This window comes from Danio rerio, chromosome 7 (assembly GCF_052040795.2).
Source record: "Danio rerio strain M-AB ecotype USA chromosome 7, GRCz13ab, whole genome shotgun sequence".
Lineage (NCBI taxonomy): Eukaryota > Metazoa > Chordata > Actinopteri > Cypriniformes > Danionidae > Danio > Danio rerio.
This window is the reverse complement of record NC_141027.1, coordinates 28,429,113-28,717,470: the sequence shown is the minus strand read 5'-3', so window position 1 is coordinate 28,717,470 and position 288,358 is coordinate 28,429,113. Positions and strand designations below refer to the sequence as shown.

At 36.4% G+C, this 288,358-nt stretch overlaps 8 protein-coding genes and 1 long non-coding RNA gene across 44 annotated transcripts in view; 7 read left to right on the top strand and 2 right to left on the bottom strand.

Annotated features, from left to right (window-relative positions):
• The window catches only part of slc7a6 (solute carrier family 7 member 6), a 25,648-nt gene extending 13,412 nt beyond the window's left edge, over positions 1-12,236 (top strand). For 2 of the 3 annotated variants that reach the window (XM_087259872.1, XM_087259873.1), the window contains exons 6-10: positions 2,435-2,538; positions 4,566-4,662; positions 4,872-5,021; positions 6,705-6,888; positions 9,421-12,236. In XM_087259872.1, coding sequence (XP_087115998.1) covers positions 2,435-2,538; positions 4,566-4,662; positions 4,872-5,021; positions 6,705-6,888; positions 9,421-9,488 — 603 coding nt within the window. In that variant the 3' untranslated portion in view covers positions 9,489-12,236. 3 annotated transcript variants of the gene reach the window in all.
• A 1-nt stretch (position 12,237) lies between these two features.
• Positions 12,238-22,872, bottom strand: slc7a6os (solute carrier family 7 member 6 opposite strand). Its single transcript, NM_001007344.2, has 5 exons — positions 22,527-22,872; positions 19,524-19,847; positions 17,932-18,138; positions 16,593-16,725; positions 12,238-12,747 (listed from the first exon to the last, which is right to left on the bottom strand). The coding sequence occupies exons 1-5, from the start codon at positions 22,719-22,721 to the stop codon at positions 12,620-12,622; spliced, it is 987 nt and encodes a 328-aa protein (NP_001007345.2). The 5' UTR covers positions 22,722-22,872; the 3' UTR covers positions 12,238-12,619.
• Positions 22,873-24,411: 1,539 nt separating this feature from the next.
• Positions 24,412-66,777, top strand: scube2 (signal peptide, CUB domain, EGF-like 2). Of its 7 annotated transcripts, none has more exons than XM_087259275.1 (23): positions 24,412-24,604; positions 24,962-25,078; positions 25,286-25,411; positions 27,973-28,107; positions 30,421-30,543; positions 30,632-30,748; positions 35,527-35,616; positions 36,146-36,262; positions 38,274-38,396; positions 38,741-38,857; positions 41,948-42,070; positions 42,373-42,489; positions 44,605-44,688; positions 45,584-45,688; positions 48,188-48,349; positions 48,576-48,779; positions 54,701-54,871; positions 59,549-59,716; positions 63,192-63,353; positions 64,365-64,562; positions 64,751-64,903; positions 64,986-65,065; positions 65,829-66,777. In XM_087259275.1, exons 1-23 carry the CDS (start codon positions 24,517-24,519, stop codon positions 65,973-65,975), a joined length of 3,027 nt encoding a protein of 1,008 aa, XP_087115401.1. In that variant the 5' UTR covers positions 24,412-24,516; the 3' UTR covers positions 65,976-66,777.
• A 4,063-nt stretch (positions 66,778-70,840) lies between these two features.
• Positions 70,841-76,381, top strand: tmem9b (TMEM9 domain family, member B). The gene is given in 5 exon segments (NM_199732.2): positions 70,841-71,110; positions 71,387-71,478; positions 71,590-71,698; positions 73,791-73,925; positions 75,448-76,381. Coding segments are annotated over 5 exon segments (591 nt in total). The 5' UTR covers positions 70,841-71,011; the 3' UTR covers positions 75,604-76,381.
• A 1,154-nt stretch (positions 76,382-77,535) lies between these two features.
• On the top strand, positions 77,536-173,691 carry dennd2b (DENN domain containing 2B). Of its 18 annotated transcripts, none has more exons than XM_087258835.1 (21): positions 77,536-77,633; positions 115,669-115,764; positions 118,359-118,399; positions 119,824-121,074; positions 123,922-124,046; positions 132,130-132,269; positions 133,895-134,110; positions 136,937-137,033; positions 137,111-137,155; positions 138,407-138,591; positions 141,812-141,921; positions 143,446-143,515; positions 149,622-149,699; positions 150,218-150,358; positions 152,816-152,964; positions 164,341-164,518; positions 167,504-167,545; positions 167,717-167,828; positions 171,061-171,303; positions 172,128-172,214; positions 173,199-173,691. In XM_087258835.1, the coding sequence occupies exons 4-21, from the start codon at positions 120,314-120,316 to the stop codon at positions 173,231-173,233; spliced, it is 2,814 nt and encodes a 937-aa protein (XP_087114961.1). In that variant the 5' UTR covers positions 77,536-77,633; positions 115,669-115,764; positions 118,359-118,399; positions 119,824-120,313; the 3' UTR covers positions 173,234-173,691. The 18 variants fall into 18 exon arrangements, 16 of the variants coding, with proteins under 16 accessions (XP_087114961.1, XP_087114954.1, XP_087114955.1 ...); XM_087258836.1 differs by lacking the exon at positions 77,536-77,633 and adding an exon at positions 86,531-86,592; XM_087258833.1 differs by lacking the exon at positions 77,536-77,633 and adding an exon at positions 86,531-86,685.
• A 1,727-nt stretch (positions 173,692-175,418) lies between these two features.
• trim66 (tripartite motif containing 66) lies at positions 175,419-220,130 on the top strand. 4 transcript variants are annotated; one of them, XM_087261160.1, is made up of 18 exons: positions 175,419-175,799; positions 190,491-190,769; positions 193,526-193,691; positions 196,486-196,615; positions 196,809-196,925; positions 199,449-199,563; positions 199,780-199,926; positions 200,206-200,323; positions 202,690-203,339; positions 208,603-208,809; positions 211,018-211,099; positions 212,175-212,259; positions 213,997-214,171; positions 214,248-214,909; positions 214,994-215,114; positions 215,272-215,346; positions 215,432-215,584; positions 219,817-220,130. In XM_087261160.1, exons 2-18 carry the CDS (start codon positions 190,761-190,763, stop codon positions 220,060-220,062), a joined length of 3,258 nt encoding a protein of 1,085 aa, XP_087117286.1. In that variant the 5' UTR covers positions 175,419-175,799; positions 190,491-190,760; the 3' UTR covers positions 220,063-220,130. The 4 variants fall into 4 exon arrangements, with proteins under 4 accessions (XP_087117286.1, XP_087117284.1, XP_087117287.1 ...); XM_087261158.1 differs by having other exon boundaries at positions 211,015-211,099; XM_087261161.1 differs by having other exon boundaries at positions 190,162-190,769.
• A 12,551-nt stretch (positions 220,131-232,681) lies between these two features.
• Positions 232,682-237,739, top strand: rerglb (RERG/RAS-like b). Its single transcript, NM_001045116.2, has 5 exons — positions 232,682-232,733; positions 233,637-233,693; positions 235,990-236,063; positions 236,513-236,661; positions 237,460-237,739. Exons 1-5 carry the CDS (start codon positions 232,682-232,684, stop codon positions 237,737-237,739), a joined length of 612 nt encoding a protein of 203 aa, NP_001038581.2.
• A 4,281-nt stretch (positions 237,740-242,020) lies between these two features.
• On the top strand, positions 242,021-271,071 carry stk33 (serine/threonine kinase 33). Of its 7 annotated transcripts, none has more exons than XM_087259690.1 (15): positions 242,021-242,172; positions 242,983-243,041; positions 245,838-245,941; positions 257,446-257,562; positions 258,171-258,284; positions 258,392-258,496; positions 258,603-258,741; positions 262,608-262,693; positions 266,592-266,679; positions 266,949-267,024; positions 267,113-267,225; positions 267,308-267,393; positions 267,541-267,783; positions 269,842-269,940; positions 270,214-271,071. In XM_087259690.1, the coding sequence occupies exons 1-15, from the start codon at positions 242,111-242,113 to the stop codon at positions 270,430-270,432; spliced, it is 1,710 nt and encodes a 569-aa protein (XP_087115816.1). In that variant the 5' UTR covers positions 242,021-242,110; the 3' UTR covers positions 270,433-271,071.
• Positions 271,072-280,057: 8,986 nt separating this feature from the next.
• The window catches only part of LOC147835999 (uncharacterized), a 302,043-nt gene continuing 293,742 nt past the window's right edge, over positions 280,058-288,358 (bottom strand). For both annotated transcript variants that reach the window (XR_015495734.1, XR_015495738.1), the window contains one exon: positions 280,058-280,122. This is a non-coding gene — a long non-coding RNA (uncharacterized LOC147835999). The remainder of the gene's footprint in view (positions 280,123-288,358) is intronic.

Sequence of the window (288,358 nt, the reverse complement as noted above, 5' to 3'; positions counted from 1 at the left end):
TCAAGTTGTTTTAAACATTTATGAATTTCTTTTTTTCTGTTGAACACAAAACAAGATGTTCTGAATAATGTTGGACAAGTTTGTAACAACTGGAGAATGCGCAAATGATGACAGAATGTTCATTGTGTCCAAACATTGCTGCATCTAGTGTAGACAGACAGTGCGTTCCAAACTGGATACAGTATATCGCACCCGAAAGACACTTTGGAACGAAGGACAGTCATGGCCACCATATTGAAGAGTCATTCCAAGCCAATGGCTCAAAACTGGCCACTTCAAAGGCCCACTTGAAATGGTGGATTTCAAAAGTATACAACTGATGGACACTTGGAGCCCCTATGATCCTTTGCGCAGTGAGGTTGTTTGGAGTCTCTCTGCGTTCCATTCAGACGGGCTCATCCTTATTCCCTATTAACTTAAATAGTATCTAGAAGCATACTTGGATTTGCAAGCTGAGACTGCATATCTGGTGGTGGGGTTTGGTGTGTACATTAAAACACATTGCATGCAGCTCACCTTGCAACTCCAGCAAGTCTGCATCCAGACCCCTCTCATTACCTTTAAAGCCATTATTTCCGAGGGTAAACCCATCGCAGGGATTACGGCATAGGGATGAGCTCTTCCAAATATAAAGATTATATAGTGCGTTCTTTTGTTTTTAGTGAAGTCACATGGCACCGCTCTCGTCAGGCATTGGTATGATTATTTACATGGGTAGCAAGTGTTTTTGTCTTTACCATATTTGCCTTTTAAACATAAAATACGTCCACACATCATACCTTAATTTAGCAGTAACAGGCTTTAATTGGCTACTGTACACTTCTGTCATGATCTACTGTCTGTTGTTGGAAGTGGAAGTGAAAAGTGTCCATAACATGTTGAAATTTGTCTCTCTAAAGTGGCCATTTTTCATTTTCAGTGTTGGGGTTGACATGTTATAAGTAACGCGAGTTACATGATAATATTACTTTTCCAAAGTAATGAGTCAAGTAACGCATTACTTTTAAAAATAAGTAACATTATCTAAGTTACTTTTGAAAAAAAAATGTAACATGAGTTACTTTTTACTTTGCTTAATTGGCTTTCAAATAACATATTGTGGAATAACAATGACCTTAGTCAGGTTAAATCACACACTCAGCGAAATAGTGTGCTGCAAGAGAACAGACAGTCAGCTTACACTCATCAGCAGGTCTTTTTTTACAGCAGATGTGTCATTCTACTGTTCTAGTAACTGAATAACTCAGGATATTGGTTTATTTTGAGTCAGAGGGGGTATCCTTTATGTTAAAAATAAGTAATTAAGTACTTACTAAAGACAAAAACCGCTTCACAACAACTCTGTTCAATTTAATGAACTATTTCGACCGGTTCCCTCTGGTTTAAACAAACGATTTATTAACAATATAATAACACTAATACTGAAATGTTTAAGGCATTTTCGAATGACCAAAACAACATTTCAGATGTTTTACAAGCCGCTCAGCCTGCTAGTTAATCCACTCACACACATTTCTTTTTCCATCACATGATCTCTTATAACAAAATCACATGACATATTTTAATTTGCATAATGCAATCTGTTCAGTAAAAGTGTTTATATTGTAGTTTATGTGCATCTTTTCTTATCAAATAAAAAGTTTATCCTCAGTTATACACATACATTTTATATTTTAAATGTATGTGTAAATGTATGTGCTCATTTTCAAAATTGCGCATCAAATGGGTGGATGGAAACACAGCTACTGTCTACTGTAAAAGCCACTATGATTTTTTTTTCTCTTTTGGGAAGTGATTTACACATTTTTTAAGGCCATGTGAAGCAATTTACTCAATGTAAATAACTTGAATATTTATTTTGATTTGTGGATTTTTTTTATAGTCTTGCTGTTCATTTTGTTATTAAACATTTTAAGGTTTAAAATCAGTTTTTGCCTTATAACTTATGTTATGGTAGTACTCTTAGACTTTATTGAAGTCTCCATCTCAATGGACAGTGAATTTACTTCACTAGTAACACAAAACATTCAAAAGTAGCAAACACATAACTTTACATGCTTTCATTAATCTGTATATACAACATGCATAGCTCTGGGTTCAGTAAGTTCTCAGTATATAATTTTATCCTACATTTTTTAAAGGAAAATGAAGGTGTAGGTTATATAGGTGGTTGTAAAATGCAGAGCTTCTCTAAAAAGTTCTGAAAGACCTCAGCCTGGTAAGGTAAAGTAACACAAAAGTAATTCGAAAGTAATTAAACGCATAACTTTTCATTAAAAGTAACTATACGTAACACAATTAGTTGCTTTTTGGGGGAAGTAACTCAATATTGTAATGCACTACTTTCAAAAGTAACTGTCCCCAACACTTTTTACATTTTGATTTGATAAATGTATCTTTCTTAAGTCGCTAATGTTTCTAAAACATTTCACAGACGTTTGCAGATCACACCCTGGGAGTAATGAGTTGGACCATCCCCATTGCGGTTGCTTTATCCTGTTACGGAGGTCTTAATTCTTCTATCATCGCTGCATCCAGGTCTGTCAGAACTCTGATACTTGATTTGAAAACGTCACCATTGACCACATAGCTACAGCACAATTGAGTAGTTATGCTGGTGTTACTCGTTTTGAATATGGCCCTGTACAATTCACTGACTTTATGGTTTTATTATTCCACTCGAACCTCTGCTTTGTTTCTCAAGTTTATTCCTAACGACTGCAGTTAACCTCAGGGTGCAGGAACAAAGCTTAGTTCAGCTCCTGTGGTTTTTATAGGGAGCTGCTCAGTTTCTTACACCATCTGGAGATGCTTTGTGGTAATGACCATGTGGGGGTGCTGTCACTACTCCCTGCATAAGATAATGGGATCTGAGGAGGGTTGGGAATTTTTTGGGAGTTTATGCAGGGCTGATGGGAATTCAGATCATTTGAGATGTCATATTTGTAGCACATATTTGTTCAAGTTTTTTTATATAGAGTTTAAGTCAACATTATTAGCCCTTTTCATATATTACATATCTTTTAAAATACTTCCTTGGTGCTATTTAATCTAGAAAATATTTTTAAACTTAAACGTTTTAATAACTAATTTATAATAACTAGTTTCTTTTGTAATTGCCATGGTGGCCATACATAAATTTTTTTTGTTGTTTTGCAAGATGCTAGTATTCAGTTTAACATGCAATTTAAATGCTTGGCTAGGTTAATTAGTTTGTTAACAGTGTAAAATTTGGGTCAAAAAACAAAACTGCTTTCCAGCCATTCCAGGAAAACTAAAAGAAATTAGAAAGTTTATCATAAGAAATACTGTAAAAATTGTCTTGCTTGGTTAAATATCCCTTGCAAAATATTTGAACTAAAATGAACTGTACATTGATATTTGTGTGTTTTTTTTTTTGTGTGTGTGTGTGCAATTATGTGTTCAATTGTGTTAGATTCGATTGCAATTATGCATTTGATAGTTTGCTTTCTCAGTACTGTGCTTAGGTTTGTTATTTTAGTATTGGGAATTGTTGTTTGACATCATCAGTATAATATTCCATATTTGTTTTTGTTTATTTTTTTTCTAAAGAAAGACAAACTTGTATAGTAATAACATGCATATACTGTAGGCTACAATTACTGAGTAATTCATTATTTTAAAGGGAGTTCGAAGTAACCTTTCACTTGAGATTTGAAACTAATTTAGTGTACATGAAGTAAAGTGACTTTAGAAAGATATCAGCATCATTATGTTTTCTTATACACTGAACATGGTAGCTCTATTGGTTCATAACAAACCTTTCTTTTAGTAACTTGCATATTAAGACTCTATAATGTTCAGTTACAGAGATAGTGAGGTCTCAATGTGGCTCGAAGAGTAAATTATTGAATAATCAAAAAAACTTTTAATCTCCTTAAAAAAAAAAAAAAAAAAAATAATATATATATATATATATATATATATATATATATATATATATATATATATATATATATATATATATATATATATATATATATATTAAATTGGTGTTTACTTGTAGATCATACTTGATGTAAATCCTGCAAGACCACCCTTTACATGAGCATAAACATCAATGCACTGTCCTGGGTAGAAAACTGTTATGAAGTATGCTCACTCAGGGACATCAGTAAGATTTTAATAATAATTATACAAAATTTTTTTTGTTTTTTTATTTCTTTTTTTTTCTTCTTTTTTTGTTACTTTGTTTAATTGTAATATGTGCAATTTCTATTTGCTTGTTTTACTTTTGTTTGATACTTCAGTTTTCTTGCCATGAAGATGGCCTAAGATACTGACATTTTATAATAAAATAAAAAAAAACTACTAGTATAGAGGAATTTCTAATAAACAAATGGTGTTAAAACTGATCTCGTTTTCCTCAATAAAACTTTTTGTTAAAAAAGTGTTAAGGAATATATCTTTGTTTTTAATAATTGATTTTTAGTTGTTATTTGAAGTAATGACCTTCAGTTTTCATGGCTTAAGTTGGTTAAAATAACCCTAATTGGGTCATTATAGACCTGCTGTTTATTTAAATGTGTCTCTGGCTGCTGCAGGTTGTTTTTCGTGGGAGCTCGAGAAGGTCATCTTCCAGATGCTCTGTCTATGATCCACATTGAGAGATTCACACCAGTTCCTGCTCTGCTTTTCAATGCAAGTATATTTCAGCTACACTGTATAACTCCTAATGCATCTTTCCTTTCTTCATTTAATGACAATTTACATATTTTCTTTTTATTTTTTTTAAATGTAGCTTTCTGAATGTCATTTTATTGCCATCTAATAAACTAGTCTTGTATATTTGATGTTTTCTGTCTCCATCTAGTGGATCTGGTGTCTTACGTTGTGTTTTCTGTCTGCAGTGTGCCATGGCTCTCATTTACCTTACAGTGGAGGATGTTTTCCAGCTGATTAATTATTACAGCTTCAGTTACTGGTTTTTCGTTGGTCTGTCTATCGCCGGACAGATCTACCTTCGCTGGAAGGAGCCCGATAGACCCCGACCACTGAAGGTAATCAAGTAAAGGTATATCCTGTAGTCAACATTTTGAGGTAGATTACATTTTTTTTCTTCTTCTCCTAACAGAAGGAATGGGTGTTGTTCAATATTTTTATGACAACCTTGGTGAAAGGCTTTGATCCATTTTAAATATTGACTACTGTAGATAAAATAAAATGCATAGCTTTTAATAATAACATGTAAAACTGCATATCTTAAATTCATTAATCTGTTGCAAACATCTACACTCTTAAATACCATGCAGTTTTTGTGGTTAATTTCATATTATGTAGAATTAGTGCTTTTATTCAGCAAGAACATCTTCAATTAATCAAATGATTTTTTAACTTATTATTATTATTATTATTATTATTATTATTATTGGTTACTATCATCACTATTTTCACTAAAAATCAAATCGTTTTTAACACTGTAGGGTCATGTAACACTGGAAGCGAGCGTAATGCTGAAATTTCTGATATATAATTAAAATATAACCATTATAAAAAAAGTATACTTTTAAATTCTGATACTATTTCATAGTATTACTGTTTTACTGCACTTTTAATCAATACAGCTTCTGTTAGCAATAAGAAAAAAATTACTGAGCGCAAATTCGGAATGTTGTAAATAACTAGCTGATGAGCAATGATTCACATACAAAGAATAAATGCTTTAAAAAAAAACAGAAAGAAACAAAGATTTAAAATATGCTGCTGAGTTTACACCTTAAAGTGATCGCCACTATTTGCTTGGACTCAAGTAGCTCAAACATTTATGAGTTTCTCACTTCTGTTGAAAACAAAACAAGGTAATATTAAGAATGTTGGAATGTCAATATGAATGTCAATATTATATTTTGCAAAAATGTCATCTTTGAGCGAGATGCTAATGGTCTAATCAGATTCAATTATCTATGCTAAGCTAAGTTGAAGTTGTTTTTTTTAATTAATTAATTTTTTATTTAGTTAAGGCAGAAAATAAATTTTGCAAAAAATGTGCAGCATTTAAGAAAAAAAATGAAAGAGCTCTTCACCTTAATTTGTAGGTAACTAGTGTAACTACAAGAGATAAAACTTAAAAAAAAAAAGGAATATTTTTGAAAACTCTTTGTTCATTTTTGAACTAAATGCTAATGGTCCAATCATATTCTATTATTTATGCTAAGCTAAGTTAAAAGAGCTCCCGCTTTAAAAATTAAAATAAAATGATAGCAATTTAGTTATGGCAGAAAATATATTATATTTTGCAAAAAATGTGCAGTATTTAAGAAAAAAAGGGGGTCTTCACCTTAAATTTGTTCAGAAATCGTGACTAAATCGTGAGATTAGTATCGTGAATCCTATTGAATCGTGAGTCGGGTGAATCGCTACATCACCGTGACTGAGTTTTCAATTTTTTGCTGAACTACACTGTAAAAAAAACATTGGTTTTGTTTGAACAACATGAAGGAATTAAGTTAACTTAAGTGTTTTACATTCAATCCACTTAAATTTGCAAAAACTAATAAGTTGTGACCTAAACCTCAAGAATGGTGTTGTTTTGTTGTTTAACTCAATTTAAATAAGTTGTTTGATCAAACAGCAAATGTCATTTTTTGAATATATGCCTTTAAATTGAATTGCAAATTTTAAATGTGACATTGTATGAGCTAAACGCTTGTTGTCCTTTTTTCTTTCTTTCTGCATCCACACAGCTGAGTCTGGTGTACCCCATCATCTTCTGCTTGTGTGTTGTGTTCCTGGTGGCGGTTCCACTTTATTCTGACACACTCAACTCACTCATTGGAATTGCTATTGCCCTCTCCGGTGTGCCAGTTTACTTCTTAGGCATCCACCTTCCAGAGTCCAAGCGGCCACCGATTATCACTAAACTACTGAGTAAGTACTGCTGCCTTAAAATGAACACTCCACTTTTTTAACGTAGGCACCATTTTACAATGCATTGATATTACTCGGTGGCTGGAAATCAGCTAACTTCAGCTTATTCTGGTTCAAGTAGATATGGTTCAGGATCTGCACTAAAGTCGGAATCATCACTAACAAATGTCTGCTTGTTTGCAAGGCACACTCTCTGTGCAAGCAGGTGGTCAAGTTGGTTTTAATGACGGAAGTAAGCTGATTTGAGAGTATAGTTCCTAGCCATTTTAGCCTAGAACACAGTAACTTTGAATTTTTTGGTCTTAGTACACAACATTACTACATAATTAAAGCTTTAAAAATAGGGAAAAAATTTAAACTCTGGTGATTTTTCAGCGTGATGCTAATGGTCTAATCAGATTCAATTATCTATGCTAAACTAAGCTAAAAGAGCTCCCGCCAGACTTTGAGATTGGCTGAATGGATTTAAAAATGGTAAATCTCAACTGTTTACCTCTGTTTTAACTGATTAAAACCAACCTGAATTATAGTAGCATTCACTTGTCACACACAGCATTTACACTTCTTGAACAATGTGAAACAATCTTGAACAATGTAACTACTGAATCCAAGCTTTAAACAGTACATTTTTGAAACTTTTTGGTCAATCTTGAGCGAGATGCTAATGGTCTAATCCGATTTAATTATCTATGCTAAGCTAAGCTAAATAAGCTCCCGCCAGACCTGGGGCCTCATGCATCAACTCTGAGGACGCACAAAAACTTTGCGTACGGCAGGTTTCACGCTCGCATTTGGATTTACTAATGATGAAATGAACGTGAGAATGTGCCTTGGTCTGCGCCAACTTCATGTCTGGCGTACGTGTATTTCTTGTGTGTGTGTTTGTTTTATTTCCATTGGCAACTCTTAGAGGCAATTATGTTCAATTGCACACTACAATGTATCGCACCAACACATGTGAAAAACATTGCTATTAATTTCTAATTGATAAAATGGGTTTAATTGACACAACATTTTCTTTTACTAATAATGTGATTTAGAACATATAAAAGCATTTGCAAATTTTTACAATATTGTGGCAAGGTGGCCTTGGTCAAGCCTTGATTTATTCATCCTCACAAATGCACGATGGGTGGCTTCTTGGTGAGTGACATATTTAAAGATATTATTCCAGCTAAAAAAAAAAAAGTATTTTATTTAATCAAGTGTAACTATTTAACTGCATATCAGGAGACTGTGGTTATCCATTAAAGACGTGGACGTTAACCTCCCTCAACAACCCACAAACTGACCAAGAGCGCAGATACAAAGATGCCCATTCTCGCACTCAGTCAGCGAGCAGTTGAAATGCCAGTGACGCTGCCTTGAGAGCGGAGGGGTGCTGCTATACCGCCACTAACAAAGTGTTCCTCTAATACATCTGTGTTTCCCATAGACACGGATACTACTCCAGACAGTAAAGTGTCGCCCACAATTGAGGCAACTCTTTCCTTAAAGGGTGTTAGTTCAGCATCCCCTGTTTCCCCGCCTGTTCGGTCCACACTTTGACGGTGTGCTGCTGTTCCCCTCTTAACCCGCACCTTAACTCTTAACTCCTCTTAACATCGGACCATTTCTTTTTTAATTCTTTCACAGTGCGATGTTCAGACCCTATGGCGTTAACCACGTCCGTCAAACTCTCCCACTCTATTTTTTTCCCTTTCTCTTGTTATTAATTCCAGAGGTCAAACTTGAAAATAACAGTTTTCTTCCAGTCTACCTCCAGCACCTCCAATTCACATTCTGTGAAGTTTCTCTTTTGCTTGCTTTTTCGTTTGGTTTTGCCAAAGTGGAGTCATTAGCATATTTATATGGGGGATGAGGCAGGAAGGGGTTTTGCGGTCGTGCACGTGGGCTCAGTTTCACGTTCATTCGGATGTACAAAGAGAATATGCGTGGGATTCCCCGTGCTCAGTATTTCATACATACGTTTTTTTTTTTTTTACTGCGTACGCAAATTGATAGCTTCGTTCGTACGCAATGTTTTGGTATTAATTCAACGCAAATCTTCATACATGAGGCCCCTGGAGATTGGCCTAATGGATTAAAAAATGGTACATCTCAACTGTTTACCTCAAGGGGACTTGTAAAATGTATATATTTTTTCAAAAAAAGCAATGTTACTTTAACTCTGAATCTTTTAGTAAGCATTTAATTACCGCATTTTCCAGAAAATATCACATGTATAAATCAAAACCACATTGTTTGGAGAAAACACACCAACATATACAACATAAACATGCAAGTAATTTAATTCCTCACTCATTATTTAAATTAAACAGCATTCAAAACAAAAAAGAAATGGCAAATGTCAGTATAAAACCAACAGAAATTATAGTTGCATTCGCTATAAACTACATTAACTGCAAATGACAAGCCTAAACTATTTAATTTAAAGCAAATTTGTGGTATGTGCTTTTTCCTCATCAAAATAAAGTGTGACCTAAAAATGTTAGTGGTCATTTTTTTTTTAAACATGTCTCTGTCCCGCAGGTGCCATCACCCGTTTCACCCAGTTCACCTGCTTTTGTGTGCTCACCGAGATGGACACTGTTGATTAGGACACTTCTCTGGTTCAAGAAGAGGAAACCAACACCTGGAGATAAGGGAAAAAGTTCTTCCACACCTTTAAAGACACTGATGCACTCCTTAAGGCACCATGTTGGGTTCATGTTTTTGTTTATTACAAAAGGTTTCCGTTAAGGTCACAGTGCACTGCGGTTTCAGGAATACGTCCTTAGGACCAAATGGCATGAAAATGAAGGCCGTTTTACAGCTCTGGTTCTTAATGGTACTGAGATGCAAACATCGTCTGTGTACTATTAGAGAATCAGGGACATGAACAGGATGCAGTGGTTTGTGTGCGCCATTATGAACATGGCCGAGAATTAGACGTATGTGTTTGCGTTACATTTACTTTCTTTTTATCTAACAGTTTTATTTAGAAATTCATTTTAAACTTAAAATGTATCCTTTTTTTTTAAACAAAAGAGATTTTATTTTATTTTCCTCATGAAAGTGTTGATTCATGTGTAGTATTTAAAATTATTTTCTCCCTGCTGAAAAATGAAACATGTGCTAGTTAAAAAATTGACACTTGCCTGCTGGTTTAAGTTAGTTCTTTGCCTTGTCCTAGTCTCAAAGGAGCACACCACTTTTTAAAAACTTTCTAGAGTTAAACAGTTGAGTTTTACTAAATTTCTAATTTTTAATCCATTCAGCCAATCTTTAAGTCTGGTGGGAGCACTTTTAGCTTAGCTTAGCATAGATTATTGTATCGAGTTAGACCATTAGCATCTTGCTCTTAAAAAAAGTGTTTTAATCACTTTACTGTTTAAAGCTTGACTCTTAGGTTATATTGTGTTCTAAGACTTACTTAAAATGAATAATTACTATTTTCTAGGTCAATTTGACAAGGAACTATACTACCATTCCGGCGTAATAGTCAAGGAACTGCTACTGTACCATGGCTACATTAGGTGCAATATTACACAACACCTGAAAATCAGCTAATCAATATGACTACATGCTTGCATATTGAGCGTGTGCTCTTCACGTTGGAAGTTACTTAGCTTGGGACTATTTTCAGGCATTGCGTAATATTTCCGTCGGTCCTAGTACATGATGTAACTACAGAAGAGCCGAGCTTTAAATAGGAAAAATATTTAAAAAAATCTTTGGATGCTAATGGTCTAATCTGATTCAATTATCTATGCTAAGCTAAGCTTAAAGTGCTCCGATTAGACCTGGAAATCAGCTGACTGGATTAAAAAAATGGTAAACCTCAATTGTTTAACTCTAGAGGATTTGTAAAATGAGCCTATTTATTTGATAAAAAAGTGGAGTGTTTCCAGACCAGCAAAGAACCAAATTAAACCAGCTTATGACCAACAATATTACACAACACCTGAAAATTAGCTTATCAATATGACTACATGCTTGCACAGGGAGCGTTTGCTATTCACATTGAAAGTTACTTAGCTGGGGACTATTTTCAGGCATTCTGTAATATCGTTGCTCCTGCAGCAGCCTTGGTTTGGCAGAAAAGTTCACGGCAGAATGAGAGTATAGTTCAAAGCCATATCAACCTAGAAAACAGCATCTTTTCATCTATGTTGGTCTCAGTACACCACGTAATAGGAAATAAATTAATAAATAAATTAAACGTAATAAATAGGAAAAATCAAAAAAGGTCATTTTTTAAACAAGATGCTAATGGTCTAATCTGATTCAATGATCTATGCTAAGCTAAGCTAAAATGCTGCCATTGGACCTAGAGATCAGCTTACAGGATTCAAACATGATAAAACTCAAGAGTTTAACTGTATATGTCTTGTGAAATGAGCCTATTTATGTAAATAAAAAAGTGGAGTTTTCCCTGAACAGCAAAGAACCAAAGTAAACCAGCTTACAACCAACAGGAACCAGCTTAAACCAGCAGCCAAGGGTCAAAACCTACCAAATCAGCATATGTTGGGTTTTTTCAGCAGGTCAGTTCTCTTTAATTGCCCATATGCCTTAACTGGATTTAATAGGGAAGGTGGTTGTATGGATTAAAACGTTGAAGTCTGCTACTATGCTCCTGAACGTCATGTTGAAGAGGCTAGAAAAGAATGAGAAAGTTGCGCCAGATAAGCCGGAGACATTTGTGGTGTTATTTATGGGTTAGTTCATCCAAATATTAAAGTTTACTCATTTACAGCCTCAAATGGATCCCAACTTCTACAAGTTTCGATCTTTCATTGAACACAAAAGATATTTTGAATATGGTCGAAAACCCCTAGACATCAACAGCCACACTCTATAGAAAGTTCTACAGAAATTAAAAGTTTAACATTCTTCAAAATAGCTTCTTTCGTGTTCAACAGAAAAAAAAAAATCAATTATTGTGTAATGGATAAATATTTAAGCATCCATTGTTGAAGTTAATTTTATTTTCAGTCATTTCAAATTCTGTTAACATCAGATGGTTTTAGAATTTTCATGACAAAATTAAATCATCCATATGATTTCATATTTCCCATTAACAAGTGTCATGAATGCTCATTCTATAAATCTATATTATAATCTATAAACAATTTAAATGTACATCAACCAAATAAGCAATACGTCAGGTAAATATCCTGGTAAGCTCAGGAGGAATGTCCAGACGTGACTAAAAGAGTTGACTCTTTGAAATGTTTACCTTGTACCACAAAACACTCTGAACAGCTTTTGTTATTTGCCTTTCTACACAAGTGTTTTTTAATTTATTTGAAAGAATATCAATATTTTTTTTTCTACCTGAATAAATTCAACTATTCACAAGACTTCCAGTTTAATTCTGAATCCTTTATTTTTTTTTATACACATCTACATATTTACAGTATTTTGTTTTTTCACCCCTTGCTCTCGGGGAACGTATAAACACTACACACATAACTGACAACACAAATCACCCCACACGTACACAAACTCAAAATATCACCATTTTCTCTCCATACTATCTTCACATCAAACAATCGCAAAATATCGCAAATAGTAAATCGCTCATCTCACTAGCGCGCAAGTCAAAGCAACCCACACAAGAACACGCACATGGGCTACTACATACATTCACTTAGACAAAAGAACATACAGCTTCACTCAACACACGTCAGTAAAAAGGGCCTCTCTCTCGCTCTCTCATGCTCTTGACCACACACAGAGGCGCTCAGTCAGAATCATTATACTCTCGCTCTTCATCATCCTCATCTTTGTCATTCTCCAACTCATCTATCATGTCCCGCCTGTAGCATTCCCAGCTCCTCCTGCTGTACGAGTGCTCCTCGCTCCAGCAGCCTGCGCCCGAAAACAGAACAGAATTGAACAGAAGACATTGGGATTTGAATGAAAAAAAGCAGCATTTTAAAATGTGCTTAATTGTTAATCCAGTTTTGAGATTTTTGAATTATTAGCAGTTCATAAAGTGTGTTCATAAAGAAAACAAGAAAAATACACGTTTAAAACAGTCAACGCGTGTCTAGATTTGAATTACAATACTCATTATGGTAATACTTTACAATAAGACTGCATTAAAGTATTAAACTAACATGAATAAATACTGTAATGAATGTTTTGTTCATTGTTAATGAAAATAAGGGGTGTCAAAAGGGTGTCTAAATTTATTGTTTCTTTGATGAACTGTGATGCAGACTTGAACAATTAGGTATCGGTTCAGCAATGAATCACATCCGGTTATTATGTACGTCATTTATCACGTCAAATGGCACAAACTTACTATGGCTAGGAAGGAGACTGCAAGTAATTAAAACACTCCGACTACTTAAAAAGCTGATGACTGTGCACAATTCACTGCTTGCGAGTTTGCTGGACAGTGTTTTACCGACATGGAAGAGCATCAGAACCCAGCTAGAAAAAAATTCTCTCAGTGGCCCCTTTGACCTGCTGGCATGTTTGGGAGGTAACGTTTTATCTCATCTCGGCTGTTACAACAATAACGTTACGTGTGGATCCAGACACAAGTGAGTTTTCTCCACCATGACACAGTGCGAGTACGTCCTAATCCATTATAGACTATGTACAGTTGCCTTGAACCGGGCCGAAGCACGCTTGTCCTCCCCTCCCATCTCCCCCGACGGCCCGCACTCACATTACATTCAGGCCTGGGCACGCTTCCGTCATCGATGATGCGCTGTTCAGTAAGCACTTTTGCTCAGTACAGTGGAGATTTCTCTAGTTATATTGTATTAGTCCTTTGGGATGCGGTGACACCCAGTCAAATGTTTCGCCGAAAATATCAGCCACTCTTGACACTCATATACAACCATAATTCTGCAGGAATTATGAGGTTTGCTGAAGGTGCAGCTGTAATGCAGTGAGGGGTTTGCGTCTTTAATAATTCACGAAAGTTTGAGTTCATTGAATAGTAGGGTTGTAACAATATACCGGTATGACGGTTTACCACGATTTGAACGTGCACGATTATCATACCATGAACAATTGCATATCAACGGTTTTAACCCTTAAAGACCGAGACAGCCGCCCACGGCTAAAAATAAGTATTGCTCTTAAATGTTTAATAACTTTTGATCCGCTGATCCGATTCATACAATTCAAAGATTGGCATAAAGAATAGAATCTCAGCTTTCTAGTGCTGTATCACATAATATTCGCGGACTTTCAGAGGCTCCGGAATCAGTGCGGTTACGTCATCAAAATTTGACAACGCTGATTTGACAAAGAAACGCTCGTCACTGTGTCTCCGGACAAATCAGACATGATACATTGATGCATTATCCCTCCTCCATGCCCAGATTGGTTCAAACTCGCTATATCACAACCAATAAGCATAGGTTTCGCTTTTGTTTGTGGACCAAGCTTTTTGAACAACACGGAATGAGAGATAGGCATACATTTATGCGCGGCTAAATAAAACGCAAAAAAAAAAAAGTTTTTCATGAAATAATTCTCATACTAAGTACTTTTGCATGCACAGCAGCACAGAAACATGACAAAACAGTGACACAGCAAAGACGAACTGCTGCTCTTGCTGTTTTCAAAAGACGCAAATGAAGGTGCAGCTGTTTGTCTGCATTGCAGACAACCAAATCCAAATCCATATCGATAGACAACCATATCCATGCTGGCACATAAAACCTAAGGATGTTCCATATTGAATCTAGTTTCGTTATGTAACTATTTATAGTATAGTAAATATTTATATCTATTTTTTACTGAGGATTTGCACCATGTTTATTTGGACTTTGACACATTATTTATAATTTTTTTTATTTTTATTTGTTCATTGTAAGTGGTGTTGTTTATAGTAACTAAAAATATATTATTTGGAAAAAGTCAAATTTGCTTCACTGTTCTATTATTTTGTAACATTTGTAACATACCGTATACCGCGAAACCGTCAAAGCGTGGTATTGTTTTAGACGATTATCATACAGTGAAAAATTCATACCGTTACAACCCTATTGAATAGTAAGAATTATTAATAAGTTCATATGAAACAGTCCCGTAAAAGTTACGTCTCGTCTTCAGTCTCGAGCTCTTACACTACAAGCGTACCGCGCCTGAGCCTAAGTGAACCGCGCTTTGGCACACCTCTTCCAACCGGACCAGGGCTGGCCAAGTGAACCAGTTTGAATAGCATAATGCGAGTATGACCTTAGTTGATAGTTCTTTTAACATCAGTGTCCCTGTCATTCATTCATTTTCTTGTCGGCTTGGTCCTTTTATTAATCCAGGGTCGCCACAGCAGAATGAACCGCCAACTTATCCAGCAAGTTTTTACGCAGCGGATGCCCTTCCAGCCGCAACCCATCTCTGGGAAACATTCACACACACACACACACTCATACTCATACTTAATTTAGCCTACCCAATTCACCTGTACCGCATATCTTTGGACTGGGAAACCGGAGCACCCGGAGGAAACCCACGCAAATGCAGGGAGAACATGCAAACTCCACACAGAAACACCAACTGAGCCGAGGCTCGAACCAGCGACCTTCTTGCTGTGAGGCGACAGCACTACCTACTGCTTCGCCGTGTCCGTGTCACTGTTTGCTGAACAGCGTCAGAGCCGTGTTAACTCGCAGCCTTTTCTGTGGAGCTCGTGACCAATCATAGGCATTTAAGAACTCGCTCAACAATGCTCAAAGCAAACGGTAATTTTCACATTTGTTTATCTGCTGTTAATGCTCATGTTGTTCTGTGCATGTATTTTGAGCAAGTAAAATTAAAGGTACAGTACATATATTGGTTTAATACAAATTTGTCCGTTAATTCAACCAGTCAGATATATGTATATAAATTATAAATTAATACAAAAATTGTTGCCAAGTAAAATATCAAATTGTTTATGGAAAGCATTGTCAATGCACCAAGATATCGAATTGAACCGAATCAATGGCATAATAATTGCAGTTGAACCAAACTGTGACACCCGTGTAGGTTCACACCCCTAATGAATATACAGTTGTTCATCATAACTCAAAGTGCATTAACTAGTTTTTTTAGGCATGAATAAATGCTGAACTAGAACTGATAACAGCATTTATTAATCAATGTTAGAGTAAACATTAACTAATGAAACCTTATTGTAAAGTGTGACCTACATTTAAAGCATTTTATAGCGGGATTTTACCTGGATATACACTTTAATTCTATTAATGTTGGGTTCTACAGTTTTAATTTTCTAGCAGTATTTTCTGAATTAAAGTGATAAAACGAGGCAATAAGTACATTTGTGGATGCCAATAATCAGATTTTAACATGATTAAAACAATACTCTGATTAAGAGTCTACCATGTAAACAGCGATTTGATAAATTTAATCTGATTAGGGTCATAATCGAACTAAACAGAAATGGAATTAAGACATGGAATATGCTGATTTTAGTTACATTATTGAAGTGCATTTGGTGACAGGACAGTCCACACACAGCTGTTTAATTCTATTCTCTGCATCATTAACTATTAATTAATGATTGTGTGTGTGTGTGTGTGTGTGTGTGTGTGTGTGTGTGTGTGTGTGTGTGTGTGTGTGTGTGTGTGTTTTTTTTACTTAAGGACCAGTAACAGCAAACTGCACTTTAATAAAAAACAACAACAAAAAATGTAGACTTTTTATCTGATTAAAAACCAAACATGACAACAGCTTGGATGTCTGACCTCCGTAACGCTCCTCTCCTTCACTGTCACCCTCGCTGCTTTCCTCCGGGTAGTCATTCCTCCAGTTGGCTTCTGCATTCTCATCATCCTCATCTTCATACACCTCTTCCTCCCAGGCTACTTCGTCAGGCACCTGTCCATTTAAAGAGAGAGAGAGAAGACTAATTAACTGGTGAACAGATTCAAGTAAAAACGAGTCAGAAAAAAATCTACTATGAAATGGACAATTAATTTTAAAAATATTTACATATACACACTTCAAATTACAAATTGTTCGGAGGAAACACAGTTAACTTTTTTTTTTACACTTAATTAATCTGATGACATTCATAAAATTAAAGAAATAATCTGATTAGATATCAATTATCAATGTTAATTAGTTCAAACCCTATCAATCATTAACTTGTACTAGGGCTGCACGATATTGGAAAAATCTGACATTGCGATGTTTTGTTTTTCTGTGATCTATATTGCGATATGAATACAATATCAACAGATTACTTTAATAGCTCTGTTTGGTAAGAATTCAGATACAGAAATTAATTAATCAAATATAAAATAGGACTGCATAGCATCTTCATTGTAAAAATAAATCAATACATTTTTTGTAATGAAATTTTAAATGGTATATCTCCTTGTGCCTGAATGCCTTTAAACTTCCGTGTTATGCTCATACTATCAAAGGTCTTAAAAATTGGTCCATCAAAGGTCCTTGTCAAATTTAATCCCAATTCAACATTACAGATCCTGCGATGTGACTATTACAGATGCACAAATTGCAATATTGATGCTAAAACGATATATTGTGCAGCCCTAACTGATCATAATGAAATATTTCTGAAATGATGTCAAGAAAAAAAAAATTATTTTGACTTGACAACTAACTTAAGTTTGAGTTGGTACAAAAAAAAACACTAACTTAAAAGAAAACCCTCCTATAATCCAAAAAATCTATTAAACATGATCTGAATAGTACAACTTTTTATTTATATTATTTAAACCAGGGCTGCAGAAACTCGGTCCTGGAGGGCTGGTGCCCTGCATATTTTTGTTCCAACCCCAATTTAACACACCTGAACCAGCTAATCAAGCTCTTTCTATGTATACTAGAAAGCTCCAGGCAGGTGTGTTGAAGGAAGTTGAAGCTAAACTATGCAGGACACTGGCCCTTCAGGACCAAGTTTGAACACCCCTGATTAAAACAAACACACAAAGAACACACAACTAAAAAATCTAAAATGAAAACGGGGGAAAACGCTACAGTAACTCCAAATCAAAGCCACATCAGAATAAACCTACAACAAGATATGAACAATTCTGAAATATCACTACTACTAACCAGCTCTCCCTCTTGCGAGTAGGGTCTGACGGACAGAATGTCCTGGATCCAGCCTGGTGTGGCCGTTTCCTGATAGTACAAATCATACACGTAATCATCCTCTTTCTCTCGATGTTCAGTCCCAAGTCCAGCGCCTGAAACACTCAGCTTCTCACGGATCATCTTCACAGAGTTACACAGGATTGTCTCCGGGTCAGACACAACCATCTAAGGTGAAAAAAAAACAACAACAACAAAAAAAGAAAATTTTATAACATAAATATAAGGATAGAACATTAAAGGGATTGTAGACAAAAAGCTTATTTAATATGCTTCAAAAATGTAAAATATACTTAAAATATAGGTAATTCAAGAAATTGAGAAAATGTCCAAATGAAGGGTGGCTACTAATCTATCAAGTTAAATACACTTGTTCTAATTGGCAATAAGAATATGAAAAAAGGGTTACTTCACCCAATTCAAATACTGTCATTTCAATCCCCTATTACCTTAATTCATATTTGGAACAGAAGTTAAGATATGTTAGCAGACATCTGAGAGCTCTCGCATCCTTATTTAGCACACAAGTGTTCTTGGAGCTTCATATGATAACAGCTGAACAACTGAAGTCACATGGAATGTTTTTTGTTGCTTTTCTAGACTTTACACATCTTGGGGACTCTTGATGTCTATTAGAGATGAATGCCTCTGTATATTTCAATCAAGGTTCTTTTTCATTCTTTGTTTGAGGGCAAAAAGAAGTTTGAAATGGTATACATTTAACGATACATAGTGAGGGTATATACAGTTTTTAAAAACCTCTCACATCCCCATGCTGCATTAGGCAGGGTTGTAAATATTTCATGCCCCTTAAACACAACAATGCAGGCTGTGAGAGAAGAACAGTTTCCTAAAATGTTTTCGTACATCAGACGAAAAGTGGTATACTGCATCTTTACATTGTTCTATTACTTGCAGCAGACAGATAATGAATGGAAGTGTTTAGTAAGACATGACACAACGTGGTGGCTCTTCTCATCCAGTGTGTGACTCTTAAAATCTCTCCATGAGAAACCATACAGGTGCGGATACATCTGTACCAGCTCTGCTACTTGACTCTTTAGTGTATTTATGGTGCTAACATGGTGTAGTGTTGGATGTTGTTCCCCAGTTTGAACTTCGTGGATCAAAGAAGGCGGAGTTCCAGGACATGCCAACAGATTGCATGATCGTAACTGACCAATGGAAACTCTAAAGTGTTTAAGAGCTAAAATGAACTCCTCCAAAAGTTGGGTTTGGTTAGCGGTTTCAAACTGCTAGAACGAGCTCAAAAAGAATTCCATTTTGTTAGTAATACTGACTTTTCAGTTCACACTTGGATTTAGTTTGACGTATACCAGGGCCTTGGGATAGCTCTTAGATTTAATCTAAAATGTATTAATTTGTGTTCTGAAGAAGAATGAAGGTCTCAAACATGGAACGACATGAGGGTGAGTAATTAATAACAGATATTTAATTTTGAGCTGAACTAACCCTTTATCAATACTCATAATTGTGTGCATCAATACTCACATTTTCTGTTGAAATAAACCAATAACATGTTCATGCTTTACCTTGCCAGGCACTTTGACATCTTCCTCCTCATGCAGAATATCAAACACTTGCACTTCTCCCAGAGGCAGTCCGTCACGGCTCTCTGTGTGGCTGTCATGATTCTCCTCTCCTCCTCCTCCTCCTCCAGCAGGAGCAGGCTCTGACGGCAGTCCAGCCCGGTGGCTGGACAGGATGCGATAGCGTTCCTCTCGCCTGGTGCTCCATTTGACACTGCGCAGATCACCGATGATCCTCTGACTGCTCCCTTGTGAAGGCCGCAAAGCATGATGGGCCAAACGTGGACGAGCAAGAGCCTCACGGACATGTGGCTGTACTGGAGCATCCTGTAAAGGCAATTGGCCAAAATAGGATTGTAGCAGCCAGTGAAAATTAAACAAAACAACACTTGATGATATAATAATGTCAGTCACAATTAACATGCAAGACATCTTATTAGTCATTTAAAGGGGCAGAATGCAAGTTTGACACCCAGGGGTTGAAAAGGGTATTGCACACATGGATCAAAACAGATTTTCACTCGACTCCTCTGACAGCTACATGCAAGTGCAAGTTGCCAGATTGACGACACCAACAGGAGTGTGCTTCACTATCTAGCCGAAATGCTGATTTGAACCCCTTTCAAACCAAAAGCAACAGCACACGAAATGTTTGCCATATTAAAAGAAGTTTTTGTCCTAACCAACACCTGAAATTTATAATTTTAGAGACGGCTTCTATTTCTCGCAGCTGAACAACAGGATGAACTATGATCACCTCAGGTACACCTCATGCACTTTATTCAGTGTAAAATGCTAATAATGTGAGTTCGAATGGCATTTTATATGACATTTATTGCCATACTACTGAAAGCAGCAGCAGATAACTTTAGAACTTTGACTCTGCGTAAGCCAACACATATCAGTGATTTAGCATCTACATTTAATAATGTTAAAGAGGTTTCATTTGTATTAATCATATTATAAACCATACCATTTTGTTGGAGTGCAGTAAGTGCACTATTTTGTGCTTCTGTATGGCTGTATTAAAATTTCGGTTGGGTTTCATCTAGTGCAAACAGCCAAAAACTTATCACTGCAAATCTCATCATGTAGTGTGTTGTTAGGACACGGACGATGTAACCCGCTCACCTAATGTTTTACGTTTGTAATATTTATATTATTTGCCAAATAATAACTACCTCATGTGAAATTCTGAATCAGTGTCTCATTTCTGGGCTGCTACTGTCCACCGGTTGCATTTTTGGTCGTGGGCAAATGCTTTAAGAGCCTTCCTGATTGACTGAATAAATCAAATATGCTGTTTTCCATGAAGGCAACCCTGGGTGCTGAAATTTATTTGGCTAAAGTGCCATTGGGTGAGTTAAAAGAACCAAAACAAAGGCAGCTGTTCCACCACGGAATGCCCATCTTCAAAGCTGAATTTCTGTCTTCAGCATTGTTTTTCAGATAAACAAGAATGTCTCTTAGCATGTTTTTTTAGATATCTGCAAACATATTATGGTATTTTTATGCTTTAGAAGAGTCAAACAAACTTTCAAAAGCACATTTAAACTTTTAAAATGACAAAGACTAATCAGACTGTTTGCACTTTTTTTACGACTAAGCACCAAATGCTTTAGGTGATTTATTTTCAACTGTAAGCATTTTTACATGTTAATAATATCACATACCTGACATACTGATTGAAAAATGCCTATCGCCTCAAACTTTACAGTAAGGCTCCATTTGTTTACATTAATTGAATTACCAAAGAAAACTACTTATTAACCTTAAATGTACATTTCTTAGTTAAGGTTTGATAAATCATTAAATCAATAAAGTCATAACTGTATAACTTAATGGACCTAATAACTAATACAGCTCAAACATATTTTTTATAACCAATAACTTCAAATGTAACCATTCCTTACTGTTGACGTTAATGCATTAACTAAAAGTAACTAATAAGCAGGCCTACACGGAATCTGCAGGTGCAGAAACCTGCAGATTTCGACAGTTTTTTAGCCCATCATTGAGCGTTTTTTTTTTTTTTTTACTTGTGTAAATGCATGTAAACTTATAGCTATTCAGTTTTTAAATTAATTTAACTAATATTATGATATAATAATAATAATAATAATAAAACATTTATAATTTTTTAACAATAGAGTTTGTAAAGAAATATTTTCAGTATTTTAGTTGATCTATCATGAGAGACTTGCTTTATTTACCAAATAAGTGGATCTAATTGGATTTGTCTTGTAAACATTAAATAAAAAATAAAAAATGTATTATGTGTAGATTTCATATATAAGTTTAGTTATGAAACTCCTAAAATCATTCAGCATAAATCTGAAGATTTTTACTAAATTCTCTGCAGAAATAGCACAAAATGTTCACAGATTCTGTCAGGCTATACTAAAGAGACATTTTGTAAAGCATTACCTATAATATTTTCTAATCCTTTTGCAATTTAATTTGCTTGAAACATGTTTACTTTGAAATTTAATATACAATAAGGTAATCCACAATACTCTTGAGTTCTTTTTGTTATTGTGTCTTTTAAAGTAAGCCTTTTTTTTTTGTCAATATCCTGATAGCCTCAGCAACTATTGCAACAACAAAGTAACATTCACATCTAAATGAAACAAATAATTATGACAGATTTAACCTCAGCAAACATCTGAAATGTATTTATATAATCTTAGTCTCTTCATATTCATACATCACTGTCTGCAACAGGCAATGAAGAACATAAAGGTGTAATTTCAGACTGTCACTTCTGATTCTGTCACAATCTTTGAGGAAGGCAAATGATATTGTAAAACACCTTCAGTTAGCTAAACGCCAAATATCATCTGCCTCAAAATAAAAACACTCATAAAACGATATTATTTGACAGGCACGTTGGCATGTCATGACGTCATTACGCATCATCACCAACCACCGAAAACAATACAATATCTCGCAGCGCAGCTCGTTTCAGGTGTCAGTTGTCGACACGACAGCCTAATCAGTCGTTACCTGTGAAACCACGGTGGCCACTAGCTTGAACACGGAGTTCTCTATCTTGGGCTCCTGTGGTTCTGGCTCGCTTTCATCGCTGGGCTGAGCCGCCGTGGCCTCCGGACGGATCCGTTTACAGGCCAGCAGCAGCGCGTCCGCCGGATCAGTGCCCCTCTTCCTCTTCACGCGCAGAATGGTCGTGCTCGGGTCCATTTCGCTAAAGACTGCTGCGTCACCGAACTGACGATTTCAGATGACAGACAAACCGATGCACGAGGCAGCCAGTGACAACAACAACCTACGCTGTAGCCTTTCTTTCTTCCTTTTCACTCGTTTTTTCTCCTTTGGTGTTTTTCCTCTTTAGTGACCATCTAACTGAGGAACAGCAGCGCCACGCCGCGTCCTGGAGGGGCTTAAGTGTTCAAATACGGCCGCATATTGTTGCAATTAACCGCCTGCAGAGGTCGCGGTTTAATTGCGTTAAATTAAAGATTGGCGAAAAGCGGCCACTTGAAAACCTAGGATTGACTACTGTTTACTATTGGCCTCAACCTAGCTAAACAGCTTATGAAATTACTATAATTTTTTCGGGACATTTATAAACTTTGGCTGAAGAGGCAATTTGTGTCGGCTGCTGTTTTTGTTAGTATTGGACTATGGGTTTTTGAAAACAACCAAGCTAAACATTAAAATAATGTGTGTTTTGGTACATGTTTAAATTTGAGCAAAATGACGTCATTTGGAATTATCATGTTTTTATTATCATTATTATTATTATAGACCATAAAACATGGTTGTAAACAACCCAGCTAAACAACGTAGTAAATTATAATAATATTTTTAGGGACTTCTATAAACATTGGCTAAAAGAGGCTATTTGAAATCCTTTTTGAATCCAGTTTTTGTTTAGACTATTACAGTACATTAATTTTTAAAAACAACTTTAAGTCAGCATTTTCTTTTTCCTTAAAAACTAGCCGTTAAAATGATTTGCCTGTTATAACATTCATTCATTTTCTTTTCAGCTTGGTTCCTTTATTAATCAGGGGTCGCCACAGCAGAATGAACCGCCAACTTATCCACCAAATGTTTTACGCAGCGGATGCCCTTCCAGCTGCAACCCAATCACTGGGAAACCTGTTATAACATTTTAAATGCAATTTCCATATTTACATTTACAATAGGCAACTGACAGATTTAACTGACATAGATTTTCTTTAGCCCTATAAGATAAGCATATAGCAAACTAAAATTTCCTCCAAAGTGAAAAAGTACCATTACACACAATTAAGTAAATAAATAAATTCAGAACGTTTAGTTTGTTTGTTCAGTGAAAAATATTAACTGCAAACACAAGTTGAAAATGATTTACATGGTCTAAATTTAAACAAACAAATTGAATGAAGAAAATGTCCAACTTGATTTCTGTTAAATTCACTCCATATTGTTTGCCGTTGTAAAAAAATTATAAATACAATTTTTTCAGTGTTGAGGTAAAATTGGTTTTATATTCCCTTTATATTAGCAAGAATCACAACCACTACACATGAAATTGTGTAGGTTTAAGCCACACTGCGTTTACAGTGTAACTGATTATATATTAGCCTACCTATTATAAAGCAATATTTAATATTGAGGTTAATCTTGATTTGTACACATCTATTACATCTCCCTTTGTCCCATTTTATTCAATGACATCAGAATCGATTGAGTCCGCAGTACATGCGCTCCTGGAGATCAATAAAAGAAACACTTCTGTGTGAATGCGCTCACACCCCCATCCCCCGACACACAGAATCATGGAGAGAGAGAGAGAGAGACAGAAAAAGCCCTCTTTCACACACACACATACACACACGCACCCACGCTCGCGCACTCGCACACATCTTCTGTTGAAGCGCTCAGAAGCGCGAAGCCACTGACAAAGTGCGGATGAAAATGAGTGGGACACTCGTGTTAGAGTAAACGCGTGTTGTTGAGTTCGACTCTAAACTCTGAACTGATCACCATGGGAGCTGTTTGGACTGTACGGCTCCTCTGTTTGTTTTTGCTCTTGTTAAACACTCGCCAAAGCGCCGCACTTCCTCACAACACTGGTAAGAGTCTTTACTTTGTTACACGCGATGCTCTACACACGCAATTTCAATTCGCACGCCTTTGCGGCTTGTTTACGTCCTCTTGTTTGGATACACTGTTTTGGGGGGGGCTATCGTTCATAAACTACAACCGATTTTTTAGTACGGTATGGGTAATTATTTCTTTGACATTTAATATTTTTGGGATTTTTGAGTAACAGAATAAATTACACTGTGTTTAGATTGTTATTGTTGCAGTATCGAGGTTTGTTTACAACTCCAAACTCCCCACTCTTGCGCTTTTTCTGTTGGGAATTATATTGCGAACATTATTATAACAAACTAAACAATATTTACTATTGTTTTTGTGATACGCAGATCAATGTGCAGAGGGAAGTGATGCCTGTCACATTGATGCTATTTGTCAAAATACCCCAACTTCATACAAGTGCACTTGCAAAACAGGCTTTAAAGGGGACGGAAAACACTGTGAAGGTAACAGCTCTGTTAGTCAGTGGAATATTCAATATTATAGTAAATACTGATATCCTTTTTTTCTTAACAGAAGAGGAAGTTCTTGATTACTTTTTTTCTCCCAAATAGTTTTTTAACCATTTAAACGTGTTTTTAAAGAGCAGTTCCCCTATAATTCAGAAGAAATAGCAAACATTCGTCAGCCTTGATTTCTGTTCCATTTCCTAGACATTGATGAATGTGATGTGGAATACAATGGTGGCTGTGTACACGAATGTAACAACATACCTGGCAATTACCGCTGTACTTGCCTTGATGGGTTTCATTTGGCACATGATGGGCACAACTGTCTCGGTGAGTAGAAATTTGGGAAGAAATCATGTATACATGTGTAAAGGGGTAAAGTTAATGATTCCCACTGCAAGTGTTTTGGAACATAATCAAATGGCTTTGACTGAAAGGCTGTTCACACCTAGCATAAGTCATAATAATAATAACAACAACAATAGAGTGCTGGGTAGGGCTGCACAATATTGTTAAAATGTAACATTGCCTTATTTTTTTATTTTGCAATACATATAGTGATATAAAAACAATTTAACTAGATGTGTTAAATAAGTATTTGGAAGGAATTCATTTTAGATTGATTGGGATGATTTTTTAGGGGAGTGCATATGCATAAACAATCTACAAGCATAAATGAATTTAATAATGAAAAAGATACGAATTAAATAAACAGCGTTTGATTGTTTTTTGAGGAGTTGAACTGTATTCAGGTATAGGCCATTTTGAGAGATGTACACAAAAACAATGGTCCCAGTGTATTTTCTGTTTTACATTTTTGATTTCTATTGCTTCTGAGAATCCAAAAAGAGCCACATATTGATAAATAATGTTATCATAGCTGTTTTAACATTGTTATGATTGAATTGCCTCTTGTTACAGTTATGAAAATGTTCATGGGCCAATGACATGACCACTTTGAAATGGACTGTACGGGAGGTGAATAAACGAATGTAAAACAATACTGCGTGGTCTTCATGTTATAAACAATTCAATCATTATTGATTTGTCAAAGTTACAAACTGTATTTTTTTAGGCCTGAATGCTTTTAAAACCCTCACATACAAACATGTTTATTATTATTATATTATATATTTTATTTTATTATATAATTATAATCTAGACTCAATATTGCATGTTTTCGCGATGTGACTATTGTGAATGAACACATTGCAAGATCAATGCTAAAATGATATATTGTGCAGCTCTAGTGCTGGTCACAGATTAATCGCGATTGACTGCATCCAGAATAAAAGTTTATTTTGATATAATTATGTATATGTGTGTGCATTACATGTATTTATTATGTACATAAAAACAAAGATATACATTGTTTTGCATAGATATTTTAATTAATTTGTAATTTGTATCGCAAGCATGAGCACATATCTCCAGTTCTTTCCTCTCTGGGCTGGCTGCCTGTTAGATCAAGGATTGATTTTAAATGATTCTTTTTGTTTATAAGTCATTAAATGGTCTGGCACCACCTAATTATTGGATCTCTTACATGTACAGTTAAAGTCAGAATTATTAGCCCCCTTTGAAAATATTTATTTTTTTTAAATATTTCCCAAATAATGTTTAACAAAGCAAGGACATTTTCACAGTATGTCTGATACTATTTTTTCTTCTGGAGAAAGTCTTATTTGTTTTATTTTGGCTAGAATAAAAGCAGTTTTTAATTATTTTAAAACAAATTTTAAGGTCAATTATTTGCCCATTTAAGCTATATATTTTTAATAGTCTACAGAACAAGCATCATTATACAATAACTTGCCTAATTACACTAACCTGCCTAGTTAACCTAATTAACCTAGTTACGCCTTTAAATGTCACTTTATAGAAGGGCATAGAAGAGTCTTGAAAAATGTATTGTGAAATATTATTTACTGTAATCATGGCAAAGATAAAATAAATCAGTTATTAGAGATGATTTAATAAAAATGTTATGTTAAGAAATGTGTAGAAAAAAAATCGTCTCTCCATTAAACATAAATTGGGGAAAAAATAAAAACAGGGTTTGGGGGGTAATAATTGAGGGGGCTAGTAATTCTGAATTCAACTGTATATAATCCTGGTAGGTCACTAAGGTCTTCTGATCAGTTTATTCCTTCTGTACCAAGGTCCTGGTGTAAGCGAAGTGAGGATTGGGCTTTTGCTTTTATCACCCCAAATTTCTAGAACAAGCTTTCACCCCACATTAGACACGCTCCAACTTTATCTGTTTTTAAAAAGCTTCTGAAACTGCATCTTTGTTCTTCAGCATTTGATCTTTTTAATGTTGAGGGGTTTGCCTTCTGTTTTAATTGTTATGTATGTAATGTAGGACTCATTTTAATTATTGACTGTGTTGACAGCACTCTGGGCAACGTTGTGTTTTAAAAAATGTGCTATTTACTAAACTAAAACTAAACTACATATAGTTTATATCTTAATATAAATAAACATTTTTTCAAATATATGCATGCATATTTACTTAGATATACATAATAAATCTACATAGTACTCACATATCCACATATAACTTGTCAAAACAAACTTTTATTTAGGATGTGATTAATCTTTTTCCAGCACTAAAATATCAAATAAAAATCGTTGTGATAATATTGAGTGGCAGAATCAACACCACAACTATAATAGCAGATTTTGTTTTCCAGCTGATGAATTATAAAAACACTGACAGCCAATCAGAATTCATTCTGCTGTAAATAGCTTGAACCTATTAAGTGCCAAATTGCTCCAAGCCAGACAATATTATTCACCAGTAATCGTTCTTGTTGTAAACATGCCACGAGTTATTGTTGCATATGGAAATGTGTGGTTTGCAGTGCTTTAACATACTCTGTCTCTAGATGTGGACGAATGTGTCTTCAACAATGGCGGCTGTCAGCATGTATGTGTCAACACCATGGGAAGCTATGAGTGTCGCTGCAAGCAAGGCTTTTTCCTGAGTGACAATCAGCACACATGCATCCATCGCTCCGTGGGTGAGCCGCTGCCTTCAACACACCTTTATCAGCCTATGTTCACCATCATATTGATCAATGAGTGTATGTTAGTATGGTTTCTTCTGATGTGATGTAAATGGTCAGTTCCAAATAGCAATCATGACGGTCATTTTGTTGTCTTCGTCACAACTTCGGATGTCAAACGAGCATGAAGTGAGATGCTTGTTTTATTTTGCAGAGGTGTCAGTAAGCAAAGTCAACGGAAAGGCAACCTAATTTCTAATAGTTCTCACATAAGATCGTGATTGACAGCACAATGGCGAATGACAGCTTTTAAGTTGGGTTCCCTCTCTGGGCATTATCTATAGCCGTTCATTTTCAAAGGACCCATGCTGTGGGAAAGGGAGCCCCGTGTTCAGAGGAACAAAACAAGTTAATAACTGCAACACTCAGGGCTTTGTGGCCTGTGTCATAGATGAGAATAAAAAAGCTTTTTATGTGTCTGTAGCTTCTCAGCTGCGAGTATTGTTTTCCCCTTGGTAAATTGAGCTAAGGTTTGCAAGGCTTTCCACCCCATTTGCTTTCTCTGGGTAAACTTGCTAAGTCCTATCAGCACATCCACTGAGCTGCAGAGTGAATGGGAGGAAACAGACTCTCTACATTGACCCATAGAGCCGCTACTGATGTCAGGTCAGGTTTGCGGCTGTTGAATTTGAAAGGAAATGCAACAACAGGTGCCCCGAAAGAATATTTTCCTCACTTAAAGGGATAGTTTGCCAAAAAATTAAAATTTATGCACTATTTACTCAAGCGGTTCCAATCCTTTATGCGTTTCTTTCTTCTTGTGAACACAAAAGAAGATATTTTGAAGAAAGGAAGTCAATGGTTTCAGGTTTCCAACTGACTTCAAAGTATTTTTTTTGTCTTTAACAGAAGAAAGTAAAGGGTGAGTAAATGGCAGAATGTTTTATTTTTGGCGTGTACTATCCCTTTAAAACTGATCGGTAATGTAAATATTAGTTAATTTGTCTGTGAACTTTGTTAGGGATGTAAAGTTCATCATGAAACACAAGCTACAGAATTTCAAAGGGTTTTTCTCTAATCAAATAATAATATTTTTAGATAAAAACAACATGTATATAATGTACGGTTGCTTTCACAAACTTTCAAAATGTAATATTGAATTATTAATAGATTATAGCAGAAATATTATGATAGTACACCTAGCAGTAAAGATCTGTTATTTTGTCATTCTACTTTCACGAAAGAAGAAATTTTGGAACATGTATAGAAAATAAATCTTCCAATGGTCACCATAACTGTTTGGTTACCAACATTTTCCAAAATATTATATTTTGTGTTTAACAGAGGAAAGTAAAGGGTGAGTAAATGGCAGAATGCTTTGTTTTTGGGGTGAACTATCCCTTTAAAGGCGATGTGTAACGTAAATATTAGCTAATTTGTCTGTGAACTTTGTTAGGGATGTAAAGTTCATCATGAAACACAACCCACAAAAATTTAAGGTTTTTCTCTGATCAAATAATAATATTTTGAGATAAAAACAACATGTATATAATGTACGGCTGCATTCATAAACTTTCAAAATGAAATATTAAATTATTTATAGATTATAACAGAAATATTATGATGCTTCACCCAAAAGTAAAGATCTGTTATTGAAAGTAGATATTTTGGAATATGTATATGAAGTTTATCTTTCAAGGGTCACCATAACTGTTTGGTTATGAACATTTTTCAAAATATATTCTTTTGTGTTTCACAAAAAAAAAAAAAAAACCTGAAAGTCATACATGTTTAGAAAGACACAAGGGTGAGTAAATAATGACAGAATTAGTATTGATTGAATGACATACGTGTCATTTAAAGGAAGATTAAATTGAATTCAAGCGTTTAAATGGCTGTCACAGTGGTGCAGTGGGTAGTACGATCACCTCGCAAACTTGCTGGTTCGAGCCTCGGCTGGGTGAACTGGCATTTCTGTGTAGAGTTTGCATGTTCTCCCTGTGTTCACGTGGGAGTGCTCCGGTTTTCCCCACAAGTTCAAAGACTTGATATAGGTGAATTGAATAAGCTTAATTGTCCGTAGTGTATGTGTGTGAATGAGTGTGTATGGATGTTTCCCAGTGATGGAGTGCAGCTGGAAGGGCATCCACTGCGCAAAACATGTGCTGGATAAGTTGGTGGTTCATATCACTGTGGCGACCCCAGAATAATAAAGGAACTAAGCGGAAAAAAACAAAACAAATGAAGGGTTTAAATATGTCCATAGTTTTATTAAACACCAAAAGCAAATGTTTCAGGCTCTCTGACCATATCTCTTTTTCGCAGAAGGCCTGAGCTGCATGAATAAAGAGCATGGCTGTGGTCATATCTGTAAGGAGAGTCCAAAAGGTGGCGTGGCCTGTGAGTGCCGGCCGGGCTTCGAACTGGCCAAGAACCAGCGGGGCTGCATCTGTACGTGCGAATGTGTTTCTAACCCGCCATAAAGCTGAAAAATGCCACAAGACGGCTGTTGATGTGATGCTGTTTTGCTTGTCAACAGTGACCTGCAACCATGGTAATGGGGGCTGCCAGCACATCTGTGAGGATACCGAGCAGGGGCCAATCTGCAGATGCCACGTCAGGTACATGCTGCACGCAGATGGCAGAACCTGTGTAGGTAAGGCTGCTTTACTTATTTTAAAGCTTTGCTATCGATCCATTAAAGGGATAGTTCACCCGAACGTAACATTTTACACACTATCAAGTGTTTGCAAACCTTTGTGTTTTTGTAATAAGGTAGAAAAGAAGATATTTTGAAAAGTGTTGGAAACCGGTAGCCATATTGATATGCAAAGTCAATGGAAGTCAATGGCTACCTGTTTCCAACATCCTACAAAATAACTAGTATCATTTTAGCAAGACTAAATGGCAAAAAAAAAATCATGCAGTGTGATTATACACTGTAAAAAATGCTGGGTTCTACACAATTCCTTCATGTTGTCCCAAACAAATAGAATAACTTAACTGTTTTTACAAATTTAAGTGGATTGCACATAAAACAAAGAAGTTGTCCCCAAAAACCTCAACAATTGTGTTGATTCAGCTCATTTTAAACAAGTAGTTTAGTTGAGTGTATACAATGTCTGAGCCTATTTTTTTAAAATCGTTTTCAGTATCCCAGCTCTTATTTGTGCATTTAGTTAAAAAAAAATTCCCCATGCCACTTTTTTTACACCACATGAAGCATAAACATTTCAGACATTGTACAAAACATGCTGAACGTCTTTGTAGGAACAAGGCTGCCTTGTTGTGAAATGCAAGTTGAGTGGAAAAGCTGCTTGTCAGGTCTGGTCTACACAACTCTTTGGATGTTAAGACTAACAGAGACAGCAGAATGGAATAAAGTCGTGCATGCCAACAATCTATGCATCTTCCACTGCCCAGACAGACGTAATGGCAACATGCACTAAGAATAATGGCTCTTTATTGGCACTTGATAGTTCCATGAAGAACCATTTCAACATCCATGTAATCTTTCATTCTTTTTTGCCAAATATATTTATTAACATTTTGTGCAGATACAATAGCATATACAGTTGAAGTCAGACTTATTAGTCCCCCTGAATTATTAGCCTCCATGTATATTTTTTTCCCCAGTTTCTGTTTAACGGAGGGAAGATTTTTCAACACATTTCTAAACATAATAGTTTTAACTCATTTAGGTAGGTAGTGCTGTTGCCTGACAGCAAGAAGGTCGCTGGGTCGCTGATTCGAACCTCGGCTCAGTTGGCGTTTCTGTGTGGAGTTTGCATGCTCTCCCTGCCTTCGCGTGGGTTTCCTCTGGGTGCTCCAGTTTCCCCCACAGTCCAAAGACATGCGGTACAGGTGAATTGGGTAGGCTAAATTGTCCGTAGTGTATGAGTATGTGTGTGTGGATGTTTCCCAGAGATGGGTTGCGGCTGGAAGGGCATCCGCTGCATAAAAACTTGCTGGATAAGTTGGCGGTTCATTCCGCTGTGGCGACCCCGGATTAATAAAGGGACTGAGCCGACAAGAAAATGAATGAATGAATAACTCATTTCTAATACAGGTTTATTTTATCTTTGCCATGATGACAGTACATTATATTATACTAGATCTTTTTCAAGACACTTCTATACAGCTTAAAGTGACATTTAAAGGCTTCATTAGGTTTTACTAGGCAGGTTAGTGTAATTAGGCAAGTCATTGTACAGGGCGGGCCATTTATATAGATACACCTTAATAAAATGGGAATGGTTGGTGATAATAATGTCCTGTTTGTGGCACATTAGTAAATGTGAGGGGGCTTTTAAATAACTCATGAAAGAATATAGTTACATTAAAACCAAGCCCACCATTGGTTTTTCTTGTGAAATTCCCAATAAGTTTAAGGCGTATCAATATAAATAGCCCACCCTGTATAATGCTGGTTTGTTCTGTAGACTATTGAAAACAAATATAGTTTTAAGGGGCTAATATTTTTGATCTTAAAATTGTTTTTTAAAAAACTTAAAACTGCTTTTATTCTAGCTGAAATAAAACAAATCTAGAAGAAAATCTCCAGAAGAAAAAATATTTATCTGGTGCATTTTTACAGCAGTTTATTTCAATGGATGTTTTCATCCTGAACATAAGAAAAAGAGTATTACATTTGAACAGTGCACAAGACTTAATGCCTTACATATATAGATCATATATAGTTTAAAGCAGGGGTCACCAACATGGTGTCTGTGGGCACCAGGTAGCCCTGCGAGGATCACATGAGTTGCCCGTGAGTTGCCTGTTTGAAAAATAGTTGTGTGTATATATGTGTGTGTATATGTGTGTGTATATATATATATATATATATGTGTGTGTGTGTGTGTGTGTGTGTGTGTGTGTGTGTGTGTGTGTGTGTGTGTGTGTGTGTGTGTGTGTGTATATATATATATATATAAGAGTGACTAAAAAAGTAACTGTCGTGTGTAATGTGAAAGTATGAGTTAAGTTATTTTTGCGTGTTATTTATAAGACTAAGATAGGTAATCATGATATATTACTTATTAAAGTAACTTTAGCCAACACTTTTTGTGATATTTCAGTAATTTCGATACATATTTAATACATACTTTTCACTAAAGGATACTTTTGGGGAACAAAAATGGTTATTGTATGGCATCACAAACACTTTTTTTGAAACCTTTATTGTTTAGTCATCTGGCAACATCTGTATTGGAGCTTCTATTATAAGGCAGCATATGTATTAAGCTTCTGTTGCTCCTGTTGCTGTTTTTTGGCAAAGACATAGCAGGAGAAAGAGCACCAAAGGATACACACAAACCAGATCTGAACAGTTGTGATACACAGTGTAGACAGATCAGATTCTGTTCTGATACACCATTAATCAGATTTGCAGTGGCAGTGTGAATGTAGCTTTAACGTTTACGATGATCTCTTGGCAGGTATTTTAAGCTGATCTTTATTTTATCCACTTATGTGCAAAGGTGGTGATAGAGATCTCTCATTCAGACACAAACACACACTTTTATCTGATAATGAGGAAGCACAGCTGGAGCCTGCGGGCTGTGTGTGTGGGCTCTGTATTTATCGCTGTCTCGCTCTCTCCACATCGTCCATGATTTTGCCTCTGCTCATCTTGATTGTCCTGATTCACAGAACATATAATAATCTTTATGTATCTGCGGACACTACAACACAATGCAAGGGTGTTTATCGCAGAGTCGAGCAGACAGGGAGGTCTCTTTGCTTAGGGCTGTTTAAGAAAATGTCAACATGGTTAGTTTGTAGGTTACATTTTGAGGAATGATTGAGTGATGTCACAATGGAAGATGTCTCAGCAACGTAATATGTGTTTGCATTAAAAATATTTTGTTTTTAAAATGTTTAAAAATGCAATTAATATCAGAGACGGCATGATGATATTTCAGGATTATGAAGTCAGTCATCAGTGTGTGTATACTGTGCTCAGCATATGTAAGGACACCCCCCCACAAATCTCTCATTTAAACGAATATTTTCCATAGGATGCTTTACAATATAATATTTGTGCATATACATTAGAATAGTTAGTACTGAAGTCAATTCTGGAGCTAATCTAAACAAAATGACTTGCAATAATGGTTTAAAAATTTTGTTGACCAAATTTATATGTTAGAGAAAAATATTAAATAACATTTTCAAAAATATTTAGCATGAATTAAAACGTATTGCCTTTCAATTTCTAAAGATATTCTTTGACTAAAATATTAATTTATTAAATATATCTGTTTAATAAATCTTTTTTGTTCAAATGCACCATATATTACCCAAATTCGTTGAGTAATGGATAAAAATGTTAATTTTCAAAAAAGGATGTACTTATATGCTGAGCACTGCGTTAAAATGAGTACCTGGTCAACGTATTAAAATGATTTACGAGGGGTCATGTTATTTCATATCTAAACTTTGATTAATTAGTTAAGACAATTTTTTTATAATAAATAGAAACTATAGAAATAAAATTTAAGTTTACAAATTTAAAAAAAGTATTATATGACGACTGGAAAGTTCAAAAGGTTGATTATTTTGTTTAACAGTGTGAAAGTTTTTTTTGGTCCCCTGAACAATGTTACCTAGCTAAAAAGCTTATATTTATATTTACATAACAATAAAGTAAAACAGTGTAATAGAGAATATCCTATGGGTCTTTACATTTTTGAAATTCACTTTAAATAAGTAGATGTTAGAAAATATGGCGTATTTTGAATGTAAATCGTGAAGGAAAAAGAACCATTATATTTTGTGAATTATTTAAAAAATGATTCCTTCAAAAATTGTAGAATTTTTATTAATTGAAAAAATTAAAAAGCTATTAAGGCTTTTATCTTTTGTAATGTTTATTGATGTTGACGTATTTGAATTGTTATGATGATGATGATGATGATGATAATGATAATGAAGAAGCCTTTATTTGTCACATACACTTTTAACATGTAGTGAAATTGGACCCCCTCGACCATACACAAAATCACACATTTTAGGGGAAGACAGGTCAGACGAGAGGTAGCTTAAGAGGAAATAAGATACATTTGGAATAAGGGAGGTGGAAAAAAAACTCATACAGTCCTTGAAGTAGGGCAGTGTGAGATCAGGAGAAAGAAAAAGTTATAGAAACGTGTTACAACACTTTGTTGTCATTACTTTGTGTATTTTCATAGCTCTTTATTTTTTCATGAAATTATTATGTATTATAGATCGTATTATGATTTTGTTGCATTATAAAAAGAGGAACTGTGCAGTCGGTATGAATTTCTACCTCAGAAAGAACTTGCATTAATAAATGATTTCATCAATATTAATTATTCTGACATTTCAACAAGTATTTTATATACTATATAACAGTACAATACAATGTCAAGCCAATATTGTTTCTTATGTTTTATTCATCTTTTCCAGAAAGGGATGAAATGGCCCCCACCGCCCCAGATCACAATGCCACGTCTTTAGCAGAGGTAGACAAACGAGTCAAGCGGCGACTGCTTATGGGTAAATTTCTACCACCAACAATCTGTACATCAACAGATAATTCCAAAATGTTCCGTTTCCCCAAGAGAAACGGGCTAAATCTATCAATGCTTAAAGAGACATCCAAGAAGCATTACATTCGCCTATAGTTCATATATTTAGACACGCATGGCCTGGCCAAGCTGAGCATTCCTCAGTCTTTTAGGTAAACTGTGAAATGACTGGGGACCCACACTTCACCACCTCTGATTTCTCTCTTGTAAAATATGTCCTGGTGATAGAGTGGTACATTTCACATGTTTTTTTCTCTCAGAGAGAGAGAGAGAGATAGAGACTGGCGATGTTTATTGTACAGTGCTGAGTGTTGTATTTGTCTCTGCCAACTCATATTTACACAACGCACTGAGTATGGCCTCTCTGCCTTTGGCCTTCTACATCTGTGGAGAATGATATAGTATACAGACTGTTGAAATATTAATGAACTGATTAGTCTTTGGATTTCTGACCACGCTTTCTAACCTGTTGCGCATGTCTTTGGTTTGCTCTTAAGAGACGTGTGCGGTGAATAATGGAGGCTGTGACAGCACTTGTAAGGACACATCCACTGGTGTTCGCTGCAGCTGCCCGGTGGGATTTACTCTGCAGCCTGATGGCAAATCCTGCAAAGGTTTGAATCAGCATTTCTATCACAATGTTGCCGTACACACATTTTTTAATAAGTTTCTTTTAGGTAAAAGCTCATAAAAATATGTTGAAGTCACATTGCACATTTAAAATAAAAAAGTTTAGAAATTGCCGAAATCAATTAAAAGTTCGGGCTAAGATTTTATTTCTTTATTTATTTCTTTATTTATTTATTCATACATTTATTCATTCATTCATCATTTATTTATTCAATCATTCATTCATTCATCATTTATTTATTTATTTGTCTATAGTGCAAATGTGCACTATATATAATTTATTTTTGTTTTTAAATATTTCCCAAATTATGTTAAATTTTCACAGTATGTCTGATAATATTTTTTCTTCTGGGGAAAGTCTTATTTGTTTTATTTTGGCTCGAAAAAAAGCAGTTTTAAATTTTTTAAATGCCATTTTAACAATTAGCCAAAATGGACAATATATTTTTTCAATAGTCTAAAGAACAAACCATTGTTATACAATAACTTTCCTGATTACCCATATCTGCCAATTAACCTAATTAAGCTAGTTAACCCTTTAAATGTCACTTTAAGCTGTATAGAAGTGTCTTGAAAAATATCTAGCAAAATATTATTTACTGTCATCATGGCAAAGATAAAATAAATCAGTTATTAGAAATGAGCAGAGCCAGACGGAATCTGCGGACGTTTTTTGCTATTTCTGCAGAGAATTTTGGTAAAAATCTGCTGATTTCTGCGGAATTATTTTGGGAGTATTATAACTAAAACCTTAATATATGAAATAAAAAGTAATAAATTACTGAATAAAAACTGAATAAATTCAGATTTACACATTTACTCAAGTAAATAACAGAAATAATGATGGGCTGAAAATCTGCAGAAATCTGTGGAATCCTGCGGAAAATCTGCGGAATTCTGCGCGCAGATTCCGTGTGGGCCTAGAAATGAGTTATTAAAACTATTATGTTTAGAAATGTGTTGAAAAAATCCTCTCTCCATTAAACCGAAATTGGGGGGAAAAATAAGCGGGGCTAATAATGCAGGGGGGCTAATAATTCTGACTTCAATAAATATATTTAATATATTTATATAATAAATAATATATAATAAATAATATATATTTTTTCTTTATATATATATATATGAAACGGATTTATTACATACATGGATGTTATATTAATTCAGAGAAAATAAAGCAATGTTTTACTGTTGCATAAATATATAAAATAGTTTTTAAACATGCATGCTCAAATAATTACCGATTTTTCAACATAAAAGCACCATATCCACTCTGCTTGCTTTCAAAGATGTGTGTAGGCATTTAACTGCATTGCTTGATGTGCTAAAAAGCTTTTCAGAGTGCAGGCACACAAAGGCATTTCTTCATTTATTATTATTGCTCATTTATTGCAACCCATTGAGATATGTAAATTGCCATATGCATGTTTGTGGTATTTCAACAATTTTGATATACTGCACAGCCCTAATTCCAATCAATTATGAATGATCAAGTAACTCCAAACATTACCTTAAAATAAATGAATAAATTACCCAACACCAAATATCTGGGCTGTGAAATTGCTGAGAGGCTAGTAACATTGAAAAACCACTAGTTGGGGTGGTTAAAAAGAGTTACTGCCAAGCCCTGTAAACACCTTATAATGTTTTTTTTTGCTTAACTGTCATTTTAATGTCACAAGTAAAGGTCACGCTTTATTTCAATGTATAATTCACACTATTAGCAAACCGTTAAATAAGGCTTTTAGCTCAATAAAGTACTAATTAGCTGCTTATTAATAGTTAGTAAGGTAGGATTAGGAATGTAAAATGACAATTAATACTTTTTAAGTGCTAATGAACAGTTAATATCTGTATAATAAGCCAGTAGTAATTGGTGTGAATTGTTCCTTAACTTAAAGTGTTACCCAAATAACATTCTGGAAAGGTTTAACCCTACAGCTGATTAGTTCATCTATGTTCTGTAGTGTGATTTGGTCCTTCTCTGTCTCTCAGACATAGATGAGTGTGAGCTCCACAATGGCGGCTGTGACCACTACTGCAGGAACACCATTGGCAGCTTCGAATGTAGCTGTCGGAAAGGCTTCAAGCTGCTGACGGACGAGCGTTCATGCCAGGGTACGACTGCTATAGGCCCAACACAACACAGCGTGGGGTTTGTGTTAGCATCTGTGTTTGTAACTAGCTTTAGAGATAAGACAGGGTGGGAGCCAGTATCGACTTGCAAGATTCCTTTGAAGATCCTTAACACAGACTAAGTGTATAACGCTCATCTCTTGAAGAATACTTTTCATTTAAGCACACAGACAACACCCTCTCCTTGATACCAGTCTTCTAAGAAAAGTACCTCTCCCTGTTATTGATTCATTTCTTTCAAACTCAATATGGAATAGCAGTGTGTTTGATGCAGTAACTGTGTATTTTAGTATTTAAGTAAATCCAATTTTTTTGTTTGATTATAGATATTGATGAGTGCTTTTTTGAGAGGACGTGTGACCACACTTGCGTAAACTCACCTGGCAGCTTCCAGTGTGTTTGCAACAAGGGCTACACTCTCTACGGACTTGCTCATTGTGGAGGTAAGGATACAAATAGATATTTTAAGAGTGTAAAAATTATGATTTTAAAAATAAAATCAAGGCGACAGACTTGCTAAAAGCCTGTGTCAACTCAAGTTTCTATATGTACGGTGGCCGAGAGAGCTTAAATGTCCTGCATGTTAAGAAAATACATGCAAATAAAAAACTACTTACACAATTTGTCAGTTTAGTTTAGTTTAGTTTAGCTGCTTTATTAATCCCACCAGAGGCAATTAAATTAGGGCAGTAGCATCATGATACAACAAACACAATAATTCATTCATTTTCTTTTCGGCTTAGTTCCTTTATTATTTATCTAGGATCGCCACAGCGGAATGAATCGCCAACTTATCCAGCATTTGTTTTATGCAGCTGATGCCTTTCCATCTGCAACCCATCTTTGGGAAACATTCATACACACTCATTCACTCTCATACACTACGGACCATTTAGCCTACCCAATTCATCTGTATCGCATGTCTTCGGACAGAGGGGGAAACCGGAGCACCCGGAGGAAACCCAAGCAAACACAGGGAGAACATGCAAACTCCACACAGAAATGCCAACTGACCCAGCCGAGGCTTGAACCAGCGACTTTCTTGCTGTGAGGCGACAGCACTACCTACTGCGCCAATGTATCGCCCACAACAAACACATAAAGAGACAAATCACTTACAAACAATATTAAAAAACACAATCCAGGATGCTTCATAATAACTTCACACGGAAATATCTCCTGGCCCAGCTGGATATCGAACCAGCAACCTTTATGCTTTGAGGCGACAGTGCCAACCACTGAGCCACCTGTGCCACCAAGTCTGACCGTATATAGCATGCAAATTTTCACAACACATGCCAATACAGAGACACAGTGCAAATAGTGCAGATCGCAGTGAAAATGTGTTGGAGGACCGCAAAAAGTGATAAACCCAATCGCTTCCTGTTTAGAGTCAGTGGTGTAGTCGGAGATCTGAAAAGTGAGTTTTTGACCATTCGGTTCATTGTTTATGCATTTTTAGCCTTAGTAATCTGACAAATTGCACAAGTTTCAGAATTTAATATATACATGCAGTGAAAGATTATCCATAAAAATTCAAGACATTGGCTGACCTTATTGTTTATGCATTTTTAAAAGAGTATTTAAAAGAATAGTTTGTCCAAAAATACAAATTTGTTAACTTATGGTCCATATAAACCAGGGGTGGTCAACCCTGTTCCTGGAGATCGACCTTCCTAAAGAGTTCAGCTCAAACCATGATCAAACACACCTGAATCAATTAATTAGGACCTGAACAGCACTTGATAATTACAGGCAGGTGTGTTTAATATGGGTTGCAACGGAAATCTGCAGGAAGGTCAATCTCCAGGAACAGGGTTGGTCACCCCTGATATAAATAGATAATCAATAGTTCTCTGCACTGTATGTCAAAACAATAATAATAATAATAATAATACAGGCAAAACAAAATGAATACCTGTAACTCTTATGAAGCAAAACAGTGGGCTTGTGCATGAAACTTAGCACTAATTACAACATCATTACCTTTAAAGCTAAGTGCTAAACTCACACATGAGAGAACAAACTCTAAAAACAAATAAAAAAACTTGTCCTTATCGGCAACACAGTTGTTAAGTGTTTGGCACTTTTGCCTAACAGCTAGAAGGTCGCTGGTTTGAGTCTGGCTGGGTCAGTTGGCAATTCTGTGTGGAGTTTGCATGTTCTCCCCGTGTTTGTGTGGGTTTTCTCTGGGTGCTCAGGTTTCCCAAACAGTTCAAAGACATTGGTGAATTGAATTAGCTAAATTGGCCATAGTGTATGATTGTGAATGGGTGTCTATGGAAGTTTCCCCGTACTGGGTTGCAGCTGGAAGGGCATCCGCTGTGTTAAACATATGCTGGATAAGTTGGTCGATCATTCCGCTGTGGTGACTCAAGATGAACAAAGGGTCTAAGCCGAGGAAAAAAATAAATGAATGAACTTGTCCTTAACTTGCATTGCAGTCTTAAGAAATTGTAAACTAACAGCATCAGCTCATGTGTGAATTTGCGCTAAAAATAAAAATCACATTATTTTTTCATCTATCTTACTTTGATTATATACTGCTACCCAGGTAACATGAGAATAACTGTCATATTTCCAAATTCCTCTGTTAGGCCAGCCTTCAAGAGGCTTTGATTGACCAGCTAACATAATGTACTGTGATTGGCGGATTGGCTCTATGTCACTACGCATTGCCCCTTTTGCGCTGTGTAAACAGCCGTATCAGTTTGCCTGAATTGGACAGAAAATGAAGAGCACACAGCTGAACCCAATGCTGGCTCTCAAAAATAAAATCTGACAAGTGTCTTTCACACGTGTTAATAAATAAGCATATGTAAGTAATAAGAAATGTACTTTTGCGAGTTTGTTATTTGAGGTGTAGAATGCAGTGAAAGCATCCGCATAGAGAGACACTGCTGAAGACTGTGGTTGTTTACAGCGATTTGACGGACAAATAAGAATTTGTAGTTAAATTGTTAGCCAAACAACATTTTTAATTGTTTACATCCTTGATTATGTTTTCGCTACAACATACTGTTAACACTAGAAACTGTACATGTAGTAATACTTACAGGTTGTGGCTCATAATCCACAGCTTCGTCGGTTGGATGAGTTAAGTGAATATAAACGTTAATATAAACATATATTTTCTGGAATATAATTAGAATTAAACTGGAAGCACTTCTCTCTTTAAGTTATGTTCTTTGGAATCCCAAATACAGAAACAGAACAAGCTCTGTGGAAATAGCAGCATTTGGACTGCATTTTAGCTTTCTCTGCTATAATATTACAGCGCCTCTGGCCACATCCCTTTACTGCGCGAGGTGTATGAACATGGTGATTGCACTTAGCCTGAAGCGTTTATGAATTTACCAAAGTATGATATCGTAGTGGACCATCCCTTGTCTGTGAAACTGTGTGATAGTATTTAAATAATTTCTCATGGGTCCCGGGAGCATTATTACAGAGGAAATGCAACTGAGAGTCTTGTTTACCTGAAATACGTCTTGATAGAAATCTGTTCCGTTTGTGGATTCCTCCATTCTTAGACATAAACGAATGCAGCTTCAACAATGGAGGATGTGAGCACACCTGCGAGAACACCATGGGAAGCTTTGGGTGCCACTGCCGGACTGGTTATAAGCTGCACTGGAACAAGAAAGACTGTATCGGTAAGATGAGCCTGAGTGACTCTGAATGCTGCCGATGTCGGCTTAGATGAAAATCAGTTTTTCATCCTGGGGAGTGAAAAGCAGGAGATACTTTTGAGTTTCTCAATCTGGCTCTTTTTGTCTTCGCTACTGCTAAACAAACAGAAACCAAATGCTGTCTAACTCGCATCTCAACGTTCGTCTTCTCATCTTGAATGTACTGTTCATTGATGAGCTTTTTTTCTGGAACTATTTCCGTCTAAGCTTCCTCTCAGCATGTGTATGGTGTCTTTATTGTTAAGCATTGTGGTTTTCACACTCAGAGGCAGAGGACTCTCCACTAGTGCCACCTCCTGCCAGGCCCACTCTCAACTGCAATAAGCAGGGAGGAGGCGAGCTCTGCTACCTAACCTGCCAGTCACAGGTCCACATCAGCAGCGGTGAGTGTCACAACATCTACACTATGGGATAAGGATTTTTATTAGGTGGCCTTAACAAATATGCACTTGCATCAAAAAATAAAATTAATGTGTTTCTAATGTATTGCAAACACTTCTGGTGCTGCTGACATTTTGTGCTATATGTGCAGAGAATTGTGTAAAAAAAAAAGCTGTTGATTTTGGAAGAATCATAATTAAAAGCGTAAAATATCGAATAAAAACAATATCTTTTAAACTTTTATTTAATATTTACAATGCAAATCTAATTAGATTCACTTATTTGGTAAACAAAGCAAGTCTCTTATATGATATATCAACTAAAGAACAGAAAATAATACTTTAAAAACGGTATTGTGAATAAATCATAGGAACTTTTTCATATTTGTCAATAATATTACTGAAATTAATTTAAACTGAATAAATATAAATTTAAGTAAATACATAGATGATTGGCTAAAAATCTGTGGATTTCTGCACACACAGTTTCTGTGTGGGCCTAGATATGGGTATGGTTAGGGACAGGTTTGGTGATATGGGTAGGTTTAAGTGTGAATTACAATGTAAGGGATGGTCAACGGCTCAATTATAAATTTAATTACAGATGTAGTTGCATGCAGGTATTTAATCAAACCCAAGAACAATGTAAACACATGTGTTTACACTAAGTACATTGTAAAAAACTATTAATTTCAATGAAAGTATATTAGCATATTTGTTGAGGCCACTTAATATGAAGTGGGACTGGAATTTTTTATTAGCTTTTCCTATTTTTTTTTTTTTAACTTTGCTTTTGATGGCATTAAAGTAAAAAAAAATAACAACATTTAATTGAAATATTATGTTTTTTTATTTGTAAATTTGACCCTGGACCACAAAACCAAAGTCTTATGTTGCACAGGTTTGTTTTTGGCAATAGCCGAAATTTATTTGTTTTGCCAAAAAGATCATGTGCCACGAAAATATTTAGTAAATTTCCTACTATAAATATATTAAAATTAATCTTTGATTAGTAATGGAGCCTTTTCACAGTGTTATGACGCATTTACGATCATCAGCTTCATAAATCATTAAAAGTTTTTAATATTTAGATTTGTTTTTAAACGTATGAACATTTATATGCATTTATGTATTGGATCATCTTTGCTTCAAATTACAAAAAAACGAAGTACCACTTGTGCGAGGCGTTTCTAATGCAGTGTCTGTCGGACAGGACAGAAAATTTTATGTTATTCTCTCCTCTGGCTGCTGTCATCAGTCTCACACTATTTTTTCCTTTTCCTAAAAGTCTTTATAACATTAAACTGGAGTTTTTCTTTTATTATTTGAGCAAATAAGATTGCATTCTCCCATTGACAGCGCTATAAGTTTTCCCAACTATGACAACTTCCGCTACTGAGAAACCTAGAAATGTGAGAAGGGTCTATATGCATTGTAAGCACTTAATTTATACTGCTTTAAGATTAAGGTCATTTTCCTAGTATTTAGATTTTTTTTTAACCCTCGGTTTACAGAGTTTCAAATTATTGTACCTCAGCTAAATGTTATCCTACCTTAACAAAGCGTACATCAATGGAAAACTTTTTATGTATATGTAATGCTTGTTATTGGTTTTGTAGTTCTTTTTTTACTATTAAACAATTTAATGTGTCCAGAATTAATAAAATAAGTGAATATAATTTATTTTCTATACATTTTAATGGTACTTTTGAATGGTACTGTATCATGGTTTTCACATAAATTGAAGCAGCACAAGAGTTTTCAACACTGATAATAATAAAAAAATGTTTCTTTTGCAGCAGATCACTATATAATAATCATTTTTAAAGGATTGATTGTGTGACACTAGAGACTTAAGTAATGACGCTGAAAGGTCAGTTTTAAGAAATAAATGAAAATTTAAACTACATTAATAAAACCTAAAAGCAGTTTTTACAGTGCTTTTGATCAAATAAATGCAGGTCTGGGGAGCAGAATAAGATTTTTTTAAAAACATTAAATATATTGCTGATTTCAAACTTTTTGTGCTTTGAACTGTATGTTTGTTGGGATCTGTCCTTTAGTCTGCATGCTAGAGTTTGCTGGAAATGTATCTAACACCTTTACCTTTATCTGTAGGAGCTGAGGATTCATACACAGTGACCTGTGGCATGCCGCTGCCGTGCCACACAGGAGGACAGTGGAATGGATCATATTGCCCAGGTAAATCTATGTCTGTGTTCTGGGATTTGACCGTTCCAAGGTTGTTGTTTTTTAATCTTCATTCTTTTTAATGTTTAACAGTTAAATTCTGGGTAATTGTGTACCTAAAACTACTAATGTACATATAAGCACTGTTTTAAAATGGCTAAAAATGGCTTGAAATGATTATCTTTAGTCTTCAGCTATAATGCTAAGGTGACCCTGGACAAATTATATCTCCCCATTGTAATACTCACCATCACTCATGGCATGTAGTGCCTTTAATATCTCTTTGGCATCCATACATTTTCTAAAATATTTTATCCATTGTGTCTAAACCTGAAAAAATGACAGCATGAAAATTAAAGGAATTTTATTGGGTAATTTGGTCTGCTTGTGCTTTAGGTTTGAATGCCCAGTTTTCTAAAATATGGTTTTCTGTATATGTTAGTAAAAGTCAATTACATTTAATTCTGCATTTAGACATTTAGCAGGTACTTTTATCCAAAATGACTTACAAATTGGGAAGGTCTCAAGTCATTGGTCACATTAAGTTACACCAATATAAACTTTCTAAGTTTTTTGAGAAACACAAGCTACAATAGGGACGGATTTGAGAAGCAAATTTTTTTTTATAAAAAAAAAACAAAAAAAAAAACATGTTGCAGTTACATGTTCATAAAAGACAGATTTTAGCTGCCTTTTGAACAGTTTTAAACATTTAGATTTTTTATGGATATTTTATGGAAAGTTTGTTTATACATTTGAAAATCGCCTATGGGTGCTTGTAATTCCAATGACAGTTCTAATGTTAAAAGTATTTCTTCCCTAATAGAGTGATTATTATGTAAAAAAAACTTATCCCAAATGAGAAATATGTCACATCTAAAAGTCACAGTGTTTCTTTCTGTTACAGGTTCGGGAATCAAAACCATTGCCACATTTAAATCTGGACAGGGGAAGTGCAATCTAAAGCGGAGTCATGAAAATCTTGCACATAGCTTCAAAACTGCCCTGTCAGGTATGTGTCTTGCATTGAAAATCACCACAGTTTACTACTAAAGTGCCAAATTGTTTGCAAAGGCAGTAAGTTTGAGTCTAAATCCGCCCTGTTGATGAAACACTTTGATGACTACATCAATCACATTACAAAAGCAAATAGGAAATAGCTTGTTTTTATTTTATTTCCTCTCTGAGTCTTTATGGAGATACAAAAAAGAGAGATGGAGAGAGCTGATTACGAACATATTTTGTAATAACATTTTCTCAGCAGATATATTAGAGCTGTGGTGAAAAATGATTCAAGAATCGATTTTGCATTGATTTACAAAATGCATTGTTATTCTCTATATTCTTGCTATTCTTTTCACACAGATTTATGCTTTACAAACAGCCGTACTTATCCAATTGCTTATAAATATCACTTCATTTTAAATAATCATTAAGAAAGTTAAGGAAGATTTAGGCAGATTACAAGAGTGTTCATAGTGGGACTTTCATAGTGAGACTCTTCCTCATCAGACTTTTTGTGTATGGTTAAAAGCTAGCCTAGATTATGATCTGCTGTTACTTAGCTGTTTGGAATACTTAATTCTGATTGGTCAGCTGTGACATTCCAAGGTATATGTAGAGGGTGGGGCGTGCGTGGGTGTTAACTACTGTCACCTGTGCACCACAATGGTCACCAGTCTCATGGAAAAGCTCTGGAAACTTACCAGGAGAGACTGTAGTTGTCCATGTGGAGTTCTGCTGCGACTGTTTATTAAAATTGTTTAATGTTTGCTGGTTCTTCCGATAACTAATATCCATCAACTTAATTACAGTATGTTATTCCAAGATAACAACCGCTGAAACTAATAACACAGGCCCAATTGCGTACTTCGGAGCATCTTGAATACATTCACATTCATATATATATGCTTGTTTTTCTCACTGCTGTTTTTGACGGCTTGGCATCATCTTGTGACTGAATAATATGCAGGGTAGGGTATGCTCCATTTAACCATTTTTGTTTCTGTTAGCATTTGCCTTTTGCTCAGGAAAATGTTTTGTGTATATTTTTTAATAATCTATGGCAAGTAGCCATGTAATAATCAGGATAAAGTACACCCAGCCGGTAGTTTTTGCAGAATAAAGCTTTTCAGCATTATAAAACAGCAATCAGTGGTGGATTTAGGCATGGGCATAATGGGCGATCGCCCAGGGCGGCTTTTAGTTGGGGGCGGCATGGGGAGATGGTGCAAAAAAAATGCCCCATTATCAGCTGTGCCACAGTTAAAGCTTTAAGATACGATTTACTTTATGCAACTGTATTAATTTAGAGTGGTATGAAGACGTTAGGGGCCATTCACATTTGGTGTCTTTTGCACACGTAAGTTTGTTATTCTTTATGTGCAACGGAAACAACGCTGGAAAAAACAAATTGACGCATGCACTCAGAAAACCATTCCAGTGCACCTTACACGCGCAGTGGTTGTTTACATGCACGCCGCTAAAATACATGCCACTCATTCGCTGTGAAACCAGAGTAACAGCCTTTTGTGCAGGTTCTTCGAAGCATCATGACCATCAGTGAATGCATTCACATTTTCTATATGCTTGTCTGTCTCGCTGCTGTTTTTGACGGCTTGGTGCCATCTTGTGTTAATTAAAATTATTGAATGTTCACTGGTTCTCCCGATGACTAAAAGCCATCAATTTAATTACAGTGTGTCATTCCAAGATAACAACCACTGAAACTAATAACACAGGCTCCTTTGGGTACTTCGAAGCATCTTGACCATCAGTGAATACATTCACATTCATATAAATGCTTGTCTGTTTTGCTGATGTTTTTGACAGTTTGGCGCCATCTTGTTACTGAATAACATGTAGGTTAGGGTATACTCAATTCAGCCATTTTTGTTTCTGTCAGCATTTGCCTTTTGCACAGGAAAATGTTTTGTTTATATTTTTGAAAATTTTGTGGCAAGTAGCCATTTAATAAGCGGGATAAAGTACATCCAGCCGGTAGTTTTTGCAGAATAAAGCTTTTCATTATTATACAACAGCAATACATAATACAACTCTTTGCAAAGGGATGCTGATAAGCCTGTCTGACTTTTCTTTGCTGTTAGAACAACCTCCTGAATGTGCTTTATCCCTTAAACTGCTGTTAAAAGCTCAGAGTCAATTCAAGAGAGATTAGTGACATTTTGAAAATCACAAAAAGATTGAAAGATTTTTCCACGCAGCTCTGATATATATTGAAATAAAGGGCTGCATAATTTGCTGAATGTGAGAAAGATGTTTGTGTTAGAATCTAGTCTTCTGGTACTAGATGACCAGCCGTATTTGAAAGAGTTTTTCAATAGAGTCCAAGCAATCAATCACACTGACCTTCCGATCACAGTTTGAAAGAGTCCCACACCCCTTCAGTTGAAATAGTGTTTCCCCCCTCTGTCCTTTCCCTCTTCTGCCTTCTGCCTTTTTTATTGTAGTTCTTTTAAATCCATGAAGTCTTTAATATCTATTTACTCAGATAAAAGAGCCACCGAGAATGTCCAGTTCAGCTTTGTTAGCCTGCACTGTGCCTCTTCAAGCAGACAGCAACGTAGCCGGCACGGGCGGAAGGCTGGCGAGGAGGAAGGCTCCTTCATTACTGCCCAGTTTGAGCTGGATGTGAACCTGGAGGAGGTAACAGGTTGGTTTTGTGTACCGCATGCGTACGTTTCACTATAAACCTTCTCATTTGCTTGCTCGCATCTCACCGTCTTCCCGCTCCTGTCGCTGTGACTAAAACAAGCCAACAGGTGAAAGTATCTCCTGGTTTATGATGGAAGTGGGCATTGTAGACAGCATGAACGTTGTGTGCATTTATTATGATGCTGTTGTGGATGAAATATGGTATCTATTGTTTCTCTCAGCAGAGGGCTGTGACCTGACTTGTGTTCGGCGGCGCTCTGAGAAGCGGCTTAGGAAGACCATCCGTACTCTTCGCAAGTCCATTAACCGAGAGCAGTTTCATCTACACTTTGCTGGATCAGAGTATGAACTGGCTAAGAAACTCGTCCGACCCGCTGACACACCAGATCATTGCGGCACTGGACAAATTCTGCTGGATAAAAAATGTGGTGAGTCCATTGTGAAAATATATGCTTATAGTAGTTAGTGCTGTTGCAACAGGTCTTTCTTTACAAAATTGTTCTTCATTTTAATTAATTGACAGCTGTAGTTTCAAATTTGTTCATCAAGTTCATTAAGAAGAAGATTATTGAAGGGTGCAACATGTAAGTTTGACACCCAATGGTTGAACTAGGTATTGTACTCCTGGTTGAAAACACATGCAGGAGCAGGTTGCCAGATTGACGACATCAACAAGAGTGTGTCTGTCAAGCCTGAAATAAGGCTGAAACCAGGCCTTTCTAAATAAAAGCAATGACATGCGGTAAAAAAAATAGTTTGCCTCATTAAAAGTATTTTTTGTCCTAAAAATCCTGAAATTTCTATTTTAGAAACGGCTTCTATTTTTTACAGGTGAACAACAGGATGAACTATAATTACTTCAGGTACACCTTACGTGCTTTATTCAGTGTTAAATAGTGTGAGTTTGAATGGCATTTTACATGGCATTTATTGCCATACTACTGAAAACAGCAGCAAATAGTTCACCTCAGATCCTGGAAATAAAATATTTCGTTAGAGTGCAGTAAGTGTACTATTCTGTGCTTCTTAATGGCTGTATTTAAATTTTTGTTGTTTTTCTTCAGGTGCAAACAGCCAAATTGTTTATCACTGCAAATCTTGTCATGTAGCCTGTTGTTAATGTTTACGTTTGTAATATTTATATTATTTGCTAATTAATAACCTCCTCATGTGGAACTCTGAATCTGCGTCTCATTTCTTTGGCTTTTACTGTCCACCGGAGGTTGCATTTTCAGTCACGGATGCATACCTTGCAAAGCCTTTCTGACTGAATAAAAAAATGCTGTTTTCCATCAAGGCAACCCAGGGTGCTGAAATATAATTGGCTAAACTGGCATTGGAAACATTCCTTTCAAAATAGTAGTAATGTTTATATCTAAAAATACGAACACTACCGAACACATGATAGATTTGATTGCTCCGGTGACTAGTTTAAAATGATATCGGTGCATTTCTTGGATGGTTATCGACATATAAATAGGTTGTGAACTAAATATTTCACTGAATTGGATTGACTGGACCCTTTGTAGTGTAATTACACTCTGTTTGTTGAAATTTTATAGATCTGTGGACATACAGGAGGCATAAAGTTAGTTTCTTCAGTTTGTTATTGTTTCTGCAGTTTTTGGCAGTTTGACAAAGGCACTAATTGTGTCTGCTGTGTTCATTGTGTCTTCAAATGGTTGGAATAATTTTAATCACAAGATTCTTAATTTTTAAAAGATATATGACAAGTTTAGTCTTTTTGTGGCAAGTGGTTATATTTTGCGATGTTCTGACATGTAACGCAGATGTTCAAAGCAGAATATCTGACTTCAGCACTGTTTTCAGATAAACAAGAATGTTCATTTAGCATTTTTCTTAAATATCTGCAAACATATTACGGGATTTTTATGGGTTAGAAGAGTCAAAAACTTGCATACAGCACTTTTAATTTTACTTAACACATTAAATCTGGTTAAGAAACTTCCCCAAAAGAGATAAACGTTTCAAGTCATTCTTGTGTTAAATGTGAAAAGCATAGACATGGAAAATTAGTTCAAGAAATAAATTCTGAAATTGAATATAAATTGTGGTAAATAACTAATAGTTAAGTCATCAATTATTTCATTCATTTAAATGACTGAATCATTCAACAACAAATTAACTGGCTTTCTATATGAATAGACCATTCAATCTTTGGTTTAACTGATTCCTTCAAAATGCAGATTCATTCAGAAAAGAAACATTGTGGTAAATGCGCTAAAACTTTAAAAGTCCCACTACTAATTAATTAAATTAACATGTTAAATCAACATGATTAAAAATGGTTTTGCTGCCATTGCAAAATTAGTACAGAGAACTACTGACATTTTGGCACACTGTATTATATTTACTTAGCATATTAGCAGTTTAGGTCACTGATTACGTCTAGCTGAAATGAATCGGCAGTATTTCAAATTATAGAGTATTTCGGATAGTAAAATAGTAGAGATTTGGTAGTAATGCAGGCCAGGTAACTGACAAATATGAGGTGTTTTATATAGTATAATATGTATTGTGTGAGAGAGTTGGCATGAGCGAGACTGGGAAGCATAAAGCTGATGTTGGCTCTTACAGCTGAATGCTGTTCCAGCACTGAGTGACAGACGTGCTTCAGATCAACTCGGCACAGTAAATGTTCATTGACTTTCTTCAGGCTCTAGAATAAACATCTCAATGGGTCTGCATGTGAGGAATAGCCAACTCTTTGTCTGGAGGACTCATTGTGTTTAACATTATCCCATTGACTTCATTGTCTTTGACATAAGGCCCTGTCTTTTTAAGGGGACTGTATTGCTGAGGTTGTTTGTTATCTTTTATTGTAGAAAAGTCCATTATCTTTTACAGGCTCGGTTTCAGCGGTAATACAGACAGCTAGAGGCTCTTAGCTTTTCAAGGGTGTCACTTGCTGTAAAGTGTTCTTTGTTAGAGTCTATGAGTAAAATGTTATAGCTCTGAGATCGCACTTTCATAGCTCCAGAGACTTAATAGACTCATAACTCTGGTGTGTTTTGTCCAAGTATCATTTATTTCTGGGATGTTTCAACTTTAGTTTAATCTTGGAAGAATATTTAGAGATTCAAGTTCATATTGAAATGTCAGACTTCAGATTGCTGCTTGAGATTTGAGATTTGGTGAGATTTTGGAAGAAAGTAAAAGTTCAGATTCTGAAAGGATGCATTCATGTGACAAAATGTCACAGTAAGACAAGTTGTTTTTTATATTGTAAAGTATTATGAACAACTTTTAGTATTGCTGTAATGTTTTAAGGATCTAATTGGCATAATAGAATTATCAGGTGACATAAAAGACTGGAGTAAATAAGGAAATTTTTATATTTTAAATCAGATGTCTGTTTTGTGTTTGTGATCAAATAAATGCTTCCTTTTTTTCAAAAATGTTCAAAAGTCTGTGTAGATTAGTTGTCTACAAACATATTGTCGCTACATGTGTCTATTTTGAAGTGGATTTTGGAGTTTGCATTGGTTCAATCTGTTGTTTCCTCAGGGGGATTTTGAGTGTTTGTTCCACTTTAACTGGAGTGGTTTAGTTCTCCAATGGAGAAAGATTATGGAGGGGAGTGAAGAGAGAAAATTGGTGACCGCTGACCCGCTCCTTCCTCATTGTTTTACAGATCCCGCAAGTCCCACAAGTCCAACTTAAAGCAATAAAAACCTCTTACCCAAGTTGGGTTGCAGTGTTTTACAGATACAGGCTATATGTTTACATCTCATTTAACATGCTCCGAAAAACATGCCAAGTGAAATGTGCACACTCGCCAATAAGTAATTAATTGAATCCATGCTGAATATGGGATTGTTAGTATTGCTATTTTCAAAAGCAGACGGACAATTAAGGTACACAGACGTGCAGTGTCCAAGTGCCAGCTCTGAAAAGAGCTATATTTTTTTCCTACCTTTTTTTTTGGCCTCCCCCACTGGCTCGCTTCACTAAGTGCAGTTTAGTCTTTTCAGTTTGCCCACTCCATTGTAAATCCCAGTGGGGCTTGTTCAGGCTCCTGGAGTGATTGGGGAAAATCTGTGCTTCGACACTTCTTCCCAGATTTACAAAACTGCATTTTCTTTCTCAAGTGTGATTATGAAAGATATTCTACCTAATTAAAGGCATAGCTCACCTAGTAATTAAAATTCTGTCATCATTTACTTACTCTGATGTTGTTCCAAAACTGTATGACAGAATGTCTGTGGAACATGGTGAAGTTTTAAATATCCCAATGATTTTTCCTTCATTGTTTTTGTGAAACCCAATGACTTTCAGTGAATGAACAAGAACATTCTTCTTTCCACAGAAGACAGAATGCCGTATAGGTTTTTGGAACAAAATAATAATTGAATGTTTATCTAGGGGTTAATTTATTTAAAGGCTCTCTGGACCCCAGAATTATAATTTTGTTATTTGTTCATAGTCATGTTGTTCTAATTGTGTTTATAGTTGAAACAAAAAAAGGAAAAACAAGTAATGAAATCTGAAAAAGTTCTATTTTTCCAATAAAAATGTTAATCCAAAATTTAGACATTTTAAAACATTCATAGAGAGATTAAAAAAATATGAATTTGATCTTTTATAAGATGAATTGATTTAATTTAGACTTGACATATATTCACTGATAAATGCTAAAGCAAAACGTGTATTACCATATTCAGCTTATGCTTGCTTGATGTGTGCTGACTAATGAGCATTGGTCAGCACCATTTCTGCATGTCAACCAGGAGCTTCTGTTTACACTCACTCATCAGTGTTTATATGTTCAGCATACTGTATGCGCAATCACCACAAGGATTTATTTAGAACTTTTTTATGATTTATGACTTCAACGGAGTGGCAGAATTTGCTCAGATTTGATTAAAAATATAATCATATAAGTGACAAAGATGAACAAAAGATTGACAGGTTTGGAACAACACGAGGGGAATAAACGGTGACAGAATTGTCATTTTGAGATAAACTAAACTTTGAAAGCTAGAACTTCATTGACATTTGTACATTGTAATCCATTCATTAAGTGTTACCAAAACACACAATGAAGAACTCTAAATGAACATCAAAGAGCTTGCATAATTTCAGCCCTCTCAGCTGCCGCTTTGCTCTCCTGTCCATAAATGTGCTAAGTTATTGTTTGCTTGTTTGTTTTTTTAGGGGGGTTGGTTCAGAGTGCTGTTTATTCAAGCAAACAGTTTAAGTGCCAAATTCCTCCTTAGGAAGGGCCACTCTGTGTGACCCCAGCCAGTGAGCAGCTCAAGAGAATTGACTTCAGCGACACCATGGGAATCAATTAGCATCAGCTGTTTGGGCCCCTGCCTGATAGGCGCAAGGAGCGATTGGACTCCACCGAATGGGGGGATTCACAATCCTGACCCCTTTTATTGGGTTCAGCTCCTTACCACTGTGATACCATGGTGTTTGCCTATGTCATCAAATAGGCAAAAGCCGGGGGACTTGAATAGAGGTGAAAGGTCCTTTAAACCTCTTTGGGACCATCAATTTCAGGATTCAATAGAATCGTCGCTTTGCATTTGAAAGGCTTCAAGGTTTTTTTTTTTCTCGCTCTCTTTTTTCAATCTTTCACTCTTTTCCTTTCCTCTCTCTTACTCCGTCGCTCTGTCAAATAAAAGCCGGCCCGGACAATGTGACGGTGGCTCCTCATGGTCATTCAGGATTAACAAAAGAGAGGAAAAAAATGAACTGCTCTTGAGAGAATTACATTTTCTTCTTCTTCTTCTTTTGGAAAATCGGGCAATTTGCTGAGGCACACATAATTGCCATGCTGTTTAAGCCTTTGTGGAATTAGCCGTCATTACCATAAAATCTCGGGAATAAGAGGTTTGTCTAAATTCTCCCGAACACTGTCAGTTGGATGTTTGCACAGAGACACTGAGATGAAAGGAACATTTCTAAATTGCCATGCTTACTGGGTTAAAGGACTGAATCGTACGGGCGAGTGGCTTATTTTAAGGCCGAGTGTGTGCAAACACTTTTGAAAGCGTGGCTATAAATCAGAGCGGTTTATAAAGCGAACATTAAAAAGACTTTGTTCCGCTCCCTTTAATCAGACATCATAGGTTTGTGCGAGGTAATATTCCCTTTGAGCGTGTTCGGTAAGGTGAGGGATTGTGTATGTGTGTGAGGGCTGTTTGATGTGGGGTTCAGGCAGCTGTGGAAAGGCTCAGTTCTCTTATTTGTTTGAATTTTTGGCATAGCTACATCAGGTCGATTTGCAGAGCCCCCTTTAGCAGCTTAATGTGAGGCCCTTCTTTGTGTTCCAACTTCAGACTCCGTTTCATCTCATTTTGAGTTTTCTCTGTGCTAGTCAAATGCAGCGTTGGCACATACTACGATGGAGAGCAGGGGAGGTGCTTTCTTTGCCCCCCTGGGACATACCAAGATGAAGAGGGGCAGGTGTCGTGTGACGTGTGCCCAGGACCCGAGGGCAGGGGAATCCCGAGAACCGCAGGAGCACGCAACATCTCAGAGTGTGCAGGTGAGACTTCACAAAGACGCATGTGATCGTGAATGAACAAGCCTGCAGCTTTTCTATTATCTGATTTCTTTTGAGTTTGGCGTCTGTCAGCATATATATATATATATATATATATATATATATATATATATATATATATATATATATATATATATGAAGTCAGAATTATTAGCCCCCCTGCTTAATTCTTTTCCTAATTTCTATTTAACGGAGAGAAGATTTCTTCAACACATTTCTAAATATAATAGTTTTAATAACTCATTTCTAATAACTGATTTATTTTATCTTTGCCATGATGACAGTAAATAATATTTGACTAGATATATTTCAAGACACTTTTATACAGCTTAAAGTGACATTTAAAGGCTTTACTAGGTTAATTAGGTTAACTAGGCAGGTTAGGGTAATTAGGCAAGTTATTGTATAATGATAGTTTTGTTCTGTAGACAGTCAAAAAATATATAGCTTAAAGGGGCTAATAATTTTGACCTTAAAATGGTGTTTAAAAAATTTAAAACTGCTTTTATTCTAGTTGTTATCTAAAACAAAACAAATAAGACTTTCTCCAGAAAAAAAAAAAAATTATCAGACATACTGTGAAAATTTCCTTGCTCTGTTAAACATTGTTTGGGAAATACTTAAAATATAAATATATATATATATATATATATATATATATATATATATATATATATATATATATATATATATATATATATATATATATATATATATATATTGCTTTTAATCAGTATTATAGTTTACCTAAACTTATTAATCAGGCCATTAAAGATGTTGATTACTTATTCTTAGCTCAAATTGTGGTGATTGTATATAATCCAATTCAAAATTCATTTAAAAAAAGATTTTTCTTACTGCTCGTTTAAACTCTTTATTTAAAATGAGCTTAATCAACACAATTCTTGAGTTTTTTTGTGACAACTTAGGTGTTTTATGTTCCATTCAGTTAAATTTGTAAAAAATTAAGTTAGCTTAATACGACAGCATGAAGGAATTGCGGGGAGCTCATTTTTCACAGTGTTAAACAGCTTTTTAAGGGTCAAGAAAACATGTAGGCAAAATAAAACAAACACCTGTGGCTTCTAAAGGATACAAGTCTTATGAAGCAAAGAGATCAGTATTTGGAAGAAACTGAATATTATTCACAATATTATTACCTTTAATGCACAGCCTTAACTGGTCTTAGGGTGCACTCAAACTATGCTATCCAAACCATCACCAGGCACATTGCTGGTTCGTTTGACAAGCGTGAGTGCTCCAAATCAAGCCCAGGCGTGGTTCAGTTGGCTGGCCCTGGCCCAATTGAAAGAGGTGTGCTAAAGCACAGTTCAGTTGGACTTTAGTGTAGTACGCTTGTAGTGTGAGTGCAAAGCATGCCTGAGCCTGAAACTAAAGACGTGACATCACTAATAAGGAACTGTTTCATATGGATTTATTAATCATACTTACTGTTCAATGAACACAAACTGTCTTAGTTTATTAAAAACGCAAACCCCTCGCTGCATCTTCAGTAAACCTTCTAATACCTGCAGCTTGAGGACTTTTATGATAATTAATGAGTGTCAAAAGTTGTGGATCTGTTCTGCAAAATATTTGACTGGGTGTTACAAAGCAATGTCAACTGTGCTAAGTGAGAGTGTTTCTCTTCTTGTTAAACTGAACAGTCGCATCATCGATTACGTAAGCTTGTTCCAGGTTGGAAGGTCAAGATGCAGTGTGAGTCCAGGCCGTCGGGGGATAGGGGAGGGGGGACAATCGTGCTTCGGCAAGGTTCAGAGGCAACTGTACTGAGTGTGAGTACACCCTTGAAAGGACAGTTCACCTAAATTGAAACTTCAGTCATCTTTTACTCATCCTCCACCTGTCTAAATTTCTATCTTCCATTGAACACAATAAGAGATATACTGAATAATGGTGGAGGAAAGAACAGCCATTGACTTCCATTGTATTTTTGGTTCCTTCCAGCTATGGCTGTCAATGGCTGCTATTTTTACCAGCGTTCTTCAGAATATTGCTTGTTGCATTCAGCAGAAGAAAAAAAATGAATGAAAGTTTAGAACCACCTAAGTAAATGGTGAGGAAATTTTCATTTTATATGAACTATTTCTTTAATAGTGCTGTCATAGCCAAAGCCATATCACCCTGCAGTCCAAGAGCAGTTACTCACTGAAGCCAAGCAGGGCTGAGCCTGCTCAGTACCTGAATGGGAGACCACATGAAAAAACTAGGTTGCTGTTGCAAGTGGTGTTAGTGAGGCCAGCAGGGGGTGCTCAACCTGATGTCTTTCGGATGAGACGTTAAAGCAAGATCCTGACTTTCTGTGGTCATTAATAATCCCATTGTACATAAAGTGCCAAAAAATAGGGGTGTAACCTCAGTGTCCTGTCCAAATTTCCTCCATCAGCTCTTACCTATCATGGCCCCCCAATTATCCCCATCCACAGAATTGGCTTTATCACTGACTTTCCATTGCACCAATAGCTAGTGTGTGGTGAGCGCACTGGCGCTGTTGTCCTGTGGCATTGTCCTGTGGCATTGTCCTGTGTTTTCCAAGTGGATGCTGCACACTGGTGGGGGTGTGGAGAGACCCTTCTCAATATTGTGAAGCACTTTGGGTGTATGGCCATACACAATAAATGCGCTATATAAATACACATTACATTACATTACATTATTACAGTCTGCATTGTAAGTGCAGTGGTGTTAACTGATGTATATTGAACATTGGGCAAATTCCATAGACTGCAGCATGGAAGCTGAGCACAGAGCTGGTCATAATTGTAAATTTATTTGGAAATTGAGATTTCTACATCATCTGAAAGCTTAATTATGCTTTTTTTCACATATGTAAAGAAAAGTCTGTTTGTTGAGGTCCATTAAATAACTCGAACAGATCCACTTTTTAATTTTAATGTTGTATTAGTGCGCGTTGAAAAAAACTAAGAAATAATAAATGCTTTAAAGGTGTTTTCCATTATTAGTTCATGTTAACTTGAGTTATGCTAACAAATGTAACCTGAATGTTGTATTGCTGACATTTTCTTATTTAAAGAAAAAAATTTACATGTATTGTTATAAAAAGTATTACAGACAAAATGTTTATACTGGATTTTTTAAATATATCTTTTAAATATGTATTATAATATTGTAATATCACTACCTACATCACAAAACCTATATCAATATATATATATATATATATATATATATATATATATATATATATATATATATATATATATATATATACATATATATATATATATACGTACAAAAACAATATTATATATATTTTTAATATCATTATAAATTTATAATGATATTAAAAATATATATAATATTGTTTTTTTACATATATATATATATATATATATATATATATATATATATATATATATATATATATATATGTACAAAAACAATATTATATATATTTTTAATATCATTATAAATTTATATATATATATATATATATATATATATATATATATATATATATATATATATATATATATATTTATATATAAATTTATAATGATATTAAAAATATATATAATATTGTTTTTGTACATATATATATATATATATAAATTTATAATGATATTAAAAATATATATAATATTGTTTTTGTACGTGTATATATATATATATTTATATATATATATATATATATATATATATATATATATTTATATATATATATACACGTACAAAAACAGTATTATATATTTTTTTCATTATAAATTTATTTTTTGTACGTGTATATATATACACGTACAAAAACAATATTATATATATTTTTAATATCATTATAAATTTATATATATATATATATATATATATATATATATATATATATATATATATATATATATATATATATATATATATATATATATATATATATATGTACAAAAACAATATTATATATATTTTTAATATCATTATACATATATATATATATATATATATATATATATATATATATATATATATATATATATATATATATATATATATATATATATATATGAATTTATAATGATATTAAAAATATGTATATACTATTGTTTTTGTTTTTAAAAGACATACCACTTTTCATTTTATCAATTTATCTTTAGAGATGTCCTCCTGCATTTTTACAAACATTGTGAGGCTGAAAAAGGAGAGTATGATGAATCACATCCTGTTGTTTTGTTTATGCAGTTGGCAGGAAGCATACCTGCGCTGATAATAATCTGAGACTCATGGCTTGTTGAGCTCGAGTTGAGTTTTGGAGTGTGTTGGGAGGGGTCGTTTCACGCAGTCCTGCAAATCCTCAAATGTCTGATTCATTCACACCAACAAAGAATCCCAGATTAGTCTTGTGTTTAAAGAAAAAAAGGGCACCTCTATGCTTCTGTTTCTCAAACACAGTCATCACAGGCAGCTTACGGCACAGATGTCATCTTCTGCTTTTTTGCTGATAGACACAACAGAAAAGGCTATTAGGGACTGTCTCAGTGGCAGCCAATTCATTGTGTTCACCGGAGGCCTGCGCTTTCTTAGATAATGAACTTGCATGACCTCATTTGTGGTTTGCTTTCTTTGGAAGGCAATAAAAGGCTCAACTTGGTTTGTCTGGCATGCATTGTCTTAACATTTTTCTGATCCTAGGTCAGTGTCGTCCCGGTCAGTTCTCCCATGATGGTTTTGTGCCCTGTCTGCCCTGCCCACAAGGCACCTACCAGCCTGAGGTCGGCCGCACATCCTGTTTCACATGCGGAGGAAGCCTCACAACCAAATATGATGGTTCGGTGTCTTTCCAGAACTGTGAGACTAAAGGTGAGTGGAAGAATAACATCTTCAAGATTTTGAATTATACTACCTGACATTCATCGTTCATTCATTCTCCTTCGGCTTAGTCCCTTTATTTATCAGGGGTCAACACAGGGGAATGAACCGTCAACTTATCCAGCATATGTTTTATGCAGCAAATGCCTATCCAGCTGCAACCCAGCAATGGGAAACACCCATACACACTCACATTCACACACATACACTATGGCCAATTTAGCTTACCCAATTCACCTATAGCGCATGTCTTTGGATTGTGGGGGAAACTGGAGCACCCGGAGGAAACCCATGCGAACATGGGGAGAACATGCAAACTTCACACAGAAATGCCAACTGACCCAGCCGGGGCTCGAACCAGCAACCTTCTTGCTATTAGGCGACAGTACAATCTACTGAGCCACCGCGCCACCACTACCTGACATTTTGGTGGCAATTTTTCCATCAATATTTTTGAAAGAACTCTCTGAAGCCATTGTGTTTTTTAATGAGTACATAAGTATAGTTGCTCAGATAGATGCATAGTGTTTCAAAGTATATTTCATTTGGCTCAAACACACACATAAGAATTCATTGTATGTGCATTGACACCTTTTAATACCTCCTCTGGCCTACAGGGGTCACTAAATACTAATATTATGCAAAAAATATATACTTATTCTCAAAGCCATGGGCTAAGTCCAAAATCGCATACTACTCGAGTAGGTGCTTTACGATCATTAGAAAATACATTCTTTATAGTTTGAGTGTAGTATGAATGGTTTTTGGACGTACTGCATCCACATTTGTCACTATAGCTTGAACTACCTGTGACCGGTGTCTCTTTACTCCCATTCATGAATTCTCTCACGTAGCATTATAGGATATTGTAGCATTCATCTGAAGTACACTTCTAATTTTTGCCAGAAGTAGTTGGTCATCCGGGTACTTCTTGCATACTGTTTTTCAATTACTATGGCTGCATCCGAAACTGCATACTTATTTTTTTTTTTATTTGTTTATTAAACTTTTCAGATATAACAAAGTATTTTTACACAGAAATTTATTATTCCCACCCCTACCCTCTACATAACATAAGTTGAAATTACATTTATCATTTAAAGAAAGAAGAAAAAAAAATACTCATGATAATAACAAAATAATAATTAAATAAATAAATACAATTAAGTAAATAAAATGAATAAACTATAAAAAATTTAATTAAATAAATAACTCAAAATTATAAAAAAATGAGTCCTTGGATATTTATAAAGTACCTAATCATGTGACATGCTCAGAAAAAAAAGTCTAAATAGGTCCCATGTTTCAGAAAAGGCCCTAGTATTGCCATTTATTGTAAACCTAATTTTTTTCAAGTGGATGAAGCTCATTGCATCTCACAACCAGTTGTCAAAACTCGGAGGAAATCTTTGTTTCCATAAAAACAGAATAAAACGTCTTGCTAACAGTGTCAAAAATGCAAGGGCGTTTGCAGTACAGCTTGATAACCCTACTATATTCTGGGAAAGTCCAAAAAGTGCAATAAGAGGGCATGGTTTGATGTGTATTATTGTCACAGAAGAGGAACAATTGAAAATTGATAGCCAAAAAGGAGTGATTGATGGGCACAGCTAAAACATATGTATTAAGTCTGCAAGTGCTTGATTACAGCGATCACATATAGGATCCACGTCTTGCGTTATTTTTGCCAATCTCACTTTTGTCCAGTATATACAATGAACAAATTTTAATTGGATGAGGCTATGTCGTGCGCAGATAGAGGAGGTATGAATGCGGGACAGAATCTGGTCCCACGTATCATCCTCAAATGTAAGATTGAGGTCTGACTCCCATTGTTGTTTAATACAGAAAAGAGAGGTAGTAGAAAAAGAGGAGATCAGCCTGTATAAAGTAGACAGTATACCTTTTTTATCTAAGGGTACTTCAAAAATTTGGTCAAGTTGAGATTTTGGTGGAAGGTTCGGAAAATCTGGATTTTTTCGGAAGATCTGGAGTTTTTAACAAAGTTTCTAATTTGTAAGTATCTGAAGAAATGAGTGCTAGGAAGAGAAAATTTTTGTATTAATTGTGAAAACCTGGGAAAATTTTTTATCAATATTGAAACTGCATACTTCTTTACTATATAGTACACTAAAATCAGTATGTGAGCAGAGTAGTATGTCCGAACTCATGGAATTCGAAAATCAGTATGTAAGAAATATGACCTACAACTTCCAGTGAGATTCTTAGGTGCGCATCCAATGCACGCTGTGCTATACGATGAAGCCTCACGAGAGAATTCATGAATGGGAGTGAAGCGATGCAACTGAATGGGCTCATTAGGGATCTCCTTCATCTCTTGGGGGCTTCGAATAAGCCACAAGAGCTCTTTAGAAGTTTCTTTACTGTTCTCAAAGCTTTGCCAGACGCAACTGCGGGTAGGTCATGTAACCATGACAAAATGGTAGATGTAGTACATCAGAATTCTCATACTGCTCACATTCATACTGTATAGAACAGACTTTTCTAATGGTCGAGTTGTACGTTTAAATTCAAATGCAGTGCCTACTGAGTTGTAGGTGGTTTCGTATGCGGTCTATGAATTTAGACATACTACTTGGTTCGCATACTGTTTTTCACATACTATAAAGTAGGGAAGTATGTGATTTTGGATGCAGTCATTGTTTACTTATTATTTGGGTCAAAATGATTCAAAACATTTTAAATAGGGATTTTTAACTTGTCTTTATTGTCACTTTTTATTAATGTCTCTGCAGATTTTTTAACAAGAAATTCCCAAAACCTTTGAAGTGTATAGTAGTGTATAATAAGCTTGGTGTATTAGTTCGTGCTACAAATGTTGTGTTTGTCAAAACACAGATTTTGATGCTTGGACACTGTAGCCCTACTGCACTTTCATTTAGTGTTTTTTAATAGAAACATTTAGTTCTGTTTGACAGGAGACACTATAATTCTAAGTGAAGGTGTTTGTTCTAGTGCATACGGTATGAGTTTCAGAAACGTCCTTTTCCATATGACGAGAGTAAAGAGAAATGATGGACAAAACCAAAGCTGGAGGCATTTAGGGCATCTTGAACATCATGAAAATGATCTTGTTTTGCTGTTCTGCATACAGAGAATACATCAAAGTGAAAGCAAAAAGCAAGCATAATTCAGAAACCTCAAGTTCAACATCTAACATATTAATAAGGGCTCCCTGTTGACCAATGTTGTTACAAGTTGACAAAATTTCTTGACAGTCTCGATACACAGTATTGAAGTTTAGTGTCCAAAAAAACGTAATAAACTGATTGAAGCTGGTTTCTCAACCAAGTCTGATTGTTTGTATTGTTTTAGGGTGTTTTTTTTAACAGCTTATGCTTTGGAATATTCTTTGCAAATGTAATGCGAAATGTTTGCAAATTATATAGTGTTTAATACACAGTTTCACAGAAATGCTGAGTTTGGAATCATGCTTTCCTTACAGTTCAGTGCTCCCCTGGGCATTACTACAATACCAGCACCCATCGTTGTATCCGTTGCCCAGTTGGAACTTATCAGATGGAGTTTGGCCAAAACTACTGCATTGCCTGTCCTGGAAACACTACCACTGATTTTGATGGATCCACAAACATAATGCAGTGCAAAAGTAAGCAAACCATTTGGTTTCAGTAACCCTTAATGCTGTTGGTCCTTCAGACCTTGTTTACACCTGGTAAAAAGGTGTGTTTTTGTTGATACAGATCATGTGGACAGTTATAAATTCATCTGTAAACACAAACAGGGTCTAAAACATTTGGAGCTTGTCCAGGTTTGTCAGTTTGAATTTTTATTGCCGTGTAGATGCTCACAAAACTTCACATACTCTCTTCCTACTGACTTTTCTTAAGGGTGAAGTTGTGTTAAAGGATTTAAACTACTCAGAAATCATTTAAAGAGAGAGTTCACCCAAAATTAAAAACAACCTCACCATTAACCCTCCCTCATGTGGATTTAAACCGTTATTTCTACTGAGGTTATTTTGAAAAATCATAGTTGATAGTACCATCATAATTTTTTTCCTACTATGAAAGTCAATAGGGTACCATCAATCAGCATTCTTTGAAATATCTTCCTCTGTGTTTAAAAAAGAATGAAACTCACATATGGTTTGAACAAGTGAAGAGTTAGTAAATAATGACAGAGATTTAATTTGTGGGTGAACAATTTTGCCAGTTGAAATCATAAGTTTGGTTTGAAAGCTCTGATTAAACAAAATACTTAATATCAAGTGTAAACAAGGCTGTACATTACATTAAATTAATCTGTAATTATTGTAGCGTTAACTAGAAGTATTAACAAAAGATATATTAGAGATATTAATTGCTTTATATCTATATTAGTATTATTTTGATGCTCCTTCAACTACCAGTAACTTTACAAGTTCATGTCAGCTTTTTAAATGAACCCTAACAGTTTCTGAAATATTCTACTAAAACTAAGAGACTTAGACAATATATAGTTTAAAGGTTTCTTGTATAGCAAACAGGAGACCCTCATAGTAACTTGAAACCTCAGTTTGCTAGAAATAAAAAACAAAAAACCATGAGAGATGGGCTATTTGTTCAAAAAGACCTTTAGTTCTTTCTCTAGTCTAAGTGATTTAATTTATTCCTGCCAGACAGACACTGTGGAGGAGAGCTGGGAGAATTCACTGGCTACATCGAATCCCCTAACTACCCTGGCAACTACCCTGCCAACATCGAGTGCACCTGGACCATCACCCCCCCACCCAAACGCAGGATCCTAGTGGTGGTGCCTGAGATCTACCTGCCCATTGAGGACGAGTGCGGGGACTATTTAGTGATGCGGAAGAGCTGTGAGTATTACAGGGCTGTGGTGTGGCTGTTGAATGCATGAGCTCAGCAGGGTGATTGTGAATACACATGTGAGGAAACGGGGGGGAGGATCCACACTGATGGGCTCATTAGGGATCTCCTTCATCTCTTGGGGGCTTCGAATAAGCCACTCAAGAGCTCTTTAGAAGTTTCTTTACTGTTCCCACAGCTCTGCCCAATTCAGTGACGACTTACGAGACGTGCCAGACGTACGAGCGGCCCATCGCCTTCACCTCCCGCTCCAAGAAACTCTGGATCCAGTTCCGCTCCAATGAAGGAAACAGTGGAAAAGGCTTTCAAGTGCCTTACGTGACGTATGACGGTGAGAAATTGATTGCTTGTGTGTTTTTATTGTATGGTAAGTAGTCTGAGGATTTATTGGATATATAATATGATTCTTTTAGAGGACTACCAGGAGCTCATTGAGGACATAGTTAGGGATGGAAGATTATACGCCTCTGAGAATCATCAGGAAATTCTTAAGGTATAGTGATGAGCAACTTCAAATCTTAAACAAGTCTTGTTATTGCTTGATTTTAAAGGGGTGGTTGACCCAAAATCATTATTACTATCAAGTGTTTCCAGATAATTATGTTTATTTCTTCTGTTTAACAGAAAAAATGATATTCTAAAGAAACTGAAAACCTGTAACCATTGACTTGCATACACTGTAAAACCCCAAAAGTTAAGGTAACTCAAACCATTTGAAGAAACCGATTGCAGCAAACCATTTAAGTTCAAAAATGAATCCTTATGGGTACGGTGAACTTACTCCATTTGAGTAAACACAGCAATTTGAGTACTGTAAAACCCAATAAGTTAATGCGACTCAAACCGTTTGAGAAGCTGATTGCTACAAACCATTTGAGTGGGAAAAAAAAGAATCTCTACAAGTACTGTTAAATTAATCCATTTGAGTTGTTGTGTAGGTATTTGATTAACTCATTGCCTTCAAAACTCTTTTCAAATGAGTAGAATTACTTTCAGTAAATTGAGTTTACATTTCTCAAAAGGCTTTCTTTTTTAACAGATGAGAAAAACTCTTAAAGATTTAAAAAGGGTTGAGTAAACGATTACAGAATTAAATTTTTGGGTGAACTATCCCTTTAAATAGCTCACTTAAAGCAAGAAATAATTTCTAGAAATGTGCCTTTGCAGTAAAAAAGGCAATAGTGCCCCCTTGTGGACGATGTAAATATATGCTTGGCTGAAAGTTAATTCATGTTCTTTTCATGAACCTTTTTTAGGACAAAAAGCTAATGAGGGCCCTGTTTGATGTTCTGGCTCACCCACAGAATTTCTTCAACTACACGGCACAAGAGTCCAGAGAAATGTTTCCCAAATCTTTTATCAGATTCCTCCGCTCCAAAGTTCTAAGATTCCTGCGCCCCTGAATTTTGTCAAATAATCTTTTATGGAATGGGTATTTGGCTCTCCAGCTAAATTTTAAATGACTGGAACAGATATTGTTGAGCGTTCTTGTCTGCATACTCGCAGATTCAAGACAACTTCTGGGACCTGACGAGATGAGAAACTGTCCTGAATTTATGTCATTGGAACTTTTTCTTCTGGAGAAAATGAACTGTTTTTTTTACAGTGAATGATTGCTGACCTTCTAAAAAGAACAGCCACCTTTAAAGAAAAAGATTCTTCTTGTTTCATTCATTTATTGGCCAGAAGTGACTGAGTATCAAAAACATGCTAATTACAGCTGGAAAAAAAGAGCAACTACATTGCTTGTTATATATATATATATATATATTATTGGTCACTTCATAAAAATGTGTGAAAAGTATGTTGACCTAATTATTATAAAACTTCACAGCACTACTGAGGACGTAGTGGAAGTTAAAGCAGTTAAAGTCATTTTGGCAAGTTTGAATGTGTTGTACATTGTGTAAAAAAAGTTAGCATAAGCTCTCATGTTACTATTTTGTGTTGCTTTTTACTATATTGTAGCCTTTTTATACATGACATATGTGTATTATATTCAGTAATACTGGTTAGAGATTATGGTCATTTGATATATCGGTTATCATTTACTTATCATTCACTTTGTCCATTCCCCAAACATTTTTTATTATTAAGAGGCTCTTGATGTAGGATTGTTTACCCATTATTGACATGCAGAGTAAATTAAATGTTTATATTTTTATGGCTGTACATCTAACATGTAAATAAAGAAATACAATTGAATGTGCTTTTGTTGTATTGGAAGCAATGCAGAAGTAGCATAAAATAGATCATGGGGGTAATCTTGGTTTAATATTCACACATTTGGACTTTATCCTTAACAATTTCATAAAAGTATTTTAGCAAATTCTAAATAGTGAAACCATAAGCAGCCAATGACGATCAAAGAACAACATTGTTCACAGTCAATTAATTAGAGTTAATGTTGTTTTAAAGACACGTACGTGCTAAAAAACAGCTTTTGGGTGGTTTTAGCTGGTCAACCAACCTGCTTTTTTCTTAGCTGGTCAGACTGGGAGATGACCAGCTTACACCAGCATGACCAGCCTGGTTTAAGCTGGACATAGCTGGTTTTGGCTGGGCTCCCAGCCTGGCTAGGCTAGTCAAGCTGGTTTTAGCTGGTCATCTCGCAGCCTGACCAGCTAAGACCAGGCTGGAAATGGCCAAAACCCCTCTAAAATCAGGCTAGTCGACCAGCTAAAACCAGACAACCAGCCTAGGCTGTTGTATTAGCTTTTTTTTTTTCAGCAGACCAAATATTCAAAGTATAAATAAAAACAACTTTACCTCAATAATAGATCCATTAGGTACAGAACATGTTCATTTGTAAGTCGCTTTGGTCATTTGTAAGTCACTTTGGATAAAAGCGTCTGCTAAATGACTAAATGAAAATGTAAATGTAAAACACAAACTATTACTTTAAACAAAAATGATATTTGTATACACACACAAACACACACAATTATACTTATATACAGAGATGTATAGTAACGAAGTAGAACTACTTCACTACTGTACTTAAGTACTAAAAGGCAGTATCTGTACTTTACTGGAGTATTATTTTTTTCTCCTACTTCCACTTTTACTTAAGTACATATTTTCCATGAGTTTAATACTTTTACTCCGATAGATTTTTTATGTGCTGCATCGTTACTCGTTACTAGGGGTGTCAAAATGATCGATATCAGTTCAGTAATAGGTCATAACCGGTGATTACGTGATGACGTCATTTATCTCCTATGCGCGATGTCGCAATACTATTGCGGAGGACGGAGGCGCGAGTGAAGGCGGCACACGAGCCGCTAATTTACTATTAGGGAGAAATGTTGTAAAACTTCACCTCTGCCTCTCTCTTTCTCACTTTGGACATTTGACCCGCTGGCCTGTTTGTAAGGTAACTTTCCCTCTTTTCTTAGCTGTTAAAGCTGTCGATCCATCCAGACACGAGCGTGCCTGATGTTCAAGTTTTCTCCACTGTGTCTATTACCTGTGATAACCGCGTATTCTTCCCGCCATGGGTGAACAGCGCTTCTTTTCTAAAGCCCTTTCTGTTGAGCAGATGAAGATAATAACCAATCATCATAAGACCTCGCCTGTCAGCGCTCAAAAAGCAGGCGGTATAATATTGACATGAGTTTATTAGCTGTAAATGCTCATGCTGTCTTCTGTGCATGAGTTTTGTTTGATACATTCAGAAAGAGTGCTTTCTTTAAGCAGGTCAAATTAAGAGTACAGTTCATATATGTGACTGCTGTATTAAAGAACAAAATTGTATTAAAAATAACCCTATAACTGTCACACCAGGACAAAAGCAATATATTTATGCAATATAAAAGCAATAAGTGCAAGACCAATTTAATTAAAAACATAATCAAAATTAAAAAAAATAATACTAAACCATAGCCATAAGCCATAAAGTATTTTAGAGTTTCTTTTAACACAGTACTATACACACTTTCCTGTTTTTCTTTTTTCTTTTTTTTTTACAATAAAATCAAAATCAAGTGAATTAGTGCAACAGGATTTAGTTTGCTTGTTTAGTTTAGTTTCACTCCAGAAGACATAACTCCTGTTTATTGTGGTATTAACCAATCAAACTTCAAAACTACCAAAGTGTGAGTGTGTGTGTGAGTGAATAATGCATGTAAGAGAGAAACAGTGTGATTGTACCTGTGTGTGCGTCTGTGTGTGTGTAAGAGAGAGAGAGAGAGAGAGAGAGAGTGTGTGTATGAGAGTGTAAAAGAGTGTAATTTCGTGTTTGTGTGTGTGTGCGCCCATGTATATGTATAACAACATCGGTATTACACAGATGTTAGGAGGAGATGGTGAATTATGTGGACATTATGTATAAAATTCAATCACACTAAATATTTTTTTATTTTCAGAAAGTAAAACTACACATAATTTCCTGTAAGGGTTGGGTTTAGAGATTGGATTTGGGGTTAGAGCATTCAAAAGTTTGTAGAGTATAAAAACAATTGTAACCTATGTAATGTCCCCACAATTCACAAAAGTGTGTGTGTGTGTGAGAGAGAGAGATAGAGATAGAGTGAGAACTGTGTGTGAGAGTGTATGAATGTGTAAGAGTGTACATTTAGGTGTGTGTGTGTGTGTGTGTAAAAGAGAGAGAGAGAGAGAGAGAGAGAGAGAGAGTATGAATGAACATGCTGAATTATCTCATCAGTGAAGTGATTTTCTGGTAAAAGAGCCTGACGATGTGAATTCTTGTACCATAGAAATTATTTACAGAGAAAAACAGTATCGTAAGCCATGTTTCTTTTCATTCTGCTTAATCAAGTGCCCCAAAGATATTTAAAATAAACAAAACAATATGATGTCTTTTGACTGCCTTCTTTAATAACGACATTACACAATACTTGTACTTTTACTTTCAGTACTTGAGTAGTAAATTTTGAAATAAACTACTTGCAATACTTAAGTACAAAAAATGTTGAATACTTTTGTACTTCCACTTAAGTATGGTGCTTAAAGAGCACTTCTACTTCTACTCAAGTCACTTTTTGATAGAGCACTTGTACTTTTACTTAAGTATGGGTCTCTAGTACTTTATACATCTCTGCTTATATACAGGGATGGGCAGTATTTATGATACAAGTATTTCAAATACAAAATAGTGTTTTGTAATTGAATAGTGTTGATGAAAATGGGTGTACATTTTGTATCAAAATACTTTAGTGTCTTGTATTTTTAAAATACTGCAAAATACGTTGCATGAAGTCTTCATGATGACATCATAAAATACAGCCTTCGATTGGTGCTTTTGCAGTTATTTGTCTAGGCTTGAGATCAGAACAGAAAATTGATTAAGAAGGTGGTCCATGCTTGCAGTATGGATGGAAATTATGCGACATACATAAAGAAAATAGCAGACAAATGGCAACAAAAGTCAGCAATCATTGAAAATAGTATACTGCACACTGCTCAGACCAGTAATATATAATGGCAGTATAGTGTACAATTTGGCATCAGCATCTTTGCTTATGAAATGAGATGGAATAAAATATTAGTCCTAAAGAACAGGATGTGGAGTCTTCAGCACATAGTCATTCTCCGGCTATGCAATAGATGGAAACAGAATGAAGAGATACAGTACTATGTTTCAACTTTTTATATGCATGACATGATTTTTACATAAAGAGATCCTCTTAAACACAGGACTTTCTGTATGAAATTGTACACCATTTATGCTAAAATGGTAAAGTCAGTTCAATGGTGAAGGGATTGAGCAAATATGCCAATTGATTGAAGGTTTGCAAAGAAATGTCATGCTCTCTTGTAAAAGTATTTTGTAGTATTTTTAAAATACAAAAATACAGTATTTCATTTTGATACAAGTTGTGGCTGCGGTCTTTTGTAGTTTATTTTGATACACCTAAATCTAAAGGTATTTGGTATTTTATTTTAAAATACATTTTAATGTATTTTTGCCCAGCCCTTTTTACGTGGACATGCATGTATGTGTGTAAAATACTAATAAAATCTGTATTTTAATACTTTAAGTCGTTTTATATGATCAAAAGGGAAAATAAACCTACATACATCGATGTATGAACACATTTTCATATTGAAACCTGGAACTGAGCCATGACCTAAATGCATCATGCAGGAAACACATGACTGGAATGAACCCAAATACGACTCTTTTGTGGAAACATTTGTAACCTAAATCTTGTTATTAGTAAACGGACATGCTCAATCTCGCAGAACATTAGTTCCCATTCACTTGTTTCCGGAAGGAAGTGAGAATCTGCGGACCGCAGCTGACGGTCAGCTGATGTGTCAGACCAGCCCTCACGCGTTGTTTTGTTGTCTTTTATTTCTAGGAAAAGACGTCTAACAATTGCATGAATTGCTAAACGAATATTTGTTTAGTCGTAATTCCGAGAATATCTCTCTTCGGCGTTTGACAGCAATCTTTAGAACTGAAGCGAGAAAGATGTATCGACTGACCCACAGAGCCGCTGTCAATTTGTTGACGTTTTCATCGTTGCTATGTTTTCTGCTTTTATTGTCCGCACAAACATCAGAAGCTAAGGTAAAGTATCATTTTTCCCGCTTTATTGTAATACACGAAAATAATACTTTGTGCTCTTCGGCGCGTACTGATGTTATGGGCAATGCTAACTAGCTATTAGCATGTGGTAGTGTATGTGAAATAAAAGCACACGTAACGTTGCATCATTAAAAATGCAACGCTTTTCTGACTTCAAACGATGTAAAATGTGTTTTTAGTGCTCATAAACGTGTGGTTTGACTTAGTCATTTATTAATGTATATATGCAAGCTTATGCCTTTGGATTGGTTTCATCAGAATTCGGAAGATATCCGGTGCAAATGCATCTGTCCACCCTACAAAGAGGTAGATGGGAAGATCTACAATCAAAACGTTTCCTTGAAAGACTGGTAAATAATTTACTAAGGCTTTAAGCGAGTCTACAGTACTTTCAGTTATAAACTAACTCTTTGACCCTCTGTTCACTGATCCATAACCTCTGAATATATTGATATGCACAGTAATTGCCTTCATGTGGTGGAGCCGATGCCCGTTGAAGGCAAGGATGTGGAGGCATACTGTTTACGCTGTGAATGCAAATATGAAGAAAGGAGCTCTGGAACTATCAAAGTAAGTTCATTTTGTTTACATGACATGACAAATTGAAATGCATGGAGACAGGGAATTTAGAGAGAGGGCTTGGCGATATGACAAAAAATCTCATATCACAATATAATTCACCTCATATTCTGATAACAGGGTAAATATACTATGTTTCATCTGAGTTTTACTTCTAAAATGAGTATTTATTTCAACTTAGGTTCTTGTTCAGTTATTTCACTTTAAAAGCAATAAAAATATCCTGTTCATCACCATAAAGGTGAAATAACCAAACTTGCACACAGGAGTCTTACAAAAATGCTCATTTTAGGTGGGACTTGGAGGCTTTTGCATCTCAGCTCTTTATGCAGGTCATAATAGTTGTTTTTCTATAAATTTAACCAATTTATAGTTTTTGTATAGTAACATGGAAATGACCGTTTTTTTTTTTTTTTTTTACATTTTATATTATATACACCAAGGGTGTCTCAACTCACTCCTGGAGGGCTGGTGTTCTCGAGAGTTTAGCCTAACCCTAATTAAACACTCCTGAACCATTTAATCAAGCTCTTACTAGATATACTAGAAATTTCCTGGCAGATGTGTTGGAGCTAAGTTATGCAGGACACCGGCTCTCCAGAAACGAGTTTGGACACCCCTGGTAAAGACCATTCCAATGTGGCGATGTCACTGGCCCTCGAACATTTACTGCTCGTACAAAGTACCAATTCAATCATATGAAATGTTAAAAATCTAACATTATTTATCAATATGTGGACCTTTTTGGATACTTTGTAGCTTTAGTAATTAAAAAATGTAAAACAGAAAACAGGTTAGGACCATTATTATGGTTTACCTCTATCAAAATGGTCTATACACCTAAAAATGTACTCATTTCATGTGTGTTTATTTTTTCCTGGGTAATGTTTGATTACGAATGTAGGAATGTCAATTAAAAATGAATGAAATTTAAAACTCTTCACAAAATGATTACAGTCACCCTAAATAAAGGATTGTTAAATGGAATGCAAAATGTAAATGTTGTACCTTCTAGCTTGTCAAAAAAACAAGCAAAAACTCACTGCACCCCCTAACCAAAACATTTGCCTTTTTTACTTTAGTAAACTTATCACTCAATTGTCGCTGGTGTCTTTTTGATCTTTGATGTTTGAGAGTGCCTAGACTCTCCTTCATTTACTACCTTTAAGCTTGTGTGACACCATAAAATACATTATAGAGCATAATATGAAATGAAACTATAGACTTTTTACATTACATTACATTACATTTAGTCATTTAGCAGACGCTTTTATCCAAAGCGACTTACAAATGAGGACAAGGAAGCAATTTACACAACTATAAGAGCAACAATGAATAAGTGCTATAGGCAAGTTTCAGGTCTGTAAAGTCTAAGAAGGAAAGCATTAGTATTTTTTTTCTTTTTTTTTTGGTACAGTTAGTGGTATATCCAGAGAGGCAATTGCAGATTAGGAAGTGAAGTGGAGACACTAAATAGTTGAGTTTTTAGTCGTTTCTTGAAAATAGCGAGTGACTCTGCTGTTCTGATGCAGTTAGGGAGTTCATTCCACCAACTGGGCAGATTGAGCGTGAGCATTCACGAAAGTGATTTCTTCCCTCTTTGGGATGGAACCACGAGGCGACGTTCATTCACAGAACGCAAGTTTCTGGAGGGCACATAGATCTGCAGAAGTGAGAGCAGATAAGAAGGAGCAAGGCCAGAAGTCACTTTGTAGGCAAACATCAGAGCTTTGAATTTGATGCGAGCAGCAACTGGCAGCCAGTGCAAACGGACTAGCAGCGGAGTGACACGTGCTCTTTTAGGTTCATTGAAGACCACTCGTGCTGCTGCTTTTATTTTGTCCATACTTTATAGTCAAAATTAGAAGTGGATTTAAAAAAAGTTTTGTTGTTGATTGAATAGTATTAGGACTACTTGAAAGGTTTTGATCTACTTTAAGTATTCAGCAGACATTTCTATTCAAAGCAACTCACACTCTCTGACCATAAGATCATGGCTGCTCCACTTCAGATATTGATCACTGTATGTCATCATACTTCCAAGCCCTAATCATAGAAATATTAATCTTTCCTTCTTTTACAGTGCACTATAATAATTTACCTGTCTATTCTGGGCCTTCTGCTGCTTTATATGGTCTATCTGACACTGTTGGAACCTATATTGAAAAGAAGGCTGTTTGGCCATTCACAGCTCATTCAGAGCGATGACGACGTTGGGGTAAGTGCTTTGTTTCATTTTTGCAAGTCTTCAGGAAATAATGAAACTGTTTTTTTTTTTTTGTCATTGTTTATGCAATATTTTTATATCTTTGATTTTATTTATTTTGAAAAAAAAAAATCATACACTTTAAACAGTTCTTTAAACAAAATACATTTGAGCGCAAGCTTATTATTTTCCCCACCCCATTACCGCACACATCATTTGTTTTACTTCAACCTGTCTTTAAAATATAAATGAAGAAAAGTTTAATTAAATCAGTAGATTTTGGTCGTTTCATTGAAAGCGCTTCAAAAAAGGATCAAAGGGTAAATTCATATTAATTAAGCAGTTTGATGATGATTGTTTTATATGATCATTAAGTCTTTCATTTACATACAAACATTGATCAGTGTACATAAACAAGCTCAGTCATACCTGCTTGACATTCAAAAATGTCTGAGCTTCAGTTAACAAGATGCATGTAATTTTGGGGTAAACTATACTGCAAAAAATGCTTTTTTTATATTTATCTTGTTTCTAGTCCAAATATCTAAAAAAAAAAATTAAACCAAGAAGTGTTTTCTAGATGCACAAATTATTGTCTTATTTTAAAAAATAATATGCCAAAATTAAGTAGGTTTTTTCTTAAAACAATCTACCAAAATAATCTACTAATAGGGTCAAAATGAAGAAGTAGATTTTTTATACCTCATTAGCAGATTATCTAGCTTGTTTTAAGAAATAAAATCACTTGATTTAGGCATATTACGTCCTAAAATGAACACTGCTTTTTTGCTTGTCTAGAAAATGATTCTTGATTTAGGAATATTTGGACTAGAAACAAGAAAGAGAAAAATTAAGAAATGCATTTTTTGCGGTGTAGCCTTGCTGTGTAGATTTAATGAAAGCTTAATTGTACTTATCTGTATAATATATAGTTTGAGCATCGATATCACAATGTGTGAATCTGTATAATCACATGGTAGGTTCTGCACTACTTAAATTGTGATTTTATATACTGTAGTTTAGGGTTACATATATTATATTGGGAGTATATAGTCACCCAGTTCAAAATACGTTACAAAAATACATATTTTGAACTATTTAAACAGTAAAGTCTTTGCAGTGTTATTTTATATTAGATTTTTTGCAATTTTTGTATCTGAATGCAATTTGACTAGCCTGAAAACCATAAAGCACTGTTAATTTCACTTTTATGTTTACTTTATTGCATTTAGCTGTACTTTTGTTTATCAAATTACATGCACAATTTATTCCCCTAAAGAATCATGCTAATCAATAGAAAATTAATAAATTGTTTCCAAAATAGAGATATTCAAGTCATCTGGTGAAATTGTATGTATATTGCAATATATATTGCATAAATCATACAAAATACTGCAACGTCAGATCTTTCCAATATCGTACAGACCTAGTTGTGATATTATTGTGAAACCTAATTTTAATGAATGTGTACAATAAAATATTGTTTCATGAAATATTGTCATGTGCTAAATTACGTTCTAAAATGATGTTTCAGGACCAGCAGCCTTTCGCCAACGCCCATGATGTGCTTTCCCGCTCTCGCTCTCGCTCCAACATGCTGAACAAAGTGGAGCACGCTCAGCAGCGCTGGAGGAGACAGGTCCAGGAACAGCGGAAGTCTGTGTTCGACCGCCACGTTGTTCTCAGCTAAAAGCTTTTACAGTCCGGACACTTATCATGTGGGTTCTGGGAGTGTGCTAAATGCTGGCCTTTCTCCATAAAGTCACATCTCATTGGTCAGCAGCCCTCAGTGTGTACATCTCTTTTTGGTGTGTCGTCTTGACCAACGTGTGAGACCCTGTGTATTATTAGAGTCTTATGCTTACGATACAGACGGTTTCCATTAATTATCACTGTGTTCTTTGCATTTTAAAATCACACATTCTGAAATTAGCAGAAAAAAAAGAAAGAAATGTTCACTTCTGCAGTCCCATCACACTGAATTTGATGTGGGGATAGAAGTGCCAATTTCCTCATAAATTTAGGTCATAAATTTTAAAATATAAAACAAAATCAGAATTGTTACTGAACCCAAAATAATGCTAATTTCCAGTTGTGTATTGTATTGTACAGTGTAAAATTCCCCTCTATTCTTTTTCTTCTCTTACTTGCCTTTCAGTACCTTGCGGTTTGCCAGCTATTTTGTGTAAATAATCAGTGAATGTTTTTTCGTCATTGTCCTCCTGATATGCTGTTTAATGGCTAACTTATCAGTTCTTCTATTTGTGTAGATTCACGTTCCAGATTAATGATGTTGCACTTTTTTCCCAGTTCCTCGCTCTGGTAGGACAGTATTTTTCAAGGTACATTCTTTGAAGATGTCAGAACTATTAACATTTGTGTGTGTGTATATATGTAATAATTAAAACGTTCAGGTACATTATATACATTTTATTACCTTCTGATTTACATTACAGAGCTGTTAATACGTGAATGCTGGTGTCGTGTCTCAGTTTGTTCCTTCATAACTGCTGGTCAAATTACGCAGCTTCGGGTATATCAAAATGCTCTCTAGGTGGCGCTGTTTCCGAAAAGGCTTCTTTTTGCTTCAGCATATTCCGTTAGGTGTAGTTCAGTTCTGAATTAAACATGCACTTATATTTAGTCAAAAGACAGAAAGGAAAACTGTTTGAAAAGTTCCTATGTGTAAAACTTCTGTCTGAGCACTCATACGTCACTTATTAAAGTATGGTCTGCACAAAATTGAAATGTAGGCTACACACTATTTAATGTTTTTAAATAGTGTGTTTTTTAAATAATTTATTTCTTTGCTGTTAAACTCAAAATAAGTTTTGAAGAATGTCGAAAATGAAATAGACCTACTGTATGGGGGGACGCGATACTGGATGTCACAGGGTACCAGCATCTGAGGAACAAACGAAGTTTTCATTCTTCATTCATCAAGTTTAGTTTTTCAGTATGTTTTGTTTCCGGAATTTTTTTAAGAAAGGGTTTTCTGAATAACAAGTGCATATACAGCTATATTTTGCTTATTTTGACACATTATTTAAAAATGTTATCTAATAAATAATTATTTATTTTTAGTGTGGTCAGACATAAATTTGGTAAATATCTAATTTTGGAGCCTTGAAAAGTCATGTGAAATAATTAACTGCAATGCGATACTATTACAACCTACAGTAGCTCCTGCTCACTGAGCAAGGTCCTACACAACACATAAAAAGTTAATAGAATAAGGGGCGTGGACACATCACAAGATCCAAATCAAATAATTTTACCATGTCAAAGTCAAATTTATACATTTAAATTATGTTCCCTTCTAAAACTTTTGATAGTGAAAATGGCGAGTGGCTATGTTGGAAATCTACTTGCCCCAGTGGCTGGTGATTAAAAAAGTTCATGTCAAGCTCTGGAACTATCCCTTTAACATAACATTTTTTTTCTGAAAAACTAAACGCGTAGTGTTGTTACTGGAAAGTATGCAGATCATAAACGAACTAGCTTACGTGAAATCGTTTAGCACAGACTTTGCATATCACATTTCTCAACTTTCCTCATCATTTCCTGCTCTCCCGCCTCCTCCTCTTCTCAGCCAAAAATACTGGGACCGAAAGATGAGCGCGCACTTCACTGAAAACCAACGCAAACTCAAACAATGGATATGTGAAAAGATAACTCTGACAAAATTACATCATTTCACCGTCACATGCCAAGAAAAAGGTAGGAATTTATATATCTCTGGCTGACTTTTTTAAATGAACGCTTCTCCTGTGATCCACTTTTAAGTTTCTTGTTTTTTGAATAGATAAAACAAATCTCGCCACAATTTAGGGTATCATTAGATAGTTAAAGTATCGTACCCTATGTGTAATTACACTAATTAAAGATTAGTAACGTAACATGTCAATAATCGGGAATAAGAATAGCAATAATAATACAAAGGGCAAACAATTCCTTGCGTTTAAATGTGAGCAGTTAAAACTGACCGAGATTCAAACGTGTTTTGCTAGAACTAATAACAGGCAATGACGAAATTTCTCTCCATCATAAGAGATATATTACACATGCTAATGAGAGCAGTGAAAGACAATACAATCAGATTGGATTTTTCATTAGGCTCTGCAGACCCATAAACTCAGCATTGGTGTTTTACTATGAACTAGAAACAAGGAGGCGCTCTTAAACCTAAAATAAATCACAACATATATTCTTCTTCGACACCATCACCATTATAATTATGAAAATATGAACAGTAATACGCTGTAAGGAAACCCTTTAGCAGTATATCTTTCAAAAATTAATTTATATCTCGAGTTTTTCTAGTAATAACTGACATTTACATTCAGATTTCAGTCTGAGCTCAAACTAACAGCAACAGTTTACTGTGTTTTTTTTTTACACTGTTTCTTATCTTTTTGGTAAATAAGGCCATCATCTGGGGTTGTCTGTCCCTCAGGGCCATAGTGTGGGAAATGATTAGGGCCCTCTTCTGTTTCTCTCACTTACTCTCAGCCTCCTCAAGACTGTCTGTCCTTTCCCTTCGGCTTATCATGATTCTCTGACAGATCTGTCTTGAATGTTTCTTTTTGGTCTGTCCTTGTCCTTGTTTCAAATGTAATTCCTCTCATTGCTACACTTAGAGAAACTCTGGAAAAAATGGCTCATATAGTGATATCAATGCACATTTGTATGGAGCTAATAATATGCCAAAACAATCTGAATTTGAATTGTGTTAATTTGAATTATTGACAATTGTAATTTAATTAATCAGAATTTTTATATGCCGTTAAAATTGTTTTGAATTTGAATTTCTTAATTTAAATTTGAATTGCGTAACTTGAAAATTGAACTTCTAAAATGTAAAACATCTGAACTGAACTTAGATTCTGCTGAATCTGAATTTCACAATCTGAGTTTCTGGTTTTGAATTTAAGAATACTGAATTTGATGTTTTGAATTTCTTCATTTTGAAAACTTGAAACTGTATTAACTGTAGGTCTATAAAAAAATTCAGCCTTGAAAAATTCAGTTGTCTTAAATTTCATAAGTTCAATATTCAAGTTATGCAGTTAAAATTTAAATTGGGAAATTTAAATTCAAAACCATTTTAACGACATAAAAATTCAGATTTATTAAATTACAATTGTCGATATTTAAAATGAAGACAATTCAGATTGTTTTGGCATGTTATTAGCTCCATATTTTTGTCAGACGTATTATCTCAAGCTGAATTAAGAAATATTAGTAGGTCTATGTAGTAGGATGCAATTTTGCCTTTAGAAATATGTTATTTGAAATACAGCAAAGACATATTTGAAGGAAAGAAAATCTATATTAAAAGCATAGTTCACCAGAAATTGTAACATTTACTCACCTATTTATGTCTATGTTGAACACTAAAGAAGATATTTTGAAGAATGCTGGAAGCTGGTAATCATTGACTTATATATTTTTCATTTTTGGGTGAACTATTTCTTTAAGACATCCTTTAAAATGATTTTTTTTCTGCATTGGCCAGTCATTGGTAAATTTATTTGCACACACACACACAGATTACATTTTATAGAATGACCAATAATACAAAATATTTTCTTACATTACATAAGCATCGCAATTATGTGGCTATAGCTTGATTTTCTTCTTTGTATTTTTAAATGCTTGAACGGACTGATTGTGACATGAGGATTTTGCGGTAAGGGTGTGGTGAACATGCAGGGCTGTTGGAAACGGATACTGTTGTATTTCGGAGATATTGTGGGTTTTGCTGAACATGACTGATGAAGCTCTTACAAATGTGCTTAAGAAAGGGGAAACATTTTAACAGGCCTGGCATAATGTTTCTCTTGCAAAACTACTTTAACAGGTGTATTTTGTACTTTTGACTTGTAATTGACTCTGTGGTGGAAATGTAGGTGTATTTGAAAATAAATACACAGGCGTAAGGAAATACCTTATAGACCAAATAGTTCTGTTTTCCATTCTGACTGCGTTAGATGTTAATCAAACTGTATAATGGCTGAAAGGTGCAAGTGTTCAGTGGTAATCCATCAGCAGTTGGTTAACAACAACAAAATGTAGGCCTCTGTGAATATATTTTTCCTCATCTTAAATTTCATTTTATATCCATAGTTTATGTTACATAGTGTTTTTGTTTGTTTGTTTTTATTTCTGCATTTTTCATAGTAAATTTAAGTAGTTAAATCTTAATTATTTAATAAAAAAAATGAAAAAATGATTTATTTAATGAAAATTTAAAAATTAAACTTATACAATTTCAAATTCTACAGTAACAATTTAACAATTATATTTTAAGAAATTTGGAGGAATATTTTTGTTCCCCTCAAGTTATTTTTTATTCCTTTTATAATTTAAACATGGAAGAAAGTTTATGATAATATCTTTAAATATATAGAATATTATAATTAATAATAAGATTAATTATTTTTACTTTAAGTAAATTTAATAAATAAATAAAATGTTTGAGTTACACCAAACTTTTTTAAATGATTTACTGTGAAGTTTGTGTGTTTTCTTGTCCTTTTATAGCCTGGTTTATAATTCTGTGACAAGTGATCAGCATGACCCAAGGTGCGTGCAATATGCGTAGCTGTGCATTTATACTTCTGTGCGCTGTAAGTTTCTCTGCAATAACACTTCAGAAACACTAGCTGGCAGTAGGTGTTTGTTCCTCAGTGTTGAGTTTCTCCGCTGGTGTTTTGTTTTTTTCTGAACGCTACCTTAATGTACAAGTGGCTCAAACGTGCTCATTTTGACGCTGAAATCGGCGGACATGCAACAACTTAATCATAAGGTAAACACAAAACAACAGGATCCATCTGGGGCTCTCACCTACCGGCCACACTCGTCAGCGCTACCAAGGCGACCAATCACAGAGCTTGCGCTACGCATCGTTGCGACGTGTAGTTACATTTTGTGAGAGGTGCGCATCAACTTTGCCGACAGCCACGGCGAGGGCTATGCGTCCACGCGTAGGCTGTGCCATAGCATAAGCATGCACTTGACGCAGAAGTATAAATCAGCCTTAAGGGCCAATGGAGGAAATTTGGCCCCAACTCCCCTACTCTTTACGAGAAGTGCCATGGGATTTTTAATGACCATAGAGAGTCAGGACCTCAGTTTAATGTCTCATCTGAAGGACAACACCCACTGACAGTATAGCATCCCCTTCACTATACTGGGGCATTAGGACGCACACAGACTGCAGGTTGTCTGAGACCCCCTGTTGGCCTCACTAACATCTCTTCCAACAGCAACCCAGTTTTCCTATGTGGTCTATCTAGGTACTCACCTGGCTCATCCCTCCTTGGCTTCAGTAAGTAACCGCTCTTGGGCTGCAGGGTGAAATGGCTGTAGATGATTAATTAATGTGCATGTTTAATTTCAATAATCACTCAAGACATGCAGACTTCATTTTGTTTTTAAGTTCATGAACACTATAGCTCATATGCAGATATGATTCAATTTAAAGTCCAGTGTTTGATTTGTTTATCCAAAAATATAAGTTCTGCCATGTTCTCTGCTATACGATCCCATTTTTATTGCTGGATTCCAGGATTCTATTTTCAGCTTACAGTCCCAGTGAACTGGACATTGCTTCAGACTTTTCAGTGTGATGTAGTAACTGAAACAGAATACTAAGTAGGGGGCGGAGTCTTATTGTGTTGTTCCTCTTAACGTTCACTCACAGTAAATGAACAGCGAGTGGGGCGTGGCTAAGCATATTTCACCCTAGTCATTTTCATAATTTTGACTCATTTCAGAGTGGAACAAATGTTTTACCAAAACATAATAATTTTAAGTAAATTAGCTTGGATTAATTGTTCATGATGTGCCCTACCAAAAAAACAAACATTAAATTTAAATTCCAAACGGACATAAATGGAAATCACGGGGCCCTTATAATGAAACCAGCTCTTGGGCACTTGGTTGAATTAACATATGTGGCAAATCATGTTCAAATGCATGTATTTCATCAACTTCCTCTGAGGAAAGACCGAAGGAGCATTGAGACTTCTGTAATTGCAATCACAAGGATGATGGGAGACCCCATAGGGATGCATCTCAAGTATATATCAGCCTTTACGAGTGCTGCTAATCATTGGAGAATTAAACTGGTGTGCTACCGGTGTGTGGTTCTTATGCTGCTGGATTAAAAGCAAAGCCAGTATGGAGAAGTTTTATTTGCTGTGAACAAAACAACATATCTGCTTAGATGTGTGATAGTAAGCTTTGTTAAGCAGTGTCCATATTTCGACTGGGTCAACTCTTAGACGGTGATGATTAGAAAAAGCTCTGTTTGGCTTTCAGATTGTGTCCATAGCAAACACTTCCAGCCACGTATTTTGGTGTTGTGATCACTGTAACAGGCATCCTCTGCCATGGGAGATGTTTAGTCTGAGCTTTATGGGGCTGGTCTGCTCAATGTCAAGAAGCAAGGTTAAAGGGACAGTTCATCCCAAACATGAATATTTGCTGTTAATATATAACTGTTTTTGGTGCACAAAAGTGTTCTTGAAGCTTCGTATGATTACAGTTGAACCACTAAAGTCACATTGAATGTTTTTGGTTCATTTTCTGGACTTTGAATCTGGACTTGGGATTATTGCTTTATATAAAGAACGAGATTCGGATCTAAAATATCTTAATTTGTGTTCTGAAGATAAATGAAGGTCTCAGGGGTTTGGAATGCTACGATGGTTTAGTAATTATTATTAACAGAATTGTATTTTACTGATTAAACTGAAACATTAAATCCATACCAATGGGTACCACCATTTTGAGAGTTAAACAAACATACACAGGCAAGCAAAATGAATACCCATAACTCCAGATGATATATTGAAATCTTTATGAAGGAAAAAAAGAAAAAAACTGATGTATCATCACGATGTAGAGTGATTTTTTTACCCTCAAATTGCTGGCTCCTCTTGACTTGTATTTTATGACCCACCAAGGACCATGTTTTCAGCTAAAAAATCTTGTTTGATCTTGTGCTGAAAAAAGAAAGTCATCAACATCTAGAATGGCCTGAGGGTGACTAGCAGCATTTTTTTCAACTTTGATTAATCTGTCACAATACATATGGTGAATGCTTTCTGGAAATTTCACAGAAACATCAAACCATGACTTGGCCTTAGTAATATAGAGTGAACATGCAGCTCAACTCCTTGTTCAAGCTCTTGTTCTCTCCAAACTGGATTACGGCAACTCTCTACTAGCCGGGCTTCCAGCTAACTCCATCAAGCCTCTTCAACTGCTCCAGAACGCAGCAGCACGAGTGGTCTTCAATGAACCTAAACGAGCACATGTCACTCCGCTGCTAGTCCATTTGCACTGGCTGCCAGTTGCTGCTCGCATCAAATTCAAAGCTCTGATGTTTGCATAAAGTGACTTCTGGCCTTGCTCCTTCTTATCTGCTCTCACTTCAGCAGATCTATGTGCCCTCCAGAAACTTGCGTTCTGTGAATGAACGTCGCCTCGTGGTTCCATCCCAAAGAGGGAAGAAATCACTTTCGCTCACGCTCACGCTCAATCTGCCCAGTTGGTGGAATGAACTACCTAACTGCATCAGAACAGCAGAGTCACTTGCTGTTTTCAAGAAACGACTAAAATCTCAACTATTTAGTCTCCACTTCACTTCCTAATCTGCAATTGCCTCTCTGGATATACCACTAACTGTACCAAAAAAAAAATACTAATACTACTAATACTTTCCTTCTTAGACTTTACAGACCTGAAACTTGCCTATAGCACTTATTCACTGTTGCTCTTAGTTGTGTAAATTGCTTCCTTGTCCTCATTTGTAAGTCGCTTTGGATAAAAGCGTCTGCTAAATGACTAAATGTAAAATGTAAATGTATACCAAATTTAATTTGTTTCAGGTTTTGCGACTCAATGAAATCTTTATATAGTTCTTATATTCACACATATGCATCACATCCTAGAGCATCTTGCATTATTTCCCTCTCAATAACACCTGGAGTGAACGACTGTTCTCGGAAACCGATGAAGTGATGATCTGTGGCGTAACTGTCCCTGAGCTATTATATCAGCAATTTAATACAGATTTGACTCCCACACCGCGTTCCAAAGCCAGAAACCACATTTCTGCTGAGGTATTGGTACAATTTGAAAGAGTTCCAGGGAAATTTAAAAGTGTGTTGTCGTCATGCAGCTTTTGTCAACCACAAATTCCTGCTTCTTATTGCGGTTGTTTATTCGCACAAGTTTTGGTTCAACGCAGGCTTCTGTTAATGTATCAACTTTCATAGGCTGAAGGTTTGATTTTGATATCATGCTAGCTTAAACAAGAAGGTCTAGCTTAAAAATATTTAGAATGTTTAAAATGTTGCAATTCTACCCAGCAAGTATTTTTTGTTTTAAATAGATGTCTAATGGATGTCTAATAGACGTCTAAACATAGTCATCTTGGCTAAAACCAGGCTAAATTTGGGCTGTCATTGAAAATCTAATAGGTGTCTAAGAATAGCCTAAAACTAGACTAGTAATATAGAGTCTGTCTAATCTGTCTATTTGATGACTAATCTAGTTTTGGGCTATTCTAAAATGTCCATTAGATTTTCACTGACAGCTCAAGTTTAGCCTAGTTTTAGCCAAGTTGTCTACGTTTAGATGTCTATTAGACGTCTATTAAACACAAAATTGTTTGTTGGTGTACTCATTTCCTGAAATTACACTTTAAATCATTGAAAAGCTTGGTTTGTTCTTGTAAATATTCTGAATTATTAAAGTCATAATTTTGTCTTAGTATTGCAAGTTTGTTAAAGGTTTGGTATGATGCCTTTTTCTTTCCTATTAACTATAACACACACTCTGTAGCTGTCATACAAATAGTAAACACAAATATCCGAAACGCATTATACTGTTGACAAGTGTCAAACACTCATCAGTCCTTAGTTAAATAAGAATTAGTACATATTTAGTGGCAAAATCTCTTTTGGCTTTCAGTCCAGTCTCGTCACCAAGTATGCTTTAAAAGGCTCTTTGTCTGTTTGTTCTTGAACTTATTCTTCGCATACATGTGATAGCATACCACAGTTTAGACAGCTGTTTGCAATGTGTTGTGCTTGTCCTGCTCTGCTGCTGAAAAACTAAAGATGTCTGGTGCATATGGATAATGGTAAATCACCGAACTAGGAACATGACATGTTATTTCAGCCCTGAAATAATTTGTTCTCTGCCCCTTTTTTAAAGCAGATATTGTGTTCAGTGCAAGTCTTACACCTCACAATATATGATGAAAAATGAAACTGCTACACAAGCAAGCATTAAAAATGAAACCCATGTCAGCAAGAAAATAAATCAATAAATGTTGCTCACTATGGCAAGTATTGTTCACCTTTTCTCGAAGTAAATGTTGTGTTCACCTGGTCAAAAATGTGTAAACTCAACAGTTAGGTTTGAAAAATTGTCAGTTTAATGGCATTTTAAAAGGATTTCCCATTGGGCTTACTAATAGCCTACTATTAATTCATCTATATATATCCAGTGCAAATACATCCAGTAATTAAGTAACTAAATGAGATTTTTTGTTTTTGGATGAAATGCTAGTTGTCATGAGAAAATATGATAAATCTTAATTAACAAGTGCTAGGTTAATTAACAATGAACTAGGTTTTCCATAAGAAAGAAAATGATTTTTAAATATCCACAGAGAATTTTTTTTTCCAGTAGGCTACAAACTTTGAGTTTCTACTGACACTCTTATTGTAAGTGTGGAATATGTGGGTAACAATATGTAGACACTGTACTCTTCCAGAAATGTGTCATGCCATGAATAAATTATGCAGATGGCTGTTACAGTTTTTGTTGCTGTTTTAACATTTACTGTTTCGCTGCAGTCTGCTTTTATCCATCATGTATACAGTAGGTATTGTATTTACAAACAAAATGTTACTTTCTTTAGTCATTTTTAGCACAAAATAATCGGAAAAACTCACTTAAATGTGTTATTGCTTCATTTTTTTTTAAGTTTAATCAATCTATGCTGTATCCACTTTTTTATAACATTAAAACTATTTCTTTTGTATTTCATGTTTTGGTTACTTATATTTAAACATAGTCCGTGTAACTAAAGAATTTAAATGAAACATGATTAATATAGAAATATGCTAAAGACATGTTTAGGATTGTTATTCAAAGAGAACAAACGTGTTTACAAGTAAAACTTGTGAATTATGTTGTATTTCGAAATACTCGAAATTGGAATGGATATTTTCCCAATCTCCCACAAGCACTCCAGTAACCCAAGGAAACCACTTAATACTACAGGCATTATATTCATGTTCAAATATGGAGCTATTCTGGCCTGTTTTTTCCTGAGGAAGGATGGGGGATCCATCAGGCGAAATAGCTACGTATGAAACATGAAAGGCCCTTATTTTAACCTCGCTTAATTTGCCATTGCAGCTTACCGAGTAAAGTTCAGCTCCATGTGGTTCGTGTGAAGGGTCTGTTTAGTTTCGTGTGTGTTGAGGCTGCATGAGCGCGAGAACGCTGAGAAGAAGCGAGTGGGGGCAAAACAATCCCGTCCCCACGGCAACAAGCTCAGCCTTTCTGCCAGAGACAAGCTTCTCAAGTAGGGAGGGATTTACCCCGCTGGAGAGGACATGCTTGGAAGTTTAGGGAAAAGTTCCAGGTATTACCGGCAAATCGATGGGTTTTTGCAATCGTAACGAGTGTTTGTAAGACGCTGAATAAAATGGCTCGAACGGTGGGACGATTCGTTCAGGTAACGTAAAACTTTAATTCTCTATCTTGCGGGGTTGCAATGTATGTTAATGAGGATAGACAATCGCAAACAAAGGTTGTGCTTCAAAAACTTGTACGCTTCCTTATTCGGAAGTTTTTTTTTTTTTATCGTCGTTGAATTTATCGTCATTTCTGAATGTGTGACTCCTCAGAGAGTTTAAAACATGATGCCCGAAATCCTAGTCTAGTTACAGCTCACTAGGTTTAGGGACAACCACATTAAATAGACGTTTCATGTTTATAAAATGTTTTCAAAATCTGGATTACGTTAAAAATGTTTACCTTATTTAGTAATACGAATGTTGGTTGTTTATTCAAACGTTTAATAGTTTGTTTTAGAGTTATTTTATTTACTTAAGAAATTGTTTGGTGCTCCAAGGTCAAGTCTAGTTTGTCTTTCTCTGATAGACATAACGTTTATAAACTGCTATAGTAGTTGTTTTTGAGCAGAGCATGTCTGTACCAATGCCAAGGTCATGGATTCAATTACCAGGGAATGCTAAAATATACCAAAAAAACTAGGATGAATCCAATGTTAGCCACTTTATGTATATTTTTCTAATGCATAAATGTGAATATAATGTAAAATGTTGAATGAGATTTGACTGTCATCGGATTAACCCTTTTTTAAGGGCCCGCTTCAGTCATTTCCACTAAAATCATGCAGTTATTTGAGCACACCCACAGACATGTACACATGAAGGTTACACGATCACTACTCAAGTATATAGTGCCCCCTGCTTTCAGCTTTGGCAGCTACCGCAGCTGCACTCCCTTTTTTCTGAACTTTAGGAACAGACCGTCTATTGTGCTATTGGAACAATGACCCTTCCTTCTTATTGGTCTGGATTGTCAGTTCAACCATGGGAGCCACTCTGTTCTCTGTCCAGTGCTTGCGCAATATAGATCAGGGTGGGATGTCACCAAACCTTGAACAAAATAAACCGCCCTGCAATCATCATGTGTATCAAACCTTTTCACAGAGTTAAAACGTAGTTGATCCATAGCTTGTCATTCTAGTGTGTCATACACACACTGTGCCAGCTGTAATAACAGTGATGCAAGGACTTCTATTTTCTCTGCCTCTCTCTAGTCAAACAACATATTACATCCCATTATGTAGGATTTTCATTTTTTGTTTCCAGAAACTTGTTTTTGAGTTGTTTTTCTCATAAACACAGTCAGTTATGTCTTATGTGCATGTATACAGTATGTGACGTGCATCAAAATATTGGATCTGTGCATTTATTCTATAATAAATAAATATTTAAATGCTGATTACGTTCAGTTTGAAAAGTAATGGAGATGAGTTTTACTAGATTGCAATGTTTAATGCACTTTAATTGTTTGATTTAGTAGCTTGGTAAAATAAATCCTTAGTTACTATACTTTGTTATTGCATTTATTTTTTAAGAACATACTTAAAAGCGATTTATGCATGAGCAAACATGACTATAACAAAGGAATAGTTTACCTTGTAAAATCCTTTCAGTGAGGCACAATGAATGGACATCATTGCCTTTAAGGGACTGCACACTGTGGTTTTTGTTCTGACGCACCTGTAATTTCCGGACAGTTTACAGAGGAAACAAGTTGTGACTTGTTTTAATATTTGGATGACTGACCTTCAAATTACATGATGTAGTTAAAATGTGTCATATCTAAGCCTTAATAAAACACTTCACTATCATCCCATGTCTGAGGGATGTCCTTGAGTAAGTTTTCAAGTCTAGGGTTGAAGTCATAACAAGAAACTTGGTGTATAGTTGTGTCATAGGTATTACTCAGAAAAAGCACCCATCTGCCACCTGTCAATCCAGAGTAGGATGTGATCATGCAAGGTTTTCATGAGTCAGTGTAATTTGGGGATAGAACTTAGGTTCCTTGTTGTTGTGTAACATCTTCTAAGTCTCTGAGATACTCTGTAAACTACTAGCATAATAGACTGTGACACACAAGTCTGATGCATCAACATATATGTCTGGTTTCCCTGCATGACTCAAATTGGTTTTTGTTTAATAGATTACTTCAAGATACATGTATTCTTCTCTTATGATTAGACACTGCTGTTTAATCTTTTTGTAGGAACTTATTTGTTTTTTTAGGATTATTTAATGAATAGAAAAAGCATCATTTATTTAAAATGTAAATACACTACTGTACCTAACAAATGTCTTGTCGTCGATCCCAGTTGTAAGAGCAACAAATAATAACTTCTAGTTGATCATTTGGAAAAGTGGCTGAAGGTATATTTTTTTAGACGAATCATCTATAGCAATCATCACCAATACTTGAAACCTGCATAGACCTAAAATTCTCACAGAAATCATTCAAGTTTGGTGAAAGAAAAATCATGGTTTGGGGTTACATTCAGTATGGGGATGTACGAAAGATCTGCAGAGTGGATGGCAACATCAACAGCCTGAGGTATCAAGAGATTTGCGCTGCCCATTACATTATAAACTACAGGAGAGGGCAAATTCTTTAGCAGGATAGCGCTCCTTCTCATGCTTCAGCCTCTACACCAAAGTTCCTGAAAGCAAAGAAGGTCAAGGTGCTCCAGTATTGGCCATCCCAGTCGACAGATATGAACATAATTGCATAATTGAGCATATCTGGGGTAATATGAAGGAGGAGGCATTAGCCTCTTTCACACATACAGACCTTTCCGGAAAATTATCGGCAATTTTCCGGAAAGGTTGTATGTGTGAACAGGTCCTTTTTGAAAATACTGGTAAATTCGTTCTGGCTATTTTTTCCGGAAAGAGAAGTTGTAACATTACCGGTAATTTGCCGGAATGCTGCGCTGTGTGAATGCAGAAGGAAGATTGCCGGAAAGAGTGCATGCACATCTAGAACGTGCTGACGTGGACGTCGATCGAAATTTATGCTCAATTTCGATTATCGAATCAAAAAATAGAATCGTCGATGCTGCCACGCCCCCATGTCACGTCAGCTTGGCTTGCCAAGCAGGAAAAAAACAGGCTTGTTGAGGTGCTTGTTAAACTGCAGAAGCAGGAGACCCGTCGACAGAACTTAAACCCTCTCCTCTTTCAATGAAGTCGCCGGTGTGTAAGCATTTTGTATTTCCAGTGAGCTATGTTAACAACGTTCGTGTTGTCGCCAAAAAACAGTTTTGCAAGCTCTGCTATGTACGTATTACGTACGGTTCGACCGATAGACAACACCGGCATCGCGATCCTCTGCCCGCCCCCGTTGCAAATCCATTCGCGAAAAGCACACACTCAGGCCCTGTTTACACTGTCTTTGTTTTTAAATGGCATTTTAGAACGACAACGATTTGACATCCACAGTGGCGTGTAGCATTTCTAAACAGCCCTCCTTCCTCTCTACCTCTGAAAATGCACATCACGTGACCACACAGACACAGACGCACATAGCCATGCGCTCGAGAGAGCAGGTCCAGGCAGTCAGAGGACTGCTTCAATCTTTCACTCACTTGTACTTAGTCATTTTAGCGAACACTTCAGATACTGTTGGCTGGTTCCTGTTGGTTGTGCGTCTTTTTTACCGACGCCATTATAACGACACAGATCACTACCTATTCACGAGTCCCGCAGAAAAAGTGATTGACAGGTCGTAATTATGTGTGTATCTTGCCTTTATTCATTTACTGTATGATTTGTTTATGGGTAAAAAAAAGACCATGCAGGTCAGGTAGTTTAAACGGTAGGCTACAAATAACTAATTGGTCATTAATTAATAAATTATTCATAATCAAAAATAGAATAGAATCGTGCCTTTAGAATCGAAAATGTAATCGAATCGAGAATTTAGAGGATCGTGACACCCTTACTACTTTAGCCAATCAGAACAGTCAGACGCGTTTATGTCCTCGCGGTTTACGAGAATAAAAGCCTTTGAATATTTTCCCAGACACTTTTAGCTGCTAAAAGTTAGCCAGATAACATTTATATGTTCTTCTTAATGCCAACTGTGTAAATAATCATCAATAAGATGCTTATGATAAGTCGTGGTTTGTTTACCATTCAAGCTTTGCGTGTGCCTGTGAAACAGCCTGTGAGCGCCAGCACACGCACATATAATGAACATCTCGACATGCGAAAGTTATCCTGCATGTGTTTACATCGAAGTTGTTCACAATACTGATCATCCACAGAGTTTGTAATGTAGTCAAATGTTTACAAATACAAGCGCAGCCGTTTAAGGCTCATTTGTGGTGAATGATGTCAGAATTTACCGGTATTTTGGAATAGATGTGTGAACGGTCTTTTCTGAAAAAATTCCGTAACATCCTCGCCTGTGTGAACAGCGCTTTTTTGAATATACCGGTAAAGTCGTTCCGGAAATTTTCCGGATATTTAGCGGTATCACTGTGTGAAAGGGGCTATTGAAGATGAATCCAAAGAATCTTGATGAACTCTGGGAGTCCTGCAAAAACGCTTTCCTTGCCATTCCAGATGACTTTATTAATAAGTTATTTGAGTCATTGCAAAACTTGGATAGGCGACCAGACTTTTGTCATGTAGTGTGTGTTGTGACCTCAAAAATGTCTTTGTTGTCACTTAATCAAATTTTAAGAAAAAATAGCATTAGCGATCTCAAACATTTGGTTGTGCATATAATCTAAGACATATGATAACATTGTTTAAAATACAGTTTTAAATTTAGAATTTTTTTTTTTTTGCTAGAATCAGTGATGATTATTGAAGTGAAAGTTTATATAAGTCACATTATGCAAGTAAAGGTTGGTCAAAGATTTTGTTAGTATTAGGGTTGCATGATTCTGGAATTAGGTACAAATCAGTACTGAAATTTTACAATTGTTCATTTGCGCAAACAGTTGAGCGCTGTTAAGCACGTTCTGAAACACAGCTAATTTACCATTATGTTTATGTTCTCAATAGAAATGACTGCAATTGGCCATGAAGGTCATCAGTTCACTGAACTGTCCCTGTATCTTAGGTTACACTCAGTAAACAGCGGTGGGTTCGATGACCTTCACGACCAGTCATTTCTGTTGAGCACATGAACACAATGGCAGATCAGCGGTGTTTAAGAACATGTTCAATAGCGTCAAATGTAAGCAGGAAATGGACGTTTTAAAATTTCAGTATCGATTGGTACCGAATTCTAGTTTCTTGACATCCGTAGTTAGTATTAGCATTGCAACTCTCAACTTATGTCTTTTAACAGTGTTTCTTAAACAAAGTTATTGTGCTACTTTAGTATTTAGTGTTTGTTACTTTGGAAACTTGAATTGCATATTACTGTTAACTTTTCTATAAAAAACAGCTAAACAAAAGAAACCACAAACAGGTTTGAAACGAAGGGAAATAAGAGCAATAAATGAAAACACCAATTTATTTTTAACCAAACTATCCCTTTTAAAATAATATTTGCATTGACTGGGGTTTCATACAACCTGTATAAGGTTTTAGCTCAGCATGAGCAACTGTTCTGTCTTCAGTCTGCCTGATAAAAGATAATATTTACTCTGTAAATCCTGATAAGTACAGTATACTCAATTGTTTAAGGAAAACACTGCTTCGAGTCTCATGAACCGAATGCACCCATGTTTCCGTATACATGTTTCTATTTTTAGTGATCACATCGTAGAATGTTATTACGATACAAATAAGGTTTTACTTTGCAGATTTGATTGGAATCAGAAAGAAACCAAAGAAAGCCAGCAATTTGTACATTTCACAAACAGTGCAAATGAACACTGAAATTAAATTAGACCCGTTTGCCACTCGTTTCCAGATTCCTTCTTGTCACTTTCATTCCGCAGTTTCCTCAATGTGTGAATCTCTTTTTTTTGCTTTTGACTTGGAACACTGAAAGAACTGTAAACAGCTGAAAGTCAGGCAAGACAGAGACTGAAAAGGGTTTAAAAATTAGTTCCATCTGGCCTGTCCAGTCAGCATTCTGGGAGCAAGGAATCGTGGGTATTGTGTGGGGAGCGTGCAGCTGCTCAGAGCTGTGACAGGCCAAGTTCCACAGTTTGTGAAAGGCTCAAAAGGAAAGACGTATAAGCAGCTCGATAGGGTACAACAGTTCCCTCCACCCCACAGCCCCCCCGACCCGGAGACAAAACTTCTGTCATTATTCAAAAGCTTTACGGACTTGGGATTGAAACCGAGTGAAAGGGAAACAAAAGACACCCCATTCTTATTCTCTGCCTCTTCCTTTTTCCCCTGTCAGACTTTTCAGGGAAATTTTAATTAGCAGCACCCGAGGGATTCGTCCAGGTGGGAGCTTGTTTAAAAACCTCTTCACAATAACACAGACGCATTGATCATCTTTCCTTGCCTCAATCTAAACACAACGTGCTTGGCTGATAACGGCAGCATTAGCGGACCTCGTCCAGTATATAAATCTAAGCAAGAGTCCTGATGAGGTCCATATGACGATGCAAGCTAAGAGCTTAGAAGGAGGGGGGGGGGCTCTCTTTCCATTGGTATTTATGCTGTAATCTTACCCCATTCTCACACAGTCATGTCTGATTTGGTAATAACAACATAGACTTGGAGTTTACAGGCTATGAGGAAAGAAAGTAGGAAGAGTAATCGTCTCTAGTGCATAATGGTCTCTGGTGAATGCATTCATTGCCTCTTAGGGGTTTATAAGTGTAGGAGCATTGAAAATGTACAGCGCTTAATGGTCTGCTGCTTGTTTTAGAGATGTTAAAGGCTTTGTGGCTGATCATCTGGGACCGTTATGGTAAATGTAGGGTGAATTAGGATTATTGGGACCCCTTAGATCACATCACAGTAAATTGGAAAGTGCAAAAATCCCAAAACACCATAATAATACCCTGTCGACACATAAATTGTAGTAGATTCGTAGAGATTGTGTGGTGCGGAAGACATGAAATCCGCTGATTAGTTGCAAAGTTTAACCGTCATCTGCATTGTTGCAAATGGTAAAACGTTCGACTTTCATTGCGCATTCAGAAAGTCAAATCTCAAATTGTGTAGGACAAGATAAATAGTTCTTTATTGTAGTTCTCTATGAAATATTGGTTGAATACACACAGTTTTGTGTGAATACCTGTTTTGTTTATTATCCTCATAAAGTATTTTCCAACATAGGCTCATTCTGAAAATGTAGCCCTACATACATTTCTGGATATCACAAATAGGGATGCAACGATTCTAGTTTTTGGTTGTGCAATTATAGTCTGAGAAATGATCACGGTTATCATGATTATTATGCATTCATTAATTTCAAAACACTACTAGTATAGAAAATGACTTGAAAACTCCTTATATTTTCAAGTGTTATTTATTGCTGCTCAGTAACCAATTAATACAGCACATAATAATTAGGGCTGTAACGATACACCAAACCCACGATTCGGTTCGTATCACGATTTTTGACCCACGATTCGATTCGTATCACGATTTTTTATTTATTTTTTTTCGTGTGGGGTGGGAAAAAAAGATTTTTAAAACAATTTTTTAATTAAATAACATTTGAAAAATCTTTATAAACTAAACATCAAAGAACAATATTAACTATGCAAATTATTAACAATATAAATAGCCATATATAAAATAAATAAATAGCCAAAGCTATATCACTTCTGTTTTCTTTGTAACAAAATACTGTTGAAAAACCAAACAGAACTAAACTCCATTGTGTAGATGGTTCAAGCATGTTGAAAATTATTTTTCAATCAAGTTCTCTTACATAGAAAAAGTAAATTAAATAGCTACTAGGGATGCTCATTTCGTTAATTTTGCTAACCGACAACCGCCGCTCATTAATCGGTTATTAACGGATAACTGGTCAGATTACTATTAATTTTATATTAAACAAATTGACGTGTCTATTTCGTGTATGACACATTTAATATTGCATTTTAAAATACTGATTTATTTTTATATATTAATAGTGGAACAGAACAACAGAGCATCTTCACGCACCTGCAGTGTTTAGCACAGAAGAGCAGAATAATCTAAATAAAATGAATAAAATAAATAGGACTGCCCTAAATTATTTTCACTTAAATAATTAATTTATATTAAAAAACGAAAATACTGACTTATTCTTTTTAATAACCGGCATAGGCTTTTTTTTCCAATCATATGTTTTTTTCTTCCGTCAAATAAAAATAGCTGACTTCCTCAAACTGCTTGATCCACGGAAAATATGCATTTATTTAATGCCCCGCTGTTATTATTATAATCACAAAACCTTTACATTTTTAATAGAAATCATTATTTTAAAGAATATGTCCTGATATAGCCTATGGTTTCCTCTCTCTCCCTCGTGGTTCAAGTGCGCGCGCTGCGTGATGAAAAGACAACAACACGCGCGCATATGTAGACTTTTTGTAAACAGTTTGTTTAAATATGATGTTGCATTGATCTGCGTACATGCTTTAAGCTGTAAAATAAAAAGTAAAGCCTACTTGTTGCGTTTATTACGCAGATCCAGGTCAACATAAGCGCTGGTTTAGTATCAACAGGTCTGTATCAAACAGCCATATTCTTCTTCCATTTTGCTTCTTTAGCAAATGCGTCTGTATAGGCACGGGTTATACGTTATCGTCCCGCAAATTAAGTATGCCTTGCAGTTAAACAAGTGGCCGAAAACGAGGCGCACCGCACTGCCTTTATGTTGACAAGGAAAAAAGAAGAGGCGCGGTCCTCTTATGAAACGACTGAATCAGCTGGTTATCGATTGTGCAAAAGTGTTGCTGTCTGTGGTGTTACAATTGTAATATTTAATACTGTTGTTATATTCAAGATTTGTATATTCATACAGCTCTGGTATAATCGTTGTTTTAAGTTATCCTTTCAGAGCGGTGTTAATGCGTCCTGAAGTAAAGCGAAACGGCTATAAACTCCAGCAAGATAGAGTAATTATATGAAGAGCCGTATATATACCTTTATCTCTAAATAAAGTATAACTATAGAAACTGTGTTTATTTTAGCTGAAAGCTTCGTCGTGTTTTCTGACCTCAAGTAGCCTATCGCGCACCTGCCACTCTCAAAGGTTCAATCAGAAAGCGCACAGCACGGTTACAGAAAAGTTTGCGCTGTTACCTGACATCTGGTGAATGCCCATCCCTCTCTGCGCAGCCACATTAACAGTGTGAGCAAATCATCGTATATGCGCTGAAAATCCGGCCGCTTTGACAGCATTGGCAATGTTTCTGGCGTTGTCGGTTGTCAAGCGGGGTTAAGTTGGTTTTGTTTTTGATATTCTTGACACATTCAGACGGCCCCTTACTAAGAGCTCCGTGCGAGCTCTCCCGGCTAAATATTGCGAGGGCTTAAACGGAGCAGTGCTTGTAATGTCGAACGAAAAAAAGTGTTAATTAGCTCAACTTTTGCAGGCACGCGTGACGTTATTGGAAAGGTAGTCACGGGGTGTGTCGCGATTCTCCCTTATCACACCGCGACACAGGATCGTAGATCTGAGTGTCGCGATTTCGATTTTATATCGTGTATCGTTACAGCCCTAATAATAATAAATGATATTTTTATTATAATAATAATTAAAATAATTTATTATAAAATATTTCATAATAAAAAAGTCCTACTGTTATATGAAAAATAAATCTATGTTTTGCATAAAAAAATTAAGCATTGCAGTAAGAAATATTAATTTAGCTCTGTCAATTTAATAAACAAATAATATTTCTGCTACAAAACATAAACGTAATATTATAATAAATCAATTCAATGCTAAGAGCTGCAAAGCAGTCTTCAGTAACTAAATAAAAATAATCTGCATCTCAAGAAAGAACGGACAAAAGAAAGAAAAAAAAATCTCACTTCTACCACTGTTTTAAGGTTTTAGTTTTGGTCTGTGTAATTTTAAACAAAGTCTTGTTATGCGCCGATTTAGATTTTTTCTGTGTTTTTGAAAAAAAAAGCAGGCGAGGCAGCCGACGCAATATATGAGAGGGCAGAGCAGGATCCTCGCGATGACCACCTGCGCAATACCATTCATGAGCCGCAGTTTTAGTTTAAACTACGGTTGTCGTGATACCATTAATTAATCTGATGATACTTTACCAGCTGAAGTATCACGACACCAAGTAGTATTGCCATACTGTAGTTTAAGGCTCAACTTATAAAGTAAACTGTCTGAAATACTGTATATTATGTTATAATAGGCCTACTTGAATTTAATTCATAATTTCCTTAAGGTCATATTATTTGCACCTCACTTCACCTAAAATTTATTCATTATTTATTTATTTATTTTTTGTAGAAAAGTGATCAACAAAAAAAAAAATTAAAATAAAGATACAAATTATACCGAATGAAATTTATACAATTTTTTTCTTTTTTTCCAACAAAATTATTTATTTTTTTTAGTATTATCAGGTAACAATGCAAAGTAATTCAATATTTTACTTAGTGAGCGGTTCTTTTAAAGAGATTGTTGCGGTTGTAGCTACTAAATCATATTAACAGGAACAGAAATGATCCGATTTAAATGTGCTTTTGAACTGAAGCATTAAAAAACATGCAATAGGCTACCATAAAAAGTGCCAATTCTACACAGTTTTGCAACCTTAAATGGCTCCAGAGACTATTCAAATAAAATGGTCTATTGTTGCACAATTGTGTGAACATTTTTTATCCATTGTAGATAAACCAATAACGAGGTTACTACCGTTTACAAACTACAGTGGCACTGCTAGTATTTTGGAGCAATAGTATGGTGATACTACCATAGTACCCTACTGTATTGTAGGGTGTTGGAAAAGAAAATAATTGAATATGTATTTGTAATTGGCATGGGGCGGTATACGTTTCTGAGGGTATAATAACCTTGGATAAAAATACCACAGTTTTACAGTATCATAGTATTGTGATTACAAAAGTTCTAAAAGAAGGTAAAGTTCTTTTTAAATGTCTGGTTAAAACAACATCAACAAAAACAATGTTTTTTCCCCCATTGAACACAATATATTTTATTTTAGGAAACATTTATAATATTTTGGAACAGTAAAGAGGTTAGGCTAAATAGTTAAAATAAATAATTGACTTTTGCTTTCTTCCTTAATTTCAAAAACACAGATTTTTTTTTTTTTTTTGAAGCCTTTCATCTCATGTGCAGTGTGCACAAATATTTTGACTGGACAACTTTTTCTGTTCTTGTCCAATGTGTTGTTTAATTAACCGATGGAAATAAATAATTCAATGGTCAATGATCAGCAAAACAAGCAAAGCTTCAACCCTAATTTTATATGACCTCCATGGCTGAATAGCCAAAAAAATATCCCCTATCCTTTGTGTCATGTTTATTGACATTAAATAAATCCCTCCCTGTAAGTTGAAGAATTCCTCCTCTTTCAGAAACTCTTATGTGTTGAATGTGCGCTTTGATGGATGGGGCAAATATTAGTGCATTCCTTTTGAATAGTGCGCTGCTCCGCTAGCCAGTTGACCTGTCGGCGCTGACAAGGCCGTGGCCAGGTGGTCTCATCTTGAACCCTGAACATTCCTCACAGTGTCACTCACCCGAGGAAGCTGGTCAGATAGTGCTTGCTTGAACCACTGATAAAGCAGCTTACTTTTTAACCAAACTCTGTTCAAGGACACATGGAACAAAGATGTTCTGTCTTCTGTTCCTGTAATTGCTAATTGAGAGGAGCTTGCTTCATGACTGTGGAGCTGTTTAGTCATGACGTCAATTTGTGGCTCATCCCAGAAGTCTAGTTCACCATCAACCCCCCTGGTGTTTTTAATGGGGTTTAAAATAGCTTTTATTGATTTAAGAGTAAAATAAGAAATAAAGAGACTTTCTCACTGGGTTTTGATAGTGTGCATAAACACAGTCGGGTAATGCATGCAAGACATACTCAATCTCAGAGAATTTGTGAGCACTAATGTCTTTGTACTCATTTAAATTATAATGCCCAAAGTACACATAACAATTCATGTGCACTGTAAAGTCTGTGTACAGTGCATGTGATGTGAATTTTGACATCAGCGCAGAATAAATGTACTGAACAACATGCACTCATATAGCTTACACATATTCTATCAATTGTTTTTGCATTTCACATTTGGGAAAGAAATAAAGTTCTAGATAAAACAAGATACACAAGTACTATTAAAGAGCCCTCGATTATGGGTTTTTAAAAATGACCTTCCATGCAGTGTGTGACACAGCTCTAAGTGAAGTGAAATATCAGGTTAAGGCTTAAATCTGAAAGTGCGCCCTGTTTAAAACCATTGATTCATCCATAAAAGAGTCGACTCATAGTGGTTCGAATGAATCACCATTGTAACCAGTCTTTAGTCGTGTCGGCGTGATGTTGATATGGAATTTAAGCCCCGCCCATTTGTTGTGTGAGCAGACCTATAGATATATATTTACACAGCCCTATATACGTTTTTGGGGTTCGCGAATTATGTAGCCAGAGTTACGTATCAGGGCTCGAAATTGCGACCATTTTGGTCGCATATGCGGCCGAAAATGTATCTGTGCGACCTCATAATATATCTGGGAGCATTCGTGCGACTGCAGATAATGGTTGTAGTGCGACCTGTTTTGATTTTTTGTAAAAACGTGCTGAATCGCTCTTCCCTGCCGCTATATTGGTTCATATTAGCTGTCATTCACTCACGGTATTCCGCTGTCAGATGACAGAGAAGGAGCTTTTATGACCACAGGAAATGCAAACGGCTGAAGAGTAAAACTTAAAGCAAACAGGTTTGCAAACCCCACCTAAAGTTGAGACGCAGATGAAAGCGATCATGACACGTCACGTGGTGAATAATGATCCGCCAGCTGAGATCAATCGAGTACGCGCTTCTTGGAGAAGGTGCCCGAATCTCCATGCGTTGCATTCACTGCGTGTTCAGCGCAAATGTCCGTTAAAAGTCAAATCTAATACTGTACATATCATCGCCAAAGAAGCTCACCTTTACTAAGTTTACACTGAAACTGCGGCTCATAACAAAGACCGGTATTGCGCCGATGGTTAGCGCAAAAATCTTGTGCTGCCTGCTCATAAATTGGGTCAGCTGACTCGCCAGCTTTTCCACTAACACAGAAACATGAAGATCATCTCAGACTGAACCTTTAAATTGACACAAACTGAAACCAAACTTTTAAAGAGTGATAGAAGTGAGACTTTACTTGCTTTCTTTTGTCTATTCTTTTTTGATGTGTATATTATTTTTTTATTTATTTACTGATGACTGCTTTGCAGCTTTCATCATTGAATTGAATGATTTATTATAATCTTTTGTTTGTTTTGTAGCAGAAATAATATTTATTAAATTGACATGCACATAAAAACAGCAGTAAAAAATAAATATTTCTTAGTACAATGCTTCATTTTTGTTTGATGCAAACTATACAATTATTTTTCATAAAGTAACAGACTTTTTATAGCAGATAACCTACATTCATGCACATTCAAGGCAGTATCATAATGAGAAATGGAATTCATTGTTACTATTATTGTCATTTTTTATCATCATTAATATTCCATGGCCTAATTATTAGACATTCATTTTGGAATTATTGCACACAAATATCAATGTCTTCACAGCATTAGTTAGATAGTTGTTTCTAGTTTTTGTCAGTCCTATTAATGTTGTTTTAAAATACAATAAATCCCTTAAAAAACAATTTGCAGCTGTGCTCATTCATTTTTGGTGGGTGCTCCTAAATTTTTTCTGGTGCTCCAAAAAATTTTTGGTGCTCCTAAATATTTGAAGTTGGGAGCACCGGTGCTACCAAGTAAAAAAGTTAATTTCGAGCCCTGCGTATAGCTGCATTTTGTCTTTAAAACGAATGCCACGAGGCGCCGTATGGACGGCTTTCCCACTGTTACAAGTTTTTCCAGTTAGCAAAACACATACATCGGTGGACTTGAGATGCAGAGCGGAGTTGACCGCAACGACAGGGTTCAAGTCCGGTGAAGAACAGTTCCAAAAAGCAGGTAAGACAAAAACTAAAAATTAAATAAAGATGTAAATAACAAGGGCAGAATGTGATAAAATCTGAAAACGTAGTAAAAATCAGGGGGCTTTACTTTTTCTTTTTAGGCAATGAAATAAATAATTTAATTCTTAAAGGTTATCTGACTTATAGCTATATTTAACTTCTTTAGAACTTTGTCTACAATTAGACCTCTTGTTGTCAAATAAGGGTGACTTGACAGCAATTAAACATTTCAAATTTGTTGTTGTCATTTTGTTAACAAAAGCCTTTTAAGCTGCAAAAGAAAGATAAAATTTTGGCCAAACATTTCTGAAAATGCAAATATTTTCTCTTCTATGACATGGGAGACTTAAGCTTTCCGGAACCTCTTTTTTTCCCAAACTAGACAGAATATTTTGACTGAGCTGTTGAAAGGTGAACAGCTGTTAAAATAAAGTCTGCTGAACATGGAAAAATATAACATTATTGAAGCAACATCCCTATCACAGACACTGCAGAGCTGATTCACTTGATTTATTTACAATACAGTACATTAAACTAATGATACTGAAAGGTTTTTGATACAGAGTTGTTGATGCAATTTAGAAGAGTAAAAGTGATTTCTCTATAATAAGAACAAGTTATGACTTGCAAACTGACTGGGAAGCATAACCTGCTTATGTCAAGAAATACTGAAAGGGTGGGGGGGTGCTGAGTGTGATTGACAGTCTGCTTATTGAAGATGCTGTTCCACATCACTCTGTTCTGCATGCATGACTGCAAAGAAGCAGGGTTTGTTCCAACAATGTATTAATGAAACATTAAATGTAATTACCGAAGCCATAAACTCATAATACCAGCATGCATAAGCAATACGATATATCACTTTTACAGTAAACAACGGTCATATTTATTTTAGCTTACTTACTAAAAACCTCTATCATTAAACATTCGTCATTTTGATGGATTACTTCACTTTCCATGTTTAATATGCTCAAGACTCAGTACCCATGTGACTCTTTCAACTGCACAGTGGCACCATTTCAGTAAGAAACAATCATCTCTTTCTTTCAGATATTGATCTACAACAGGAAGACCAAGAGCTGCTCCCATTTCTCAGAGACACAGACAGAAAAACCACATAACCATAAGAATTCAGACCGAATATGCTGTAAATACAATAAATGCTTTATGTTTATTTGGAAATAGATGAAACTAAAATCCTAAGAATAGAAATTCTGGGTCTCTTGTTGACTTAAGGGTCAAAAATAACAATTTTAAATGCAGAAGAAAAATGTAATTATATATTTGATTTTGAATTTTGATTACTTTTTATCAAAAATTACCCCAACATTACAATATAATGAACCATTTTCTAATTTTATATTTTCATGATGGCTTTAGGGTACAATCATTGTCTTGGGGGTCAATTTTGACCAGCTATAAAAACCATTTTTTACCTTAAAAACGACACATGCACACTCCAACACACACAATTAGAATCTGCTGCTATAACTAAAGTATAAACTTTTACTTTAGTAAAATACAAGTGATGCCCACAAATTGATATTTGATAAAATAATAATGAATAAGTTTAAAATGTCCAAGGTTCAATAATGAATATAAAAGTATTTCATGATTACACACTTTAAATTTAAAGGTTGTGCTATTTGAATAAAAGTGCAATAACACTTTAAACAACTGATGTGTTGTTTTATAGCAGTATTCCCTTTACTTCTTAATAGTAAAAAATATCTTGTAAACCTTAACTTAAAGCAAAGCTATGTGCCACTGTCAGTGCATTTAATGATAACAAAGTGATCAGTAGTTCTCAGTTCCTGTCCTTGCACCACACTGCTCTCAGATAACCAGCTCGATAGATGAGAGTTTTATGTGTGAACCGTGTTCAAAATTACCAGGGGCCTCATGTACGAAGACTTGCGTGGAAATCTTACTAAAACACTGCGTACGCACAAAGCTGTAAATGTGCGTACGCAGAAAAAAATTCAGATGTATGAAACACTGCGTACGCCGAGTCTCACGCATATTCTTTTGTACATCCGAATGAACGTGAAACTGAGCGCAACATGCACGAGCACAAAACCCCTCCCTGCCTCCTCCCCCGTATGAATATGCTAATGACTATGCTAATGTAAAAACCCAACGAAAAAGCAATGGCAAAAGCAAGCAAAAAGAGAAACTTTGAACAGAATGTGAAATGGAGGTGCTGCTTTCGGAGGTAGACCGGAGAAAAGCGGTGTTATTTGCAAGTTTGTTCGGCGGAATTAACAACAAAAGAAAAAAAATGGAGTGGGAGAGTTTAGCTGATACGGTTAACACAGTTGGGTCTGAACATCGCACTGAGTGCATTTAAAAAAGAAATTGTGTGGTTTATATCTGTAAAATGTTGCAGTACCCTTCGCAGTCTCAGTGGCGCACCTCATAAGAAGCATGTGATCATGTACTGACACGTTCGAGCATAACTCGGCTCGAATCCAGCGTCTGATAAATTCATTCTTCTTTTTTTTTTCCCCGCTACATATCAGATTTTGCCCACTATTTATCACGAGAAAGACAAGTAGGAATCATCAATAAGTTTGTGCATCATATTTTATTTGCACATTTATTGAATGGAAATGTTTCTGATTCACGCATGCAAATTTATCTTCACATAGTGTCTTTATAGCAATGTGCGTGCAGTAGATAGCTCAGATTACATTGGGAAAACAGGCGACCGCTGCAAATTGTGCTTTAATGTTTAGCTGGTCAACTGTATGGTATGGAAATCTTACATACCTACTATATGAACCCGTCTCATACAGACGCCATTGCAAGGATCAGACACTTTGTAGAGAAGAATTTAACACAACTGCCTCTAGGAGTCGCCAATGGAAATAAAACAGACACGCACAAAAAATGTGCGTACGCCTGCCAGAAACCTGCCGTAAACCTGCGCAAATTCCCACGTTCAGTTCATTGTTAGTAAATCCAAACGTGAGTGATTCTGAGCGTGAAACCTGGCGTACGCAAAGTTTTTGTGCGTACGCAGCGTTGATACATGAGGCTCCAGGTCCCTATAGAGTGTTCACTACTCATTGCAAACTTGAGCATGGGAAACTTCACTTAAGAACATCCATTAATGGATTTCCACAACATATGTAAAAAAAATTAATAATCAAAAATAATTTTAAAATAATAATAAAAACTATGTTAATGAACGATAAAATAAAAGTTTTTAATGTGTTAATAATGCTACGTTATAGCATAATAATGCAATAAAACATGTAGAGCCCTAATTATTACATACTTTAGTATCAACTCAGAAAAACCATATATAGCCATAGTTGTGTTTATTAGTCACATTGAACCAATGAAAGTAGTTAAAGCTTCTGTTTATTCAGCAACCGCTATAGAGTTTTCATGTGTTTTGCTTGAGATTTCTTAGAGGCATATTTGAAGATTCCGCATAAGAGTGCCCTCTGGCCTTTGGATGTTGAAATACTACTGATTACACAACCATGCCTCCCTGACAAGATGTGCAAGACAAATGAAACTTTTGCTAATTCATGATTTTTAACATGAAAAAAAATACAATAAACACAGATCGTTATACAATAACTTGCATAATTACCCTAACCTGCCTAGTTAACCTAATTAACCTATAGTTAAGCCTTTAAATGTCACTTTAAGCTATATAGAAGTTTAAAAATATCTAGTCATATATTACTTATTGTCATCATGGCAAAGATAAATTAAATCAGTTATTAGAAATCAGTTATTAAAACTATTATGCTAGAGATGCCGAAAAAATCTTCTCTCCGTTAAACTGAAACTGGGAAAAAAAATAAACAGTGGGGCTAATAATTCTAACTTCAACTGTATATGCAAATAAAAAAAATTAATAAACAATTTTGAGCTTTTTAATTTCAAAAGACCTTTTTTTGAACAGACTGCGTTAATTCCAGTCTGATCTCATGAGGAAACGTAAGTATTTTACGTTTTGTCAGTTAAATGGCCTATTTGTATAAACTTGTTTGAGTTCAGTCGTACAGAAATGTACGATTTTAAAAAGGCGTCTTCTAAAACCAACCGTCATTGGGGATAAGCAAATTATACTAAATTGTATGATTGAGATTGTAACAATTCATACAAATAAGCCACTAAATCAAAATGTTAAAAATTACCATGAGATTGCGTTGGTTATTTCATAGTTTAAACACTGTTTCAATGCATTCAAACAGCCATAAAAGACCACCTAATCTCCATCTACAGATCGAACATGTGAACATCAAACATTTAGCATTGTACCAAAACGTATCTATTATAACTATTTTTATCTTTTTCATTTGAGTGCTTTACAGCTCACTTGTGACACTGTTTAACACAACATATGTTCGTTCATTTAAAGAGCCCCTATTATGCATTACAAAAGGACCTATTTTGTTTTGAGGGTCTCCAACAACAGGCTGATACGCATGCAAAGTCACAAAGCACTTTCATTGTCTTATAATCCTGTCTGACCATAATTCTAAAAAAAAACCCAAATAAGGATCCTCACTCCGTTATAACTTATTAAATAAATTCATTTATTAAATAAGAAAAATTCACACAGCTTCTCCTACCGCAGCAAATTCTGTGTTTACTTATGATATTAGGCGGCAGTTAAACTGGAAGTAATGATTTTGTTCTCTTTGACTCGTTGGATGGAAACACTGCTTTAAGGCTTGTACACAGTTGGAAGCTTTTTGTTTGCATATATCGTCTGGGTTTATAGTCAGCGTTTTTCCGGATTTGAACCCAATTGATTTTTCACTGGGGTTGAGCAGAGAGTATGTAAAATCATTCCTTGATGTTAGATGGCGCTACACAACTTTAAGCTTCTGACACCCGCTTGTAACACAGAAGAAGACAGAAAGTTGACACGCTTGTTGTTAAAGTTACTGGATATTTGAACAAGCATGGATGGTTCAAGTAGCAGCTCCAGCTCTAACGATAAAGAACTGTTTGTTGTTTACCAGTGCAAAAAGAAGCTCCCTCTGGGCGTCTTCTTCAATGTGCACTCGCATTGACAGTTTTGCTTGAGCAGTTTTTCTTGAGCGCCTCCAAGTGCTGTTTACTGTAACTTCAGCAGCTCTGTGCACGGGAACAAAAGTGTCAATCTGATTGGTGGAGAAGGTTTTGACAAAACAACAATAACAACAAATAAACGAGCATGTGGCGTTTCTTAAAAAATGACGCTTTTACGGCTGGTGTTTTGCGTGTTGGTGTGCACGATCACATTGGCGCCCTTTATTTAGTCACGAGGCGTTAAACGTCGACAGAAAACGCAAGCAAAAGGCATCCCTGTGTGCACGGGCCTTTATTTGCACGTCTTTTTTGGATTATTTAATTCACATTTTTAACTGGAAACATAGCTATTGTCGCAGGATCATTCAAAAAACATTCTATTATATATATTAGATGCTCAAACATTTTTTACTTTTATTAGCAGCATCGAAAATGTTTGTGCTTCTTACATTTTTAAAAAAACCTAATAATTAATTTATTTATTTTTTATGCATAGAAAGTCCAATTGAACAGTATTTATTAAAAGACATTTTTAATAGGCTTTTTGACTGAATTTGACTGTCACTTTACTGTTCTTTTAAAGTGATATAAACATTTTAATTACAGCATTTAATGTTTAATCATGCATTGACTGCCAGTATAGTGGTATTATAGCAAAAGACATCACCAGTAAATCATCAAGAGGTAACATATGCCTTGCGTCTAAGTACGAGCAGATAGAAGGCCCTGCAGTTAGCTTAAAAATGAAGATGCATGTTTTTTTGCAGTCCTCTGAAACAGGAAATGGCTGACAGAAGGAATGCCGTCTTTCCCCTCATCTGTCTCTGTTGGGCTTTCAGCTCTGCTTCTGGTTGGCTGATTACTTCATACAAAAACTTCCTGTAAACAAGCCCCCCCAGTGCACAAAGTTACACCCAGCCCCCTTTGCATTCAAGCACTTGTAATATTGACCTCCTTATAAACCATACACAAGTGAAGGCATGCCAAAATAGGAGGTGTTCCTTCGACATGTGGAAGATGAATTTTCCCACTTCTGTCTCTGAAGAGGCCCTCTAATTTGACAGGAGGAAGTGGCAAGTGGGATGCACATGGCGTTGTGGTTGTGAGGGGCGGCTAATTAAGATGTCTTTGGGTGTGAAGACAGTTTTACAGTGGTTGCAGTGGTGTGAAAAGCTTGTGATTGTGGCGAGGAGGAAAACATAGTCTGAGATTATAGATGGAAAATTGGGGATTCAATGTGGTGGCATTACATGGAAAGTCACGGAGTCTGATTGCATCTAGTTGAAAGATTTCTTCATTAGTCGAGGGGTTAGCTTAAACCAAAATAGAAAGTTTTCATCATATACCTATGCTTATGTCATTGCAAACTTGTTGGAAATGTGTTTAGCTTTGGGACTTAAATATAATACACCAAAAATTAAAATTGTATCCACTTTTATGCAGTAATAAAATAGGTTAGTTTATATAAGTCATCTCAATATACAGTTAGGTCCATAAATATTTGGACATCGACACAATTCTAACATTTTTTTTCTCTATACACCAACACAATCAATTTGAAATGAAGCGAACAAGAGGTTCTTTAACTGCAGACTTTTAGCTTTAATTGGAGGGTATTTATATCCAAATCAGGTGAACGCTGCCTCCCACTTGTAAAGGGTCCAAAAGTAATAAGACAGAATAATAATCATAAACTTTCACTTTTTAATACTTGGTTGCAAATCCTTTGCAGTCAATTAAAACCTGAAGTCTGGAACGCATAGTCATCATCAGATGCTGGATTTCATTCCTGGTGGTGCTTTGCCAGGCCTTTACAGCGACTGTTTTCAGTTCCTGCTTGTTCTTGGGGCATTTTCCCTTCAGTTTCGTCTTCAGCAAGTTACTGTAAATGTAAGCTCAAAAGGACTCAGCTTAGGTGACTGACTTGGCCATTGCACAGCATTCCACTTCTTTCCCTTCAAAAACTCTTTAGTTGCTTTTGCAGTATGCTTTGGGTCATTCTCCATCTGCAATGTGAAGCATTGTCCAATGACCTCTGAAGTATTTGGCTTAATATGAGCAGAAAATATTGCCTGAAGAATTCATCCTGCTGCTTTTGTCAGCAGTCACATCATCATGTATGTCTTCCCCATGTTGGCGTGGGTTTCCTCTGTGTGCTCTGATTTATATAATATAATCTCACCAGTGGTACAATTTTTAAAAGTTTCATGAATTTACATCAAGTGGGATGATCCAGTCTTTTTCCATGCATTGCATCTGCATAAAATATAATAAATTACAAGCAATAATAAATAAATAAACAGTGCTTTATGGATTTCTAGTGAGCCTAACAGTATTTAAGTACAAAAATTAAACAATAGAATCATTGTATAAATAATTCAAAAAGAATAATATTTAATGATATCTGCGTCTTTTAATCTTTAATAAATAATCTTATTCTGCAATGTAACTATTGCAGATACACACGTTGTGATATTGATGCTCAAACAATATATTGTTCAGTGAATCTGTCATAAATCATAGTACATTAAAGATAAGTTAAATAATCAGTGTTTCATGCTTTTCTGGGGAGTATTCAAGTAATGAAAATGAAAACAAAAAACAAATGTAAAATAACACTATAGTCTTTATTTTATAAATAATCCAATACATGTGGTACAAATGCTTGTGCCTGAATACTTTAAACCCTCATATGCCTGAATGTTAACATTGTCACAGGCCTTAAAAACACATGCAGACAAAAAAAACTTTTACTCCATTGTGACTCCACAAATTTAATTTGTTCTAAACTGACTCCTGGTCAACTATAATTCTAAACTCAACATTGAAGATCTTCCAATGCGACCATTGCGAATGAACACATTGCGATATTGATGCTAAAATTATATAATTTGCAGTCCTAATATAAAGTTAGTTTGATCGCCTGATCATTGTGGTTTAACGGCAACTTTAAATAAATTTGCCACTATAGTGTTGTTGTGATGTACTTCCTGTTAAGTATAATAATGATACTCCAAGAATTGACCACTGAAGTTCTAAGAATTGCACTCCAAGTCCAATCCAAACAGCTTTTAACAAATAGTTACTGGCAAACTTTATGGCTTGTTTGTTTGTTGCTATAACTGGTCAGATTACCTATCAAACTCTTCAAATTTTACCACAGCAGCTCAAACATGCTAGCTTGAAGCAGAATCTATGTACTGTATGTGATATTCTTGGGCATCAAGCTTGTATGGTTGAGCTTCAGTTTACACTATCTGATGTTTATATGTGAATTGTAAGCTAGAATTAAATATGTTTGCCATATATTGATCATGTGTTTTTAAAGATTGAAAAACTTGATAAAAATGTTTTTAGAAATCTCTCTTTACGAGCATTTTGAAGAATCAGAGATTTGGGTGAAAAGATTTTCAGTTGATTAAAATTTTTGTCTGGAATTTTATGAAGATAAATATAAATGTTCAAAAGTTTTAAGGGAAATGAAGCTGGGTAACTGATGATAGGTGTTACATTTTGAAATGAACTAAGCTCAATCAACAGCATTTGTTGATTACTACAGAAGATCATCTGTCCCTTGTTTCTTTTAAAAAGACACTTACAATGGTGATAATTAAGACTTAAATGTCCCCTGAAATTAAAATAATGTTTTTTTTAGATGTCAGAATCAGTATGTAAGCTTTAAGGATATCTATAAACTAGTGTGCTCCAAAATGGGCATTTAGAAGATATAAACCTGATAGAAACATCCAAAGCTTGCAGTTTGTCACTTTCAACTATGAATCAAATGCTTTTTTTGACACCAACTCATTCTTCAGTTTCTCATCAAATGAACCATTTTGACCATTCAAATGCTCACTAGTATCCGACTTGTCCACTCTCACTGGCAGAGCTGTGATTAAAAACTAAACACTATATGATGTTTTTTTTTTTTTTAATTAAAGAGAGGGGCTACTATATGTCCCGCTCTGTCTTTTTGTTTTAGTTAAGATTACGTCACATTAAAATGCATATTTCAAAGCATAAGGAGAAATCAAAGCAAAAAGATAATTCACCCAATAATGAAAATGGTGTCATCTTTTTATGCATTACTTAAATACATCAGTTTATCCGAGTCATCTCAAAAGACACAATCACTTTATATGCAACGTCCAGCAAGCTTTTACAAGTCTGATACAAGATCACTTACACGACTTTTGAAGTCCTCTGATCCTAATCTTCTGACTGGAAGATTTGTTTGTTGCTAATATTAAGTTAGTGATGTTCTTCCTAAGGGCCCTTTCACACACACAATGATAAGTATAATGATGCTCCAAAATTTGGCCACTGAAATTCTAAGAATTACACTGCATGTCTGATTCAAGCAGATTTTAATAAATGGTTAATTTACTAACTTTATGCTTAATTGGTTTGTTTTTTGCTAGAATTGGCCAGATTACCTTACTATCATACTCTCAGTTCCCACAAAGGGTCGTTTTGTACATTTGTTTGCATATAAAATATTGCTAATGGTGAACAGAACTTAAAATTAGGGATGCACCGATCCCAATACTTAGGACAGATATTGGTTCGATACTGCATATTTTTGCTGGATCGGGCGTTGGCCAGGTGGTACTGATCCAAATCCAATCTGGCATGTGGACTATATTCTGTGTAATTTATAAGCCTACAAAAGCCATGAAGGTGGCCTATTATAAGGCACTAGAAAGTTGTCATGTAGGCCTACTAAATGCCAAATATTCTGAAGCCGTTCTATGTTTTACTGTGAAGTACAGATGAATATTCACGTGGTTAAAATCATGTTGAGTTCAGCGCTTCCCTCCACCATGTCTGTCAAACATTCTTTACTCATTCAAAATTTAAACTCTGTCGCGTTCGTGACAACTCGAAAAACTTCTCCAAGGCTATTTGTTCCTGTTAATATAAGCAATCTGTGGAGAAATGCATTTAGTTTTGCCATAAATGAGTTCATTTTGACCTGCAGCAAGGAGTTCATTGCTGTTTCTAAATTATATTGTGCTGCAACACTGGAGTAGAGAGGGTTATTACCTGCTCTTCACACACAAATGAGGCCTACCTAAAATGTTAAATTCGAAAAGGCTCAATAATACATTTGACAGATCTCCAATGCACTCATTTCTTCCATTTGTGCTGCAAAGTTTTGAAAGTGTCCGCACATACTGGAGATCTGCTTTTTATTCACACACTGGTCATGCAGACACGTTGTGTAAAATTATCCTCACAATGAGGAAATTTAGAAAATTTCTGTTCTCTCATCTTTCCGACCAAGTTTATTCTTCCGATGGGAATCTTTAGTGCTACAAATATTTTGCAATGCCTGGCTTATCGTGGTCAAAGTATTTGATTGAATTAATAAAAGTGAGACTGATGGCCGCGATAGGGATTGTCATTAACAGAAAAGGCAAAGTTTATTAAGTAAAACTGGCTTCAGATAGTTTAGTTTAGTCTGCATTAAATATCAGGCTTTGTTAAAAGGCTGGTTATTTTACCAACGATTAGGATCAATAGTGGTAGCCTATTACAGATTTCAAAGAAAAATCTTAATTAAAAAAAGGAAACATAAGCTGGACCACAAGAGATCAATGTCATAACGAATGCTCAAATAATTTAGCCTAGTTTATAGCAATTGGTTTACTAGTTCATGTTCTTAGTTAGATTGTGTTGTTTGTCAAATACAGTAGGCCTATAGGACTGTTATCTTTACTAAATAAGATATATTATTTGAGTTTATCATCAGAACTATAGAAACTGTATTATGCTTTAAAAAAGTGGCACAGTATCTGATCTGTATCGGTCAATAATTTTGGTATCGGGATCGGATCGGTTCCAAAAAATGGTATCGGTGCATCCCTACTTAAAATTACAGAACCTTTAAAATACAGTCTAATTTAGTCTACAATATACATTTTTATAGAACCATATGTATTTTATTGTTAAACTTGTCTTAGGGTAATCTTGTCATGGCAGCAAAGCCACTGAAACTGTGGTCTAAAACTGAAAGATTCTGATATGGCGTTTACTTCCTCACTACAAGATGTTTTTTTTAAAGGACTAATCGAATTTTTGTTGTAATTCTTCACTGTCATCACTTTTGTAAGTTAAACATGAATTGTATTTAGCCTCATATTCTGTCAATAGATTTTGGGATATTAAACTAGAAATAAATTTGAAAATCATTCAAGGGACTCGCTGTGCAAAGCATGGCCTTTTAAACCTGATTTACTACTTCAGCTGGCAAAATGAAAAAGCAGCCACCTATTTCTCAACAATCAACCTGAGTGAGTTCCCATGTGCCCAAAGCTCCCAAACCACAACTCCCCGACCCAGCTTGTAAAACTAATATCTGTCGTTAAGCCGGGTCTTTTTTTAGTCCTTAGGTGCAAATGTTCATGGGAAAAAGCAATCACTATTTAATGAGCCAAGAGACTCGCTCAGCTCTGTTAATCTTGGCTACTCTATTCAAACAGACGTTCATACAAACACACTCCAAACATTTCTTCATAGACTTAAGGCATTTGGCATGACTCTCTGATTCTACAAACAGATTTTTTAAGAACCTCTCTTTTGCTAACAGGCCATGTAAACCTGCTCTGTAATTACCTTCAGGTCTTAGTGCTGCTGTTCATTTGACGGCACATTTTGGGATTGTTGAAATCAATTCACAATTTAATGTTGCTATAATTAGTGGTGCTTGGCAGGAAGAACTATTATTGTTACTCAAACGTGGGGGTCAGATATCAAAAAACACTAAAGCCAATGTTTGCTTCTCATTTTTTAGGGGGGAACCTAGTTTAGTTTATTCATCTGGTGGTTAATAGGTGCAAAAATTCTGAATGTTAAAGCAGTGGATGACTTGAGTGTGTTTTTTTACTTGGACCAGTTAGCAACTGACCATAACTTCCTAGTAACTGCATAGCAATGTTCTAAAAATATATTAAAATCAATGGCCTGTTAACAACTCTAATACTATATAAGAAACATTTCCATAGGTTTAAACTCAAAATCCTTTTGTGAAAGATTTGTGTGGTGATTTGTTATTACATATATATCAAACAAGATTTATTACCTCTACCAAAAACCACAAATCCGCTCATTTCGTAAGGCATGCAAGAGCTGTCAATATCAAATGTGTGTGTGTGTGTTTTTGTGAGAGCCAGAGATTTGTTTGCATAACAAGGATGATGGGACTTTCATAGAGATCAGGGTCCATATTTGTTGTGTTTTTAATATTTGCCATGCAGACAGGGGTTAATCCAAGAGTTCATTTTGTGGACCGCCAACTATATCAAATATTGTGTGTCACGTCTAAACCTTTTTTTTCTTCTCATAATTACTAGACAGAATTGTTTACCAATATGTTTATTAGATTGACCACTGATTATGTTTCCATTTTGAATTGAAATACTGCTACATTTAATACATCTTATGTTGTTAATAGGGAGATTGTATGTCTAATGGTATTCTCATGTGGCAAGACTATCTACACTCTCAGAAATAAAGGTACGTTAGCTTTCACAAGGGTGGTACCTTTTCAAAAGATACAAATTTGTTCCCAAAAATGTCTATAATAATACCTCAAGAGTACATATTAGTACCTAAAAAGTATAAAATTGTTCCTCTTAAAATTTTAGGTACTATTATATATACTTTTGAGGTACCAATATGGACCCTTTACAAACGTGTACCTTCTGAAAAGGTACCACCCCAGTGACAGCACATCCACCTTTATTTCTGAGAGTGTACAGAAAGTCTGGACTTAAGCTTTCATTGGCCAGATGTACAGCTAAAATGCTACCTGATAGAGCTGCATGATTCTGGCTAAAATGAGAATCACAATTATTATTTTTTTTTTTTGCTTTAAATCAAGATCACGATTTTCTCATGATTCTGTCAATAATAAAGGTTAATATGAGCAAGTTATTATTATTGTTATTTTTCAAACTTAAGGTAAAACAACACTAATAATATTAGGCCTATGTTTAGTTCTACTGTTGGTTAAAATGCTAAATTTTGGATAGACTTGGAATGGTGGACTTGAACAGACTTTACATTTTTTCCTGGTTGTTAATTCACAATATAGTAATTACATCAGAATGCAACTATTCATAATTCTGAAGTTAAATTATTGTGTTTGAGACATATGTTTGAAATCTGTCATTGACAACATTATTAGACCATTTTTTCTTGTAAAATGAAACATTTGTCAGTATCACATTCTCTCCTGCATTATATTCAATGTTATATTGGCTAGAGTAGTTGTACCGACCCAGTAAACATTTATTTTCATGCACAACACTGACTCAAATGATAAGCGATATAATCATTAAAAGGATGTGCACGCTTTCGGTTTCACTCTTCACTGCAGAGTTCGCTCATGTCATGGCTGCCATCACTCTGAGAGAAAAAACATACATGTAAATTAGGGCTGTATGATTAATCGAAATCGAATTGCAATTGCGATCTAACACTTGATACAGCAAGAGGCTGCAATATGAAATATATATGTATTATTTAAGTTCCCTCACCCAGAGCAAATGCTTGACTGCCGTCTGTGTGTGACAGTCTTACTAGCCAACTGAGTGAGCACACTTTTGTTCTGCCCGATCAGGATTGTGCAACCGAACTATAAAAGGCCACAATAAAACAAGCAAACAAACAAACAGGAAAGTGCGGACGAATGGGATGATGGCGTCTGCCACTTCAGAAACATTAATAGACTGTAATACGGGAATATTTTGGTTTCAAAGTCACAGACACCAAACAAAAACAAGTCATTTGTAAGAGCTGTCGCAGAATTGTTCCCACAGCACAAGGAAATGCAACAACCAGAACCTAAAAAAGCACCACAGGTGGCTATATTACGAGTGTTGTGCTAAAAAGTCAACTAAAAGTTTTGTCAGTGTCTCAATCTAGTTGCTAGCAAAGTACAATTTCAGAGTTGTTTGCAGCTGTTACACCATATGAAAAAACATCACAATTAACTAACACTCGCTGCAATTTAGCAGTAAGAAGCTGTGATGCAGAATATTGAGCTGAAGCTTGACTACAAAATGAAATCCCAAATCAAATTGAAATCGCAATATCTGTTAAAAATTGTCCAACAAACTGAATGTTATTTACCACTTTATTACCTGTTATTCACAGTCTATGCAGGTTCTGTTCACTAAATCATTGGCGGGCATGCACACGTCCACTCGGTAGTAAACAAACAGTGTTTGTTCAGCTCATGTGAGATTTCGCGGCCGTGAATATGTCATTACATTAAGACAGACTTGACATTTTTAAGTGAATTATACCTTAGAAATGCAGTATGTGACACTTTCACCACCATTTGGAGGTGTCCATGTTGCTGAGCAATGTATATAAAACAATGTGAAGACTTGTGCGACTGCCTTTATGGTTCTCTACTCAACTTGAAAATATAGTTGGCTAAATCTTAGAAAAGCTGAATAAAGTTTGTGCATAGGGTCATATCGAGATCGTGATCTTTTTTTCAATTAATCGTGCAGCCTTACTACCTGACCAACCTATTAGGGAACCAATGAGAAATGTAGGAATGCACTAAAATGGACATTTTGGCTGAAACCAATAACTGTTTATATTTGGAGGCCGAGAAAAGATATACAGGCTCAGAAATAAAAATCTTAGATTTTCAAAAATCAGTTTTTATGAGAATTAAAAAAAATGTATGGCACCGGGAAAATGCAAAGTGGATGTTTACAATAACACTATTGTGCATGTGTTCATTTACTGTTTGGATTTTCCATTAACATGCCTATTCCATTACCATAACATACTTTTGTATTTAGCTGATCAAGATAAGCGCTAACTGTCACAGTTGTAAAGACAATGTCTTTCTTTTCCCACGAAGCTGTTTAGCCTCATGATGTTTTTGTTTCCACGTTGAATCAAAGCTTGCTTACTTGAATGATCATGATACATTTTTTCTTCTTATTATTAAAATAAATGTTTTTTTAAGCAGGTGAGGAGGCTGTCAAAGGGAGATGACTGCCAACAAGAGCTCCAAAACTGCACCAAGAGCAGGAGCGGCTAAAGGTTCACAGGAAAACTCAGACAGGTGAGAGTCATAGTGATGAGTCAGCAGCCTTTATCCATTGTTTGTGCTATTTCAGTTTGTTTTACAGGAAGCTGTTGTGACCACTGTGGTAAAGCAGAAACAATACATGAAGTTACCACCAGTTGATGCAACTCCCAAAGGCTGTTTCACAACAATGATAACTATACTGATAACTTTCTAAGAATTGGCCAAATCACAAGTCTAACTATCAGGTCATAGAGGAACAAAGTCACTTAAATCAGTTAAAGAGTACATTCTTTTTTTTAAACTGATGAACATTAAGAGGCAGTTAGAATCTATCAGCTTCATAGTGCTTAGACATACGAAGCAGTAGGTGAAATAAGCAATGTAATAATTACAGTATGAACATTCTTATTAATATGTGCTGTATTTGACATCTCTGTATATTGTAGGTTTTATATTTAGAAAATGATGATAAATCTTGTAAATATTTGAAAGGCATCTGATAACAAAACTTTTATCCATAATCGAGGAGCAGTTGAAACAGATAATTGAGTTCAACGGTGCTTCATAGGCCAAACGGTTGTATACAAAGCTAAAGTAAACATCCTGGTTATGAGAAAAAGCCAGGAAGTTGATTAGAAAAGAGGCTTTGTTCTATTTGTGGCCTTTGCTTAACTGTGGAGCCTTGCTATCAGACCAAGTGAAGAACGAGCAGTCTTTGAAGAGAGAGAGGAGTTACTTTCAAAATTACCTACGAACACTCTCTGATGTCAGAGATATTTACCAAAGGAAATTGTGATTTATGCGAAGCAGTGTGGGGGGAAAATGATGGCATAGTTTTTGCTAGCCTCTTTTCCTAGACATGGATATTACGGCTTCTGCTGTAAATCACAAGAAAAAGGAGAATGCTGAAGAAGCAGATTTATGTCAGATGAGGGTGGCGGTAGGTAGGCCTTGCACTGAGTATATGGCCTTTTTATAGCAAAGATAATAGCTGAAAAAATAACTCAATCATAGATGAAATATCCACATTTTTGTGGGGGAGAACCCACTGGCTCTGGGCTTGACATATTTCTTTTGATGTGTGTGCCTGGAACCTCATAGTTTCACCATCCTGGCCCAGCTCTCAAACAGGAAATGGCCTGTGGTTGACATTGCCCTCAAGACCCAGGAGGAGCCAAACCAGCTCTGGCATCCTATTCGGTCCATGTGTGGCCAGACCAGCTGGCTTCCCCAGAGCTGGCCCTGTTTTTACTGGCCCTGTCCGGCCTCTTAGAGAACCTCCTCAGACCACAGACGCAAACTCACGGTGGACTCAATGAAAGAATTTCCAAACTTATGTTTGCTTTTTGTGAAAAGGATTTAGCATGAGCCTAATAGTGCAGTTATAGAAACAATCATTCATGCTCTGGTGGAGAGGTGGTCCAGGCAGTTGTAGAGGTATTTTTAGACATACAGTGTTTGTCTATAGAAAGCATGTGAACAAAGATTATAGAAGTTTCATTGTGCCATAAATACCACCCTCGTTGCAAAGATTGTCCTTCTAAACAATATCCTCCGTCTCCTTTTGACAGATTTGGCATCTGTTCATCCCTTTCCTTTGATTATCTAGGATTAGATCGTTGTTCACAAGTCAAGGATCTATTGTAAAGGCTGAAACTTTGACATGTGATATATTAGTCTGACTCATGTATGACATTATTCTGTCACTGTTTTATGTTAAGAGACTTATAGCTCTGCCTTTAGAGGATGTACTGTACCTATTTCTTTATTTCCCTTCTGATCAGTTCTTTTGTGTACATGATTTTGAGTAGTTTCACGACTATACATTTAGTTAAAGGTGCAGTAGTAGGTCATTGTCTTCAGAAACATTTTTTGTTGTACTGATTGAAAGTCAAATAATCTAAATGCATTTCTGTCTATTTTTATATTCTCATTAGGGGATCAATCATCAAACCAAAAAATGTTCATCCAATAAAATATAGTCGGGCCGACATTTCCCATAATTCCGTCAACAAATATAGATTTGTGCATCTGCGCATCTTTGTTCACGCAGATCCGTGATTAGTGCGTGGATGCGCCTCACGTTCATGTGCACATGAGACACATGGGTTTACAGTGGTAAAATCAAATGCAGAATCAAAACTTTTAATAATCCTCTGTTCGGTTTGAAAGGATTTTATTCATGCAGAACTTATGTAGATTGTGTTGTTATGAAGGGTTATATGCACAGAAGTGTTGTTCAGCCACTGAAGTCTTCCGGCGAAATATTGATGTGACTATTTTCAGTTTCATAAGGGCCTTTTACAGCAGTAATAGTGTAGATTTTTATTTAGTTTAACAACAAAACATCAGTAAATAGTGGTATTTCACTTGCCTGCTTTACAGAGCTGAAGTTGTTTATATATTTACATTGGTTCATTATGAACATTGACAGCCTGTGACGCTTTCCCTGTATTGTTTACCCTGCTACTTTAAATATTCAGTCTGACATAGTATGTAAGTATGGCTTAATAAGTGTAATTCCTGTACGCCGCTGAAAAACCACTAAGTACATTTGTAACTGGTGAATGACATGATTTAGTGGGTTGTCTGCAGTCATGTCATGGTGTGTGTGTTCTTGATTTCAGGAGGCTTGGCTTTGGACGGCAGGGGTGTAACTGTTTCAAAGGTATTATGCTAACTGGTTTTTGGCAATCACCTACTGCACCTTTAAGAATTTAGGTAAAAAATTAGTGAAAATGAATGAATAAATTAAGGATTCGATAATATTATTTGTGTAGATGAATCAAAGTGATAATATAAACTTTTTAAAAGTTTGGATATATTAATATAATGTTTTAAATCTTAAGTAAAAAAAAAAATTTTAAGTAATATTAATTTGAATGCATAATTATAAAATATTATTTATTAATGTGATGGCAAAGCTGAATTTACCCCAATCTTCAGCATCATGTGATCATATTGTTCAGATTTTTCTCCTCAATTAGCATTTTACATAATTTAATGGATACTTGCAGAATAAATAAATAAATAAATAAATAAAAATGTATCTGCTTTCATATATTTATAAGTCACTTACTTTTCAATATGTCTTCCTTTATTATAGATTGTAGTGTAGTTGTAAGTTTTAGATTGTAATGTCCTTTATAGCTATTTCTGATGATGCCATTATGGTTAATTGCTTGTTTTGAGTGAACCTGGGAAAATGTTAAATTCAGATAACCAATATAATTGTTCTACTTTTAATATGGTGCTTTTGTGAATGTGAGGGTGCTGCTGACTGCAAGACCTGCAAGGCGACAAATAGCATGGTAGTTCTCTTCGCTTTTTCTTGGGAAGAGCGTTATGATGAGGTTTTTAGTTGATCTGTCCCAACCTGCACCCTGGATCATACTCTTGGCCTCTTCCCAGCTTGCACTTGTTATTCTAACCACTGCTGTGACATCAGATCCGCCTACCTCAGTTTCACTGAGGTGTGGGCTAAGTCGAGTTCTTGGAACCTCATGAGTAACATTTCATTTAGAGGCGCAAGAGAAAGTGTCTGAGAAGACTGAAATGAGGTCAGAAGAGTCTTTAATCTCATTGCTCAGCAGTGAGCAGCGTCTGTTTGCTAAGTGAATGGTGGGCTTGGTCATGATGAGCAGGCTGAAGGTGACATGTAGGCAGAAAGAAAGAGTTGCTACAGAGGACACAGGGCTAAGAGAAAAAGCTGACAGTTATTAAGGGTGATTTCATTGAGGAGGAGCGGGGGGCTGATCAATATATGTGGAACAATCTATGGATTATTTAATTTATTCTATTTGTGCTGGCTTGATGTGGTTGGTTCTTATGCTGCCACATTTGTTTCCGATTGCTGTTGTTCTTTCCCATATCTTTCATACATGAACTGATCTTTGCTTTATATCTAAAAGCTTGTTGCATTACTAGTAGTATGTTGTTGCTTGTCATATTGACTTGTCCTTATTTGAACCCCTTTTGTAGTAATCTTTTTTGATTAGTGTCTTATTCACAGTAACATTATGAGACAAATGATATTTTGCTGTATCAAGCACAAGGGTTTCTTACACTTTGCTCGTTTACTTTGTTTTTTAGGTGTCAATCTGTGTCCCCACCACCAATTCTTACTACTGGAAAAGAGCCAGTTTCCTCTTACCTCAGTGGCAGCGAGGATACCAGTCAGCAAGGAAAGTACGGTAAAGCTGATGCTAAACTCTGGACTCAAAAGAACTGGAGCTGTAAGACTGCCAGCTTGAGAAGTGGCGCCTCGCTCTCCACTGACTTTGAATGTCAAAGCAGGCTCACAAAATCTAGGAGCATTAGCTGTCTGGACAAGAGGCTCACCATCCATAAGCCACCAAGTGGTGATAGGCAGGATCAGAAGGAGAATCAGCTACAACAGACCCCCCCTATTGGGGATGGATTGAATACTGGACTGCTCAGCTTAAGTACTACTTCAGTAGGACCTTCTAAGCTTGGGCACAAGCGCACATTCTCACTCAGTCATACAGGGACGTGCACCTCATCAATCGCCATACGCAAAAAGATCTCGCAATGGGAGGGTCGGAAGGAGGCTTTGTCTAGGATGAGCCTTTGCCTTGAGAAGAGGCCTGGAGGTGGGAGCGAGGGTTGCCCAAGCCTGCTGTCCTCACCCTGCAGTGAGACGACCTTTGACTTTAAAGGGGTCAGGAGGATGAGCACGGCATTTTCTGAGTGCTCCTACCCCGAGACTGAGGAAGATGAGCACACATCAGATCGTGAAGCTCCTATAAGGTTCCAGAAGAGGCCTTCAAAGACAGAGTCCTCAGGGATTTTCCTCCGCACATTCTCGGCACGCAAGGAGACCTCAGCCGTGCTCAGCCGCATTCAAAAAATTGAACAAGCCTTGAAGGAAAGTCCTACTTCATCCCCACCACAGTATCTTAGCAATTGCTATGGCCTTGACAAGTCAAGACAGAAGTCTTTTACCATCAGTGGGACAGAGGACTTGGATAGCACTTGTGGCAGCAAGCGGAGTAGCATCTGCTCTGTGGCAACTGAACCTGATGTTTCTCCTGGGTCTGACAGACTGTTCAAGCTCAAGCAAAGATTCAGCATCAGCTCTACCAGGTCAGAGAGCCCAGAACTCCCTTCTGCACAGGACTCTCCTGGAATTACAGTGAACCCTTTGCCCAAACCCAAACGAACGTTTGAGTATGATGCGAACCGGAATCACAAAAGCTTGCTGCCTGGTAATGGACTACCTCCCTCAACTGAATCTCCACCTCCACTTCCTTCCACTCCAGCACCTGCTATAGTGACGAATTCCAAGACTGATGAAAGTAAGCTTAAGAAGACTCAAGACAGGTGAGAAACATGACTCTTTTTCACATTGTGTGATTGGCAGTCCTGGTAATAGTGGTTTGATTGGTAAATTAATCCAAAGAAAGAAGCATTCAATCATGTAGCAGGTAAACAAGTCAAGTGATTTGCTCAAGGTAACAATGTTAATAGATCATGACTTGCTCTGTATTCAAATATGCTCAAGGGAGACATTTTACATTAATGTTAAGGATAATGAACTCAATCTATCTTAATTCAAACTAAAAACTAGACAGACCTATTTTTTGCTGAAAGAGAAAAAAACATGTCAGCTGTGGCAAAAATGACTGAGAAACAACGTATTTGTTTACTCCACTTAGTCGGTTTCCCCACGAACAAGAGATCATTTATTTTTCTTGGATAACAAAGTGTATAAAGCTTGTCTCAAGAATGTTGAATAGAACAAGGACCACAGGCCAAGCATTTGTTTTGTTGATATAGCTCTAGACTTTGAATTATTGGCTTTTGTTTCTGACTGCATAGTCTCTCACAGTGAATTGGCCTCTACAGTTTCACAGATTCTTATGTTACAAATCAAGTAAGCAAAATGAAATTTCCTGTCAGGCATTTGACGGCAAGCAGAGATCAACATGGAGATGCTAGTTTTGTTTTTTTCAGAGTTTCATAATTTTACCATATTAGGTGAATTTGTTGCTTTGTCAAATGTTAAACAATTTCACAGCCTGGTTCTATATATGACGCAGTATCTTTTTATATCATATTGAGATTGGACCTGACACTGTTGAAACAGGCAATGTTTATTAATAATTTCTGACCTAAATTTAGATCAGAAGTCCAAAAATAGCATCAGCAGCAATAGTTTCAGCTGTACCATAAAACATATTTGAGTTTATTTTTAGACACTCAGCCGTGAGATGAAAGAATACAGAAAGTGAAATGTTTTGGAAGTTCAAAGACCTTAGAAACGTTGCTTCATCTTCTCTTTAAGTTGATATAAAACTGCTTCTTGGTCCTGTTTTTTTCTTCTGAGGGCCCTCATGTTGTTTATAGCTCATATTCCTCATGGCCTTTGGAATGATCTTTGGCATATGTATTGTTTAGACCAGTTACTGGTTATGGAGGGCTGCCAGTTTCTTGTGATGGAGAACCTCATGCGCTGGAGCATTTCTGCCGTTGAGCACTTGAGCCCATGTTTGACATTCCTGTGGCTGGTACAGAGACAACCATTTAGAAAATATAGGCAAGCATTTGGATTGTGTCATGTTAAAGTGCCAATTTAGGGTTTCAACCTTCTTCTAAGATTTACAACCATGTTTTTTGGTTATATTTGTACATGCAAACACAACTAAACAAAAAGAAAGACATTACCTTCCTGTCAGAGGTGAGAACTACTTGTGTTGTTTGTATGCCTATTACAATAAAAAAATGTGTTATTACTGCCATACTAATATAACTTAATGCCACTGATCATGTATTGTTTATACAATGGCATAGTAAAGCAGACAGGCATAAAACATTTTTAAGGTCACTTAGAAGCTGTAATTAGATATTAAAAAGATAAATGTCCTGATATGAAGTATGACATTCATTTTAATGTAAAGAACCCCATGCATTCTGATGCCACATACTAGAATATGTGAATGAGAGTTAAGCGTCACAATTGCGACGACGCAGGTAGGCCTTGTGATAATGACAAATAGAGGATGTAGTACATCCAAATTCCATTCATACTACTCAAGTTCATACTATATAAAATGTACTTTTCTAACGATCATCTAACTCCTTGAATAGTAGGCGATTTCGGACAACTAATAAAGTACCTAGTGCAAATTACTCTACACCAGGGGTGCCCAAACCTTTTCGTATGAAGGACCAAAAACCAAATATAATAGATAGCCATAGGTTGAAGGTAAATATACCAAACTATATTACATTAAAGGTGGGTAATTTCCTAATTCATTTCAGAATATTTAAAAATAAATAGAAAATATCACATTGAATAATATTAACTAATGCTGTATAACTTTTTTCAATTGGCAACAAATGGCAATAAAAACATAAACTATAAACAAATTCCTCCGGGAGCTCGGTTTCCCCTACAAGTCCAAAGACATGCGGTACAGGTAATTTGGGTAAGCCAAATAGTCCATATTGTATGTATTTGTGCGAATGAGTGTGTTTGGGTTTTCCAGTGATAGGTTGCGGCTGGAAGGGCATCCGCTGCGTAAAACAAATGCTGGATAAGTTGGCGGGTCATTCCACTGTGGCGACTCCAGATTAATAATGAATCACATTTATAGCACTGTGAAGTTCAATGCTGAATACACTAGTCAAGCATAACCTGCCATTGACTTGATTTGCTCAACAAAGTCTCTGCATTGTCGGGTGACAGTATGTACATTTAAACAAAATTAGCTAAATTTACACCATTTAATAAAAACGTTTAATTTCATTTAGCTTTTAACAATAAAACAAACAAACAAATGGTTACATTTAATTTGAATGGACAATATCGATACCATCCCCATCATACTCATCACTCTTCTCAAAAGGGATGGGATGGAACTTTTGCCCACGGGCCCTAGTTTGGGTATCTCTACTGTACACAGTGGAAACACACCAGCAAGTGAGCTGTACTTAGCTGTACCTTGCAGTGGAAAAGCACCATTACATTATGGTAGGACTGTTAGGTGACTGGATGTATTAAAGACCTTCATAAGTGATTCATCTTTCATCTTCTCTGGTGGTCTGGCCTGATTGTGATCATTCAATTGAAAGGTTTTGCCTTGAGCAAAACAGAACTGCTCGTCACTTGTTCAGAAGAGTGATGTCCAAAAGCTGTGTTTTGACTTTATCTCTGTTTGTTTGTAGAGAGTCATGTGAGTCAGAAGATGCTGTCAGTCTGCCTTCCTCACCCACAGAAAATGGCACAGTAAACCACAGTCGGCCCAGCTCCAAGAGCACGCTAGAGGAAAACGCCTATGAGGACATAGTGGGTAAGACCAGATAACAGTTGCTTTCTTTTGATTGTATCTAAATATGTAGCAGATGAATATTAAAATGATTTAGGGATTTTGAAAAAAATAATTTTATTTTATTAATGGTGTTGAAATTTTTTTAAAGAACAAATTAGTTTTAAATTTGATATACTTTCACTGTTTATAATGAAGCATTTAAGCAAGTATAATATTATATAGTACATAACATTTTTATTTTTGTCATTTTTAAATTGATAATTACATTTTTTTATATTTACAATTTTTAAAAAACTATATATATTCATATTTTAATATTTTGTACAGCTTATATATTTGTCTATTATAGTAATTAACATATTATCTTTTTATTACACATTTTATCGGATATTGTGATATAGAAATTATTGTAGGTCTTCTTGTTTTGTAATTTTATTTTAGAAAATCTATAAATAAATAAAATGTGATTTTCTATGAATGTCTCAAATAAAATGTAAAAAACATATTTTTTAATACTATTTGTTGTCTGCTGACAATAAATACAATTCTGTCATGACAGCTTTTTTTTTTTTTTTTTTTTAGAGATTTAGTATGGTAATAAATATGTACAGTTGAAGTCAGAATTATTAGCCCCCGTTATTTCCCCCCAATTTCTGTTTAACTGAGAGAAGATTTTTTTGTAACACAATTCTAAACATAATAGTTCTAATAACTTATCTCTAATAACTGATTTATTTTATCTTTGCCATGATGACAGTAAATAAAATTTGACTAGATATTTTTTAAGACACTTCTATACAGCTTAAAGTCACAATTAAAGAGTTAACTAGGGTAATTAGGTAAACTAGGTAGGTTAGGGTAATTAGGCAAGTTATTGTATAATGATGTTTTTTCTGTATATCGAAAAATAATATAGCTTAAAGGGGCTAATACTATATACATTGAAATGGTTTTTAATAAATTGAAAACTGCTTCTATTCTAGCTGAAATAAAACAAATAAGACTTACTCCAGAAGAAAAAATATTATCAGACATACTGTGAAAATTTCCTTGCTCTGTTAAACATCTTTCAGGAAATATTTAAAAAAGAAAATAAAATCAACTGTGTATCAACGTTGATGTGTTTGGTCTTGTGTTTTCTGCTGCTGCTTTGATTATTATGGTTGATCAAGTACCCAGACTTGCTACTGCTAGTAAATGCAGCTGATTTGAATGTTATCATTGAATAGGCGTTAGCAGTGGTTATCAGCGGATAGATATGGGCCTACTGGTAGGCTCAGAATGCTGTTATCATCCATCCACATGGTTAATTAGCTATAGATCACATACTGCTGCGGCTGGAAGTTAACGAGAATTATTTTTATTATTTATTATTTATATATAAATTTAATATTAATTGTATTTTATTAATGTCTACCCCTACCCCCAAAACTAAACCCAACCGAAATAGTAATGTAAAACAGATATGGATCTAGAGTCTTCTCTTTTAGTATAGCTATTTAACCAGGATAATTATTTATAATATTTATTGAATATCCCATTAACTGTAATTTATTGACATCTACCTCAACCCCAACCCTAAACCCAACCAACACATTAATGTAAAAACAGATCTGAATCTGGAGTCTTCTCTATTAGTATAGCTAATTAACCATGTGTATGGATGATAACAGCCTTCTGAGCCTACCAGTAGGTGCAGAAGGCCCCAACTGACCCATATCTATTAGCTGATAACCACTGATAACACCTATTCAACCAAGTGATAACATTCTAAGCGGGTAGTATATGAGTCTGAGAATGTAACATACTATTGCTGCAAATATTATATTATATACATGATGGCAGATCTAAACACAGGAGCTGGGGTGGTGGAGGGTCTTTGAAATGTCCTGCATATTCTTAACGTAAACAAGGCATTTAAATTGTTGAGTAGCAAGCTCATTGGCTTATTGGTGTGACCTAGCAGCCTCCGCACGCATAGAGTTTCATGACAGAACTTTGTATTTTACACAAGCCCTGGTTAAATCCTCTTTTTGTCTACTGAAGGTGATGAAGCACTGGCATGTGGCGCTGGCTAATTTTATGTGCTAAATTCCTTCCTGGCAGGAAATAGTCTGTATGCACTAATGCTCAGACCCTGGGGTGCTTGACATTGTTACAGTGTTCACGGGTCTTGCCCTGTGGCCAGACTATAAATCTGTGTCTTGCTATTGCTGATGAGGCTGGGGCATCAGGTGCTGTAAAGAAGTCTGGCTGAGTAAGTGCCCAGTTGGCAAAAGAGCAGAAGGAGTTTGTGGTCTGGTTGGCTTGAAGTTTATACGTTGTTACATCTGCTCTGAAGCCAAGAATACAGGCTTCACTGTGTGTTGTTCTAGAAATGATGATGACCGCTGGGTCCAGGCGGCGCATGAGTCTCTAGCGGTTGGGAAAGTGGGTGACTATCAGCCTTTTCCTCCCGACAAAGGTTCCATTGTTCCAGTGAACACCTTGGGTGTGGGATCATGCATTGGGGTTATACATTTTTGTGAATACTGATTAGTTCCAGAGAAATATATGTGGCTTCTATGCCACGTCCATTTAGTTTAGTATTGGTGGAGTCTGACAGAAGCATCTAAGGGTAGTCTCCAAAAGTACTAGAACAAGTCACCAAACAACCCATGGTTTCAACCCTGTTTGCTAATAAAATGTTAGTTTTTAAAAACATAAACATTATTTATGATATACATATGTTAGTCTGTGACAGGTTGAACCTACATTGCATTTTGGCTCAGAGCCTGTCTCGCCTGGTGGCATGTCTGACATATCCCCCCCATATGCAATGCACATTAGTAGAGTGATAATGGATTGGCCAAATATCTCCAGATGGCCGGGTCATATTACATTTGCTATGAGGTAAATTGCTTGTAGGGGAACCTATTCATGTCACAATGATATACAGTTTCTAACAAAGGCCTCCTTCCTTCAGCCCTTACCGAGGGTCTTATAAGTGGCCATAAAGGCCAAACTAACCCTTATTTTTTTTTACACGTTCACAAGGGGGCTCCAGACTAATGTTTGAGAAGATTGTGGCACCAACACCTGATAATGCTGTACTTGTAACAGCATTGTAATGCTGCACTTTACATTGCAAGTCTTGTTTTTTAAAGTACGAGGTGAGAGAAACTTTCTGGAGCTTGTGTTGATGTACGTTCCAATTCATTAGCAAAAATAAAAACAGTTCCATACCATTCTTAAAATATTTTAGTAGCGTGTTATTTTATACATTTGAAAATCATAACACCTCACTGTCATTGTAAAAGTAACGCGCAGCTGATATAATCAAAAACACTGTAGTTATTTATTTCATTACACCTTTTGTGCATTTAATACATTATTACAATTTGAAATGAAATAACACATTTCTGGCGCAATACTTAGGTCACTAAACCATGGTTAATGTGTTTGACAGGTGTACTGAAATGCCTTCAAACTGGATCACAGTTTCACAATGTTTCTGCACTTTTTTTATGGAACAGTGCTTATGAGAATGACAGCTCTGATTTATTTGGCTTTAAACAAGTTTAAATCACTGAGACATTTGTGGTTGTAATTCTCACCTGATCTCAGAGCGCTATTTAGTGAATAATCTGGAAAATAATACACCAAACACCAAATGTGGCAATAGCGCACAGGCTGATCAGAGTATTCAACGATATTAAATTGTTATTGGTGCCTTTGCATAAATTTTGCCGTAATGTGTAGCTCTGACATACTCGAAGCATCAAACTTAAAACCTTTTTTTTTTTAAATCTCAGGGGTTTGACATATGCGTGCAAAAACCTTGCCCATCATCTGTGCTCTTGCTTTTCAAGAATTATGTATTGAAAATGCCTTTATTATGGCATGTTTTGTTGTGTTTTGCTGTCAGTTGTTGTATTTTTAGGCTCTAAAACAGTGGTCTGGTTTTTTATTGGTACCTTTCAATCGTCTGCCCTGCTTGAGCAGTTCTAATTTGCATCTCAGATTTGTGAAATGAATGATTATAGCTGGTTTGTCCAATTTTCTCCTCTGTAAGAGAGGGTGGCAAGCCTCTACGGTATCCCTATTCAACTCAATCCCCTTTTAGTGAAGGAATGCCGTCAGGTGTTGTTTCACCGATGTAGCATCCCACTGGTCAACCTCTGGTCTGTCCTGCATTGTCACCGCTCGCGCATACGAGCGGGGTTTGATTTTTAATCCGGTGACCACGACTTTATTCATCCTGGTGAATTGCTTCAGATCAGCCACCCGATTTTCTAGTAGCAGAATCCGCTTATCTTTTTCGATGTTTTGTAGCCTCTTCTGCTGTGGTCTAACAACAGAAACTTCCTCTGTCAACATGTCTAGCGGTCGCTTGATATCGTGAACCTCCTCCGCCTGTGTGGTAATGTTTTTTGGTTTTTTCGTAATGATATGCATGTAGGTTATTGAATCCATACAGACGTTATTGAATCCCTGTCTACAAAATAATCTGACATAATTTAAAAACCACTTCAACGCATTTGCACATACATTATAATCGTAATAAAAACATGTATCACATTAGATTATTTCAATTTGGCAACATGGGTTCTGTGCCATTTTTAAACTATTTCTATGCAGAATTTTGTAAAAGAAATCTGTGGATTGATTCAAAATGATTTCTTAAAGTATAGGAATTAAAACCATCCCAGCAGGCACAAAAGGTCGGTTAGATTAGGTTAGATTTAGGTTGTGATGTCGGGTGACCAATATTCAATGTCTAGCCAGTGTCTAAGGGCAATGTTATTTTGACATTCAATTAAGATGTCCAATGATGTTGATACTTGGTTGTTTTTAGGTTGTGTTGGAAAGGGACCAAAATCCAATTTCGAGCAAACATCTTAAACTCACATTAGGTTAGATTTAGGTCGTAATCTCGGGTGACCAAAATTCAATGTCTAGCCAGCTTCTTAAGAACAATGTTATTTTGATGACCAATTACGACGTCAAATGTTGATATTCGGTAGGTTTTAGGTTGTGTTGGAAAGTGACCAAAATTCTTTGTCTAGCCAGTGTCTTAGGACAACGCTACTTTGACATCTAATTATGACATGAAATGACATTGACATTTTGTTGATTTAGGTTGTGTTGGAAAGTGACCAAAATCCAACGTTAAACCAACATCATATTGACCTCAAATACTGACATTGATTCGTTGGTTATGGCAACCAACATGTCTGATAGATATCATAGTGGTAATGTCCGCACAACGTCATGCTGTAACACCATAAGGTGTTTATATTGGGTTGTTTTAATGTTACGTTGGAAAGTGACCAAAATCCAATGTCTGTCTGACGTCGATCTGACTTGGATTCTGATGTCAACCTGATTTTCATTTCCACCCAAAATGCAACATCCTCACTTTCCTTTGGCTTTGTCCCTGGTTTATCAGGGTACACCACAGCGGAATGAACCACCAAACACATGAAATAAAAATGACTTCATTTGTGTCAAACCTACTGCATTCATACCTTAGCAAATACTTCTGGCTTAATGGTCAGATTGTTGTGTAAATATTTTTTTAATAGACTACCCATCCCTCATTTCATTTTCTTATCTTTTCCAAACAAAAAGTGTATTCTGCTTGTCTACACATCACAGAGCCATTTCATCTGAGGCCCATTCCTTATCTCACATGACTGCATGGCAGAGACTGCAAAATGGCCATAAAACGGCTGCGTACTGCACACAGCTTACTGCTCGGTCACTCATAAAACACTGAACGTCCTTCCCTTTGAAATCCTATTGTGTAAACAGGAGCACAGTATGTGTTTTGGTTTGGGGTGCCCGCTTTTTCTGCTTTCGTCTGTGTGTTTTGCGGAGCTCCTGTAAGTAGAGGAGTTGATTAGTACCCTCTTGTACGTGAGTGGTCAAGAAGGCGTATCATTTCTACAACATGCTGTCATTACACGGATTCGTTTGGGAGCCTCACAGAGCACTCTGGGCAATTGTTGGCCTGTCATTGTGTCTCTCAGCCTTAATGGAACTAGGGCACATTTCAGCAGTGCATTTCGTGATGTCAGGCTGTTGTAGTTAGTTGCTATTTTGATAGTATAGTGCCTTTTTTGCATTCTCCCAAGCTTTTTCAAAGACTTAATGTCTTTGATTGTTATGGCCAGGTTCACTTAGGGGTGCTTTTGACAGTGTTGACATGTGTTTTGTCTTGCTAAAGTGGTAATGTGTAATGCATATTGCAAAATGGTTGGTAATGTTTTCAAATACAAGATGCAACATGAATTGGACAGATTTGATTGCTTTTTTAAAGGAAGCTGGAGGTGTATTACAGAAAAATTGCAGGCAAATATTCAAGTCTCTAACTGAAACTGGCATGATTACTGCACAGATAAGAAAGGTATTCGAGTAAGGATGTTTTAGTAATAAGGCCTATGTTGTGTATCTAGTGGAGGGAAACAGAACAAGTGTGTGTGATATGCCAATGTCTTACAAGAAGAAGACAATAGTAAAGTAGGGCACTGTTTTGTGTGGGGATCTGCACAACTGCTATTACATCATATAGAGATTGGCAGAATTGAGATTGTTGGTTTTGTTATTATGTGTTGACAGGTATTGGTGACAAGAAAAAGAATAATTCTTATTATAGGTTTTCATTATATTGAGCAGCTGCTGACAGAAACAGATGCAATAACCAGATTTTATATGAGCAGCACAGTTTTTTGTCCATTGAATTTTTTTGCCAACATTTGCTAATATTTAATTTAACTTTAAATATTTATTTTAAGAAAGTTTTAAATATTTAAACAAGCCATTTTCATATTGATGGTAGGGCGCATGCCTTCCGTAGACGATTTGCATTTTCAACAATTACTTCCTAATGTATTTTCTAAAATAATCTGTTATTGATTTAAACAACCTGTGCCCCCTTCCCTTTTTATTTCTTTTTTTTAATATTTCCTTTTGTTTTTACCCTATTATTTTTGTTTATGTCTTCTAAATTGAAAGCAAATATGTAAATATGATTTTGATATTATGTTGTCATATTTTTTTTTACATCTCAATAAAAAGATTGTTAAAAAAAGTTTGAATCAATAGGCTTTAATAAAGGAAAACACATTATTGCTTATTTTTAATTGTAAAGACTAAAATAAATATTTACACAAACATGTTTAGCTGCACATCTGTTTTGATAACAATAATAAGATTATAAATATTGATAATAATCAGTAATGTTTCTCGAACACCAAGTCAAAGTATTAGAAGGATTTCTGGAGAATAATGAGACACAGAAGGCTGCACTATTAGCGTCTCAGTTCTATTTACAGCTTTTTTTTTTTTTTTTTGGTGAGCATAAGAGAGTTTCTATATAAACATTAAAATCTTGCAGACCCAAAGCATAACCTAATTAATTTATACTATTAGCAGAAGAATAAGTCTAGAGCAGCTATTTGTTCTTCTTTCATACATGGCTCCACATTAAAACATCTTGTGGCCTCAATTCAGGTCATCGCGTCCCATCAGCCTGCCAAAGTTTCTTAACAGATAAGAGCACACATTTATTTGTATCCTGAGGTGATTAACGAAGAAGCAGTCCACCCTTTTGCATGAGAAAACATGTTAGCAAAAAGAAGATTCATCCTCGACACGTTTTGACAAACTCTAAATGTTAGTTTTTACTGTTATTGTGGAGTCTTGTGCGGAGCCAGCTGAAGGTTCTGCACTGTCTGCATTCTCTTATCTTGACTCATCACTGGCCCTTATTTTAGGAGACAGAGTGCTGTCCAAAGGCTTATGTCCAACAGAAACTGTTTTTGGAAACGATGCACTTGAGTTTCAAGCACGCCAGCAGTAAACTTCCATGAATAATCCTTTCCCAGCATTCAATAGCTGCCCCGTTGGGTGCCTCCGGCTCCCTCTTTTTCATTATCATCTTCCACCGCCTTCCATACCCTCCGCTCGCCCTTTCCCTATCAGCTCGTCTCTCTCTCTCTCCCACTCACTCCTTAAGAAGGCATGTTACCTCGCTACCTTTCAAGTTGCCTCCTGGGCAGCTGGTGTTTGGTTTTAGTCTGACTTGTGCTCTCTCTGTCCTCTGTTCCTCTGCAAACAGAGAAAGAGAATCCATATGAGGATGTAGATCCAGTGAGGAGATGTCTGGCCAGAAATTCCCGCCTGTTACCCGAGAGGTCCCGGGATTCACTCAACAGGATGTGGACCTCCCAAGAAAGGAAGTCCATAACACCTCCCCAGGTAGTTTCTTTGGCTGTGTCAGTGATAGTGATGAGAGCACCTGCTTTTCAATATGAGATTTATGTAAAATTACAGTGAATTAGTGCCTTTTACGAAATAGTTTTTTTTCAGCATACTGTACTAAGAGTGGCTGAAGGGTCTTAAAAAGATCATAAATCAATTTAGAGACAATTAGACCCTTGAAATGATTTTAAAGTGGAACAATCCAGTTTATTTTGTGAATATTATATGCATAATAACTACCCTAGAGTTAAACAGATTTTTAAATCTCTTCAGCTGATTTCTGGGTTTGGTGGGATTTTTTTGTTGTTGCAATTTTTGAGTAAACTGCTAATCCGATTCAATGATTTATGCTAAGCTATGCTAAAAGTGCTCCCGCCAGACCCGGAGATCAGGTTAATGGATCCAGAAATATTACTGACTCAACTGTTTATCTCTAGGGGACTTGTAAAATGATCCTGTTTCCAAAAAAGTCTAGTGTTCCTTTAAATGTCTTTTTAAAAAGTATTACGTTTTGTATACTTTTTTCATAATACTTTAGATGATATTTTTACAAAGAGGTCTTAGATCACACTTCCGATTGATTTAAGGGGTGTTACAAATTATTCTACTTTTAAATACAAGTTAAAAAAATGGCTAAAAGCAAATCAAGTTTGTAATCATGTGTAACACTTTTGTCTAACATTTTAAGAAATTCTTATTACATGTTTTTTTTCCTTTTGTCATATGTAACTTTACTGTTTTGTATGTGTGATGATGTGTTTTTTTATTTTAGGTTGCCTTTTAAAATCTGGCAGGGGGCAACAGATGAAAATTAGCCCTTGTAGCTAACTCTGGCTTATTTACAGTTTTACTGTTGATTAATGAGCATTGTCCCTGTTAAATAAAATAAATTCAAATTACGCTAAAGCTTGACAGAATTTAATCATTGCATAGGCAATTAGTGGGATTCTGTGTAGTTTTAATTCCTTTGGTTCCGCGATTGCTACATGACAGCACAAGTTCTGTCAAGCCCGGTTGTTTAAACATTAATTAACTAATGTAGAAATGCAAGTTTTTTTGTGTTAACGGTTGAAGGATAATAAGTTGGAACAAGTACTGTTTAAATTCAACCTGTCATGAAAAATGTAGCAGCAACTAAATCATTGTATGTTTAGATAAATGTTCTGAGTTGTATTAAAATGGAAACTAGAGTTTCATTAGTTCATTTAAAGGTCAGGGAGTTTGCTGAAGCCCCCCATACTGAACTAGCACCATTGGTGTAGTTCTTGTTTCTGGTTTCTTTATGTAATATTCTAATGTATATTTGAATATTTTTTGCATAAGTCACTCAATTAAATATCTTGTGCTTCATTCCCACTTTCTCTCAATTATGCTGCAATAATCATTATCAATATTCACAGATCAATATTTAGTAAATTTAAATTAAACTATTGCCAGTGTAACTTGTTAAAATGGTGTGGTGATGAAGTCTTAAAATGTATGTAAGGAATTTTAAAAAAGGTCTTAAATTTACCTGATTTCTTGTTCATATCCTACTGTACTCTTTAAATGCACAAATTTTACTGTCTGCATCTTTTAGTTATGCTAATCAATTCATTTCTTATCATCCTCCGTTTCACCAGCTGCCCTCTAAACCGAGCAGTCAGTCTCTGCGGCTGCCAGGTCCTGCTGACAGGAAGAGCCAGCGCCCGTCCCGTCTGTCTAAGAGGCACAGTCATGATGACATGCTGCTGCTCCCCCAGCTGGGCATGCCTTCCTCCCCCTGTGGCCTATTAGATGACAGCCTGAACCCTTCCACCGATACCTTGGCCTCCCACAGGCAGAAACGAGTCCCCAAGGTAAACAGTGAGGATAGAATGATGTGGAGTGACCTTGTAGTCATTTCTTTTTCTCATGATTCATGATGTTTAATGGAGGGATTCCCAAACTTTTTTTTTTGTCAGCCAAGTCACGTTTATCTAAAATATATGTTTAGCGTAAACTCTGGAATATTAAGGGATTTCATTTGAAATGTGAGGCTGCTATTTAAATAATTTGACAACACATTTGGGTGTGTTCATTCTCTCATCTGTTAAAAGTTTTTTTAAGCGTATTATTTAGATTTGTCATTGTTTATTATGAACAATGTTTATTGTTTTTTGTTTATTATAAACTCACAGTTTCCCTGCATTTACCTCAAGAACCCTAGTTTGGGAAACCCTGTTTCAAGATGATTGGATAATGGATTTTCAGATCTGTGTGCTTTCTGTGTATGTAGGGCTCTATCATACACCCGGCGCAAAAAGGCGCAAGACGTGTTTGACGCGATTTGTTGATATTTTCAGACCAGCGCAACCCTAGTTTTCACGTTTTGCACCACATTGTTTAAATAGTAAATCCATTTGCGCTACTTTGTGGACTCAGGGGTGTTCTGGTCTAAAAAGGAGGTGTATTAAGGCGCATTGTTAGCACATTGCTATGTTATTCTGAGAAACTGAAATAGACTGTGCCTTTAACCAAGTAAAAGCATTTGTAAAGTCCAGTGCAGAGCGCGTTAGTTGTGCGCCCATGTAGGTTCAAACGCCTAATACACACACAAATATCTTTATATATGAAAAAAGTAAAGGATTAAAATGTTACAAAATTATTAATTCAATTTAAACCACTACCTCCATGCCTATTTCATATCCGGGAGGCTTTTTTCAGTTTATTCATGACAATTTTCATTTATATTATGATGTTATTGTTATTAGCAGTATTATTTATTATATGCATAAGAATAGGACGAGTGTTTGGATATTTACATATATATTGTTTTTTTTGCCACACTTCATTATTATTGCTCATTTATTCGTTTGCTGAAAGTTCCACGAAAGAAAGGAGTAAAGAGTAAAAGTAAAGTAAAGAGAAAGTAAAGAGGCCGAATGGAGAAGGCTTGTTCTTTATCCTCGCACTGCAGATGCTCTATTTAACACTATTTAACAGTTTTCTCACTTGTGAAGCATTCCGTTTTTTTAGTTACAAAGTCCGCCATATAAATAGCAAATGTGCTATGGCATGACATAACTGACTCTTAGAGGGAATTGGAGATGAAACTCTGATTGGTTTAATGCACATTATGCTCAAAACACACCCATAACACATTAAGAGAAAAAGCACAACCCTCTTAGGGTATTTTTCCATCCTTAAAATAACAAAAGTGGATTCAAACATGCTCTTTATGCTTTTGTGCCATGCGCTTTAGACTTTGTGTCTAGATTGTTTAAATAGAGCTCATAATCTTTAACGAAAAGAAAGACAGCTAAATCGGACACAAGTGGTATCCATAATCAGAAATAATCAGATATAATCAGACACCATATGCAGTGATACTGTTTAGGATATAACGCGAATTTCTTTTGTTCTAGTGAGAACAGCAAAACAGAAATAAATACACTGTATATATGTGTACACTGTATTTTGACACTGTTTTTACATTAAGGGTAGGTTCACACTAGTTTAATTCTCTTGTTCTTTTTGGTCCAGACCTAAAGAAAAAAATATTATGTTTAGTCCTGGTTTGCTTTTCTGCTGTAAGAAGACTTCTCTGACACCCTGTACTGGAAACGTAGCTACTATGATAATAAAAATAGATCTGCTTAGGCATTCTGTCTTTTTGTGGACATATTTTGTGATATGGAAAACACGGCTCAAAATTGTGATATGGCTCAGCAAGAAGGTCATTGTTTTGAGTCCCAGCTGGGTCAGTTGGCATTTTTTTGTGGACTTTGCATGTTCTTCCCATGTTCATGCTCCGGTTTCCCCCACGGTCAAAAGACAGACTGTAGTGTAAGTGTGTGAAAGGGTGTGTATGGATGTTTTACTGCACTTGGTTGCAGCTGGAAGGGCATCCACTGTGTAAAACATATGCTGGCTAAGTTGGTGGTTCATTCCGCTGTGTGGACCCCTGATTAATAAAGGGATTAAACCGAAAGAAAATGAATGAATCTTCATGTTTGTTTTTGGTTCATTTGGATGTCTTTTGTTGGTATATTTCAGCTGAATCACACCAGAGTTTATTTGAAAGTATACTGTGACACATCTTTTTTCACGGTCTCATCACACTTATTTATTTTGTACCAGGATTCAGATGACAGTGTTCAAACTTTACTCAAATAAACCACTTTAACAGCGACTGGACCAAAGTTTGTTTTAAATGAACCAAACCTGCCACGTGTGAACACACTTCAAAAGTTGACAGTTGTTCAGAGCTAGGTGTAGCAGACCAGTTTGCCTTCCAGCTACTTTTTTCCCACTGCTTCTGAATGTTTTTGTAGGGAAAACACCTTCAACCACACACAATTTTATTGTCAGTGTTGATATGCTGCAGCCAGGGTTTAAATAGAAAAGTGAAAGACCCAGAGTCTATTGCTCAAGTTCGCATAACCACTCTCAAAAAAAAAAAAATGCCCTGAAGCACAGAAAGATTCAGTTTCACTGTTTTCCCCTTTCTAGACGTTTTACAAGTTGCTATAGAGTGGTCCCAGTGGCTTTTAGGAGCTCACTGATAGCTACAATCAATACACAACACCCCTTAAAAATATTATTTAGCAAAACTTCCTAACATTCCAGAGTAACTGTGTGTACATAAGTGGCAGTTTAAAAGTCATTTTCAATTTGCTGTAATGCTTTGTTTTCTTTAATAGGTGGTGTTGAGAATAAACTCTATCTACTGTACCAAAAGAGGCAAGAAGAGGCTAAAGAAGCTTTCACTTTCAAACATAGAAACTGCATCTTTACGAGGTACACATTTTAGCTTGTTCAAGTCCAAACCCAAAAAATGTTGTCAGTGGACCATCTGACATATTCTCTGTTTGCAGATGACAACAGCGAGAGTGAAAGTGACTCTGACGACAGGTTCAAAGGTGAGGCATCAGCACATATGGCTGAGTTGACAGTGTGTTTGAGTTGACTTCTGCTCAAAGACTGCACAAACAACATCACATGGCCTTGTGATTTGTCACAAGTAAATGTAAAATCTGTGCAGCATCATTCCACTAATAATATGTATACAGTTGAAGTCAGAATTATTAGCCCTCCTGAATTATTAGCCCCTTGTATGTTTTTTATCAGGTGTTTACCTCAACACATTTCTAAACATAATAGTTTATAATATGTTAATTTCTAATAACTGATTTCTTTTATCTTGATGGCAGTGCACACTATTTTAGTAGATATTTTTTAAGATACCAGTATTTAGCTTAAAACACTAGGTTAATAAGGTTAACTAGGCAAATTAGGGTAATTAGGCAAGTATAATGATGGTTTTTTTGTTTTGTTTTGTTCGACTGTATAAATCCCAAAGGGAAATTCACATGTCACAGCAGAGCTTTCCATACTAAAAATAGATTAAATAAGTTACATATATATAAAAACAATAATAAAATGACATTCATACTGCGGTTTTGACACACACCAAAGGACATCAGTCATCTTAACAAATAAATACAACTCTGCCCCTGCTTTTACACCTGAATTGTATTTTCAGACCAATCGAACTTGTTATTCAGATATACACTCAGGTACCTATATGATGAAACAATCTCAATTGCTGACTCCTGTATAATCACTGGAACCGCTTGTTGTAGATGTCTACTATCAAAAATCAAAAATCATTTCTTTGGTCTTATTAGTATTTATTTAAGACAATTTGTTTTACACCAGTCAGCAAAAGTTTTTAAAAGCAACCTATATTCACTCCCATCATGATCCTTTTTGTAACCAACAATTGCAGAGTCATTATAAAATTTCTGTAGATGACAAATGTTGGAGCTGAATGTAAATAAATATGGAGCTAAAACTGTTCCTTGAGAAACACCAGTGCTACTCATTACAACTTGCGACAAACAGTTATGCAGTAGTTATGTTCTGTAGACTATCGAAATAATATATTGCTTAAGAGGGCTAATAATTTTGACCTCAAAATGTTATTAAAAAAATTAAAAGCTGCTTTTATTCTTGCCGAAATAAAACAAATAAGACTTTTTCCAGAAGAAAAAATATGATCAGACATACTGTGAAAAAAAAGCTTTGCTCTGTTAAACATCATTTGTGAAATATTTGAAGCTTAACTTTTTATTGAAAATAGCACTGTCTGTGTGTTGTTTTTTATGCAGCACACACTCAGAGGTTGCTGAAGCTGCAGTCTATCCTGCGACGCGCACCCAGTTACAGGACGCTGGAGCTGCAGTTGATTGAGTGGCAGGAAAGGGAGCTTTTTGAATACTTTGTGGTGGTCTCGCTGAAGAAAAAGCCCACCAAAAACTCTTACGCTCCAGAAGTTACCTACCAGTTTCCCAAGGTGAATATTCCCTGTAAAAAAACAAAGAGATGCTGATTGTGTTTTAGATTTAAGATGATCTGCACAACATCTAATGTCTACCGACATTAATTCAATTCAAGTTTGTTTGTTTGTTTAACGCTTTTTACTATAATTATTGTTTCAAAGCAGCTTTACAAAAGGTGCACATAATTGCAATACATTTAAATTAAGTAAAAGTTACATTCAAGCATAAGTTATTAAATACAGACATAGTTAACCTGCAGTTTTATAGCATAAAGGTGTCTGTGTATATGAAGTGTATTAAGTGTATGTGTCGTGCGTAAAGTCTTCCGACGGTTAGCTTCATCTCTTCATATGTGTTGTCCTTGAAGATTTAATTTTATTAATTATATAAGATTTTTATGTTTAGCTGAAGGTTTCAGAGTTAATAGTCTTATTAAACATCTTTTATGCTTAATTCTCACATATTAGATAAAGTTTTGATGTATGATTGTGAATAATATTTATTAAATTCTAAATGTTGTTCATATCGAGTGTTTTTTTTCTATTATTGTGGTGCTCAACAGTTTTAAAACAGTAAGCTATTAAATGTTTTTTAAGTCTCTTATGCTCACAAAGCCTGTGTTTATTTGATCCAAAGTACATCAAACAGTACAGTTTTTGTATTTAGTTCTTTTGCCATTTAGTTCTTCTAGGTTTGCCAATACTGGAATAAATTACTTTGTAAATTTGTGATAAAAAAAATCTTATTGAACCAAAACTTATCAATGGTTAAGTATGTACTTTATATCTTTATGTGCAATAGGGTATATGCAGAAGGACTTTTAAGTTTTCATTAACTTGGGTCAAACACTTCCGGTGAAGTGTATGCTGTCACAAAATCACTGGCTGCGTCCGAAACCGCCTACCACTTAGTAGGTACTGCATTTGAATTTAAACGTACTACTCGGCCGTTAGAAAAGTATGTTCTATACAGTATGAATTTGAAAAGTATGAATGGAAATCAGACGTACTACATCTGCCATTTTGTCATGGTCACGTGACCTACCTGCGTCAGTTGCATCGCCTCATTTCCATTCATAAATTTTCTCGCGGGGCATTATGGGATATTGCAGCCTGCATAGGATGTGCACTCCAGAATCTCGCTGGAAGTAGTAAGTCATCTCGGTACTTCTCGCGTACTGCTTTTCGAATTCTATGAATTCGGACATACTACTCAGCTCGCATACTGATTTTAGCGTACTATAAAGTATGGAAGTATGCGTTTTCGGACGCAGCCACTGTGTTTAAGGTCTTTTTTTTTTCAAAATCAGCAATCTCCACTGCCTGATTGATATACATTACAATGTTTACAAGAAGCACTACATTAAATTATGCTTTTCCGTGCCATGTCTTTGAAATATGAAAATTAATTTTATCCCAGTATTTTCAATGGTGTGTCTGTGCTTGCTTGCTAATCCTGACAGCGCGTTTGTGTAAAAGTTTTTTTTTTTCTTGTTTTACGCTTGAACAACTAAATGAATGGTGAGGTCTATTTAACTTATTGTATTTTAATTACATTAAAAATTATTTTTAATTACAACTTCAGTGCTGTTAAAGGAACCATTTAAAATTGATAAAAGTCACATTCGTTACAACCGTTTACATGAAGTTTATTGGTATGGAAAGAAACACTAGCTGTGCATAGCTCTAGCTGTGCATAGCCCTATTATGCATTAGCGGCCCAATATACTTGAATAAAAAAGTTATTATTATTTTTTAAGAAGATGTTTAAGAAGTTTACAGAGCAGTGATATATTGTTAGAGAACATCCTAAAGCTGTCTACATGGTAGCGAGCAGCATTTTGATCAACATGGTTTTGTACATTTACCCTTTATCAGGTAAATAATCATAAATAATATGTTTTTTTTTTATTGCAGAGGGATGCAATTCACAGCATCAGTAGACATGTCACATTTCCAGCTTTTCCCGTTTAAATTTCCCCATCAGAGGAAACACACATTTCTTCATGACAGCAACAGAATAACATATGCCTTTGCCTTATTTTACATCATCCTTATTAAAACTATAAACAAAAGAAAGAAAAAGGGGGGAGGGGGGTAAAAACAATATTAACAGTAAAAATAAATCTTAAAAGTCTATAGAAAAAACACATTAGGTTGAATGAAAGTACTCAATCAATGTATACCACAAGTCAACAAATGTATCTTTTCCGTTATGCACACTGTGTGTAATTTTTTTCTTTAATGAATATATTTTTCAAAACATTAAATCAAATCTAGAAATGGCTTTTTTACTTGAAGCAAAGATGACTCTATGCATATATTTGTTTTTTCTTTCTAAGAAAATCATTGACAGCATACCCAAGTAAAGAACCTCAAAGCTGAAATCAATTGAAGTATTTAGGATATTCTCTTAAATGCTATGTATCCCTTTCCAAAAAAACTTCTAATATTAGGACATCCCCAAAATATGTGAAAAAGATTAGCGTCCTGTGATATGCAATGCCTCCAACAATATAAGCTCCCATGAAAAGGCACTTTCTGTTTTAGAGTAAGGAAAAAAATGCTTAATATTTCTACAATATAATTTTTTAATAAAAAGGCTTTGTAATAACTCCCATGAACACTTCAGGTTTTTTTTTTTCAATGAGTATTTCAATGAGTGCTCTATAAAGGGTTAAAAAAGGTGGAGCCCCAAAGCCAAACTTCATTTGTAAGTAGTACCATGTACTTTACCAGCTTGTTTACCAGCCTGAGCAAACTTTTCTGACAAGCTGTTTCGGACTTCTAAGATAAACTCCAAATGAACTTGGTTTTGGCCTGTTTTTGTTTAAATAGTCACACCGTTTCCTTGAAGTATATCTCAAAATAAAGACGCTTTGAGCTCTTATCATTGGAATATATTGACAGTAAGTGGCATAAGCAGGAAACCGTTGCCATAGCAATCCTGTTTAGTTACCGAGATAGGTCTTTAATTAGCTGAGATCTGCTTCAGTGATTGTGTTCCCTAGAGAGGCTGAAATATGTTGACACGACAGAGGGTCAACATGTCATTGAGCTTCTAAACTAGAACAGAGGGCCTCTGCTGACATAGTAGGTGGTGGGGGATTGACCCATTGTGGGGTGAATGAATATTCTGTACATACTTGTCATAGTAGTGGAGGGACACTGTAAAGATGTTGTGCAAAAATCTGAGATGGATTTCTTACTAGGCCTTTTCCTCTGACCCCCACAGCTAGAGAGACTCACCAAGCAGATGAGGGAAGCTGAACAGAGACTCAAGGCTATTCCACAGTTCTGCTTCCCAGATGCCAAAGACTGGAGCCCTGTGTCTGAATACAACAGGTATAAGCGTATAGAAATTAAGGCATTTTACATACATTTCTCACACTACATTGACAGCAAAGTTCAAATTCCCAACTCGTTCAAGTTTCAGAAACATAAAAAAAAAATCCTCAAAACAGACCAGATACCTTCAGTGGATCAATTGGAATATTATCAATCTAAAAGAATAATTTTGTTCTCACTAAAAATAAAAATAAGGACTTTATTCAACAGTTTCTTCCTCTGTGTCAGTATATGGTGCACCTTCACCAGAATACTGCGCTCTTTATGGTTGTCATTCTCAGTTACTCTGCTGCTCATGCACCTCTGCTTTGTTACAAACATTCACGCACTGGTATCTAAAGCATACATCAGTGTAGAGTGCTCGTAAATGTGTGCCCTTTACTGACACTGGGAAGAAAAAACTGTTGAATTAAGTTATTTTTGTTTTATGTGCACTCTCTGTAGCTTGATAATATTCTGATTAAACCAGTGAAGACACATGCACAGTTTTGAATATGCTTTCTGGAGCATTTTTTGGACTATTTGGACAGATGTCACTCAAAATAACTTTATATGAATGAAGGTCTCAGGGGTTTGAATCAAGTTGATTATCACTAATTATTGACTTAATTTTTATTTATGTGCAATTAATCTCTTTGTTAGTTACATTTTTTTACATTCATCAATTGGTAAAGTTTGTTCCTCGCCACTGTTGCCACTGGCTTGCTTGGTTTGGGACTAGTGGACCTGCGCATCGATGGATTTGCTCTTCAGTCTTTGGACTGTCAGCAGTGAAATTTAAACCACACTGAACTGAACTAAACTGAACTTTAACTCTTAAAAACTAGACTGACACAGTTTTAATTTACTAGAACTTCTATGTTAAGCTGCTTTGACACCATCTACATTGTAAAAGCGCTATGGAAATAAAGATAAATGGAATTGAATTGAACATTCAGTTAAGCACAAAAGACAGCAATGAAACAATTTATGAAGTGATTATTGTAATAAAGAAAAAAAGCCCTATTAAGCTATACTGGGGACAAAATGGTGCCTTTTCATGAAAAGAGTATGTTTGTTTACATTATCAGAATATTTACAATAGAGCAAACTGAAAAAAAACACAACATATCACACGGGGCTTAAATCACATTTGTTGGAGAAATGTATACTTTCAAGAGCATTTTTCGAGACTTGTTGGATATGTGCCTTTAAAGGCTAGGCAGCCACATTGTTTAGTTTAGGGCAGCAATAACACTATTGCACAATTTATTCATCTACTGAACTGAGAAATTGAAGCGTTCAAGGCCAAATGCCCCGTGTTATAAACCCTGGGTAATTTGAGCAAGTTCTTTAGTTGTCCTGCAAACATTTTAGCTGCCTGATAAAGTCCTCAAACCGCAGTGGATACGCCTCAAAGGCAAAGTCGTCAGTCTCAAGAGCATTTCTTCTCAAGTGGTTTTAAACACTTTTCCTTCTTATCACCTGATCTGCACGGGGGATTGGGGACTAATGGTGGTCGTTTTTTATTTGCTTTTACAGTGAGACCTTCTCTTTCATGCTCACTGGAGAAGATGGCAGTAGACGATTTGGATATTGCAGACGGCTTCTGGTGAGGGCCTTTGTCACATTCTTACTTCTTTTGTTGGTCAAACCATATGTATACTGTATATTGCATCACACGTTGTAATTAAAGAGCAAGTATATGGATGGAGGTTTAGGTCAGTCACTTGAGTAAGTGTTTGGTTTGCTCTTTTTTTTTGTGCTCAAAGAGAAACAGATTCTCGTAAAGTTTCTCCTCTGGTTTAATGAGAGTTTCTCAGGAGAAGAATGGAAACGCAAACCATCAAAAGATGTCATTGTGCCGTAAGATTCGCTTATAAATTTGCGTGCCTTTGGAGTTTTGCAGTGATTATTGTTCTTTGGATGTTGTGATGAGCTGCATGTTGTGGTTTTCATTTTTGTACAGTTAAAATGAACTGCTTTTTATGTACAATTATTATGTTTTGCAATTAAAGGGCACCTATTTTACCCCTTTTTCAAGATTTAATATAAGTCTTTTGGGTCTCCAGAATGTGTCTGTAAAGTTTCAGCTCAAAATACCCATCAGATTATTAATTTTACCTTTCAGAATTGGAATTTTCTGTTCTGAACACAATGTAGCTGTTGTTGCCTGTACCTTTAATGCTAGTTCTCCCCGTCCACCGATCTCCGGCTAATGTGCGTCGGATAAACAGCACAGTGACAGACATGAAGGAAGCAAATCTTACGAAACTTTTTGAGAAATAATACTACAGTAAAAACTTTCCCAATGATTATTTGATGTATTTGTTGTGGAGTTATTCAAGACCTTCTGCAACAATAAGTCACAGCGATGTCGTTACAATGTCGTTAATGTGACAGGATACATGGTAAGTCCACTGCTGTATGGATATTCGTTATGTAACGAAATAAACCTGATTTAACATCTGCAAATTGGAACTGAATCGTCTTGTTTTGTAATTGTACAGACATGTGGCTGTGGTGATAAAAACAGTAAAACCGCTGTAATTCCTTTCAAGCATGCACTGTTTTTTAATATTTTAAACTTGTAAATCTCATTCTTGATCACATTTGATGATGATTGCTGATCAAAGAGAGCTCAACAGATCTTTTAATCCTAGTTGCTTCATGCACGTCCTCTCTTGTGGATATGATTATACACGTTACTACTGAGACATGTTAATATGCGGCTGTCAATCAATTCGGTGGGCGGAGAAACTGCACTCCTACGTCACGTTGTGGTGGGCCTCAAATTGGGAGAGATTTTAACATCAGGAAATTTAAATAAAGAGACTTATTGTCTTTATATCACCCCAATATGACTTTGAACACACTATACCTGCACAAAGTTCTGTCTAAACGAACTGTTCCAAAAGATAATTTTCATCATAGGTGCCCTTTAAAGTGCATGTTAACTGTTGAGAAATTAGCTAGAAGTAGAGAAATGTGTAATTGATATGCTCTAGTAGCATATCTGCTTTATTAGACGTGGCCTTGTGTTGTTTGTATTTAGATTTAGAGTGATTCGTTATTACTTGTGGGATTTCTTTAGCTTCAATTCTCTCTCGCCTCTTCTATTTGAGCATCTGAATGGCCCAGTGGAGAGAAGTGTTGACTGTGTTCCCTGCAGGGAGGAAGTCCAGGGGCTGGCATGAGGGCGGCATTCCTGAGGATTTGAACCCAGCTCCGCATGCTTGAATTAATCATCCATTTGTAAAAAGTCAGCAGAGGAGAATTGCATACCTAATATGGACAAGAGGAATGGGGGGATTCTTTGTGCCTGTGTGCTTTTGAGAGACACTAACCTGGTTGGACTCCTAGAAAATAGCCAGACCTTCAATTGTTTAGTGGATTGCATGTGACAACTCATTTGTTTTGTGGAACTGCACCTGTGCTGTGTTTACACTGGACCTTCTGTATCCATTTTGTAGCATGCATCCATTTTAGACTGCACTATTGCGTGTGTTAAATTTCAGGTTATGAACTGAATGCTAAACGCACAGTTTATAAAATGTAGCGTGGGATGACAGTAGTTAAAAGGGGTAATTATTTTAACGATTCTGTCCCCACGTTTTGAAGAAAAGCTTTAAAAATCCATTTAAACAGCGTGAAACTATGGCTCTCATTTTAACTCACCTAAATCCCTTTGATGTGGCTTTTATGTTTTAAGCTGCAATTTGGTGAGCAGCAAAACTGAGATTTCTCTCTCTCTCTCTCTCTCTCTCTCTCTCTCTCTTTCTCTAATTTATTTCTACTTCTCAAAGTTTCAGTTTTAGTGATGCTTGCCAATGCTAAATAGAACATGCTTCTGTACATAATTATCACACATATCACAATGTCTGTGTACAGAGACCAATGGCTTGAAAAAGAGAGGTCTGACTTTTGTTGAGGATGGTACAGGATATTGTTTTTAAATAAATGCTGTTCTTTTTAACTTTGTATCAAATAATCTTGTTGATTAGATTTACTCAGTAAATTTAAACAATAGGACATGAACATTTCCAATGAAACTAGCAATAAAACTAATTAAAATCTCAATATTCATTCATTTCTTCTCTTTTCGGCTTAGTCTCTTTATTAATCAGGGGTTGCCGCAGTGGAATGGACCGTCAACTTATCCAGCATATGTTTTACACAGCAGATGTCCTTTCAGTTGCATTCCAACACTGGAAAACACCCAGACTCTATGGCCAATTTTGTTCATTCAATTACCTATACCGCATGTCTGTGGACTGTGGGGGAAACAGGACACCCAGAGGAAACCCAAACGAACAAGGGGAGAACATGCAAACTCCAATTTAACTGACCCAGCTGGGGCTCGAACCAGCAACTTTCTTGCTGTGAGGTGACAGTACTAATCACTAAGCCACCTTGACGCCCCCAAACAAATTTTTTTTGGTTAATTTTAAGGCATTGCTTTTTCATGTTTTGATGATGTTGATTGTCGGTTCATTCCGCTGTGGCGACCCCTGATAAATAAAGGGACTAAGCCGAAGGAAAATGAATGAGTGAATGAATGAATTAAAAATAACATTGTGTTTTTCCACTGATGAATGTCATATTGTTATGAAGGTGTTGTGACAAACACGGCAGGTGTATTCACTTTAGAGAAGAAGCGATTTAAAACAGAATAATATATCTGCTTTTTATGAGTCTGCAATGCACCATTTTTGTTAAATAATATATATTTTTTATAAAATTTTGTTTAAAAATCCTACAGCATACCAACACAATGCTTGGAATATATAGCACATGCTTCATGGGTCCATTTTGTGATGCATTTGTGTTTGCTTCTCACTCTGAATATATGAACAACCACAAAAGGTTTTTTTTTTAATTTCCTCTTTTGTGGTGTGAAACAGAAAGAAGGCATACAGCTGCAGAATAGCTGCAGAGTGTTTACATGATGACTCATTTTTCATTTTTGTTTGAACTGTCACTTTATGCACCAAAAAAACCCCATCAGAATGTTTTCTGAAGGATTATGTGACACTGGAGTAATAGCTGCTGAAAATGTAGCTTTGCCATCACAGGAGTAAATGACAGCATTAAATTAGGTTCTACAAATCACTTAACCTAAAGGTAACACTTTACCTGATGGCGGTGTTCATACAGTATGACTGTCATGACACCTTTGTAATCATGATATGACATGCCATGCAAATGAAGGAGAGTTTATCCACGTGATTTTATCATTTATGTCATTTTAAATGCAAAGGTGAGATTATCTGAGATGCATTCGTTATGACAACTTGACATAAACAATGATATCACAACCTGCCTTTGTCTTTGTCACTTGATATTACTAAGACAGCATAACTTGTCATAAATCTGTCATAAACATGATGGCCATGATGCCTTTGTAACTATCTTGAACATTTTTCTGATCATGTGTTCAATGAAACAAAATGAATTTGTTATTAAAATTTCTCATTAAAAGTGTTAATACTCCAAACGCACCTACCAAACGCAATGCTGCAGTGTTTTGTGGTACCGCACAAAAAGGTCTAATACAAGAAAGACATGACCAACAAGGGGCAGCTATGTAACATAGGCTACATTTACACTTCAGGTAATTGTGGCCCAAAGCTGATTTTTTTTCTTGCCCATATGTATGGAATATGGAATCCATATGGTATTTCATCTTTTCAATTCTAATTTGTGCCACTTTCATATGTGGTATTAAATCAGATAAAAAGCTGATGTTTTGCAATCCGACAGCAGTGTGAATGGTTATGAGGAATTAATGTCACTTTTACATCATTTTTGATCAACACAAGTCATTGTTCGTTATTGGTTCGTGCTGCAAACAAACTCTGCTCCTCAGCGGCAGGAGAATAGCACACAGGGCAAATACTTTACCAAAAATTAAGGTTGTTCATTTTGAGTATTTTTTATAACCCCCGAAAAAGGATTGTTCACTTAGATTTAAAATACCACCATACTAAAATAACACAAAAAAATAGGCCTGCATTAAATGGGTATATTTCACTTAAATAATTGAAAATGAAAGAAAAACTCCATGAGATGTCTTGCAACAGCTTAACAGTTTTTTTTATTTTTTATATATATTAGCTTTTTTCATTGTTAGAGACAAAACTCTTTAATTTTTTCGGTAGGCAATGTTTCAGTTTCACTTTGATAAGTTGACTGGATACAGCCTATGTTGTTTATAACAAAAAGAGGCCGATGTGCTCTCGCGCGAAAAGCCGCCGGATCGTCCGACCCGGCCGCCCTCCTCTTCCTCCTCCTCCTTCTCTAAACCCAAGCGGCGGTTTGCAAAAGCCGTCCAGAAAGAAAGAAAAAAAAGCAAAAGCCCTCGTCTTCAATTTCGACCGCGTTTTCGGATTCTGTTTTTCATCTAACCTGATTTCTGCAACCACTGTTCCCCGGACTCGATCCCGGTCGTCGTCCCCGCGGCTGGCTCCTCCTCCTCTTCCGGGGCCTCCGCTCCACTGACGCAACGCTGTGAGCTAAGCGGACAAACTGGTTGCATCGGGAAAGCCCTCCACTCGGAGGCGAGCCGTCGGTCGGCGAGCGCAAAGAGGAGGAGCAGAATGTAAATCGCGGCCACATAAATCCCATTCTCCAGAAACGTCCACAGGGCTACGTTTCCAGAATGAGCTTGGGTTGGTTTCAACGCTGATGAACTAGGCATAAGTTCTGGCTTTAATCTGCGGCTGCTCATTAACCCTTGATATGCTCAATACACACCACACACCACACTTGTCAAATGACAATTTATCAGTGTTTTTAATCACAAAAAAATATTTTAGGTTTCAAACACTGAAATACACATTAGAACCAGCAAAACAACCATTTACTGTTCATAAAAAACAGCGATTGTCTGTGAAAATGCCAAAAATCATATTAAACTAAATCTGGCAATGTGCATGGATGTTTAATGACATTTTAATGACAGTTGAGGTCAAGAAAAATGTGAATGATTCTGTTATAAAATTCATGACAGAATTATAATGGGCTCAGGACAATCATGTTTATGACAGATTTATGACATCATGCTGTCTTGACAATGTCAAGTTGTCAAAACAAACACACTGACTGGTTTGTTGTCTTTGTAAAGTCAAGTTGTTATAAAGATCTCAAAAAATGACCGTTTTAAAAGGACAACTGAGCTAATGAAACTTGATAGTTTCGATAAGCATGCATAAAATCTCATTCATCTGTGTATATGTAATGTCATGATTATGAACAGTTCATAACTCTTATGACCACCCTCTTTCAAGTGAAGTGTTGCCGACTTTTTCAAAATTATTATAAAGCTTTTGAACAGTAGTGTGACTTTGTGTCTGCTAGGTGATAAAACATAAAATAATTACAAATTCAAGTTATGCTAAGAGACCAAAGTTATATCTAGTAATCAGAATATCTATTTGGCTGTTGTCCACACAAACCCCCAAAAATTGCATGCAGTAGCAAAACTATAAAAGCGCTTGACTATATAGAAATAACCCAGCATTGTGGCGTCAACTTTTTGCACATGCAAGCACCACAAAAAAACTTTGGTTTCTACTCAATTTCACCTTTCACGGATGTGATTTAGTACCATATACATCTTGCTGAAATCACCTGGATACTTTCATATGCTGCGTAGCCTCCAGTTACTTCATGTGTGTGATTTAATTGCTTGTGTAATCTTTTCCCCGCACCTGCAGCCGAGTGGGAAAGGGCCTCGCCTTCCTGAAGTCTATTGTGTCATCAGTCGACTGGGCTGTTTCAACCTGTTTTCCAAGGTGAGCTCAGGCTTGCTCTCTCTTTCACACACATACACACAAACACACACCTCCACATGGTCTCTCTGGCTGTCAGACATGGGCACAGCTGCAGCAAGGCTTGTGTTGGCATTGACCAACATCCAACTTAGTACATCTGTCTTTCTCTCTGGCATATTAAACCAATATTATTTCCTTCACTTCCACCTTCCACTGGAGGGAAAGTGAGGAAGTCAAAAACCAACTTGCATCCAACTTTTGTTATTATAATATTCAGTGGAAATTGAAAGTGCTAGTTTTCGTCACTCTGATTTTACACCCTCATGTAGCAGATGAAAACCATGACTTGTAAGTGACAGGTTAGAATTCCAGAGACTTCCGCACTCATATATCTGACGGGAAAGAAGAAACAGACCACATGAAATCCATCAGTTTTTTGTAACGTGTAAAGCCAGTAGCAGTGTCACAGTCTGCATGTAATGCCTGCTGTTGTCGTTTTTTTTTTCTCCATCAGCTTATTATGCTTTCCTTTATTACAGATTCTTGATGAGGTGGAGAGGAGGAGAGGGATCTCAGCTGCGCTTGTGTATCCTTTCATGAGAAGTGTGATGGAGTCGCCTTTCCCAGCACCAGGCAAAACCATAAAAGTCAAAACCTTCCTGCCTGGAGCAGGAAATGAGGTTAGGCTGCTGCAGATTAGTACGCATTTATTCAATGCTTAATGAAACAAATGTAATATAATCTCTAGATCTACATGTGAGGCTACATGATTTTAAAAGGGATCGTTCACTCAAAAATGAAAATTACCTTATTATTTATTCTCCCTTGTTTGGTTTTAAACCTTTATTTTGTTAAACACAAAGGAAGAAATTTTGAAGAATGATGATTGCTTGCAGGCGACACGGTGGCTCAGTGGTTAGAACTGTCACCTCACAGCAAGAAGATCGCTGGTTCAGTTGGGATTTCTGTGTGGAGTTTGCATGTTCTGCCCTTGTTCGTGTGGGTTTCCTCTAGGTGCTCTAGTTTCCCCCACAGTCCAAAGACATGCTATAGGTCAATTGAATAAACTAAATTGTCCATAGTGTATGAGTGTGAATGAATGTGTATGGAGGTTTCCCAGTACCGGGTTGCAGCTGGAAGGGCATTCACTGTGTAAAACATATCCTGGATAAGTTGGCGGTTCATTCTGCTGTGGCGACCCTGATAAATAAAGGGACTAAGCCGAAGGAAAGGGAATGAATGAATGATTCCTTGCACCCATCAACAAAACATTACTTTGGGAGTAAATGGGTGTCAGCAATCAGCATTCTTCAAAATGTCTTCTGTTGGGTTCCAAACTAAAATAGGTTTTTAAGTGATGACTGAGTAAATGTTGGCAGAATATTCATTTCTGGGTAAACTTTAATATTGACATTTTTGGCCTTAACAGTAAAGATTTTTTGGTTCTGCTTAATTTTACGGTGTCTTTGCTAATGTGTAATTATACATTTAAGTGCTAATTGATTTTAGCTAACAACATTCACTTACAGTTTACAAGGTTTTGGTTTAGGGTTAGTTGCATGTAATTATACATTATTTTTGTTATTACTATAGTAAGTACATCTGGAACACGTGGAACAATGTAAAATTAACTTCTTTTTACACCGTCAGGCTGTTCATTTATGTAGTTTACAGTCCTACTTTTTGAAATTTATCTGTGGTTTCAATAAAAATATGATTAATTTATTTAATTACTTATAAGTTTTAATTTAATCATTGTTAAATAATAATAAAAAAGTATAAATAATAATAATAATAATAATTCTAAGGTAAGGACGTTGACAATGGGAATGAGGATCTATAGTTCTTTAATAAAAAGAGTAGTCAGACAGACAATAGTCAAAACTGGAGCAAAACAGAATCACAAAAGTAATTCAAAATACATGGTCAGTATGCGGCCAAAAGGTCAGGATAGGCAGCAAAGAATCCAAACGGATAAAAAAAGCCAGGATTGAAACATGGCAAGACAAACAAGGAAAAATGCTGGTGTTGGTATCACCTCATTTTGATGGTCCCTTTTCACATTTAGTTGAATTTAAGTTACATTGCATCTACATGCCAACTAATTCTCATTAGATTATAAGTAGACTGTTAGGTTAGGGTAAGGGTCAGTGTAAGTTGACATGTATTTGCAAAACTTCTTATAGTCAGTTAAATGTGTTAAAGGAACTGCATCAATAGATGTTAAGCAGACGGTCTACTAATACTCAACTGAGAAGTAATTTGCATGTAGTTTCAAAGCATCTTTTAGTCAACAAAATGTGCAACAGGGACCATCAAAAAAAAAAGTATTTCAGAAGTGTCTTTATAGTCTAAGTAATGATTCACTGATGTGTATCCGTATGTGTTTGTCATCATCAGTAATCCAGAACAGGTGTGTGTGTGTGAACAGGTGAAATGGGATTTGTAGTTCTTTTGGTGGCAGATTTGTAGTTTTCCAGTGATTTGTATAGACTAGGTCGCTGGTGATTGTGATGATGATGATGATAATAATAATAATAATAACAATAATAATTTAATGTTTATACAGAGTTTTATAATTATTGTAACTCTTTACAAATACAAATACAGAGTTCTTTATAAAAAATATACAAAAAAAAAATAGCCATAAATAACCACAAAACACTTTTGCTGGAAAATCAGTGCATACTAACACATACTTTCTTAATAATGGTCTCTGGACCTGTTGTGCTTGATTTAGACTATAAAAAAGCTATATTCCACACAATCCCTTCATCTTGTCTTAACACAAATTAAGTTAACTTAAAGGTTTGTGTAATTATAAGTTGATTGAACAAAAAATAATTAAGTTGTTTTTAAGTAAACTCAAGAACAGTATTGTTTCAGTTCATTTTAAGTGAGTAGTTTGAACAAGCAGCAAAATTGTATGTTATTCTAAAGAATAAGCTCTTACAGAAAAATGTAATAACTTTCTTAGCATCCTATTTTTTTCTGCTGCCTGGATGGGAAAAAATAGTATCCAGTTGTAACAATTTCAATTTCCAACTTAAAAATTCATAAATAAAATAATTTATTCAAATTATTCAAAAGATTCATATTGCTCCTTATGGTAATTCACTGTGTTGTATTCCTCTCAGGTGATTGAGTTAAGGAGGCCCATGGACTCTAGACTGGAGCACGTGGACTTTGAGAGTCTGTTCAACTGCCTGAGCGTACGACAGGTGGTTCGTGTTTTTGCCTCTCTGCTGCTGGAACGAAGGGTCATCTTCGTGGCTGACAAGCTGAGGTGAGACACTCTTGTGTGTTCGCTCAACTGTGAGTTCACAAGCGACTGCAGCCTTTGAGCACATGAATATGAACCGTCAAGTGTAGGCAGCATATCATCTCACATAACGCACTCTTCATTCCCATGAGAAACGTCTTGCTTTTTCAGACCAAACATGGTCTGAAACAGTCCTCCCAAAACGGAGCTGTGTTTCTAAGACATGCTGACCACTGTGACAACAGCAGTCTGAGTGTGGCCTAACAGCAGATGTTCTCAATAACCTCTTTCTTCACTGATGTGCGATGTCACTTCCAGTTTTCCGTCTGCTCATTCAGAGCCCATAAAATAACATCTGCTACAAATGAAAGATTTTTATCTTTTTGGGTCACGCTTTTTCTCCTCGTTTTCGTTGTTGTAGTCTTTTTCTTTCAGACCTGTTTATTTCTAATTCTTAAGTTAAAAGCACTGCCATAAGACAGGACAAAGTTTAGGAAAACAAAATTCGGTATTTTTGTCTGTGACCATGGGGATTCTGAATGGAATACCAATCATAGTATTGGTCTGAATGCTCCAGCCAATCTGTCTTTGCTTATCTGGGCAGAAAATAGCTGTTTTCAGGCCCAATTCAGTTGTGTCTGTCAGTGTCCAGCCAGTGCATCTGTTAAATAGCAGCTTTCCACTGCGGTTTTGGGTAAGGGTGACCCAATGGCTGCTCCGTGCAGGCCACTGCTAAATTCATCAGAGAAAGCATATTTGACTACACCCTCTAACACTGGGCTAACCTCCCAGGAGTCCCTGCTGATCTAAATGAAGAAGTGGGTCAGGGCAGTGATGGGGTTTTGGTTGTGTTTGGGATGGTATGATCCCCCAGAGGGTTCATCTCCCCCGCCTCTGAGCCTTCGTGCTTGGTCACGGAAGCTTGTGGCCGGGCACGGGGGGTCATTAGGGAGTAGGTTATTTGTGAAAGCTTAATCTCCACAAATCATCAGCCAGTTTAAACAAACAGCAGCGGGGTATGTGGGGTGGGCAGTTACTCTGAAGGAAGGAATGCACTTCCTGTGTGACTGACTGCGCGTGTTTCTCTCCTCAAATTGGTGGCGATGTTGTCACAGAGTGACAGATGTACCTTAATTACAAATTTTGCCGTCACTTTGGATCAGAGCAAATCATTTTTGCTGAGTTTTTTACTCTGTTTGTACTTTAAAATGAAATGTCTTCAGTAGAATATTAAATAAATGTTATAACTGAACTTTTTTCTATTGGTGATTCATAAATAGCAGGTCAATGTCTATCAGCACGTTAATGGTCAAAAAAAGTATATACAGGTAAAGTAAAATCAATGTCAGTGGCTCCTTAGAATACACTGAATACACTCACAGCAAATGGTCCCGAACACGCTCATGACAGTCTGGAGCTCAAGCTTCCTGTTTTTGCACTTCTTAGTTTGAGCACACAGTCTCAACTCTGAACTGGGCCATTGTTTAACAGTCAAAAAAGAAATGAAGGAGAGAGAACAAGAATGACAACAAATGACTTGAGTCAGCAGAAACAAAATAATAGACATGTTGACAAGTGCATTTGTGAGGGGATTCCATTTTTCAAACCAATCTATTTTAAACAAGTAAGCATTTTTTTGAAAGTTACACTAATAACTATAGGAGAGAAAAAGCACAGACACTGGACAAGGATGAATGTTTTTAGTGAGTGTGTCTTCTTTTGAATGTATATATTTTAAATGTATTAAATTTAAATGTTTATCAAATGTAGTGACCTGTGAAAAGCTTTTTGTTAATGGAGCACTCCATTTTTTTTCAGAAATAGGCTCATTTTACAAGTCCCCTAAAGTTAAACAGTTGAGTTTTTCCATTTTCGAATACATGCAGCCAATCTCTGGGTATGGCGTGAGCACTTTTAGCTCAGCTTAGCATAAATCATTGAATCGGATTAGACCAATAGCATCTTGATTACAAAGTTAAAAAGAGTTTAGATAAATTTCAAGTTTTAACGCTTGACTTTTCTGTAGTTTGATTGTGTAATGAGACTGACTAAAAAAATTAAAAGTTGCTACTATCTAGGTTCATATGCCCAGCATGGTTTTTGCTACATTTATTTTTTCATAGCAGGTCAAAATTCATCAAAATTCATCCCGCCATGGCTACATTACAAACATTCAGTCATTGTTTTTTAATAACGGATTCTAATCGCACCAAAACGTATTCAAATGTAAGTGAATTTTTACAGCACAAACTTTTCTGCAACCGCAGTAGAGCTGTGCATTATTTGTTTATCCTTTTAAGGTGACATACTGACTGACTGATAGGTGCGTGATGCGTGAGGCTAGCAAACATGACAGCTTTCTGTTAAGATGAACACAGTTTCCATAATTATACTTTATAGATAAAGGTCCATGGCTCTGCATACAGTGACTTTATCTTGCTGGAGTTTATATCTAATAAATGTTGGAGACATTGTTACATAAACGCACTAAATTGCTCTTCAGAAGCGTTTATTTGAGAGCACACAAGAAAATCTGAGCTTGAGTAGAGTATATTTGAGGGCATGCAAGAAGTTTTGTGCACAAACAGAGGAAATCAGCGCGCAAACAAAGAGATTCGCATGCCTGTATTACATGAATGCAATCTCAACTTGTAATACTGCGCTCACAACATTTGTCATTGAAATAACGCCATATGTGGTTGTAGATCTGCGTAAAAGGCCTGCCGCCACAGCTGGACAAAATCCTAGAGGAATATGTAGGAATTATACTCTCATTCTGGTGTAAAAATCAAGGAACTTTCCTGCTGTACCATGTTTGCAGCTGGCGCAATGATATTAAAGTACTCCTGCCAGACCCAAGTATTGGCTGGTAGATTCATAAACAATAAAACTCAACTGTTTAACTTTTGGGGAGTTGTAAAATGAGCCTTTTTTTTTTTTTAAGTGTTTCTTTAAGGTAGCCTGATGTTTGCTTTAAAACAAACAAGTGTACTTTTATTTTTGTTCTACTGAAATCAAACTATTTTTTTATGAATTCATACTAACATGTCTTTTGAAGCTTACTTAATCTGGGATGTATTCATGTTAATCCAGTTTATAAATCAAGTAAAACAAAATAAGAGACTTCAAAAACTTAAAGAAAGATTTATTAACATTTCAAACTAATATATTATTATGAAAATGATTCAAGTTTATGTTAGTCATAAATAAACTGAAGTAATCTATCTTAAATGCTAAACAAATAAATTATTTTTACCCCTCAATAACATTTGTTTTTCACAGTTCACCAATGTATGAGTGAACATACTTGGTGTCATTGACCTAGCTGAAGTCATTGCCCTCCTCTTCTCCCATGGTACATATGTACTTTAGATCACCTACTTAAAGATTAAAAACATGATTTTTTTTTTAAACAAAAGTAATGCGTTCTCTGTTGTAACCCTAAGTAAGCTTTTAAAATCCCGCTCTTTGTGAATGGGTTTGACTCACACCCATTATCATAATAGATATAGCTCTAGTTACAACATATTATGCTGTTAAGCCAACTATTGACATTCCATGGGCTTGGCTTTCGTCAAAACAGGATAGGTGGATTGATGGGATTTGGTCCAGGCCTAGCAGTGTTGCCCAGCAACCTTTCGGTGGATTATGGGCCATGTTAGAACTAAAGTAGAAAAATCTCTTTTCTACCACATCAATGACATTGTTGCGGCTCTCCTGGGTAAGACCACTGTTCCAAAAATGTCTGCCAACAGTATATGATGTATATGCTTCAGTAGCTTGTAACATATATTTGTAACTCAGGATCTGGCAGAAAATTCCACATTAGGCAATGCAAATTTGAACCCTTTATGAGTCTTTAAACATCCCATTTCTTGTGGCACAGAAAGTAATTGTTCTCGAATCGCAAACTTTTCCATTAGCTGTGTGATTGTCTGGGGAGCTCCAAACCAGACACTGATATTCAATCAAGCTGCCAAGTGAGTTCCTGTAGGGAGAGAGAAACACTTTGATTGCTAATGAAATAAGTGCATCACCGTTAAAGTATAAGCAAATAATACGTTTGTCTTTAACCGTTGCATTCAGATTGCTGCTTGCTGAAATTTGTCTCCTAATGATGCATTTTATGTGGTTAAAAATGGCAGGAAGGAGATAAACTCTGCGATGTGTTGCCTGGTTTTGTCATTTCTAAATGACTTCCTTTTGCTTGAGGACACTGTGTGTGCAAATTTTGCTGTAGAATGTCAGAGCACAGAAAAGCAGGTGGAAAAATGTTTTGTGTCCCAGACAAGAGGGAAGGAAGGCCTTTAGGAGAATGCAATCGCCAAGTAGCCTAGAGACTTTTGTGTGGTTAGATTCTATAATAAGACAAAAAAAAATCATTAAGATTTAAAAGTACATCTCAAGGTTCAAAAAAGGTTTCAGACAGCATTTGTTGGTTATTATATAATTTACATATTTTGTCCCGACTGAATGTTTTCCCATTGTTCGTTTATTTTAGCAGGAATATGTGTTCAGTATGTTACATAGTGGTGGGAACATATTTTACATTAGCTTCTGCATAAACTTTGTGTTATTGCCGCCTCTTTCTCATCACATACAGCACATCACCACTAGCTGAAGATGCAGAAGCTCTCATTAAATGTATAAAATTACTTCTAAAACTCTTTATCCAAAAGCCAGCTGTCTAACATTATTTTAAGGAGTTATGAAAGATGTAATATTGTTGAGAATCTGTCGGCTGGATAAATGAAAGCATATGTATTTTTGACCGATTGGGATCTGGTGTTTTTCACCCTTGAGCTGCTTCTGTTGCAGATTATTCTTTTTAAAGCTGGGCTCACGCTGCTTGCAACAAACATGAACTTTCAGCAGTTTCTAAGTTTGACCGAAGAATTGTTATTTTAGCGTTGCTTATTTACAGTGAAGATCAATATTAGAGAGCAACCTACATTTTTTTAAATGTTTAAGTCACTGCTGAGCCATATTTAAAGGTATTCTAACAGGGGTGAGATATATAATGCAGAAAGAGATATGTTACATTATGTTTTGAAGTACAGTATAAAATTGTAACAATGTGTATATACACTCACTGGCCACTTTATTAGGTACACCTTACTAGAACCGAGTTGGATCCCCTTTTACTTAAAGAACTGCCTTAATCTTTTAACGAGGTACTGAAATATTCCTCAGAGATTTTGGATGTGTTGTGCTCAGAGATGCTCTTCTGCATACTTTGGTTGTAACTAGTAATTATTTGAGTTGCTGTTTCTTTTCTATCTGCTCGAACCAGACTGGCCATTCTCCTCTGACCTCTAGCATCAGTTGCTTTTAGAAATTATTGTTAATGAGTAGTTGGACAGGTGTATCTAATAAAGTGGCCGGTCATTTTATAAATGTATAATACATTTAAAATATATATAATAAATTAAGTTAAATAGAAATTTTATTTAATACAGTTATTGCTGTTAATCTGGCACCTGGTGGTAATTTTAATTCTGTTTCATTTTTATTTCTAGAAATGTAATTTAATTCTTTAACTAATAATTAATAGCTGATTAATTCTCTTATAAGACATTTTACTTGCTATACAATCTATTTTCATAATACAGCCATTAAATCTTTTGGTCGAAAATATGTTTTGAAAGTCACTAAAAATGCATACAGCAATAATTCATTTGGTTAGTGAGCTTGAAGGCAGGTTTTTGTGCACATACCAGCTCTGTATGGCAGTTCAGGCAGGACTTAGTAGCTCACAGCAGTTTTCATCTTAACCCTGTTCATGTTATTTGGTTCCTGAAGGACTCAAGCAGCATAGAGCAGTGTTTGGACTGGTCTGAAGTTCTGTCTTCAATGTTTCCCATGATTTCTTGCCTCTGAGGCCTCCGTTATGCTGACATTCCAGGTATCAGCTATCAGAATGTGCCTGTCTCGCCTGTGGCTAGGTTTTTAACATCTCATTTCTGTTCCCAGTGTGAACATGCCAGAATGCAGGATGCCGATTCACCCTCGCACACACACGCGCATGCACACACACACGCGCACACACACACACAAACACACACACTTGTTTTGGTAGATTATTAGGCTATTCCATTCACGTAATGCATTTTATAGTGTCTATAATGTTACTTACATTTACAACATTTTTAAAATCAAACCCAAATTTTAAGTGTGAAAAGATCCTGTTAAGTACTAAGAAGACACTAACATGGACGTTTTGTATCCCATTAAGGGGACACATAGCATGTCATTATAAACCACCTCAACATTTGCTGTGTCCCAATTCACATACTTTTACTATGCCCAAAAAGTATGTACGTTTTTGTGAAGGAAAAGTATATACATTTGTGTGTGTAACAGAAGACTATGCAAGCTTTGGGACACACTACTTTCTCGTTAACAGATCGTTGTGTTGCTTAGTTACGAGCCCTGTCAGTCATTCTCCCATCATCCACATTTCTTTCATATTTAATTTCCTACCTTATTGGAGAAGCAGCAGCAGGATCATCTGCCATTCACAAGTCTTTCATGCAGAGTAATCTTCTCAGGTTTTTGGATAATTATGCATTCAGACGTTAATATCCAAACACATCTTTACATAAGTTCATGTTGTTGTTGCAGATGAAATATAACACGTAAAACACGATTTACATGTTTTCCAGTGGGTTAGATATTGATAAACAGTCATTCAAACATCTTTACCGAAGCCTTTTTCCTCCTTTACTCGATGGTTGGTCTCATGCGTCCATTATGTTTAGTAGTTTAGTAGTTTAGTAGTTTTTTTTTACAATTTTTATCCGCATTGTAATCAAATTTACGTCCAATATGCAGTGTCTTGTGGACAATATCAGTGGTTAGAGTATGGATGGAATTTTTACCTGAAATAGTAAACCATCCGGGAACCTTTGGCATACTCTTTTCAACATATCAAGATTTGGAACATACCAATTCTTTTTTCAAATACTTCTTAGGGCGGATATGTGTATTGGGATGCAGCAAGAGTAATTTCCAGGTCATAGCAATGTCATTATACAATTTTTTATACAAAACACACACACACACACACACACACACACACACACACACACACACACACACACACACACACACACACACACACACACACTAGAGTGTTTGAGGCATTGGCCATGAAATGTAATAATTTTTAATTTGATTAAAAATGCACCGCTTAATTGCATGTGCTAATTTGCAGATATGCAAATAGTTTTGAGACCCGGAGAAGTTCTATTCTGATAAAAATAGCATAAATTAATTTTCATGTAAAAGAGGGCATTTTTCACTCTCCTTTAAAAATGCAAATGAGCAGTATTGGTGCAGCAATTATGTTCAGTTTACTGTTAGCATACCACATCTTCTCACTGGCTTCAGGCCTGATCCCTTCTAATTCATGGCTGGAGTCAGTGTGCTTCTGATGGTTTATTTTCTCGGCCTCTGTATATATGGGGGTCTGCATGGTGGATGGGACAGAAAGAGATGAGAGCAAGAGAAAGGAGGGTCAGCCACTATCAACAAGCCGGGGACCGTGAGAAGGCCACTATGCTATTTGTGACTTTGCGCTTAGCCTGTAACATCTCACGGCTGCGTGAACGTCAGAGAGTAATTTAGGAGCGTGATCTGTAGACGTGTTGTTTGAATAATAGTGAACGTGTTATTACAGTGTGGTTGCCCATCATGATATCATCTTTACCATGGGGCCCTGAAGATATAGAGATTTAGATGTAGCTTGTCCACTTACAGTACAATGGGTAATGTGGTAGTTCAACCAATGAAACATTTAAATCCAAGCCACACATAAAACAGTCTTGCATATTTTCTTTTTTGGAACATTTTGTGCCATTGATTTACTGGTAACACTTGGACAGCCTTTTTATAATGGCAACTAGTGTTTTTTCAGTTTGTTTCTTCATCAAACATTGAACCTGTAGATTAAAGTGTATTTCTATGTGTTGTTTGTTAAACTGAGGTGTACATCACTTAATTTTCTCTGATAAAAATGTAGATTTTTCAGGTCCACTCCATATCGCGGTGAAAACAACATAAACATAGTGACCTACTACATATGTGAGCGATTAATCATAAAAGGTCAAATAATTACAAATACAAAGTTTCAGACACTGGTAGATAGGGCTGCATGATACTGTAAAAATTTAACAATGACTATGTAATGACTATGTTTACATGGACATCAGTAATCTAATTATTTACCTTAATCTGAATAAGACAATAATATGATTAAGGTGTTTACATGAGTTGCTTTTCGAATATTCCTTTCATGATTCTGTTTTACATGTTATAGCACATAATTCAATTAACGCCATTGTGTCACCACGTTAGCCACATTTCCTCCAGAGTTTTATGTAATTTTGGTTGTTTCATTTTTAATTTGTCGACTTTAACTGCATGCCAAACAAGATATTAGATGCGACTGAACTGCTGGAAGAGTGTTGTTTTAAAGGAATTTGCTACAAAATCCTAAATGGGGGTAATAGCTTGATTAAGGAGTTTTCACGTCTGCACTGCACTTCAATAATGCGACTAAAATCGGCATACTCCACATGTCTTAATTCAATTTCTGTGTTGTTCTATTATGACCTTAATCGGATTGAATTAATCAAAAATTGCTGTTAACATGATAGAGTCTTAATCAGAGTATTGTCTTAATCGTATTAAAATCGGATTATTGGTGTCCATGTAAACCTAGTTGATTAACTCTTTGTAAAGAATTTATAATTTTACATTGATAGATTTGGGAGGATTCTCTAGGGCAGGGGTCACCAATCTCGGTCCTGGAGGGCCGGTGTCCCTGCAGGATTTAGCTCCAACTTGCCTCAACACACCTGCCTGGATGTTTCAAGGATACCTAGTAAGACCTTGATTAGCTTGTTCACGTGTGTTTGATTAGGGTTGAAGCTAAAATCTGCAGGACACCGGCCCTCCAGGAACAAGTTTGGTGACCCCTGCTCTAGGGGAATGCATAAAATATAAACAATCTACAAGAAAAATATACAGATAAAATATAAAGTATTCTTTAAAGAGTATTAAAGTATACAGTAATTAAATGATCAAATGTTAATTAATACTGCATAGTCTTTGTTTTTATAAACAGTTCAATAAAATGAATTGTTATTAATTTTTCAAAGTTACAAATGGTACAATTTCATATGCCTGAATGCTTTTAAAGCCCTCACACAGTCACAGGCCCCAATAAAACACATGCAAAATGATCAGTATTAATCCAGACTCAACATTACGTATATTTGCCATCTGACTATTGCTAGTGATCATATTGCGATGTTGATGTTGTAATGATATATTGTGCAGCCCTACTGGTAGAAGAAAATACAAGCAAGCAGAAAACAGCTAGAAGGAGATATCATGACTTTTCTTTTATCTTAAAAATAATATTTTTAAAAGCTTTAAGTGCCAATATGATTTTATTTTATATTTTTTTATTTTTTTACCGTAAAAATATTGTACATTATATATTCTTAGATGTATTGTTATATATATTTTTATGATTAAAAATAACAATTTCTATTAAATATATTTATAAATGAGCCTTACTGTGGTCTTCAGTATCATATGATTCTCCAGAAATCAGTCTGATATGCTGATTTTATGCTTATGCATTTATTATTTGCAAATTGCATTTTTTTTAAATGATTGAGCTTAATCATTTTGTGGAAACAATGATTGTAATTTTATAAATGTTTCCCTTTTGATACATTTAAAGGGATAGTTCACCCAAAATTTTTTGTGTCTTCATCATTTACTGACACTCAGGTGGCTCGATAAACTTGAGTATGAACTATGAATTATGATTTAAGCACAAAACAAGATATTCAGACGAATGTTGGAAAAAGCAGCCATTGGCATTCATAATACACTCTCAGAAAATAAAGGTCCAGGAGCTGTCACTGGGGCAGTACCTTTTCAAAAGTTACATATTTGTACCTAAAGGGTCCATAACGTCACCTCAAATGTACTTTTTAGGTGCATTTGGGCACTAATATGCACTTTTGAGGTAACACTGTGGGTACAAATATGTATCTTTTGAAAATGAGCCCAGTGACAGCTCCTGTACCTTTATTTATGAGAGTGTAGGAACAACAACAACAAGAAAATACTATAAAAGTCAATGGCTGTTTCTCAATGAGCGTTATTCAGTGATTATGTGTCCTTGTGTAACCTCATCAACAACTGCCAAAGTTTTGTTCCAAAACTACCGGATGTGTTCTTGATATCGAGGATGTGTTGATGCAGACTTGAGAGCAAAGTTTGCTTTAGAAGTCCCAGAAGTCATTGCAGCTGATAAAAGGAGGTGGGAAGCACAGCATTTTATATAGATGTATTATCAAAGTTCAGAGATATAACTTATTTGTCTCAGGAGTTTTCCTAAATGAGACAGATGAGATGAAAGTAAACATGAATATGAGTATGTTAATAAAGGCATAAACACATTAAGGGTGTTTATTTGCTGAAATTCGTATTAAAATTAGTTTTTAGCAGTGAAAGGTCTTTATGCATAGTATATATTGTAAAAAGGGGGAAAACAATCAATCTTTGTATGAATGCTGTAATATTTAAATATTTTTTTTCGTTATAAACGCGTGAATGTTATGTGACTATCAGTAAGAATGCAGCATTTCATTTCTCAGATGTTGTGTCTTCTGTTTTCGTGGTCTCCCGACTTTGTTCTTCCGTGGTAACCTGGCAAGAACGATCTCCACAAGAACACAAGTCTGTTCTCAGCATTTTTGCAATTGAGAAACAGCCAATGTCTTTTTTCAAACAATCTTCAGTATATCTTTCTTTGTGTTCAACAGAAGAAATAGGTTTGGAAAGAATGAGTAAAAGATTACAGGATCTTAGTTTTTTGGGTGAACTATCCCACTACTAGCCATCTCAGCTACATTAAAGTATTATTACTATTATTATTTTTTAAGGGAAAATAAAATTGAGTACAGAGCATCATCTTACATTTGAGACCAGAATAAAGGTTTTCAGTGTACTACATCATTTGTCTCTTACAAAAATGATCATATCAGTGATTCATATGACCTTTCATCGTGTGCTGTTACATCACTCCATTATCTCCACAGAGTTTTACATAACTGTTGTCTTGATGCCACTGCCACGTTGTGAATAACATTACGGGAGATCTTTTGAAAAGTACTTGTGTAAAGTAAACGAACGCCATTGGCTGTTTTCTTGTGTTGCTCTCATAATCACAGATTCCATTGTTCCCTTACTAAAGCCAACATAAACTGGAAAATCTGTGCTCAAATGCTTTTTCCTGAACAGACTTTGCTCAGAAGGTGTGTGAGATTTCGTCAAAGCTAGGTGATTGACTGTGCTTTTTCTCTTTCTTTACAGTACTCTTTCCAGCTGTGTTCATGCGGTGGTGGCTTTGCTCTACCCCTTCTCCTGGCAGCACACCTTCATCCCTGTGCTGCCCACCTCCATGGTGGACATCGTCTGCTGCCCGACTCCTTTCTTAGTGGGTATTTTATCCAGCTCGCTGCCAAAGCTCAAGGAACTGCCTGTGGAGGAGGTGCGGACAAAATACACTTGATAGCTCTTGTCACAAACATTGCAACAGCCCTGTTGTTGTCACCCATCATGTTCACTGTAATGGGATACTTTGTCAAGTGTGTACAATGTGTGCTTGGCTGTGCACCAGCCTACATGAAACTGGTTTGTCTGAAAAACTGCCATTAGACCCAGGATGCAATACATGAGTTCACATTAGGACAGCGTAATATTTCAGTATAAATTTTACATTGTGATATGGCTTACCTAATACATAATTTAACAACAGTAAAATTAGACACCTCATAAATTGGAGACAAAGTGGAAAAGGGTCTCTTCTTTAAAGGTGCTGTATGCAAGTTTTTGACTCTTATAAAGCATAACAGTACCATACTGTTACATGCCAGAACTCTGTCTTTGTTTTGGTTCTTTTAACCTTTCCAATGCCACTATAGCCAATTATATTTTAGTACTCTGGGTTGCCTTGTTGGATCTCAAAATCGCATATTTCATCCCCTCAGTCAAAGGCTCTCAAAGCATGCGTCCATTACCGAAATGTGACCTCCGGTGGACAGTAGCAGCCTCCAAAATGAGATGCAGATTCAGAGTTCCACATGAGGTTATTAATAAGCAAATAATATAAATATTATGAACGTAAACATTAGGTGAGCAGGGTTTATGTTAACCCTGTGTCCTAACAACACACTAAATGATGAGATAAGCAATTTGGCTATTTGCACCAGAGAATACACAACATAAATTTAATTACAGCCATTCAGAAGCACAGAATAGTGCACTCACTCAAGAAATGCTAAGGTTTATAACCTAATCAATACATATTGAACCTCTTTAACATTATTAAATTTAAATGTGGAATGATTGATATGCGAGTCACAGATCTAAAGTTTAATTTGAAAAAGTTTATTGCATTTTTGATGATCTGAGGTGAACTATCTGCTGCTGCTTTCAGTAGTATGGCAAAGAATGTCATATAAAATGGCAACAAAATTCACATTGTTAGCATTTAACACTGAATAAAGCACATGAGGTGTACCTGAGGTGACCATTGTCAGTTTTCTGTTGTTCAGCTGCAAGAAATAGAAGCTGTTTCTAATATATCAATTCGAGGTGTTGATAAGAACAAAAACTCATTTTAATATGGAGAAAATTCCTTCTATCGCGTGTCATGGCTTTTATATAGAACACTGTTGTAATCAGCCTTTAGGCCGGATCTTCAGACTCCCTCCTGTTGGTCCTCAATCTGGCAGCCTGTGCTTGTGTTTGCTTTGACCCAGGAATGCAATACCTAATTCACCCACTGGGTGTCAAACTTACATACTGCACCTTTAAAGAAAGCCTTTCTTAAAGGCATAGTTCACCTAAAAAAAAGTAAAAAAAAGTTTAATCAAATGTCCACAAAAGAAGATATTTTGGAGAATGTTAAAAAAACAGTAGCCATTGATATTCATTGTAGGAAAAAAACATTTAAAATAAATTATTTTGTTTGATCGAAAGAAAGAAATTCAAACAGTTTTATATCAAATGGAGGGTCAGTAAGTGGTGACTGAATTTATTGTTTTGGTGAACTATCCCTTAAAATAAATTAATGGTACACTGTTCCAGCATCTGAGAATGGCTTGGTTCATTTACTCAGAATCAAGCTGTTCTGAGACATTGATATCATGAGATACATGTGTGTAAGTGAACACAGACACAAGCTTTGCTCTGGAATCAGCATCACATGCATAACAATATTTCATTCTTTATTTATTTATTTAAAACAAGTCATACAAAAAGATTTTACTGTTTTTATTTTTTATTTACTTTTATTTTATCTTTTATTTATTAGTTTATTTTAATTTATATATTTTTTGTTTTGTTTTGTTTTAGAATACTGTGGTAATGTGAACTATGAAAACTGGGATGAAGAAATTGTTACTTAAAAAAGTTTATTATTGGTTGGTTCATCAGTCATCAAATGCATTCAGTTTTTTTTTCCAAATTGTTGAGCCCAAAAAGTTGAAAAAGAGGGGGGAAAAAAAGCTGTATTTTTTTCATTTATTGTGCCATCATAATATGCAAATGCACTCCCCAAAAGTGTCACCCCACTAACTCTAGAATGACTCGTTCTTGCCAAATATAGCTATTCAAATCATTTGCTGAAGACCCCAGTTGTTGTTTTTCGTTTAGCAGAAAAATCAACATATTACAATATTATTTTATACTCTAAAATTGTAAAGGCACAAATCATTATAAATAAAGTCTCTATTTCAAAGATTCAGGCATTTTTACTCACTCTGGGAGGTTATTATTCTGAGAGCCGTTTAGCTGATGGTGACTTGTGAATTCCTGTGAATACTGTCTCATTGGCTGCTCTCCTTAACACTTCAATTATGTTCTTACTCTAACAAGCTGCCTGATCGTTGAACCCTTATGTTGTTCTCTCACAGTAGACTACAGGGCTAAAGTCATTTTCCCAGGTTCAGAAATGTGCTGGAATGAATGAGAAACATACTAAGTACAATAACATGCCCAGAGAACTGGCCAATTTTTTGTGTATGAGCCTTTAATGTGGCGTCAGCTTCATAAGCCTAGCTCAGCATTCCTGGCCAGACTGTTGCCTCCACTCTTCGAAACTTTCCCAACCGGGAGCGTTGTTGTTCCCAGCTGCCCATAGCATAGTGCCAGCTTGGCCACAAGGCTGAAGTTCGGTCTCTACTGAGCCTTTGGCATTTAGTGCATTTGGCAGCAGCATTTTGGACACAAGTGCACTTGTAATGGCCATACGGGGTGACCCTACACAGTGAAAACGTGTGGAAGTGCAGCAATTTGTGGCGCTTGTCATTTTTAACACTGCATTTTTAAATGGGTGTCAGACTCCATCTGCTGTGGATCAACTTCTGGAAATGTTGTGACGTTTAAGCCTCCCCAAAACCACTGAATGCTGTGTGATTAAACAGAATAATGCGACGCAGCCAGTTGAAATCTGTTTCTCTTTATGTTTCAGGCTTTAATGGTTGATCTTGGGACGGATCGCTTCATCAGACAGGTTCGTTCATAAACTAATCTCTCCCTCCTGAGTTTGACACAAACTCTTTCTCCCATGGCTGTAACACAGCTAATTGCGTGTTGTCGTTAAGATGTGAGAATATAAACAAGCGGGATGTGCCATGGCATGAATCACTAAACATTGTTACAATGGTAATCTTCCTGTATACAGATGGATGACGAGGCCTCGCTGCTTCCACGCAAACTGCAAGCTGCTCTGGAGCAATCTCTCGAACAGAGGAACGACATCATCAATCAAGACTCCGACAGTGAATCGGATGAAGGTGAAAAGCCTAATGTTATGATCTTGCTCCATTTCCTTATAAGCGTATATGCTTTCATAAGCACCATGAAAAATCTCAGATTGTATTTTATTTTAATTGTCATACTGAACATGCATGTTTTTTTTTTACTGTACATAAAATGGATATTCAGCATGACCAGGGCTTCCAGGGGTTGTTCTTCGTACCTCGCTTTAATGTTCTAAGATGTTTTGACAGTTCCTGGATATTTTATTCTTGATAAATAATCTTTGACTAATTTGGTTCGTCAAACAAGTTTGCAAATCAAATTGAAATGTCTGGATGAACTGATCTGAGATCTGTGAAATCATGATCAGCAATGCAACGATTTGCTGATGGCACAGCAGCGTAATGATGACATCATCTGATTAACATTGATTAAACTGTTTGTCAAATATGTTACGCAATAACTTTCCACCTTTGTTTTGGGCTGCAGGCTTTACACTTTCAGGTGTTAAGAGTATTTTGCAGTCTATTTAGTTTTACATTTCGAGCGGATATTCTTTATTATAGTAAACTAGGCCTATTCAAGTTTCTTAATCAGCGAATTTAAATTACATTTTTAAAATGAATTGGTAAAGGTGTCTGCAACTTTTGCAAAGCATCAAATTACTGTCATATTAGATGTCATAATGCTAATATTATTTCTTTAAAAAACAAACACATAAACAAACAAAAACCGTCGAATAATGAGCATGTCTGTTATCATACACAAAATGTACAGCTGGGTCAGTACCTTTAAATAGTACTAATTTATATCTAAAATGTAGATATTAATAAAAGTTCTATTTAATCCTCTTTGGGGGAACTACCCTATTTTGTATTTTTATTTCAGAATGCAGATTGCATAAGTTATATATAAACATATATAAGTATATATATATATATATATATATAGATATATATACATATATATATATATATATATATATATATATATATATATATATATATATATATATATATATATATATATATATATAAATATATACATACATACATACATATATATATATATATATATATATATATATATATATATATATATATACACACACACACACACACACACACACACACACACACACACACACACACACACACACACACACACACACATATATATATATATATATATATATATATATATATATATATATATATATATATATATATATATTTATATATTATTAATTATTTAATATTAAATATTTTTAATTATTATGAATTATAAATGTATATATAATTTTTTTACAATTATTTTACTATTTTCCCAAGTGTGTATTGGTTACTACTGTAAGAAAATATTGGCATTTGGTACATACGTTTAGTAACACCTTTGCTTTGAAGACCAGATCAAATCCTGTTTACATTAAAAAAAAACCTGCTCTCAAGCTGGTTTTAGCTACCAGAACTGTTGCTATGACAACAACTGTCAGAAGAGTTTTAAAGAACTAAATTATCCTGGATCGTGTCAAATCGTCAATAACCAAATCCATCTAATTGAGTAATCCACATATTAGGACTGGACCACAGGTCCCTGATAATTTTCCAGCCTTACGACAACTCAAAATTCACCCAAAAGGATTATAAAGTAGCCCAATTTTTCCCTTGTCCAATCAGAATCAATTGCTGGTCAATTACTAGTACTGGCTTTCTGCAGACCAAACAACACTTTTAAGTATCTTTCTCTGCTCATTTATTGTATGAAGTGCTTACAGATGTTGTTACTCACTTACAGAGGTCCATTTACATTTTGCATTTGCTAAAAAAATATTTTTTTCTGCAAATGCATTTTTAAAAGAGCTCAACTGTGCAGGAAAACCACCACCCTGTTTCAAAATATGTCAAAAATACATATCAAAAATATCTGTTTTTTTTTCATGACAAGGTGGACAACAGAAACCACATGTAATCTGATCTTTTCACTTTTGATTTGGGCCACTTCAGTTTGTTAAAAAAAATCCAAGACAAGATGTCCAAACAGTCACACTTCTGCACACATAGGGTCACTTCAGTTACTCTGTTATCAATTTATCAAGACAGCTGTGAAAAGTAGTTAGCGGATGTGATATGACAAGTATTACTGCTCTTTATTTACAAGCAAAACATGATGGCTTGTATAAAAGGTGTAGATTTATGTTTGTGGGTGGGTGCAGCGCAATGTGAAATAGTTGAGACTTTACATTTTTTTGTAACAGCCATGAGACCACTGTATATTTGAGAGCATGGATCCAGTTTTGTGTTAGTGATTGTTTTAAATCAACAAGCTTGCTGCTTGGCATTACATGAATGAGCTCCTTCAAAAAAAAAAAAAAAGATAAAAAGAAAGTCTGAAAATGCCAATTGACTAGTTTAAGTGTTAATTAGTTAGTTGACAATAAACATATGATATCTTACTTTAAAGGAATAGTTCACCCGAAGATGTAAATTTACTCAGCATTCACTCACCCTTTACTTGTTCTGAACTTTTGAGATTCTTTCTTCCATTGTAAGGATGATATTTAAAAGAAGGCTGAAAACCTGTATCCATTGACATATACAGGAAACACAAATACTATTTGAGTCAATGGTTGCCGCTTTCTTCAAAATATTTTCTTTTGCGTCCAACTGAACGTCAAACAAGTTTGGAGCAAGTAAAGGGAAAGTAAGTAAGGACAGAATTTTCATTTTTTGGGTGAACTATCCCTTTAATACCTATGTATAACTGCATGCTGCGTGATCATTACTTTGCAATTGCATGTTAATTGAGGATCCTGATCTAGGATCTGTTTACCCCAGAATTTGACATATGCCAAACAACAATGTAAACAGCACACACAACAGAATCCGAGCAATTAATTAGAATTGCCTAACTTTTGTCCACTAGGTGGCAACACTGAACTGCTCATTCACAGTATGAAAAAACAAGAGCAGCAACAAATACTCAATGTAGTTCAAATGTAATATATAATTGTGGAATGATAAGACTTTATAGAGAAAGCAGATTTTATTTATAAAACTAATCATGTTTAGCACCTGTTTTTGCAAACTATTATAATGTGTTCTTCTGAAAGGTTGTGCATTGAACCAGGTTTGGATAAAAATGTACACGTATATCTAAAAAAGTAAAGTATACTTTGTTGCTTCATTGCCAACGTCTTTACTTTTCAACCAAGATGAAAATGAATCAAATCTAATATTTAATTATGTTTAATATTGTCCTTGATTTCAGAGTGCAGCACGTCGTTGAACAGTGTGGTATCGGAGGCCTTCATCCGCTTTTTCCTGGAGACCATTGGCCATTATTCACTGTTTCTCACCCAGGGTGAAAGAGGCGAACGAATCTTCCAGCGCGAACCCTTCCGCAAGTCTGTGGCTTCTAAGAGCATCCGCCGGTTTCTGGGCGTCTTCATGGAGTCTCAGATGTTTGCTGGATTCATCCAGGACCGGGAGATGAGGAAGTGCAGGGCCAAAGGTAAACCAATAAAAACAAGACTTCTCATCAGATGTGATGTCCTGTTAGCATCAGACCGCTGTAATCCACTTTCACATAGGGCTTTTTGAGGTGGGGTGGAGGGTAACGTTTTAAGCTGGCTGGGAGTCGAATCTTTACTGCCACCTTCTGGTTATCAAAAACAATGTTTTTACATTTAGTTTGTAGTGTATATAGTTGAAGTCAGAATTATTAGCCCCTCTTTGATTATTTTTTTTTCTTTTGAAAATATTTCCCAAATGATGTTTAACAGAGCAAGGAAATTTTCACAGTGTGTCTGATAATATTTTTTCCTCTGGAGAAAGTCTTATTTGTTTTACTTCGGCTAGAATAAAAGCAGTTTTTTGTTGTTGTTTTTTTTACTTGCCTAATTACCCTAACCTGCTTAGTCAACCTAATTAACCTAGTTAAGCCTTTAAATGTCATGTTAAGCTGTATTGAAGTGTCTTGAAAAATATCTATTATAATATTATGTACTGTCATCATGGCAAAGATAAAATAAATCATTTATTAGAGATGAGTTATTAAAACTATTATGTTTAGAAACGTGTTGAAAAAAATCCTCTCTCCGTTAAACAGAAATTAGGGAAAAAATAAACAGGGGGCTAATAGTTCTGGGGGAGCTAATATTTCTGACTTCAACTGTATAATAGCCATAATTGCTAATAATAACAATTATTATTATTATTGCTGTTATTGTTGTTCTTTTTTTTATTAATCTATAAACTTTTTATTTGCTTCTATCTATCTGTCTTTCTGTCTGTCTGTCTGTCTGTCTGTCTGTTTACCCACCCCTCGTTGAACAGGTCTTTTTGAGCAGAGGGTGGAGCAGTATCTGGAGGAGTTACCAGACACAGAACAGAGTGGAGTCAACAAATTTCTGAAGGGTTTAGGTGAGTACAGAAAACTAGTTATATGTACGGTGCTCAGCATAAATAACACACAATGATATATTTGTGCATATACATTAGATTAGCCAGTAAAACTTAAAAAAAAATTACACCCAAATAAATATGTTAGGAATATATATATATATATATATATATATATATATATATATATATATATATATATATATATATATATATATATATATATATATATATGGCGAGGCATTGGTGCAGTAGGTAGTTTCTCGGCTCAGTTGGCGTTTCTGTGTGGAGTTTGCATGTTCTCCCTGCCTTCGCGTGGGTTTCCTCCGAGTCCTCCGGTTTCCCCCACAGTCCAAATACATGCAGTACAGGTGAATTGGGTAGGCTAAATTGTAAATTGTGATTGTAAATTGAGTGTGTGTGTGGATGTTTCCCAGAGATGGGTTGCGGCTGGAAGAGCATCCGCTGCGTAAAAATTCCGCTGTGGCGACCCCGGATTAATAAAGGGACTAAGCCGGCAAGAAAATGAATGAATAAATGAATATATATATATATATATATATATATATATATATATATATATATATATATATGTATATGTATATATATATATATGTATATGTATATATATATATATATATATATATGTATATGTATATATATATATATGTATATATATATATATATATATATGTATATATATATATATATATATATATATATATATATATATATATATATATATATATATATATATATATATATATATATATATATATATATATATATATTCATCTGTATTCCTACAGATGTTAGGGGACCAATCTCTTATTTTAATTGATATAACAGTAAAATGATTGGCTACATTCACTGAGAAATGATCAAATATGCTAGCTTTAAAAAGGGTTGCAGTCATTTATGCTGAGCACTGTATCTATCAATCCTGTTTTATGAAAAAATAAAGAAATATAACCTTACACACCAAATTTTTATCTTTTTTTCCAGGAAATAAAATGAAGTTCCTTCATAAAAAGAACTAAAACCACTTTATCATGAAAAACCAAAAAAAAAAAAAAAAAAAAAAAAAAAACTGTGGACATTTTCTACAAATGCTCCGCCTGAAGACTAAATCACAGATGTTATCATGACGTGCCTGTTCTGTTGACCCTGACCTTCATGTTTTTGTACATATTTATGGAAGCTGTGCTGTTATTCCCACATGTAGCTCTGTTGTTACCTTTCCTGGTACTTTGTATATGACACTAGAGAAGAAATAGGATGGTACTGAGCGTGTGAGTGGTTATAAAGCAGTATAACCTCCTGAGCTGGATGAGATATGTGTGAATGGAGACTCCACAGGTGGATGTACAGTGGCTGTGTAGTATTTAACGCTAGAATTTCTCCATGAACTGCATTTTGTACATTTATTAACACATGAAGAGTATAATTACCTTATTTACAGTGTTCAATAAAAATCAATAAAGTCCTTTTCTGTTAATTTCTCAGTCTGTAAGGCTTTGTTTTATGTTTAGGACAATGGAAGCTTGTGGAGATATTTAATATTCTCATCATCTTTTAGTCTGAGCTTCAGGTGTTTAAAATAACAGCAATGAACTGAGTGAATAACACACTGGGAATGTTCTGAAACTTGACACAGTTTTGCTTTATTAAAGGAACATTTACAACTCATTAAATATGTACTGAATTGATCAAATGTGACCTTTTCACTACTATCTAGCAAATTCAGTGACAAAATACACTTTTTATTTTATTTTTTTTACAGTTTTGTGGCTGGTTAAAAGTATTTATATCTGGTCAGTGTTCTCAATCTCAAAAGTACTTGGCAGGTATAGCAAAAAGCTTATTTTAGACCCTGCCTGAGCATAAAAAAGTCAAACAATTCCCACAAAGCCACAGAGAGTAAACACAGAACTGACTAAATGATTCTGCTCAAGTGCCACAGAGGCTCCCACAACAAAGGTGTCTTGTAGCACCACCAAGAAGAATATGAAAGTTCAGGAAAGCTGTCAGTGAAATTACTATACTTGTTTTTCCTTTTCCTTTTTTTTTTTTTTTTTTTTTTGACAATGAAACCTGTTCAAACCTGTGAAAAGTCCAAATGCTGTCAAAGTAGGTGACAAAATAAAGATTAAAATTCTATACAAAATGCCAATAGTACTCTACAAATATATATATATATATATATATATATATATATATATATATATATATATATATATATATATATATATAGCCCCCCTGTTTATTTTTTTCCCCAATTTCTGTTTAAGATTTCTAGTTTTACATAATAACACATTTCTAGATAAAACATAGTTTTAGTACCTCATTACACACACACACACACACACACACACACACACACACACACACACACACACACACACACACACACACACACACACACTGGGTGTAGTAAGTATTGAACACGTCAACAAAGGTGCTGTTGATTTGAAATGTTCACCAGATATTGATAACAACCAAAGAAATCCATTTATGCAAAGAAAAAAAAGAATTAGTTTACAAATTGGGCAATAAAATAAAATGACACGTGTAGCTGTGTGAGGCAGGGAAAAAGTATTGAACACAAGAAGAAAGAGAGGCATAGAAAGTCAGTGAAAGTCCAGACAGTAGCTGAAATCTCTCAGTAGTTATTCAGTAACCCTCTGCCCTTCATAACTGTAAATTAATATTACCTGCTTCAGTTTAACATCTAGATTAGCAGGATGATGAAGATAAAACCAGAACTGACATTTCAGCAAGACAACGATCCAACACAGCCAAGGAAACTCTGAAATGATTTCAGAGAAAGAAAATCAAGCTGTAGAATGGCCCAGGCAATCCCTTGAATTTTATCCAGTAGAAAATAAAGATTAGATTTGAGGGGGGACATTATGTCTTATATGACAAATATATAAAATAAAAGTATCATGATAATATATATGACAGCAATAGCATACTTTTCTAATTTTATTGCGAAAGCCAAACATAAAACATTATTATCTAAATATAAAATTATTATGATTAATTATAATCCTTTAATTTATTCCGTTTATGTTAAAAACTGGGCGAAATGCGTTTTCAGTCGTTCTTTCTATCCTCCAACAGTCAGTATGTGTTCAAATAAAACTGAGGCAAAGGCGACATCTGCTGGCTTGAGCGCACGTGGCATCCAAAGGTAAGGAACTTTAGTGCGCAACGCAGGGTGCGCATCACGAAAAACACGGGAGGTGAAGGACAGGATTGATAACGCGCCGGTTCTCTTATAACTTTGATTCCTCGAGCTCGTTAGACATTTCCCGCAGATAGCAGGTCTAGCAGAGACTGCGCACTGAAAGTTGTGCGTCTGGATTATAACGAACGAGCAAATATTTTGACAGTTGCAGCGCTTAAACGGTAGAAGGAATAAAAATCATACCCGTAATAAAAAAATACAGTGTCCAGGGCTGGAAAGACTTTTGGATACGGTGATGTGAGGCTGTTTAGACACTGAAGCATCTCCGAAATCGCCAGATCTTTCATCCGCTGCGAAGGAGGTGGAGGATTTTTTTTATTTTTTTGGATTTGAGCCTCTTGAAGAGAAGCAAGGTGCGGTTCAAACTCTCATTATGTGTGCATGCGTTCATCAATGTTTCATCTGCCATCTTCAGTGTGATTGATTATAGTTAAGGATTGAGTATAACGACTCTTACATTGTGATTTTTACAAATGTTGCCTCCTATATAGGCAGTTTGTTCAGGATTTTGTGGAGTCCCATCCCATCTGCGTGAGAAGATTCTCCCCAAAACGCAGAGGTGTATAGTGCGCATTTTGACATATTACAACTTGCACACGTGTATGTGTTTCGTGTTGTATTTAACGCGTTTGCTTTTGCACCTCAGCGTTCTTTTTGGAAAGTAATATAGGGAGTAGATTAGATTATTAGTCGTTGTGTTGTTTTTTTTATTTCGATGTAGGCTAAATAAAGGTGAAACAAATTAAACAATCTCATACAAGGGTTTAAAAGACAGCGACCTATTTTTTTGCACTGTGATTTATGAGGCGACTGTTCCATTGAAGAGTTGAGCTGGAATTTAACATTATTACCATGTTGAGTCTGACTGAACGTAAGATCCCTTGATGCAGACAGATTGATTTTTAGAACCCTTTTTGGGTTGTCTTGTTTGCTGTGCGAATTTTATCTCGACTTCTTGTGTAGTTATGTTTTTCCCGCTCTATTAAAAGCGAACATTTATTAAATCATTATGTAGCCTTGTCTAAAGGTAATTTGGTCGACGAGATCTGTATGGAGGCAAGCTGAAGGTCAGTTGGCTTACATATGATATTCTTTTTGTGTGTGTGTGTAATTTATAATATATGCCAAGTTAATAATCCACATTGGTTTGTCATGCTGTCAAAATAGCCTTTAACCTAACGCAGTCTGTTTGCAACTTGTTTGTTTAACATCTTTGACTGCACATCTAACTTTTGTCATTGTTAAAATACGAAAACATGTATTTGTAATTTGTAAAAGTATAATACATTTTATATATAATTATAATATTAATTCCTTACATTTATATAGCACTTTTCTGGACACTCAAAGCACTTTACAGATTGGTAGCAATCTCCTCATCCACCATCAGTGTGCAGCATGCACCTGGATGACATGACGGCAGCCATATTGCACCAGACTGCACACCACACACCAGCTCATTGGTGGAGAGGAGAAAAGACAATTATGATATGGGGATGGTTTGGATGCCATGATGGACAGAGGCCAGATTTGGCCAGGATGCCGGGGTCAACCCCTTACTCTTTTTCGAAGGACATCCTGGAATTTTTACCGGGGCCTCGGTTTTACCTCTACTGAGCAGTATAGAGTACTATACTGCCCTAAACTGGGGCATTAGGACCCACACAAACCACAGGTTGGGTGCCCCCTGCTGGCCTCACTAACACACCGACAGCAACCTAGCTTTTCTATGTGGTCTCCCATACAGGTAACTGACCAGGCGCAGCCCTGCTTTGCTTCAGTGGGCAACCATATCAGAGTTGCCGAGAGCTAGCTGCAGGCCATTAGTGGTTCTGAAGGAAAGGGTCTGGGTCTCACTAGGGTAAAGAAAGGTACAGATAAAGAAACAAAAGAACAAACGAAACAACAACAAAATAGTTTATAAAAAGGTGAAAGGTGTAGCCAAAACTGTTGAGGACCACTCTACTTGCAATAAACAATTGACAAAATATGCGCGTTTATGAAAATGTGTTTACTCCCACATTCCAAAAATGTCAAGTGTACGTAATCAACAAAACATATCCACCGCCATATAACCCTGCAGCCCAAGACTGGTAGGCAGGGCTTAACGTGGTTAGTACTTGGATGGGAGACAACATAGGAAAACTAGAGGTGCATCCCAAATCGCATACACAATTCTACGCCATTTTGTAGTATAAATAGTGTAAGTAGCGCGTTCACACTGCAAACTAAAAATAAGTGCACTTTAATTACCCGGATGATGCTCAGCCCTAATATGACTGGGACACTATATTGTCAGTGAGCACCATCTTTCAGATAAGACGTTAAATCAAAATTCCTCTCTGCCCTTACCCATCATGGCCTTCCAATCATCCACTGAATTGGCTCTATCATTTTCTTTCCACCTGCAGCTGTTGTGTGTTGAGCGCGCTGTGCTGCCATCATCATCAAGGTGGATGCTGCACACTGGTGGTGTTGTTGAAGAAATTCCCCCCTCAAACAAATGTAAAGTGCTTGAAGTCCACACACAAGAAATGCGCTATATAAATGCACATTACATTACATTAAATTGCATTTCCAAATTGCATTGACCCAGTGTCCAGCGTGAAACAGACTGCTCCTGCTTCTGTAATTCAGTGAATTCAGTGCTCAGCATAATCGAGTACACCCTATTTTAAAGAGAAATATTTTAATCCATTTCTCAGTGAACATGGGCAATAAATGTTGGTGCATTTAAACAACAGATTTATCAAACAAATATATTTATTAAAATGATATTTTAGTCATCGTACATCTTTAGAAATCGACAGCTAATACAATTCAATTACTGCAAAAAAAAACAAAAAAAAAATATATATATGTGTGTTTGTGTGTGTGTGTATGTATACAACCTAAAAAATTTCAATAAACGTTTTATTTTTTTTGCTTCTTGATTTTTCCTCTTTTTTTAAAACTTGTATTTAATATTTTCCTATAACATATATATTTATGTGTACTAGTATTGGAGCATTATCGTAAGTTATTCTGTTAGATACGCTCCAGATTTGGCTTCAGTATATATATATATATATATATATATATATATATATATATATATATATATATATATATATATATATATATGCACAAATACAATATTGTATATCTTCCTATTAAAATTATGAATTTAAAATCTAGATTTGTGAGGATTATTCTTATATATGCTGAGCACTGTATTACAATATTCACTGTATTAAAGCTTTCTCATATTGGCATTCTATAAGAGTTATTTTTCTTTAGCTGCTTATCAGTTGACAGTGTCTAACTGTACAGCTTAATGGAGGAGAGATGTAACAGTTCATATGAGTAAAATAAAAATCATATGAGATTTCTGATTACATTTGATCTCAGAATGTTGGATTGTTGGTAATGTAGATACTCCAGAAAAAACAAAACAAAAAGCGCTCTGGGGTAAGTTCAAATGTATGGTCGGTGCTCTTTGGGTAAGGGATTCATCAAATCTGCAACAAGAATTAGTCCAAGGCACTCGAGTAAAGTGAAAAAATTAAAAAGCCTTTATTCACATGGCTAGATCTCTAAAAACCAACGCGTTTCGGCAGAAGTCTGCCTTCATCAGGGTAACAGTGATCAGGTGCGTCTAGAGTCTCTTTTGAGTACTACGGTCACATGACTCATTTAAACATCTCAAATGGCACTCAAATAATTTAACAAGCAAACTCTACTACCATCATAAATTCGGCATAGATACACAAACACCCACTTGCATATGTGGGAAAAGAGAGAGAGAGAGAGAAGAAAAAAGAATATATATATATATATATATACATACACATATACGTATATATACATACACACATACATATACACATATATACATATATATATATACATACATACATACATACATACACATACATGTATACAATATATACACATACATGGAAATACATACATACATATAAACACATACATCAATGTATAATGACGATCTGTAAAGCATCTATAGAAAAACTCATTTAATCATTCATTTTCTTATCGGCTTAGTCCCCTCATTAGGGGTTGCCACAGCGGAACGAACCTCCAACCAGCTACTTTCTACGCAGCGGATATATCCCAGTCCAACCCATTTCTGGGAAACTATAGAAAAACTGTTTTACAAAAAAGAAGAGAAATCTAATTCACCATTCAAACCTGGAAATCTGGTTGCTTTTAATGTATATATCCAAAAGTCTCTCTGTTTTAATCTTTTTATCCTGTCTCCTCCTCTTGTAGAATTATAAATATGTTCAATGCCAACTATTTTTAATGAACTTGGATTGCCATGACCTTGATTTTTATAATGTAGAGCCATAGGATATTGTGGATTACAAGTACGTATCGCATATTTATGCTCCGCTAATCTCAACTTTAGTTTTCTCTTAGTCATTCCTACATAAAAACAACCACAAGGACATTCCAGTCGATAAACAACAAAAGTAGTATTGCAATTGATAAATGAATTGATCTTAAATTCACGGCCCGAAGAAGGATCTCTAAACATGTTCGTCTTGAGCATGTTTTCACAATGGTTGCAATTACCACATCTGTAGTTCCCTGTTGTTTGATTTAACCATGTGTTAGTTTTCTTAGAGGAAAGATGGCTTCTCACAAGTTTATCTTGGATAGTTGGAGCTTTTCAAGACTACAGAGGGGGATACAGGTAAAAATTTCCTAAGATGGGGGTCACTCATCAAATTATTTTTTTAATATTCTTTATTGTATTTGCCTCAGTACTATTGTGTCACGAAATAAACAGAACTTTCTGACTGGTTTAATCTGGGTCTTTTTATTAACAATTCATCTCTGTTGCTATCTTTTGCTTTATTATAAGATTTATAAATTACTCTATTTTTATAACCCCGTTGTTTGAATCTGTGAACCATGTCTTGTGATTTGATCTCAAAATCTTCTTCTTTGTCGCAAATTCTTTTCAATCTCTGAAATTGTCCAAAAGGAATATTTTCATCAGCCATGGAGGATGAAACTATCTGCTCTCAGGATTGTATTTCTATCTGTTTCTTTTCTAAAAATGGTGGTATGTAATTTTCCTGTAGTATCTTTAAAAATGTTTAAGTCCAAAAAATGTATTTGAGTGAATGAAAAATCCAAGCTGAATCTCAGATTTGCGTTAGTATTATTTAAAAAAGCATGAAATTGCCTCAAATCTGCCTCCAATCCAGACCATATCAGAATAACATCATCTATATATCTACCCCACCACACAATGCTACTCAAATAAGGATTTGATTCAGAATATACAAATCTCTCTTCCCATAATCCCAAAAATAGATTTGCATAATTTGGGGCAAAACAAGCTCCCATAGCTGTTCCCTTTATCTGTTTATAAAGTTGATCTTGAAACAAGAAAACATTATTCTTCAATGTCCATTCAGCCAACTGTACAATAAAACATGTTGGTGGTTTTTTTGGCGATGGTCTCTTTTCTAGATAGTATAACAATGCTTCTAGACCTTCTCTATGATCTATATTTGTATATAATGATTCAACATCCATAGTTGCCAGTATACAGGTTTTATCACATTGCATATTTTTAATCGTATTTAATACTTGAGTCGTGTCCTGAATGTAAGAGGCAGATCTTTAACAATAGGTTTTATAAAATAGTCCACAAATTTTGAGGCAGGTTCTGTGATCGATTCATTCCCACTAATTATAGGGTCGGCCGGGTGGATTTTCTAAATTCTTATGTATTTTAGGCAGCATATAGAAAGTAGGGATTCTAGGTTCTTTTGACCACAAAAACTCAAACTCATTCTGTGTAATCCATTCTTCGGTTTTAGCAAAAGTCAGTATTTCCATCAGTTCCGTTTTTATCTTTTCTGCCGGATCAAATTTCAAAGGTTGATAATACTCACAGTTCTGTAGTTGTCGTAAGGCTTCTTTGATATAATCATCTCTGCCCCATACCACAACGGCACCACCTTTGTCCGCTCTTTTAATAATAAGATTGTCATTAGTTGATAACCAGTCCAAAGCGTTAATCTCGTCTTTTGAAAGATTAAAATGTTTTTTCTTTTTTGAGGCAAAAATATTATCCATTTCATAGGAGACTTTCTTGTAGAACGAGTTGCGTTGGGTTGGAGACACATGGAATAAACGTAGATTTGGGCTTAAAGATTGTCTTTTTTTCTTCATAGGTGCGCGCTTCTGCCGTAGAGGTGTGATACCAAACCTTTAATTGTAGATTACGGTGAAATTTAAACAAGTCCACTTTGGTCTGAAATTCGTTCGCTGTATAGGGGAGTATGTTAAGCCTTTTGATAGAACTTATGTACAACTTGTCGATAGGGGATATATTGGGAGGTATCCACCTCATCTCCTTTGTTCGGCTCCGTGTGTATCTGCCCTGGATCTGGGATCTTGGTCGATTCTTCTCCTCGTCTCGTTTTTCGCTTGCGGTTTTCCAAACCTTTGGTATGTTCTTGATTTGTTTCCTAAAAAATCTCTTAGGTGACTTCTCCAATGTCGACTGATCATCATCACTACTTGGTAGATTAAAGGACACAGATCTCCTTCTCTGATAATGGTTTCTTTCATTTCTCTGAGGCCACAAATACACCTTATTCTCTTTATAATCTGATTCATCTCTTCCAAATTTCAGCAATTTATCCTGTTTAAGTTTTTCGAGAGTGCCTCCAAATCCACTCTCAATTTCTCTTCAAACTGTAGATATTCTTGTTCTTTTATTGCAATTTCTTCTTTAATTTGTAATTTGGTTTTGGGTTTCAATCTTCTGTTTTTTCGTTCTTCAATCAATAATAGAATCAAATCAAGGGAGCATTTGTTTAAAATTGCTTCCCATTTTTGTTTAAAGTCAGTGTCTTCATATCCAAACGAAGGAAATTTTTTAATCCTTAATCCTCTGGGAATCATATTCTCCCTCCAATAATCAGATAACGTCACCATATGTAGATGTAGTTTGAGTTCTTTCTCCTGATGTTTTTTAAGATCATTATACATTTTTTTGAAGTCTAAATGTTGTGCTACTGACTCTGAATCAACAAGGTGTCCGCCACAATGATCTTCTCACCTTCCTCTTTGGAATAGGAAAAATATCCAGATGCCATGTTCTCAAAGTAGTCAAATACTTCCCCGATTACGTCTCAAGACGGAGCAGCTTTTAGATGGAACGATCCCTCTGCGTCCTTGTATACTTCAGAAAAAACAAAACAAAAAGCGCTCTGGGGTAAGTTCAAATGTATGGTCGGTGCTCTTTGGGTAAGGGATTCATCAAATCTGCAACAAGAATTAGTCCAAGGCACTCGAGTAAAGTGAAAAAATTAAAAAGCCTTTATTCACATGGCTAGATCTCTAAAATCAATGCGTTCGGCAGAAGTCTGCCTTCATAACAGTGATCAGGTGCGTCTAGAGTCTCTTTTGAGTACTACGGTCACATGACTCATTTAAACATCTCAAATGGCACTCAAATAATTTAACAAGCAAACTCTACTACCATCATAAATTCGGCATAGATACACAAACACCCACTTGCATATGTGGGAAAAGAGAGAGAGAGAGAGAAGAAAGAATATATATATATATATACATACATACACATATACGTATATATACATACACACATACATATACACATATATACATATATATATATACATACATACATACATACATACACATACATGTATACAATATATACACATATCTATGCCGAATTTATGATGGTAGTAGAGTTTGCTTGTTAAATTATTTGAGTGCCATTTGAGATGTTTAAATGAGTCATGTGACCGTAGTACTCAAAAGAGACTCTAGACGCACCTGATCACTGTTACCCTGATGAAGGCAGACTTCTGCCGAAACGCGTTGGTTTTTAGAGATCTAGCCATGTGAATAAAGGCTTTTTAATTTTTTCACTTTACTCGAGTGCCTTGGACTAATTCTTGTTGCAGATTTGATGAATCCCTTACCCAAAGAGCACCGACCATACATTTGAACTTACCCCAGAGCGCTTTTTGTTTTGTTTTTTCTGAAGTATACAAGGACGCAGAGGGATCGTTCCATCTAAAAGCTGCTCCGTCTTGAGACGTAATCGGGGAAGTATTTGACTACTTTGAGAACATGGCATCTGGATATTTTTCCTATTCCAAAGAGGAAGGTGAGAAGATCATTGTGGCGGACACCTTGTTGAATTCAGAGTCAGTAGCACAACATTTAGACTTCAAAAAAATGTATAATGATCTTAAAAAACAGTCGGAGAAAGAACTCAAACTACATCTACATATGGTGACGTTATCTGATTATTGGAGGGAGAATATGATTCCCAGAGGATTAAGGATTAAAAAATTTCCTTCGTTTGGATATGAAGACACTGACTTTAAACAAAAATGGGAAGCAATTTTAAACAAATGCTCCCTTGATTTGATTCTATTATTGATTGAAGAAGCGAAAAAACAGAAGATTGAAACCCAAAACCAAATTACAAGAATTAAAGAAGAAATTGCAATAAAAGAACAAGAATATCTACAGTTTGAAGAGAAATTGAGAGTGGATTTGGAGGCACTCTCGAAAAAACTTAAACAGGATAAATTGCTGAAATTTGGAAGAGATGAATCAGATTATAAAGAGAATAAGGTGTATTTGTGGCCTCAGAGAAATGAAAGAAACCATTATCAGAGAAGGAGATCTGTGTCCTTTAATCTACCAAGTAGTGATGATGATCAGTCGACATTGGAGAAGTCACCTAGAAGAGATTTTTTAGGAAACAAATCAAGAACATACCAAAGGTTTGGAAAACCGGCAAGCGAAAAACGAGACGAGGGAGAAAGAGATCGACCAAGATCCCAGATCCAGGGCAGATACACACGGAGCCGAACAAAGGAGATGAGGTGATAAATATCTCCAATATATCCCTATCGACAAGTTGTACATCAGTTCTATCAAAAGGCTTAACATACTCCCCGGTAATACAGCGAACGAATTTCAGACCAAAGTGGACTTGTTTAAATTTCACCGTAATCTACAATTAAAGGTTTGGTATCACACCTCTACGGCAGAAGCGCGCACCTATGAAGAAAAAAAGACAATCTTTAAGCCCAAATCTACGTTTATTCCATGTGTCTCCAACCCGACGTTGAACTCGTTCTACAAGAAAGTCTCCTATGAAATGGATAATATTTTTGCCTCAAAAAAGAAAAAACATTTTAATCTTTCAAAAGACGAGATTAACGCTTTGGACTGGTTATCAACTAATGACAATCTTATTATTAAAAGAGCGGACAAAGGTGGTGCCGTTGTGGTATGGGGCAGAGATGATTATATCAAAGAAGCCTTACGACAACTACAGAACTGTGAGTATTATCAACCTTTGAAATTTGATCCGGCAGAAAAGATAAAAACGGAACTGATGGAAATACTGACTTTTGCTAAAACCGAAGAATGGATTACACAGAATGAGTTTGAGTTTTTGTGGTCAAAAGAACCTAGAATCCCTACTTTCTATATGCTGCCTAAAATACATAAGAATTTAGAAAATCCACCCGGCCGACCTATAATTAGTGGGAATGAATCGATCACAGAACCTGCCTCAAAATTTGTGGACTATTTTATAAAACCTATTGTTAAAGATCTGCCCTCTTACATTCAGGACACGACTCAAGTATTAAATACGATTAAAAATATGCAATGTGATAAAACCTGTATACTGGCAACTATGGATGTTGAATCATTATATACAAATATAGATCATAGAGAAGGTCTAGAAGCATTGTTATACTATCTAGAAAAGAGACCATCGCCAAAAAAACCACCAACATGTTTTATTGTACAGTTGGCTGAATGGACATTGAAGAATAATGTTTTCTTGTTTCAAGATCAACTTTATAAACAGATAAAGGGAACAGCTATGGGAGCTTGTTTTGCCCCAAATTATGCAAATCTATTTTTGGGATTATGGGAAGAGAGATTTGTATATTCTGAATCAAATCCTTATTTGAGTAGCATTGTGTGGTGGGGTAGATATATAGATGATGTTATTCTGATATGGTCTGGATTGGAGGCAGATTTGAGGCAATTTCATGCTTTTTTAAATAATACTAACGCAAATCTGAGATTCAGCTTGGATTTTTCATTCACTCAAATACATTTTTTGGACTTAAACATTTTTAAAGATACTACAGGAAAATTACATACCACCATTTTTAGAAAAGAAACAGATAGAAATACAATCCTGAGAGCAGATAGTTTCCATCCTCCATGGCTGATCGAAAATATTCCTTTTGGACAATTTCAGAGATTGAAAAGAATTTGCGACAAAGAAGAAGATTTTGAGATCAAATCACAAGACATGGTTCACAGATTCAAACAACGGGGTTATAAAAATAGAGTAATTTATAAATCTTATAATAAAGCAAAAGATAGCAACAGAGATGAATTGTTAATAAAAAGACCCAGATTAAACCAGTCAGAAAGTTCTGTTTATTTCGTGACACAATACAGTACTGAGGCAAATACAATAAAGAGAATTATAAAAAATAATTGGAATATTTTGATGAGTGACCCCCATCTTAGGGAAATTTTACCTGTATCCCCCTCTGTAGTCTTTCGAAAAGCTCCAACTATCCAAGATAAACTTGTGAGAAGCCATCTTTCCTCTAAGAAAACTAACACATGGTTAAATCAAACAACAGGGAACTACAGATGTGGTAATTGCAACCATTGTGAAAACATGCTCAAGACGAACATGTTTAGAGATCCTTCTTCGGGCCGTGAATTTAAGATCAATTCATTTATCAATTGCAATACTACTTTTGTTGTTTATCGACTGGAATGTCCTTGTGGTTGTTTTTATGTAGGAATGACTAAGAGAAAACTAAAGTTGAGATTAGCGGAGCATAAATATGCGATACGTACTTGTAATCCACAATATCCTATGGCTCTACATTATAAAAATCAAGGTCATGGCAATCCAAGTTCATTAAAAATAGTTGGCATTGAACATATTTATAATTCTACAAGAGGAGGAGACAGGATAAAAAGATTAAAACAGAGAGAGACTTTTTGGATATATACATTAAAAGCAACCAGATTTCCAGGTTTGAATGGTGAATTAGATTTCTCTTCTTTTTTGTAAAACAGTTTTTCTATAGTTTCCCAGAAATGGGTTGCGGCTGGATGGGTATCCGCTGCGTAGAAAGTAGCTGGTTGGAGGTTCGTTCCGCTGTGGCGACCCCGGATTAATGAGGGGACTAAGCCGATAAGAAAATGAATGATTAAATGAGTTTTTCTATAGATGCTTTACAGATCGTCATTATACATTGATGTATGTGTTTATATGTATGTATGTATTTTCCATGTATGTGTATATATTGTATACATGTATGTGTATGTATGTATGTATGTATGTATGTATATATATATATGTATATATGTGTATATGTATGTGTGTATGTATATATACGTATATGTGTATGTATATATATATATATATATATTCTTTTTTCTTCTCTCTCTCTCTCTTTTCCCACATATGCAAGTGGGTGTTTGTGTATCTATGCCGAATTTATGATGGTAGTAGAGTTTGCTTGTTAAATTATTTGAGTGCCATTTGAGATGTTTAAATGAGTCATGTGACCGTAGTACTCAAAAGAGACTCTAGACGCACCTGATCACTGTTACCCTGATGAAGGCAGACTTCTGCCGAAACGCGTTGGTTTTTAGAGATCTAGCCATGTGAATAAATGTAGATACTCTTTTGTTGTTAATTCAGTGCAGCCATTTCTTTTTCATTTTTTTCCAGTTAACGCCATTGACATTTCGCCACACTTTAAATCTGTGCTCAGAAACATCCCAAAACAACAGCTCTCTAGCATGTGCTTGAAGATCTTTACAACCCCCCCACACCCTGTTTTTACTCTAAATCACATGACTGGCAACTGTTTGGTTATTTGTAGCTTGTTTATCGACGTATTCGCACAATTCTAATCATATGTACTGAATTAATCATCTCTGAGCAAAGTTGAGCAACAGTTTAAACGGTAACACTCTACAATATGAGAAATGTAGTTAATATTAGTTCATGTATTTGCTAAATAAAGTTCCTGTAAACACTAATGCATTTATTAATCATACTTCAGCATTTACTAATGCATTACTAAAATCCAATGCTGCGCTTTTTAACATTAGTCAATGCTCTGAGTTAACGTGAACTAACAATGAACAACTGTATTGGTTAATTTTAATCTACAAATTCTAGGCCTGTCACAATAATTAATATATCGCCTTATCGCACAACTCGTGGACATGTCCCTTAATCATTTTTAGTAATGTATTATATACAGTTGAAATTGTTAAACCTTAGAGTTGTTAAACCCTCTTTGAATTTTTTCTTTTTCAAAAAATACTCAAATGATGTTTAACAGAGCAAGGACATTTTAACAGTATGTCTGATAATATTTTTTCCTCTGGAGAAAGTCTTATTTGTTTTTTTTTTCAGGCTAGAATAAAAAAAGTTTTTAATTTTTAAACACCATTTAGGGTCAATATTATTAGCATCTTTAAGCTATATATATACCCTAACCGGCCTAGTTAACATAATTAGTTAAACCTTTAAATGTTCCTTTAAGCTGTATAGAAAAGTCTTGAAAAATATCTAGTATAATATTGATGTATGTACTGTCATCTTGGCGAATATAAAATAAATCAGCTATTAGTGATGAGTGTATGTTCAGAAATGTGTTGAGAAAATCTAAATATTAGAATAATTATTAGAATAAACGAGGGCTAATAATTCAGCGGGGTTAATATTTCTATTAATATTTTAATATACGCATAAAAACTATTTTAACCACATTTTAGCTCTCTATCTCTATTGGAGGTGTCAATGTCAGTATGGTTAAAAAAAAACACTATAATATTTATTACAAAAATTACTATAGTGCATTTTTTGTTGGTGTCCGCTGACTGAAAATAGATCTCTTACTTTTCACCTTGAAATTTTTGTTAACTTTTATTATTGTTTATTTGTTTATAATACCCGGCTTCACATTCCAACGTCTAGTTATTAAATTGTTCAAATGACTATAATTAAATGAAATATTCTTAAGAATACATTATTATGTGTCTTTTGGAAGAGTGTATTTGCATTGTGATGCTATTATAGTGGTCTTAAAATCACAATAATATCGTTTATCACTATAAATGTTGCTATATATCTTTCCACAAAAAGATAGAGACCGTGACAGGCATACAACCCATTCAACCATTAACAAACCATGAACTAAGACGTTTAGCTCAATAAACTACTAATCAGCTGCTTAATAATAGTTAGTAAGGTGGTATTGGGTAGGATAAGGAATGTAAACTTAGATCACACTTTATAAGTGCTAATAAACAGTTAATATCTTAATAATTGGCAGGTACTAAGCAGTATAAATGAAGTGAATAGTTACTTAACCTAATGTGTTTCCACCAAAGTTAACAAAGATGAATAAATACTTGTTTATAATATTTGTTCATGCCAGTAAATACATTAACTACACTGTAAAACCCAAAAAGTTAAGGTAACTCAAACCATCCTATGAGTACTGTGAACTTAATCCATTTGAGTAAACGAAGCAATTTGAGCACAGTGAAACCCAATAAGTTAAGGCAACTCAAACCGTTTGGGGAAACCAATTCCAACCGTGAACTTACTCCATTTAAGTTGAAGTAATGAGGTATTTAATTAACTCATCACCTTCAACACTTAGTTAAAAACTATTTTCAAATGATTAGAATTAACTTTCAGTGCATTTAGAGTTAACTACACTCATTTTATTTTATAAAGTTGACTGTTGGGTTTTACAGTGTACATGTCCCGTATCGTGAAGTGTTAGCAATTAAACTTGTATCACTTCCTTTTTTTTAAGTAACCAAAAACAGCAGAAACAACAACAACAGTAGCATTTGTATATGAGCATAGGAAAGTCTTCAATCCACTAGCCAATAATCGACTAATAGAAACACGAAGACACAACGAATTGACTAATCTGTAGTGAGACTTTCCAATCTGCAATGGGCAAATCTGCCATTCCCCCTGTCATGATCTCATAACCAATGATGTTAATGGATGTTACTAAGGTGTTCTTCCAGGGGAGGAACCTCCTCTCAAGTTTCTATTAATGTACTTTCTCTAGAGATAGCTGTGCTTGCTCAGGCTGAAAGATACTCCTGCTGAATTCACTTACTGGAGAGAAGGAGCCATCTCTGGCAGTGGAGAGAAAGAGAGAGAGAGTGTGTGCGTGAGCTTTTTGTTTTAAAAGCCAAATGGAGTGGCATGGAAGGAAAACCGGGAGACGCAGGCACGCCTGTCTGCCCAAAGAACAAGAGAAAGACGGGCTGGGTAGACTAATTGTGTTTTAAAGTGGGTCTGTGGGTACACAATGGGGAATCGGATGGTTTTAAGCTCCCATGAGCAGCTCTAGAGGAAGAGAGAGTTGTCAGATTTGTAGGTCAGGCTGCAGGGGTTGTTGTCAGGCAGACTCACGGTGCTTTCTTAGCGGGAATCTGCACGACACCGTTGTCAGTCCGGGTTACTGTATGCATGCTTTCATCAAGTTCACCTGCCTGCCATTAATGAGTGCTGAGCATCTCCTATACTTGTGAAAGACCACGTCTCAGAGTTCTTTCTGATAGCATCGTAATTGATTTCACGCTTTGCAGGGCATTGTGCGAGTGCATCCCAATTCCCATCTGCTCCTGGAGAAGGCTGACCCGGTTTTTGGTGTGGGTTACGTGGGAGAGAACAGGCCCGGTCCAGCGGGACGTGTCCCTTACTAGTGCTGATCTAAGGAAGGGAGGAAGGAGGGCACCAACGTGTTCCCTCACCCGCGATCTATCTAGCACCCTTCGCATGTGCGATTCTCTTAAATATTGTAGGTCATCTGGCACCTCTCCCCTTCCATTTTTGGCAACAAGGGCTGCCGGGAATATTTTGTCCCAGAAAAAAAAATAATTATCAGCCCTCCCTAATTCCCAATTATTATGAACAGGCTTATTTAAGAAGAAGGATCATCATGGTGGCAGTCGGATTCAGAGAGCTGCGCGCCGGCCACGGCTGAGGGCACACGAGGAGGAGCATTCAGGAGTCTTCTCCGCTGGGGTTAAAGTGTGCAGCGTGCACTACTTCCTGCCGCAGGTAGAGCTGTCACAGTGTGGTGTGGAGCTCGAGCTGTGTTAAAGGTTTGCCGTGTCCTTGCTGCGAGAGCTGCGAGAGGTGGATATCGCAATCTTTCTCACGCAATCTCCGTCCCGCCACCACTATGGAGAAGGTAAGAGAGTCCCCCTGTGATCTTTTTCAGATTTGAATTGTCTTTGGGTTGACACTGAGGTTTCAGCAGACTGCAGGTTCTTTTTTTTTTTGGCACACAGATGACGCATGATGTTATTGTTTTGCTTTTTTGGGGGGGAATAATGGGGAATGCAAATGTAAATATTTTTGGCATCCTTTGAAGAAGCAGCTTTGCTCTCTAATAAGTTGTTAAAGTGTGGTGTGGGGTGCAGATTGAATATTTGTGTTGTTTTTCTTGACAGCACTGCTTGTGCATAAATATGCACCCCCAGTAGACATGAGTAGAAAAGTGATATTTCACCTAATTAAAAAATCCTTTATGAATTTCTACTGTAAAGTATAAAATAATGTAGTTTAAATGGCAATAGAATTTCAACAATAGCATGGGCAAAAATACTTTCAACGATCAGTCTGTGTGCATTTGCGACTATTTGGTAATGTCTTTGACTGCAATTATAACTGTTATTATTACTAACAGATGTGAAAATTAGTATTTTAACATTTTTACATGATGGAGAGGGTCCGGGGCCCACTATAGTTGGCCTCAAGAAGGTGTAAAATTATTCAAAAAAGAAAAACAAGAAACAACAACAAAACTATATAAGCTGAAACAGACACAAACTCGACACACATATATATATATATATATAAATTAAAATATTTACCAAATGCTGTTTAATTAAGACATTTTTAAACATAATAGTTTTATTAATTACTTTCTAATGACTAATTTCTCTTTTTATTTTCCATGATAACAGCACATAATATTTATTAGTCATTTTGCTAGATCCTAGTATTCAGCTTAAATTTAAAGGCTTAAATATGTTATTTAGGCTAACTAAGCAAGTTTGATTAATTCAGACTGATCTCACAAAGAAATGTAACAATTTGGCATTATGTCAGTTTAGTCCATCGTCTCAAACTCGATTCCTGGAGGGCCGCAGCTCTGTACGGTTTTGCTCCAGCTCGAATCAAACACAGCTGATCCAACTAATCAAGGTGCAGTCTACTAGAGACTGTTTAGCAGATGTGAGTTGGAGGTGGTTGAAGCAAAACTGTGCAGAGCTGTGGCTGTCCTGGATTTTATGCACAGCTAGTGTTTTGCAGCCAACGACAAACGTCCGGTTAAAGATTCATATGACTGTTTTGAAATTTAAAAGGTTCCTTTTACAACATCGATGTTGTAATGTTATTAAAATACATTCAGTAAATATACATTAGCGTTCATTTAGTTGTTCAAGCCTAAAATGAGATGAAAGACCATGTAAACGCTAGCGAGTCAGTAGCAGCAGGTTAGTGCAGAAACTTACTGGGGTAACATTCATTTTAACATGTTGGGGGAAAATGGAATTTTGAGCAGTGCTTCTTGTCTGGTCTGAGACCCACTTTATATTGTATATCTGTCAGGCAGTGAAGATTTTAAAGAAATCAAATCTTAAATGTGGCGATTTTGTCATGGCAAGACAGTGGAAGTGTTTGGGAGGTCTGACTGAAAAATAAGTCTGTGTGCATATACCCCATTGAGTTTGAGACCATTGTTTTAGTGGCTAACTCATACAAATTAATACACACATTCAGTCAAACAAAAATGTAAAATCTTTAAAAGGAGGCATGGCATCAAACCCAACCCCTAAAACTAACCATCATTGGCAGATGAGCAAATCATACTAAAATGTGCGAATAAAATTGTACAAATTCATACAAATTAGTTACTACAGTAAATCAAAAAGTTATGAATTGGCGTGAAATAGTGCAATTAGACATAAATAGTCAATTAAATAGTCATTGGACAATGTTGGTTTGTTTTGTAGCTAATCAAAAAATAATAATAATTCAAGGCTGTTAATAATATAAACCTTAAAAAAAAAAAATTATAAAATATATATATATATATATATATATATATATATATACAGTTGAAGTCAGAATTATTAGCCCTGCTTTGAATTTCTTTTTCTTTTTTAAATTTTTCCTTATAGATGTTTAACAGAGCAAGGAAATTTTCACAGTATGTCTGATAATATTTTTTCTTCTAAGGAAAGTCTTATTTGTTTTATTTTGGCTGGAATAAAATCAGCTTTTAATTTTTTAAAAAACATTTTAAGGTCAAAATTATTAGCCCCTTAAAGCTTTAAATTTTTCCGATAGTCTAAAGAACAAAACATTGTTATATAATGACTTGCCTAATTATTTTAACCTGCCTAGTTAACCTAATTAAGCTTTTAAATGTCACTTTAAGCTTAATACTAGTGTCTTGGAAAATATCTAGTAAAATATTATGTATCATGTTTTTAAATTTATTATTAAAATGATTATGTTTAGAAATGTGTTAAAAGAATCTTTTCTCTGTTAAACAGAAATTGGGGGGGGGGAATAAACAGGGGGGCTAATAATTCAGGGGGCTAATATACTAATATATATATATATATATATATATATATATATATATATATATATATATATATATATATATATATATATATATATATATATATATATATTAGTTAATTAGTAAGAAGCCCATTTTAAAAAGGCATTAGCACTGCAACAAGGTGCAAGTGCAAAAATAGTTTCTAATCTTATCTCTATCTCAGCTCTCATGCCTATTATCAGCAGAGATCAGTTGTTGTGGGAGCAGGCCGCCTACTCATTTGTGGCTGACAGATGTGTCAGCAAATCTTGTTCTTCTGGAATGCAGTTGATTTTCAATGTACCTTTATTCATTTACCACTACAGTGCTGCTCGGAGTGTTCAGAGCCCAGGATGGCACAGAGCTTGTGCACCTTCTGCAACAAGTGGCTGTGTTTCCAGTGCACCGACTTGCATCAGCACGAGAGAAGCTCCAGCCAGCCTTCTGACCTGCAGCACCAGCCTCGAGACCCTCCTTCCCCATCCGAAATAGGCAAGATTATCGCTTTTTCAACCTGTAATCTGTAATTACTTTCCTCTTTCCTTGCACATTCCCACACGGACATTATCAGCTCGGCAGCATATTTTTCTAACCCCTCTCTTCTTTAACACAATGAATAATGCATTTTATAATAAGTGTGAATAATTATCCCCCGTGATGTATTGTAGTGTTGTATTTTTTATGTGACCCAGTTTCTAAAACTGATTCTCTCTGAGCGAACGCAGCACAAATTTGCCCAACACTAGCGTTCTTTTCAGTGATACTCCTGAGCTTTTCGGGTTCGAAAATCCATCGAACGCTATCAGCAGCACAGCGATCAAGAGAAGGGGAGGTGAAGTGACAGAAAGAGCGACAGAAAAAGAACGATGAGACAGCGGTGGAGTGTGAGAGAAACAGAAGTGCGGGTGTGAAGCAGGATGTGGTCGGTCACCAGTTTGCACCAAAGCAGTGGGAGCTCTTCTGTGCTGGAGCCTGTGGTCTGGTTCTTTAACACATGTCTCCCTGTGCAGTGTGTGTGTGTGTGTGTGTGTGTGTGTGTGTGTGTCTCAGTGTGTCTGTTTCTGTCTACCCTTCACTGTCAGAGCTGACGCTGATGGACACACTGTATATCCAGTGTGACAGGTGCTGTCGGTCCAGACCCTTCCTTTCTAATGGACTTCTGCTTGACTAACTCTCTTTCTTTGGTTGCAGGTTTTGTGTATGCAGAGGGACTGTTAAAGTAGTCAGGGTTTATTAGGTGCAGTGGAATGAGTGGTAAATGGGAATGTTTATTTGTTTTTGTTTATTTATTTGCTTCGGCTTTAGTTAATGTTGATGCCTGTTTTCAAAGAAACTCATTTGCAGAGGAACCCAGACAAACACCTTTTAAAACCTAGTCTTCTTCTTCTTTGTGTGTATATGCAGAGCTAAAGCAAGCAGGTGCATGTTGTTGAAATTATAATGATAAAATGATATGACATAAAATAAATATATAAATATAAAATATAAACATAAAAATAAATATAAAAATACATCAATGTCATTTAGGTTTAATTTAAGTTTGAATAAGTTAAACAAATAATTAATATCTTTCTTAATTATTTATATTTTTAATAATTTCGAAGCAGTATTTGTAACTTTATTTTGTTCTTTAAAATCACATTTTTTAAAAACAGTTACTGTAAATAATTAAATAAAAACATAAAATAAATAAATATTAAATAAATTAAAAAAATTAAATAGAAATTTGTGTATGTAGACTGTATGATCGAAAATAATTGGATCTGATGGTTATCCATCCATCCCTTCATCCATCCATCTATCCGTCTATCTATCCATCTATCCATCCATCCATCCATCCATCCATCCATTCCTATGTCCATCAATCCGTCCGTCCGTCTATCCATCCATTCATCCATCCATCCATCCATCCATTCCTCTGTCTATCCATCCATCCATCCATCCATCCATCCATCCATCCATCCATCCATCCATCCATCCATCCATCCATCCATCCATCCATCCATCCAATCATCCATCCATCCATTCCTCTGTCCATCCATCTGTCCGTCCGTCCAACCGTCCATCCATCCATCCATCCATCCATCCATCCATCCATCCATCCATCCAACCATCATCCAACTATCCATCGATCCCTCCATCTATTTTATTTTATTTTATTTTGTTTTATTTTATTTTATTTTATTTTATTTTATTTTATTTTATTTTATTTTATTTAGTAATTAAAAAAATAAATTAATTTATTAATTAATTTATTTGTTTATTTATTTGTTTATTATATATATATATATATATATATATATATATATATATATATATATATATTATTTTATTTATTTATTTTTAAATTTTTTTTATTTTATTTATTTATTTATCTCTTATTTTATTTTTATTTTATTTTAATGTAAAATTTTTAAATTTTAATTTATTAAAATTTATTTAAATTTATTCTTATTTTAATTTAATTTTTTTTTAAAGCATGTTACTTCAAAACAAATCAATCAAAGTCAATTATTTCATTCATTATTAGTTCATTGTTGAGTTTATGGCAGAAATTGTTAATGAAACGCATGTAAACGCAATATGTGTTACTTTATTTGGCTCTTCAAAAGCAATAAATTAAATAAATTAAATTAAATTAAATTAAATTAAATTAAATTAAATTAAATTGATAAAACATGTCTGTGTAGGTAGTTTACTCAATCAATCAACTCCCAGCATTACGATCTGATGGGTTTTTAAATGTCCACATCTGGTTTTATATCAAAAAATGTGGCCCGTTCTGCAGGCAGGCGCACATGAAAGAATTATCTGTTACTTTATTTGGCTTTTCAAAAGCACACGTACACTTACATTCCTGCTATTGGCAGAGCTTTTAATGAGACATTAACAGATTGATCAAAGCTCTGCTGTGTTCCATTTTTGTCCGTTTCTTTTTTTTTTTTGTCTTCTCTTGCTGGAAACTGATGCATTTATACGTCCAGGAGTATTTATAAGCATTTTGATGTGCTTTGTTCCTCCACTAAAAATAAATGAAGAGTGACTCACGGAGGTCAGCGAGGTCCTGTGCACTATATTGCTCAAAATGATTCAAACACCCACTTAAAACCTCATTAAACCTGCAGAACGTCCACGTGATTGCATTATCACGTTTGTTTTCCTGCATTTTCAAGAGCACGCTTAAGTGATAATTCTTTCAAACATACGATTCTTGATTAGGGATAATGTGTTGTTAATGGCCGTCCTCTAATATCGCACATTTCCTCCATTGTGTTGCGTGTTTCAGGAGCCGCTTGCTGTGGGCACGCAGTTGTCATGTGTCCTCTCCATAAACAGGAGCCTCTGGAGCTCTTGTGTGAAACGTGTGACCTCATGGCCTGCAGCATCTGTCATCTGTCCGCCCACAAAGACCACCGGTATGTGTAGAGGACACAAACCCAGCTGACACCAATGCCAACGTTTACAATGCACTTGTACACATTCTCTAATACGCTTTCATAAACACGTGCAGCAAGACGCTGACAGAACAGGTGGTATCATCAGATGTAGGCTATCGAGCATGCCGTGTGTAAACTTTAAAAGTCAAAGGTGTTTTTGTCTTGTTTTTAGACTGGTGCATGTTGGGAAGGCTCTGCAAGACCAGCGCTGGCTCCTGCAGAACCTCATGGCCCGAGTGGAGGAGAAGAGATCTGCTGTGGAGAGCACAGCCAAACAGATCCAGGGCAGGTGGGTGACCGATAGCTCACCGCCTACAACTCCCTCTCCATGATGATGCTAAAGTTAGCATTAATGCTAGTTAAAGGTCATCCCAGTATAGTTTTTTTTACCACTCATGTGGACAAGTCAAAATGGGATACAGCATCAGATACTCGCATTAATAAAGCATCAGTTTTATGACACTGTCCAACAATGATTACTGTTTTTAGATTTCTGTGAGGATTGGGGTAGGGGTAGACATGAATAAAATACAATTTAATGGGTTATTTAATAAATAATATGAATAATACTCTGTATATTTACTGTTTTTAGATTACTGTAAGGATTGAGGTAGGGCTAGACATTAATAAAATACAATTTAATGGGTTATTTAATAAATAATATGAATAATACTCTGTAAATTACTGTTTTTAGATTACTGTGAGGATTGGGGTAGGGGTAGGCCTTAATAAAATATAATTTGATGAATTATTTAATAAATAATATGAATAATACTAGTATAATTACTGTTTTACATTACTGAGATGGTTGGGACATGGGTAGATGTTAATAAAATACAATTTAACATTATTAACAAAATTTAATATTTTTTAATAAATAATATGAATAATATTCTGTATAATTACTGTTTTACATTACTGTGAGGGTTGGGTTTAGTGTTTGGGTTGTAAAATAAATAAAATAATTAATAAAATAGAATTATTAAATAATATAAATAATTCAAATTAACTTCAGGCCACAGCTGTATCTCTTTTAGCAACCACCACTCAAATGGTTTCATTAATCTCAAATGTCAGATATTTCTGTGCATGCATTGGAAGTCTAGTGTGCGCCCAGCATTTGGATTTTAGCTTTCCTTTACATTCCCAGCTAACAGAGAATGTTCCGAGAACATCCCATTATGTTCCTGAAATGTTGTGTAAATGTTAGCACATACTGTAAGTTTGGTTATGTAATAATAATAATAACAACAACAACAATAATAATTTTGGGAATATTCTTGTAATGCTGATAGAAAAATGTTCTTAGAACATTACTATAATGTGGTTGGAATAATTTAATGTCATTTTACATAATGTTCTGAGACATTAGGAAAACTTTCTGAATAGTGTTATTATAACCAACAAATGACCTTAATTCATAATCTAAAAACTTTTTGAACTGAGAATGTTAGGAAAATATTCTTAGAACATTAATATGTAATGTAGATGGAATGCTCTGGTAACACTTAAAAAAATTAATATAATATCAGACGTGGAATGATAGCTCAGTGGTTAGCACTGTCGCTTCACAGCAAGAAGGTTGTTGGTTTGAGTCTAGGCTGGGTCAGTTGGCATGTCTGTGTGGAGTTTGCATGTTCTCCCTGTATTCACGTGGGTTTCTTCAGGGTGCTCTGGTTTCCCCCACAGTCCAAAAACATGTTATTTAGTTGAATTGAACAAACTAAATTGTCCGTAGTAGTATGAGTGTGTTTGTGTGTGTGTGTACGAGTGTTTCCCAGTACTGGGTTGTGGCTGAAAGTGCATCCACTGCGTAAAACATATGCTGTAATAGTTGGCGGTTCATTCCGCTGTGGCAACCTCTGAAATAGAGACTAAGCCGAAGGAAAATAAATAAATGAATAACATGAGACTGAAATGTCCTGAAAATGTTTTGATTACTTTATTATAAAACATAAGAATAACATTAATACATCGTAATTATGTATCTTATGTAATTATGTATAAAATTGCTCAATATATGGGAAAATGATTTGATGGGGCATTCAATGAAATCTCTCACATTTTGTTAAAAACATTTAGTTATTTTCTGAAGATGAACACATTTGAGAGAAAACAAAACAAAACTTGACGGCAAATAAATGGTCTGGTCTTTGTATATCTTTCCCAGCGGATGTGTGGACTATGCCTTTTTAATTTAATTTATTTATTTAATCTTTGGAATGATTACAATTTTACATCTGGGTAGCAGTACTTTTGATAAAAAAAGCCAAAGTGATGACGTCTGAGAATCATTCTTTAAAAGGTGAAATCTTTCATCAGTTGAGCCCAAACGTCTATAAATATTAATGGACGTTTCATCAGGCTATTATTATTTTGACATTTTAGATATGGCAGAAAACCATGTGGCTGAGAAAACATACTGCATGAGCTTTTCTTCTTGTTTTTATATCTTTGGAAAATTTAACTCTAGATATAAATATGACATCTATAATAAATATTACATCTATTATGTATAGATCATATCATTTGCAGTGTAGAAATGGTAAAATGGTACCAATGTGATGAAAACAGTATGACGAAACAGATATTGGTCCACTATTTTAGGACGTCTGTGTGAAACAAAGTGTGCCCGTTCCTCATCTGAAACATCAACAGCTGGGATGCATAAGTCAACAAGCAATGTTTATATGAAGCATAATGACATGAACAAGATCTATTACTTCATGTGAATGATTTCAACAGATGTTTAAGCATCTAAACGTACCGCTTTGTTTATCCTCCTTGTTCGTTTTTCTCTCCGTTTGTCCAGACTCCACGGTATAAAGATCACGCAGAGGAAGGCGGAGAACCAGATAAAAATGGCAAAGATGATTATGATGAACGAGCTTAACAAACGGGCCAACCTATTAATAGAACAACTGGAGGTAATTACTTTTTCCCTCGTTTCCCTCTCCGTCTTTCTGCTCCAAACGTATTCATCTCCAAACATCCAGCTGACCGTGGATGTGCTGGTGATGGAGCGTCTTCAGCCAATCATGCAAATAGGCAAAATCTGCCAAGTAGCGACATATGCAGACAGATGGGGATCTTAGGAAAAGTGCTGAGGAGATCCATGTTTTTGTGGTTGTCTTCCGGTGCAGAGCATCTCCAGTGATTTCAAGCAACGTCTGGAGGACCAGCTGCAGGGGGCCATCGAGCTGTGCAGCCAGCTGGAGCACGTGCAGAACTTCATTACCTGGGCTACAGCCCACCACAGACGCAATCCTCTGCTATTCAGCAAAGAGCTGGTAGGATTCTCGCAACATCCAAGTAGGCTTTAGATGTTAACATTCCTGGCCGCTGCTCGCACAGCTTCTGGCAGGCCTCAAAAAGATGTCAGCGCTGTTAGTTCAAAGCAGCATCACCTGTTTTTATAACTGCACTTCAATCTCTTAGAGTTTGCATTAATCATTTTCCTGTGAACCGAAAATAGAGACAGTACAAGTTTCGGTTTCACTGGCAGAAAGCATGCAACATTTATAACCGTCTTTGCAATCATGAGATTTGATCTATAATTCATTTGTCAGATTGCTCTTCAGATGCAGCAATTACTGGAGCCGCTGATGCTCTCTGAAGCTTGGAGTCCATTGAAAATCAAGTTTAACTGGGATGCCAGCTTCTGGACCAAGCAGATGTCTACTTTAGGTAAGCTCAGCTTTTGGCTGATGGCTGTAGCTGTTCTTTATGCATGGATGGTGCACCTCCTGAAGTGTTAGTTTTGCACTTCCTGTCAGTGTTTGAACACTTGTAGGGGAGTGTGAGTGTGAACTAGTTTGGTTCATTGTGAATGATATTTGTTGTAAACTCTAATCACAATGCTTTATGCAAATACCACGTTGTTTATATCAATTTCACTTATTTGAATGGAGAACATTTTTTATTATTTATGATTTATTGAACATTTTTACATTTTACAAACATATCAAACAACCCTTATAGAAATAATAATGAAAAACATAAATAAATAAAATAATAAATAAAATAAAATGAAAGCAGGGCGTCACGGTGGCGCAGTGGGTAGCACAATCTCGTCACAGCAAGGTCGCTGGTTTAGGTCTCGGGTGGGTCAGTTGGCATTTCTGTGTGGAGTTTGCATGTTCTCCCCGTGTTTGCGTGGGTTTCCTTTGGGTGCTCCGGTTTCCCCCACAAGTCCAAAGACATGGGCTATAGGTGAATTGAATAAGCTAAATTAGGCGTAGTGAATGAGTGTGTTTGGGTGTTTTCCAGTGATGGGTTGCAGTTGGAAGGGCATCCGCTGGGTAAAACATGTGCTTGATAAGTTAGCGGTTCATTCCGCTGTGGCGACCCCTTATTAATAAAGGGACTAAACCAGAAAGAAAATGAATGAATGAATGAAAATTAAAGCCAATTACACAACTAAATGAGGGGCAGATGACTACATTTATGCAACAATCTAAATGTTACAATTCACAGTCATGAAAAATTACAAACTGGTGTATTATTATTGTCAAGAGCAAGTTAGGGTGATCAGTCTAGATCCAGCTGGAGAGTTTTAACACAAGATAAAAAAGGGCTTCCACATTTTAACAAACATTCTGTTATGTCTTTAAAGAGAGCATGAATGGAGAACATTCTAACAATGTCAACTTGATATTTTTTAACGATACATTTGTACATTTAAGGGGGGAATAGTTTATATAATAGTTAAGTTTATGCATACTGTAGCTTAGGTGTACAATTATTTGATGCAAGGCCTTAGATTGGTTATCTTGATTGTGTTACCAAGCATGAGGCCAACCTATTGATAGAGATAAATGTGGTCAAGGTAACATGACCACATTTGTTGCATTTTATCTGCTTACTCTGAGGCACATACTATACAGGTAAAGGCAAAATTCTTACCAATCAAACCACTGTTGTCCAATGTGGTCCTAATTAACCTAACTTGGCTAGTTAACCTAATTACTAGGGATGTCCCAATCAGGTTTTTTTGCCCTCGAGTTTCAGTCATTAGAGTCATTAGATCTTGAGTATCTGCCGATACCAAAACCTGATACAATAATTCTATAATACATAAAAAAAACAGTAAAAAAGAGCAAAGAAACAGATTCAGGATATTCCTTATGTATTATTTAATTCACCTTATTTTAACATTCAACTTTTTGCTTCAGTGAAGTAACTTGAACAATCAAGTAATAAATAACATCAATTTGCACAGTAAATATAAAAAACAGTGCAACAGTAAATGTAAAAAAAATCTAATATAAAAACAAATAGCACCTTAACTTAAAAGACTAGACAGGTAATGCCAAGTTTATCTAACAGTTTACTATAGCAATGTTGTGGTCATCAACTTTATAATACCTCCAGACTGCAAATATACTCTTGATTTCCGCTTCAAGCTGTTCTACTTTGTTGCAGAGACGCTATTGGTTAAAAGCCGACAAAGTGATGTCATGCCACACGCGTTGCTGATTCTGTGTGAAGTCAAGAAAGAGAGAAAGAGGTCTAACTCTCTGTCACCGCATAACTATAGATGTGATTATATATATATTGTCTGGATCGGGAGGTAATGTCAGATCAGACATCTTACTAATTACTACAATAGTTAAGCCTTTACTGGGCACTGTAATCTGAAAGTTAGTATCTTGCAAAATTTATAGAAAAATATTATGTACTGTCATTATGGCAAAGACCAAAGAAATTAGTTATTTGAAATCATTTATACAAAGTATTACATTTAAAATTGTTCCAACACTTGGAATTAAAAGAAAAAAAAAGTCTACTAATAAGTTGGTCTTTTGCCGCAGTTTTCATTTTCTTGATAAATGTGCAAGTGTATCAGGAAGATTTAGTTGTCTTCATCTCTTCGGGTGGAAGCAGTGTTTTATTTACACAAGGTTGATGCAATTTGCTAATTTTGTGTGCAAGTGAAATTCTCAGCTTTGCATGAAAACACAGCTAGCAATGCAAGGTTTAGAGGTACAGAAAATTAAATGAGGATCACATCAGTTGGCGGTCAATCACTTTACTGATTCCCCTTGCTTTAGGTCAGCTGGTTGTTGAAGGTGGAAGTCGTTCATACTCAGACGTTGTTGGTCACTCCAGTATCCTGCGACCCCAGCCTGTTCCGTGCATAGCGATGCCTCCTCTGTGCCATGCAGTGCGGGAGCCTGGCTGTGCCTACCAGACCTTCTGCCAGCCCTCGCTCTGCTGCCTGCATTGCAGGCCTGCTCAAACCGTCCCATTGGAGAAATTCCCTGCCCAGTGTGCTCAGGCTACCAGACGGAGCTCCCCGCCATCACTGCACAGCTGCTGGGATACAGAAACATCCGTCCCTGTACATCCACCTGGAGCTCAGCCCATGCAGCAGTCCACCTCTCACCCTGGATCTGACCTCGTTCAGCATGGAAGCAGCTCCTCTCAACCCCGGCACCCTGTAGGATCCAACATCGAGTTGCTCCCTGCTGATTCAGGCCAGACTGTCATGGATGAGAAAAGTTCTACAACAGGTCAGAAAGCCAGCAGAAGAGGGCAAACATCTGCACCCGAAGCATCTACAGGGCCAGAGGCTTCAGCAGATGCAGAGCTGCCACAGATCCACAAACAGGCTCAAATGCAGACCACCGCAGAAACCAGCTGCCAGCCTATGGTTGAACTGCAGTCCATAGCTGCTCGCATTGGTGATGATGATGACAGGGTGAGTTTCATTAGCGTGTCACTGTTTATCGTTACTTTGCAAAGCAATACCTTTGCTCTCAGTGCGCTCAATACTGACCACAGTCCTTAGGCTTGGCATTCTTTAGTGTTTGCAAAGGTTGCATTTCAACCACGCTGTTAACTGGTCCACCACAAACCCTAGCAGATGAAAAGACCACCGAGCTGCAATGCAGACATGCAGTCTGGGTGCTTACAGTATAGCCACTTTCATTTTGCTAGTTTGACAAGATTTTAGGTTAAGTACTGTATGAATGAATGGAAAGTATATCTATTAGGTGATTTCTTTAATGTGTCTAGTAGCAACTTTACAGCATTTTTTAAAAAAAAGTTGACTTTGCCCTACTTGTGGGGTTGTGTTAGACTTGTTGGTTGTGTAAAAGTCACTTTTTATTGCTACTTGTTTTGTGATGTTGGTTTGATGCATCATGTTCTTGTAAAAGAGGCTTTCAAACAGAGGGTCGAGCCTATCATGGGGCCTCATAGAACATTTAATGAGGCCTCAAAATAACTTTAAGTAGTTTGAGTACATAAGCTGAAGCTGCTAATTTAAGCACATTAAAAATGTATATAATTCTTTAGTCACCACTAGAGCTGTGAACCTACACTAGTCTCACGGTTCGGTTCGGTTCCGATTATCATGCCATCGATTCGGTTCAATTCGATATTTCGGTGCATCACGGTGCATTGACGATGCTTTTATATTTTCTTCACAGCAGCAGCTCTTGTATTAAAATGTATGAATATATTTATATTTATATAAGCTATTATTTGTAATACAATTGTGTCATTTAATACAAACAGTTAGATATATAAACTGTAACTTTTAAAAAAAACGAGCATTTAGCAAATAATATAAACAAATATAAATATCCAGCTCAATTTCTGATCCTTGTCTAGTTCTATTACACCTCTTTGATTGGTTACACCCTCAACAAAAATGGTTGCGATTGGCTCTTGCGCGCTGCGGTCTTTAGATGAATAATAAGCGGCAGGCGGCAGCGGCGATCTCACAGCTGTTCTTTGATAGACACGGTGGAGAAAACTCTGCAGACATGCGCTCGTTTCTGTATCCAAAAGTAACGCTGTAAAACAGCCGAGAGGAAAAGAAAAGTCACGCCAGCAGGTCAAATGGGCCACTGTGTGTGTGTGTAAGAAAGAGAGAGAGACAGAGGCAGAGCAAGAGCGAGCGAGAGAGAGAGAGAGAGAGAGAGAGAGATGGGGTAGGCTACTTTCATTCTCAAACACACAGTGAAATTGTGCAAAGTTCATGAGTATTAAGTTGTTAGAGCGTTGTAAATACTCGCGATCGTCTCTCTCATGACAGAGCGCATATGAGGTAAATGACGTCAGTAATAACCGGTTATGATTATTACTGAACCGATACCGAATTGTCCGCGTCTGCATCGCGGTGCATTGAAGAAACGATTAATTTTGACACCCCTAGTCACCACCTAAACAACCATCTTTAAAAAGTGCATATAAAATCAAGTGTGACTTCTAGACTTAAAAACAGTAATCAGTAAATAAAGATCAATTAGACCAATGTTGAAAATAACTTTTCTATTCACAATTAATTGTACAATTATTTAATAATTGTTTAATTTAAACTATTAACTATTAAACAAAGTTATAAGTCAGTATTCTAAACTATATACAAGTACACCCATCACAAATCTACCTTTTAAATGTATATTTTCTATAAGATGCCATACAATATTATATTTGTACATATGCATTGTATTAGTCAGTTCTGAAACCAAATCTGTAGCTAATCAAAAAATAATTTACAATTTCTAAAGGTGTTCAGCAACGAAAATATTATTCAATAATAATAATTTCTGTTTAATAATCTGGTTTGTTCAAATGCAGCAAAATTTACTACCTATATTCAGTGAAAAATTAAAAAAATAAATCAAAACGGGATGTACTCATCTGCAGCTGTCAGAACAGAAGAAACCATTGCTACTTCACGAACATTCATTTAGACATAGTATTTGAATGATTCTCTTGCGTAATGTCTAAAATGATCACAAAACAGGTGATTTTGCCATCAGTCTACAGAGATTCCCTACTATTTCTCTGTTGCAATAGAGAGATCACAATAATTAACCCCAAAAAAGCCAGCGCAAAGCAAAAAATATCATTTTTACTATAGTATAAATACAGCACTACAACATACAAAAGAGAGAGGTCAACTTAGAATGTCACCTACCAGTTCTGTAATGATTTGTTCTGCTGTACTTTGAAACTATCCCTGAAAAAAAAGGACTTAATTATGCAGTTTCTGTCACCATCTTGTGGCGGAACGTCAATCATTTTTGCTCAGTATGACAGGTTCGTGCTGAATCTCTGAAAATATGCACTATCCTTTTAAATAAATTGCATAGTTGCAATTAGAGGTGTGAACCTACAATGGTCTCACGGTTCGGTTACAATTATCATACCATCGATTCGGTTCAATTCGATATCTCGGTGCATCACGGTGTGTTGACGATGCTTTCCATACACAGCTTTATATTTGGAGGAGTGGGGGATAACAAGCTGTCTGTACAGCACCAAGCAAGTGACACATAGCATCACGCTCTCTCTCATTCACACACATACACACACACACACACACACACACACACACACAAACATAGACAGCGACACACAGCATAACACTCTCTCCCATTCACACACATAAACACACACACACACGCACGTGTGCTTGCTCGGGAGCGATATTGTTAGACTGCCTGTTCAAATTACACCAGAGTTATCGACCGCTCCAGCGCTTTATGAAAAGTCACACGAGCAGGTCAAATGTGCCACAGTGAGAGTGAGTGAGAAAGAGAGAGAGAGAAATGGAGTTTACTTTCATTCTCTCAATCGCAGTGAAATAGGAGCTACTGATTTAAGTGTCAGTGAAAGACTGTCCTGCAAACACACATGCAGTGAAATTGTGCAGTTTCTGCATTTTTATGTAGTTGGAGCGTTGTAAATACGCCAGCTCGCCTCCTTTGCCATAATCAGTTACGGCGACATTGCACATATGAGATAAATGAAGTCAGTCCATATTAATTGTTTATGATTATTATTGTACCGATATCAAATTGTCTGCATCTGCATCGCGGTGCATCGAAGAAACAATTAATTTTGACACCCCTAGTAGCAATCTAAACAACTACATTCTAGCCTAAAAAAGCTTAAAAGTACATTATGTTGTACAACAGCTGCAATATTTGTCAAACTGTAGACCTCTGCTTGCCACTTGAGTGGGCAGAGTAATACAAAAGGGTGAAGAGGCTGTGTGAGTGCTGATATTACTTTAATATCTCACGGCTATCAGCCAATCAGATTGGAGAACCAGACAGAACTGTTGTATAAAAAGTTCTTGTTCATTTTTTCACAGAAGTTTTATGATGATATATAATAATATAATGATATTGATCTATAAGTTGCAAAAAAAAAAAAGGCAGCACAGTGTCGCAGTGGGTAGCACATTCACCTCACAGCAAGAAGGTCGCTGGTTCAAGCCCCGGCTGGGTCAGTTGGTGTTTCTGTGTGAAGTTTGCATGTTCTCCTCCTGTTGGCATGGGTTTCCTCAGGTTGCTCCGGTTTCCCCTACAATACCAAAAACTTGTGGCATCAGTGAATTGGGATAGTTAAAATTGTCCGCAGTGTATGTGTGTGAATACGTGTATATGGATGTTTCCTAGTGATGGGTTGCAGCTGGAAGGCCATCAGCTGCGTAAAACATGTGCTGGAAAAATTGGCTGTAGCGATCTCAGATTAATAAAGAGACTAAGCCGAAAAGAAAATGAATGAATGAGCAGCAAAAAAAAAAAAAAAAAAAGAGAAATACTTGACCAGTTATAATAACTCCCAAAATTCAAATATTAATTTACTCTGAATTTGTTTATACAGTAAAGCAATACACTTAAGTATTATTTGGTTAAAATACCCGTTAAGGTCATAAATAACGTCATGCCTCATGGACACGGCTCAGAATTTCACATGATTCACTGCAGTTTGTGCGGTATTTTCCATTAAAGACAGCTCATATTTTGCTTTACCATAAGTATATTTGTGGTGGATGACACCCTGAGAACGGCAAAGTTCAACATCACAATATTATCTCTCAATATTAATGTAGAAAGAGGAAATAGAATGATTCCCATCAGCATCATTTCTATTTACGTGGCTGTAATCTGCTTTCATGATGACAGCTGCTGACAGCACCTCTGCTAGCATATGGTGAGTAATAAGTGAGGAAACCTGCGGTGTGGGCTCGCAAACAATTAAAAACACACTAACACACAAACAGCTCCGCAACTGCTTCTCAAGCTGCACCGGACGACAACCAAATCAGGCAATAGAAGTTATTATTAGAGCTCTTGATGTCAGTAATTTGATGCATTTTCCTAAGACAAACACCCATCAAAATCAAGTTTCCCCCTTAAGATCTGGCACTCCAGAGGCAAATTAGTGTAATATTTTTTTATTATGTATCATCTTTAGCCCAAAACTATGACATGATTAAAGGGAGTGAAAATAAATAAAAAAACAGCGCTTGGGTGCAACCGCATATTTACTTAACCTGGCATTAATGAGAAGCTCTGGGAATTGAAGGAGCGGCTGTTGCATTTTTCTTCTGCTCGCTGTATAAAGCCCACACGATTACTTCTGAAGTCTCCAAGACCTCCTACCTTCACTCTGCACCCACACATGCTTGCAAGACGCTCGATTCATTACACCTCTCCTCCTGGGCTTCTAGTAGGTGAGTGTTTTTTTAATCCTGAGGTAATTATGCGGCAGAGAAGACAGTCGGAGGAGGGCCCTTCGTGGAGCGCACATTCATCGGGCCGCCGCTTCAGACTCTGACATTTGTCGTGCCAGCGAAGGATGCAGTCGCTTGGGCTTTTCTCCAACTTCTCGCATTACTGAAATCATGACAAGAGAAGAGAAAGTCTAATCTCTGATGTGTTAATGCCGCTTATTCAAAGAAGCCTTCCGTGGCCCCAGAAGTGGGATTTACATATGATAATTGGCGCTGTAACTAAGTGGTATATTATCATCAGGAGAGTTATCGTGTTGATAGATTGTCGCGATTGTTGGTCCTTGTGCTGCAAAGCAGCGTTGTCACATTGCTCAAGGTTGTTGTTCGTCACCTCTGTTGTCACTGTTGCTATGGCTGTGGTTTGCCGCATGTGCTGTCAGATTTACTTTTAGCCTAATGAGAGTTTGGCTCTCTTGCGTAGAGATCCTCAGAGCTGGAGATGTTCGCGCTGGTTCAGGGCCAGGTAGGCGATGGTCGGAGTTGTCCAGGTTTGAAGAGGGCGAGCAGGTCTCAAAGCAGTGCGGATGCACCCAGAGGACCTCGTAAAAGGCTCTGTAAAGACAGGTCGATCAAGGATGCTCACGGCCTGGCAACAGCGACTGGGGACCAGGGATGTACAACGCAGCAGGTGAATATTTTCTTTTTCCAGAGCGTGATGAGACAAGTGCGCACTGTTAAATATACATGGTGGTTTTTGTAATGATATCATGTTTCTTCAAGGAGTGATTTTAGATCAGAGTTCTTCAAATAACTTGAACAATGTTTTTTTTTTCTTCAGTGTTAAGAAGCTTTTGTGGAATGGAAATATCCTAAGTCCTAAAATTAATGGCAATAATAGACTTTGTTTTTTAGATTGTAGGCCTATTAGGGAGTAGTTCTTAACCCTCCAAGAGAGGATGGAGATGTTTTGAGAGGTTTTCCATGTACACCTTAAATCAAAAATAAGTAAATAAATAAATAATATAAATAATAATAATAATCAAAGGCTTTTTTTTATTTATTACTATTATGCCTGGTGTTTTGTATGTTGGTGTGCACGCTCACATTGGTGCCCTGTGAAGCATGAATGAAAACAGGACTCCTGTGTGTCTGCACTGAGCAGTGCATGTAAATGAATCTGCATTTAAACGGGTCGGGTTAACCAGTGATTTAAACACCAATTCATAAAGACAGCCATTTACTTGAACAAATCCTGAACAAATCAGCCAATTTAAGAAAATAATAATAAGATTTTAAGTAGTTCTTAACCTAGGAAACTTCCAAGAGAGGTCAGAGATGTTTTGAAAATGTTCTCAAATGAGGCCAGATAAACTTAAATGGATATTTCTTAATTATTTAAGCTTTGCAATTTTAATCTGTGCACACTCTTAATTTCCATGTATTAAAGTAAAAAATGTTAAATGTTATGGATAGCAGTAGAATTTTGCATAGTTGTTTAACTTATTCGGTTTCTAAAATATATATATTTTCATAATTAATATGATTTTAAAAAATGGTATATTTACTGTTTTCAAATTCATTATTGAAATTATTGAATTAAATTTAAATTTTACTTAGGTATATATATATATATATATATATATATATATATATATATATATATATATATATATATATATATATATATATATATATATATATATGAGCAATATCAGGCCTCGTGCCAATGGACACCTCCAACTACCATTATACTCTTACTGCCATTATACTGCCATATTGCATTGCTACAAGTGTGATATTGAAGTTTATACAACAGTTTGATGGCATAATCGTGTGTATAAAAAGTAAATCAAACACGGAGAGTCTAAAAATCATTTTGTATGAGGAACTACTTTCTTCTGCCATTCATGCACATCTGCAGCTGACTTCAGAACAGCAGAAGCCATTACTAATTCACCAACGCCACTTTAGGGCTAGTATTTGAATGATTCTCTAGCGCAATATCTAAAGTGATGACAACATTTTGCTCACATTTTAAGATTATAAGAACATGAGTGAAAACATGAAAAGCCAACAGTCTACAGGCATTTCCCATTATTTCTCTGTTGCAATCCGGATATCACAATAATTAAGGGACATTTGAAGGGACATTTTTTGGCCCCATGATGAAAACGGGTTAAAAAATCACACAGGATGAAGTATTTTGAAAATAGGGTGGGTAGTGTGATAGAATATACAATTTGTACAGTATAAAAACCTGTACAATGTTACTTTTATGGGAAGTCCCCATAAAGAAAGCTGTTCAAGTGTGCATGTGTGTGTGCTTATGTGGTTAACTATAATAACCCTTGTGGATTATATAGGGCCTATTAGAAGGTTTAAACCACCAGTAGTCATGGCAACAAGGATGCCTGTGAACCTTTTTGGTAAACCATACTTTTAAGAAAGTATGAATAGTGCATTGATGTGAATAATTCACTACATTAATATTCATGGTAATTGACATTGATGAAATGCTCTTGACCTGAAGCGCTTTTCATCATGATTCCTTTTCAAGTCCATTTCAAACCCCCCAGCCTCTGTCACAACTGTGAAACACCAGTTCAGTGTTTACAGCTCTCTGACTTTCCTTTTAAGTGCACAAATCGGAAGATGTACATCAAAAGAGAGATAACTGTTGTCTAGGAAACAGTTCCTTTAACCTCTTTCTAAGAACAAATGAGATGCAGCAGCCCACAGAACTGATTGTGTTCAGCTAAACAAGTTCACCTGCGTTCATATTCTCTGATTTAGTCTGCATGCTGCTGTTGTCACGTCACTGGATTCATTAATTGTCAATAAAGAGGCAGTGTTTCAAAACCTTGATGTTGCTGTTCTCTCAACTGTATCTCAGCAGACCTGTGCACAGCTCCATGCTTCAGAGATGTACCCAAGCAGTCACGTCGCATCTTCACTGACCACCTACAAATCCGAACCAGGTGATAAAGAAAGTCTGTCATGTTTATCTTTCAATGTACATACAATGTATGTACATACACTCAGGTGTCAAACTTAGTTCCTAGAGGGCCGCAGCCCAGCACAGATTAGTTCCACTTACAGGTAATGCAGAGGTCACACTAGACTTTCAGCATGTGAAATTCTGTCGTACGGCACTGCGAAAGGGGGCGAGATTAAACAAGATGATTAGACATTAAAAAAGGTGAGTGATTGATCAATGTTGTAAAATTTATTTTTTTGGATTGGTCACATGCAGTCATGTACTGTTCACAGGTCAGAGTTCACCAAGCTTGAACTTTGCTAGCTTCAAAGTGAACTGCAAAACTTCTCTGTAAGACTGAAGTCTGCCGCATTCACAGGTGTATGAATGGGGTGAAAAGTGCAGTGTGACCACAGCTGAAGTGTTGAAGAAAGGTCAAAACTAAACTGTGCAGGGCTGTGCTTTCCTCCAGGAACTGAGCTTGACACCCCTGTTCTAGTAGCTTAATCTATCAAGGCAAGGCATGTTTTTTTATAGCAGATTTCATACACAGTGGTAATTCAAAGTGCTTTACAAAAACAGGAATAAAAGAAACAAGTATAAGAAAATAAGAAAACAAATAATAAAAGTAATTAAAAACAGATAAACTGAATGTGTTAAAACAGGTTATAAAAGAATAAAAAAAGAAAGGAAAGAAATAATAGTGTAATCTGTAGCACAGTGCTCATTCAGTAAAGGCACAGCTAAACAGAAGTGTTTCAGTCTTGATTTGAATTTACCTAATGTTGGAGCACATCTGATCATTTCTGGAAGCTGATTCCAGTGGCAGGGGTGATTAGATAACATCTAATAGCTAAAGGCTGATTCACCCAGCTTTGAATGAATTCTTGAAATTTCTAATTTATTTGGTCCTTAAGATCTGAGTGATCTGTTAAGTTTGTATTCAGTGAGCATATCTGTAATTTATTGAGGTCCTAGGCCTTTTAGTGATTTATAGACAAGTAATAATACTTTAAAATCTATTCTGAATGTAACTGTAGCTATTTTAAATAACATGTTTTTGTTTCTGGTTTCAGAAAATGTGTATGCATATGCCTATGAAAACAAAAGGCTGAAGACTAGAAAGAAGCACAGAAATTCTAGAGACGATCCGCACACCAGGTACAATTGTTCGATTGTTTTAAATGGATTCATACATATATTTGCAGAAAATAAATCCAATTGTAGTCAATTAAAAAGAAAGAAAGGGAAAAACTCTTGTTTTATTATATAATAATAATAATTATTATAAAAAAAATAATAATAATAATAAGGGTGACGCAGTAGGTAGTGCTGTTGCCTCACACCAAGAAGGTCGCATGGTCGAGCCTCGGCTGGGTCAGTTAGCGTTTCTGTGTGGAGTTTGCATGTTCTCCCTGCATTTGCGTGGGTTTCGTCCGGGTGCTCTGGTTTCCCCCACAGTACAAAAACATGTGGAACAGGTGAATTGGGTAGGCGAAATTGTCCGTACTGTATGTGTGTTAATGAGTGTGTGTGTAGGTTTCCCAGAGATGGGTTGCGGCTGGAAGGGCATCCGCTGCGTAAAAATGTGCTGGATAAGTTGGCGGTTCATTCCGCTGTGGCACCCTCAAATTAGTAAAGGGACTAAGCTGAAAAGAAAATGAATACCTACTTTACTATGTCCAATCAGCTCTCAGTAGAAGCCACACCCACTGTTTTATCATTCAATATTCTTTTAAACATTTTGTCATTGAGTGCCACCAAGTCATGTTTAAATGTAACTTTAACAATTCAAAGCATGTGAACAGTAGCTGCAATCCCATTGGTTGAAAAAAAATAATATAAATAATAATAATAATAATAATAATAATAATAATAATAATAATAATAATAATCAGAGGCCTTTTTAAAATACAACATTATGCCTGGTGTTTAGCATGTTGGTGTGCACGCTCACATTTGGTTGCCCTATGAAGCATGAACAAAAACAGTACTGCTATATATCTGCAAAAAACACTGCATGTGAATGAATCTGCATTTTAAATGGGTAGGGTTAACCAGTGATTTAAACACCAATTCATAAAGACAGCCATTTACTTAATCAAATCCTAAACACAGCAGCCAATTTAAGAAAATTATAATAACATTTTAAAGTGCAACTCTAAGCGTGCGGTACCAGCATTTATGGCTGTATCTAATATCTAATACTAAGCAGTTATTCTGATGGAAAACCACAGTGAGCCCCTAGAGAATCTCATCTGTTGGCAACAGTTTATTTATAAACGCTTCTCATTACAAATATGGAAGGATATAATTGACTGAAACTGAGCCACACTAAGACACCAGATCATAAAAGAATACAGCTCTCCACTTTACCCTGAAACACACAGCATTTATTTACAGTATGTGATAAGTTGTGTTTTTTTTTTGTGCAACGTCTTAGAGCAGAGATGCCCAAACTAGGGCCCGCTGGCCAAAGTTGTCCCATTGTAACCTTTGAGAAGAGAGGGAGAATTGTGGGAAGGGTTGAAGTTAATGGTTTAATGCTTTATTTTTAGGCTGCTAAAAAAACTTGAATTAAATGTTTCAATGTTGTAAATAAAGGCAGGTGCAGCTTGACTAGTGTATTCGGCATTAAATTCAATGTTATAAATGGAATACTTATGTTTTCATTAAAATAGGTCCAATAAAAAATATATATAATGGATAAGTTATTTTGCTTAAAGGAATGTTTTATATTTATTTTTAAATAAACAAGGAAAAAATTCATGGAAACTTTGTAATACAGCTTGATTTATTTGTGGATAAATTTGTGGGACCTTTGGCCCACAATCAAGTTTGTTTTTTGGCTCCCTTGTCTCAGTAGTTAATTTTTTTTTCTGTTGTTGTTTTCCACAGTGACAAAGAATCCTCCGATGGTTCCAAAGTTCCTGTTGTGTGTCTTCAGCGACTCAAGATCCTCGTATCACGACATCCACCACAGAACCATCAGAGCACAGATCCATCTTCTCAATCTGGCCTTAAACCTGAAGAAACTGTCTTGAAGGTGCTAGAAAGAGAGGCCGCTTCTCAGGTATCACTTTAACATTGATGAAATGCTTCTCTAGAAAGTTTTACATCACATAATAATCTTTTTAATGTCCGTCAAGGGAACTTTGGATAAGGAGTCAGTTCAGGCAGAGGACAATATGTCGCCCACAGAAACGCAGCTATCACCGCAACATCTGCATAGCTGTGAATCATCTGGCTCCCTTGAGGACTCTCAGCCTCCTGTGCAAGAATTTTGCAATATAAACCAAGAGTCTGATGCGCTATCTGTTTCCAAAGATGCTGTCTTACAACCTGACGCTGAGGAGATACACTCGGATGACTCCCCATCTGATCTCATATCAGCGCCAGGCTCTGATTTCCAAACAGAATCTACAAGAGAAGCAGATGTGGAATCAGAGCTCCCTCAGGAATCTGAACTGCAAGTCGAATCTGAATCGGATGTGATTTCAGAACAGCTTCCTGAATCGGTGCTCTCCGAACAGGAAATGGAATCAGATCCAGATTCCACAGCCGAAGTGAATCTGAATCTTGAACCAGAGTGTGAATGGGAAACGGAGCAACCAGTTTCTCCACAATCTTCTGGGTTTGAGAATGTACCAGAACCTGTTGTTGAACATCAGCCTTCAGAAGAAAGTCCGGAGATTGAGAACGAGGATTTCTGTGCAGTCTGTCTAATCGGAGGAGATCTTCTTTGCTGTGACCGTTGCCCGAAGGTCTTCCACTTATCATGTCATGTCCCACCGCTTCATAGTTTCCCCGTGTAAGTCACTCACTCTTTTTATTCACATATGCCCCTGTGTGTTTTCGCACCGAAACTAACCTCTATCATCTTGGTGTTCCTCAGAGGCGACTGGATTTGCACCCTCTGCCGGGATGTGGAGCAGCCAGAGGTGGAATATGACTGTGAGAATGTCCAGATGTCCACAGGCATGATGCCATATGGGCTGTCGGCGTGTGACCAGAGGGTAAGTGAAGGGGATGCCGCATCTCATCTGGTCTAGCTTTGATTAATCCTGTGACCTCAGGGAACTAGGATATCTACATCCAAAAAAAAAAAAAAATTCCTCCCTCTGGAGATTCGCAGACTGTCTAACAATAGATGACTTGTCTGTTTGATCACAGAAATGCGAGAAGTTGACATTGCTGATTCTCAGCAACATCCTCAGCGCTCCGTTCCATGAGCCTGTCAGCCCTCTGGTAATTCTAAAATGAATTTTCTGAGGTTAGGTTTGTGGGTGATACTTTACATCTAACTGCCTGTTTATTTTGTATCTATTTATAGGCCCGTCATTATTATCAGATCATCAAGAAGCCAATGGATTTGTCTGTCATTCGAAACAGGCTTGGCAGCAACAGCCACACACACTATTGTTCCCCACAAGAGTTTGTGGCTGACGTCCTGCTCATGTTCAAAAACTGTGCCAAGTTTAACTACGTGAGTGAAATGCATTATTTTCTTAATCTATTTCCTCCGAGCCATTAGCGGTGAATATTTAATTTCGAAGCTGATTCACATTCAGACCGCGTGCTGATGTAATGATTATGCATTACTTTTTTAATATCCCGTTTAATTTAGCTGAAATTTAATTTTTAATAGATTAAGCTAAAAAAAAACAGCTCCCATTTCTGTTCATTTCATGTATTTGCATTGTATAATAAATGAAGTTCTGGGCGGAGGTTCAGGAGGAGCTTGCTCATATAATCATTTACATTTAGTCATTTGGCAGAAGCTTTTGTCCAAAGTGACACAAAGAGGCAGTACACACAGCGCTAATTATGCTAAGTATCTGTTAGTGCTCAGAGAATTAAATGCTGGAGTTAGGGAGGTTTTTTTTATAATATTTGTTTTTTTAGGATGAGTGGAGAGTGTTTTCAACAGGTGGTTTGTCAAGCCCACTCATCTGTCTAAAGCACACTATAAATGCATAGTAATTTTTTGGTAAAAACGTGTCTGGTGCAAATGTTCAAAAGCTGGTGCAGTCTTAGTTATGGTATCAGAGAGATGAAAAATGCATTTTCTACTGGTGGTTTGTAAAGCCCACTCGCCTGTGTGAGGCACACTCAGTTTGGGTTTTTGTGTGGTCAATCATGTCAATAATGTCAATCAAATCACAAGAATGTGTAAGCAGCTACTTGCTTCACAAATCTATCTACCCCTTCACTTCGTCAATTGGTGAAATATTTTTTCCTCCTCACTGGCTCCCTTGGATCAGGAATTGTGGAGCTGCGCTTCGTTTGATTTGCTCTACAGTGTTTGAAACTAAACTGAACTTAAACTCTAAAAACTGGACTTTACTAGAACTATGTTTATCTGCTTTGACACAATCTACATTGTGAAAAGCGCTATATAAATAAACATGAATTGAATTGAATTTTTTGTACATTAGCTTACTAGCGATGGCGGTTATATCTGTGAGCGCTGCGGATAATCAGAAAAAGCAGAGAGTGGGCTTTGCAGAATGGTAAGATGAAAAAAATAATGAAGTGCAAGAGTACTGTTCAAACTTTCAGGTATCAGAGGAAAATCTGCTATCACTCTGGGAGAAACATAATCGCTTATTCACACGACTGCAGCGCTTTGCGAGGAGAATCTTGTTCATTCCTACAACAGGCAGAGAAGGCAAATGCTCATTCAGTGTAGCTGGCTGTGTTTTCGGTGCGAGGCGGAATCGCCCGAATTTAGGCACAGATGCTATTCTGTTTTTGCACAATGCAAAGAAAAAAGGCCAAGTGAACACAACATAGCTGCCGTTTAGGCAGAAGTGGCACCCTTTTCGTTATCTTGTTCCTGTATCTGTAAAAGCTAAAATGTCTTATTTTTACTTTCTGTATTTGAAAATGAACAAAATGTTGTCCAAAGACGAACTTTTATTTTTATAAATAAATATTGATTTAAAAATGTTTACGATTAACGTATTATTTTACTATCAGAGATGAGCAGATTAAAGCTCACTGAATCTGCTGTTAATATCCATGGTGACCTATCATCATGCCTAAAACAAAGAATTAATATTATTAAAGTGACGATTAGGTGCGGGTCGAGTGTGGATATATATTTCAGATAAAATTATATGTGCGGGCGGGTAGTGGGTGAATGATTAGTATAAGGCCACGGATTCGGGTGTCATTTTAGCTGATCCACGCATCTCTATAGCTTACAGTATCAAAAATATGTGGTTTTTAGCAGCACTGGTTAAAAAATAGGGGCATAAAATGAGGGCATGATTGGGGGTCATTCAATAACCCCCATCAGATCCATGTGCCAGCAGCATTAAATTACTCTCTAGATTACTCACTGGATGTTTTAGCAAAATTGTTAAATCTCTGTGTGGTACATGTGATTGAGGTGAAGTCCGCGCATTGACAGTAAACTGGTCACACATTACACGTGCTTCATTTCCTTCCACAGAAAATCCAGCATTATTTTGTTAAGATGAGATATGTACAGTAGATTCTGCACTACTAGTGTCACTTAGTGTAAGTATAGAAATAAAGCACATGTTAAGCTTTGGAGTAAGTTTTGTTTCTCGGTGGACTTTTAAAGAATGCAACACACACTGAATGTCTCCCAAAAATCTTGCATTCAAATAATCAGATGATGAATCAAGTGGGGGCTGCACGGTGACGCAGTGGGTAGCACGTTCGTCTCACAGCAAGAAGGTCGCTGGTTGGAGCCTTGGCTGGATCAGTTGGCATTTCTGTGTTGAGTTTGCATGTTCTCCGGGTTCGCATGGGTTTTCTCCGGGTGCTCCAGTTTCCCAAAACACGCGTTACATGGCACAGTTGAATTGGGTAGGCTAAATTTTCTGTAGTGTATGTGTGTGAATGAGTGTGTATGGGTGTTTCCCAGTGATGGGTTGCAGCTGGAAGGGCGTCTGCTGTGTAAAACATATGCTGGATAAGTTGGCGGTTCATTCCGCTGTGGCGACCACTGATTAATAAAGGTACTAAGCCGAAAAGAAAATGAACGAATCAATCAAGTTGAACTCACTGCAGAGCCACATGGGCAGACCCGAGCTCAAGCAAAGGAGAACTTGAGCTCCAGCTCCTCCTTGCTGCACTTTTTCTAAAAGTGATGTCACTGGGGGATGGGGTTAGGGGCAGGGTAGACATATGCATTAAAACAGCATATAGGAGAAGGAGCTGGAGCTCAAGCTCCCCCCCACTGAGCTCCAAAGTGAGCTCCACCCAAGTGGCTCTGCAGTAAGCACCTTCTCTGATGAATTAGAAACTCCTATATTGACACCTAACAAGCTCAGCCTTCAGTGGAAACTCCCCAAAATCTTGCTATTGGTTACTGCTACGAGTGTTTTATTGTGTTTATACAACAGTTTGGCGACATAATCGTGTGTAAGAGGAACTACTTTCTACTAAGAAGAGAAATTACTAAGAGTTTGTAAGAGGAACTGCTTTCTTCCGCCATTCCTTTACATCTGCAGCTGGTCAGAACAGCAGAAACTGTTGCTTATTCACCAACGTCACTTTAGAGCAAGTGTTTAAATGATACTTTAGCGTAATGCCTACAGTGATGACAAAACAGGTGATTTTGCGCACACTTTATGATTATAAGACTAAACGGCATGAAATGCCATCAATCGACAGAGATTTCCCAGTATTTTTCAGTTGCAATCGGGAGATCACAATATTACTATGGTATAAATTCGGCACTACAACATACAAAAAAGAAAGATCGTCTTAGAAAGTCATTTATCTGTATAATAATGATTTGATCAGCTGTAGTTTTAAATTATGCTGTTTTCTCTTAGGGCTTATTATTCATCTCTGTCGCCATCTCGTGGATAAACATTGTCAACTGTCTTTGCTTAAAGACAGGCTAATGGCCATTGACTCACTGTCTCTTTAGAAATTATAAATATTTTAAAATAGGCACTATCCTTATAAATAAACTGCATAGTAGCAATCTAAACAACTACATTCTCGACTAAAAAGTCTCAAAAGTACATTATGTTGTCCAACAGCAGCAATATTTGTCAAACTGTAAAGTGTTCCCTGCTTGTTGCTGTATGTGGGCAGAGTAATACAAAGGGGGGAGGGTGAAAAGGCAGTTTGAGTACTGTTACTGGCAGAATATTGCGCTGCTATCAGCACTACTATCAGATTCAAGAACCAGACAGAACTGTTGTCGATATATATAATTTTAATGATCTAATTATTTTTTCTAAAGATTAACCTTTTTTTAAATGTAGTTCTTTTTAGAAAACTTTTTACAACATTTGTACTAACCATTCTAACAATACTAATAATTAGAACAATTCTAACCTCTGGGTTACATAAGGTAACTTTTTAAGGTTCATTTTATGCCCAGGGGTAGGTTTAGGGATAGTATGTTAGTATCCAGTTTGTGAAATGATTATAAAAGGGCATATTATACATTGTATACACGTGAAACATAACTGTAAAATAAAGTGCTACCAAATAATTTCTATAAAATATTTATGAAATGAATAATAATAGTATACATTTTAACAGAATTACATTTAAAATTTATTGTTTAACAAAAAAAAAAAGATTAAAATATTCAGTTTCTTCAAGATTACAGGACATTATTTTCATGTATAATGCACATAAATATGTAGTTTATGAACATACGCCAGATAACTGTAAACAAACTGTAAAAGCTCGTCTCCATGCTGTTTGTCTCTCCAGCCGGACTCAGAAGTGGCTCAGGCCGGCCACAGTCTACAGTCCTTCTTTATCTCCAAACTGAGGGAGGTGTTTCCAGACCTGAGCTGTCCTGTCCAGGAGGAGGAGGAGGAGGACTCAGACACTGAGGATTACGAGGAGCTGGAGAGAGCCATGATGACTGGTTTCCCATGGCCAGAAAGAAAAGAGCAGAGCCACAGAAAGAGGAAGAGGAGACTTTCTCTGAACAGGAGGAGAAATCACTTTTAGCTGTGCCTCTACACACAAACAAACACACACACACACACACATATATACATATATATATATATATATATATATATATATATATATATATATATATATATATATATATATATATATATATATATATATATATATATATACATATATATATATATATATATACATATATATATATATATATATACATATATATATATATATATATATATATATATATATATATATATATATATATATATATATATATATATATATATATATATATATATATATATATATATATATATATATATATATATATATATATATATATATATATATATATATATATATACATATATATATATATATATATATATATATATATATATATATATATATATATATATATATATACATATATATATATATATATATATATATATATATATACATATATATATATATATATATATATATATATATACATATATATATATATATATATATACATATATATATATATATATATATATATATATATATATATATATATATATATATATATATATATATATATATATATATATATATATATATATATATATATATATATATATATATATATATATATATATATATATATATATATATATATATATATATATATATATATATATATATATATATATATATATATACATATATATATATATATATATATATATATATATATATATATATATATATATATATATATATATATATATATATATATATATATATATATAAGATGTACAGAGACATTACAGATCCACTGCATTTTTCATTCTTTTTAAATAAGGTTCATGTTGAAATACAGTATATGCTTTTGTTTTTGTTCTGAGGACAGATCTCAGTCATTATAACCAGTTTATGTGTTATGCTGTTATCTGTAGCTGTGAGTAGGTGTTATAAGCCTATATCTCCAAACTTTGCCTAAAGTCTTGCACTAGTATTTATTCCAATGCTTACTAAATTGTACAATCAATTTGATAGCCGACTGGTTGCTGGCAACTGCTTTTTAGTAAATAGCGATAAGCAACATTAATTGATAATGTTATATAATTGTACTAAATTCCATTCTTTTTATTCCAAATATCCCTTGTAATGGGGTACTTTTCCCCCACTTGTTTACTGTGATGATTTTATTGACCTGTAGAGGGAGCACTTCATATACAGTAGCAACACATTAGTTCATATTGGACTTTTTTTTGGCGGCAGGAGGAGGTTTGTAACGTGACTGAATCCCGACGACCCCTTTCTAGTATAAAAGAGGGATGATATTAAGATGTTGCTGCGTTACTGTGATGTTTAAATTCATATTTCAAATGTTTATTGACTAATGAGACAGAAATATCTTTAATCTTTTCCCAGGCGGGTGGAACAATTTTTAGTCCAGCTTGTTCCTCTTTGTGGGTCACATACAGGTTTGATATTCGTGTCTTCTAATTTTGTAATAACGCTTTTAATTGCTGTGCAGATCATGTTAGGTCCTCTTTTAATGCTGTTTACTATCTTTAGCTGGATTGTATTTAGTCTGAAATATATAATGTATGGTGTAAATATGTGGTTCAGAGGTTGTTATTTCCATCTCATACATCAATAGCAACATCGCCTTTTTCTATGAGTTTACAAATTTGAAACCTAATTTTTATATATAGTCAGTCATTAAACTTACAAAGCTTTGTGTTGGAGTCACTAAAGAAATATTTGAATCCATTTTTCCTCTCAAGGCCTTAGTTTTGTTGCATTATCGACAGTAGCTGCTAGAAGTACATTTATTTGTACGACAAATTAATCGTACAATTAAGTGATTGCTTTTTCAAAAACAACTGTAACTTTTTTGATTAAAATGTACAAAATAAGAAATTTAAACAACATCTGGAAATGTTCTCAATAATTTCAAATATTTTTGTTTTGTCAACAGATTTCAACAGAATTCTGTTGAACACACACATACACACACACACAAATGTTGGAAACCAGCAACCACTGTCATCCATTGTAGGGAAAACTATCTATGGAAGTCAATGGTTACAGGTTTCCAACAATTTTTTAAATATCTTTTTTTGTGTTCAACAGAAGAAATTCAAACTAATGTAGGATGAGTAAATGATGACACAATTTTTTATTTTTGTGTGAACTATCCCTTAAAACACATGTAATCGAGGGGAATTGACTTTTTTTTTCAGACGCTGTTTACCTACTGTATGTTTATTGTTAGCAACAGTTAGTAAAAGATTTTGTCTTCAGATGCCAAAAATTCTATACTACGGTAAATATAAACATAAAATGTAAATATGTCACCTTTTAAAATATAGGCTAACGTTAATGGGATAAATTTTGGATAAGCTAATTGATTTAAATTGTACTAACACTGCTTTTCAAATGGGTCCAGGAGTTCTGAGGAAATGTGGAAAAGCTTAAATCAATGTGAAAATAATGAATAAATAATCATTTTATTAAAATAAACACACATTAATATATAATTAAAAATATAATAAACAATTTACATTTAAAAAAGGAAAAAATACCAAAATATCTATTTTATATAAACAATATCAATTTAATTGCAAAATATTAAAATATATAAATTGTCCTAAATTTGCTTTTAATAAACAAAAGATTACAGCTAATTCTAAATTAATTTACATGCAAATAATTAAGACAATACGATAATTAAGAAAATAAAATGGATCCTAAAAGAAAATATTCAGATCCTTTTTATGTTTTAGATTTTAGGTCTTTCACACAAGAATGATCTTATTTGGGGGTCTCTGGAATCTAGGTTATCTCCTTGATGCAAATATATTTTGCTAACCACCCTTTGTGTGTGTGATTTGTCATTGGTTATTATGATTTCCAAGATTCATATGATTGAATTAATATTTTAATCAACTTACATCCCCCTGCAGTTCTTTCACAACCTCCAGTTTGGGAATTACCTGCTGCTATTTTATACACCATGTTAATAACAAAGAATGCAATGTATTTTCTTTCTCTTTGTATTTGTGACATCTAAGATAATCTTAAAAGTAATCAAAAAGTAGTCCGGTTACATAAAATGTGTAATCAGGCTTTGTTACTAACTACAACTTCTGTCAAGTAATTTGTAATCAGATCCTGCACTGTTTATAATAAAACAGATTTTCCAAAGATCACAAGAGCTCAAAAGTGCAGAAAACTCTATTGCCAGATAAACACACACTCAATCGACTCATTTAGCTTTAAAAGTGCAGCATTCATTTTTTGTATAACTCCGTTTGAAGTGAATGGTCCATTGATGGGGTCAAAGAGCCCTGACACACTTATGACTCAACCTGGCAAGTGGGACACAAACACCAAGCCTCGTCTGAAAACACCTCCGTTCCAACAACATTTTCAAATTCAATTTTACATGCACAGAATTGATTAAAACATCGTGTCAACGTTGAAAGCATTGCTTGTGGAAATCCAGCTCTCAGCGCATGAGAGTCTGAGCCATGCGGTGTTGCTGTTGGCCAGAGCGGGGTTTGTGACTCATTGGTGTGAGCCTGTGAAACGCTGGAAGACGTATTGAAAGGGCTTCATCCCGTAGAGCAGAGGCTCAGAAGAGATTCTTGAGGCTGTATTGTTGCATGCGGAGTTCTGACAGATTAATAAAGTCTGGCCGTCCACCAGCACGGAGGCCACAAGCCAAGAAGAGGGCCCTGGGTAATTTCATTATAAGTGAAAAACATTCGGATGACATCTCTGCCGGCCATGTTAAATCAATCTGAGCTTTTTCCACTTTCTGTTTGATATGTGAAAACAAAATGCATATGTCTTGTGCACCAGAGAAAGAGGACACTGTTTTTGTTCAGTATCTGCAAGATAAAGAGTCTGCAATCAAGCCTTTCGCTTAGTGTGACTAATTTGATTAATGACTAGCCCATTGCCTTTTTTTTTTTACATCGTCTTCAAATAACATTCAGTATAGAAAATAAATGAAAATTACAGTTTATAAGGCCAGAAATACCAATAAAGCATCACAAAATTGCAAAACAGTTTACAATGTGCCATATTTGGCAGATCGCAGGTGAATATTCTCTCATGTTGGATGCTTTTTTATTCCTAAAAGTAAAGGTTCCAAAATTGGTGTTTTCACAGCGAGAAACCTTTTTGGTTCCCTAAAGAACTTTTTTAAAAATAACCTTTTTATCTTAGTGTGAAGGACATTTAATAATTTAAAGCAGGGGCTTTCAATCTATCAGATGCCACAGACTCCCTCAAAATGATTTATGCAAGGAACCCCCATCTTGAGAGGATTTCTACAGTATATTATATAGCTGGCAGCTAGCTCTCTGCAACATGGTAGCCCACTGAAGCTAAGCAGGTCTTTACCTGGATGGGAGACAACATGGGAAAGCTATGTTGCTGCCGGAAGTGGTGTTGGTGAGGCCAGCAGGGGGCACTCAACCTGCGGTCTGTGTGGGTCCCAACGCCCCAGTATTGTAAAGGGGACTCTACACTGGTCAGATAGTGCCTTCTTTTGAATGAGACGTAAAACTGAGGTCCTGACTCGGTGGTCGTGAAAAATCCCAGGATGTCCTTCAAAAAAAGAGTAGAGGTTTAAGCCTGGCATCCTGGACAATTTTTTTGTCCATTGGCCTCTGTCCATCATGGCCTGCTAACAACCCCATTTCATAATTGGCTTCATCACACTGTCTTCTCTCCACCAATCAGCTGGTGTGTGGTGTGCAGTCTGGCGCAATATGGCTGCCGTTGCGTCATCCAGGTGGATGTTGCACACTGGTGGTGGATGAGGAGATTCCCTATACTGTAAAATAAAGTAGAAATTATTTGGAAAACATATTACACACTGTCATGTTTCTTTAACCCTTCACTGGGTCAAATATAATCAATTCCAATCACTTAAAAAAAAAGAAATATAAATGAAATTTTTTTAACCCAACTCATGGGTTTGCCAATATATTACCCAATATTGTTTTTACTCTTTATAATTCTAAATTTGTTTTGAGTTGTAGATAATATATTATCGATTTAAATATTATCTAGTCATATTATTTGTTATTATATATAATTATTATAAATATTATATGGAAATATTGAAGCAATTTGCTCCAATACAGATAAATATTGGATAAACATAATTGTTTTAACATTTTAATTAAAATTTACTTTAAAAATACACTGTAAAAAGTAATTTGTTGAGTTTACTTAATTAAAATTATGCGAACTTGTTGCCTTTATTCAATTAAGTAATCATAACTTTATTGCATTAGTACTATTTACTAATGTAGAAAAGTAATGATACTGAGTCACATTTACTTTGGTCAAATAAGTCATCTCAACTTTATATGAAGTATTATTTAATGATGTAGGAAAATTCATTCTTGTTCTCAGATGATGCTGATCTCAGATATTCCAACATTATCAATGATCAATGGGTATATAAAATGCATGCATTGTGAAATTGCCAGTTTGAATCCCACACAGTAAAACCCAATAAGTTAAGGTAACTCAGACCATTTGAGTTAAAAAAAAAAACTAATAGTACTGTGAACATTTAAGTTGAAGTAATGAGGTATTTAATTAACTCTTTACTTTCAAAACTGAGTACAAATCTTTTTTTAAATGAGATGAATTATCTTCCAGTCAATTTTGAGTTAACTACACTCATTTAATGTGATAAAGTTGACTGTTGGGTTGGCTGCACAGTGACGCAGTGGTTAGCACGTTCTCCTCACAGCAAGAAGGGTGCTGGTTTAAGCCTTGGCCGGGTCATTTGGTTTTTTTTGTGGAGTTGCATCTTCTCTCCATGTTCAAGTGGGTTTCCTCCGGGTGAGAGCTCCGGTTTCCCCCCATAGTCCAAAGACATACAGTTGAATTGGGTAGGCTAAATTGTCCGTAGTGTATGTGTTTGATTAAGTGTGTATGGGTGTTTCTCAGTGATGGGCTGCAGCTGGAAGGGCATCCGCTGCGTAAAACATATGCTGGATAAGTTGGCTGTTCATTTTACTGTGGCGACCCCTGAATGATAAAGGGACTAAGCTAAGAAGAAAATGAATGAATGACTGTTGGGCCTTACAGCGCATTCAAATGGCTCCACGCCAGTAAATGCCCTTTCCGTCTGCGCATGTGCAGATCTTACTTCACCTGCTGACCAAAGTGCAGTTTATCCACTGACTGGATCCACGTTAAAGTTCATCTAACACAGTTAAATCAATTAAAGCAGGCCTGACCAAGCCTGCGAAGTTTAGTTCCAACCCCAATCAGACACACCTGGGCTAGCTAATCAAGCTCTTACTAGGCTTTCTAGAAACATCCTTGCAGGTGTGTTGAGGCAAGTTGGAGCTAAAATCTGCAGGACACCGGGCCTCCAGGACCGAGTTTAAACACCCCTGAAGTAAAGTCAACAAATTCGCCAAAATCTGTTAAGTTTACAAGCATTTTTTAAAGTAGATTGAGTGATTACTTTTTACAGAGTATATTAACAGTATAACTATTGGTTTGGTCTACACTTGACCAAATTTGGATTGAAAAAAAGACTTAAGTTAAAGCATAATTTAATTAATTATGATATATATATATATTATTATTTTTTAAATCTCCATTTTCTCCAAAAATGTCCACAGACGTCTATAACATGCCTGGGACCCCATTTGAAATCCTCTGATCTTAAAAAAAAAAAAAAAAAAAAAAAAAACACCTTTTCCACAATGAAAGATCATTCTGTGCAATTAAAAGATTCAATGGATGTTAAAGGTTTTCTTCAAAGAGCCATCAACGCCAATAAAGGACCTTTATTTTTAGGTGTTCCTCAAACCGTTCCTTGAGTTAAAAGAGACAGTAAGTGAGTTTTGATGGCATCTAAAAGGGTGATTATCTTTCTTCAGAGACATCTGATTTTTTTCCCTCCTTTACAAATTGAGTTTCCTCGAGAAGGTACTGTAATTCTTAACCTCAGCAGACACTTTCAGGCTCATCTTAACTGACAGCTTCCTGATGACACTTAAATCAGATCAGTGCCTGGTCTGTTTCGCTGGATTCTCCCAATACCTGCAGGATTACACCCCTGATTGCCTTCTTAAAGATGGGGGATAAGAGCAGAGCCCCCACAAGGCCGCGCTAAACACAGACATGATGCAATAACTCCACTGGCAGCTTTTAAATCCCCCTTTCCTCTTCTTCTCATGAGATACAGCTGGCCTCATTTCCCCTCTTCAGCTTTGAGTACTCATTTATAATGACTCTTAAAAGAGGTCAGGATTTCATGTAGTTTAATGGGCATTTTTTTGCCCAATCTTTTGTGTGCGCCCTTGGAAATGATTGTGATTAGACATGCAACTGCATTGGAAATATGTTGATAATTACAACAGTCCATCTAGAATGTGCAAGTAAATAAATGGCATGTTTCAAAATGCTATAATGAAATCAATATTCAGAGCTTGGCAAGTGAGAGGGTATATAGTCTTATTATAGCAAATGCATCATTTTAGATCAGATCAGAAAATTTGATGAAGCAATCATTGTGCTGAAAATAATAATTGATTTTACGACTAAAAACAAACACACACAAAAAGCACATTCACATGGTGTGCTGTGTTTTTGCTACACTGTAAAACCACATAGGTTACAGAAAGTTAACTCTTACTATTTAAGGAAACATTGCAGCAAACTGTTTAAGTTTTGAAACCAAATTGTTTGAGTACTGTAAGCATATTGAGTCATATAAACTTATATTATAATTTATGTTGATATTGTCAGTTATTTAGAGTATGAGTAGCCTAAACATGGTTAATTTTAATTGGTGAGTTTTTTATTAAATTTTTAGAGCATACATATACTGCCAATCTTATACCCATAGTCTGTGAAAAATCTGTCTGTGAACAATCTGTGTTTTCCGTTTATTTATGGTTGTGAATGGCATTATGAAAGTTTGATCTCTCCTCTGTTAACTTTAAATGTTAAAAATTCCACTCTACATCTAAAAAAATCTGTGTTTTCTGTTGATTTACGGTTGTGAATTGCATTATGTAAGCTTGATCTCCGCTCTGTCGACTTTTGATGTTGAAAATTCAACTCTCCTGTTTAACAAAGTGACTTTTATTGATATTTTAGTAGTTTGAAATAATATAATGTATACAAAATAATATATAGAGAAATGAGTCAGCAAAATAACAGAAAATGTACTGGCCATTTATTACAAGGCTTTTATTCCCTAATATCGCCTATCCAAGTTGCCTGTCCAAGTTTTAGGAACAACAAATAATACCTTGACCTCTAGTAGATCATTTGATATCAGAAGTGGCTTACATGAAAGGCAAATGCCTCTAGATTATGCTTAGTTTACCAAAATGAAATATGATCATACCTTGGTTTTTAATTATTTAATTAGGACAGTAAGGTCTTGTTACCTGACAGAAATAATGTACAATATAGAATATAAATTCATGGTGCTATTCATACATCTCTGCAATGACTCAAACTACTTATTAATGAAGTCATCTGGAGTGCCAAAGAAAGTGTTTTTGCAAGACTACCAGAGTTCATCAAGATTCTTTGGATTCATCTTCAATGCCTCCTCCTTCATTTTACCCCAAACATGGTGACTGGGCTGGCCAATCCTAGAGAACCTTGACTTTCTTTGCTTGTAGAGGCTGAAGTATGAGAAGGAGTACTATCCTGCTGAAGAATTTGCCCTCTTTCTTAGGTCTCCTCTCCCAGAGAATATGATTTTAATTAATTTAAACTATTAATATGTTTTACTAAAGGGTAAAAAGTTATTAGAGGAATGATCAAGGTTCCTATGCAGTTCAAAAGCATAAATAAATGGAGAAAAATAAAAACATGAATGACAAAATATTCAAAACTGCTAATGTATGGATATTTCTTGTAGAGTAACAAATACAATATACTCATACTTGTATATACAATTTCAGTAAACAATATCCTTGTTTTATTATAATATTTGTTTTGTTTCATAACCATGTTTTTCTCTTGTGAGTGATTGCAAGATGAGGTTTTTGTGAGCTTTTTAACTTGAGTGACTTAATATTCTGGTTTTAAGCCTCAGTGATTCTACAAAATTTGTTTATAGCTGTAATAGAATGAAATTCCACTCTGTCTAAATTGATATGCTCAGTGGTGAAACGGACTAAGCCTGATAAGTGACACATATTTGCGGTGCTGGGCACATTTAAGCTTTTGTATTTCTAAAGTGTCTGTGAGTCCTCAGATGACAAAAATCAAATGAAACATAACAGAATAATAATGGGACCGTGGTGAACTCAGCTGAAGAATGAAAAGACTGAGAAAAAAGGGTCTGCAGGAAAAAAAAAAACTGCCTGACCAGTGTAGCAGCCCATGAAATTGAAGTTTGGATGGCTGAACGTCTTTCAATTTTTTGGAACTGTTCTGGAAAAGAAGGAAAATTGATTGCTGCTCTCCACTTTAAAGGAATTGATCCCTGCAATCAAAATATGGCTGACATTCTTGGCCATGTTGTACGTTGGCGCTGAAAACTCTGCAGTTACGGTGAACATGTTCGCCCGGATTATTGAGAAACAGCATACAGTATTTGACGCGAGACTGCATTGCCAACCACTCTAAATCAACCTGATCCAAATTTCTGAGTAAGACTGAGTGTGTACTTCACATGGGGACTTGCTTGAGAGGTTAAACAAGCAATTAGAGGAGCATTTATAAGTGGAATGTGCTGGAATCTCAGCATGATACGATTCCACTATTGTTTTAATAAACAAAATCTAATTATTCTAAATATGGAATAATTGATGATGGACGACTGAAATATTGTCATTCTGTATTCTTGATATCCCATGGCTCCATTGCTAATTATAAAAAAACAACATTTTATAGCTAGTAACAGAGGCTTGAGATACTAATAAACATTTAAGATACTGTAGATGAAGGAGATTAGACATTTAAGTTGTCTGTGAAGCATCTCTACTTTATATAGGAAAGCTGAAGGTTTAACTGCTTAAAAGACAGCAGTGTTATTACTGATGAATGCTTTTTATTTGTTAGAAAAACAGCGTTGACAAGGACCTTTGAAATAATTAAGAATTTAATTTAGAAATAACTTGGCTCTATTTTGCAGTTGTATTTACAAGTACCACTTACATAGATTATTACATTAGATTATTTTTTCAAAGCGATGCACAAATGAGACCAATATTAGCATTTTATAAAAAGATACTGTGACAAGTTTAACTTAGTTTAGCACTGTGTGTGTGTTTTCTTATACAGACAGAGTTCTGTTCTATTAAATATTAAAGGATTAAATGGTTAGTTCAACCAAAAAGGAAACTTCTGTTTTTAATTTCTTACCCTCGTGTCGTTAGTTTAGCCAAATATTACAACACTGTTATTAATTTCTCACCCTCATGTCATTAATTTAGCCAAATAATACAATACTGTTATTAATTTCTCACCCTCATGTCATTAATTTAGGCAAATAATACAATACTGTTATTAATTTCTCACCCTCATGTCATTAATTTAGCCAAATAATACAATACTGTTATTAATTTCTCACCCTCATGTTATTGGTTAAGCCAAATAATACAATACTGCTATTAATTTCTCGCCCTCATGTTGTTAGTTTAGCCAAATATTATAAAACTATTAATAATTTCTCATTCTCAGGTTGTTCCAATACCCTGAGACCTTTGGTCGTCTTTGGAACACATATTAGGCTGTTTTAGATGAAATCTGAGAGCTCCCTCATACTCCAGGCAGCAACTGTCCTGAGATGTTCAAAGTCCAGAAAAAGAGCCCAAAACATTGTCATTCAATTCACCTGTACCGCATGTCTTTGGACTGTGGGGGAAAACCAGAGCATTCAGAGGAAACCCACATAAGCACAGGGAGAACATGCAAACTCCACACAGAAATGCCAGCTGACCTAGCCGGGACTCGAAACAGTAACCTTCTTGCTGTGAGGTGATTGTGCTAACCACTGAGTCACCATGTCGCCCATCCCCATATTGTTAGTTCAACCAAATATTAAAATTCTATTATCAATTTCTCACTGTCATGTTGTTCCAATCCCCTAAGACCTTTGTTCAACTTTGAAACTCAAATTAGGATATTTTGATGAAATCTGAGAGCTCCCTCATCCTCCATAGACAGCAATGGTCCAGAGACGTTCAAAGCCCAGAAAAAGAGCCCAAATTATTGTCAAAACATTTCATATGACATCAGCGGTTCAACTAAAATCATACAAAACTCCAAGAGCACTTTTTTTTTGTGACAGAAAAAATTTAAATATGACTCTGATCTAGGGAGGGTTTGGTGCTTTAAAAACAATTTAATGACAAGCAAAAGGATTTCAAACAATTAAAAGGGTAAAAAGAATAGGTAGAGACGGACAGGTTTAGTGTAAACTAAATTTATGGTACTACATATTTAATATCACATATTTACATTGCAACTATATGACAACTGCTTCTCATTAGGGGATTGGTTGACTGTAAGGTAAGGCCCAGCAAAAAAAAAAAAAAAAAAAAGTGTTTATTAGACATCTAATAGACATCTAGACAGCTTGGCTAAAACAAGGCTAAACTTGGGTTGTCAGTGAAAATCTAATAGACATCCAAGAATAGCCTAAAACTAGACTAGTCGTCAAACAGACAGATTAGACGTGTAGTCATTCATTTCTGTTTATTTGACGACTATTCACATGGTTTATTTAGCGTATACTTAGACATGTCTTAGATTTTCACTGACACCCCAAATTTAGCCTTGTTTTAGCCAAGTGTATTAGACATCTATTAGACATCTTTTAAAAACAACAACAACAACAACAACAAAAATTGCTTGTAGAAGGGGGGGGGGGGGGGTGGAATGTTTCTTATAGTAAGAACAAAATGTACTGGTGGGGCATTGTTAGTAGATATGAAGCAGACAGTCCGACAATACTCTAAGGACAATTAATTGGTATGTTGCAATGAAACTTATGGCAAATGCTTACAAAAGACCATCAAAATAAATTTTAAAAGCTTTAAATGATTACCAAGTATACAAAGAGCAGGTCAGTGAAAATCAGTGGTCTAAAAAAAAATAAGTGGCATTCACACCACCATATGCCTATACTTACATCACGAATGTTCACATATAAAACTTGTCATTACAACTTGTAAATGGATGCTGAAGTTCTAACAGCTTTCCCTTGTACCATGTGACATCTTTACCACTTGACTACCGTACAACAGTTACAGTAGTTGACAGCAACAATGAGCAGCAACTTGCAGGAAGAAAAGCCATTGAATAATTCCCACCAACAGGACTGTGATTCAACACCTTAGTCACAGTTTCTGAGCTCTCACAGCACTTCAGTTTATATTCACACTCCTCTGAGAGCTGAACAACTTTTGAGAATGAAAGCGATGGTGAATTGACCTTATGGCAGCTTACTGTGTGTAGTGGGAGGAGAGATGGAAGAGAGCAACGTCTGTGAGTGAGAGAGAGAGAGAGAAAGAGGGAGGGAGGGAGCGTGCCACCACTTTACTGAACACAGTAAATAGTAAAGAGTTGTGGTTGGGACTGTCCAACCACTTGGACTCAGACAAGCAAAAACAGGACATCATCTGTAACAATGAATGACATCAAACTGGCCTTACTGGGCAGTGAGGGAGCAGGCAAATCTGGTGAGTGCTCATCTTGTATATTGTGTTTACTTTTTATTTGCAATTGACCAATTTTTAGCATATTTGTTTTATCTTGTGTGACTGTTGCACAGTTCTTGCATACTGAGTTGGAAATCATCTAGATGCGAGCTGCATAGAAATGAGTTGCCATCTGCGAACACTGCAACACTTTGTATATTGGAACAGATCATACAAGTGAGGCAATTGTTATACAAGCCATCTGAGAGGGAAATTAAAATAGATGGTTGTAAGATGCAGGTAATTGCTGAAATTGGGGAAAGATTATTTTTTGTTCCACTCGGCGGCATAGGAACATTTAGCCCTTCAGGGTGCATACCTGTGCTAATGACTATTAAGTGGTTGAGAAATGATGATGCTACGTCCTCTGGGACACAAACTTTAGTTTTGAGGAAGTCGTGAGTCTGGGGTTTGATCCTAATGACCAAGGCTGAATGGAGAAAAGAACAACAAGGAAAGCGTATTGGAGATTTGAGGGTTTGTTAGTAATATATGGCTGAATCGTGACTACTTAATGGTTTATATTTGGATTGGATGAGGGGGTTGAAAGCAGCTTTCATGAGGCTGCCGGAGAGTGTGTATTTATGCACGGAAACTCAAGCCCTGACTTCAATGACTCAATGAGCCAGCATAGCTTCATGGCTCAAATATTTAATATAGACCAGGTAGTGTGCTCATGGAGAAAATGTAACGATTTTTTCCTGTGCCAAATATGCACCAGAAGCGCACTGCCAAGTGGCCAAGTCTTTGATGAAGAGGGGTTGGACTTTGACCTTGTGACCTATCTTTCTATTTCAAGCTGCCATACGAGTCAATTACATCAAAGCTGCGGATGATCAGTCTCAATAACTAAATAATCAATCATCTGCTCTCTCTTGTCTGCAGCGGTTTTGGTGAGATTCTTAACCAAGCGGTTCATAGGAGAATACGCTTCAAATGCCAGTAAGTACAGTCTCACATGCATTTAATAATGTAGCCTGAACTTTACTCATGTGTTTATGGGTTTCATCTAGTTTTGGATTGTGCTTTATGTAGTAAATGTTACAATACACAGAACAAAGCTTTTTTTTTTTTTAATACATGGAAAATAAATGTTCAAAACATAACTGTACCTCTGTATAACTGTATTATTTAAACTTGTTGCAAATTAAAAACTCTCTTCAAAAAAGAGTTATACAATTCATTGTAAAAATGTCTTTTAAAAAATGTTTTATTTATACATTGTAAAACACATAAAAAATATATCAAAAGGACAATATAAACATGTAACAATAAGCAAATACACTGAAGAATATTTTGAACAAAATGAAACGAAACGAAACAAAGCTAAACAAAATAAAACAAAACAAAAAACACCCGTGCAATCTTACACACAGAAAATACAGGTCTACAATGTAACAAGCTGGGAGTTGGGGGTGGGGACTCAATCATAAGGAACAGGGTCAAGTTGAAGAGTATGGACATGTTTGCGAAGGGGTTTCCACAGTTTAATGAAAATAGTGCTTGGTCGGTGAAGTGAGTACCTAATTTTTTCTAACTTAAAAATAAAATAAAAAACATTACTTATCCAACTAGTGAGAGGAGGGTAAGTCTTCCAGTTCAGATGAAAAATGTCATTTTTAAAGCAATTAAAAACTACAGTAGAAATGATCTTATGCACAGTGGCATAGCAACCGAGGGTGGGGGGGCATACGTCCCCCTCACTTTTAGAGACAGACCATTTGGAAACAGGTGATTAATAATTATATGAACAGAAACATTTGGATCTCGTTCAGCTGTCCCCCCACTTTTAAAATGTCCACTACGCCCCTAGTTACGCCTGATGACAAACTACAAATGGCATAGTTCTTTTTGGCTAAACAGGGTTTAAAATAACTTTTTATGCACATATAAACAGTGAATTACATTATAATACATTTTAAAAATATTTAAATAACTACATAACATCACATTTGAATATTTTTTTTTTATTGAAAATACTCTGTTTGTTACAATTACAATGTTACATGTGTGTTATGTTTCCTGCTGTTGTTTTTTTGTCTGACCCTGTAGAACATTAGTCAGAGACAGTCTATTTTTTTAATGAAAACTTTCAGCAAGTAAATTTTATCAAAATGTATGATTATAATAGATATCAGTTTTTAATTACAAAGTACATTTTGGTTCTTTAAGCAATTTTGGAAAATAATTTTGGCACAATTGTGACACCCCATATTATATGAAACATTAAAACTGTCATATTAATTTCTGGCTGCCACAAATACAAGTTTATCTTATACTAGTTATTTATTTTTATATGGTTAATCTGAGAAAATTCAACAATCATATTTCCACCAAAACAGAAAACAAAGTTACAATATATTGTTCTCAAAAAATTAAGTGGGTCCAGTTTTGTTTTGAAGTTGTTTGTCTTTCACCCAACGGTTAGTTTCACCATCCAGCCAAAAACTTTCATTTTTTTTTATATGTTTATTTTTATAATATGTATATTTTTACAAAGATGATATAACTTTTGTCCCTTTAAATAACAAATATTTCCCATTATTTACATTAAATGTAAAAGGCCCAAGGCCTAATGGTTGCGGGTAGCACAATCACCCCACAGCAAAAAGGTTGCTGGTTTGAGCCTCAACTGGGTCAGTTGGCATGTCTGTGTGAAGTTTGCATGTTCTCCCTGTGTTCACGTGGGTTTCCTCCGGGTGCTCCGGTTTCCCCCACAGTCCAAACACATGCGCTAAATAGTAGATGAATTGGGTAAGCTAAATTGTCCATAGTGTATGTATGTGAATGTGTGTGTATGGGTGTTTCCCAGTGATGGGTTGCAGCTAGAAGGGCATTCACTGCGTAAAACATGCTGGAGAATTTGCAGTTCATTCCGCTGTGGTGACCCCAGGTTAAGAAAAGGACTAAGCCTAAAAGAGAATGAATGAATGAATGAATGAATGAATGAATGAATGTAAAAGGCCCAACCTTGTGTACATGAAGGGTAAGGGCACTGTACTGTGTTTTCAATCACCCAGTTCCTAAAAGTCTATCCTATCCAATCATGCCAAGGATTCCTGAAGCTCCAGGTAATCACTCTGATACTACACGTGTATCACATCACCAGCACTCATTCTTTACTTTTATTGATTTTTATATGAGCATCTAAGCGTCCACCTTCATTTGAAGGGTCAGATTTTATGACGCTCACGTTTGTTTGAATACCAAGGATTTAATCCGACATTGTTTGTTGCAGACTCTTTATACCATAAAAGGCTTTCCATTGATGGAAGACAGTTGAACTTGGAAGTCTTTGATCCATGCTCGCAGGTATGTGTTTATTCCTTCATAGCGGCCACTCTGCGCTCGTGGCTAGCGTTCGTACAAACACTGCCATAGGGCAGCATGCTCAGATGTACCTGCTTCATATGGGAAATGTATGTTGTGTTCTGATAGGATTTATGATCCTTCCCTGAAGCGGAGTATACAGTGCAGACCCTTTGAAAACTGAGCTGTACGGCTTACAGCTGCTGCATCTGGGACCTTTTACTTCGGCAGTTGTTGTTTTACTTTGATTTCCAAAAGCGAAGTTGTGAAATGGGCACCCTTCTAACCTGAAACTAAATGCTTGTGTATACACAACATCCAAAACCAAAACTTCTGGTGGAGAAATACTTTCAACTGTAAACATTGAAATAACATGGTTCACTTTTCCATTTTGTCAGTCTGGAGCATGCATTTTTGACTGGAGTTGTGTGTGTCCCTTCGTCCCCTGGCAGAGTGGAGAAAGCAGATGTATCCTAGAGGAGCCGGTGGATTGGGCTGATGGCTTTGTAGTGGTGTACACCATCAGTGACCGTACGTCCTTCCTAAATGCCAAAAACATCCTGGCGCAGATCAAAGAGAGCCGTCGAGAGACCTGTAAAGGGTGAGTCAGGTTCTCTATGGTGACCTCTTGACCTTTTGTCTGATGCTGACTGGAATAAGAGGATGGAGTTTTAATGAATTAACGAGAACCATCCGCAGAACTCAGAGTTGAGGCTTCCTGTTTGGCTCTGTGCACATCTGTAAAGGACAGGCTGGGTCATATGAAATTATGTAGATTACTACAAGACCATACTATGTACATACTTCCCTGAAAACTATTCAAGTATGTTGATAGGATTTCCAATGGTTTTAAAGACTGACCAGTGGGCCATTGCTTTCCATTTTAGTTCATCATATTTTAAAGGAATTTAGGAGTGTGGATGGATTAAGTTTCACTGGGTATTTGTCATTTGAACAAGTCCTTTGAAACAATAGTAAGTGAGCATGAGACTGGGCATCTGGAGCCCATTAGAACTCTTGAAATGGGCAGTGAGATCACTCATGATGGTCAGAATCCAACATGTCGCTCAAAATTGGCTTAAAAGATTTGACACTTCAAGAAATGGAAACAAGTGGTTGTACTTGTAGCGAAGATTCGGCTTTCCAGCCCATTTCTTTGTTGTTTGAGCTTGCGTGTATTTTACAGTTGTTCCACTTAGCATGGTGTCATATGAGAATGTGCAGGATTTGTCATTGTTCCACTTAAAACACACACTGTGAGAAATGAAACTCAGTGTGTGAACATGTTTAATGTCAATATTACATTACTACAGCATTATTGGACTTGATTTTACTGAATACATCAAATAGCATGGACATGTTCTTTTGAAAGCCAAACCATTTGATTTTATTTAAATAGAGAGGTTCCTGTTTGCTTGGTGGGTAACAAGCAGGACCTATGCCACAGCCGTCAAGTGAGCGAGGAGGAAGGCAGCGTTCTGTCGCAGGAGTACAAATGCCTCTTCCAGGAGGTGTCTGCAGCTGAGAACTACCTGGAGATCTCCAACCTCTTCACAAAGCTCATCCGGCATGTGATGGAGCAGCTTAAGCACAGGGGCGACCGCAGGCGGTACAGTGGGTCTAAGTCCATGGCCAAGCTCATTAACAATGTCTTTGGCAAGAGGAGAAAGTCTGTTTGAGTGGTGAACATAAAAGAGTCGGGCAATGAGTCAGTCTCCGCTAAATCGGTAATGGAGATGTTTCCTTGTTAAACCTTATGTTCTTGGAAAGGTTTTACATGTATAGAGGTATGCTTAAGTACAAATGACCGTTACACTCTTATAAATGAAGGTTCTTTATTGGCTTTAATGGTTCCATTAAGAACTTACTCGACTTTTCCAGGTCTAGAAATCACATTGGAATTGAAGCCTCATCATACAGAATATCCAGGTTGATAATACTGTTAATTCCAACTTAAACATTACCAATTAGATTTGTCTTTATTCTTGGGCTTAATGTGCTTAACATTTAAATCTAGTCATTAATATAATGCTTTTTTTGGTTTAATTTTTAATTAAATCTTTTGGCCCTTTTGGAAGTTTGCTGAAGATCCTTGCTGAGAACCACTAATAGAGAATATTATTAGTCAGGGTAAAGAAATGACTGTTGAGGGATGTTATTTTAAATTTAAAACAAATAAAGGCATGTGTATACAAAACCACATTGGTTTACTCTATCAGCTCGTTAGCTGTCACAGTATCACAATGACACACATTTTACCCTACCATTAAATTTTTTTCAAGAGTTAATTTAAGAGTTAAACTCAAAATACTTTTCCTTTAAAGAAAAATGCGACTTAAATGAGTCAACTTTTGCTTTAAATTTCATATTTTGACATTTGTACATCGTATAATAATATTTTCACTCTTGCTGAGAAGAGTGGGGAATGTTTGCAAATTCGTGAAGCTTTTGCTTTTCCTTTCAAAGAGTTGCACACATTCTTTCCCTCGCTATCTAAAAATGTTTTGATGGCATGAGACCGTGTTTGCGTCAAGGAATGCACTACAAAGTCAGAGGGAATTTCATATATCTAGATGCTGTGATGAGGTGTAAAATGCAGGTAAATCACCTTTCTAACAAAAACCCATGGCAGAAGAATGAAAATAATACTCTTCTGCATTCTTCCCACAGCATTCTCAGGGCCTCATTTTGAGTGAAAAAAAAAAAAAAAAACTTGTAGACTTTGACTGTGAACAGTACAGCCTCAAGCAAAGGTTTGTGGCGCCATGGAAAATTAACTTTGTAAAAACACAAAAACAATTGCAACTCTTTTTGTAAATAGTACTGATCACCTAATGCTTAAAAAAATGATTGCCTACACCCTGTTATGTTTTCAAGAGAAATGAAGGATGTGCAAATCTTGCCACTGTACTTTTAACAACTACATTGAAGATGTGTTATAAACAACACAAATCATACAAGAAGGGCATTGGTCCTGGAATATTTTACATTGATGTTGTTGATAAATACAAGTGACATTTATAAGTGACCCAGTTTTGAAGGAGTGGTTGCCCTGATCAGACTACAGTATGATAATTGAAGAGTGTCATTAATACAACCCTCTAAAATAAATAAATAAATAAATACATAAATAAATGATAAAAACCTCAGAAAAATCAATAAATTGATAGCTCTGATGCAATTTTGCTTATCGGATGAAGAACGTATCACACTGATGTTACTGCTGCTAATTTTACAAAATTCTGATTTTGCTTTTTAGCTTAATGTATATGTGCCACTAATGTCACGTGAAATTCAGTGGACCCTTTTCCCATTTCAGAAAAGGAAGATAGTTAGGTAATCGTAATTCAAGTTGTGATTGATAACTTCATTTTTTGGGGGGGCATCTTTACTTGCCTTAATAACAAGATGATAAATTATAGTGTTTATGAAACTTTACAACTTTACTCAGATGAGAAAAATGTGTGTTTCAGTCAGATGTGCAGTGCTATAAATGATGTACATTATATATTTTAACAATGGAAATTATGAAAACTTTTCTAGTCTTACGGTTTTAGTAACAATACAAAACTTGGGTCCAGAGTTTGTGTGATTTGTTTAACCCTTAATCAGACATTGTAACTGTCCAATTCTGTATACGTTTTTGTCCATATGTTATCATTCTATAAAAAATAAATAACAATTTAAATAACAAAATAAATGTATCTTTTTTTTTTCTCTCTTAGGGAGCAAATTAAAGTGTTGAACAGGTTAAAAGGTCTATTATTGCAACTTGTTTAAAGAGCAACTTCAATTTAAAGTTCAACTTCATAGTGAAGGACTTTTCCTCAAACTCAGAGTGAAATGCTGATGTATTATTATTATTATTATTATTATTATTTTAAAATATATTCAGTAACCTACTACTAATACATTGTTTTCGTGTGGTTAATATAGCTATCTGCTTACAGTCAACGTCTTACTGTATCAAAGTGTTCATCTACTACAGAGAAAAATGTCTTAAACATGTTCAAAACATGGAAATTTAGTTTTGTTTTTACTCTTTAAATCTGATTTGAAGGTGTTTGTTTGTAAATTTTAACTGCAATACAATAAAATGTACATTACATACATAAAAATGGGATATGCGGGGGTTCATAGTTCTGTATGTACCTTATGTGCTCTGCGAATAATTAGATATCATTGGCAGACTTTCAGAGGAATGTTCCAATAACTCATTGTCCCTTTATTTGTATAGCACTTTTGACAATAATTATTCCAAAACAGCTTCACAATTGGGGCACGTTATTACACTGTCAAAATCAGAAAGGCTTAGGAGTTTTGTCAAAGTCAAAGTTAGCTTTATTGTCAATTCAACCACATACAGAGAATAGAAATTGCGTTACTCTCAGACCCCAGGCGCCTAACATATAATTAATTAATTTATTCATTCATTTTCTTTTTGGCTTAGCCCCTTTATTAAACTGGGGTCGCCACAGCGGAATGAACCGCCTACTTATCCAGCATACGTTTTATACAGCAGATGTCCTTCCAGCTGCAACACATCACTGTTAAACACCCATCCACAATTTAGCTTACCCAGCTCACTTATACCACGTTTTTGGACTGTGGGGGAAACTGCAGCACCTGGAGGAAACCCACATGAACACGGGAACATGTAAACTCCACACAGAAATGCCAACCGATCTAGCCGAGGTTCGAACCAGAGACCTTGTTGCTGTGAGGAAATTGTGCTACCCACTGCACCACCGTGCTGCCCCTTAACATATTATATTAACACAAAAAGTAGAATTTTAAAAAGAAATAAAAAAAAATCAATTACAAATATACTATGATCTAAAATAGAAGTAAAAATAAAAGATGTAAACGATACAATTACACTTAAGGACATATGGCAAGTAGTGCAAGCCAGAGTTGTACAAAAAGCTTGTAATTAAGATAAATATGATGAAGTGACAACGTCTTAATAATGTACAGGGATGTAGCATGAGGTTCTGTAACTAGCAGTCCAATGTTACACAAAGTGACCAATGCAAATGTATGAGTATGTGTGTTTGCATGTTGAGTGTGTGTGTTTGTGTATAGAGTGGACATTAGTTAACCTCAGTTATACAGTATATAGTGTCCTTTTCAAAAAGGTAATGTCCATGTCTGTAATAGCCTACATTTTCAATGAAGCCCATGTCCATCATTATAAAGGAAGACTAAAGACATCACGTTCCACTGTCAAACGAGACAAAACAATGTCACGAACTTACAGGATCTAGTAATCCACTAGATGGAGACAAACACCTATTACTACTAACTTTGTGAACAAACGGAAAACAACAGAGAAACACATTTTGTAACGAATGTCAGTCCGTTTGTTTTAGTTTATTTTAACATCTCGAAATAGTAATCCCTAATGTATATAGCAGAATATGCAAACAGCGTTTTTTGAATAGGCCAAACAAATTTTACATATCCTATAATTGTGCTCTTTACTGTTGTGCAAGAATACAACTCGATAAAGGAATATATTGCAAAATTGCCCCTACAAAATCTGTGGCAAAAAAAAAGTTTACTAGGAAGAGACCTTGAAGTCCGTTCGTTGCAATGATCCGATCAAATGAAGCAGCGAAAAAGAATCGGTTCGAGATTCAGTCGAGTCATTTAAAATGTGACTGTGAAAACACTGACTAGAATTTGATACTGTACGTCGGATGAAGCAGAACAATCGCATACAATATTTTGCACCCTTTGTAAATCAGAAATTGTTCCTGCGTGTTAGCATTGGAGTTTATATATTAACTAAAATCGAAAATACAGTATTTTACTGTATATAAGTGGACTAGTATTACCATGTAGCCTACTGTCCCTAACTGTCCCTAAGTAACTGATGTAAGCACATCCCTGGTTGTGTCTCTTCACATGCAGGGTGCAGGTGTCTCGTGTTTCTCATGTCCCTCACACCACACCGTAGCTCTCACTCCCTCCCTCTCGAGGGAGGAAAGTTTGGACAACCGCAACGCAAGTGACACATATGAAATTCTCATGCATGAAATACCTCCATGACATCTAAGAGGCATACCAGAGAAAAAAGTCTTCACAAATATAACAAGTCATATGAAAGGTAAGTGTGGAGTTTCGTTGTGCTATAATAACTCGTGAGCTTTCATTGAAGAGGAAGCGCGAGTTGGCCAAGCGCTCTGTGTTGCCATGGCAACGGGGTCCGGAATGGCAGTACAATTTTCAATTCACTAATGTGCACCTAAATAAATCTAACTCAACCATTTCTCGAGGAAATTTTAATGAAGACGTCCCTGTAGTCGCATAATGTAAGTAGAACCATGAGTTTGAAAGCTTTGTATTGCTTCAATTGTCCTTGCAGTTAAACACGAATGAAAGAACTTGTGAAGAATTTCGCTTGACTAGTTAACAGTTGCCTGTTAAAGGTGAGAAATGAGAAGACCTCATTAAAGTTAAACAAATAAGTAATTACTTTGTTCTTTTAAAATGACAGAAGAGCTGTGCAGTTGTATTTATAAAATGAAGTGTTCAAAAGGATTTTTTTTCTGCAGACTGAGGATATAGTCACCAAACCACTCCATACTCAAGCGTAGTGGGTGTTTTGAAACATAAGGGAAAGCAATAAAACATCTATTATTATGCAGGTTCTATGCCAGATAATTATATTTAGCTGGAACAGGTCACAGGGAGTTAATTGCTACTTGCACGAGATTTAAATAATTATTGGCTTTAAGCTAGTGAATATTGGTTGCCGTGGTTGTGCCAGGTCTCATTTTGTCCTACAAAATAAGCTTTAGAGCTGAAAGTCTTTAGTTTTAGGGTGTGGGGAAGAACTAATATTTGTTTTGTTCAATTCTATGAGAAATATGGTCAAATTTATAAGATTTGAAAAAATATTTTTTTTTATATACAGGAACAAATTATCATGGAATTTTATCAGGCTGAAAGCTGAAAATGTTGCAGCTTATGGAGGTAGGTAGTCATCAATGAACGTCTTTAATCTGTTTTCTTCTCCTTTACTTCACAGATTAGGATTGATGTTACATTAGAAACCTTTAACTTTCCACTACACTAAAAGGTTATTTATAGTAAAAAAATACCACTTAAATATTCTTTACACTAAGAGAAAATGTTTTAAAGCTTTTAAGATTTAATCACAAAAATTATTGGTAGAATAAAAAAAGTTGTTCTTATTTGGCATCACCCCTTTTTAGTATATTTTTAAAAATAGACTGCTGATGAATCCAAACTGAGGTTTAACTGAAAAGATAAAAAGGCTACACATATGAAATACTGTATAAACATATAACAACAATATTACATTAATAGCCCTCTATGTATACCTGCTGCATCAAGCTCAAGGGAGCCAGTTTTTAAATATTAAAGTATAGCTATACTTTTAAATAATACGTACAATTTGAGGAAACAGATTGCAACAAACCATTTAAGTTTAAAAACGAATCCTAATTAGTACTGTGAACTTATGCCATTTGAGTAATTGAAGCAATTTGAGCACAGTAAAACCCATGAAGAGAACTAAACCAACTGAGTACTGTAAAACTCAAAAAATTAAGTCAACTCAAACCGTTTGAGGAAACCAATTCCAACAAACCATTTGGGTTGAAAAACAAATCTATGAGTACTTTGAACTTGCTCTAGGTTAAAATAATGAGGTATTTAATTGACTCATTACCTTCAACACTAAGTTCAAAACTCTTTTCAACTGAGTAGAATTAACTTTTAGACATTTTTGAGTTAACTACACTGATTTCATTTAATAAAGTTGACTGTTGTTACACTGTATATTACAGTGTAATATAATAATAATAATCTGTTTGTATTGCAGTTTTGTAAAATATTCCTCTTTTAAAATGCCTGAAAAACACCTCATGTGATATTAAAAACTTTTATATGGAAGGTTCTAAGAAATTAACTATTTCAATTTGCAAACTTAGGGTAAGGGTAATAAAGGGTAATGAAAACATTGTCAACAACACACACACCACATACTATATAGAACATTTTAACACGTTTTAAACTCAGTTTAGGACCTACTATACAGTAAACCAAATTACTTTCAGGGTACCTTCTTATACAAATAATGCTTGCCATTGAAAGGACGGAGAGGCAAGTTTTCTTTAGTTTTGGACACAACCACATTGTTTTTCAAACATTAAAACATAATCTGGTAAAAAAAAAATATTTTTCTTAAAATTAAAGAACTTATGGGTGAATGGAAAGTTTTCACAGAACATTTATTTTTAATAGCACATAGTTTATTTTTTTTATATCCAAATAATTCCTAATGCTAATAAACACTCATGCTCAAATGTCCAGGAGATGAAATAGTATTTCCCACTGAGTACTTTTTTTTGACTGAGTACTGCTTTTACACTAAGTCACATAGCCTTTGTAGCATGTTTCTCATGTCTCTTGGCTTATGTGTTGATTTCACAATGCCAGGGCGTAACATGAGTGCCCAGTGGTAGGCACTGCTTGAGTTTGCTCTGTAAGACGAGACAGGTCTTTCTCAGGTGGTTTTAGTTGCTGAGGCTCTCACTGATTTTCCTCCCCAGCAGGCACTGACACTTGGCCTGTAAGACTGAGGTGTCTCCTGACTGTGCACTGTCACACACTGATAGTAAGATCAAATCGGATATTCTTTCTGAAGCAGACACTGCACTGTGTCCCTTGCCATGAGTAATCTGCATTTTACACCTTTCTGGGGTGATGTCTAGCCCAGTGTCTCCAATAAAACCACTAACTCTTATGCTTGAAGCAATACTTTAAAAAGTATATGTATATGTGGTGTGAGGTGATGTAAGTACGTTTTTTGCAGATGTTTAAGTGAACATGCTGACCTGTAAAACAATGCTAAAATCAGTTATTCTCCTTTAAAAATGTCCGTTTCCTGCCAGAATGTCTGTATTTGTTTTGGTCTGTGTAACTCCGCCCACTGTCATCTTATCTAATTATATTTCACCACCGTGCCCTGGTAGAAAACATTGCACACACATCAACAACAAAACACACATCAGCATAAAAGGCCAAAAATGCAACCTCCTCAGGACAGTAGCAGCCTCCAAAATGAGACACAGAGAGTTATAAAAATAGAGATGAAAATGGTTTTTAATTAGCAAATGATACAAATATTACAAATGTAAAAATTAGCTAAGCAGCTTACAGTGTAAAGCCCCATTCACACAACAAGCGACACACATCGACAAAGCAACAAGTGACCGTTCATTTCAACGGAGAGATAATCGGCTTCTGGCGACCTCAGGCTGTTGAGTGACTATTGGCAACATATGTGGGCGTGTCTAGCGACACAACAAAGTTGAGAATCCTTGTACGTTAAGCATATTAAGAGTGACTTTTGCAAGCTATAGCCAATACGAGCATCAGTAGAGCTCACGTGACACATTCTCTCAACTCGGTTTTGTCTCCATGCTGATGCTGATTTATGAATAAAGTCTCTGTTAGAGTAAATTAGGTTTAAGGCTCACTTTTTCCTTTTTGGGTTATCAGTCTGGTAACCTGTGTGTGCATTGAGTTGTTGTCAGTGGGTCCAGATGAAAAAAACCCTCTTCAATATTTTGAATTTTGGCCTGCAATGCTTACTTCAACCACTAGGTGAATCCTACATACCACGCTTTTAAAGATTATGTTGCTTTGTCTGGCTAGCCTTGCACAGAGAGTAGTATCTCATCATATAAAAACAGATATTTTCATTTAAGCGCTCTCAGAAAATCTGTCACTTGTTGGCAGGTTGTCAGTCACATATCTGCATATATGCTTGGATCCCCTTATTCAGACATCTTCATCCCAGCTTCCTTCAATCATCAGCTACGCTTGGGAGCATGTCAGCTGCTGTATGGCTCATTCATTCATTCATCCATTCATTCATTCATTCATTTTCCTTCAGCTTAGTTTGCACAGCGGAATGAACTGCCAACTATTCCAACATATGTTTTACGTAGCGGATGCCCTTCCGGCAGCAACCCAATACTGGGAAACACCCATACACTCGCACTCACACATACACTCATACACAATGGCCAATTTGGTTTCCTCAGTTCACCTCTGTGGGGAAAACTGGAGCACCCAGAGGAAACCCATGGTGAGAACATGCAAACTCTACACAGAAATGCCAATTGGCCAAGCCAGGACTCAAACCAGCAACCTTCTTGCCGTGAGGCGACAGTGTTACCCACTGAGCCACTGGCTCACCTCTATGGCTCTTTTATTGGAACATATAACCCTAACCCTTACCCTAACCTAATAATCAGACTTATATGATTTGGGGCAAAAATCTAATCATGATTTTTTATGAGAAAATTGTGATTTTTTAATTGTTTAAAATGAACCTTAAAAAAGAATAGCATTTTCTTGAAAATAATTTTTAAGGATCCACATTTTGGCCAAAATTGTTGAGGAATTTATATTAACATGTCTATAAAAATAACAGTAAGATTTAATAATTAGGGCAATTAATCAAAATCAAATCACAATTTGAAACGTTGCGATTAATTGCAGGAGGCTTTGATATGAAATATATATGTATTATTTCATTTCCCCTGCCTAGAGCAAAAGCGTGACTGTTGTCTGTGTGAGTCTTACTAGCCAATTGAGTGAGCACACTTTCATTCTGCCCAATCGGAATTGCACAACTAAACTGTGGAACACACAAAGTAAAAAAAAAAGAAAACAAACATGAAAGTGCGGACAAGAGCGATGATGGTATCTGCTGCTTCAGATGCATTAATAAACAAAATAATATCAAAGAAAAACAGCATTGGTAATACGGGAATAGTTTGGTTTAAAGTCACAGACACCAAAGAAAAACAGGTAATTTGTACAAGCTGCCACGACTTATAGATTATTGAGCTGAATCTTGACTACAAAATTAAATTGCAAATTAAATCTCAATATCTGTCAAAACAAATTCTCAATTAGATATTTTTCCCAAATCACATATGCTGCGTCCGAAACGGCAAACTTCCATACTATATAGTACGCTAAAATCAGAATGCGAGCCGAGTAGTATGTCCGAATTCATAGAATTCGAAAATCAGTATGCGAAAAGTACCCAGATGACTTACTACTTCCAGCGAGATTCTGGAGTGCGCATCCCATGCAGGCTGCAATATCCCTTGATGCCCCATGAGCGAATTCATGAATGGGAGTGAAGCGATGCAAATGACGCAGGTAGATCGCGTGACCATGACAAAATGGCAGATGTAGTACGTCCGAATTCCATTCATACTTTTACATTCATACTGTATAGAACGTACTTTTCTAACGGCAGAGTAGTACGTTTACATTCAAATGCAGAACCTACTGAGTAGTATGCGCTTTCGGACGCAGCCATAGCCCTATTAATAATACAATAACATTAATCCTTAAATTAACAATTTCATAAAGAAATAACATTTGTATTTTATTGTATAATAAAAATTGAGTTTTAAAATAATAAAAAATATGAAATACAGGTGAAAAGTATTAACAGAACAAAGCAAGCCAGGCTAGCAAACAGTAAACATAAAAAAGTGCTTCAAATATCATCTGTAAATCTTTATTTGTTGTCCACTGTCATAACACAACAGAGATAAATATTTTCTATGTTACTAAAAAAATAATCATTACAGAAGCACTGGAATAAAGGTGGTTATAAAGACTGATATAAACAGAGATATAAGTCTGTGGTAGTGTTTAAAAATAGAGTAAATCAAATCCAATTTTGAAACTAAATTTACACTTCAACTAAAGATTGACTATCATTGTTACACCATTAGGTGGTGGCATAAAAAACAATCACTGAATAATTTGTTCAGGTTTTGTTCTACCATCAATTTAAAAAACATCTAATTAATTAAATATATCTTTAAAGGACTCCAGGCTGCAACAGTAAACTTTGTCAGAACCAGTTTATCCAGAAAGAGTTTGTAGTCATTTAAAATACCAGGTCTACATATTTATATTGTATCCAATACAGTTGTGTGCAAATTGACACAGTGCCAATGTTAATAGCTCACAAGCAATTTCTCATTTCCTTGAGCGTCAAAGGGATTGAGTGAAGTGCTTTGTGTAATGCGGAATATTTGGTGTCCAAGTGAGCTCCTCAGATGTTTACTGTAGGACGACTTGTTAATGATTTGTAACAGGTGAGTCATTAATGCAGGCTGGGCTGTGCGTTGTCCTTTTTTCCAAGTTCTCTATAAGTTTTTTTGGTTTCACCCAGTATTCAAGGCTAAATTGCTGTTATAACACCATCCTCTCCTGCAGAGGGTCCCTGTATGTGTAGGTGTCATTATCACTGATTAACCCAATAATGGTGTTGTCGTCAGGAAATTTGATGATGCTGCTCTACTGTGTAGAGATGCAGTGAATGCTTGAATAACGAGTATAATTAGGACTCTGGCAAAAGCCCTGTGGAGAGCTGATCTTAATTATTTTTATGGATGAGGTGATGTTTCCCATCTTGACCACCTGGGTTCTGCTTGTTACAAGTCCAGTTTTCACACAGATTTTCATATACAATAGTTTTTAAGAGTATCTTGAGAGAATCTTTGAAGTACTGTGGTCTCCTCTTTTAGTTGTACTTGTTTGTTGAACATTATCTTGAATGTTAAAAGCTTTAATGATATTGGGAGGTGGGGAGCTCACTCTTGCCTTTGAATGTTTTATTTTTTAATTAAAGTATAATCTATTACTAAAAATCTAATTAAAATACAAATGTGTACTTCTAACAACAGGTTGCCAAGTGAACAACCAGGCGTATAGAGGTGATAAGTAAAAGATAGAGCACCCCCAGTTGAAGATGTAGTAAATATGGTAAAGATGTTTTTTTGGGACAGTTCTGTCTTTCAGGTCAGCTTCTGTGTCCCAAAGTTTTATGAAAACTGTTTTCTTCCTTATTTCATCTTTCCTTACATTTCTAGGAGAGTGCTAGGGCTGTGCAACATATTAAAAATTATCAAAATATTGCAAATGTGCATATTGTGATATAAATATTGCTATGGCTTGCAATAAATGAAATATTTACCACAAAAGTACAGGTGTCTTTGTCTGCCTGCCTGACACTAGCACACCCTCTTTTCAGCACATCAGGAAATGTAGTTACCAACACACATCTCTGAAACCAAGCAGAGTGGACATGCTGGTTCTTAAATCAAAAATGTGCAATGATTTTAGGATGGATGCTGAAATACCAAGCAATGTTTACAAAGCATTGAGACAACAAAGTGAATTTGAAGTGTTTTTGTTTTCCTGATTGTTCTTAATGTTTTCAGGTTGATAAAACTATATATATATATATATATATATATATATAGTAATAAAACTATATATTAAAATAACCATATGTATATAGCAATAAAACTATATATTACTATAACCATATATATATAGTAATAAAACTATATATTAAAATAACCATATATATATATATATATATATATATATATATATATATATATATATATATATACATATGTATGTTTACTTTGTTTATAACTTTCTAATGTCAGATTTTTTTAATGCAAAAGTTAAACATGGCTGTTCACATTTAAAAGTTGTAGTACTTTCTCATGCCTAAAATAATATGAAACATGCTATTTGTCATGTTGGATGATTTAACATGTTACCCCATATCACATTTACCCTTAATATATCGCACAGCCCTACATGCAATCAATATAGCCTATACAATGGTCATGTCATGTCAGTATATTTTGCCATGTAAAGCCTTTCAGTTTTTTAAAAACTGCAAACTTGCATGAACAATATTTATTATAATGTATTGCATATTATATATGTGTAACATACATATTATTACAAAGTAATAAATAATGCATTTTTCTGGACACTCAAAGTGCTCATTCACCACCAGTGTGCAGCATCCACCTGGATGAGGCAACAGGAGCCATTTTGCGCCAGACAGTACACTAGCTTATTGGGGGAGCGAAGACAAAGTGATGAAGCCAGTTATGATAATTAGAAGGCTGTAATGGAGAAGCCAGTATGCATTTATTTTGCCAGGATACTAGGGACACATCTTTATACATACATAAAAAAAAAAATCATAGGATTTTTCATGTCCACAGAATCAGGAGCTTAGTTTAATGTCATCATCTTGAAGGATGGTGTTCACTGCTGACTGATCAGTATAGTGTCCCCATTATTTGACTGAGGCATTCGGTCCTGTACAGACTGCTGGGTTGAGCACCCCCTGCTGGCTTCTTTAACACTTAACAAATTGGTTGTAGTGTGTGAATGGGAGATTGTGTGTGTTTCCCAGCACTGAGGGTTGTACTCTTGGTGCTGGCTTGTGGCTTGAAGGGCATCCGCTGGTAAAACATATTCCAGAGTAATTGGTGGTTTATTCTGCTGTGGCAACCTCTTATAATTTTTACTTGTTAGAATAATAATGACATGTATTATGATTATACAGTATAGATATACAGATTAGTGAAGCAAATTTTGTCTCTGTCTGGACTCTGGGGACCGTCAAAGTTTGATGTTGACAATAAAACTTAGCACAATTGAGCACTGTAGTTAATCACAGATATATTTCTTGACTTCTCGAACACAGTGGTGGTCAGTGTTTCAGTTTGACAGAAGTTAATTGAGTTTAAATTCATCACGAATCCTCCCATTGTAACGAAGCTTTGAGGTTCATTGATAATAAAGGGGCTAAAGATATATATTTTCTGTGTTATATACAGTCCATTTAAAAATATAATGTGATGTTTTGTTTTTCATGCTGCTAAGAGAACGAGTGGCCAACTACATTAATATCAATAATAATAATATAACTATTGACAAAGTGATAACCATAGCAATGGATAGAACAATATAACAATATAATATCCCTGTTTCAACATACTGTAGATAGGCAAGACTTAAGAGCACTTAAGCTAATTTTAGAAATGCTATCAATGTTCTGAGAACTGGCCACAGTAACTAGTCAGCTTCACAAACCTAAAAGTCATAAACTTACTTCAGTTTGAGATTAAAGTAATGATCATTGTTCACTGAATCTGATTCGTTTACTGATCTGATGTGAATAATTTACCAGAATAATTCAAACTGACTTTCTGATTATTTTATTTTGTCTAAGAAGGATGAATTTGTCTTAAATTTTTTAATTTCATACATAGCCATGGGCCGGTATACTGTAAGATTCGAACGGTATGATAACTTTGTATAAAAATATAATCACAGTTTCACTGTATTATGTTATGTCTGTGTAAAAAACAACAACTTTTTCCTCTGTTAAACATTCATTTTCTTTTCGGCTTGGTCCCTTTGTTAATCTGGGGTCGCCACAGCGGAATGAACCACTCTCCGTCAGTCATTGATAGAGATCTAGAGATCTTATTTTGTAGCATTTTCATGGTTGGACTATATCAAGTAGTCATTACAAACCTACAGTACACTTCATGTTGAACAGGAAAACATTATGTAGTATGGTGAGGTGACGCACTCAGGTAAATGATTATTATGAGGTTAAATGACTCCAATAGTGTAAGCAGTCTAGACAAGCAAGGCACTCTATCACTTGGTAATGCAATTCCAAGCTTCATTAAGACTTTGGCGTTTATCATTTTTCATCAAAGGCACCTGTCAATGAATAATTAAGCTGCAGATGAGAAGAGTAAAATCTTTAGTAGGAGTGGAGCAGGCGAGCAATGCAGTACACAAGTTTGCCTTTAGTTTGCTTTGTGAAGCTCAGATTGAATGGAATTTATCAAACAACAACCTTCGTAATACAGCCGACCCATTTGCGACTAAACTATGCCATACTTTTAGAATTTCTTAAATGTTTTAATGAGTCATAAAAGGTTAAACAAAATATCACAAATGCCTGGCCTCTACAATTAATCAAGTTAGGTATTCATTAAAAATAATTCAAGTTATTCATGTCATGCAGTACATTGTCACATCCCCCACACATTTGTCATAGCAGATTAGAATGAACATTACACTCATTACTTTAATTTTTTTATGAATAGTGAAAATAACCTTGGATTTTATTTAAATTAATATCGCAATTTTGCTATTCTATTATGAAAAACAGGCAATTAAGAAATATTTAAAGTGTTTTTCAGTAAAAAATAGCCAAAATGTTTCAAATAAAATATTGCTTTAATTTTCCTGTGTCCTCAACTCTGCTAGTATTTTGAAACAGCCTTATTTAAACATTTTACTTATAGAAAATACTTAAAAGATCAAGCATAAAATGTATGAACTAAGTGCAAATAATTGTTAAAAAGACACAATTTAAATTCAGATTTCCAATTCATTAAAATTGGGAAACAAGAAAAGGAGAGAAACACAGCATGAGAGGAAGTAGGAAGGCAATTGGATGTGATACAAAGAAAAAAATGAAGAAGAAGGGAACTCTATCCAGACCCTGTATTATCTTTGTGTGTTCAGACATCATACCAGCGTCACGTTTAATTTGGGCTCAAGCCAGAGACACAGCATCTCCCACAGTCAGGAGAAACAACCAACATTTTAGTTTATGAACAATCAGTAAACAAGGACTAATGGGGTTTTAACTGTTATGGCCAAGAAATAAAAAATGCAGGAGGATCAATTGCGGACATACTATCTGCCATAATTACTTTCCTTTGAGTGCTTCCAGAAATCTGGGAGGTCTGTGGATTAGTTTTTAGCTGATTATGTATTCTGCAAGGCCTATAAAATGTGTCTTTCCTGTTTGTGTTTGCTTGGGTACATGTGTGCTCACTATTTTTCTCATTGTAAATGTGGTTCTGTATAAAGCTGTTTAGCTTCTGACTGTAGTAGGCTTGCAAAATATAAAAGTCTGATAGCCTAAAGACGCAAAACATAGCGATAAATGCAAACACTCTGACATAATGCATGCTGTTGCCTTTGTTATCATCAGATACAAACAACCCAGGCTCATTATTGATACGTACCTCTTTATACATTTCTGGAGAGCGCAAAATACGTCCCAGGAGGTCATTCCCTGGAGTACCATTTACGCTTGCTGTTCTCGTATAAATCCACCAGAGGCTGCTGTCGACTGACTGACTGACTGACTCACTGACTGACTGACTGACTGACCAACTGACCGATATCCCCACCCACACCCTTCCTTAAACCCAACCGGTAGTGTTTTCAGAAGCAATCCAGAAAAAGAAAAGCCATCAAAGGCACCTCATTTTTACCACGTTCTCATCATGTTATTTTATTTTTTTATATTATTTTTTGTCTTTTGTCTTTGTTTTGCCTCTGCTATCTGGACCTATTTTTAACTGGACTCGAACCTCGCTGTCGCAGTCAACTCCGCCAACGTATGTGGTGAGCTACTGGTAACTGCAGAAAAGCCGTCTACACAGAGGTAATTGGTCAGCTGGTAGCGGAAAAAGACCGTACCGTAGCGGTCATGTTGTGCCGTAGCACTAGTTTTAAAGAAGATATTCAGGTATGCCTTGCTCTGGCTACATATGGCCTATTTGCACTGAGGAGTACATTATGGTATGGTACGGGTCGGTACAGGTCACCTTTATCAGGCTTGTGTTTCCACTGATACACATACCAATGGTACCCTTTTAGTGGGCGTGATGTATGGCAGAAAGTTTCAGTCCACATCATTCTCGCTCGAGAAAATGTCAGCTCAAAAGTAAAGCTGTAGGGTTTGTCACTTATCATATGAGAAGCACTTCTCACAAAACAGATGCTTTATACACATACATACTTGTCAGTATGTACATACATACAGTCAAAAACTACACACAGCCTACATTTAATCCTTATTTGTGTTTAAAAACACGCCACAAATATCCTACAGTCAGTGCAAACCTCTCATCTGTATCTTTAATCTTCACCAGCACATGTAAACTCTTGGAAAGCCTGTCATTCCAAATCATAATAGTCCAATAGGTGATGACAATAATTAAACATGGCAGTTTGTTCATGTTTTAGGTTGCTGAACGAATCATTTGCTCCTTTGTTTTTTCCGGCTTTTTTTTTTTAAATCCCTTTCTGAAAGGATTGATGTCAGAAGCATATCAAGAATCACACGCACATTATCATCAGCTCAAGTAGTTTGTTATTTCAAATATAGATGTGCGGCTCGCGCACGCGTGAAAGCGAAACCACTATTGGTTTAGATGGCCTTGTAAACAACTTTGGGGCACAGGGTAGATTCTGCTCTTTTTCTTGGGTTTGTGGCTGTTGTTTGAGCTCAGGTCGACCTTTATATGTATATGCATATGTTAGTACGGTGAAATGTCTTGGCTGTGTATTTAAAAATGGCGGTTCCTTTGTTTTTATTCTCCTGCTCCTGCTTCCGAAAGGGTACCCAAAATGTTTTACGGTACTGTTCACATTTTGGTACCTTTTCACAGTGGAAACAGCCATAAACGGGTACCAAACCGTACTGTACCGTATTATACCACTCAGTAGAAATGGGCCAATAATGTGCGCTCTTTAAAAATGTATACAGGGGTACGTTTTCACAATGTGTCTGTGTTAGATACAAAGTCCCATTAAAATGTATGCATCCTGGTGTAAATTGCAGTTTAACGCATTATAATTTGTCCTCAGACCTCAGCAAAACATATCCTTTCAACAGCACAAGGAAAATAATGTTAATCAATATTTAGTATTAAGCATAAAGAGAGTACTTTCAATAAATTGTTCAGCTCTCTGATCCTTAAATTAGCCTTTTTTGTCCTTTATAACTCGATTTTAGTTTTGGCTCACTCAGCTATTGTTAAGTTCAGCATATCTGAGTTTTGCACTTGTTTTACCCGACTCAAACCAGTGAAATGCTGATGCACCTTTTTATCAATGCCACTCACTTTTTGAAGTTTAAGAGTTTTTTTTTTGAAGTGGAGTACACAATTCCTTTTTACTAACAAAGCACATGTTCAGCAACATTTTGCCATCCAATTTTTTTACACTGCATTTGCAGAAGTCAAAACTGCGAGACAGTTTCTGAGTTAAGCTGTAATGTTCTTTCCCAATTTCTTAGGCCTGTTCAGAGGAAACCCCATTGTGTTACACTTTGACCTCTGCCACTCTTATCCCATAAATCTAAATGAGCTGTTAGGAGTGTCCAGAATCATTGTGTTTAGCAGATAGATGGTCAGCAATAGGAGAGCGATGGTGCCGTTATGAGAGGACCTGTCAGCGAGATTTGATAATGCCACTGAGAGAGGAGAGGTTAAAGACACTGCTTCCTCATTAATATTTAATCTCTTGTCTGTGTGGCGGATCCACTTCGCCGCTCCCACTCATCACACCATAATTGCTTTACGTTTAATTTGACTCTGGAGATCGTTTTAAAGCTGAGTAAATTGTACTTAATGCTGGTGTGGAGACTTTACACACTTTCTTTTAAAGTGAGAAGTGAATTAAATTGGAGAGCGGCAGGTGAAGGCGTTACAGAGTCCGGTATGCATGTATGTAATGACACACACTTAAGGAACATTAATATTTGATGAGAATTCTTATTTGTATGTTTACTATTTATTGTTTAATATAGTATACAAGCTTTTGAGAATGATTACATACATACCGTACATGCACACACATGGAAGTTTTCCAGGTGTGGTCATACATTAGCATTCCTATGTTGATGAATCTGTATTATTCTAAATGACAGAAAATGCTTGTCTTCAGCTATAAATTAATAAGCATAATGCATGCCCAAGCTGTGTCTAATAAAGGCTTTTCATATAAGCTTTACTGTACATGCATTTGTCAGTGTCTGTAAACATTTATTTTTCTTTTTAGTTATAATTCTTCAAATTGTAATTCTTAGATGTGGCTTAGTATTAATTATTATCAAAATAAAGTAAAGGTAGAACAAACAAGCAATGTGGGTTTTTTGAAAATGACCTTCCATGCAGTGTTTAACACAGCACTAAGTGAATGAAAACATCCAGCCGAGGTTTAAATCTGAAAGTGCACTGTGTTTAAATCTATTGATTCTTTAACTAAATAGTCGGCTCAGAGTCTAATAAATGAATTGTGTTGAGTTTGGATCTTTTGCCTGAACACATTGACGTTGATATGGTACATCACCAAATATGTGGTGCTGGATCTGGTAAAATGTGAACGTGCCTTTCCCTTCAGACACTAGTGGAGCATGGGGGATCAGAGGACTGATCATGACACAAAGATGTCAATCACTGTCAGGTGGAGATTCAGTATGCCACAGTATAGGCAACTTAGTGCTGTGTTTGTTCCTGTCATTTTTCAGATTTTTGATACAATAACCTACTCTGCAACGCGGGATTAGTCGGCCGTTTGCTATTAAAGGAAGGAAAAGAAAGAAGACTATTATGTATGGGATTTGTCAGACTCTGACAGGGCCTTTGTCAGTAACTGTTGCAGTTCATATGGACCAGTTTCTTATTCCTTAATATATATAACTTGTGACCGCTCTGCACGGCTTGTAATCACTTGTCTATTATAGATCAGTGCTTGTACTGTATCTCTCAGGTTAAATCTTTATGGCCATTCACATTTTGCATCCAAAACCACGTTAAAAACGCGACGTGCTTTCTTTTTTTAGCGATTTAAATGCGTTTCTGAACTCACAACCCTTTGCCTTTTGCCTTTGCTATGGCCACCATGAGCTGTTCCTCACAAGCATGGCGCAGTCAATTTTCAAAATAGTTAAACTTTCGCCACAGTGTGGATTAAAACTATACGTGTCGTTGTTATTAGTTGGGATTAGGTTTAAGAGTAGAGTAATATGCTGGTGTTTAACTGCATTGCTTTAATGGATTCCCGCATTGGGCTCACACATACTCTGTGCTGCTTCATAACATGGTGGTTGGCGTTTCCCTCTGTATCATGCTAAACCCAATCGACTAATCACAACAGACGAGGCCATCGCACCAATCACCACAGATTAGCCTCAAGCAAACGAATTGCTGTATGATTCAAATAGGAGTCGTTGGGATAATTAGGTAAAAATAAATGCATGTTATAAGACGATAAAAGTGTTTTTTGACCCTGCATGCATATCAGCATGTTGTTGGAGACCTCCAAAACCAAAATATGACCTCTTAATGCATAATCGGGGCTCTTTAAAAAAATAAATGAGTTGAAAATAAATAAACCTGGAAGGGCATTCCCTGTCTAAAACTTCCGCTGTGGCGACCTCTGATGAATAAAGGGACTAAATTGGATGAAAATTGGAAATTAATGAATAATTAACAATTATTTCAATATTAAAATAAATACTAAAACGAGTATTATAATAATAACTGTGCTTTTAATGATTATTATGCTTTTTAATATAGAATAAATGTCTTGACAAATCATTTCTGTATGTTATTTCTCAGTATGTGCAAATGACTAAACAGATTTATCTCACCTCTAGATGACACATACAAATGTTCCTGGAGCGGAAAAGAAAATGGCTTGCCAGTGGACACGTACAAACAGTGCAGAGAAGAAAGTGCCCCACACTCGTATTGAGGATGAATCCAGCATACAGGTAGAGCCCTCATGCAACCAATTGTACCTTAACTGTTTTTTCTTGCTGCGCTGAAGTCTAAATAATTTTTTTTACCTATCAGAAGTCTACTTTTTAAAATCAGTGGCAAAAGGCCACTTCTATCTTACACCAGAGCCATGGCCTTGCTCGCCCCGGCTTGACCTCTCTCCAATCTGCTAGCGCCCTCGTCAGGCCTGGAGGGAAATTACACCTCTTTATGCTGTTGATTGCCCTCGCCCTCTCAAGAGGTTTCTGACTGCTGTCTTTGCCAAATCCGCAGCAGGCAGTGCTCAGCCTTGCATGCGCAGAGATAATAATCAAGTTAATTAGACCTGAGATTGAATGAACTGCGGCAGCAACTTAATCATTTGTAACTTGATTAGAAATACTATATTCTCCCAAACTCCAGAGACTGGCAAACTTGAAAATTAAGTTCCACTTTAAGGATTCAGGTCTCAACTTAATGGAGTATAGAGAAGCTGAAAAACAAACCCACCCTCATTCTGTCCCCATTAGTCAGAGCTGGAGCGTTGTTTACTGTCACTAAAGGAGAAGGAGCGCGTATGTAATACTTCACCTAATGCAGGCCTCTTTATTTGGATACCCAGAAAATCTATTCCTTCGGGAGGAAATTAGGTCAAGGCAGCTTTGGCGTTGTCTGCGAAGCCACTCACATCGAGACGCAGAGGAAGTGGGCAATTAAGAAGGTGAACAAAGAGAAGGTAAGTGTTTGCTTGTCATGTTTCACCTGTTGACAGAGGTGATGGATGGAGAGCCTCTCGCATGGTCTTCAAGGACGGGTTAAGTGTCACGCTTTGTTTCCACACAGGCAGGCACTTCTGGTGTCAAACATCTGGAAAGAGAAGTCAGCATCATGAAACAAGTGAAACACGAGCACATCATACATCTGGAGGAAGTCTTTGAGACACCAAAGGTAAAAGCAAAAACTTCCAAGCGCCTATTGTGTCATAATTTGTGTATGCAAGGTTTCTGGTTTGATGTCAGAAATGAGAAGTGTATGTTTGTGTGCTGCTCTCCAGAGGATGTACCTCGTGACTGAGCTTTGTGAAGGAGGCGATCTAAAGGATCTCTTGCAGAAGAACAAGCACTTTACAGAGGAAGAGACCAGACACATCATCAAAAGCTTATCAGAAGCTATTGTTTATTTGCACAAAAAAGGTGACGCTTGCAAAAACCCTGCACACTCGTCAGTAGATACCTCTCAAGCCTGGTTAATACTCGACATGTTTGCTAGTTCTTTTTATTTTTTATTTTCTATTGAAACAAACTTACAAAATCCGATCTTTCTTAAAAAAGACAATATTAGTAACAATGATAATAACTGAACAGATCAGGTTAAATAATATTGTAAACACATAAAAACTGTAAAAAATTAAAATCAAAAGAGAAAAAAATAAAAAATTAAACAGAGATACATGTGAAAGTGTCACATACTGTATTTATAAGGTATAATTCACCCAAAATTGTCATGTCTATCTTGATGTAAGGATATATTCGCAGCCGCAGTTGGGCCGCGTGAGCTGGCGCAGTTTGCTTACTACCGAGAGGACGCACACGTGGCCAATAATGATGGATACTTTAGTGAACAGAACCTGCATAGGCTGTCAATAACATCTAATAAAGTTGTAAATAATATGTTCAGTGTGTTGCACAGAGCGATCGTTTGATAGTCGCGTGGGAAGTATGATTTGCATGTGTGTGTTTTTTCTCACAGTGACAGCGGCCATGGGCCGCACTCAGCAGTAAAAATGAAAACGTGCGAACATTATTTAAATGATCATATCACATTGTAAAGTTATGATTACGACAAGCTTATGATATGTTTTTTTTTATAGTGAACACAAAGTGTTGTGCATGAAAATAAATGTTTACTGGGTCAGTATAACTACTCTAACAATATAACCACTAGCCTATAATGTTGAATATAATGCAAGAGGCAATCTGATGACAAATGTCTCATATTAGCAGTGAAAGAAATGGTCTAATATGACAATATTAACTACTAATATTGATACTATACTAATATGACAAATGACAAGCATATATATCAAACACAATATTTCAACTTTAGAATTATGAAAAGTTGTATTCTGATGTCATCACTTTACTGTGGATGAACAAACAGGACATATTTGAAGTCTATTAAAGTCCACGATTTCAAGTCTATAAAAAATGTAGCATTTTAACCAACAGTAGAGCTACACAGGCCTAGTATTATTACTGCTGTTTTACCACATTTTGGAGAAATAACAATAATAACAGCCTACTCTTACTAAACTTTTTTTTTTTTTACATCTACTGAATCATGAGAAAATAGTGATCTTTAAGCAAAAAAAAAAAAAAAAAAAAAATTCAGAATTCTCATTTTAATGAGAATTGTGCAGTCCTACAGATACATAAATAACAAATACAGCAAGAGGAAAGAAGGATTTATGGATCCGTGATAATTCTAAAGAAATCGTCATAGAAATCCATGAAACTATCACTTCTTTTGTTTTTAACCAGTCTAAGAGATTTAATAAAAACATAAATTTCAATTAAAAATGTGTAAAAGAAGGCTGAGAATTCGAGAAACTTTGTTTGTGAATATTTTCCATACAAAAAAAAATAGTTAATAATGAAGTTCTCTGGTATATCGGTTTTACCTTTATAGTAATAAATAATATCTTGTACTTGAAAGGGGCAGGTGCATTCGCTAGTTCGACTGAGTGTGTGGGGCGAATTTGTCATCATTGCTATGTTTGCAGAGTTTCTGCTGGCGAGTGCACAAAATATTTTTTAAACTCGAGTGAACAGTTCGAACGCCGCCGGATTTCATTTGAGTTGAAAATGAAACACTCTGAAGAGATTTTGTCTTAAACAGGTACAGTACGCCTGTATAGACATCTTCATGCTCTGTCCATGCGTGATCATAGGGCTAACCAGATGACAAATAATTCTTGGCTAGAAATTGCAACAGCTGTTGAAAAGGCGAAACATTTTTGTAAAAATTTGGAAAAACCTGAGGCATAAGTTTGTTAAAACCAAAAAGAGTAAAGTGAACTAAAGTGGAGACCCAGGTAGTTTTAATATAACAGAATATGTTTTATCACCATTTATAGGTTTACACTGATGTATACATTACAATTTTGACTATTTAATTGTTACAAAAACTAAACTGAAGTAACAAATTATTTCTTTGACAACTGGAAAGGAGTATTTGAACCTATCGGTTTACAACTGATGCCATGTTTTTAGGCTTTATAGGTGATAATGTTCAGGAAAGTTAAACTATTATTGCCTTTTCAGCTTATAAGTAGATGACGAACTAGCTAGACAGTAATGTGCGATTGTTGAGTGGGCTAAATAAAAAATTAAAAAAGTTACTATTTTTTTAATAAGTGTACTTTATTTGGCTTTTATTTTTGCCATAATAAAAAATATATTTGTAGAGCAAGCCATGTTCTGTTATCAATAATATACATAAAACTGTCAGAGAAAACTGTCAAAAGCAAGTGATGCATCAAAGTTTGATTTAAAAAAATCTTGAATGGTTATAAAAATCTTTATTATCATTAAAATAATTTATAAAAATTCTTTCATTCATTCATACATTCATGTTCTTTTCGACTTAGTCCCTTTATTAATCTGGGGTTGCCACAGCGGAATGAACCACCAACTTATCCAGCAAATGTTTTACGCAGTGGATGCCCTTCCAGCTGCAACCCATTTCTGGGAAACATCCATACACACTCATACACTACGGACAATTTACCTACCCAATTCACCTGTACCACGTCTTTGGACTGTGGAGCACACTGGAGCACCTGAAGGAAACCCACGCGAATGCAGGGAGAACATGCAAACTTCACACAGAAACGCCAACTGACCCAGCCGAGGCTCAAACCAGCAACCTTTGTGCTGTGGAGCGACAGCACAACCTACTGTGCCATTGCGTCGCCAATTTATAAAAATAATACATTTAAAAATCTTCAATTATATTACTTATATGACGTAGTCCTGTAAACTTTCTACTTCTCTGTTTATTAGTATGATTTTATGGTCAGTTTCTTTACCGCCCCCTGTCAAGTATAAATGCCTCGTACCTTTCGTGAGGTGTGCATGCAGTCAGCAAAGGTCCACGATGCAGCACCATCCGAAAGTATAAATCAGGCTTCACGAGCCTGTGGTTGAGTTTTAGAAAGATATTGCTTATTCCTTGCCTATTATTACCTATCTCAGTGCCATCACATTTAGAGGGATGTGTACTGTAAATTAAAAATGACAATTCAAAAGTTTGAAAACATCTTTGTAGAGTCACATGCGATGGCATGGACTCCTTTGTTCTCTCAGTATCCAATAATCACCCCAATGATTGCATCCACATTAAGTTTCTCTGTCATTACGGAGAATCTGGCTTGTTTTAATAATGAGATAATAATGAACAACTGTCAGACAAAATATCAGCCCATTTTAATTGAGTCTGAGGGGTTTATTTGAAGATGGCGTTTTTTTTTTCTCTTTTTCTTCCCTTCTTGTGAAATCTGCAGTTAGTGGTAATTTAGGACGTTGCTTGGCAATGAGACACCATTACATGGGGCTAATGAGTCATTAACAACGAGCAGGGGAGGAATACTGATTAATAGGTGTGTTTTTCAACAGTCCCCGAGTGCTGGTGTGCCTTACGTTTAGAGCAGCTAATGATGCCACTAGCAATGTGTATATAGGACTGGAGTGTTTTATGAGATTGCAGTATATTAGCCTCGCACACTGATTATAATTTGATTATTTTCACATTTCTATTTAAGTATGTGCAGTTAACGTGCGAAACAGTAATGAAGAGTCATGATGTGTAGTGGGAGGACGAGGTATGCTGGGTTCACATTGTGAACTGCAGTTTAAAAGAAACTGAGCAAAACAATTCATTTGAATTGGTCATTAAAGCTTATTTAAAACTCTTACAATTCCAGCGCCTTGCGTTTTGCCACTGTGAGTAAATACAAACCCATCTCTCCCTTGCTCTGCTTCCTCTTTCTCTCTCTCAGACATTGTTCATCGTGACCTCAAACTGGAAAACATTCTTGTGAAGAGCTGTCACCAAGGCAACGATAATGATATGGTCAATATCAAGGTGAGCGAGATGGTTAAAAACTTCTACGCAGGCATGTGGGATGGCATTCAAACACGGCGGGACCTCTGGACATTCTCGTCTGTTGTTTAGTTCTCCCACTGTCCTCTTTGCCCAAACCTTTTAACTGCTTTTTAAATACTGTCTCATTACACCAGACCTCCTGCCTACCTCCTTTCATATCACATTCTCAAAGAAAATGAATCACAAGTGGCTTTTCTGAGACAAATTACCAGCCGGGGCACAGCGTGGAGCAGAATAGAGCGTTGACGGGATCCGACTGAAGCCGATACCTGGAGCGGAGGGTTGAATTAGGGCAGCGCTGTGTTATAAATCAGAGTAGAACGGGGGCCCAAAGACAGCGCTGTCCTGGCACTGTATTAAAAGCTTTTATCTGGCAGAAGGTGGTCATCTCTCCTGGATATTAATCCTGCCCGCCCCTGACGCACCAATGAAACGATATACACTCCTCATATATATTATTCATATGGCTCAGGAGCACATAGTCTGTGTGTGTGTGTGAGTAAGTGTACTGGCTGCTTTTTAGAAGACCGTTTGGGCAGTAAATATTTTAATTGAGATCTAGAAGTGAAAGAGATACAGTGAAGCGTGTCTGCAGTTCATTACTTTCAATATTCCACTAGATCAGAGTCCAATGATGAAAAGTATCAAGGAAAGAAAGAAACGTTAAAGCAATGTTGGGGAAGCTAGAACACTCTGAAACTGTAGTTTGTTAACTACAAGCTACTCATCTGGAAAAGTAGATAAGTTACTGTAAGTGGTGGAAAGAGTACCGAAAAATCATACTTACTGTATATAAAAAAAACCATCACTTTCACAAAACGTAGTGCATGTAGAGTAAAAGTATTGTAAATATTACTCAAAGTAGGAGTAAAAAGTAGCTCAAGAGTAGTGAGTATTGAGTATTAAGATGTGAACGGCTCATGCATTTACATGCAATTTGAACACGGATGTGTGTTAAAGTAACGTTCTGTAGTTCATTAGTATTTGTTTAAAGGGCTTTTGGTGGTTTCAGTCCTCATACAGTAAACATCCATCTTTTTATCAGTGACATGCAGTCTATAAAGTCTCTCGATCATTGCGTGTAAATATTTTAGACATCTTACACACTTTTAATGCTTCCAAACGGTTTGTTGGATTTATTAAGCGCCGGTGTCTTGCAGTTGTTCAGTATGATGCAATTTAGTTTCAATGTGTGATTTGAATGGACAAGAATCGCAGGACTGATAAATCTACTTTAGCCAATCCCCAGAGACTAGAAAAAAAAGTAGTAACTGTGTGTTGAAGGAAAATAGGGGATTAAAAGTACCAATACAGCGCTAAAAATATTCTCAAGGAAAAGTATAAGTATACATTTTTAAAACTACTTAGTAAAATACAAATCCTGAAAACTGGACTGACAGTTTCAATTTACTAGAACTTCTTTGCTAAGCTGCTTTGATACAATCTACATTGTAAACGCTATATAAATGAGCCTGAATTGAAAACTAAACTAATCAATTACAGTAATTTGAGTATTTGTAATTTGTTACATTACACCACTGGTTACTGTACACTTCCAAAAAAGTAGATACTTTAGCTCTACTACAAGTTACTTTTTAAGTGTAACTATTCATATTGAAGCTATTATTTTCACAAAAACATGAATAAACATTTTTTGGAGTAAACTATTTTGTACCTAAAACCAGGGCTTAATTCGTGCCGGAACAAGCCGGATGTGCATCCGGTACCTCTGAAATGCGAACCTTATTGTACCGATCCCCTTCTCACACGCACACCCCTCTCCCCACTCTTCACTTTCTTTTGCGACTCCACAACCCTCTTCACTTTCGTCTGCAAAACCTTCCTTTTCATTTTGTTTCGTTCCTGGTAACATGCTGGATTCGTTACCCCAATCTATTCTCGCAATTTACAAATTAAGCATTGCCTAAAACTGCAATACAATTATAATGTCATAGGTTAATAAAACATTACACAGTTTTCCAATTTATCAAACTGTAAAAAGTCAAAGTACAAAACTGCAAAAATGTAGAATTGCAATAAAATTGTAATTTACATAGAGTGAGCATTTTCTCAAAACAGTAACATGCCTTCAATTTAGTACGAAATTTTAATGAAGCCTTCACATCATGTTCTTAGCTGATTGACAACTGTTAGAATACGTTATGCATTCAATTTCAACTGTTGTTACTTGAAAGACCAAATAAGAGTAATACACAAATAATAAATAAAGAAATGTAAAACCATGGGATGTGCATCTGACAGAAGTATATGCCTTTAACACACATCATTCTTTCAAAATGAAAGTTTTGCATCACAAAAACACTCCATAAGCCACTGAAAACAGTATTGACAACCAGTTGAGAAACACTGATCTTACAAGGAATCAATTTCAATTAAGAAATGGGCAAATGAGGAAGAGGATTTAAGACATTTTTTGTTTGTGGATAATTTCTATAAATTTTGAGAGGATCACATGCTTATGATTGTTCACCGCTGGTCCCGCATCAGTACTGTTAAAAACCAGAGATTCTTATCTTAGTATCTTCGTCTTGTAGAATCACCCTCACCTATCCCTACTTCCCCTCCTTTCTAGATGGGCAATACAGCGGCCCATTGATTAGCACTGTTGCCTTACAGCAAGAATTTCACTGGTTAAAGTCCCAACTAAGCCAGTTGACATTTCTGTGCTGAGTTTGCTAGTTCTCCCCGATCTTAGCAAGCCATATATCTCTCCTTAGCCATCCCTATATCTGTCATTAGCCAGAAATAAATCAGGGGAGTTCATCGCAATCTACCTAAGGTCAAACTCCCCTCTCGCCCTGCTAACAGGATTGAGCCCAGGGCTCGAGGATCTCATAAGTTCAGGGGACTCCTGGGACAGCATGCCAAACAAGCTTTATTATCTTGAAATATATATTATTCATTTTTATTTTTGGGATTAGACTAAAGACAAATAATATCTTTCAAGTTGAAGAGTTGTTTCATTGATTGTGATTCATTTTAATAATTATGTAAATCCAAATGAAACTTTTGTGAGATTTTACATGTAAAAAACATGTGAGTCAAAGTTTCCTCACTTTTCTGATAGAAAGAACAAGTAACTGCAATATCAGTACAATTGGGATTGCATTGACCGGGTTTATTTTGTGTAGAATTTTAAAACGAATTTCCTTTGCTTTGCTTGGGATTATATATTTTTATGGGAGAAGCCATGTTCTTCTCCAATCAATATCTTGTATTAGCTAAGCTTCTTGTAACTACCCAGGTAGCAAAGAATTCTGGCCCAGGTTTGGCAGAAAGCTGCCACAGCAGGCATTCATCCGGCACTGGCATATAGCATGTGGGCCAAACACGGCCCGGGTTTGGCAGAAGTGGCACCGTCTTTAAGGAGGCACACAAGATTTGGGTCTGATGTAAAATTTTGTATTTGGCCCAGATGTTAAAAATCGATATGTGGGCCATGCAAGTTTGGCCTGTCTTGACCCACAATTAAAATACATTAAAATTATTTTTGAGTAAAGAAAAAATTCTACCAATTAGGGTCACTTTGAGAAAAAGCATGCCCATAGTGTGCCTAAAGTGCAATGCTTCACGGTTTATCAATTTCATTGCAATCACGACATGCCAACCCATCTGGTCCAGTTCAGGCCCAGTTATGAGTTATTAACTTGGCTGAGACTTGACCCAGATATGGTTCATGTTTGGCCCTTTCCTGAAAGCCAGACTTGGTCCAGACATTTACTGTAATTAACTGCGGCATGTGGGCCAAGCAAAACCAGATTGTGTGGCTCAGAGAAATTTTGCTATCTGGGTAGCTACTCCACAACACTACATTCCATGTTTTCTGATCTGTTTTTTTCATCCTCTCCTTTCTCAGGTCACAGATTTCGGACTCTCTGTGCAGAAAGGTGGTGTAGGCAGTGAAAACATGCTGCAGGCCACCTGCGGGACGCCTATCTACATGGGTAATTCACATACTGTAATGCATACATTTACATGTTCCATTTACTTGTGATTTGATGAGTTACTATGGGGGTGGGGTGTTAATAAATTGAACGAAAGGCTGATTAAAATGAGCGGTAAAGAGGAGATGACCTAATTTAAGTGATGTGGAGCTGTTAACATTTGAGAAGGAGTAGAGGCTGAAAGCTGTCAGCGGCGTCGCGCATCAGATATCAAACATTACACCAGCCTCAAATATCTTTCATTATTGACACGTGAACTTTCCTTTCAGCTCCTGAGGTGGTTAACGGTCACCAGTATAGCCAACAGTGTGACTTGTGGAGCATCGGCGTGATCATGTACATGCTGTAAGAAGATCTCTGCTGTTTATTTTTCCTTCTCATACACACATTTAATAATGAAATGTGCATAAAGTGTGTGTGTCCCTATTTTCAGGTTGTGTGGAGAGCCTCCTTTTGGATCTAGCTCTAAGGAGAGGCTTTCTGAGATGATCATGAAAGGAGAGCTCACCTTCTCCGGCCCTGTGTGGAACACCATTAGTGATGCAGGTTATAATCGCATCTTATATCCAGTGTTCATTATTATTGCAGTCTAACCAGTGAAGTAACTTCTGTCTGCTCTGTCTTGCAGCCAAAAATGTAATCCGGTGTTTGTTGAAGGTTGACCCAGCTCACCGCATCACAGCCAATGAGCTGCTAGATAACCCTTGGATTTCAGTAAGAGAACTTCATTACTCTTTTCCTCTGTTAAAATGAGGTCATGAATATTATAGATTCAGAAAACAGCTAATTAGCTCTCTTCAGTTTGATGGATGACTAAATGAGCAGCCTGTCAGAAAGAATGAAACTCTTGTGTGTTCAAAGGGAGACACCTCAACCGCTGTTACACGTACAAACGTCTTAGAGATGATGCGTCAGTTCCGGAACGCTCCAGAGGACGAGGTGATTGGGGAGACGAGCGAGGGACTGCACAGCCTCTCTCTCTCCTCCTCTCAGGACAAAGGGTCAGGGCCGAGAACATCTCAAGAACTCTCAGTAACCCCAGCTACTTCAGAGGACGTCACAGACAGCAGCAACAGCAGTAAACCCTCTACTCCAAACAAGAAGGTAATAAAACAAAACAAATTGTTCAGGTAATTCATGAAAAGGATATTATCATTCAAAAATAGCTCTTACTAGTCATTTTTAGACTCATCATTTCAATGACCAAGCATTTCAGTATGATCAGCCATTAAAAACATTCTGCTGTTAATAATACCGTTCAGGCCAGATTTATTAACAATATGGGAAAATATGATTTTACAATTAGGGCCGTCTTTCATGTCTGTCTTTTATTTGTAAAAAAAAAAAAAAAAAGGAAACATTGTGATGCAATTTCCATTTCAGGGTATCCGCGTAGTCTTAAAAAGTCTTAAAATGTCTAAAATCTCAAAAGTTAAATTTTAGGCCTTAAAAAGTCTTATATCTACTCACTTATTTTGTTGTAGGTCATCTTACATCTTTTTTTTTACTTTTCCTTTGTTTATTTATAGCAGGGGTCTCAAACTGCCAGCCATCTGCTGGGCCATTTGCGCCCCCTGTCCGGTCTGCAACTGACGTCAAAAATAGAACGAGATTCGGCCCAACAAAACACGTTTTTGAATCTTTGTCATACTTGTATAGTAGCATATAGCCTTTTGTGGTTTTGACCCCCTCACCTACTGGACATTTAAAGTACTGTACGGTATATTAGGGTTACTTTCATTTTCTCTCAGCGTGTGGACAATAGTAACACACATGCAGATTATTTTTAGGGCTTCTACTTCTAGGCTCAATTTTTGTAAATATTCAAGGGTCATTTGATTATAATCAGTTTTATACCACCTGTATTTTTGTTGTACAAACACTTCTCCATGGCTTAAACGTTATGCTGGTGGTGGTGTAAATATGATCATTTTGCTAATATTCGATTCAAATTGTCTCATTAATAGATTTTTCTAATATGCATATTAAGATTGGTATAAAAATGTGCATTAGTAAAATTTTACTGCTGGCTGAATTGAACATGTTAAAGTGAATGTGAATATATACATACTGTTCTCCTCTTTGTACAACACGAAACAAAAAGGAGGAGCTTTGATACTGTGAATGTCTGAGGACATCAATACATCAGGTTTCCACTTTTTTCTATTGCTTGAATGTTAAAGCGGCCCTCCTATGAATTGTCAGTCACTGATATGGCACCCCGCCAATTTGAGTTTGAGACCCCTGATGTATAGCTACCCAATCTGGCCATTACAACCCATACAATCACCAACAATCCATCTCAATAAAAAATGTATCTTTTTATTTTTAACATAGCATTTGATTACTGCTCAGGATACTGACCTGACCTACATATTTTTTTATTTTAAAATTATTATTATTGTAAGCTGAATTAATGGGCAGCTATGTTTTGTTTTATTCTTAGTAAGGGTTATAAGGTTTGTGAATGGATAAATTTGAAAATTAATAAAACAAATACATTTATTATTATTGCATTATTTAATTTATTCAATTTCGATAATTGTTTCATTATCAAACTTAATTTTAATAATTTGAAATACTTGATCAGTAACTCAATTTTTTCTGATTTGGCATTAGAAAGCTAGATTAGCAAACACATCAGGGCAGTAATGAAATGCAAAGAAGAAAAATAATAATTTAATAATAATAATAATAATAATAATAATAATAATAATAATAATAAGAAGAAGAAGAAGAAGAAGAAGAAGAAGAAAAAAGAAGAAGAAGAAGAAGAAGAAGAACAACAACAACAACAACAACAAAAACAACAACAACAACAACAACAAAAAGTATTCATAAAAAAGCTTAACAATCAAAATATGGTGTGACCATTTCATAAAAGCACTAAGGCATTCAACACTGGAAATTTTAAATACTAATGGCTAACAACAGCTTTCAGGTCCCTATGTTCACCAGAGAACACATAGTATTTGTGTACTATATTGCTTAAAAAATAAGTTTTGTAGGGTTTGGTCTTTCTGTTTGTAAGCAGACAGAAGGCTGCACTTGTATGATGCCAAATATTAAGATAGCACGCATGTGGATCTTTTTTTCTTGAAAAACTAAAGTCTCTCAAACCAATGTTGTTTTTCACATGTGGTCTATATTTATTTCCCATAGCCTCTGAAGAAAAAACTATCAGCCTCATCATCTAATGGCGTTAAGAAGACTGTGTCTAGTACAAAGGCCTGCAGCACTCTTAATTCATCCACCACACAGGTCAGTCATTCACTTTATTGAGCTTGCAACTGCTTTGCATTTAATTTTCTAAAATACTTGTGTTCAGGAAGATGTTTTATACTCCTACAAAAGGGTATGCAAAAGAAATCCTGGCTATCTCATAGCGTAAATGATAAAAAAAAACAATATTGCTATTCTGTAAACGGCCACTAGATGGTGCCAAGACAACCCTTCTCCAGCATCAACATGCAGCTCTTTCCAATAGTGTTGCACTTACAGTATAAAATGAATGAGAGTGTCTTATCTCCGCAGTCCCACACAGGTAACAAACCCTCTGCTCAGCCAAGCACAAAAAGCTACAGCAAGGCCTCTTCCATCTTGGGATCCAGTCTCAAACCATCATCATCAGAAGCACCCGCTGCAGCATCCAACTCAAGCAGGCGAGAAAGCTCGTCCCCACGTCCCACCACCACTTCCATCCACCGTTCCACCAATCCAGCTTTTGGCTTCCGGGCTAAAAAGCGCAGTTAGAACTCAGCGGTGAGACTGGTTGAGTGGTTGCATTCAGTGCCAAAGGTGAGGAATTCCAGTGGGCCATAGTGGGCCCACTGGATACACAAATGACTCTTTAAGCCAGACCAGTTTCAGAAGTAAAATTGTTCTTCGTCCAATAGTCTCTATTTTAGGATGGATATTGCCCACCTTCTTTAAGGATGTGCTATTTTTTGTTGTTGGTTGCTGCTTTATTTTCATGGACATTGGACAGATTTGTGGTATCTAACATAAGCTGCGCTAGTCATCTTGAAGCACATTGGAATTGTGATGGAATAAATTCTCTATAGAGAATAAAGGAAGGGTATATATGTTTATGAAGTACTGTGAATAATGTATTGACTGTCGAACAGGGTTTAATAGCTTTAGCTCTGTGTTTTGCTAAACTAAATAGGCAATAACAGAGTCATTTGATGCAATATTCATATAGAATTTACCATTCAACACTATCAGACTAAAGCTAATGCCACAAGAGTACATGTAACAGCTATCCTAAGGAACTTCCAGTTATTAGTCTATTTTACAAACATTGGTCATCTTTTGCCAAATCACATCAGGTAGTTGTTGAATGAATAATTATTATTTTTTTGTCATAAATTAAAGAAAAAAGCACATTAACTATTGTTGCATTGCATATTCATTTTCAGTGTGAATACAGTATTTCTGGCCCATTAAAGGACTACAGATTTCTTCCTGCAGGTGTTGGATGAGCAGAATGCTTGTATCACAAATAAATAAGTCAGGGGGCGATGGGACTTTAATGTTAGCCGTATGCTATGACTGTGAGCGGTGGGGCGCCAAGTGGTTAGACACCATGAAGAGAGCAGGATTGGGAGTCAAAGTGCAGGGTCTCTAATCTTGTTGAGAGCAGCAGGGTATACTGTGAGTACTGCAGCACTCCTGCACTGGTCTCTCTGCCGAAGAGAGAATAATCCCCAAGATGGATACAATATTAAAATAGTCAAGCAGAACTCACACAGAGTGTATTACAATCCTCCTATTTGCATGTGGATATGCGTGAGCGTGTGTTTGTGTTCATGGGAATTTCATACAGAAGAGCGAAGGCCTCATTCATTCATTTTATTTTCGGCTTAGTCCCTTTATTAATCAGGGGTTGCCACAGCGGATTGAATCACTAACTTATCCAGCATATGTTTTACACAAGGGATGCATTTCTAGCTGCAAGCCAACACTGAGAAACATTTATGCTCTCTTACATTCACACACATACACTACAGCCAATTTAGCTTATTCAATGTACAGTACCTGTACCACATGTCTTTGGACTGTCAGGGAAACCGGAGCACTTGGAGGAAACCCATGCGAGCACAGGGAGAACATGCAAACTCCATACAGAAATACCAACTGACCCTGCCGGGACTCGAACCAGCAACCTTCTTGCTGTGAGGCGATTGTGCTACCCACTGCGCCATCGTGCTGCCCAGGCCTCTTTCGTTTAACCCTTTTAAATGTATTACTACTCTTGCACTAATTTATGTTTTCAATTTGTTCTTTTATAGTAGAAGATGCATTAATCAAGCTACGAAATGCTTGTTTTATTATGAATAAAGGGCCCTGTTAGGAATGAGGCCTTGAGTGTGTTGTTGCTTTTATAAGGGCAGTACATAATTTATGCATTAATGTGTTTTTCATTAAAATATTATTATTTCTTTTTTTGATGAAGCACATTCATGAAGTGCCTTCGTTTTGCTAGAACGTTGCTATGAAACAAAAATCTCCTTTTGCAGCCATGTATATAATAATAGATCATCGGGGGTGAGGTTTTAATCGGCTAATAAAAGCAGTTGATATGAATATTATTATCTTTTAGGTTTTATAATATTTAATTTGGGCGTAGCACAATCGCCTCACAGCAAGAAGGTCACTAGTTCAAGCCTTGGCTGGGTCAGTTGGCATTTCTGTGTAGAGTTTGCATGTTCTCCCCGTGTTCGGGTGGGTTTTCTCTGGGTGCTCCGGTTTTCTCCACAGTAATAAAGACATGCGCTAAACTAAATTGTTCATAGTGTATGTGTGAATGAGAGTGTATGGGTGTTTCCCGGCGATGGGTTGCAGCTGGAAGGGCATCCGCTGTGTAAAACATACAGTATGCTGAATAAGTTGGCGATTCTTTCCGCTATGGCGGCCCCAGACTAATAAAGGTACTAAGCTGAAAAGCAAATGAATGAATAAATGAATATTTCATTCATTTAATTGGGGAAGCACTGGAATGTTACACTCCTGGTATCAGTTCACATGTTTGTGTGATTGCAATTAATTAGTTAATATATTTAATAATTAATTGCAGTTATTCTTTTTTCAATTCTTTTGGAACAAAATGTCCATGAAGTGTTTGAAAAAATCAGTTTATGTATACAAAATACCAGTTGTTGGAGTTGATTTTCTGTTTCTGTCAGGCTCACTGATGCTAAATTTGTTTAATAATTAAGAATAATAATTAAAAATAAATAAATGTAGCAAATAAATAAATTAATCAAAATGTAAAATATTTCTTTTAAACTACCTGTTTTATTTTTAAATATATTATAATTTATTTGTGTAACATTGCTGTATTTTCAGTATCATTAATCCAGTGATCCTTTAGAAATTATTTTAATATGCTGATTCAGTAAATAAAAGAAAGATTTTTTATTATTATCAATGCTGAAAACAGTTGTCTTAACTCTTTTTGGGAAACTATGATACAATTTTACCCCAATAACACTTTTTTAATGTCTTCAAGCTTAAAACACTTTCGATCCAAGACAAGAATTGATCAAAAGTAGCATTGATTATTCTTTATAGTGATCAAACAAACCACTGTTCTGTGCTTGAGCCGACCTGATTTGCCCTGAAGTGATAATATTAATTGTGATGCTAAATGTTGGGAGACACGGTGGCTCAGTGGTTAGCACAGTCGTTTCACAGCTAGAAGCTCGCTGGTTCAAGTCCCAGCTTGGCATTTCTGTGTGGAGTTTGCATGCTTTCCCCGTGGTCGCGTGGGTTTCCTCTAGGTGTTTCAGTTTCCCCACAGTCCAAAGACATGCGCTGAATTGAATTGAATAAATTCATAAAGGTGAATTGATTAAATTAAACTGTCCATAGTGTATGTGTGTGAATGAGTGTGTATGGATGTTATCCTTTGGACAGTACTGGGTTACAGCTGGAAAGGCATCCGCTGTATAAGACATATGCTGGATAAGTTGGCGGTTCATTCTGCTGTGGCGACCCATGATAAATAAAAAGACTAAGCTGAAGGAAAATGAATGAATAAATGAATGCTAAATGTTAATTATATAATGGTAATTTCAGTGTTAATCTGATATATCTGACAAAATGGGATAAGCTTTTTTTATTTTTCCTCTCTTTAAAAGTTCTAAAAGATGTCAAAGTAGGATTAGAACATTCTATATGGAAGTCACAATCCTTGTGATACAAACAGTGAAACATTCCAGTTCCAAAAATCATTACTCTTGGCTTGTCCAATCAAAGCGGACTGGAACTATATCGCGTAATACGGAACTAAGCTCAGTGATTGTTCAGTGTGAGACTTATATAACTCTAAACGGACTGAGCAGAGAGATACCACTGGATGGAGCTGTAGAAAACACCAAACACTGTCACGCTAGGAACAGAGACAAGTGTTGGATCACAATAGACCCGTATTGAGTTTCCTGTGTGTCTGGCCGTGGTCACTTTTGATGGATTGAGCCATTAAATAATTATAATGTATGACAGTGTTTATTACCCGTACACAATGAATCATATCCACAAGCTGATCTGAGTGATTGTAGTACAAGAAGATGGACTTTCGACTACCATCGGCCAAACTTATCTATTGATGCTGGGGGGGGGGAAAAAAGGTGAAGATAACAATGATTTATTTGCGTAAAGAAATTCTCAACCCCCTTAAAGCTGGGGAGTGAATTTGCATAAGGCATGTTTGGAGAACCTTCTGTACGGCTAATGTCTTGTCAGTAGCAGGGATGGGATTTCAACATATGGCCCTCATTTTCTTGTGCCAGACTTTTAATTCATTATATCAGCAAGGAAGAGAGAGAGGGAGAGAGACAGACAGAGAGAGAGAGATCTTCAAATTGAATTGTGCTGGTGGAATGTGACCTGCAGTAAATTACAGGAGTGCATCTGTAGGCCTCGGGGAGAGAGTGAAGAGAGCAGAAATTTAGTAGATTAAAAAAAGAGGAAAAACTTGGTTGAAGTTCGGCTGGAGAAATGGCCCCGATATCTTCACATTGCTCTTTGCTAGCACATCCACACTTTAGTTTGTTGTAAAATTGATTTTTTTTTTGCTCCCCCCCCACCTTTTTTTTGGGAGATCTTTATCCTGCAAACTTTTCTTCCGAAAACCTAGTGTGCGCGCAGCAGGCAGGGTAGCATGGCAGCTGAGAAAGGGGGCATTTGTTTGGGACAAGCCGTAGAGGCACAGAAAATTAGAAAGGCGGCCAGTTGGAACAAGGTGCTTGCCTTCCTCCTCCTCTGCAGTAGTGTAGCCTGACAGATGGGCACCGGGGAGGAGGAGGAGGAGGGTTGGGGGTATTAAAAATTGGTCGCCTCTTTTAGATCCTGGAGGCACCGAGGGATGCGGAGATGCGGCCTGCTGTGTGTCTCCAGGAGTTTGCAGGTGTGCTGGAGTCGCTAATGTCACATGAGGTTGAGGAATAGAGAGAGAAGGGATTGTAAGCGCCCCCCCTCATGTCCCACCCATGCTGGACCCAGCATCTGCTCGTACAGGGAGCCGCATCTCAATAACCTTAATGGTGCTTCTCTTAATTAATCAGCTCATCTGTGGAGACTTGATACCTGCAGTCGAGTTGCTCCTAATGCACAGCATCCTCACCATGCCGCACATGACATTGTAGTAATGAGCTAATGCGGCTACAATGTCAGACCAACGTTGTAGGGACGTTATCTGTGGGAGCTCATCTCACATGCTGATGTCCCTGATCCCCTTCAATGCAAAGCGGAGCTAGTGTGGCGCATTAAGGTGCTGACACAACCACAGACGCGATTCTAAGGAGCAGAAATGCTCCGCCTCGAGTAAACATTCCAAACAGATGGCATTTTCAAAGCAAGCTTCATCAATCTTTGTTGACACTATCCCTCGTTTTTTTTTCTTTTTTTTTCAAACTGCTCTTATTTGGGATATTTGCAATTATAATGCATAAGCTCATTTGAATATCAAATTAATTAGCGAACACACTAGAGTAAATGCTTTTTTTATAAGTCCTTGTTAAAAGTGAAAAGTTCTCAACTACGGTCGGATGGCGTGTTAATTTACAGTGATATCTAATCCCACGTCGCCAGACATAAAAGGCATTACTATACATATTTTAATGGGGAGGTGGTTGTTTTCCAAGCAATTTTCTGCTACAGTACATTCTTAATTTATTCATATTTAATTTATTGGTCTCTGCATACCCACTCAGCAAAACTAATCAACAGCATGTAACAGGCCTCTTAAAGATACAGCGCTCTTTGGCAGGCGAGTGGCCCTCGTCTTTTTGAACGCCGAGGACAGGGCCGAGACGCACGCATGAACTCCCCCAAGGAGACTGTTTGATTCCCACAGACAACCTTTTGATAATTGAAAGCGAGAGAGCGAGAGGAAAAAGGAGTGAGAAATGTGGCCAGCCTTGAATCACCTGAAATATTTCAATTTTGCGGGTGCTGACCATCAGCCCCTGCTGCCAGAATGTCATCCACAGAGGACTGCTCTCCTCCCCCTCCTCTTTCTCATCCCTCGTTCCCTCTCCGCAAACTCTTCTGCCCTTGAATCTGATTCGTTTTTTTTCTCTCCTCCTCTCTCACTTGCTGCTTTGGCAATCATTTAACACAGTGTGACTTGAGTTCTTATCACCTGTGTGCACTGTATGCTCCAAATACCTATCGACCCATTGACACAGCGTAAGGAGGGACTTCGGGCAACCTTACACATGGAAATGATTTCAATTAATTACCATTTCCCCAGAGAAGGCCGAGTGGCGAGAAGAAGAGCGAGCGAGACAAAAGGTCCGGAGAACAGGAACATTCTTGCAGCGAGATGCACGCCATGTGTAATGAGCATTGTAAAGGTCATTTGACGCGTTTCTGTTGCTATGAATCAATTTCTTTTCGAGCACTTAATTCATGTTTTGCAGGCATTGTGTGGAGAGGGTGAACTGGCCAGAGTTTCGGCACAATGACAACAACAAAAACAGTGACATTACTGATTGTTTATGTTAAGTAACAGCTTTAGGATATATCCCAGCAAGCATTTGTGTGTTTAATAGACATCTAATAGACATAGGCTTGGCTAAAACAAGACTAAATTGGGCTGTCAGTGAAAATCTAATAGGCATCTAAGGATAGCCCAAAACTAGACTAGTCGTCAAATAGAAAGATTACACAGACTTTATATGTGTAGACATCCATTTCTTTTTATTTGATGACAAGTCTAGTTTGGCCTTTTCTTAGACATCTAGACAGGCAATATTTTGCCTTGTTTTAGCCAAGACAACTATGTTTAAATGACTATTAGACATCTATCAGACATCTTTTAAAAACAAAAAATGTTTGCTGGGATGCTCTGTGCGAATTGTTTGTATTAGGCAGTTGTTATAAAATGACTATAGATTTCACTATAACCAGTATGGGACTTTTGGGTAAGTAGTATAGATTCACAGTCTATTACCCAGACAATAGATACTCAAAATAATCCAACATTCACCAGTACAACTGACAGCAAATAGACAAACCCACCTTACCATATTACAGCAGCAATACAAAGCCATTTGTCTCATATCCAAATAGTATCGTTTATAAGTGCCCATAAAATTTAGGAGCACATGTTTTAAATCCAGAACATTAAGATTTGTAAAAATCTACATTATGTAACTGTGTACCAATCATACCAACATGATGTTTATCAGCACATGTTGTAGTTGCACCAGGGGGCCATTCTGTGTTTCCCCGAATCCGCCGATGTTGTTTGCATGCAGTTGCAGTGTTGTTTTAAGTTCTTTGTTGTTTTCAATTTGTCAAATACTCTAGAGAGAAATATATTATAGCGCACCATAGCCAGAAAAGTAAAAACACATTTGTTGTGATCAAAGAAGGGAATATTTAATATGTTTAGGTTTGAAAACGCAGATAATATTCATGTCAGGTCTTCAGGCTGTTTTAAAACTTTGCAGTAAAACAAAAAAGAAACAAAAGGAGTTGACACTTAAAAAGGCTGCAGCATTCTTTGAGTAAGCCTGAAGTTATAGCAACACCATACTCCTCATCATTTCCTATTCTCTTTGAAAGATTTAAACGCCCTCACAACAAATCCACCAGTTTGCATTAGCGCCAAACTAATCTCTGATCTCTTGCTTTTTTCCTCTTTGGTTTGAGGTGGGGGGGGTATGGCTCCATTAAATATGGATATAATGTCAAGATAAATGTAATTGGGTTAGAATTAAGGATGGTTCCTTGGTCGGATTACCCCTGTGAATACACAAGCTGAAAGCAACAGCAACATGATCATGCTGTTAATTAATTAGAAATAAATAAAGAAAACACTGAAATAAGAGCAAAATGCAACTTTGGTAGATTAAATGCAGGATTAATAGGCTGAAAAATATATGTGTAATACTCAAAACATCTTTCTGATTTGGCATTTCTTGGTTGCATTATGTGCTTCCATCCTGGCACATTTGGCATGTTCGCTTTGTAGCATGATGCATTTTATGCCTTGCTTTTATTTATTAGGCATATATGAACATGCAAATCCTGCTTCAATATGCACTAAAACAATAAGTCAGAAGTAGTCTGAGCAAGATGGTTTCAGATGGTTTGAAAATGAACTACACATGGAGCAAACCAACCCAAAAGACCAATAACCTGTGTGCCGCATTGTCTGATTCTGAGGAAGAACATCGGTTATCACAGCTGAAAAGCAAAGATCAATTCATTTTAAAATGCTTTGGAAAAACTGTGACGCAGAGGAATATAAACAAGCGACCAATGAGAGGACAGTTTTACTCACATATAGTACTGTACCACAAAAAACTTGACCCTTGACCACAAAACCCATCTTACTCTATGTTGGGTTGTTATAGTCGAAACACATTGTACATGTCAAAATGATCATTTAAAAAAAAATTTTATCTTTTATTTTATGCCTAAAGTAAAGTGTTAAGTAAAGATCTTTTTTACAGATGTGGGGCGCTGTTTCAGAACATGTCACTGTTTATGAATAGACTACATCAAAAAGAACACAAGAAATCTTGACAAACTATACATTAGTATAAAGCCACTACCCTCAAGCAGTCATTATAGCTAGTTGTTTTTCAATTGTAAGCTTTTAAAGAATGTATTTGCAAAATTTGTGTGTTGTACAGCACACGCTTATTAGAAATGGAGTACATACATATCATCATAACAAGACACACACGCATTCATTGCTGTTCATCGGGGTTCAAGTCCTCAGAACAGCCTAATATATTGTTTACTATGTTACTTATGCGTGAAAATGCCGTCTTTGAAGTAAAAAGCAAGACAATGTCATAGCTTACAGTTTTACGAACACAATGAGACCACGAACTTAATAAAAAGTCAAAGTTATAGTTATTAAAATCTAAACAAACCAGTGGTGTGTTTTGACATGTTGCATATGCCATCTGTGAGCCACTTTCATTCATTCATTCATTCATTCATTCATTCATTCATTCATTCATTCATTCATTCATTCATTCATTCATTCATTCGGCTTAGTCCATTTATTCAGCAGGGGTCACCAAAGCGGAATATACTTATCCAGCATATTTTTTTTACACACTGGATGTCCTTTCAGCTGCAACCCAGTACTAGGAAACCCCTATTTGCACTCATACACACATACTCTACGGACCTTTTTAGTTTATTCGATTAGCCTATAGCGCATTTCTTTGGACTGTGGGGGAAACCGGAGCACTCGGACTAAACCCACATGAACACGGGGAGAACATGTACACAGAAATGCCAGCTGACCCAGCCGGGACTCGAACCAGCAACATTCTTGCTGTGAAACGACTGCTGTGCTACACACTAAGCCACTGTGTTGCCTGAGCCAACTAAAACCAACTCTTTCATTAGTAATATGCATGAACTTCATCTGAACAACTTTGAAGGTAGTTTTTTTCAATACTTAGATTTTTTTTAACCCTTAGATCAGATGCCCACAATAGGGCCCGAGGGCCAACGCTCTGAGAGAAGAGTAAGAATAATGGGAATAATGGAGCGAATGCCTTTAATATAGATCGTAATTTCTAATTTAACGTTACCTTTTTTGTTTGTTTTATTGCTGATCTACAAAAGAAAAATAATAATAAAAAAAATGAAATGAAATGTTTCAATTACATGTTTGTAAATGAATCTGATTTTGTTAAATATAAAAATACTGACTTGATAAAGGACAATCCAGAAGACATCAGCGAGCAAATCAAGACAAAAAACAGGAGCAGCTTGACTAGTGTAACTCGTCAATAGTGCAATGTTTTTTTTTTTTTTTTGTTATTTGTATATATTAAATACATTAGGAAATTACCCATGGCGACTTTAATGGAATAGAGTTTGGTAAATTTACCTTCGGTCCACCACACTCAGTCAAGTTTGTTTTTTGGCCCTTTATAAGAAAAGGTTTGGGCACTTCTGCCTTAGATTCTAGATTTTCAAATAGTTCAGAAGATCACTGCAATCCTTTAAATAAAGCACATAAATAGAACGCTTATTTATTCAACTTTAATAATATGCATCAGAAAATTTAGCCTGAAAATTGACTGGATTTGTGGTCCGATTTCGAACTAAGAAGAAAAATCTATATTTTTAGGAGAAAAGCAATCAATCTACAAGTCTGAAATCATCAAATAAATCCCCATTCGCTCTCCAAGTATGTCTTGTGAATCTGTTGCCAGAAAGATTCCTCATTTCTTCGACCGGAATAGGGATCACATGTGGGATATGGAGTCTAACACTCAGACCCCTCTCACACCACTCTGGACCTGCTGAGATTGGTCTCTCTCCCCATTGCATTATTACCCATTATCACTCGGCCAGCCCAGTATAGAGTGACTGATAGAGAGATGACAGAGAAGACCTGAGCAGCAATAACGCATTATTAGCTTTTTCACAGCTACCTGGGCTGGATTTAGACTGGATATCCACAGGTTCTCTGAGGGCAGTCACAACAGCTGCTTTTCCACCACTGGAGTAACGTCCAGCACACAACAGGCAATGTGTTTATTTAGAGAATGCTTTATTTGGCTTTTAGTCTGTGACTCAGACCACTGCAGAATTAAAAATAACCTAGTTTTGCGCTCTGCTGTGCGCATTAAGAGCTCTATGCAGTCTATATACAGCGATCCATTATGAAACCTTTCATAATTAGTGTAATATCACAATGTGGCCCAAGTCGCGAGCAAATTCCTCAAGGGACTATGCTGTCGGGGCCTGTCTCCACAACAGTGACATTTCGCTTACATGCACATTGTCCCTTTTCAATCTTTTTATGTAAAACACTTTTATGCCACTCACCTATAGATGGATGAACTTTGCAGAAATCGATGATATAGATAAGCCATAGATCATACCAGTCAACAAGACTGACACAGAAGTGAATTCATTTAGGATAGGTGAAGTCAACAAGCGAATGTAATCATAATGAGGAAAAGTGAGTTATTCTTAATCAATAGCACAATTATGCTAATAGACTCTTTCGCAGAGGCTGGGGCTAAATTACCGTTCATGAAATATAGCTTGAGCTGACTTTTTCATTTCTCTATCACACAGTCCACTTTATAAAGTGAGAAGTCGCTAAAGGTGTATATGTTCTCGGACCCACTGAACACAAAAATCTATGATACACTGTAAAGTACAGTTTTTTGCTAATAGTAACTTCTTTTCCAAGCCAGTAACATTTCTTAATAGACTCATAATATAAAGGGAACCAGTCCAAATGCTGCCAGTGTAAAAGTGTGTTTAGTATCAAAAGCAGCTGGCTATAATTCTGCATACAGGATATGCCAAATTCACAAGCAGCAGTACTGTGTATATGTCTCTGTGTACAGTTTTTAGGCTGTGTGGGGATATTGGAACCTCTGCCTCCTTCATTCTTTGAGTTGAGCCATATTGGAAAAGGATTGTCTGATAGAGAATACAATATTTGTACCAAAGCTGGAGAGACAATGGCATTTGACTGTGTCCTTTGTGGAAAGCTGTGATATTGGCAGGATTGCTGGAGGTTTTATTTCCGAATTGGAAACTCAAAGATACATTTCAGCATTTGATTGCTTCATTCTATAGCTTGATGATGGAATTGGCTTTAAGGTCAATTCTTGGATTTATATGTAAGAGTCAATATTCAATTAACAAGTAGGAAAATCCTGTAATGTCTTTATAAAATTGTAAAAATATTATGAATATGGTTTAATTTTGCAGGTTAAAAAGTGAAAATAGACAATTTTCATTATCATGATCCTTAGATGCGACACGGTGGCTCAGTGGTTAGCACTGTCACAGCAAGAAGGTCGCTGGTTCCAGTCCCGGCTGGATCAGTTCGCATTTCTGTGTGGAGTATGCATGTTTTCTCTGTGTTCGTGTGGGTTTCCTCTGCATGCTCTGGTTTCCCCCACAGTTCAAAGACATAAACTAAACTGGCCATAGCGTATATGTGTGAATGAGTGTGTATAAATGTTTCCCAGTACTGGGTTGCAACTGGAAGGGCATTTGCTGTGTAAAACATATGCTATAGATAAGTTGGTGGTCCGTTCCATTGTGGCGACCCCTGATGAATACAGGGACTAAGCCAATGGAAAATTAATTAATACATGATCCTTACAAAGAACAATTAAGAATTTAAATACAAATTTTTTTTTTTAAAATACTATAGACATTCATATTTATAGATTTACATTTACAATTAAATGGTAAGGGTGTTTAAATGTAAGATTTTAATGTTTTTGAAAGAAGTTTTATATATTTATAAGTAAAAAGTACTGTAAAAATACTACTTGCGAAATAGTGTTAAAATATTGAAAATGTTTAATATATCTTATTCATGTGGTAGCATGATTTTTTCCAGTCCTTAAGGCCTGTTTTTACTGAGTGGTACGGTACGGGTCACCTTTATCAGGTTTGCATTTCCACTGCCTAAAGCAGGGGTGTCCACACTCAGTCCTGGAGGGCCGGTGTCCTGCAAAGTTTAGTTTCAACCTCAATCAGACACACCTAACCTAGCTAATCAAGCTCTTACCAGGTTTTCTAGCAGGATCCTTGTAGTTGTGTTGAGGCAAGTTGGAGCTAAAATCTGCAGGACACTGGCCCTCCAGGACCAAGTTTGGATACCTCTTGGCCTAAAGAGTACCAATGGTACCCTTTTGGTGGGCGTGGTGTACAACCGAAAGTTTCAGTCGATGTCATTCTCGCTTAAGGAAATGTCAAAGTATTTAGGTTCAAAAACAACAAGCAACATATAGCCTACAGTCAGTGCAAACCTCTCATCTGCATCTTTAATTTTCGCCAGCACATGTAACCGCAGTTAAAAGTAAATTCTGACATTTCGAGTTCATAACAGTCTAAAAATTGATCTAAAATTGGTCTAAAAAAGTTTATTTCAAATATAGACGATCACGCAAGCCTTTTCAAGAAAGTGAAACTGAACGTTCGAGGTTACAGAAGTAACCCTTCGTTCCCCGAGGAGGGGAACGGAAGTGCCATGAATGGGAGGATTCGGATCAGAAGCCGCTTATCTGGAGAGTATTGAACGGGCCAATGAATGAAATTAATTGGCAGCGTAAGCTTGCGCAGGTGTGCGACATCTGCAATCATCTCAGCATATAAGCACACCTGAAGCCAGCAGACGCCATCCTTTTAAGCTGAAGAGACTTTCAAACAGCTAAGGGACAGTCATTATGGCGACGGAATATGGCACTTCCGTTCCCCTCCTCGGGGAACGAAGGGTTACTTCTGTAACCTCGAACGTTCCCCTTCGGTTGGGGAACTTCAGTGCCATGAATGGGAGAATATGGAAAGCGCCACAATGACTGCACCTTACCAACACCCCCGATGAGGAGATAGTCAAGCAAGCGTGACGCACCCACATCATGGGGGGCGCGGTCCTCCAACGTGTCCCTGGCCCTAATTTATCCTACTTCAACAGAAGTTTTACGGATTTAGATATATTTTTTGGGAAGTCGTGAGCATCTAGATAATTCTAGGAAATACGACAGTACGTTGGGAAGCGTGCAATCCCGATAGGGAGGACGCTGCGGAGGCCATCCGTTACCCAAGGGGGGGATAGATGGCAGAATTTACCTATGGACTAGCCCTAAAAAGGGGGAGTACGCATAGCAAAGAGTGGTTAGCGGAGAGGGAAGACACGGGTCCGCCCAGGGGGGGGACTTAACCGTGGCGGAATAAGCATATGGGATCGCCTAGTGGGGATCACGCATAGCAGGCACCTATACCCAAAACGCGGGCTGACCAGCGGGCAGACCTACAACGTAGTGGGCCAGCAAGTGACTCCTCCGCTGAGTCAGTGCTGGGGGCCACGGAGGAATCTGCAGGGCTCACCTGACGGGGAACTTTACTGACAGATAAAAAAGGCGCACGTACCTCCGTGTTAGGGAGAATGGCGCAGCAAGCGTGTTTCAACACCCTACCGAGTTGTCTCCTCAATCACCAAAGGGTTACCTAATACCCTTGAGGAAACCGGCTCCACTCGCAGATTGTAAAACCTTGCAAATGTGTTGGGTGTCGCCCAGCCCGCAGCTCTACAGATGTCTGTTAGAGAGGCGCCGCGTGCACGCGCCCAAGAGGATGCAACGCTCCGAGTGGAGTGTGCACGTACTCCCGGGGGACACGGCTGACCTCGACTCGAATAAGCGAGTGAAATGGCATCCACAATCCAGTGGGATAATCTTTGTTTCGATACGGCACTTCCCTGCTGCCGACCGCCATAACAGACAAAGAGCTGCTCAGATGATCTAAAATTCTGAGTACGGTCCACATAAATGCGCAGAGCGCGAACTGGACAAAGTAAAGAAAGGGCTGGGTCTGCCTCCTCCGGGGGCAGCGCTTGCAGGTTCACTACCTGATCTCTAAAGGGGGTGGTAGGAACCTTGGGCACATAACCGGGGCGGGGTCTCAGGATAACGTGAGAGTAATCCGGCCCGAATTCCAGGCACGAGTCACTGACCGAAAATGCCTCCAGGTCCCCGACCCTCTTGATGGAGGCCAACGCAACCAGCAGAGCTGTCTTCAGGGACAGAAATCTTAGAGATACTGATTCGAGTGGCTCAAAGGGATCGGATCGCAGACTCGTGAGAACGAGGGCGAGATCCCAAGAGGGCATGAGAGGGGGGCGAGATGGATTAATTCGCCTAGCACCCCTAAGGAACTGGATGACCAGGTTATGCTTTCCCACGGTGCCGCCAGCTACCGCGCTATGATAAGCGGAGATGGCGGCCACGTAAACCTTGAGAGTGGAGGGCGACAGCCTGCTGTCCAACTTCTCTTGAAGGAAAGAGAGCACAACACTAATCTGGCAATTTCGGGGGTCTTCTCTGCGAGAGACGCACCATTCAGTGAATAGACCCCACTTCAGGGCGTAGGCGCGCCTCGTGGAGGGGGCTCTAGCCTGAGTGATGGTATTAACCACCGCAGTCGGTAGGTTACCTAAGTCTTCCTCGCGTCTAGGGACCACACGTGGAGGTTCCAAAGATCGGGGCGAGGGTGCCAGATGGTGCCCTGTCCCTGAGAGAGTAGGTCCTCTCTCAAAGGGATCCGCCAGGGGAGGGCCGTCGCGAGGAGTGAGAGCTCTGATATCCAGGTCCGGTTGGGCCAAAGGGGCGCAACTAGCAGAACCTGTTCCTCGTCCTCCCTGACCTTGCACAGAAACTGCGCGAGCAGGCTCACTGGGGGAAACGCATACTTGCGCATGCCCCGAGGCCAGCTGTGGGCCAGTGCATCCGTGCCGAGAGAGCCCTCGGTCAGGGAAAAAAACAACTGGCAGTGAGCGTTCTCGGGGGAAGCAAACAGATCGATCTGGGCCTCCCCGAATCGCGCCCATATCAGCTGAACAGACTCGGGGTGGAGTCTCCATTCTCCAGGGCGTAACCGCTGTCGTGAGAGCGCATCGGCTGCACGATTGAGCGTGCCTGGGACGTGAATGGCGCGCAGCGATTTCAGCCGCGGGTGACTCCAGAGGAGCAGACGGCGGGCGAGCTGAGACATGCGGCGAGAGCGCATACCCCCCATGCGGTTGATATACGCCGCCGCCGCCGTACTGTCCGTCCTGACCAGCACGTGTTGCCGCTCCAGCACCGGTAAAAAGCGGTGGAGAGCGAGGAACACTGCCAACAGCTCTAGGCGATTGATATGCCAATGCAGCTGGGCACCCTTCCAGAGGCCCGCAGCCGCATGCCCGCGACACACGGCCCCCCAACCCGTGTTGGAAGCGTCTGTTGAAACAACAACATGGCTGGACGCCTGTCCTAGAGGCACACCGGCCTGTAGGAACGAGGGGTCGTTCCAAGGGCTGAGGGCGCGGCGACACAGCGCAGTAACCGAGACCCGGTGTGTGCCCGCGTGCCATGCGCGTCTGGGGACCCGATCGTGAAGCCAGTGCTGAAGTGGTCTCATATGGAGCAACCCGAGCGGCGTGACGGCGGCTGCGGATGCCATATGCCCCAGGAGCCTCTGAAAGAACTTCAGTGGGACCACTAGTTTGCTGTCGAGCTCCCTCAGACAGTTCAGCAACAGGCGAGCGCGTTCCTCGGAGAGGTGCGCTACCATGGTGATCGAGTCCAGCTCCATCCCGAGAAAAGAAATCCTCTGCACGGGGGCGAGTTTGCTCTTTTCTCGGTTGACCTGAAGCCCCAGTAGGCGGAGATGCCGAAGCACCTCGTCCCTGTGCACAATCAATTGCTCCCGCGAGTGGGCTAAAATCAGCCAGTCGTCGAGATAACCGAGTATGCGAATGCCCGCGAGCCGAAGGGGCGCTAGGGCACCCTCCGCGAGTTTGGTGAAGACCCGCGGAGACAGAGAGAGCCCGAAGGGGAGGACCTTGTACTGCCACGCTCGACTCTCGAACGCAAACCGCAGAAATTGGCGGTGGCGTGGAAGAATGGAGACATGGAAATACGCGTCCTTCAGGTCTATGGCTGCAAACCAATCCCGAGGACGAACGCATTGGAGAATGCGCCTCTGCGTGAGCATTCTGAACGGCAGCTTGTGCAGACAGCGGTTCAAAACGCGCAGATCTAGGATTGGCCGTGACCCACCGCTCTTTTTGGGTACGATGAAGTATGGGCTGTAAAACCCACTCTCCATCTCGGCTGGAGGAACCGGCTCGATTGCACCCTTCGCCAGGAGGGCAGCAATCTCCTCTCGCAAGACAGGGGCGAACAGGGGGTTGACCCTGGAGAAATACACGCCCGTAAACTTGGGGGGCCGTTTCGCGAACTGAATCGCGTAACCGAGTCTGATTGTGCGTATGAGCCACCGCGAGGGGCTGGCCCGCGCTAACCAGGCAGGCAGAGCCCTCGCTAATGGAGTCATCGCTACAATCGCTGACGTACCAGCGGTGGGGCAGCGCGGAGTGGGTGTGCTGATCCGGGAAGCACGAGGGTCCCGCGGAAAAGCTGGAGGAGAGCGATTCGCTCTGGCTCCGCACCCTGACTCCGGAGAGGGGGCTGGAGGGCTGAGGGAAGGGAGACCGTCCCCCCAGCGCTCGTGAGCCACTGGCGAAGCACGTAGAGTCTGCGAGCCGGAAGGCAGCGCGTCCCGGACTGGCAGAACTCGTGCAGTCACATCCGGGGAAGGGAAAAAGTGCTCTTTTACTGATGTTTTGGTGGCACTGAAAAGTACCGTTGTTATCGGGGCCCCGCCCTCCAGCGGGGAAAGAGCAAGTTTCCTCTTCTCCGGATGGCCTGTCTCAGGGACGCTTCGCGGTCCGTTTACCGGACTTAACGGCGCCCTGGGCAGGAGGGGCTGCCTGCTTTCGAGGTGAACGCCGCGCCCGCTTGGCCGGAGGCGCAGGCGGGGGCGGGGCAGCACTCGTTGGCGGGCGCCCTCGGCGAGGAACAGCGGAGGTGGATGGCTCGGCGGGCGGAGCGGGCTTACGGCCACGCCGATAGATGACATTGCCCATCGCATCCGACTGCTCTTTCACCGCCTTGAATTCCTGGGTGAATTCACCGACGGTGTCGCCGAACAGGCCAGCCTGGGATATGGGCGAGTCAAGAAAGCGAACTTTGTCAACGTCGCGCATATCGGCCAGGTTTAGCCAGAGGTGGCGTTCCTGAACCACAAGTGTGGACATCGTCCTCCCCAGCGCACACGCGGCGGACTTAGTAGTCCGAAGAGCATAGTCGGTCGCGGTGCGCAGCTCATGTAATAAGCTTGGGTTGGACCCGCCCTCGTGCAGCTCGGCCAGCGCCTGCGCTTGGTAGCGCTGGTAGGTGGCCATCGCGTGCAAAGCAGAAGCAGCCTGGCCCGCAGCCTTATAAGCTCTGGCTCCGAGGGAGGCAGACAACCTACAGGCTTTGGACGGGAGGCGGGGCAAACCCCGCCACGTAGAGGCGCCGCGCGGACAAAGATTGACCGCGATAGCGCGCTCCACTGACGGGATCGCCTCATACCCCCTGGCAGCTCCGCCGTCAAGGGCGGTGAGGGCGGAGGCACTCGCAGCACGGGCAGAGAAAGGTGCCCTCCAGGACTGCGTGAGCCTACTGTGCACTTCCGGGAAGAAGGGGACGAGAGGCTTCGAAGGCTTCGCCTTCTGGTCCTCTACGTAGCACCCATCTAGTCGGTCCGGCCGCGGAGCTGGGGGATAAACCATCTCCAACCCCACGGCCGAAGCAGCCCGGGAAAGCACGGCTAACATGTC

Bases quoted from the DNA above. Each gene is read 5' to 3' on its own strand.
- slc7a6os (NM_001007344.2), bottom strand. From the start codon at position 22,721: ATGGACCCGAGCACGACCATTCTGCGCGTGAAGAGGAAGAGGGGCACT. The intron at 18,139-19,523 runs GTAAAGCATGAA...TTTTCACCTTAG, and splicing joins ATGTCAAAGTGCCTGGCAAG to ATGGTTGTGTCTGACCCGGA. The intron at 12,748-16,592 runs GTCAGACATCCA...TTTCGGGCGCAG, and splicing joins AGGAGAGGAGCGTTACGGAG to GCTGCTGGAGCGAGGAGCAC.
- scube2 (XM_087259273.1), top strand. From the start codon at position 24,517: ATGGGAGCTGTTTGGACTGTACGGCTCCTCTGTTTGTTTTTGCTCTTG. The intron at 25,412-27,972 runs GTGAGTAGAAAT...CTCTGTCTCTAG, and splicing joins TGATGGGCACAACTGTCTCG to ATGTGGACGAATGTGTCTTC. The intron at 44,689-45,583 runs GTAAATCTATGT...TTTCTGTTACAG, and splicing joins GAATGGATCATATTGCCCAG to GTTCGGGAATCAAAACCATT.
- dennd2b (XM_087258828.1), top strand. From the start codon at position 115,691: ATGACTGCCAACAAGAGCTCCAAAACTGCACCAAGAGCAGGAGCGGCT. The intron at 132,270-133,894 runs GTAGTTTCTTTG...CCGTTTCACCAG, and splicing joins AGTCCATAACACCTCCCCAG to CTGCCCTCTAAACCGAGCAG. The intron at 167,546-167,716 runs GTTCGTTCATAA...TCCTGTATACAG, and splicing joins CGGATCGCTTCATCAGACAG to ATGGATGACGAGGCCTCGCT.
- trim66 (XM_087261158.1), top strand. The intron at 196,926-199,448 runs GTGGGTGACCGA...CCGTTTGTCCAG, and splicing joins GCCAAACAGATCCAGGGCAG to ACTCCACGGTATAAAGATCA. The intron at 214,910-214,993 runs GTAAGTCACTCA...GGTGTTCCTCAG, and splicing joins CCGCTTCATAGTTTCCCCGT to AGGCGACTGGATTTGCACCC.
- rerglb (NM_001045116.2), top strand. From the start codon at position 232,682: ATGAATGACATCAAACTGGCCTTACTGGGCAGTGAGGGAGCAGGCAAA. The intron at 236,064-236,512 runs GTATGTGTTTAT...GTCCCCTGGCAG, and splicing joins TCTTTGATCCATGCTCGCAG to AGTGGAGAAAGCAGATGTAT. The intron at 236,662-237,459 runs GTGAGTCAGGTT...TTATTTAAATAG, and splicing joins CGTCGAGAGACCTGTAAAGG to AGAGGTTCCTGTTTGCTTGG.
- stk33 (XM_087259690.1), top strand. From the start codon at position 242,111: ATGACATCTAAGAGGCATACCAGAGAAAAAAGTCTTCACAAATATAAC. The intron at 258,285-258,391 runs GTAAGTGTTTGC...GTTTCCACACAG, and splicing joins AGAAGGTGAACAAAGAGAAG to GCAGGCACTTCTGGTGTCAA. The intron at 266,680-266,948 runs GTAATTCACATA...CTTTCCTTTCAG, and splicing joins CGGGACGCCTATCTACATGG to CTCCTGAGGTGGTTAACGGT.